We start from the raw sequence: 226,782 nt of genomic DNA, 5'->3' as shown, positions 1-226,782 counted from the left end.
CTCTGACATTATTCTCACCATGTCAGTTACTCATTGTTTGCTTTGGGACTTAAAAGTCCTTGCAACATCCAAGCACTCCTCCTGTATCCTGGACTTCAGCACTTCTGTTTCTAAATGGTCTTAATTTATGTGCAGAAAATATGGAATCAGGCACACCTACACAATATTGACAAGGACAGGGAGTGTAAGAAGTAACAGGAAAGAGACTGAAACCTGACAAACAATTATGTTTTCCTACCTCAGTGAACATCATAGTGGGCTTTAGTCTCTGGCATGTAACACTGTGTATTCTAAATAAAAACTGAAGTTAGAAAAAGCTGAAACATACCAGAATCTCTTATTACTTGGAGCTGGAAGTACAGCGCCACATCATCTGTAGCTGGATGTGCCTTTTGCTTCCTCAGCTTATGCTGCTGCTAAAATAGATTTAGATGACTCTACTTGCCTTTTGCAATGTTCTTAACACAAGTCATAAAGATGGATCAGTAGCACTGCTTAATTGACCATCAATACTGGTATACTTCACTGTAAATAACTCAGGTCAAATAGAAATGTTTTTTTGATATTCTTATTATGAATATCTTCTAATTTATTTAGTACAGTCCCAAAGTCCTTTAAGACTTGGGACTGTACTAAATAAAAGACCTTATGGTGAAAAAGCAGGAAGCATAAGGCTTATCATAATGACTCAATGCCTAAAATTCATTTGGTCTACAATTCATTTTAGATTCCTTTACCAGTCGTAGGACTTTGTTAACCTTTAGTCTTTTACACAGATGGAGGAAGGAGCCCAGAATGCAGAATAAGGAAGGAAGAGGTAGAAGGAAAACATCAAGTATAAAATCAGAAGCCTGATAGACAGTTGAAATCAGCAGGAGTGGGATGCATATGAAGAAGGGAGCATAAACACTAAGAAAGAATATTAACAGTACCAATGTGCAAGGCAGAAAAAAATCAGTTTACTGTTCCATTTTTGTAGAATGAATTTAATCCAAAACTCTTTAGACAAGTACATGACCAGACATACTCCTGCCATTATAAATATACACACCTATCTCTGTGTATGAGAGCATGCATATATGTATATAAATATGCACATACATAAGTATGTCCACAGTTCCTTTGAAGCTCAGATTAAATGCAGCCTTTTTGAACAATCAATAATAACAAGACAATTAGGGGCTGAGTGGCCATACATTATATATATATATGTTTAAGAGTAAATCTGCCAAATTACAAAAATTATAGGCATAAATATCACAAGTATGAGTTAGCACAAAAATCAACAGCAGCTGGAGTCTAATCCTGCATCATTCCATCAATGGCAGCTTTGCCAGTGATGCTCTGATTGCAGGACTGGCATCCAGCCACAGCCCAGAACACCCTTCCTTTGTTTTAAGTGCTAGAAGAAGGGGACACAGGTAACCGTGAATCCTCTCTCCACTGTCACAAACATTTGTTCTTCTTCCTGCCCCTAAAATTAGTGCCATATTTATCCACATCTCACTGCATTCTGGACTCTCAAATGGAGCTTACCTACATGCTTAGGTACTACATTACCCTCAGCCATGTCCTCCAAATACCTCCTGGTGGGAATCTTTAAAATCAGAGGGGTTTGGAAAAGCTGCAAAAGGCAGGCCTCAAAGACAGCAGAACTGCAATTACAGCTAAGCAGTAGCCATAAGATTGGTCAGCAGCAAAATTATATTAGAAGTAGAAAAGTAAGGACAAATAGAACAATGGTCTGTGTATTAATGCTTGTCTAGAATAACTCCCTAAGCTACAGAAAAGTATATCTGGCCAGATGTTATAAAGTTCTAAGCTTAATAATAGAGCTCTGTGCATTGTGTTTTAAGGTTTACAAGCAAGTATTGTATTCTAAATAAGCAAGCATTGTTTTAACTGAAGGTACATGTGCTTATAGTGGTCGGATAGAACTACTGTCAATATGCTTTTGCTTTGTGTGATTGGTTAAAAAACTTATAAAGTAAGTTGTAACATTAAGTTCTTTGTCTGCTGCCTGAGATGTGAGCTGCTGGCATCTTCCCATAGTCATAACCATGTAATGAGACTGATGCTGGAAAACAAAACAGCTTGAGATGTGTTCCTTAGCAGTCCCATCCTGTTGGTGATTTGCCCCCCAGCTGGCAATATTCCTGTACTTGCCTGCTGGCCTGAAGGAGGCCCCTTCCCCCTGGTGCCATTCCCAGCTGCTGCAGACACACTGTTACAGCTGGAGATGTGGCTCTAAAGCCTGGAGCTGCTCCTCGAAGTACAGCAGCTGATCCACTTCGAAGCAATCACTTGCTCTGGAAACCAGTTTCTCCAGACAGCTCCTGAGCTCCTCCTCACTGGCATTCTGCTGTCTCGCTTGCTTGAGGCAGCTGTACACTGCCTCAAATGCCTCCACTCCCAGCTTCCCAATGGCAGATCTGGGGAGAAATATTATACAAAAGGTCAAGTAAAAGGTAATTCATCTTATACAGCAACACAAACATTAACTAGTGCAGATTCCTTCTAAATGTTGTAGGTTTGATTAAGCACCTTGTTTGCCTGACAGGCAAAGGAACTAAAGTTTCCTGGTGAATTTCGCCATGGTTGGTTGCTATACAGAGCCCAAGAATAAAAGCCTGGCCATAGGAAAGTCATGGGAAGCATGGCCATCTTCATTGTTACAATCCAAAAATCCTCTTCCTGCTGACTCTGACAGACTCTTTTATCTACAACAAGTCTGGTAAATGCACATGTATTACTGCCTCCGGATTTCATCAAAATCCAAAGGAGCAACCCAGTCAGCTGAACACCAGTGGCATTTTATGTGAGCACACTTTGTTATTCATTGCTTTATTTTAGCTTCTATCAAATACAAGAAAACCATTGTACAAGCTCAGTATGATCTAACTTGACACTTATTGCTTTTCTACAGTGCTCTCCTTTTATCAGAACACAAATCTGTAACTCAGTCACAAAACACACACAGCATCTTACTATTGATTTATAAAAAAGAACCATTTGAAAACTGCAAGACAATGAACAGCATTTCTTCCTCCTAAAGGAAAAACATCTTTCAGTTCATGTGTCACAGGTAACATAGAATTTTTCACTCAGTGATGGCTTCGTATTTTGATGAAAATATCAGGGTAATTTTCCTTCAGCGTTTCAGAGACTATCTGCCTGCTCTTCATGCTTCTGACAAAGGATTTGGTTTTTTTCACTATACCTTTACATGTAAGAGCAGTTGAGAGTTGTTTGTCTTTTAGACAAAAAGGAGGTACTTGGAAGGCAACAATTTGATACGCAGGAGGCTCCCCAGCCAGTGCCTGAGGCAGCAGGAGCTGGGACACCCTCAGCTTGTGGCTGTACCAAGGATGATCCATACAGGGACAGAGAAGGGGATCACAGATGTCTCCTGGTGTCAGCATCAAGGCTTAGAACTTCAGTAAATGTGCACGTAGGGAGCAGGAACACTTCCCATAGTATTTAAATAGTTAAACCTACCTCCCAAGAACAACTTCACAAACTGCAGTTGTAGATTTTCCTGGTTTTGTACTGATTATTTTGTTACATGTTTAACACCAGGGCAAGGTCAACTCTTCTCATACAATAGCGTAATCAGCCTAATTGTGTAGTTGCTTTTTATCAGTGGTCACCCTGTTGTTGCTGAGGAACAACATGATCATAATAAAACGTCAGCCAGTAAGAGTTCCATATTATGTGAGTTCCTCAATTCTTAGGAAAACATTGCAAAGAATTCTACTTTATTGCTTCTCAAACTTCTCCCATCTCACTTGCTCTTTGTTTTTCTAGCACATTGATAATGCCCAGGTGTGATCCCCCTTTGGTTTCAGGTCACCCCTCTGCTGGCTCCAGACACAGAGGTAGATCAGGAACCTGGGGCAGAGAAAGCCAAGACCCAGGATCAGAACTCACAGGGCAAAGCTGGAATCTCTACAGGTCTAGACCTGATTCAGTCCTGCTTCCTATAACTAGAAATTAATGTTGTGAGGAGAAAATAAAAACTGTTGGAAATAATTAATTCTCAGACACTGGAAACCTAGGGATTGGATTACCACTGAAAGGTAAATGGAGATTTGTTTGACAAACAATGTACATTTCTTCACAAAACATTATCAAAAATATCACTATTTCTCCCCAACAGTTAAAAATCAATACATGAAAAGTCATCCTGATATTACTGTTGCTTCATCAGTGCCTTTAATGACTCCTCTCTCCCTCTCAGACAATTACGTTCAATTTTTGGCTAGTTCTGTCTATTTAAAGATGAAAAATTAAGCAAATATATACCTTGGGAGTATTGCTTCTGCTAATAAATGTGACCTGCAGACTTGAGTCTCCTCTGTTCAGCTTGGCAGAGCATGCAAATCAGCCAATGTGTGCAATAGCTGATACAATAGAATTAAGGGGAAAAATGTTCATAGGTTGAAAATTAGAGGGTAGGTAACAAAAATTATAACCTTCTTTTACAAAAGAAGACATCAGGCTCTGTTTGGACTTGAGGGCTGCATTAATTTGACTCTACTACCACATCATGCATCACAGAGGCAGAAGTGTGGGCTCTCAGAGAGTAAATGTCAGAGAGGTGTCACCGAGTGAATCTATGATCCTGATGGAGGGAGAAGGGAAAGCACTTCCTGGAAAGGGGGTTTGTCCATCATGGCCCTGACCCTGTGCTAGGGGATATTTGTCCATCCACATAAAATCCTAGAGAGGCACAGTTGCAGATTGCTATTTCACATGAAATAGGGGATACCTGCTCTAATGTTTTAAAAAGAATTAAAGCCTTACCACCAAATGTGCTGTGAGAACAAGTGCAGAACTCCCATTTACAGCCACATTTGGCCATCCATATTTTCTGATTTACTGGCATTTACTCTCCTCATGCTATCTTATAGCTCACTCACCTACAAACTCACTATGAGTCATCATCTCATTTTCAGCCAAGGCGACACAAGCAAAGGGGATACCTGACATCTGGGATTTCATTACTGTGAAAAATTATGGGCCAGACCTCCTTCCCACACTGGCCTAAATTGTTTTTCAGTGTGCTAAAATATAAGGAATTACATTGGGCTCCACCAATCAAAGGTCTGGCTTCGGATAATACCCAGTGATGTGCTTAAATATCTTCTCTCAGATGTCTTAGATGGAGGGACTCATTGAGCTCAACTTGCCTCACTCCTGGCTGCACAGAGTGGTCCCAATGCTCTAGGCAGAGGAGATACAGGGCTTAGACACATCCTGTGACCACCAAGCCACCGGCTGCACACCAGATATTGCCAGTCTGGGGACATTGCCATCCACATAAGCTGTGGCCTGAAAAAAATGACTCTTGTTGCCAGCTGTTGTGCAGCAAAGAACACATGCCTGAGAAAATCACCTGCAAACAAGACCCAAAGGCCATATTGATATTTGATTTGTGGATAATGATGGAGTGTGGACATAAAATAGAGACTTGGTTTTATCAAGGATAAGGCACTTCTGAGTATGTGAGATGCAGTAAAGAATATCAGAAAAATCACAGGCACTGCTGGAGTTAGAGGGGAGCTAAATAGGAGCCTTGAGAACTTGCAATTTTTAGACACAGGGTGTCTAAAACCATTCCAAGTCATTTAGTGGATCTGAATTTATCAGGCTATCTGGTGATTTGCAGTTGATTTTCTATGCATCAGTGCAAAATTACTAAAATTTGTCAATATAATAATGTTATGTTCTCAGCTGGCTGAGGAAGTTGTAAATCTTTCCCTAGGTGAACAAAGAATTCTCTGTTATTCCGCTGGTCTTCATTTTTACTATTCTGGTGCTAGCTACATATTAACACCTCCTTTCTGGCTTGGAGATCAATTACAATAGACCTACCTTTATGCCACACTGACAAAAGCCACAAAACAAGATTAATGCTGAAGCTGTGCTCCTCCTTGGGCATCAGCAGCCAGGTTAATATCTCTCAACAACTTGTCATGACCTGCCTTGAAGGATAACTATGGCACAAATCAGCAGCTAAGAGGTTTTTCAACTTCTCACTTCCCAGTGTCATTCAGCATGATGGCAGCAATCATTTAAAGCCATCCTGGTCTCAGTGGTGCCTGCAGGGAGCTGCGTGTGGTCTGTGCAAGGAGAGGCTCTGCACAAGCCACTACTGAACACACCAGGGTAGTAACACCATGAAAGGCCCTCCAGATCAGGCATCAGCACCTCTGCCATAACAGGCAACAAACACACTGCTCCTAAGACAAACACAGAAAATTCAGTTATTTCAACACACCAGTTACTCATGCCTACATCAAAGCAAACCTCAATAAAGAAACTTTCTGGACATGGAATACCCATTCCACTGAGCATTTATTTATCCTTTTGAATGCAGCCAGGCCACCTGCATCCACCACCAAAGAGCACATTGTAAAGTAGAGAACAAATCTGTGTTGATTTTGGCTCATGGGGCATAAAGGCAAGTGCAGGGATCTTTGAAAGAATAATTTCAGTAGATGCCTCTAAATTCTGTTCTTCCTAACTCAAGGAGCTAACCCCATAGGGCCCAGCAGTATTACTTAAGATTCTCATGAACACCTCCAAAAACTATTTGTCCCTGAATTAATGCTATTTCCAAGCATCAATTTACTAACCCCATATTTCTCTTTAAAACAGTATAACCATGCCACTCAGCAGCTAATCACCAGTGATATGAATCTCAGCAAAAAAGATAGTTACATTTATCTCCTGAGATGAATGAAGAAGATTCAGGAAATTACATACCCTTAGTCTCATACAAAATATTGTTTTCTAACTGTACCAGAAAATCTTAAGATACCTGCTACAGCATCTCATGGTTCAGTAAACAAACAGGTTTATCTCAGTTAGAACACAAAGCATCTCTGTCCTCTCGGGTTATCTTTCTGTCATTCGGTTTGCTGGCATTACTGACTATGAATGATTAAAACTTTGACACTTGAAAGAAATGGCTCTGGGTTCAAATCTTCATTTTCAGCATTACTTCTCTGTTGCTGTTTAAAGACCCCTTGAGATCTGCTAGGAGAAGGGCATAATAAGTTCCATGATCCAGGTTTTAGGAACTTATTTATAAAGGTAGGGCAACTCTTTTCTAGTTCTGACAGCTGTTCAATCTTGGGAATGGGAAAAAAATAGCTAAGTCTAAGAAAAGGTCTTATAAAAAAATAAAAAAGGCAATGGAAATTATTATTACATAAAAGCTTGTAAGAAAAGAAATACAAATTACTAATATTAGCCCCCACCTTCACCTTCAAGCCTCAATGGACTTCGACTATTCTCATATTACTGCTGAATGAAAATTTCTTCACTTGAAAACACAATGATAATTTTTCTAATTCATCCTTAATTACTTTGTAATTCATGAATTAAAGCACCTTAATTTGATTGCAAACAAAAGTCTCTGATGCCCTACTTCAAAGACCTGCAAAATCTAAAGCATATTTAAGACATGTTTTCCCATGAGTTGAGAAGGATCTTATTATTAAAACATGTAGACACACAGGTGAAGAAATATCAAGCATAATATTCCCTATGCACCTCATATTCAGAGATAAATAAATTTATATAATAGGAATTGAAGCTGACATCTGCTCTTGGAAGAAGCCCTAATTAGAATTTAGAGCTGCTAGTTGAATTCTAGCTACTATGAATTTAGAAAATGCTTTATCACAAGAGAAAACGTGTTTCTATTCATTTTTCCCACAGAAGGAAAAAAAATTACAACAAAACAGTAATTTAAATCAAACCTGAACACTGCAATTGTAAAGTTAAGAAATTTACTACCAATATTATTAAGAAATTTACTACCAATATTAAAAATAAGAGCAGAAATATATTTGCTTCTATAGAGCTTTTCTTCATGAGGTAGGGTGAGTGACAATTACACTGCTTCACTGTGGCCATGAAGAATTATCTGAAACACCCTTCCCTGAGCTTTGTGTACAGTCTGAGATTTCCTAGTCTTTCTATAATTATTTTAAACAACATCCTGATTTTTAACAGTGTGCTGTGTTATTCAAAGAATCTTTGAAAAGTCATCAGTTTAATTCCTTCAGCATCACTGATCAAGAAGGAAATCCTGGCACACTTAACACATACCTGATGCTATTTGCTTTGTTTAGCAATGCATTTGTTTCAGACAGGTGTCTCTGAAAAGCAGCACAATACTCAACTATTTCTTGAATGTGAGCATGTGAGGATACAGTAGTTACCTCTGAAAAGTAAATCACTATATGTAGATCTTGTAAGAATTTAAGAATATAACTGCATTCTCCTTTGTTCAGCTGTGTGGTAATACAGAGTTAATGCTGATTTTTTTTTTTACATGGCTTAATATTGTGTCAGGGGGTCTCTCCTGACATAGGATTTCATACCAAAATGAAATTTTTAAAACCAACCATTTACCTCTTAGAGAAAGGAATAGATACTTATGCATTTTCATGAAACAATCAGAATACTAACTATTACTATATATTTTTTTTCTCAATCCAAGCATTGTCTTTAGCCAACACTATTAAGTGTTACTACATAAAACAATGCATTTCTGAGTTTGCAATAAGTCAGTCTCATTAAAAGGTTTGTCAATGCTTCAGAGGTGCTTCAATGGAGAGATTAATGAAATCAGTTGGTATGGAGATAGATGATTCTTTATAGAAATATCACAAACATCACAGTAATTTACTCACAGAATTTCCAGCTGGGCTTGAGCAATGTATAGCCACAGAGGGAGGTGAAGCAGCATTCAAGCTCTGAGTATGCTAAACACCCATACAAGGTTACAGTAAAAATATTCTTAAACAATCCAATCAAAAAGACATTTTAAAAGCTAAAAAAAAACTCTGACCGCTGTGGAATGTGAAATGTCCAAATATGGCCAATATTTAAGTGTATATATACATATACATAAAAATATACACTAACATATACACAAAAAGGCTCCCAAACCATTTGCATAAGGTTTTATGCAAACGGTTTTTCGAACATCAACCATTTGGGCTTAGTTCACATCTATATCTTTCCAATGGGAGATTAAAAGTCTACAACTTCTTTCAGGTCTCTTTTCACATCTGTAGCTCTTTAAAAAGTTCCTAGCATAAAACAGGACTAAGGCAAATTCATATTTTGGCAGAGCCATAAAATTCCATAATGACACCATTGTAGAGAGAAAGAAAGAAAAGCAATTACCAACTATGAACAGTAGATTTATGATTTTCAGAAAGGCCTAGAAAGATTTACATATTCAGTTTCTTCTGGGTCTGCATTAAAATAAAGTTTGACATCTTTAAATGCCAAAACAGCTTCACAGAGCTGTCTAGGCATTTAAAGATGGAGATAGAAGTCCAGTACCTAATTTTTTCCCTATAAAGCAAACATTTAATATCTTTGAAAAGACAGCTTTGGCCATTCCTGCATCAAACCTCTTGGAAAATTCCCTGCCTACATTTCTCTCAAGCAAACTTCCCAAGGTTGCAATGCTACTTCTAGCAAATGCTGTCAAAATTATTCGAGTAGTTCCATATTGAAAACAGACTATATAATTAATGCTGTGTGCAAGCATTTCTGCATTTGCAAACTATTGACAAAATCAAGGTGCTGGAAATCTGAACAGCTCAATCTATGCATTATGTATGCTCAGCACGAGAAACTAGGCAAGCTATGCTTTGTGTGCAAAACAAAATGAAGTATAATGCTCTGAATGTTTTGAATGTTTGGGGCCACTTGACATTTTCAAATGAATAAGCCTACACTTAAAATTTTAGTTGTTTTGCTACTGAAATGCAATTTTCAAAGTGAACAGAGACTCTCTCTAGTGCTGAAGCAATCATAGCATTAATGTCCACTTTAAAAAAAAAGTCCTTAAAAATTCAGAATAACAGAATGACTCATGGATCTATGACATACAGTTCAACAGAGAAGCTGAAAAAAAATCTGTTTTCTTTACATATCTAAGCAAATTCACAAACTATTACACATTGTTATGACCTGTGGTAATAGTAATGTGAGGTGATAGTGATTCAAGTAATGTGAAAAACGGGCAAAAGATGAGAGTCCCAAAAAATGCATCAAACTTTAATTGTGCCCCAATACTCGCTCACTCTAACTACCAAGTTTGTTCTCATTATTCATTTCAAAGTGCACCCTAACAAATGGAAAGCTGCTGAGAACTGCTGAAACCATGGTGTTGGCAGGTGGCATGCTCTTCCCATCCCATGCAGGACGGAGAGGAGCAGTGTAGGAGACAAAGTGCCAACAGGAGAAGCAGCCCATTTTTGTCAAGGAAGGGAGGACAGAGGGAAGAAGCTGAAGGAAGACCATGGAAAATGCCTGAGGAATTAGACCATCAGCTCTAACTTCAGCCTTGAGGGGTTCCTGCTGTTCCTGCTGTTTCTCCCACACTTCTGAGCAGCAGACATTGTCTCACTCACCTTCATTTCTTCTTAGTCAGAAGCAAAGGATTTGGCCATTCCCACTTTCTCTTTCAGTCATTGCCTTGGGACAGCAATGACTCCTGAGCCAGGAGCACCCACTCACTTCTCTCTGACAGAAGCCAAGAACCAATACCCCAGCTTGGCCACACACAGGCAGGGTTCAATCTTTCAGTGTTCCTGCTGAGTTCACTGTACTCTCACTTGCTTGTAAAGCAAACTACAAATCCAAAATACTTTCTTCAAATTTGGGTCTGGAAAGTATTGAAAAGTATAAATGGTGCAATTATCTTAAAATAGATTTTCAGTAAAAGAAAGAGAAACTCATGGACTAAGATGTTTAATTTTTTTCCATAATGAACCCTGTAGACTCATTTCAGCCTGGCCTTTAAAAATGAGGTGTGAGAAACTGTGACGAGGAAAATGGATATGTAAATAAAATTTTGGCTTAGCCCATGAGATGCAGAAAACTATAGTCATGCTGTAAGATGCCTTGGGATCACCAGACAGAAATTATTACCTGAAAATGGAGTTGGACAGAACACTGGTGTATGTAAGAGGAAATTCAATGCTCAAAAACATTTCAGGATCAATACCTTCAAGAGTGCTCTATTCACCTGCAAGAAAGTGGTAGCTCAGACAGTGCCAATAAATTTCCTCACCAAATATCTTTTGTCCGTGAGAAGACGTCTTATTCCTCAAGCTCATTTACATCATGACACCGTCAACATGGCAGTCAATGGCAATCAAAAGGTCACTGACAAGTTCTTAAATCAAAATCTTAAAAAACAATTCACTTTTCTGTATTTGTTGCTTTTGTCTTCACTAAAGCTGCCCTCAATGACATCAATAACAAAATTAGTTTCAGTTGGCTCAGAAAGGTCCACTCTGCATAAACTGAAATACTACATCAACTAAACACTTTCTTTACTGTAATATTTTTTTTTAAATTGCACAAATAAATGTACAAAAAGCCTTCTATACTTCTAGCATTTTAGGGCTACTTATCTCAAAGAACATCCAGTGTCTACCGAATGACCTCAAAATGACCTTTATTTCTGAATTTTTAAGATAAACAATGCATTTGATGGCAGCATCACAAGCACAAGAAGCATATATACATACTGCTCATGGGTCTAAACCAATAGTGTTATGAGCATTCACAGGAGCAGAATAAAAATGTCACCCAATGCTTTTTCTTCATGACTTCTGAAAGACTGCTTTACTTACACTCAGCAGGGGATGATGAAGTCTTTTTCCTGATCGTGGTATGCTGCTGTGCATAACACTTTGGGGACTGACTAAGAGGTGCACACTGCTGGGCTAAAGGATTTTAATTTACTTAAAATTTGGGCCATAAAAGCCTTTTCCTTCTACTGCCATACATTTTATTGAATTCTAAAGTGCATATTAAAGTTCATGGCTATTAAAATGACTCATTGTAGATATTCATGGATATCTCCACAAAGGAGCACAAAACAATCTGAACCAAGTTTTTTGTATGGACCTCGGGGGGCAAAAAAATTAATAGGTGCTACTGCAATTTAATCTGACAGGGGAAAAATGCTTTGGCTTGAGGAATTGCTTCTGAAGAACAGTGTGGTTCTCTTCTGAGATGGAAAGTTGGAAAGTCTCTATAGGGGAACATCAGTGGAACAGTGTGAGCAGTTTGTCTTTAAGGACCTCTCCATGAAGATAACTTGGCTCTGGATAGCATGTGGCAGTAACGCTTCCCAGACTCGGCATGCACCAAGTTACCTCATGCCACCAAAGATGGGAACCACCACGAGATTTTGATGGTGGCCAGGACAGGAGATACCAGGAAATGGCTCCTCTCATTTCCTGCATCCAACATGATTCCTCAGTTTCAAAACCCAATACAAGGAATAAGAGTCTCACAGTCCAATTTCTATATTTGGTTGAATTGTCACTGCTGGCACACCAGGCTGGGAAGGAGCATAACAATAACCTTGAGCTAGTTCAAAAAATGAAGATTTCTTATCAGCACTGCAGATCCCAATATCCAAATGCTTAGCACTGAAGTGGAAATTTTTGTGGAGACAATTAATTCTGCTTGAAAGGTAAAGTTAAACCTCTGCTCTTATAAATTTCATAATGAATTCTGATACTAAATATAACAAAGTAGAAATTGTTGTCACTGGAGTTGGTGATTTTATCATGACTTTTACTGAGAGGACAGCAATTCACATTGATGCTGGATGCTATCAACTGGGACAGACAGTGCAATGGTAATTGGAAAGAAAATGTCAGGGGAAATATTTAGGGGTTGTAGTGATAAAAAAGCCATTTCTTTTCACTTAAAATAAGAGGAGACCAAGCACTCCTACCTACCACCTTCAAGAATATCAGTGGCTTCCTTCTATATTCCCATAAAGATTTTTAGCACACTTTTGCTCTCACATGAGTATCTTTGCCAAGTCCACCATAAGAATACAGTGGGAATCTCCTAAATTGATGCTTTGATACACAGCAAGTCAAAGAAGGCATTTAGTGAGTCATGCTGCAGTAACTCAAGCAATAAGCACATAACATCTTGTCAAGTGACTGCCTTGCTACAGCAGTTTGCTAGCCAGCATTATTCATGTGTCAATTGGAAATGGCTAAAAGGTGCTTTCACTGTTAAACCCTGTGTTATTTTAGATTAATTAACCATTTTATCAGAGCTACCGACACTTTCTGCCAGTAACATCATCTGTAATGCATGGGCACAAAGTTTCTTTATGAGCAGCTTATGACATAGGAGTCTCCCTCATCAGAACCTATTGTTCCTAACATCTGGAAATGGTACAAATCCCAAACCTCCATAGTCCTCTTTCTAGAGTGACTTGACACCCAAACAGATTTCATTGCACCTCCACATTATTGCCCCTGCTCTGCTCTCCTCTTTCCTTTTAGGAACTCCAGCTACTCAGTTTGTCTCAGTAAGACAAGTCCCCCACATTGTTTCCTTCATCAGAAGCTGGCATCTGGAAGACCTCTCCCCCAAAAGTCTGCACCTATCCAAATAAAATTGAATAGCACAAGTCTAAATTATATTAGCCTCGCTTATGAGGCACTGTTACGTGAATGACATTCAAAAACCACATCATATGAAGTTTGCTGAAGGATGAGCAGAGAAGCTGTGGCTTTATGTACTGATTCATAGCCAGATGTGCTTCCTTCTCACCACTGAAAACCCCACTGTGCCCTGTGTGTAGATTGGCCATGGGTCAGAGTTTGCAGGGATCTCCTTGACTATGCACATGCTGGGTACTCATTGCTCATTGACTTGTTCCTTAACACTTAACAAGGAGTTAAGTCCTTTCTGACCTTTACATATTCAGAGAATGAAAAAGTCATGCTATGTTTTGGAGAAAGGACAATAATGTGAGTCACAACAAACCATGAAAACCATGAAACATCACTAGAAAAAGAGAATTTGAAATAAGTGATCTAAACATACTTCAGCCCTAAAACCCATGACCACAAGGTCCAAATATTTTAATTTCTATCCAGAAACCATGAGAACACCAGGTGAAATCTCTAAGTTCAGTAGGCATTTTGACTAAAAATCTCACCTTGTAAGTATCTGGGACAACATTATGCAGTAATTTCCAAGTAGTTTCCATGAAAAAAGAATGGAAAGCAGTACAAATGGAAGGCTGTGAGATCTTGGACTGATTGCACAGTAAGTGCTAAGCCATGAAGTGAAACCTCAGGAGCTGCTGAATCTTGAAATACTATAAAACCAAACAATTTCTATCAGGAGTAAATGTGATTGGTATTTTCCTGTAGTACATGGTGATTTGTTTTAAACAGTGATTGCTACCAATTCTGCTGGAATTGTACTCATTTTCTTCAGAGAGCTCACTTGAATAACTCTTAGCATCTACTGTTTGAACTTATTTGTATTCCAATAACATCCACCACATTAATGCCACTGTCCACCTACGCAGGAGAAAAAACTGCCCTTGTTTAAAGAGTTTATATTCTGAGAGCAGTTGAATCTTGCAACATTGTAAAGAATGTTTGATCTCAGAAATAATACACATCACTATGATTATCAGATCAGCACCTAAAAGAGGATGCAATCAGTCTTGGAAGGCCAGAAATTACTGAGTCAAGATAAAGGCTCAAGATACATTAACCAGTACATTCTAGAAAGGAAGCACAGATCATTTTATTAAGACACTGAAGCCTTTATAAATAAAGCTGGGATTTCAGCAATGCTGCAAATGAGTAGACAATGAGTTTCAAAGGGAACTGTCCATGTACTGCCCGCTGTCTCATTTGAAAATACCAGCCAAGAGCAGCAATTTTGTTTGGTTTAGAACATCATATCACCATGGGGAACAAACCCACTTACTTTTCATTCCAGGCAAAATTGAATTGCAGGTGAGGGAGCAAACATGGTGGTAATGTGTACATTTGCAGGTGATTTGTGGGCATGGGCTGTGCTAATAAAGAAAGTGAAATTCAGAATGACACCGACAGCAGGGAAGGCAACTGGATCCTGGAAGAATGTCAGTGATTGTGCAGCTTACAAGAAAACAATAAGAGAGGGTCAGTTTTCATCCTCTCTGGAGGCAAGCAGGCAAGTCTTTGAACATCTTACCATCCATTTCTTTTTGTTGTTGGGATTTTGGGGTTTTATTTGCTGTGCTTTGCAGTTTTCCAAATCCATGTTCCTTGCCTGCACATTGGTTACACATAAATTTGCTACTTACTCCCTCATGCGTTTCAGCTTGGTCTCAGCCATTGTGCTGTTGAGAGCTCTGAATCCCTGGGGCTCCCCTGGAGACACTCTGGTGACAGTCCTCGAGCCTACAAATCAATGCACAGACACACAACCTTATTCACCTTCATCCCCCGAGCTCTATTGCAGAATCAAGGGCAGTCAGAAGGAGGAAGACTATTCCTGTTTCTCACAAGGCAGTGCCACATTAATTAAAGATGAATTAGATTATTAAATGTACATTAAGGGCAACTCCTTTCTGAGGGACAAGTAGGTTTATAGCCTAAAGGCACCAGAACTGTAATAACAAGGAATACACAAGGAATTACAACAGAAAGGACAATCACTTCAGGAAGTTCTGGGATGAATAAATATCCAACAAAATTATATTTGTTTAGACAACATCCATTTTCTTCCACTGTTTTTTTACTTATCTTTAAGAGCAAGAACATTCTTCCTAACAGGCAGGTCTCTCCTCGAGCTTGATCATTACTGTAAACTGGAAATATTTCTCTTATGACATCAGTTTCTCCTTCAGATAAAGGTACTCTTTTTATGTATTAAAATATATGTGTATACATATACATATATATATATATATAAACATTCCTGTATTTGTAAATACATATGTATGTGTAAGAGATATATACATGCATAAACACACATGCCCACTCTTTCTGTTTGCAGGCCATATGAGCTGTTGCAATATTTCGGGACTTAGGGCTCATGTACCACTGAGGCACTTGTGCACAGGAACACAGAAGTGCTGAATCACAGAGGACTGTCAGGGTTATCAGCTCAAATATGCTGCAATTTCATGTAGTCATCCCATCATACAAGTCTGTGGTTTTCCTAAGAAATTTATGTACTTTTTGCCCTGACTGCTCCCATTGAAAGACAATTTCAAAGTCTCACTGGGAGCTAGCAGCTGAAATCTCTAATTTCCAGATAAAATTTCTTTGTCAAGCAGTTCATGCTCATTTTCCTCCCGTGCCAGTCCTTTCCCTTGGCTTATGCGATTCTTTCCTTCCCTTTTGCATACTCCTTTCACGTCACTGTCATATTTTCTGAAAAATCCCTTTGCCATGATTTCTTCTCCTGGGAAGCTGAGAAGCCTCAGAGAAAAATGGAAACCATAATTATCTGGTGGCTTCTCCTGTGTTTTGCTGCTTTGGAATGTGGTTTGGAGATTGTTTATCCAACACGTGACTTGTTTTGACTTAATGACCAATCACCATCTGGCTGTGTAGGGACTCTGGAGGAGGTCACAAGTTATTAATTAGCATCTTGATAAGCTTTCTGTAAGTATCCTTTCTCTATTCTTTAGTATAGTTTTAGTATAGCATTCTTTAATGTAACATAATACATAAAATAATAAATTAGCCTTCTAGGAACATGGAGTCAGATTCATCGAGTCCTCCTTCACCCTGGGGACTCAGCAAATACCACACCTTTCATTTCTTCATAATTGGAAAAAAGATCCAATTTCAGCTTTCGATTTGTTAAGCTGAACAAAGCAGCTATTTTAGCCTCTTCTTGCAAATTGTTTGGCACTAGGATTTCACTTCCCAAAAAAAGGAGATGTATCAGGGTGTAAATGTGTGGGCTGTGCCACACAGGACCCAAGTTCTGACCAGGCATGGGAGGGCTTTGCATAGGGTAGGAGCAAGCCAAAAGTCAAACTCTCTAACACAATGTCTTGTCCAACTGAGCACACACTCCTCTCCTACCAGGGGTTTTTAGCTTGGACTCAGCTGGGGTTTGGCTTAGTTTGGATTGCATTAACAAGGATCATATGCAGCCAGAGGCAGCTTGCAGCTCCCCTCCCTCTGTGAGCTGATATAGACACCCCCAGAGAACACCAAATGCTTCCCTGGAATGTGCAATCATGGCTCTCCCAACAGTTAAGCTCCTATGCCTGACATGATTCTAGACCCTGATCACATCCATCTGAATGCTGAGATTACAGCTTTCCATTGTGAATGATCCTACTGAATCACTCACAGTGATTGGATTCAGAAGCTTGGAAGCACAGAAGAAATGGATTCCTGATTCTGCTAGCAGGATGAACAAACAATTGCACATTTAAAAACATACTCCTAGCTTATCTTACACCCAATAGCTAAGAGTTATCTGGTGCCCAAGTATTGCAACTCGGGTATAGTTAATGTAGTTTAAAAGATGAAAAATGACAAGCCCAGTTCTTACTGGCAACTAATTATTTCACCCATTATTGCAAAAAGTATTTCCTGATCATTTACTGTAACAGTGCACACGCATATCCATATGTTTTACATGGAGTCTGTAAGCATTCAACTCCTTCAGCAGCACTGGAAAATTGAGTTATCCTCAGGACAGCTCTTAGGAAATCCCAAGTGCTGCACAAAGCAGTGCTTGTGACTTAGTGGGCTCCTCTCACAGTTGGCACAGTATTAAGGTCCAGATGTTGGGCTTTGGTGCTTTGAAACCAATTAAAAATTGATGCCCTGAGCACCAGTGTCCTAAGGAAAATATAAACCTTGCAGTCTCTTAAAAAGCAGTACATTTAACCACAGGCACCAGATAGATTTTGGCATTATTATTACCACAGGATAGATCACTGTAGTAAAAGCTCAGCATATTCTTTCTGTGTAGTGAATTCAGTATATTTATTACTACAATATTTCCTTCTCCTCTGACATTTCATCATTAAAAACATCCTTCTTGTTTGTTTTGGGTTTTGTTTTGGTTTTTTTTTTTCCTCCCCTGGGATTTCTGGCTAAATAATTCAAATTTTGTCTACTTTACACATTGGCAGTTGGCCAAGAAAAACTTAGTCTCTGTATCTTGCAAACTCTATATCTTTCTCTCCATTTAGTATGATTTTTTGGCTACTGCAAGGCAGCACAGACTGAATATTTTAAGATGCTGCGAAGCTGTGCTTAGTAATTAAAAAATGAGTTCTCAGTGAAGGCTGCTAACAGCTTGATACATTGGTGCTACAGCACACCTCAATAAATGTTGCTGGGGTGATTCATAGCCATACCACTTCTGCATCAAAAGTATTTTCTTAGAAGCAGTTACTTGATTAATAATGTATTTTGCACCCAGCTTCAGGCAGTTTGTGTACCCACATATCAAAACACAACAAGGAACTAGGCTTCTTCAAAAAGTTACCAGATAATTATTTGCATTTTTTATCCAATGTATCATTCTTGATCCATTAAACAAAATCAAATGAAACAACAAGAGCACTGTCTTTTCAAAACCAGGTATTGTGGCTTTCTAAATGTATTTCAATGTCTCCCAGTGTCTAACTCAGTATTGCAGAAACAACATAGGGCAAAGGGCAAAAGATACTTGTCCTCTCAGGTGATAGAGCACCAGTTGGAGGTTTGCACTGAGGATCTGCAGAGAAAGGAATTTATTCACAAGTGCATTATCTGCTAAGAGTTTTCATAAATTATGGTCCAAAGGCATTCCTACAAACATTCCTGCTAATGACCAAAGAATAGGTGATACACATCTTCTGCATCTCTTCATAAGCTACGATGAGTTGTGAAGCTGTTATCTCCACTGAACCATAAACTTCTGTTTGTATTTCAGTTACTTTTCCTTACCTTTCACTGCTACATATGAGATCCTACAATGCCTTTTTGTACAAGATAGAAAAGATTAGAAACAGATGTGTTTTCCAGATTCATAAACAATACAAAGTGACCCAACTGCCCCTAGCCTTCTCTCCCTTAATGCCAGGCAAATTTAGTAAATTTTAAAACTAGTTTTTCAAATTCCCTTATCTTCTGCAGTTTTTTCTGTGATCCTCCCAATTTTTCAATTTATCAGCACAGCCTATCTTATTTCAAATACACCCTACATGGACCTTTATAGACAACACAAAAGCAATTGTGTACCACAAAAGCTCTTGTACTTGGAGTGATTCTGGGACCTCTTGAGGAGAAAACTCAGCTACCTCCCAAGTCCTTTTATAAACACTGAGGTTTATACTAAACAAATTCCCCATGTTGAAAAATAATTTATATTTACTGCATCCTTTTTATCACAGCCTTTGCTGACAAAAAAAAGTTCTAGCGCTTTTCTTCTTGATTATTCTCTAACAACCACTTGGAATGACTCATAATCTTCTTGTAATACTTTAACAATGAAAGATGCTACAAGAAATTCTGTCCTGGCAAGATTCCTGCTTCCATTGCCCTATTATTGCCATGAAATCCACACTGTTTTCAGGAGTAGCCATTGCAATTCTGTTGCAGCTCTGTAGCCCAGCAATATGGTATTGCCACTGCTTGCCCCAGGCCACACACCTGGAACTGAGTCTGCAAGGCTTCAGGTTTGTCTGATCTTGGCCTGTCCTGACAGAAATTTTGATTGAAGTGCTTAAGCTATAGCAGCAGTTCTTTGCAGAGGTCTGTTTTGTTTTATTTCCAGTTATTCTTGTAACATACAACCTGCTTTTTTGGATGGATTAGTAGTATTCTGTTTAGAAGGCATATTTATAACCAACTTAATTCAATTAATGTAGAGAAGTACAGGCCTGGTACAACAGCAGATTCCTTGAAAAGTGGGAACAAATGATGAGACGCAAAGGACTACAGGCATGGGATGTCAAGAAGGGAGGCTCTGGCTAGCACTGGCAATGCCATGGGTAAAACCAATGTGCTATTGGTTAGTTAAAGAAATGCTGACCTGGAAGGGGACACAATTAGCTTTAGGGTGAAAAAGACAGCAAGTATCTAACCTATGTAAATTGCACTATATACAAAAAATTTTGATGTCATGGGAATTTGGAGCTCAGTGAAGAATATGCAAGGTATAAATGAACATCAGCAAACATATAAAAATTACCCCAAGTGCAGTTTTATAGCTTGATTTTGGAAGAACTTAAAATAATGTAAGTTTAAACTTTTTAAGTGATACTGGGCATACAAAGATAAAAGGGAACCTGGAGATTTGTCTCTTATTATCATTACATATATTTCTTTGGAGAAAATCATACCTAATTACTGTCTAGTTTGAAAAAAGCCTGTAAGTTTCAGCACAGCCTGGTTGGATTTTTTTTTTAGTGATAAAAGTACAATTTATTCTTTAATATTACAATTTTTTAAAAGTCATATTCTTGTCCCTAATACTGAAGAGAAAAGATTAAGATAAGGGAGTTTCTAATACTAAGATTGTTTTTAAAATATCACTATTTGTCTTAATATTCTTGTTTGTTCTCACCAACCTTCAAGGCAATTCCTCTCTTTATTAAATGAAGGGATATTGAAGCACAGAGCAAAATTTTTTCTTATTTCAACTTCTGCAAACCCATTGCAGACAGTGATGCTGCAAATGCATAAATGAGTGCAGAATTTGGAGACAGGGGGTTCTCGGTGACTGTGAAGAGAAACTGGATGTAAATGGTCCTTCCTTCAGTGCTGAGGGTCTCCTGGCATGGGATCCAGAAGGTGACCAGTGGCTACAAGACTATGATGTCAACAACTTTGATCACTCCCTTTCATCCTTCTTCTTTGGCTCTCTCTTCCCATCTGCCCAGGCTCACAAGCAGGGGTGAACCAGAGCTCAGCACTGGAAGAACCTCTGGAAGCAGGACTTCCTAGGAGTCTCCTGTGTTGTGCTTTTAGACAATCCCAAGTCAGTTTTATCCCAACTGAATGAGTGCAAACAAAGCAGCTGCATGAGGCTGCAGCTCCCATGGGAGCCTTTGGGAGCTCAGCTGGCCTTTCATGCAGCTCTCACTCAGGCTGCTGCTGGCACAGTCCCACCTGGTGGCTCTGAGGACAGCAACTGTGACAGCCACAGTAAATAGCCCTCTTTCTCATAAGTTTTCTTTTTAGCTTTTAAGTAGACCACAATGACCCAGGTTTTCCAGCTGTAAATCTATAGACAATATTTTGCCAGAGATTTCAGGATTAAATTATAGACTTAAATTCTCACTGTTTTCTTTGTATCTGGAATGAGATACCGTTACATAAATTATTATCCAAATTTTGATCATAATTTTAAAAACATTAAATATTTTAATTCATTTTCTCTTATTGTAACCAGGATTAATAACTATAAAATAGCTTACACATCCTCAAATATTTTCCTCTGGAGAGAAAATGACAGTAGCCAAGTTTTTAGAAGTTTTTTTTATAACATTCTATACTTCTAACTATCATGCTTTATGGTTTTATTATTTTCAACAGAAGCACTTAACTATTTATGTCTTTTCTTTTGGTATAGTTACACTTCTTTGCAGTAGATTAAGGAAGTAATTTTCAACAGGATCACATTTTTTGAGTTATTTTGTTGCAAAATGGAAATAGTTGGACAGTGATGGATACAGACTGCTAATAACTGCTGCTATGTAAAGAAGATACATCATCTTACCCAATGAGCTGCTATTCAGGACACTCTCCAAATACTCAACCATTGCCTCCATATCACTGTCCTGTGAATAAAAGAAATGGGAACAGCATTTGTGTGACCACAAACCTAAACACAAACGCTATGTCCCAGAGGTACCATCCCACAAACATTGAAGATATCACATCAGTAAGTGTCAAGACTAAACTATAAAGAAGTTATATTGCCCAGGACATTTTCTATATCTTCTTCTCCTAAAACATCAGGCTTTGGAATGATGCAATAACCAAACAACAATTTAAGTCAGATTCCTTGCAGACCACAAGTGTTTAGAACAACTGTGCATGGAATTTAAAGGAGATATATTTACTGTGGAGGGTGGTGTGCAGTCTCTGAAAATATACCAGCATTTTATCATCAGTTAGTTCTGGAATATCTAAAACAATATTACATTGAAAAAGGCAAGTTTATACTTTTTAACTATGCCAAAATTTTTATGCTTATGATAGCTGCCCACAGCAAATTAATACTTATATTTCATGTAATTGCATCCACTTACATGTCTAGTAACAACAACTAATTAAAAAATTTTTAATTAAGAAGAGATTTTAACATTTTTTATATTTCAAGTGTTCTGCTACCAAACAGATGGCTGACAGTTTTGCCATGATATGCATATGAAATACTGTTTGTGTACACAGATGAAATTTAAAGTTCTGGCCATTAAGCAATGATTGTTGTCCAGGAAGAACATCACAATTTTATGAAAGTCCAAGAAATACTTGGACTCTGAGTGTGTAGAAGCTGCTGCCATATCACATTTAAAAATACAGCATTTCTTGATATTTAAAACTGACAGCCAAAATCTCGACCTTGCTAAAAAATATGTCAAAAATACGTATTTTTAAAAAATATGTCAAAAATATGTATTTTTTAAAAATAGTCAGCACTCTATGCCTTTAAGATTGAAAACAATGTAATAAAAACAAACACTATCGACCTCCACTTCTATGAGAGACAACCTGTTTTATATTCTTTTGCGATTTTACTAAAATGCCCATTCTAAATTTCTCAACTTAGGAACTTACAGTACACCTAAATAAGACCGCAATAATTGTTGGCAATGACTTCCAGCTGGTTAGGGACCTTCTGGTGCAAGTGGGAGCTGTTATGGATGAGCATAAACTAACTATACCTCACCCCAAATTGTTTCATGGGCTTATATTTGAAACAGGCTCTGCTGCTTTAGCTGAGGTTTGCAAGGCAGGAATCAGGTTCTTAGTTGGCCATTACAACAGGTAACCCACAAGCTCAGAGGTTCAAAGGAGCCTCTTTTCCCTTTTGGAGCAGCCTGTGGGGTCATGATTGGATCAAGTCAGCACAAGGGTTTCCAGTTCTGCAGCCAGGAAATGCCAGGGAATGCATTCATTATGTTAGCATACACAGTACATACTGAATATTGAATTAAGACAGTATTGCAGATATAAATTCTCTGTACTTCTAAAAAGAAAAAAAGAACCATTAGGACTTCATTAAAAAGATTTCATTAAATCTTTTTCATTCAAAATGAAAAAGTTGTATTGATTTTCTGCTAATATTACTTTATAATTATTTTTATTTTCATTATCACTAACAGTTAACCACAAATCTTTAGACAGATAGGCAAAACATAGTAAATAACCATATAAAACACTATTGCTTTGATAAAACATTTTTAAATCATTTTTTTATGGGATAAAGCCTGTAATTCCCAAACCTTTGACTTCTCTCAACAGGACATCATATTTACTCCAATTATAACAACAAAGCTGGTTTCTTCTCTTTATGCTGTAAGGCAAAAGATATATTTTCACCTCTTCATCACTCCTATCTTTTCCCCACTTGGGTTTAGCACTGGAGGAGGATTTAGCTGTTTCATTAAATCTATTTCTTTAATCTTTCTCTCTCTGTCTTTTTCTTTTTTTTTTTTTTCCGAGAAAGCAAAGCCCTACAGAAGGGACAAGGGACTGTGCCCAGAAGGGCCAGTGTGGGTGAATGCTTGCACATTCCAGATTCAGAACAAGCAACCCCATTTCTAACAGCCACAAGCCTGCCAAAACATATGTTAGGAATCCAGTGAGGCATCTTAGGGGTCACAGCACACAGACCACTCAGAGCTGCTGGAGTGATGATAATTTATGTCAGCTGATTGTCTGGCTTGACAATCTCAGAAGCAACTTGGAATTTGAAAATAGGAACCTACTGCATCACAGTAAGTAGACTTTGTCATAGTGAAGAGGGTGAATTTGTTATTATGTTCATGAGAAAAACCACTAAGAGCATGGTGATGAACTGCAGCTAAGAGCATCCACCAGCATCACAGCCAAATCAAAGCCAATGGAAGCTTCATTACACACTAACTTTTCAAGATGAAATCTCTGTTAAGCATCACAAATTAAAATGCTTTTAAAAACAGTTTGTCATTACCTTTTATGATTTTCCCCTAATTAGAAACTGGTTCTCCCATTAAAAAAACATGTGGAAAAGAACCACTGGCTTGAAGAGGTGGAGATCTGGAAAGGTAATTGGCAAATTGCTGCTTGAAATTTGTCAATGTGCATTTTTGCTCCAAAAGAAAGGAACAAAGGACACTAAACTCCAGTACTGGAAAATGTGTCTGAAATCAGATTGGCTGTACCAACATGAGAAAAAAAAGCTGTCTCAGCTCCCACCCTAAACCTTTAAAATTAAAGTGTTTCAGTGCCTAACTCTACCTTCCTAAGCAGTCTTACATCCCACATGAGGCTGCTGCTTCTCAGTCTGTCTTGACATCTGTGGGAGCCTAATACAGCTTGAATAAATAGCTCATATCCCTTTGTACATCTTGCACTTAATATGCTGTTCATAAAGATGACTTTTCTGACCCCATGCTACTGCATGAACATTGGAAATTTTTTTAATCCTTGTTTGAAATAATGGGGTCACCAGAGAGCACCACCAGGTGCAGCATTTCTGCCCTCTCTGCACAGAAGTAACTAGTAAAGCAATCTTGGGATTGGAAATTTAAGAGATTTGCAGAAATTACCTTAGTAGCCTTTACTGTGTTGCTGTGGAATGACTTTTTAGCACACACCTCCAAAGCTTGGTTTAAGGTATCTTTGAAGAAAGGGTTTAAGAGTATGAATACCATCAGAGAAATAGAAGTAGGAGTTTTGGTATTAAGTAAATAACTGCAGAAGCAAACCTCTGCTATTCTGGTAGGACTTGAAGCTTATTATTAATACTGAGCATGATCCCACCTACCTTTGAGTGGGATTCATCTCACATAATCATTGATATCCAAAGAAAGATGTGGTGTGCATGTTAATAACTGTAAATCCCTTTATAATCACCAAAGAGAGATATCTCTGAGTATTCCATCCAACCTGAATTAGATGTTTACTCCCTAATAATGCTTGCTTGCTTCCCCTCATGCCTTTCTGTTTGTTGAGTTCAGACAAAGGTGTTCAGATTTACACAGGTATGTTCAGTCTGCTTTCACTTTGGATTTACTGCAGAATTTTTCACTTGAGAAAGCAAAAATTGCCTATTTTCACTTCCCAAAAAATAGAAAAGGTAATTACGTCAATAGCCAGAAACATACTTATTCAATATCTTAAGGTGACAGAGACAATGGGGTGCCAGTGGGATGGTTCTTCCAGCCCATCATGCTGGTTCTTATTATGGGATTTTCAGTCAGTCCAACATGAGGGACTATTACAGCTCATATCTGAATGCCAACACTTAATTTATTCTGCATTACTGAGAAATCTATTTTTGTCTTCTGCCCTTCATTAATTCTAAGCAGCAGTCTGCCTGTTCAAAACCACTGCTGATTGACACTTAATGATACCATCAATGAAAGTTGAATGAAAATTTCAAAAGGCATTCTAAAAAAGAAAAATTGTCTCAGAGTCTGAAGAAAATGAGCAGTAATTTTGTTTTCAAGACTACCTTGTGGTAGACCTTCTGGGCAATGGTTTCTTTGTATGTCTATGTGTTGTGGGTAAGCATAAATGCAGCAAACTTTAAAAAAGTATTGTCTAAGATAATCCACTGTTTTACAATTGAATAACAATTTCTTTACTATTGCACAATCTGCTCCTGAATGTTAAGGCATCCTGTGTGTTTAATTTGAAAGTTAGGGGGACACGTCTAGATTGAATGGAGTTGTTTCTGAGTAAACTTCAAGTTTTACTTGTGGGACAATTTCAGGATCCCCTGCTGCTGTGGTAGAAGTAGAGTTCTGATTTCTCACACTTTATTTTTGCCTTAAAAACTACATCTCAAAGAAGCTATTAGTTCATATTTTTCAAAAACCACAAGTTATTTATAATTTAGTGAAGAGTATTAGCCTTCTTGGCCAGTTCCCTGAGATGCAGAAGACATCACACCCTGTTCTGCAAACTTTGCACATGATCACAGAATAAAGTTTCTGTTCCTGGGCAGAACCAGATGGTACCATCCAGAGGCACTGCAGGCCATGCTTGAAACTGGAGGCCCATGGGAGAAATTGATAGTTCCTGAATGCCTTAGGAAGATCCATTTTCAGAACTGCCTCAGGCACTTAAGTTTATTGATTTCACGGAGGCTTGATCACTGGAGACAAGATTCATCTCAGTTCATTCTGATCAGATCTAAATTAGGTGCCTTTTGCAATAATCTTCAACCTTCACACTGCAATCCCTGACTGTCTTGTGGCAGCCTTAACTGATAAAGCTACTTTAAGCCTTTCAGCAATAAGTTTTCTCTTCACTGACACTTTCAGTGAGGTGGAAAAGTCTACAGATTTGCTGAACAAGTCTTGCAGCTGTTTAGGCTCATCATTCATCACACTGTCCTAGAAAATATGTCTAATATAGGCAGGAACTAGAGGTGACTATCTTTGCCTGGGAATTAGAGCTGGAACTTGGATCTTATGCTTCAAGTATATCTTCAGCTTTAATTTAATTTAAATCACAGCTGGCATTTGAGAAGATCCCACTCTGAGTGTTTTAGAGTCACAAGAATGGTTTCTGGCAATGATCTACCTTAAGGCATTCATGGGATTATTACCTTTAATCTTGAAGGAATGCAAAAATCTTTCTCATCAATATCTTACAATACACATATAATTAATTCATGGTACTGATATATACACACACTCCTAAAAACTAAAAAATCAGCAATGCCAGTAGGACAAATTCTGGGAAGGAACTCAGTTTTCTCATGGAAAATGAGCATCAAGTGCATACAGGGTTCTCAAAGGTCTCATTTACCTGGTGATTTGTCTTAGAGACTGTCCATGACAATTCTGCATCTGCCTCCTCTTCACTGTCTTCTGAACAGGATTCAAACTCATCTTTATAATATTCTTCTGCAATTTCTGGGTCTTCAGGGATCTCTAAAGGCAATAATGAGTTTATAGCATATATAGAGAAAAAAGAATGATCTGAAAAAGATACTAATGAACTTTATAGCACCAGTGTTATGTCAACAGCAATGCATTCTGTAATTGAAAGCAAAGGATAGGTTCTCAGAGTAAAATGTTGTCTGTAGTGATATGGTAAGCAGGGATAAAGCTGTCTCTGGCAAAGTGCAAATCCTCATCATGTGTGAATCAATGAACCTAAGGGATCTATATTGATATTGCACTGAAATCTCTAAAATATACAATAAATCAGGCTGGAAGTGACCTTATGGCATCACTAAGTAAAAGCAGGGCCAGTTTTGAATTGAATACAGCTTTTGTGAGCTGAAATTATAACTGAGTTTTGTTTTCTCTAACACAGATAACTTGGGGTGAATACAACTGCTAAGCTAAAATAGAAAATAATATTTATCAGGTACATGTTTGAAATATATGAGAAATTAAATGTATATATTTTCCCAAACTTTCTTGAAGAAAAACTACAATAAAACAAAAGAAACTAGTATAAAATCAAGCAATGCCTACTTGGGTGTCATGCCCTCTCAATTTATTACCATCACAAGTTTTAGTAATAGCAGTGAGTGCAATATTAATGTAACCAATGAGCCCATGAAGTACTATAATTGGTATTAAAACTCAACACATTCATCACAGCTTGAAAGACACTCCAGCCACCCTGCACTGGGTGAAATCCTTTGGCATCCCAGACTCTGTACAAAAGAATTAGTGAAACAGCTTGAAGTCTGATTGCATCTCCTTCAGGGGCATATTACTACAAGAAATGTTAGTTAAAGACAAAAAATATTTTATGTTCAGCTGTCATAAATCATCACTGTCATTGTCATAATTTTAGCTAATGCTAATTTCAACCACTCTCTTCAATTAAGACTGTCCCTTTAGAGAAATAAGAACTATCTTCTATTTTACTGCATTTAAATAAGGTTCAAACAATACGACATAAAAATTATTAATCGATTTTTAAATTGTTTTACATGGATAAAAACCCAAAAGGATTCAAACAGGGGAACACAATTAAAATCCATATAAAAGACATTTGAGTTTGGGCAGGAGCAATACTTCTAATCCTTAAGGTGAAAGAAAGAGAACTCAGAAAAAATAGAGTAGCTATCTGCAGCATTAGACGGTTAAGCTCTCCTGTGGAGATATAAGGTCTACTGTCTATTGTCTCCAAAGTAATTTTAAAAATACTTCCTTTCTTTAAAAACCTGATTTAGCTCCAAAATCGTGACACATTTTTACTCAGGTTTCTGTTTTAAGGTATTAATGGAAGCTGCATAAAAGCCCCATGTTCCACTGTCACAATTTCTAATCCCAATCCTTCCTGTTTCTATTTTTCACCTTTCTTAGTTTGAAAAAACAGACAAACAAAAAACTAATCAATACCTGAGTTTCCAGAAGAACACCTCCAATCCAAAAATACATTCTCACAAAGAAACATTTATTTAATTGCTTGAGTTCTACAAAGTGCCATTTGACAGAAAGGCCAGCACTTTATTAAAAAGAGAATCTTAAATATCATCCTTTCTACATGGAAAGAACACCCCAAAATTAAGATACATCTCCTTTTCCACGTGAGGTGATCAATTTTTCTTTCTTGCAGAGAGGCTGTCATCCTAGTGATTAGGATAATTTTATTAGGTTCATCTGCATTCTGTCTACATGCATTCACATACATATAAAACAGCCCATTTATTATGTTGTAATACAAACATCAGACTATGCTGGTGTTTTCTGAGTCATCTCCTCCCACATTCTGCATTTGTTTATTGCTGTACTAAAAAATGCAAGCCTCCCCTTTCCAACCAAACAAGGTATCAAAATCAGTCTTTTTACTCATCACTGTAACTTTAAAATGTCTGCTCTGGCTGCTGTAAACTCTATTCTTTGTGAGCAGCCCATGGCCATAGAAAACTGGTGATGCCCCTGAACTATGCAGAGAGGCTGGCAGTGGCTTCATTCCACTTCCATGACAGCCTGTGCATCCTTGTTGGAATTATGCACCTCACCATTTGTGAAATTGGTTTGACAGCTGTTCATAGACAGCCAGTTAATCTGAGCTTAGTAATACAATTTGAAATGCTAGTTCAGATGCTGGAGATGTCCCAGGGTGTACAAGTTTACTGGCCTCAATTCAGAAACCAATTCCAAGTGGCTTTTCTGAAAGAAGACAGCATGTCCAGTGCAGGGGAATTTAGTATTTACCTAATCAAAGTTCTTAAAACTTTTTGGTTTTATGACTGGCATCTTGAAAGAAGGAGCCTTCAAAGCATTTACACATTTATTTCAACTGTTTCCATATAACAATTCTTTGAATCTTACCAAAGTAGAGCCAGCTCCCAGTCCTCCATGTATTATAGATGCACAAGACATCTCTGGTTCTCTGCAGAATTAGCTGAGTACAGAACAGCTTATTGAGCTGAGACCCAGAATCAGACCAATTTCAGGAACAGATCAGGTGGATTTGGCACAGCAGACACCATGAATCAGCCTGGCAAGCTGTACCTGTGCTGGCCTAGTGCAGATAGCTTGAGTGAGTTGGTACTTTCAGCTCAGGGCAGGCACTGTCAGGGGAGTTCAGGCCTTCCAAGCTTCCATTTCCATGTCTGCAGTCCATCGTCTAGAATATTTGCTATCTGAGTCTTCCCGTAATTCCATGTGATTTCACATACACCTCCAATTTCCACAAACCAGGTGACAAAAGGCTAGTTATTGCTCCCATTCCTGAATGTTGCTAGTGAATTTGCATGCTTAGTAATGTAGTGCAGAAGAAAATTCTTTGGTTTGTGCTTTCAGAGAAGTATTTTTAAGAAAGATGTTGGTCTTTGGGCTAGGTTGTTAGACCACTGCAAAGCCTAGCATGGACTCTGGTGACAGGACCTTGACCCTGTCCTTTTTTGTGATAAATAAAAGAGAAATTAAGCTTATTTGTGCCTGGGAGGTACTTGGCTAAAGAAGTGGTGCTAGCAAGGGCACAGCCAAGACTATTGTGCTGAAAGAGGAAACAAAAGCACTGTTGCAGAACCCAGGGGACTCCATCTCTGTTTTGACAGCTGGACTGGCATCCAGCTGAGCATCTCTGATACAGCATCCTTACATTCTCCACAGTGAGCACAGGGAAGGGTCTGTGGAGCTGCTTCTGCCCCCTCACACCCCCACATCTCTCAGCTGGTCTCTGAAAGCACCTTGTGCTTTATCCAGCTGTGAGTATTGCACCAAGGCCAGTCACAACAGCTTTTATTTGCTTACAAATCACTGAATACAAAACAAACTCAGCTGTTGCTTTGGTATTGATAGATGGTTTAGGCATAGCATTGAGACACTTGATACTTGCTGTTAGATATCCGAAAGAAAACAAACTTTGAATAAAACCATTCCTCTACAGATCTCTTTCTATACAGTAACGTGATGCTAATAGTGGAATGAAGGGTAAAAACCCATCATCTAAAAAAACATAAAAGCCTAGTTATTTCCCAAGAAGACAAGCTAAACAGAAAACAGAGGAATGTGATACTTGTAATATTTTGCTTAAATCCACCAGAGCTTGTTTCAGGTAGCATGGTAACTCAGCAACAACAATTTTCTCCAAAGAGATGAAAATACTTTGATGAATATCTTTAATTTTCTTCTGCCTGAAACTCATACTTGTCATTGTTGCATTGATGTAGTATTCCCACATTCCAGAGCATGCAGAAGACAAAAAGGGAGACCACTTTTATAAAAAGGAAAAAAAAAACCAGTAAAAGGAAAAAAGAAAACAGAATGGTGCAACATATGTAAATTTTCACCGTTTGTATTAATAGTAACAGAGTCACACTTGACTCTTAAGGACTGTTTTACTTTTTGATCCAAAGGCTTCATTGCATCTCTGGAAAAAGACAAATTTGCACAGTTGCCATATTCCTACCTTAAGGAAAAAGTTGCTACATTTTCATTTTGTTACACTCCTCAGTTTGCACAGTATCACACAGAGGAAAGTGAGGTGCAAATCACTCAAGTGCTCTGACACACACTGCCATGAGACACAATGGACTCCTAAGATGGTGACATGAACCAGGACACCAGAAATTGATGTTACCACATCTCTGCTACCACACACTGACACAGAAAACTCAGAAAATTGAGACACAGGGCCAGGACAAAGGTCCTGGCAGGACCCCATCAGTACCGCAAAGATGTCCTTGATCCTTTCCTTTCTGTGGAAATGCATCAGGAAACACCAGTTTGGTCCTGTATGAGCAGGTGTTACCTACTGGAGCAGATGCCACAGTGGCACCAAGCTGGGTGCAAGAAGGGGCTGTGGGAGCAGGGTCCCTTCAGCCCTGAGGAGGGAAGGTAAAGGGGAAACCTTGCTGCTCAGAGGTTAAAAGGAAGATCTGATGAGAGGATAAAAGGAAGATGGAGCCTGTCTCTTCACAGAGCTGAATGGCGATTGGACAGGACACAACAAATATCTGGAACATCCTAAATTCCAATTTGACATCATGAAAAAAAAAAAGAAAAGGAGTGTGATCAAATACTGGAACAGAGCTTAAAGAAGCTGCAAGAGGTCAATCAATCATTGGAGGTGTTCAAAACTTGATCAGACACACCTAACTAGCCTGATCTGAAAAGAATGACTTTGAGTGGGGGGTTTGACTAGGCTGCCAGGGGTTCCTTCCAACCTAATTTATTTTATAATGCTGTGGCTGTTTGATTCCCCACAAACAGTTCAGAATCTCCCCAGATCTATTTGTCTGTGCACACATATTTAACAGACACACTAAACAAGCTAAGCAGAAACTTAGGAGCTGGCAAGAGGAGCTGGTGCTCAGGGCTGGGCAGCTCTCTTCGGAGCTGTGCATCACTTATCACAGAGGGAGAAAACAGAAAGGGATTTCTGCCTTCAAGGAAGAAAACATAAGGAGCTGAAGCATGGTCAGTAGGAGAAATGCTTGAAAGACAGAGACATGTTTCCCTGAGCTACATCATCCTGAGTGAGAAATTCTACCACAAAGGAGATGAAGGGCTCTGTGACACTATGCAGCTCAGGACAATACCCATATGACTAGAAAAAATAAAATAACTTCTTAATTATAATCTAAGCTCAGTCAGATTGGTTTGGGAGTTTGAGGTGGGGTTTTTTTCCCCTCTGCAAGACAAAACCCTTCAACTTTAAAGTTTCAGTCAAAGAAAATCACCATCCTTTGGTCAGGTATAGATGATAAATGCATTTTCAAGCTCTGAAGATTCATTGTTCAGAAAGACAGTGGAATCTTTTTGCCCATCCCTTCCAAACTAGGCAGAAACAGACTCTCAGAACATACATTTAAGAAATTAACTAGGAGATGTACAGGATTTTTGTGCCCATGAAAGTTCTGTACAATCCTTCTGGAGAAGCACTACAGGACTATGAAGTTGTTAAATGAATCATCTTCTGACATGGCCATGAGCAGCTTTACATTAAGTAAAATGAGTTCTCCTAAATGAGAACTAGAAATATAACCATATTTAAACAGTAATATTTTATAATTCTCCTCTTTGCATTTAAAAAAAAATTAAAAAGCTTCAATTACTTTATGGGTGTCACTGAATGAAGAACTACCTATTATGAAATGGCTGGAAAAAGAGATACAGAGGGGATAAATCAGAGTGGCCTCATGGAAAACATCTACTACTTGATGTTAGAAAGAAAGTAGCAAGTTTCAAATGTTTATCCAAGGAAAAATTACCCTTTTTTAACCAAAATTAAATTTCTAAGAGAAATATTTAATTTGAAGGACACAGTTTTTTCCCCTAAACATTCCACTACCTGGTATTTTTTCAGTAAGTAAAGAGACAGAGCATGAGAGGAAAAAAGAAGACCTTAAAAGGAGTGGTTAACAAAAAATGAACAGCAAGAAGGAAGAATTTAATCACCTTTTCCCCTAGTTTTCTGAATAATTTGTTTTTTCTTCCAATTTCCTAATTGTCACATACACAGAAATGGGAGCTCTGGTAGGCAGTGACAACGAAGATGAAGCCATGTGGCCTTTCAGACATGGTATAAAGATCAGCAAAGCAAAAAATCTTACAAATATTCAGAAATCCTTTTAGCAATGATGGGTGAATAAAGAGAAAGAGCAACATAGTGATTTAGTCAATAGCAAGGAGCATTTAGTGAGGTTTGGAAGCCATTTCATTTATGCCTAAGAGTCCTTATGAGTTTAAAAGTTGTCCTACTTGTACTGCTTCCAGCAGGAACAGACCAAGAGATGTAAATTGAAGGAAAAGTGACTGAATGACATCAACTTAAAAACTATCTTACTCCCTGAGTTATTTTAAACTTTTTTTTATCAAAGCGTACTTTCCAATAAAAACTCAGATTTCCTCCTGAATCTGGCAGATGCTGACCTCCTGACACTTTCCTTTTCAGTCTGACAAGAGTGTTGGGAAGGAAAAAGTCCACATGTTAACACAAGATCTGCCCCTTAAGAGACTCACTTCCTTCTCCCTGAGATTTGGTTCAAGAAGGCCATGATTAAGATTTAAATTGAGGCCATTTTCACAACCAGGAGTTACAGAAAGAGAAGAAAACAAATGGAAACAACCTTGGTGTAAGCAGTTGTGCACACAAGAATCTTGATGCAGTAAAGATGCAAAATGCATTTTACTTAGATATAAGCAATAATATAAGTTATATGTTGAACAAGTAAGAAAAACAAGCAAATGATTGCAACCAAGCAAAAAGGTGTTGAGCCCTTATACACCTAGATGAAATTCACTTGTGAAAGCACATATTTACCAGATCACAGGGGCACACTTTGCTCTGTGAAGCAGAAAATACAGCAGGAGAATTCAACCAAGATCCTCACTGCTGTCACCTTCTCATTCCCTCCACCCAGTTGTCTGACAGCCGCATGCAGTGAAAGCTAAACTGGCAGAATAGACAAACTAATTCAGCACTTACAGCTTCTTTCAGAGCAAATTCTTCCTCACTTGGAATTGCTCCAGCTTCTTGCATCACCATATAATTTGTCTCAGCTCCCAGAAATGCCCTCTAGCTGGTTAAATAAGCCATAAAACTGCAACTGGGGCTGAACTGGGAGTCCTTATAAAATGTTTTTCAACACCATCCTATTCACTGATGCTTTGTTTGCAGCAAAATCCTGGTGCATCTTTTTTTACATCAGTTTAACCTCATGTCTAATCTGCAGTGTAAAGCTATGCTGCTTTGCATGCAGGACAACTTGGAATAGAAACTAGCATCTTTCTAAAAAAGATTTAAAACACTGAAATTATCTGGAAGGATCTGTATAGAATCCAGCATGCAGTATTTTTTTTTTGACTAACACAATCTCAGCGCATTTGCTTCTAATTGCTTCCTAAATTCACAGAGGGTTTAATAAATGTTTTTTAACATAATACTTTGGAAGGAGTGAAGGGAATTCCTGTGCCATTTTTAAAAAGACCAGGACAGAATAATTTTAACTTTAGTCATTGACCAAGGTGAGTTTTGAAAAAGACTCTCTTTATCAATGCCAAAATAAACCAGTCTAAAAAATAGATTAGGAAAAAAGCAGGAGCTGTACAGTAACATAATTTGCTGTCCCCACATTGAAAGTGTTTGGGGTTTTTTACATAACTGCTGTGTAAAGACTTCCCTCTTGCAAGCTTCCCTCTGTGAATCTGCAAGTGCAAGTCTTCTTGTAAGAAGCAAGCTATGAATTTTTGTGAAGCTATGAAAATATTTTAGTAGCTAGGCATGTTGAAAAGTAGATAGATTTGGAAAAGATTTCCTGAGGAGCTCTGGGCTACAGTTCAACTCCTGCTCTCCAAATGCAATACTTCAAGGGAAGAACCTCTTAAATAAGAACAATAATGCTTTAGTCAATGATAAAAAAGGAAAAAAAGCAGTGATTAAATTTTCACTTTCTGGGTAAAACTGGCAAACTTCATTAAACCTTGATTTTGCTATAATAAAGCAGATTTAGTATTGCTTTAATTGAATCTGGGACAAGTTGGGCTCAGTGTGAAACCAAGCAATGAAAACAAGAGACAGATGAGGAGGTCAGAGGAGCACACTACACCCTCAGATCCTGCAAGAGTCTCAGGAGTTTGTCACCCCATGTTCCAAGGACAAGTGTAGGACTGGGAACTGCAAATGCCAGAACTAAACCAGCAAGTTTCTCCCCACAAGCATCCTACACTATCATTGCTGCAAGTCAGGGAATAAGCCTTAGGATCCTGGAAGTAGGATAACCACAAGGAAGAGAAGACCAATTGTTAACCACAGCAGAACTCACAGCAATTCTGTCCTCTTAATTGAGACAAGATTTCCTGGTTACAAAGAATAATGTAAAAATGATAATGTAACAAGAATAATGCAGAAAGGTGCTTAATGTCATTTATTCTAAGTACTATTGTGCTTTGTTTTTACTTGCCAGACTGAAAAACAAGACAAGACTTGATTTTCCTTAAAGCCTTTGAGCAGTGTGATCACTTGTATGGTCATCTTAAAGAGTGTTACTCAGTTACCCCTGAGTATGAACAAGTACAATTTTACAGGCACCAAAACAAAGGTGTGCGTACAAAGATGCTGGAAGATCTTCTCAGAAATATTACAGGTTTTTAACCTTCCAAGATTTACAAAACTACCTTGAAAATCCTTCAACACAGTTTGTAAAAAAACAGGCTAGGAAAAAAGAAGAGTATTTTATGATTTGTGAACATTTCCTATTTGAGGGCCAGCTGAACTTTGCCCACTTGAAAGTCAAAGCAATGTATCCATAACTTAAAACTAGCCATGGAGACACAGGAATAATGCACACAATTACAGTAACTTACTTAGCTATTTTGAAACTGTAATGAAATCAGGGGTTTGCCAGGTGTAATGTATTACAAAATATTAAGGTAATGAATTCAACAAATTATAATCTTTGCAGTATACAGAAATAAAAAAACAATATAATAGAGATCAGAGAGATCATATAATATATCCCTTTATTCATATGGCTTTAATTTGTTACTTTGTTTTTCTGCACAAAGAATTTAAATACCACAAGTATTTAACTGAAGCTATTCTCCTCTTTTAACTTGACCCCTTCCCACACAAAAACACGTTTATTAACTGCAGTAGCAGTTTATGAAGAGTTGGGAGTCTTACAAAAATGGATGTGAACACAACAGAAGCCCCAGCTGGCAATCCAAAAATGCAGGATATAATATTTTATTAGTGCCCCTTATGTCCATTATTGTTCTGCTTTGGCTTTCTTTCATTACAGGCAATGAAGCGGTACAATAAAGACAAGCCCTTAAAAATACAGATACATATATAATTTCTTGAATACCTTTTAAAAAAAATAAATCCTCTCCACCTTTGTTTAGCATGTCTCATCAGCTGTGAGATTGATATGACTATAAAGTGGCAATTTTAGCCACAAATGCTAGTGCATAGTTTTAAGTTTTCATACTTGTTAGAGTGTGGCTTGTGGAATTTAACTCTCCTTATGGTTCCTGTAAAAGGTCTGGGCCTTTGGTATCTTTGCATCCAGTTTATCTTTCAACAGTAAATGCTGATCCAAACCAGGAGGATCAACAATGATCATAAGGACATGGCAGATTTGTTGCATCTGGAATTGCACTGAATTATCCTGAAGCACTTTTAGATACAGCTTATGATTTTGTAGCCAATTTCAAGGCAAGTTCTACTGTAGAAATTTAATCAGAAACCCTGAACCTTTAGCTATTACTGTTGTATAACAGGATTATGCCTTGCTCTTCATGCTATTTTCAGCTGCAAAGACGGAGCTCCTCGACCTAGAGGATTTTCTATCTAGTAAACTAAGAAATTTCAGATATTCCACACTACTTTCCCACATAGGTGGGTACAATGCACAGTCTGATACAGATTTCTCTGGATTCTTTACAGGAAGTCTCCATAAGTGGTGTTTCTTAATTTATTCAATATCTGTACAAAGAATTGAGAGGAACTATGCTGTAAAATCTGGCTTCATTAGAAGACATTGCAACCAAGGTGAAACTACCTGCACTCAAATAATTAATATGATGCAGTGAGAGATCTGCCATTACCTAACCCAGTGTGTAGTAGCACACACAAAAAAGCTGAGGTGGTCTATCAGTGGAAAATCTAGGGCAAAGATGACTTTCTGCAGCCTAAAGTGTGGATAACCAGTTCTCTGGAAAAGGGGGTATCTGCTTCTCTGGCTATTCTTTTTGAATCAGAAAAGTGGATGACAATCTCAATCAGATACATTAGAAGATGAAGAAGAATATAATGCTATATTAGGAAGCAATGCATTACTTTTGTGATGGCTCCAGTAGCTTTTTAGGAGGAGGCCACATCATCAAACATTAAACATGTGATGAACCTGCCCAGCTGGAGCTGCCCTGTTCTAACTGGCAGAGGAAGACACTGACCACATTCATCCATAGCAGCCAGGCTGGGTTGTAGGTCATGGATGGTCCTATTATCTTGTTGATAATATTTTGCTTATGTTTTATAAAATGAATTCTTTTATTCCAGCTGCAGTCATTATCATTAATGGAAATGAGCAGTTTAATATGCAGAGTTCTTTTTCACAGCTTTGTTGGGTTTTTTTCTATTAGATGAACTGACCTCTGGTTGCCAGCACTACAATATAATTTGCCTCACCAGTATTTTCACAAACCCACTATTGAAAGATAAGTACATGCACTGAAAATGCAATAATCTCCAGAAAAATACACATTGACCTATCTGTCCTAGTCCAAATGGAGATAGCTTCTACAAAAAATTGGTTAAGAGACAGGGGGGTGTGTGATGTTAAGCAATTTATTGCTAGGTGGCTTTTCTTTTTGATGATAACAAGAGAAGATGAATAATTTACTTTGTAGGTAACCCTCAGCAAGAACAGGAAACATAAGCACAAGTTTATCCTGACACATTCTGCATTGCTTGTTCCTGCATCATTGCCATGACCTGCAAAATATGCTTTTTAATATTCAGAAATAATTAATCAATAAAATGAACTGGAGAAATGAAGCAGAAAACAAAACATCCAAATCAAAATATAAAGGGAATTCAGTTATTAACCATTAGCTATTCCTAATGCTATTCATTAGCTATTCCATTTTACACTGCTTATTGGAAACAAATGAAGTGTACAGATGCATAAATGCATATATGTTCAACACACAAATATTTGAATTCAACACTGACGGTGGCTCAGTGTTTCTGTGTACTATCTCTATACAAATCTTATTTCAGTTCCTTTGTCTCTTACATGTACTTGGAGAAACTGAAGATGGAAGAGACACAAAGATATCTATAGTAACCCAAAACTGTTCCTAGTAGTACAATATATTCTTAACTGCACTGTCTGCCATAGAATTAAATTATTTGTATGATGACAATTCCATAAACTCCTGAACACATAAGACAGAGATATCAACATTTTTCAACTAATATTAAACACAACTATAAAACATTTATCTTTCCATAAATATCTCATTAGCAAAAAATAATTTAAGTTTTGTTTTCAAATTAACCAATTTAAAAACTCAATGCAGATTAAAACTATTAGATAAAAGACTTGCAAATGAGTTAAAATGCTTTTCATTTTCTTCTATTTACAAAGGTTTAGTCTTCTAAGGAACATGTTAGTGGTCTAACTAGCTGAAACAATACAGTAAAAACATTTACTGTTCCAATGATACAATCAACATGCTTCAGTTATTTACTTAATATGGCTAACAGTAATCACAGAAGTAATTTTATTCTAGATCCTTCTTAGCCACTCCATTGTCTGTCTTTTATAAGGAGAATATTTGCTTACTTTCGATAGTATGGTTAAAAATGCAAAACTGTTCAGAAACTTATTATAGGACCTTCAGAGAAATAGAAGTCTAAAGGGCATTTTTAAATCTTCACTATTGCAAGTAATGCTACCCTGCCCACCTCTCTGAAAATCTGCAGTGTGGAGAAAATTAATAGCCAAACCAAAAGAATCCTTTGTACTAGTATGCATGCCAGCTGGAGAGACCAAGTCCCAGAACCAGGATAATATAAGAACAAACACTAGGTGACCCTGAGAAGTGGAATAATGGAAAATGAGGAAACTCAAAGAACAGAGTTGCGAGTTCAAAACTTAGGGCATTAAAAACAAAAAAAATCTATTATACATTCTGAGGTAAGAGCTAGGAAGCATCTTAAGGAAAGAATAAGGATGGAAGGTCCAGCTATGCTAAAAGTGACCAGTGTTAAAACATATGAACAGTATAGAAGTTTATAGAGATTTATGCACAGGAGGAGAGAAGTAGTTAAGCTGCAAGGCAATAAGGCAACTCATCTTAAAAATTCTAAAGAAACAGTATTTACATTACCTGCAACATTTCTCTTTTGGAATAACAATCTGATAATTTCTTTTAAGATTCTCAAGAACTTGTACCAGTTGTAAACAGTATTGAGGAAGCTTTTCTGTAGTTCAATGAGTTCATCTCCACATCAAAACCACAGGGTCCACTGACATCTTTCATATTCCAGAAAATAAATATGCTTGAAGACTAACAAATTGGTCAGCTGTAGGTGATTTCAAAGAACTCTTTAAAATGTCTCTCAAATGCACAAGGTTAAGAGTTAGAAAAAAAAATGTTCAGAATATCATTGCTGATTACATAAACATGGAGAGAAGCTTAAACTTCCCAGGGAAGTCTATAGCAGTTAAATGCCTTTGCCATTGCTAAATTTTGTCCTCTGTGAAGTCCAAAACCCCAAACTGCCATATTGGGTTTTGTTTATCTAACTACACTGCCTTGTTTTTCCTGACTTTCAGTTAAGTGTAACCACCACTACTAAATCTGACTCAAGAAGCCACAGTATTCAAAACTACTCGCTAAAGCTAAACCTTAAGCTTTGTATTTGACACCTTCCACAATGACATACAACTATGATTCAATAATGGTTTAGATAATTTTCACTGAAAGAGCAGTGCAAGGTGTTTTATTCTTTATTTCTTTCCTTAATCCTTTAATAGTTTGATCTTTCAATACTCCAAACCCTGCTCTTCTCTTTAGCTCATATTGCAAATTTTAGGATTGCAGGCTATGAGCCACAGATACTCTGAACTTTCCCCCACACCTGCTGAGTCTGGGCTACTATCCCTAGCTGTTGTCATTAGTTTTTCCTGAGATGATATTTTAGGTCTGCCCTGGTAATTTAAAACTTGCTCCTGCCTTTTCTCTCCTTTCCAAATATTCTGAGTGATTAGTTTTAACTAGGGAGCTTGTTAGTCTGGTTCTCACAGGCTAACTTCTGCTAACATAATAAGGGTCAGCAAGATTAATTAACACGTAAGACAACTTGCTAAAACCATTTTATAGCCTTCCTGTAAGTTTTTTTTCCTTTTATTCTTGTATAGCCATTGATCAAGAACAAAATTCTGTTGGAAAATCAATAGCTGGAACAGTTTCTACATTTTCAAGTGCAAAGGTGCAATTAATAACTTAATAATTAGGCATGTAGGATATGCATGGTTGCACTGAAATGCTTAAAGAAAAGAAGAGCATGAATACTGAATAGAATAAGAACAAGCTTTGACATCAGCTTCAGGAATAACAAGGTATTCAGAAAGCAAAGAAAAGAAACCATGTAATTTCTCTTGCTCATCCACAACTCTTTTTTGTCATGAACCCACCACTCCTCCATCACAGACTCTGGCACAAGCAATTAAACATGCATTCAGTTTTGTACAATGGGCTGACCCAGCTTTTGCATCACAGATACAAATGCATCTCATTCCTGTCATTATAGTTTAAAAGCTTAATGACCTCTAAAGGCAGAAAAATCAGTTTCTTTCCTTCCAAGCATGTTGTTCTGTTTCTATTTAGGAGTCTTTGTGTGTTTCTCCCAGCCCAGCTCTCACCCACGTTTGCTGCTTTCTCTCAGTCCTCCCTTTGCATGTTTCCTCACCCTCCCCCCAGGACGTATTTCTAGAAGCTGGATTCTCTCCTACACAGGTCATCTCTCCTCATGCTGTGAAACAGCAAGCCAACCACACAGACACAAATGAGGGTACATTGAAAGAAAAAAATAGCCATTTGCTATTAAAAAACCACAAAACACCTCCACCACAAAAGCGAACTGATTCTGATGCCATTAATTTAATGACCAATACTTTCACAGATGCACATAAACCAACACTAAAAGGCAGTGCTATTAGAGAAAAGTAGTCTTCCTACTTTAAAAGTATACTTTAAAGTATATTGATGCATATTTGCAAGATTTTAATCTGATTAAAAATCTTTCACCATAATAGTGCTCCCACAATAATTTTTAAATATATGACTAAGACACTACTCCAGAACATTTTAGACAAAACCATATAAATGTCATCCTAAAAATATTCTCCTCATTGACCACAAGATTTCCCGAATCTGACACTTTTCAAAAAGCTTGACTATTTTTTGTCTATAACAGAAAAATACATGTTTTATAGTACTTCATATTCTTTAGACAATAGCTAAGTATTTGTGGACAATATAGATAAGCAGACTTTAAAGAGTTTCCATCTGCTCCTCTCATTGTTAAAGATAAAGAAAAGGACATCAAAGTGTACCAAAGGTGCAAACACTTTGAATTCTTGTACTCCTTTTTTCACTAGAAAGATGGGTTTTAGGAAATGCTTTTCTAATGCAAATCATTTCATATCTGGAAGGTTTAAGCTATTTCCTCCCAATTCAGCATCTCCTTTGGAGGGAGTACATTCACCTCTATTTCTGCTCACAGGTCACTCAATCTTTGGGAGAACAGACCTTCTGCCATGTAACCTTGCTATACATCTGCTGTACATACATTCACCCAGATTAATTTCCTTCCCTCTTTGCCCTTTTTCGACAACTTTACAAATCTGACCACTTTTTATCTGCAGTTTCCCCACTGCATATGAACTACAAGGGACAAATCTTTCTTGACAGGAATTTTCATTTTAACATCAGATTTTGAATTCTTACCATGGTCTGTAAGTTCAGACATGCCAAGTTCAGTTGTCCCATTCCCTCTTGGTTCATCCTGGCCTGTGGACACATAGTTGCCCATAGTGGCTGGCTGAGAATGAATGAGGTGTTTTGAAGTCTGCTCAGCAGATTCCTAAGTCAAATTATGAAAGAGCATGGAGAAACAGGAATAGAGCTTTCAGCAATATAATAACACAATGGTTGCCCTGATCTGCACAATTCCTGGAACATGCATTAGGCAAATACTAAAATAAAATCCTAACAGTTTTGTAAATTATTAGTAGTGACTCAGCCATAAGAAAAAGCAGGTTTAATATATATTTTTTTCTAGACACAATGGAAGACAGAAACCAGAGGATACACAAAAGAAAATATAGAATACCAAGCACACAAAAAATTATTTCTGTGATGCATTCACCAACTATTTCAAAACTGACCCTTTTCTTTCTACAATAGGATGTGGTGCTAGAATTGAACTGGCTCATCTTCTGTTGCAGACTGCTTAAAAGCAAAGGACAACTTATTCTGGGAGACATTCCAAGGCTTCATTCTTACTAGAAAGCCAGTTGAAGTGCTAATATGCTTAGCCAAATGAAAAGAACCCTCAGCCACACCAAATATAAAATGTTTAAAGGATTACAACTAAACGTCTTGAAAAGAAATGTATTTTGAACTCCAATGTGATACAGTCAGTAAAAACATTTCAGAGAGCAGATTTAGACTTAAGGGCAAATTAAGAAAAGGTAACTGAAAAAAATAAAACTGTGTAATGAATAGAGAGCTGGTTGAATCATGTCTGAATAATTGAATGTACTTTGCCTCAACAGATCAACTGGTTCAGCTAAGCAGTTCAGATTTTGATGCACTTCCCAGTTATTGGTCTCAGAACAGGCCTGTGCCTCTAATGCTAAAGAAACCATGTGGGAAACAGAAAAGTGCAATACACTGGGTGCACAAAAATGAGACCTCCAAAGCAACAGCCCATACTTACATGAAGGACATTGACATTTAGCTGCTGAAAATTACGGGACCTGAATTCTTGCATTCTTTTGATATTTTCTTGGTATTTTTCTTCTGCCAGCTGCCTGTAAATACAGAACACTTGTATTTAGAATGTGATATCAGGGCATGCACAAAGGGATCTTCTAAAAGCAGACATGGGAAAACAAATTCTGTACTGAGATTTTCATGTTGCCAAATATTCATGGCATCTACTCAGGATTTATAATGAACACAAAAGGAGATTTCACACCTTATTTCCAAACCCTATTATATTTTACCTTCACAACTTGCATAACGTAATTAAGAAAGAGTAAATTACTAGTCCCAGTCTTTTCTAGTTCTTCCAAATACTTTTGGTTTTATTCCACCAGGTAGTGCAGGAACCTTTCAGCTGTAGACAGGCATGCAACATTTGTGGGATGAACACTTCCTCTAGGGCCCAGTTGGTAACTGTGAGTTTCTGTGTGGAGCCACTCAGGACAAGTGTTACATTAACCAGTCTTTCCAACTTCCATTAATACATTCCCTTCCCACCCATCTCTGGATTTGCACTGCTGGAAGCAGATCTCCAGTTTGAGAAGGTATCATTTTTCTATTGTTTCCAACATTTTCAGCCAGAGTCAGCTGATAATGATCTAGAGCTCAATGTTGATCCATTTTAAAGATTCATGACTGAGAACAAGGTCTGAATATTAATGTTGCCTTCATATTACAAAACAAATATATTTCATTTCTGTTTTGGGGGAAAGAAAAAATATTAAAATATCATCAGAAAACACCAAAATCAAGAAAGCAATGAAATTGAAAACCAAACTAGAACAATCTTGCAATTAGTATTATTTTCTGATTTCCATTAATTTTTAAAAACCGAAAGAGACAGACTTCCTATTTACAAATTTCATATTAGTACAAGAATTGGCTTTCCATATTACTGAAAGCACCATGCAGAAGAGGTGTCAAATTTAATGCTTTTTATACAGTGGTTTCAGTTCAAGGAGAGGGTTTTTTTAAATGAGAATCAATTTATGTATGCCAGTCAGACACAAGTGTTCTTCAGGCATACTTTCCAAAAGGACATGAAGGTCTTAGTTCTTTGCTTCAAATGTGTCATCAAAGCAGTATATTCTGGTTTTTGTTTAAAAACCCCCAACAGTCGTTTCTCATATTCCATCAGAAACTGTACCTAGTCTCTTCCAAAACATTTTATTATGCCTCACTTAATGAAAAAATCCATCAATCATAAAGACTTTACAACATGTCCATTATCCCCATTTGATCTTTGACAAGACTATCTATCCCCTGAGCTATTAACTGCTTCTGGAAAACCTCTGAGGCCAAAACAATTGACAAAAGCTGGATTGCAGCTAAATGTCTGACTCCTCAGACTGTGCAATTCTTAACATCAACAGTCATTTAAAAAATGCCTCCTACTGTAACACATTTGAAAATCTCTCACATATCTATTTAACCAGAACCATGGTACTCAAAGCACCAGTTTTGGGCTAATGTTCTAAGTTTCTTCCTACATCAGTGTGATTTTTTTGTCACCCAAAATCCTCACTGCCTTTGAGGATTTTGGGTGACAAAATCATACTATTTTTCTTTCTACCTTGACAATTCTAACTCTCCCATTAGACTGTTGGGTGAGGAGAATTGCATGGTTAGGGCACAACTTACTTCAACTTCTTTGCCCTCTCGTCTGCAGCATTTAACTTCCTCAGCCGCATTCGTTCCCGCGGTGTCATTTTCTGAACTTCAGAAAGTTCCTGCAGAGTTTGCAAATGAACTTTCTTCTGCCTGAAATTGAATGCAAGCAAACCCATCTTCATATAAAAATGTAAATAGTCAGTATTTTGACTGGATATTGAAACACAGTGACATTTCAAATGGAATAATTAGAAAGTCTCTGGAACTATAGCAGACTAAATAGACTTTGGTTTGGAAAGCAAATGCCTCTTTAAATTGAAATATTTAAACTTGGATTTGTGAAGAGGGTGATTCATTTCAGGTGAGGATGGAAAAAGGCAGATTCATCTCCTTAAAAGAATAAATATTGAAGCACAGTGAAATATTTACCCTGTCAGGCTTCATTATTGGGCATATTCAAGTACAAAGGCAGTCATTAAATGAGAGCTGTAATATGGCTTGTACATTTTACATTGATTGTTACAAGCTGTCTGGAATAAATGAGAATATTTATGTGTCCTTAATGACAGATATAATTTAATGTTCTCCTCTTGAATTTCTGGTCCAAATCAATAATAAGAGTTCACAGGTAAAATGGTCTCCACAGACCATCTCTGAAAGCTGAGCATGAATTATTAACTTACTTATTTCAGCTGTATTTATCAACCAAGGAGAGCAATATTATTCCTTTATCAGAAAAAGGATACTAATCTCAGATTTTTATCTCACATCCTACAGTAATTAAAACAAAAATTACACCCTAGTTTGAAATGCCTTGGCAGTCTCCCTTCACTTACACAATATATATCTATTATACCATGTATTTATAATACCAAGTATTCATTTCAAATTACTGTTTATGCTCTTATGAGATATATTCACTTCTGATAATCTAAGAGGACAGGTTTGTAACCATACAAATTGCAACATTCCTTCTGGACTATCATTTTGAAATCAGGATTTTAATAAATGAGCAGAGAATATTCATTATGTTTTTCAAATAGTGCAAAGATAAGAATATTAGTGTGAAATATGAAAGATTAAGGACAAAGACAAGAAGACTTCAATTATTCATAAGAATGGAACTAACTCTTCAAGTATGAATAATGTAGACATATTTCTTGTCTCCTGTAAAAAACTCTATTTTAAATTAAAATAATCTCATGGGGAAAAAAGCAATTTTTCATTCAAGTTGAAACTGAACCTGTACAGCCTTATACGTACTTAAATATTTAAAATTTATTACTTGAGTGAGAATAGATTAAAATAAGCCATCAGAGGCCTTTACTAGAAGAAACTAGACTCAACCTTTTTGCTTCGCATGGCAGAAAGCATTCCTGGTGAGAAAAAAGTAAACACAAAGTGGTAATGGTTGAGGAGAACACCACAGCAAGCAAGTATAAGCAAGTATTGATACACTCACTGGGACTAGAGTATTGCTGCAAGACAGCAGATGTGGGGAATTCACTATGTTTAATATTTTTCTCCTCCCCTTTTCTGCTCTCTGTCATTTTTCATGTATTTTTAGTTCATTTTGCTTACCTGTTTAGATCTGGGATTGCAGGAATTATTAGGCATTTTACTTACCAGCGACAATACTGGCAGCTAATGCTCTCATAAGTACTATGAGAGTCATTATAAGATTATGACTTCTTGCATATTTCAAAGACTTGGGCAAAAATAATCACACTGCAGTACAAGTGAGGATAAGTTACAGTAAGGCTTCTCCTGGGATTTTTTCTCTAATTAATGCCCTGAATTTTAAAACTTCAAGATAAATTGACATTCATTGTTTCATGATTTATAGAAACTCTGGACCTCTGCACAGAAGCAAACTTTCTATTTTCTTCTAGCAATAGCATAAGAGCATGATGTCTGTAGTTAGAACTACTTGCTCTTCCTCTCAGAAACCACAAACTTGCTTCTGAAAGAGTATACTTACAGATTCTGGGATTTGTATAAATGTCCTTTCCACATGCTAGCTCTGTCAGAAAATTGTGTCCAATTGAAAGGCAATGAGACTCAACACATTCTAGCTAATGACAATGGATCAGGTATAGAATGCAGTACATATTTTACAAAAATACAAAGTGGTTTTATCAGTCTCCTCTAGAAGCATGAGGATATTTGAAGTCTGGATAGACATTCTGCAAATAACAATACTGCTTCCCCAAAGCAGATAAAATGGTTTTGGTGCATATAGAGAATCTGAAATAGTGTTCACAAGATAAAGGCAAGAATTAAAAGTTTCTTGAAGATTTTCATAATCTATTTTTCAACAAGCATTAAATACTGACTATATCTCATAATTAATAAGGATATAATTATATTAATATGAATACAATATATTAACATGGATATAATTCATACATTCATGGCATAATATCTGGGAAACATTTCAGTGCCCCAAAAGTATTTACAGTATATCTCCAATGAGCATCTCTGTAGTTAACTATATGTAATTTGAAAAGGAAGGAATCCTCTCACAGTTAATTGAATTTACTTGAATATATATATTTATTATTTTATTTTAGATCAAGACTTACAAATTCAATGAACTATTTATACCAAAGGTACCTATTTGTACCAAAATGGAAAACTTTGTCCTCACAAAAAAACAGAGACTCATCTGTCAACAAGAGACATTAAGGATAGAAGTGACAAGTAGAAACTCCAAACTCCAAACACAATTTGTAGAGATGAGAGCCTACAGACACAGTGACAGCAGTTAAACTGTGTGAAATGATGTATAAAAGGTTTTGCTATGCTGATTTCAACTGTCTGTACTTGACTCTCTTCCTACCACTGACAGCAAACTACACTTTGCTTGGAAAAGCTGAAGATGGTCACCTCTCCTGAAGGGAGGCTTTCAAGCTGCAGAATTGGCAGCATCTGCAAAGTGATCACAGCTGCAAAACTGTGGGTCCTGTACAAGAGCAGAGGTCACAAAAACAGAGGTCAAAGTCCTATTGCCTCAAAGGCACTGCCAGTTCTGGATTGTTTTAATCTTTATTAAAACAATTCTTATTTTGCTGTTACCTAATAATTCAAAACAAATATCAGAGAGCTGTTAAAATCTTGACAATTATTTAAAGGAAACAAGAAACATGGATGTTCATTGCTTCCTCACAGGATCACAAACTTCAGCTAGCTCCCAACAGAACAAAACCTGTACAGAAAGTTCAGGGATGGGGAGCAAAGGGGAGGGCGAGTTGCCATGAAACTGCAGAGCTAATTTACACAGGCAAAATGAAAATGTCCATGTTAGAATTTGTTTTAAACATTGCAGCATTGTAATTTAATGCAATTATTTAATTCAATATATATTCAATGCCTAAGAGAGAGATCATGTGTGAAGACACTGCTGCTGTAAGAGCCAAGAAACATCACTACTCTTGATTTCTCACTGAAGTTACAAGACAAAAATAACAATATCCTACAGAGGCATTAGCTTAATATTAGTTTAAGTGTGCATGCTTTTAGTCTGGTGCCATTTTGGAAACACAGCTTTCACATTCAATTTTTAGGAGGTACAGAAACAGCAGCACGATAAATGATGATGACCTAACTAAAATGACAGCTTAAACCTCCAAAATTTCAGAACAAATGTCATTTACATACCAGCTGGTACTAAATTAACATCAACATATGCACATGCACGTGCAATTTACACAGTCACATAATAAAAATATTTCATCTGCAAATCATTTTTTATTCCCTAAACTTTAATTATGCATCTCCTTAACGGGAGTGGTTGCTCTTGTATTTCTAGGGAATAGATTTGTCTAAACATAAAGCACTATGAGATTGACATAAGTGATGACAGACACAAGTTAATGACATTATTTGGCAACACTGTAATTTCATATACTACTGCCCATAAAACTGTTTGAAATACTTACACAGCACCAAAAATAGGAGCAGATTCTTTGTGACAGTTAAGTGCCTTGTCTTTCACAGTCATGTTTGTGAAATTGTACTGTATTTTCTGTGGGGAAATAAAACAGAAGGGGTATCAAGACTTGATGTTAAAGTTATTCAGAATCCTCAGCTATTACCCAATACCATCCTAATATAAAAACTGACCAAGCAGTTTCCTTCCCCACCTTCTCAGAAAGTCAAATAATAGAGGCACTGAAGCCTGGGCAAAAAGAGCAAAAGGCATTGCTTTTCATTAAAACTATGAGTAATAAGAATAGTTGAGAGATACATACCCACGCCCAAGTGATCTACATTTTTTTTATGCATAAATGTCTGGTTTTCTTATTGCTCATAATATTTAAGAGGGGACACATTCAGCATATCAAGTGATGAAGGCTTCTTTCCTCAGTCATATTTGTACTATAGCTCTGAAAGTCCCCTGGATTAATGCTCCCATCAAGAGCTATCAAATTGTTTTTTCTCACCATGTTTTCCTTGCCTGCATTTTGCTTCTGCAAAATACATACTCAAAGTGTACAGCTATTGCTTTTACTTACACACCTGTAATTGTTCATCAATATAAGGGGACTTTAGGATCTCTGCTGCTGCTGGTCTCAATGCAGGATCCTTACTTAACATGCTGAAACATTAAAAACCAAATATAATAATTGATCAATTGTCCAAACTTACTGAAAAACCTGCTAAACAAGAAAATAACATACCTGCATAGCACAGCATTCAGTTTGCTTGGATATCTGTCAGGAAGAGAAGGTGTTTCACCTTCAACAATTTTTAACACAACAGACAAAAAATTCTGTCCAGTAAATGCATGGTTCATACAGCACATCTCATACAAAATGCATCCCAGAGACCTTGAAGAACAAACAAGCGGGAATAGTATGTATTATTCACCAGTCCTAATGGCCATCATAAAAGATCACCAAGCTGAACATTTTAAAATAAACACTCTCATAATAATTTTATATAATGACTATTCATAACAGTTTGCACTTCAGCTGAGTTCTGTCTGATGAACATTTTTTTGAAATAGGGGAGTTGAGTTTTGCAGGCCTTGGAGGATGGTCAGGTCTTTCTCCAGTCAGGGGTGCCAACTTGACAAATGATTGACTTGACCAACTTGATCACTTCACTGACTTGGCCTTGATTGACTTGGTCCTAAAAAATTCTGGTGAGAGCCAGATACAGGCCAAGGCTCATCGAAGCAACCAGCTTAAATATCTTTGTATTTGACTGTAGTGTTTATAATTTAATCTGTGATTCCAGAAGAACTAAGACAATAAAATATAATTATAAGAAATATGTATGGGAGAATGGATTTCAGAAAAGCAGTATAAAAATCTCTGAAAGCAAATAATGAATAAAGTTTCAATAATTCATTTTGGTTAAAGAAGAGGAGTTCTTTTGGTCCATCTGGCAATAAAAGAAAAAGAACAAACAATTTTAAAGCTGAAAGCCAGGCTCTTCATCCAGTGCAAATTGAGGGGGCTCTACTCACTGGTACTTCTCAAGCAAGTATGTGAAAACCATTAGCAGAGCATTTTTGCAAAGAACCAGCTAAAGAACAACCACTGAGGTAAATAAATGTTTGCCTAGGTTTTTTAAAGATTTAACTGTCAAAGGCTGTCAAATAGCCTTCAAACTTACAAAATCAATAAACAGTAAGACACAGATGATAATCTGTATTTATGATGTATGTTCAGACTCTGAAACAAGATAATTACTACATGAGAAAATACTTAAAGCAAAAAGAACAACAACAACAAAAAAACCAAAACCCTATGCACACAGCATCTGAAAGCATCAAATAAAAATGGAAATCAGCCAGAGAGAAGAAAAAAAGAAGGAAAATCCCAACCTGACAGACTGTACTATAACTTCTTTTTGCAGAATCAATATGTTTTGGAAGCTGCTTGATTCTGGCAGCTAGAAATTGTTTAATGAGCCATTAGGAACACAGGATTTGACACATCAGGGAAGCTGATTTATTCATCTAGTTTAGTACTCTGACTACACCTGAGGCGGAGAAAGATTAAAAGAATGCCCAGGGCATTCTGCTGCAGCCAGGGCTGTGAACAGGCTATCCAGGGAAAATCCCATCTGTTCCATGAAAGAAAAAAACTGGGGAAAAAAGTAAATAAAAATGAAGGAAAAAGAAAAAAGTTTCTTTCTGCAGGATCAAAATCCTCAAAATAAAATAAATATCTCCTAAGCTGAGAAATGCTGCCCTGGGTTCCTGAACAAGGCTATTTCTTCCCAAGAGAGCTGCTGAGCTGCAAACACCCAAAGAAATAGCAGGCAAGCTTTTGGCTCAAAACTGCATTTCTCAGTTGTGTTTCTACATTTCTGCTCTAAGCACCTTGTGAGGAGCAGGAGGAAATTGCTTCCCAGTTCCCATAAGCAATCCACACATGATCCAAACATATCATCTAATGACTTTTATAATCTTAGCCTGCATAAGTGCCAATGTTATAAAATTCTAAAATGGTCATTAAACCAGCCAGCCAGCACATTTGCTTTGACAACTCCCTATATTCACGAATGGGTTTGACAAGGTTCCCGAAGAGCACATAATTTCAGCAAAATTGTGGCATGACAAGTTCATGTTGAAGCTACTTATGCTCAATTACATCATAAAATGGAGCATCTGGACAGGCTTCAGTGTGTTCTCCCCAATCTCAACTGACAGACCTCCAACTCCTCCCTCTTAGGAGAAAATACCCTGAGTTTTTTTTTGAGGTTTAAGTTTCTTACATAAATATTGTCATCCTTTTAACATCTGATCTTTGGTAAAAACATTACAATTCTTCAAAGGTTATAAGATCCAAGTTAGCTTTAAATTCAACTTTAAAAGTCAGATAATGTAAATGCACATACTGCTAAGGCTTATATCTCTTTGCCTCATCATATCAGAAGGTTTTAAGAATTCATTGGCTTCAGAGTCTGTGAGGAATATGTCTCCGAATTTAATTTCTTCAATACTCACTCATCAGCCCTTAAATGAGAACTCCTTGTGCTGTCTTTTTGAGCCCCATCCCCTCAGCCTTCACATTGCTCCATTTTTTGTATGTTAACATTAAAGAAAAAGACAAAATGGGAGAATAGCATAGACAAGCAAGCACAATAAAATGAAAGCCTCAAGATCTGTGGTGTGGGCAGCCCAATTTACGCAAACACAACAGACAAATCCTCTGTGAAACTCTGACAGTACTGGATGGAAGATGGAGTACAATGGATTTACACGTGACTGTGACATCACTTTGTCTCTGCCACAGCACTGGAGGCATGGCAGTGTCGGCCAAGCCCCAACAGCACCAGTGTCACCACAGGGTGGGTGAGGGCAGGAAGGGACACTGGGACAGCGGCAGAGCAGCGCCTTGGCGTCACGCTGGGCTGGGCTACCAATGAATGGTCTTAAAATTATTTGCAATTAATTTCTCTCATTTGTGTAGCTATATAAATATTAGATAGCTTGCAAACATCTAAGTGACACACACACAGACACAGCAGTGACTGAGCCCTGGCCCAGCCTGGCCTCTGGGGCTCTCCCTGTCTCGGCTCAGCTGCCGGCACCGCTCTGACTCTGCTCCACCTGATGGAGCTACAGCGGGAAGCACCAATGGAAGAAGGGCTGGTGAACTGCCCAACTGAGATCTGCTCCCTGAAGAAACTTCTTGTCTGGAAAGAGGAAACTACAGACTGTGTCATCTGCAAAGATTTTCTCTCACGGCCCAGCTAGTCCAGGCTCAGGGATGCTGGGGAAAACATGGGAGTCAACTTTAATTTGCCTCCTGCAAATTTAGATTTGACATAAAGCATGGAATAACAAAGAACTACAACCCTGACATTTCAACTGAAGAAAAACATAAATGCTGCCACTTCTCTGAGACCAACTGCAGAACTTCCATGGGGAAAAACTGTAAAACATGAAGCTTTTTCCCATCTAATGACCTTGGGCTATAAAGGACAATGCTGCTGCACTGTGAATGTTCAAGCCAGTTTTGAAAAGCCACTTGCAGAACATTTCAGTGAACCTGAAAAGTACAGTGTCTCTTTAGAGCACATCAGTAATGCAGCAGAATTTAAGGTCCTTCCAATGAACTTAACTGAACAGTGAGAGGATCACAAAAACAAGGTGAGATAGCACTAATTGTCTTTTCCAGAAGATATTTTACATTACCTTATGTTTAACAAGGGAACACTTGTAAGTCTGAATTTTTGTGTGCAAATTTTTGAATCCTGCTGGAGATCAGGAAGACAAGTCTGAAGAGAGAATGTCAATTCATCTACATATAAAAAACTTGGGCAAGTCTTTGAAAGTGTTCAGAGGTCAACAAACTGTGCTGTTTAACATCTCTGTCAGCAACATGGACAGAGGGACTGAGTGTATCTTCAGCAAGTTTGCTGACAGCTGCGTGGTATGGTCAACATGCTGGAAGGAAGGGCTGCCATCCAGAGGGAGCCTGGCAGACTTGAGGGCCGAGCTTGTGCCAGCCTTATGGAGTACAAGGCAAATTGCAAGTTCCTGCACTTAGGTCACAAATACAGACTGGGCAGAATGGAAAAGCAAGCCTGAGGAGAAGGATTTGGAGGATGTTGCTTGATAAAGAGCTCAACATGACTTGGAAACGTGTGCTGAGAGCTCAGAAAGCCAATCCCATCCTGATTGTGACCAGCAGGCTGAGGAAGGAGATTCTTCCCTCTACTCCACTATTCTGAGGCCTCACATGGACTACTGCATCCAGCTCTGGGCCCTCAAGATGAGAAGGATGCAGGCCTGTTGAGGTAAGTCCAGAGAAGGTACACAAAGATGATCTGAGGGCTGGAACACCCCTTCCATGGATTCAGGCTGAGAGAGTTGAGGTTGTTCAGTCTGAGTAAGAGAAGGCTCCAGGGAGACTTCAGAGCACCTTGCAGCACACGAAGTGATAGAGAGCCAGAGAGAGATTTTTTACAAATTTGTGTAATGATAGGACAAGGGGTAACAACTTCAAACTGAGAGAGAGTACAAGGCCAGGCTGGATGGGCTTTGAGCAATCTCATCCAGTGGAAGGTGTCCCTGCCCATGGCAGGGGAGTTGGAATGAGATAATCTTTAAGGGCCCTTCCAACCCAAAGCATTCTATGAGTCTTTGAGTCTTCATGAGCATCAGAACCTCCTGCACGGTGGCCCAAGGACTTAATCCCACCTGGAACCTTCAGGGTGGGCTCTCCTGTGAGCTCAGTGCCCTCTTGTCTTTTGGCCCCTGTTAAATGGGGACAGGGGAGAAAAAGTCAAATAGAATCATTATTCAAAGATTAAAATATGAGAGTATCAATCAAACACAAGTTCTGATCAGAAGAGTTTCCTGGCTCAGCAAAAAAGGGGTTTTGTGGGCTGGGGAAGTACTGAGTCAGGGCACACCTCCTCCTTAGTGCCCTTACAGCGAGGGCCAAGAAGCTCCTGCTGAAGTCAGTTTCATCTTCATGTGAGTGCTTTTGGTAATGTTTTCTGCCTCACAGAAGGCAGAAAGTACAGCAGAAAGCTGGTAGCTACTGAGTTTGGGATGGGGGGGAAGGGGAGCTTTCTTTCTGTGTTTTTGTAAATTTTGAAAGTGTGATTAACACAGGATTTATAAAAGTATTGGACCAAACTCTGATTATGCTTACTCTGTACAACTTGGATGACCTATGTGGATTGACACTAGCCACCACAAATAGAAAATGTATTTTACTTTCTATTTGCACTGCAATAAAATAAATTATTCCTTACAGTAGAAGAGCACAAAAGGCAGGCTTCCCTGTCAATTTATTTGAAATCTCCTCCCAATATATTTTTATTGACTACATGTATTACCTGATATTTGCTACAAATGAACAAGAGAGAATCTGACATCAAATGCATAGCAGTCAGCTACAAAGGCCACGAGATGAGATTCCTGACATATCCGTTGAGTGGACTGAATATGTCAACTGTGAAAAATGGTTGCTACCACTTGAAGATATAGATGACTGTTCTCTGCTTTTAGAATTATATCCTGCAGCCACAAGGATATTTTGAAAAGGCAGAACTGAGATAAAGCTAGAGTATATTATCAAGCAATCAAACTATATTTCAGGGGCCAAATGTTTTATGAAGGAACTTTCCTGGTTTGAAATATTTATCAAAAAAATTAATCTTCTGATACACATACCTACAGAAAAAAACCCCAAACAACGAAACACCTCATAAAAGAAACAAAACCCCTTAAATAAATTACTATAACAAAATTTGAAAACTCAATACTTTTAACTGTAATCTTAAAACATGAGATGCTTTAGGACGCACATATAAACAAGCGAAATATTTTTGCCATTCCAAAAAAATCCTTCTTCATCTTAGAAGAATTGGAAGAGTACCTGCACACCTAGAAGTTCCCAAAAGTCTTTCAACAGATCTCCGCTCCTAAACTTGATCCTTTAATCATCACCTCAGAAGTCCTGAACTCAAGAATTTGTGCTATCTAAACGCGGAACTAACACTATTCTTTCTACATTTGAGCCTCTTCTAAAACAGAGTGCCTCTTTGTTTTTCTTCTAACACCACAGTAACTCTCATTTTAGCTCCACTTTCAAATACTTTCTTGCTTTTAACAAGAGCTAATGTTCTTAAATTTAGTTCCTAAGAAGGTCCTTCTGCTATCCTCTCAGCCAGAGTCACTCTTTGCTCATCCATCTAAAGTTTCACAGAAAGTTGCTTCTTTCAATTCATCTATCTCAATTCAAGAAAAAAAGAGATTTCCCCCTCCCTAGGAAAACCTGAACTTTGTCTGCAATCATCCTGTATCACATCAGAGACTGGACCTGAATCTTACTCTCCTTTAAAGTCTCAGATAACCCTGAATAAAAGCCAGCTGCATGCTTCTTAACACAAAAGGCAAGGCTTCAGATTGCAACATTAGATCCCAATGTCCTGAAATAGTTTTAGTGGAGATAAACACCTAATCCAACTAACATAGCATTATGACTACTCACCAAATGTCAGATTTTGTATTATATCCCTGGTGCTTCAGTACTTCTGGACTCATGTAGTATGGTGTCCCAGTAAAAGTAGTTGCAAGATCACATGAACCCATCAAAAGACAAGAAACTCCAAAGTCTCCTAAATATATCAGTAGAAACAATTATCTATTAATATAAACATATGTGTATACATATTTGTTTTGTTTATTGTCAGACATGATTAAGTGACTGTACATCTAGAAAACCCTGCTAGTTTTTAAAAACAATGGGAAAAACTATTTTCTGTAATTCTTCAAAATAAAAATGCCACAGAAGCATAATATCACAGAAAAATGAAGGTTTGAAGAGGCTTCACAAGGTCAATCTGATTCAAACTCCTGGCTCAAAGTTAAACGAGGCTGCTCAGGTCCAGGTCCAGCCAAGCCTGAAGCATTCTCAAGGCTAGAGATTTCACTGCCTCTCCTGTGTCTGACTGTCAAATAAATGTTTGACTACAAATCAAAATGTTATTTCAGACATGATTTTCTTTAAATCTCCTTATTGACAAAATGTCTGCAGCACTGTTCTATCACATGAAAATATATCTTCAAAAAGTATGGAAATCTCACCAATTTTAAGAAGATTATCTTTCAAAAATATATTCTTGGCTTTCAAATCCCTGTGAAGTATCCGTCTGGAATAGAAAAGGAAATTCAACCTCACCCAACTGGAATCATTCAGAGCCATGTATTGAGTATTTCAGTATTTCATGTATTAAGTATTTCATGAAGTTAAATACTTCAGCCCTTTTTAGAAAGGCCAGCCTGCTGGAGTCTAACCCTGCCAGTGACAGTCCATGGACAATGGCATTAAGGAGCTTCACAGAGGTGCATTCACAGGCACCCCCATGCAGGGTGAGAGCCTAAGCAGGATCATAAAAATACACCTGGGGATCCCAGCTGAAGAATACAGACACAGACATAGCATGAGCTGCAGAGGAAGGGAGAAAGGCAAGTCTTCCTACCTGACCTATCTTAAGAGCATTACATCTTATTTTCTGCCAGGAGAATGAGATGCCTCACAAGAGAATAATGGATGAGAGAAACAGCAATAAGAGCTGCTCAAAGCTAAGGGAAGACTCCTACAGAGCAAACCTATTACTTCAAAGGCAAATATGTATATAGCCTAAGCTAGCAGTTCAATTTTTTTACAGTAACACTGTGGAAGATGAAAGAACTTTACAAAGACAAGATGAAAAGGAAAAGGAGCAGAACAATTAGCTTTTACAGACTTATTTTTTCATCAGGGTTTGAAAAAAAACATTATAAGCTACACACCATGTAAGGATATACAGAATCTTCTTAATTTTTATAAGTCTACATGTATGACAGTAATTCTGCAGCCCCTTAGGAAAACAAAGTATCTCTGTGGTATACAAAACATATTCTAAATTAATTCTTGTTAATAAAGCTTCTGAAAGCATTGCTGCCTATAACCTCACCTAAACTAGAATTCATCCACTTTTGAAATTATTACTAACACACAGAATTAGTCATCAGCTCTGCTCAGGAGGAGGTTAGAATAGCACTTGGTACATACTGGCTACAGAAACTGTATTTGCTAACACAAATCCAGTAGTCATTCAGCCATTTGGATCATGTAAAAAGAAACTGATGCTCTAAGATTTTTGAGGGCAGAAAAACCAAATAAGGTACTCAATTTCAAATTTTTGAGCAATCCTCAAGTATTATCGCAAATTTGAATTATAAAACTCTTGGGCATTGACATAATGAAATTATTTCCAAAATTGTTTCTATATTAAGATTAGAAAGTATGCATTCTACAGCACAATTTGAATACCCAATTTTGTCCACAACTCATTTGAAAATATTCTTTGCAAGAGGAGAAAAAATATGCAATTTAATACACTCAGTTCACAAATAGAAAAAAACCCCATGAAAAATAATAATAGGCTTCATTGCTGTATGTACAGAGACTGGGCATGAAAACCAAAAATTTCTATTTTATGACTGAAGGAAAAGAGCTCTTCATGTTTCTTATAGCAAACTTTCTTCACTTCTTTTTCTTTCCCTTTTTTTGTCCTGCAAGTACTACCTTTCATTAGAAAAAGGTTTGCACATTGGGAAAAATGAAATTTTTATTCAATATTCCTCAACCCATATTTATAAAATATTGTTTATAAATAATTTGTTCTCTATTTGACAACTTCTGTGAACAATACACATAGACTCATACAATACATCACTAAGGAAATCAAACTAAGGCGATATTTATTAATCTTTCATAAGTATGTGTATATGTGTCTGTATATATACATACACACACACTTTTACAGAAATCTTGCTGTGTTAATTGAGATTCATAAGGACTTTCCTTACCATTCATCACACAAAGCCTTTAAAAGAATTTGCTTTCACTGAGTTAAATTATTACTGCACATTGTTGCTGAGAATTGGTGGATTTCAACCTTCTTTTAATAGTATTTCTTTGTAGAAATATAACCATAGCCTTTTTGAAACTGAAACTTTCCTGAATATACATTATTTTAATAACAGGTATATTGAAGTAAAAGAATGATCCAGAAAGCTTTCAGTAGCATATTATTTGAAAAGGAGATGAAAAAAGATGTTTGAGTCACATTAGTTTGAATTATAATGTAATGCTACTCTAATCTTGCAACATATTGATGAAAATGTTATGTATTTCATTTGCGTTACCAAAAATTACAAGATGCTTCCATATATTTATATGACAAAGAAATATTTGGTATGATTTTTTTCAGCTTTCCATGATGATATCTCTCACTTCAATGCAACTTATTCTGCTATGATATGTCTGAAGATAAATAAGGTACCAGCTGAAATCTTACCTCAAAAGAATTCTTTAATACTAGAAAGAAATTAATATCAAGCCTGCACTGTAAATCCAGTTAAAAGAAAGAGAGCAACGTTTTTATTGTAGGAAAAGACAGGCCTATAAAGGCAACATGAATTAACTGGGCTCCAGCAAAACTTTACTTGATGGACAGTGAAGTGGTTATTGAGTAGTTATTTTGGGTACCATTTAACACTTGAGGAGAGTTCTAAATCTGGGCTGTAAATATACCCATCCCTATGTTCTGTAGAGTTCCTGCTTGCTGGCTCAGAGTTACAAAAGAACAGGGCAAGTCCTGAGCAGTGGGCAGCCTCCTTGAATGAAACTTCGCCTGCAACAGAATGAGCTGCAAGTGAAGCTGAGGGAAGCTGAAGTACATCACTGCTGTGAACTCATGCACAATTAATTTCTCTTCCTCTGTCTGAAGAGGTCTGCAGAAGAGTAAGAGGCTCTGTGTAAGTCTGAACCCTGTATTATCTCCTGTTTGCATAAAGAGTAACCGTATAAAAATCTATGTTCGTAAATTTTTCATAAAGGTTACCAAAATGATGGGTAACACAATGGTCAGCCTTATTCAAATTGAGGTTAAATCAATCAATGGCCTCATTGCCTGATTGCTGTGGGATTCATTTTGGGCACTAACATGCAATGGGCTATGTGTACAGACACTACAGGATGGTTTCATGCTAAAAGGTCTCCATCGAGATAAGACCACTGAGCTGTGTTATCTCTCTTTACTTCTCCCTTTCTTTATATCAAAGACAGATAAGGATTAGATCTGTTTATTTCTAGATAACTTTGTTTTCCAGTTTCAAATTTTTAAAAAAATTCTTTAAGTTTCTAGTATAAGAGTCTTCAAAAAGTATGGAACTAAATTTGTGAAAGAAGGATAAGTGAATAGTGTATGTTTAAAACCACAAATAATAATTTTTGCTGCTATGGAAAAAAACTCTAAACCTCACATCCACAAAATCTGAGATTTTTTAGGAATGGCATGGGGAAGGACCCTTCCAACCCACAGGCTGTAAACACTTTAAGCCTCTAATTCAAGGGAAAAGCTTTTTTTTGCGTTAGAACATAATTCACACATATATTAGAGTTTTATCCATGTCAGTAGAGAAGAAATCATGCATGACTCTTCTACACAGAAACAGAAGGCTGTTATTATGTTTTAGTATTTCAAATTTCTGTAGGTAGTTTTAAATTCTTTTAAGCCCAAGCTTTTCCATTTAAGCTACTGTTTGACTCTATACTAATAAGGAAAATGTTATATACATACAGCCAAATAAGACAAAATACAAATATATATATATATATTAAAACTGTCAAGTTTTAATTATTCTGCACAATGCATCTTCTAAACATGTAAGTTAAAGCAAGGATTTTGCCAAAAGTGGACCAAAATTTTAATGAAATTTGATAAATTGAAGTTCAAAGGAGAAAAGAAACTAAATCACACTGCTAGTTTAGTAAACAGTCAGGATTTTTGTGTCCATTTCTCTCTGTCCTTTTGGCCTGAGGTGAATGCTGAAGAGCACAGCATCCCAAGAAAGTTCTTTTTGTGTCCTCCCATCACTGACATGGCAGCATTTCATGTACAAGGCCTAGATAAATTGGCATTTAGGAACAAAAATGCTCCTGCATATTGGACAGCAATTCACTCTGCCCTTTTCCCTCTACAGTCTGACACAGGCAAAAACTCATTAGGCATCCATCAGTTTAGGTCAAACACCTCCCACACACTTAACTTCAGCTCAACTCAGGAACGGTTGCTCTTGACTACAGGTGACCTCTCTACCTACTGCTTGGTTGCACCTAAAATTCAGGCAAGAAAATTTTTCCCAATCTTTGCAAAAGATGATGCAGAAAGGGACCAGACAGGAATTGCACATGTCCAGAACACTGGCAATAAGGGAAATCTTTCCATCACTGCAGTCAGCCAGCCTAAATCACACTGCAGGCAAGAGCTAAACTCGTGGAGATGACCAGGTGGATATTCAACTATATACACTACCCCTGCTCCAACCATGTGTGATCTGCTCATATCTGGATGACCTGCAGTAGTTTCTGAAGTTCATCTTTGATGTGCTGTTAAAAGTGACATCTCAAAGAATGCATGTATGTAACTCCACTGATTTTACTGGCAGTCCATCAAGCTTCTATCTATTGGATGCTTCACATTAAATACATGCAGGACACGCTTCTTGACTCCCCTTTAAAAAGATGACTTTGTTTCAACCTTTAATCCATTTTCTTCTAAGAATATTGAACTATTTCTACTGTGCTTCATTTTCCATTTGGCTCTGAAAAGAAGTGTGTCTAAATGCTGGAAGACATTTTACCATTGTCCTGCTAAAAGAGGTAATGCACAATGATCCTGCAGGGTAGATAATTAATGACACTTGAGGTATCTGACATAAATTAACAATGTTTGGTGAACAGAACTTTCATTTCTGTTTGAATACTTCCAACTAGTCAGTAAGTCCAGTCACTCCCCTCCCAAGCTAAATGCTCTCAGATCAAATGACTGTACCTTTCATGCATATAGTTGACTCCAAGTAACAACTGTATAAACCAGTCTATTACTTGACTTTGAGTGAACATCTTCCCAGAATCTCTGTACTCTTGAATTTTACAGTCTAGATCTCCACCCTGAAAAATATCACAATATATTTGTACATTTAAGGTAAGTTTTCAAAATGCTATCTCCATCATAGTACAGGACTCTACTTCCTTAGGCCTTCATGCTTCCTCTCATGTAGGTCTCTAAAATCAACACATGCATGTGAATTCTGAAATCTCCCAGCACCAAAAGCATACACAAGTGAGGATCAAAATGGTATCAACCAGTCTGGCTTTGTAATTTTCTCATAATGTTACACAAGATCACCAAAGTTTCCAACTATTCTTCCTTCACATCACCCAACTTGAGCAGGTGACCCCATACCTTTACAGGCAACACAAAGGAAAACACACCTGTTTAGTGTAATTATCTCTGTCATCTGGTTGTCTACCTTTGAAAGGGATGGATCATGTTGTAGGAGCACTGTATCTCTGCAAAGATTTATGATGAGGGCCTACATTGACTGGCTATGACATAGACGCTCAGGTAGGTTAAATTAATCTGCCCTGACTAGTCTGAATAAGTTAACAAATTTGAGAAAAGTATTTCCACTCCAGTCAAACATTACACACTCAAGTGACACTCATTTATTATGCTATAATAATCATGTCAGCATCAACTAACCATGTTGTTCTCTTAAGAATTAAAATACAGTCTCTTTAATTATGATACTTTGCCCTCTTTCAAACTTTTGCCAGAAAAAAGCAGATTTAAAGCCTCAAGAACACATAGCATGTGTTATTGTGATATTTCATTAAAACAACAATTGATCTTGAAGTAGTATTAGGAATGGAACAATAGGACACACAGCAGGGAGTGCCAATAAACCAGAAAATATATCCAGAAAAGGACTACTTGAAAACTGTAATCCAGATACTTGGAAATACCAATTGCACAACAAGACAATGAAAGAGGATTTTGAGACTTCCAGGAAGCCCATTCTTTTTGCTCAAAAAAATACAAGTGGTTGTCAGCTGATTGTTTGTCCAGTTTATAAAATAAATTAACTTCATCTATAAGAATGCACACACATTAATGGCAAACAATGTGTTGAGGTAGCTAACCCCAGACCAAAGGGACTGTGACTCTGATTACATTCTAGTGACTAATTACCTTACATCAGGACAGCTTATTAGTCATAAATCATTATTTTTACATTATATATTCTACATAAAATCAGAAGCTTTATGTGCCATATACAATAAATTATTTTGCCTGTACAACTGTACCAGTACCATCATTTTCCATTATCATCCCTGTATTCCTCTACACTGTTGACTCTCACCATTTTATGATGTCTTCAGCATTGTTTTTCTGTTCCCAACACCGCAGTGCTTCATAGTGCTGCTACAAAATAAGCAGATTCTGTCCTTGCAGATCTATATATTCATGTGCTTCTGACATGAGTTTACAGTAATTTCTGTGGATTTCTGGTTTTAAGTTACAACATTCCAAAGTGAGTGTGTTAAAACAAAGCAAATCTGTTTTGTCATCTATCAAAAATGTGTTCCCTGACAATGTCCTGCAATTTTTTTAATTGAAATGTCTGAATCATCTCATGCTCTAGGAAAGGGAATATGGGTTCAGCTCTCCATCTGCCACCCTACTACAGCCCAGAGAGAAACTCTTCTGGGAACTTGGGACTCTCAGCAGCTGCTTCCCCTTTGCAACTCCAAATGTTCAGCAGCTTCCCCCTGGTTGCTTGCAGCAGAGAAGAGGAAGGAAAGAAAAATTCTTGCTGGGTACTCCATTGCATGGCAGCCAGATGGGCTGTGACTGAGGCTACTCATGCACCTCGAAAACAATGAGTCATTATTATAAAATAAACTGTTCCAGGCAGAAGCCCCAACCCATCCAGAGCCCAGGACCGAGGGAGTGCTCAAACATGTGTCAGCTGGCTGCTGGCCTCAGGGGACTGTGTACTATCCAGGTGAGGACAGATGAAGTGCAGCAGGCTCCAATCATCTTTTCTCCCTGTCCCAATGTGTCCCCTCTCACAATAACACGTTGCCATGAAAAACACAAAGAAAAATAAGTGCAGCACCTACAGAGTGAATACTCTGAAGTTGAGGGACAATTCCTGCAAAAGGTCCAAGGAGAACAAAAGCAGTTGAATAATGCACTACCATGTGCCTTCACATAACTGCATAGCTTTTTATCTTCAAGCAGAGAAGAATGGCCTCAATGTCCTAAAATTCATTTACCCTTGATTTTTTGTCTAGAAGAGGCAAAACAAAAACACATCATATAAGATTTGCTGAAGTATTCTTGCTGTGAAACTCTGAAAAAATTTGTTAACCCAATTTTGCATTTTGGAAGGTCTATCTAACAAAGTTCATAAGGAATTCAACAATTTAACAAATTAAGTACATACGGAGTTTCCAAGCTGCAGTTTCTATTTAAATATCAGAGTATCAAACACAACAGTAAATTAGCTAAAACAGCTTAGCATCTAGAGCTGATAACGTGAACAGGCATTGACTGCTTTAGTTATTCCTTTTGCTCAGATTTCCTTAGCATATGTGTACTCACATCACAGCTGAGACCACAGTCAAGAGACATAAATAATTGTCTGGGGGAAAAGTACAAGGAGTTCTGCCTTATAATACATTAAAATGATGCAATTTTAAAAAGCACTTTTACTTTAAAAGTACAGTGCTTTGTGAAAACTGTATATTACTGAAGTCAAATTTGTTCTACAAAATTAAATCCAAGGTTCATTAAGGCATTTTTGTTTGAAATCAGTCTTAGCTGATAATGTTTATATTACCCATAAGATTCTGATTTGGGGAAAGTATCTAAGAAGCTCAACAAATAAGATCAAAACAGAACAAATATACTTTTCTATAATTTTGATTGAATTGAGTTATAATAAAGGATGTCAAGCTGAGCCATGGAGACCAACATCACTGGTTTTCTTTCACAGGACAAGGTACAGCACGGGGCAGCTGCACTGGAGGCTCCCTCCATGCTACTCACGCCAGAATGAACAAAGCACCGTGGCTAATGAATAAGTCACAGTCCTTTGGAGAAAACAGAGTAGAGCTCAGGGGGGTAGTTCTGTTTCCATGCCAACTTAATGTGTGCTCTTTGTTTTGAGCCTGCCCAAGAGTAGCAATTACTGCCAATCTGGTAATTATTCTATGCATGAGAAACTGAACGTACTAGACTTCCAAGCAAGGATCGGGTAGCACTACATTTTTCTCATTCTCAATTTATGGATGGTTTAAACGCCTGTTTAAATCTTTCAGGTCAAAACACCCAAATCCCACCACATACAAAGGCAGGTTATAGATAAGTAAATACAAAAGTATACCTTCTGGAAATACTCCAAATAAAATAGAAAAGAAACTTTCTAGCACTGTGTGCAACTGTGCTGTGTACTGAGCATTCGATGAAATATATTGTAAAGGCATAAATGCAATGATACCACAGAACCTGTCCTTTGGGGAAAGTTAGAAGCACATCCTATTGGGCCAGGTGTCATCCTGACCTCACCTAGCAGACTCAAAACTGAAAAGACTCAGTGCATAGCCAACGAATCCATTTTGTCTTCCTTTACCTGCCTTGCTGTAATACATTCTCACCTGTTTGAGGATATGACTCCCAGATCCTCGGGTAACCCTGTACCAAAACATTTTCATGCTAGGTAGTTTATATTGCCTGCATAAAAAAAACTCAAAGCTCCAAGGAGTGATGCTTGTGATTACTGTACATATCATGCTCTTTCTTATTCACCTACAACTTTATGCCAAATGGAGGGAAAAAAAAAAGAGTAAAAAGTAAAAAGCAGGGATAGAGAAAAGACACTATAGTGCTGCTGAAATAGGTTCCTTTATTCATTCCTACATGTTTAACTGATCTGGTATTGGGTCACTTTGTACTGCTAGTAGAGAGAAAATTATGAGTGGATGGGAATAGCTGAAGAGTTAGAATAATCCTTCAGTCCTGAGCTCTGGATTTCCTCAAAGAGCTGACAATATTCTCAAATCCCAGCTGTCAGGCATTCAAGGAATGGCAGAAAAAGCTTCTGCGTGTGTTAAAATAGTATGTTAACAAATACTCAGATTGTATCACAGAACTGAACATTTCAGATTTAATTTTTAAATATCCCAGCAATAAATATGCATTCGACTATTATTAAAGAAAGCTTCCAAGGAAGAAATAAATGACAGGAATGGTACTTGTTTAATTATTCCCATGAAAGCTAAATTCTTGAAGAATTGTGATTAGTTAAGTCAAATCTGATTTGTGTGCAGGTAACCCAGCAGTCTAAGTTCATTATCTTCCAAAGCTTTTCAGCATGTCTAGCAAAGCACAGCTGAAGAGATTGCTTCACAGTTTCATAAAAAAGATCACTTTATGTATGACAGATTTTTTTTTAAAGAGCACATTTATATTTAATACAAAGTAGGAGCTTGTTTTATATAAGCTACTAAAAAACTGGCTTAAATATGCTTAAGTTCTTATTTGAAAGCTTTAAGACAGATCCCAGCAAAATGTTCTTAAACCAAATGCTGCAGTCAAAAAATTAATGGTAACTATACTATAGAAAATCCTGCTTTAATATTTGTTGTATCCACTACACTCTGGTCTTTGACTCCCACTGTTTTTCATTTTATAAAACCAATGTTGCTGCCAAACTCATCATGCATGTGATCAAGCTTAAGCTTCTCATAATCACCTCCAAACTACAAGTGAATTTTCTCTTCCTCATTTGTACCAGATTTTATTTCATGCCCCCACGCCCACAATTTCCTTCCCTCTCATCGATCACACACAAGTGGTACAACCCTTCTGAGTTCTCCACAGATCTGGCAGTGTGTCTGCATTTAAGCCTTTCATGTAGCCCTGTAAGACCAAAAGAACTTGCACTTAAAATTACCTATTTCTTCTTTTGTGCTTTATTTGTCTATGAGTCTCATATGAGCAGGTAGCATTCCTTATCTGAAAGGAACACACCTAACAAGTGGCAGATGACGTCATAAGCAACAAATAAAGACTAAAATTCAAACTAAAACATTTTATAAAATGGCATCTTAGAAGATCCTATTTTAATACACACATGCTTTCAAATTTCTTCAGTCTCACCTCACAATACTCAGTGATAATGCAGAAACTATCTCGCTCCACAAAGCTTGCATAAAATTTGACAATGGCTGGATGGTCTAATTTGGAGAGTAGTTGTGCTTCCAGATTTGCTTCAACTGTTTCATTAGGCTTTAGGTTTCCAACAGAGATTTCCTTTAGGACCTTTCTAGATGAGAAAAAAAAAAGGAAATCTTTATATTAATAAAACAAAAAAATAGATAAAAATATGTAACATCCAAAATCCCATCAAATTTCCTTAAATTTAAACTAGTAACATTGACCAACTATTGGCAACAAGAAATGATGAGGCAAATATGGGTAAAGAATGAGAATGCATTAAAAATCAAACAAATATGCTAGTCACCATATAGATTAAGCAACATATTAAAAATACTGTTTTGAAATATTTCTCCCACTAATTACCTACTGCACTATTTTCTTAAGAACATGTTTTCAGTGCTATGGATTACTGCATAATAATAAACATAAACAAAAAATCAAATCTAAGTGATTTCAAACCCACTCAGAGCATATGGCCAAGATTCATATATGAAATAAGGCGTAGCAAAAAACTGCATTTGCAGCTTCTGCCCAAGGTTCTCCATGGAGGCATGAGAAAAATCACAGAGTAATATTTCTGTGGCTGTTTTTCCAGTGATAAACTCAGGCTTGTATCCATTTTTTTTTTCTAAAGATCAGCCTGTCCGTCACCTGAGCACATAAGTGAAAAATACAAATCTAGATTTGAGGCTGGAATCTAATTATACTGTTTGAAAGATTTCTAATCTTTTAGCATTTAAAGTTTGTTTAGGAAGACCCTAAATCCCAGGTAAAATGCTGAGAAAATGTAGGGATTTTTAATTTTCTCCAGTCTTAACACATGAATGTGCCATAGGAGAATTTGTAGTTCTATACAGAAGCTGGAATAGGGCTGTTTACTGTTTACTTGACCTGGAAAAATATTAGGAAAAATATAGTGCAGGGCACATTTTGCCACGATTTTCCTGATAAAATGCTAAAAAAAGACAACACAACATTCCATTTCCATTTACTTTACCAGTTAATGAAGAATTGAGGATGGATCTTTTCTGAAGGAGATATTGAAGACTATTAGAGAATGTAATGTTTCTTTACTGAAGCAAAGTTGTGCATTTCCCCAAACTTTTGAATACATGAAAGGCAAGTTTCAGACTCAAGAGAAGCTTCCACAGCGCTTTTAGTAATTTCCCCATTCAATAGAGCATGGTTGTAAATTTACAGTAGTTAAACATGACAGTAATAAAACTACAATAATTCATCTTATCTAAGGGGAAAAAAATAAAAGCTGAGTTTCTTCACGAGAAAATTTTTTCCTAAGTCTGAACAATCAGTTTCTGACTAGCAATGTTTTATTTTTCCTATAAACTTGCCTAATCCTCATCAGGAATTGTGATGTAAAAACATGCCCTTTGATCTGTTTCCATCTTTCCATCTTCTCTGCAGACAAGCTTCACGGAACACAGACAGGCAATACCTACTGCAGTCTCCTCATCTTCAGCTGACGTGGGCCTTTACCCCTTCCTTCATAAAAATCATGTCACAGAACTGACAAACAGGATGAGTCCTTGTTAAAGACCACTTAATACAAGTTTCTTGCATACCCAAGACAGCAATAAAAGCCTGATGTGTTGATGTGTATGGAAAGCTTGTCATCTTAGTCACTCAGTGATCTTAAAGCTGTCATCAGCTGTCACACAAGATGACAGGTGTTTTTCTTATTTAAATTAATTCCCAGAAGAAGAAATCAAGAAAACATACTTCCTGTAAATAAGGTATTGGTTCTCTGCAACACAATTCTAATTCATACCCACAGCTGGAAGGCATGTGCTTCTAGAAAGAAAACTTTTGGATGCAATCGAGATTAGGCAAATCTACATGCCTCTGGTATATGTGTGTACAGTGTCTATATGTAGAGGTTTGATTTTACTGCATTAAATATGAAGAAACTAACTAGACTTCATACTTTCTGCAAAGATTTTTATAATATTTCAGTAAATACACTTAAAAATTTAAGATATATGCTTAAAAGACTCTGTGTTCATTAGGTGTTGACAAAGAAGCTATGTCAGACTCAGAAGCCTCACAGAGAAAATGGAGAGGTCTCCAGATCTGAAGTGGCTCTTTTCTATTACCTCTAAAAGAAAAACAAGGAAAATAGAAGTCTGCTGCCAGAAGCTCATCTATATAAACTAAATATACTTTTTAATACATATAACACCTAAAGAGTGACTACATTCACCCTACCCCATTTCAGTATTTACACAAGTAAATTCTACCTGAACAAGCAGCTAAAAGGGGCGCAATCTGTTCTTTATATGGCTCCTAAGATGACTCAAATTTGGCACCCCGGTGATGTCACATAGGCTGATAGATCCACAAATAAAAGCTTAGTAATCATGAGGAAACAACAAACGTTTCTTAGCTAAACCATCCTGACTGCATCTCCTCTCTACCAATAAAATCCATCTCTACGTTCTGAAGGAGACAAAACATTTCTGTTTCTATGATCCAACCTGCATTTTTATAGTTGGCTAATAATAAAGAGTGAGCCATCATTGCTCATAATTCAGACATGGTATTTGTAGATTAACTACTGAAAATGTGCCTGTATTGTGTTACTTCACTATTTTTTCTAAACTGTTTGAAGTATTTTGAACAAACCTTTTGAAAAGTGTTACAGGAACATTTATTTTGGATTTTAGGAATAATACACTCTCATGTTCAGATTTTATTAAGACTCCATCTGGAGTATACAGAGCCACCTGAAAGTCAAGTTTTTTCAAAATATCTGCCCTTATATCTTCTGCCACTTTGGGTCAAGTATTAAGCAGGATTTTAAAGGTGTAAAGATGTTTGCATGAACTAAGAAATCTCAGATTCACCACATGAACAAAGAAAATGGAGATCTAGGTGGCATACATAGAAAACCAGGTAAAGCCACAAAAATGTGGATATCCTGCAAATACAATACTTAAATACCCCTTCTGATGGAACGCTAAATGAGATATGCTAATTTAAATTGTAATATTATTATAAATTTGACTTAGTGTAGAATACAACACATAATCAGATCACAGAATTGTTTAGGTTGAAAATGACCTTTAAGATCATTGAGTCCAACCACAAGCCTCACACTGTCAAGTCCACCACTAGACCATGTATCTAAAGACAAGATAAAATGTCAATAAACACACAATTAGAAAACTTTATTACAGAAGGGTTAGCAGATATCTTAAATGCAGAACAACATCCTTAGGATTTTAACTGTGTGGAAAAAGCCTAATAATTCAATCAATACTGGAAACACACTTAAACTTATCTCAAACTGACCACAACGGAAAGAGCCTTGTTGTGAAAGCATTCATATCTGAAGAGGAAAAAAATCCAACTGTCACCACGTACATCCATGCTGGAGGAAGCTGGGCCTGGTACAGGTAACAACATCCTTCCCTTCAGGGTGGGAAAATAACAGGAGAGATGAGCCCACTCCCACATCCCAAAACACAGAAAGCAATGTCCCATCCTCTGCAGTGCCCATGCCTCAACAGGCCCACACTCCTTCCCCAGGAACACTTTCTGATTTTCATCAGCAAAACCTTGCTGGCTTGCATTGTTACACTTTGAAAAGCAGCCAAACACTGGATCTCAAAGTGCAATAATGGGGAGCAAGTGAGGAAAAAAAATCAAATCAAAATCTAATCTAATCTAATCTAAAAACCTAATCTCTCTAAAGAGAGCGAGACTTAAAGCAAGAGAAAAACAAACATGAAGGTGGAACCCTCCAGGATTCAGGCACGCAGTGGGAATCCCTTTTTGAGCTTTACTAGTGACTGACAATACACCACAGCAGTGTTTATCTCAGTCTATTTCCACTGATCTTTTACAACCCATCTGGTATTTGTTTACATCAGTGACATACTTTATTATTATATAATTTGGTTTATTGGATCAGATGCAATTCTTAAAAGGCAGTGTTTCTCAAAATGTACTTTGTTTATTGAGTAAACTGCAATATGAATTATTGCCTAGGTAAATTTGCTTGCTGAGAAGGAAGCAAAAGAAATATAATTCTTCTAATTTCAAGAATAAATAGGTCTGATAAAATAACAGAAAAAATGTGATCTAGGAATATATGATCAAAAGTTGAAGCTTTTAATTAAACAGCTTCATTTTACAAAGGCAATTTTTCAGTTAACTGCAGTTAATTACAATTTTATTTAGGTTTTGAGTTGCCACTATGGAGAATTGAGACATAACCCATAACTGTGTGCTCTATTTCTCTCTGTGCTGACCTTTGCAGGACAGCCATTTCACCCTGGTAACTCCTCAGTACAAGGACAAGGTGCAATTCAGTAAAAATGCATCACCTCTTACTGGGTCTGTAACTGGATCTGAAATTGGTCACAAACAATGAAATTAAAGGAGTGCCTGTCTAATTAATGATGCCTTCTATTCTACTTATCAAATGGCAAACAGAGAAGGTACAGCTTTGCAAATGGGAACCAAAATAAAGAAGAGGAGACAACCTTCATGCAGAAAGTTTGCATTAAGCCTCCACACTATTAAAACTGTAAGGGAAATATGGTAACAAAGGCACCACATGCCTATAGACAGAGCAAAGTCACCCACCATTACTACTACTACTTTTCTGCAGTTGACAGCTTAGCAACAACAATTCAAATGGTCATTATTTATATTTTATCCATCATATTTGGAACACCAGTGTCTGTATGGTCAGATAATTTAGAGACATGCATCTATCTCTTAGAGGAAAAGGAAGCTGGTGAAACCATGAAATACAGTTAGTCAGCATACACTAATCAGTACCACCTAGAAGAATTCTTAGCTGTAGCTGAGGAAAGAAACACAGTAAATGAAGAGCATTTGATTTCTCTGGGAAAATCAAGAGGATTACCACACTTCCAGTGAAAAGCAAACAAGCGCTGTTTGGTATTCCTCCTTCCATACACTTACTTACTTATTATCCAAAGCATTTCAGATCCAAATATTACTACAAAACTTCTAAAATTGAATTGAAACTTGGGCTTCCCATGCCCACTGTGGATTTATTAGTCAAGCCTTAACTCCTTTTCAATACCAAGTATTGCTGCATAGCTTCTTCAATCAAATGCTGCACTTTTGTCATCCCCCTGGACATTACTGACTTCCTAGCAGTGCCAAAAGAGTCATCAGCAACTCGTTTTTTCTGTTACCCAAAATATCCTATTCACTGTTCATGAACATTCACAGACACTGAGAACTAATCCCCGAGTTAACCACTATGGATTCAATCACTATATGAGCACTGTAATATCTGCAGATGGATTAAATATAATTTCATTTTCTGAATAAGCACTTTAACTAATTTAACCTTGCTTTAATATCTTTGAATGGCAATGAGATTTCTTAAATTTGCAAGTGAAATTGATGATTCACTCTCCATTTCCATCAGCAAGCCACAATTACAGCATTTACAAATATTTTTCAAGATGCCAAATTTTCAAATGTTCTAACATATGCACTAACACTGAACAGGCCAACTCATGATGAAAACAGTTTATGCTTATTTGAAAATTAACAATTCCTAATTAGTATCCCAAAAATGTAGAATATATTTTGTGGAAAGTGAGTACTGTTGAAATAAGTTAGCCTCAAGGAATACAGGTTATATCATTTTCTTCTGCACTGAAAAAAGTCACTTATACAAAGGGGCATAACTCAAATTATTTTTGGTCAGCCATATGTGCCAATTTTGGAAAAAAACCCCAGTAATTAAAAGGCAAAGCAGAGCAACTGTATTACCTTCCATAGAACCAAACAAGTGATTAAATTGAATTATTTATTTAGATATAAAAATACATTTATTGGGAATAATTCTTTGGGATACTTTGGGTAGCCATCTACATTGATTTAAAAAGGCAGAATAAAAGTAGGCATTGATTAATAAAGGATGAATTTTTCTCTAAAGCCATATTTTTGAAATTAGAACTTTTTCTTAGAGAGAAATGGAAAAATAAAATGTAAATACATTTATAGTCCATTCATATGTTTCAGCTCTAAATCAAATACTAATAGACTGTGATTAAACACAAGAAATTTATGTCTTAACAGAAAAATTAAGAGATGAGATACTGACTAATACCTGTTAATGCACTTCTATTTAGCAATACTTTAGGGTTACATGTTGCATTATCCCCCTCTACTGTTCACCCGACCTTTTTCCTGCAGCTCAGTCTTGCTTAACAATGCAAGTAAACACCATGCTGTCCCTAACCTAAATGGGATTTTTCAGAAATACAGCAAGGACTAAATAATTGTTTTATTCTCTGTATCTTTGAAGACTTAAATCACACAACAAATCCTCCAAACCAGTATTGTGATTTCATTACACAGACAATATCCTTTACAATTAACTGCTCTCTGCTAATTAACATTTGCTTTCAAACAAGAGGAGACACCATTACAGAACTCAAGACTGAATGCAGAATTTAGTCTTCAAGCTTTATAATATGATTAAGCATCTCATAATTGCCATGTTATAACTCTTCACCTGGGCAGAACATCTGCCAAAAAAGAATTTCCCTTCTGTAAGAACTAATTTGAATTTTTAAATTAGTTTCAATCAGAAATTTTGAAAAAAGATCCTCATATCATGATCTATATTCATCAGTTCACAGAAAACAGACTATTTTGAACAAGAGGAGTTCTGAAGGGAAACCAGATATACTAAAAATTGCTGTAAGAATGCATTCCACATAGTTTCAACTAAAACACTTGTTAATGCAAAATTTAACTAGTTCTCTTCTGAATTTAAATATATTTGTAAGCAGAATTATGTTCCTTTCACTGTTGCAAGGATATTTATGTCAACAGTATTGTCCTTCCAGAGGAACTCAATCCCAAAAGTAATTTAAACAGTAATTGCTGCAACTTTAATGAGAAAATTCACTCTCCCTACTTGACTCTTTCCGTCAGGCATCTCCTTCAATGTTTATTTTTGATATGCATTCAAGTATCTATAGTACCAAAAAAAAAAAAAGGAGAGGACTGTCTAAAAAGATAAAAGCATGGTTTATAGATTTACAAAAGCACATTACTAAACAGTCTACAATCAAAGGCAAAGGGAATCAAGCAACGCTGAGGAAATTCATTGCATATAACATCCATTGTTAGATAAAAATCTTTTAATACTTTTAAGCCCTTCTGAGTATGATACTCTGGTCTTAACAGCCAGTGAAACACATGCAATTCAAAACTTAAGCAACTACCCAGCAACATTAAAAAGTTTTAGAACACTTGAAGGGCACACTGTGGATGTAAGCAAAACAATGAACTAGGAATTATAGTTACTAGTAAGTCACATAAGCACAGCAACAAAACAGAAAAAAAATAGGGAAAAGTACAGCGACTGTCCAGCAAATCCAGAATTTATTCCACTCACTGCAGCAGTTTTATCATTACAATGTACTGAATGCAACAAAAAACTGGAGACTCATTCTGCATGGAAGAATTTCAAACCACCCTGATGCAGGCTTGAGAGGAAACACCTTGCCAACAAGGGTAGCCTGTAAGACAACACAGTAGATAGACATATTCAAATATTTCAAACACCTACAGTATCTTTGAGGCAGGTGGCCACAGCTCAACCTAAATAATAATACTGCACCTCTCCCCATTTTCTTACTAAAACTAGCTTACAAATGCATGAAAATTAGTTTCAGCAAAATGAATGAGACAGAAGCAATCTCAAGGCATTTGCTTAATTACAAAATCATTAAATTCTGTCTCTGCCGTGCACCTCAAAGCAAGGTAATTCACCAATAATGCCTTAAGCACAGCTCTCCACCCAGTGTTGAAAATGTTACTTGGAGACAACTCTCAAAACAATGAACTCATCCACCAGCTCTGCTCACTGCCTGCACATCAGACCAGAAGGTGGTGAGTGCTGCAGCACCGAGCTCCTGGGAGCTTGGCTCTGTGGGGGACAAGATTCATTGTAGACCCAAGCAGTATTTCCTTTAAAGCACATTGCCTCCCACTTATACATGTTAAAGGTCTAGTTAGAATCCTCCCCAGTCAAATGGACAAGTACCACCAAAAAAGTAGGGTACTTACTGTTGCAGTAAGGTAGAAAATTCATAAAGGCTTCATAAAATCAAGCCTGCCCTCCTGGAATTAGTTGCTGGCCTTGTCAAAGCTAGCATTTTGCAAGTTTTGTGAAAGCAATCCTGTTGTGAGCAATTCATTAACATAACAAGCTATTCCTGGGTAAAAAACAGCTTGCACCTGCATAAACTGATTTTGCACCATTACATAGAAAAATGAAAACTATCTTTCACAAAAGACTTCCCTGCACGTATACACCGAGAGTTTGAGTGACCAATCAATACAGAAAAACAAATTGTTACTAACAAATAAAATAATTGGCAAGAAAACTACTAACCAATTAGAGCCCCACACAGGGTCTGTAAAAGTCTATAAAAAGGAGTTATGTGAATAACATTGTGGCCTTTTTCCACCATGAAGAAAATGGAGTCCTGTGTGATTTATTCCCATACTTAGTCCAAGAAAGGTGTACTAAAAGGAAAGCAGTACAAAAAAAACCTTTAAAAATAAACACCACCAAAGCTCATAAAGGTGACTGAGCAGATGTAAAGGTTGTGTCAGACAGCACTGAGGAGGATTGCACAGACACCTGTGTTACAAAAGCCAAACAAAGGGTCTCGACATGTTCCAGTATGGATCTTCTGCTTCCACAGAATGCTGGGTTTTATGGTTTTGGTTATGAGGGAACTAGAAAATTTAACACAGTAATTGCCTGTGTAAAGGACTGCAGCATGGCTGTGACTTTAAACTGCCAAATCCATCACCAGCATGGGCAGGGTGAAATCTCACATCTTGTGCTTCAAAGCCAAGCTACCCTGCAGTACCCATAGAGTCTTATCCAGCACAGGGGTACTTCCATTGAGCTGGAGGAGCCCTACTGTGCCATGCTGAGCTGCAGGAAAAGTTGGGCACTGACAGGGATGCAGGAGGTAGGGACTAAAGCACCTTCCCACATGGATTCCAGTGAGAGCTGCTTTGGGTGATTCCAAGGTTATCAAACTTGTCTTTGAATCAGGATTGTATTGGGCTGCACTAGATCTGAAATCAGTGTGGCCATAGCTGAGGCTGCCTGCTAAACTTGAAGCAAAACATTCACAGTTTCACTCCCTGGCAACCTCCATTGCAGGTGTACTCTGAAATAAAGCATGAGAGCATCAGCTGCCCTTACACAACTTCAGCAAGGAAATTACTTGGACACTTTGCTCTAGGCTTTGACTGCTGTAACACTGCTCACAGAATATGAAAGTCATGCTTGGCCACTCAAGTGGAAAGCTCATGAAGGCTCACTTCTCAAACTGCTCTAGCTAAATCCACAAGGTCAATGCTTTTATGGTCTCTTATTTGGGCCAAGCATGACCGTACCCCATCAGCAGGCATGGCACAGCAGCTGAGCCTTACATGAAAAAGCACAGGTACACATGACAGAACCAAGCACTTTTCACTAAGAAAAGCTTATTTAAAAATAAACCACAATCAGGAAGGTCCAACAGCAAATGTACCTTTGATCCGTTTTCAAGAGGATCGTGAGTATTCTTTCACAAATCCAAAATGCCCTATAAATTCCAGTTTTACTTTCTGGGGTTTTTTATTAAACAAAGGAGAAGAATAAAGGAAAGCAGTGTAATTAGATGAATATGCACACAACAAATGGCAGGGAGTAATTTGTTTCTGTTTTAATCAATTCAGTGTCAAATGACCATTCCATTGGAATACCTTCAGAGAAGCAAACAGGCAGCAAACACAGGGATTTGACAACACAGCAATCTGCTGTCACTTGGATATTCATAAGGAACAAATTGCTCCCACCTTTAGATTTTATATCATTTGTTATAAGAAGTCATAAATAATTGAAAGTCACATGATAAATTATTCAGCTAAGCCCACAGTTTCCAAGGAATCCTAGCATGAGTCTGGATTAAAGCTAAAATGCAAATCAGATGCAGAATTTGAGCTGACACCCCACAGTTTCCACACAGTGGAGCAGTCCAGGGAGTTTGGCTCTTGTCAGCATGTCCCTTCCACCACAGGGACACGTAAATACCTTGTGAATATTTATGAACTAGCAGTCCCTATTGCCTGCTGTGTGCTTCAGCTGCTTGCCCATACTTGGTTATGAATCAGTGACACTTAACCCAGAGCTTCCCTCGGCACAATTGATCAGGACATTCATTTTCTTTAAGTAAAGGTGCTGTCCTTCAAGGCTAGTGCTGAACTTATCTCTGCCATAAACCATTTTGTCTTTAACCATAATTACCTGTTATCATTAACAGAGAAGATATTCAGGGGACTAGCATAGAAGTGACTGCAGAAATATTACTTAGTTGTAAAAATGCTGCTACAATCCAGCTACTTTCTTTATACAAACCAAATTATCTGCTTTGGGTAGGTCTAGGGCCAGGAACAAACAAATATCAAATAATCCACAAACTAAGACATCATGTCTAAACTGGAACTAAGAAGCTTGCTTTTGTACAGATGTGTCTCTTGTGCTTAACTGACTTTAGGGTCTAAGATATGAATTCTGATTCTAGTTTCTTCCAAAAGAAGGGGAGAAATTGATAATCTCTCTCCTGTATAGATTGTTTAGTACATGAGAGACTTTGTTCATAGTGAAGAACCTCCCAGGTTCTGACCTCTCTATGAGGGCATTCTTTTTGTTATCTACTCTGCTGCTTTCACATAAATTGCAGGGACTTGTATCTGAGATATTTAACCCCCTGTCATACTCAATGAGAATCAAACAACAGGAACAAAAGTTCTTCCACCAGAAAATAAAATTTACCAAAAAAACAAACAATCAAAAAAACAACAAACAAAAAACTAACCAACCAAAAAAAACCAGATAGGAACTTAAAGCTACAGGCAAGGAATGTGTCATAGAATGCAACACTTAAGAGGGACTTGTAGTAAGGGATCTACATATGCTACTACACTTGTGGTACTTCATAACTTATTGTTTATAGATCAGGCAAGTCAACTATATCATACTGATCTACTATGGTATAAGAAAGTCAATAATCCTGATCCCATCCATACAAAGAACTGGAGAGAAGCATGAAGATGGCATGTACTTCTTAGAAAGGCAGGCACTGCTGGCCTGAAAATCTTATGTGAAATAAATCTGTTCGTTTGGGGTATGCCCCAAATAATCAACTCTCTCTTCTTCCCAGCTGAAGCAACTCTGTGCATAACACTTAACTCACCACAGATATGATCCTTGAGAGGTAACAAAATAGAAGGCACAACCTAAAACTGTTTATTTCATGCAGAAGCTTTGCTGAGCATACTTGAAATCAGATGACAATCACTGTTAGTCTCTGCATTAACTAATTCTGTAGACAGTGATTAATGGAAAATCAAGAAAGATATCCCTGAACAGCTCCCATAGCAATATGTCACTTTTATTCTGAGTTAGTATTCCTGTGATTTATTCCTATATTTTTTCAGAGTGCTTTAGACTATTGTAGTTTTCAGGAGATTACCTGTGGCTGAATTTACACTGTATATAACATTAATCTCAACACATTCTAGATCATCTCTGAAACAATAAAAATAGAATTCTAATTCTGCAGAAATCACAGTTTTGTTGTTTGTGGGTTTATTTCTATCAAAGTGCCTTCACTATTAAGATCATTCTTTTTAACCACATAGATTTTCATTCAAAAATATCTACAACATAAGCAACAACCAGACGGTTCCATATGAGATTATCTGAAAGCAGTATTGAAACGTGACTCTAGCATATTTTAACACCTTAAGAAACCAACATTTCTAAATCCTACACTCTGTATCATCATAAATATAATGATAAATAACCTGTGCTTTCATGCTCAGCTGGGACAGTATTTTTGTCATCCACTAGCATATAAGTGACAGAAATTTGGGGGGATTCCCTCGTCAATTCACGCTTGAGGCAAGGAAGGAATGAACTGTGATAGGCGAGCACCCCCTCGTGATGGAAGGCTTAAACACAGCAATGTGCATCTCAGAGCACTTGGGCTGGTTAAATGCTGATGTATTTCTATTGTACTGTGGTCACAAAAAGAGACTGATAAAAAATTAAAACTAAAACCAAAAACATTTCATTTGATATTCAGTCTCTGTCCTGAAGATAGCAGAGCACAGACTCAGGCTCATCCCTAACAAAATGCAGGTATCAAATGCTGCAGTCAATGAATGTTTGTTCAAGGCAATTCAAAATTCTTAAGAAGAAAATGAAAATAACCACTTAAAAGTTTACGGCATGTTCCTTGTTTTGAGGTTTGGCAGGTTGTGCTATAGCAGCAAATGTGCGAGACCCACATTTCACTACACTGTTAATATTATAAGAATGAGTTTAGTAACAGCTGAATTCTGAAGTGTCCTAGAAGCTCAGGTAGTTCCTGTCATCCCATTTTTTAACATAAAAATAAAATGAAAAATACTGGTTTATTCGTTTTAATGAAATATTTCATTAAAGAACATTTTTTTGAGAAAAGCGAAGCTAAGTCTGTGAGAAAGTCAAAACTGTTTAAGCAATGTGAAATAAAGCTAAAAGTTTAGAGGACACTAACCGTAATCCAAGGACCTGAGAAGCTGCAAACTGATGTAGAAGGAAAACAACTGACAGAATTATGTCTTGGTTACACTCTTATTAAAGCAATATTGCCAATAATGGGTAGCCATAAGCAGCAAAAGTGAGGCACAAATGAATCAGAAAAAGCCCTTTAATCATATAAGTGCTCAGTAATGTGTCCATCAATAAGGACCAGTAAATCCCCCCTTTTTAAAGGAGTTATATATTTCTGGCTGAGGACCAACTTGATTAGATGTTTCTGACTTTAGACAAAGAGCCTTACAAATATTTTTGAATAAAACAAAAATATTTATAGTTAAATTTCACTTGGTGTAAGTATCAAGGTAGACAAACAATTCTACACAAGAGGAAGTCCAGCCACAAACCAACATCAAACCCACACACAGGAATGTCAACACTCTGAAAATGTTCTTTTCTCATTGTGGCTTCAGGATCCCAAAGGGTTTATCAATAAAACTGATGAGACTTCTCCAATTTCAGGCAAGCTAAAAAAAAATCAAGATTTGCTGGCAATTGAAAAAAAAAAAAGTCAAACTTTCTACCAGTTAAGTATGCAGCAAATAGAAAGGCGTTTACTGGAATTTCTGTACCTCTTCCTTCTCAGGTTGCATTCAGACAACTCAGTTATAAAATTAGGTCATCAATACTGTACAGATTTTTTTTGAGACCCCTCCAACAAAGATCTGAGTCTTTACAGTAACACAGAATCAATTCCTGAATTGATCATCCAATTAAGCATTATCAAAAAAAATCTGCTTCTACCTTACATCCTCACCAAAGTTAGACAGTTAAGGTTGCAACGTAACACCAAACTGAGAGATGAGACACAAATACAAACAAAATATCTACAAAGCAAGAAATATGTTCCAAACATTTTTATTTAAAGCATGTGAAGGGTTTACTTACAATTCTTCTCCTTGTTTTGCTTTTTTGTCATTAACCAAATACACACTTCCAAAGCTTCCATTGCCAAGTTTCCTCTGAATAGTGTATCTTCTTGCAATCACAGCATCTGAGCAAGCAGAATTAAATCTGGCAACAGTGACATGCTTAGCAGTTTCTTGAAACTTCAGCATTTCTCTGTGTAACAAAAACTACACAAATTTCTCAAGGATGTAGCTTTCAAATCCTTTTATTCTTCCATGGATGTTCACAGAAATCACTTGAAACAGAAAAATATTGATTTGTCAATGTATATTTCTTATTAAACTTCTCATTTAATTCTGTGGCAGTGTTTACAGTACCCAGCTTGCAGCAAACACAAATTAAGTGGAATCATTAGGTGCTAAACTGCAGGCAGCAGACTTGATAAACAAACTCCAGATAAAGTAGATGACATAGTCAGTCTTCCTCTAAATGAACCTTAAATTAATTCACTGAACTGATAGCAAAGTTCTGCTAGATATGGCACTCTTCCTCACCACCTGTCTTTATAACACCACAGTACCTGACACCAAAAATATCTGCATTTCAGGATGCTAATTTCAAGATTTTTGTACATATTGAAGCATAACCTCCACTCCTAATTTGATTCTCTCCCATCTCTGTTTTCTCTGCTCTTATATTTACCCCTCAGATTTCACCATCTGTTCCTGTGCTGACCTCACAACTTCACCATGACTCACTACTAGTATCTTCTGCAAATCAGTTTTACAGAAAATCTGCAAGACTTCCAATCAAACCCAACTCTGCCTAAAGTTCATTTCTCCTTCACTGTGCCCTTTCATAACTCCCCTTTCCAACCTTTCCAACAAGTCAGCTTTGGTTGGGAATTCTTGTCTAACTGAGGTCCTAATTCTGCAAATATAAGGACTGCAAAGGCCAAGCTCTGGCATTTCTGTGGTTTTCAACAGCTCAACATGAGCTCAGAGTAACTTTGTTTACTCAGCCTTCCTCATTCCAAATGAAAAAGGGGAGGTGTTTCACTGCACATAACAAAACAATATTGTTTTCATTGCTTTATATAATGCTACATGCATCATTTTGCTGGAAGATCCTTTGGAACAAGCAAAGGTCTTGCAAGATCAGTGTTGCTGTTGTTACCACCCACCAGCACTGCAAAGCAGCAGGCCCACACTGGCCTTGCTCACCACATCATTTCAAGGCAAGCACATAAACAGGATTTTCCTTGTCTTGGTGGTGGTTTTGGAAGAGCAAAGACAAACTGCCTAATTTTAAAAGCTGTACAACCTTAGGTTACAGTCACTGGCTTCTCTGCCAAATGAATGCAGAGCCTAAATTAGGCTAACAGATTTGTATCTTGCAACAACAAAGTAAGTGTGTGTGTGTGCGTGTGTGTGTGTGTGTGTGTGTGTGTGTGTACAGGCACAAGAACCTATTTACCATTTACCTATTTTCACACCCATCTGCTGAGCTGCTGTCACACTGTACCAAAAAGCCTGACATTGCACTGTCACCATGTTATGAAACACAGATAAATTTTAATTACCACAGGACATCTTAATAATACAAACCCTGCATGTTTTTTAAACTACAGCATTCCTAATACCATTTCTTTGTTCTCTTTCAGCAACACTGACAAGAAATTTGAAATGCCAATGTTAAGGAAAGAAAATCAGCTAGAAAATTATTTCTCTGTAACTCCAAATCTGTCTGAAGGAGCCCAAATAGATCATGTTGAGGTGTAGAGGAGGGGAGGGCAGAAAGATGAACTCCATAAAATATTATGTTGCCAATTCTAGAAAGCTTGTGCAATTTTCATTTACTGTTATATTCTCATAATTACTGTGTTATGCATGCCTTCATAAATTCCTTTAGAAATAAGTGCACGTAGAAATTCTGCTGAGCTATCTATATTTTTTTTTTCTTTCTGAAGTCATTTAACATAGCTCACCTTCAAATTTTCCTACTTAGTTGGGCCTAGGAATGTATGACAATCCTTCACACCACAAAACCATGCTTAAGATCAAGTCGCTTACTGAGTTTAACTTCTGTGCTTTATTTCTAATAATGCCTCCCACCTTTCACTCTCTATGCTTCAAGTTCCTTCCCTATATAATAATAGTAATAATTATCATGTAACTTTGTGAAATGCTTTAGTGTCTGCTGCTGAAGAGTGTTAGAGGCAGGGGTCAGTGACTGCCATTGTGGCATCACAGGTGCATTTTAATGGCACAGCAGAGGTGGATTGCTGAGCACTGCCTCTGGAAGAAATGCCTTTTAGGAGCCAACAGACCTTAAAGATTGACTCAGCCATAAGACTGATGGATTCTTCAAGAAGTACATGAACCACAGCCTCTCCTTCCTCACTCAAACCTTTAGCCCAACCTTCCTTGTGTTCCTTTCCTACCAGTGTCCACCTCCCACTGAGCAGGTGATTCCCAAGAAGCAACATCAATTGCTTCAATAAAGTTCAGAACAACTAGAGATAGCACAAAGCAATCAAGTCCCCAGCTCTCTTTTCGTAAAAAACACAAATCTCAGTATACCCTATCCAGTATCTTTGGTAAGGAGTTTCCTTTGTGCCACGCACCATTCCCAAGTCCCATCCCAGAGCCAGGCAGCCTGCTGATGCCAACCAAACCAATGCAATTAGATTGTCTGGATCACTATTTTTTAATATTTTCTTCCCTGGCCAGAATTAAATCTTCCTTTTTGTGCTTCAAACTAAAGGAAAGTGCTGGTTAAGGTTTCATAGCTCCACCTACACATGCTGAGTGCAAACCATCTCAACTTCTTCCCTGACCTTTCTTAGTTTCTGTAAGATTAACCTTCAGGTTTCTTTAGCAACAGCTAAGATACTCTGACATTTTCTGCTTCCAAGATAATCCCTTCTTTGCCAATCAAGGCCATTTTCCAATTTTATCAGGTTTTCTTTCTATTCCTTACAAACCATTGTTTTACATTAACATTTGTCACCCTTCATCCCCTGCAGCACAAATTCTTAAGTCTTTAGCTCTAAATATCTTCAGTATTTACCACCTTGATTTTTTTTCCTGGTGATTACTTCCCCGGCCTGCTCCTTTAAAAAAAAAAAAAAAAAAAAAAAAAAAAAGACAAAAGAGAGATTTTCCTTGTTTTTTTCCTTAATGGAAAAAAATTTATAAAATTAACTTTTTAACACTGGCTCCGAAATGATAACTAAATTTTATTACTAGTGCTGGTAGCAGAGGAGTTTGAGGATGACGGTAAAAGGGGGACAAATGCACTCGACTGTCAAATTTAGCATCTCTCTGGCGCACATTCGGGAAGCCGAGATTCCCTAGCACAACTTCAGGGATGTTATTACCTTGTTTCAAGACTGTATAAGACTCAAAACACCGGGTAGTACCCACATAGCGAGGAGCGAGGGCGGCGTCCCCGTTCCTCACCCCTCCGGGACAGGTGGCACTCCCTGTGCCGCACGTCCCCGCCGCTTCCCGCCGCTCCAGCGCCCGTCCCGCCGGCGGGGCTGCGGTGCCTGGGGGTGCCCAGCTTGGGGCCGGCCTGGGGCCGGCAGGGCGGGAGCGGCCGCCGCTCCCGGAGCTCTCAGCGCTCCCGGGGCCCTCAGCGCTCCCGGCCCGTCCCGCGCCGTTGGCGGCCCTGTCGCCAGGAGACGGCGCGCGGCGCCCGAGCGGGAGGAGCGGGAGGAAGCGGATCCGGGATGGGAGGGCCATCTCCCTGCGCGGGTCACTGCCGGCACCGTTTCCGGCGCCATGGGCGTCCAGGGGCTCACGGGCTTCGTGGAGGAGCGCGGCGTGTTCTTCACCGAGCTGCGGGTGCGGGACACCAAGCTGGTCATCGACGGCAGCAGCCTCTACCACTGCCTCTGCTTCGCCCCCGACGCCGACTTCCGACGCGGCGGCGACTACGGAGCCTTCGCCGCGGCCGTGCGCGACTTCTTCGGCGTGCTGCGGGCCTGCGGCGTGGCGCCCTTCGTGGTGCTGGACGGCGGGCGCGGCGCCGAGGACAGGAAGCTGCCCACGCTGCGGGGCCGCGCCGCCGAGCAGCTGCGGGCGGCCCACGGGCTGTCCCGGGGCGCGGGCGGCTGCCTGGCGCCGCTGCTGACCCGCGAGGCCTTCGTGCAGGCGCTGGGCCGGCTCGGCGTGCCCTTCGTGCAGTGCTTCGCCGAGGCCGACCGGGAGATCGCCGGGCTGGCCAACCGCTGGGGCTGCCCCGTGCTCTCCCTCGACAGCGACTTCTTCGTGTTCGACCTGGCGGGCGGCTACTGCCCGCTGTCCCACTTCCAGTGGCGGAGCGTGCGCGTCCCCGCCGCCGCCGCGCCGCACGGGTGCTTCGTGCCCGCGCGCCGCTACTCCGTCGAGCGCTTCTGCGGGCACTTCGGCAGCCTGAGCAAGGCGCTGCTCCCGCTCTTCGCCGTCATGCACGGCAACGACTTCGTGGGCCTGGAGGCGCTGGAGGCCTTCTTCAGCAAGGTGCGCCTGCCGAGGGGCTGCGCGGCGGGCAGGGGCGGCAGGCACCTCCGCCTCCAGGGGCTGCTGAACTGGCTGGCGCAGTTTGCGGAGCCCGCCGAGGCCGTGGACAACGTGCTGAAATACCTCAAGAAACACCAGAGGGAAGAAATACGGGAGCTTCTGTGCACTTCCATGGAGGACTATGCTCCGTCCGACGTGAATCTCGAGGACTTCTTTCAGAATGGGAGCTATGAGTGCGAGGCTGCCAGGAAAGCAGACGTGCCACAGTGGGTACTTGATGCTTTTGCGAAAGGTAAGCTGGCCCCGTTCGTCATCAATGCCCTGATCCTTAGAAGTACCTTCCTCCGCGTTCAGGTGGAGAACATGCAGCGACCCAGTGCTCATGGCACGGCTTTGCCCATCCGACAAGTTATCTATGGACTGCTTCTGAGAGTATCTCACAGTACTGAAGATGCCTCTCCAAGTAAGCAGACCAACGAGCTGCCCGTTGTATGTGAATTTGACAGATGCCAAAAGACACTTAAAAAAACATTTGTTCAAGCAGCAAGCCTACCCCCAGATTTTTGTGATGATCGTTTTCCTTTGGACAAGTTAATGGAGGTAAATGGTTGTCACAACAGATCATAGTTAACAGTGTGTCACGAGTGACACAAAAACAGTAACTACTGTAACACAGAAGTATCTGTGATACGAAGCTACATCAGGTTGTCTTCACTTCCTTTGCTTCCTGCCCCCTCCAAGTGTACTAAGACAAATTATGAGAAGTTGTAGTCTGTGTGTATATGCAATACTCCCTGCATTTTTCATTGGAAGCCCTTATTTCATCCTATGTATTGTTAAACTAATACTTGCTTTTTTGGGAAAGGATTTCAGTTTCATGTAGTTTAGGAAAGTCTGATTTTAGCACTACAAAACCTAATTAGTATTTGATCAAGTTGTGTAATGTTTCAGAGCAGTGTTCTGAAACAAAATCTGACCCATGCCTTTTTACTAGAAGCCATTATTCCAAGTGTGAATGCTGCAGCTACCCAGCAGCTTTACCTGCCCCGAGTATGCTCCTGCTAACATGGCTCTCATGCTTGCCAGACAGAGCAGAACAGCACCTGAGCAACACCTGTAAACCACAGGAAAATTGTACTAGGTTAGTTCCAGTCACCATTGTAGCACTTAAATGTAAATTCTAATGGTTAAGACTGTAACTCTTGCCATAATGGGAAGTAATCTGCCATTCTCGAAGTTGCATAACTGAGGTATTGTATGCAGAAATTTCTGCATACAAATTGTCCAGAAATACAATCAATATGTTTTAATTCTGCATTTTTAAGGCACATATGCTCTATCCATTCTGGCAGTCAGATTGACTGTTGACATATTGAATGTTGAATGTTTTTATCACTTGCTGGTGGCTCCTTTGTAAAGGAACCAAGTCTGTCACTGTTACACCTATTAAATGCTACAGATAGCTAGAGGTCCAAAGTACAGGTTACTTTACACAGGTTATTGGCACACACCTTTTTAACAATATGCAACACTTAAAGAGTTTCAAAAAATCAAGTTTCATGTTGAGAGACATTAATGACACCTTACTTCAACATTGGTGTGTGTGCTGTTGGTTTAATGAATTTGAGCTTTGCTACTACAACAATTTTCCATAGTGAATATATAGGAAATCTCGATTGAACAAGAGGTTAGAAGAAGAAATATTCAGCATTTAAAGCGCTCCAGGCAAAACTGACTTCAGTTGCTCTTCTGTTGTGGGAGTGTCTGCCTAAGATAGGCAAAACAGTCTTAATCAAGGTTTACAAAGCACTCAGATTGCAGCTGAACAGCCTGCTGCAATTCTGCATGCATGGAATTATGGACAAAGCTTATAACATCACTTTCTGGAAGTTAAATGGCTCAGCAAAAAGGGAACATGTGCTAGGAAGTAATTACTTACCAGTTACTTTTATCTTTCTCCCTGACGTTTAACTGTGTCATTTTAAAAGTCTTAAGTAGTATTTAAAAAAATATTTCCTGTTCAGAATATCTATCAAACTGAAATAATTTTTTATCAAAAACCTATAGCGGTAACTAATTTAACCAGGAACTTACTGGTCTTTTAGAAATTGCTCACAACAGATCAAGTCTCTTACCTCCACTTTTTAAATTTATTTTCAGGTGCCTGTTTCATGCTGTCAGATGCTTTTGCTGGAGACTCTGGGAGTGAAAATGAGTTCCCTAGAACCTTTCCCAAGTCATTTACAACTCCCTGTTGCTGTAACATGTTACTGGATACGTTGTTCAGAACCAAAAGTTAAGCTGAACCAATTAAAGGCTCTGCTTCTAATGATAGTTTCTGGAGAACTGCAGAGGATAACTGATGATCCAGGTATGTCTCCAAAGAATACAGTTTTAGGTGTTCAGCTACTACAGAAATCCAGACCATAACTCATTTTTCCACACTTATAGGGAGTTGTCAAAATTTAGAGGAATTAGCCTTGATTTGCACTATATCCTGAGGTGTCACACTATATGCATTGATATGCACAAAGAAAAAGTGCTAACCATCAATTTAACGTTTTATACTGGTAAAACAGTACTTTAACACATTGTAAAACATTAATTTGCATTCATGACTACTTTATTTAGGATCAAATTAATTCAGATATAAAAGTTACCAAAAATATGCTTAACGTACTCAGGCATCAAAAAACTACTGTTGAAGCATTCCAATATCTTTTTTGTTTATGAATTTTTCTAAAAACATTTGTACTTAAAAATGCTGAGTTGCCCAGGCACACTGTTTCTGCCTATGAATTGCAAATTTGAAAGTATTAAATAATCACAGAAATTGCTTCAGTAATGTTTATACCTGTTAGGGTTATGGACATTTCCTGCAGGAGTCCTTTTGATGGTACAGACAATGCATGCCAGGGTTATACAGTTTCTTTAAGTTCTGGTTTATAGAAACCAGACTGACAGGGTTTCCAGGTGGGTTGTAGTGAGGTGGAAAGCTTGTTTGGATTTGATCACACAGAATCAATTAGGTTGGAAAAGACCTGAGATCACAGAGCCCAACCCATGACTGAGCAAAACCCACCCTGTCAACCAGACGATGGCACTGAGTGCCACATCCAGTCTTTCCTTAAACACCTCCAGGGACAATGACTCCACCACCTCCTTGGGCAGCCCATTCCAGTGTGTAATCACCCTTTCTGGGAAGAAATTCCTCGTAATGTCCAAGCTAAACCTCTCCTGGTGCAACTTAAGGCCATTTCTCCTTGCCCTATCGATTGTTACCTGGGAGAAGAGACCACCCCACCTGGGCTACATCCTCCTTTCAGGTAGAACCAGGGAGAAGACTTATTTTAATACATTGCAGATACCTTTTGTACTGTTCACAGCAGAACATTTATTTCCAAGTTATTTTTTTATTTATAACCTAGATCCCACAGTTCTACCTGCTGAAGATGACAGCGTTGCATATAACGAATTTCTAAAATGGAAGGAAAAGAAACTGCAAAATAACGACTTTGATTTAGATGCTGCACACAGTTTTTGCCAGTGGCAGTGCTGTCTTCAGATGGGATTGTATCTCAACCAGCTACTGGGTACTCCTCTCTCTGAACCAGACCTAAGTAGGTAAGGTTGTTCCAGAGATCTGCTTTCCACACAAGCCCCTGATGGAATTAATGTATTAACATGTTTTATTTTCTCTGTCAAACTCCTTTGGCCAGTACTTACAGCAAAACTCCCTTCATTAAAAGGAGTTATAAAGAAAAAGCACTTTTTGTAAAGAAAATACATTTGGCAGAGGAGTTGACTGTTGGATACTGTATGTTTTTGTCATCAAGCAACATGTTCCTGTACCTGTCCTGTTGAGGTGCAATTCTAAATGCAGATTTTATCCTTCTTTTGGGCAGGCTTTACACTGGGACCCTTGTGCACAGACTGTATCAAGAACTTAAATCAGCACCTTCAGTGGAAAATCTGTTTCTCTTATCTCCAAAAATGGCTCAGCTTTATCTGGTTTTGTTAAATACCATGGAGTCAGTGGTCTCTCCAGACTTCTTTCAGAAGATGACCAAGACCAAATCAGAGTCCTGCAAAAAAAGGAAAGCATCTCGTACGAAAAAAACAGCCACCCGACGTGCTGTGCCAGAAACTCAGCATTCATGCAATGTTAACAGGTTTGCAGCACTGGAAGTGGATGACTGAAAGCATTATTCTTGGAATAACTTCTAATGCCATGCTGATGAAAGAAGTAACATCAAAATATGTGACTGTATTGGAATTTGCTCAACTGTTTTCACCCAAGTTCCTGATTCAATCTTTACCAAAAACCTTGCTTCAGGGGATTTTTATTTACCTTTTTGTAACTTTACATTTTATAACTTATATTTGTATAAAAGAAACGCTGTCTAAAAGTTGTGGTGTTTTGTTTTTCTTTAAGGGTATCGGTCTAATTGAAAATGAAGCAAAGTTGTTCAGCATTTTAGAGGAATTCTTTTCCTGAACATTTATAGTTGGCTCTGCCACATCTCCCTGAACACTTCATTTACAAACAATCCAACTTTAAAGTTTGTGTTTGAGGAACACAGTGGTCACAGTCTAACAGTTGAGATTAAAATAGAAACTGACAGGTTTAAAAATACTGTAAAATCAGTCATTACTGGTGGAGTACTTTTACTGGCAGGGAGAGGTAGCTTTGCTCAGTGACAACTGAGTAAGTTATGCTTGCAGTATTGCAGGCTCTGACAATACTCAGGGAGAAACTTCAGATTTTATTTCTCCCCCTTTCCCCTGTGATGTGTTAAAGAAAGAGTTACATGCACACACAAAGATGTCACATGGGAACAAGTTTCTACAGGTTTGCTAATTCTCAGTAGTTGTCACAGTAATTGTGTAAATCCTCTGCTATTAAAGCTGTTGTCACTCTTGTTCTTTCTACAATGGCTATATTGAAAACCAGACCTGTTCTGACTTCCCCTATGTACACTAATTACTTCATAAACCCTTGCTATCAACATGGCAATACTGAAAAACAGTTTATGAATTTTTTTTAAATCCTACATCATCTATTTCTCAGTGCTTTGCGTTAGCAAACTTTCCAGCATAATTAGTCAATTTATGGAAATACTTTTCTTATTAAACTATTGGTTTTCCCTGTGTAAAACATATATTTTCTTGCATGTAGGAAAATCATGACTTCCACTTTTAATCATCAAAGTTTTGCCCATAACTTAGCAGAATTCAAGCTTGATTCCTACATTGTGTGTTCAAGTTTTCAGTCCTGCTTATGCTCCCTGTTACCTCTGTTCCCATGGAAAAAACTCACTGTATCTTAGGATTTAGAGGAGAGATCTCTTATACTGTACAGCTGAGTGTTGATACTGCCCAAATATAGTCAGTGAGAAAATAATAGATCTGTAAGATGTTAAAGAGAAAACTAGTTTTCAGACACAGCCTGTCCTAGCAAGATGTAACTTTTTTCCCAGAACAAAAACTGCTACTTACTGAACTACCAGCAGATGGCACAAAGACCCAATCACAAGCCAGAGCCTCACAACCCATTTCCCTATAGGTTTCTACACACAGCAACCTGCAGCATCACTTTACCATCAGATGACTTTTATTTAAAAGCTGAAAGGGGCTAGTTACTGATTTTACTAACTAAAACCGAAATTCTTAATTGTCCAAATCATCCTCTTCTCCATTATGATCCCATATGCTTTTTTCACCAAGCTTGTACTTCCCTAAAATTTTTAATCATCAGAAATAGTCACATTGAAAATAAGTCTTATATATAAAAAGGCAGATGTATTTGATTGCACTTTCTTAGTGCTGGTGAGAAGAGAGATCTTCATTTACTCTGAATCCCATATCAGAAAACTGCTGGAGAACATAATTCTTGAGTTGCTAAGAAACCATATTTTCAATTAGATAATTCAGAAGACTAGAATAAGGTCAAATATTCCACTTTGGGATTAAAAACACTGCTATGACCACATGGCATTTGGAGAATACCTTTGGGAAAGCTGACTCAATTAAGAATTACTGTAGTGGAAATATGTTCTCAATGCAGACTTCAGCTGTTCTTCATTGCTAATTGAATGATGCACATTCATGCAAAACCCAGCCCTGTAGGCTGAAGAAAATAATTACTGATTCTAGGGTTACCATGAAGAATTTAAAGTATTACAGTTTTCCTTTTTGACTCATTATAGGTCTTCCATCTTCTTTGAAGGAAAATTTAAAAACAAAGGGCCTTTACTTATTAAAACCAAAATTCTTTATTCCATGCTTCAGTAGAAGCAGGTAAATTCCTCAGTTGTTGCTTATTTCTACACCATAAGAAATGCCTCTTCATTTTTATGGAAAGTTCCCACTATTGATTCAACTGCTCTGGGAAAAAAATATCTCTAACCTGTTGTAAGGTGCTAATGAATCACAAGACAAGCCAGAATAATGGCAATGGAATTCAGTCCAGGCATGTTTTATATATAATGACATTGAACTAGATTTATGACTTAATAGTATTTTGCCTTCCATTGGAAAACACAGCACCAAAACTTTTGGCAAATGTAAGTGAACTACATTCAACTAAGCCCACCCTGCAATAAGGCAAAATTGTTCTTAAGAGACTGAAAATTTTTTTGTCTAGAATAACATACCTTATTCAGAAAGTGGGACTTGTGCTGGGAGAGGGGCACTTGGTAACATTTGTTTAAAGTAGCATTTGTTTAAAGACTTAGCAATGACAGTTCCAAGCTATGATAACAATTTAGCATTCATCTGTACTTACCTAGATTTCTGGGACTCCAAGACCAAGAGCAGAGCACAAAGCAGTCAAATCCCATGGAAGAGTATCAACCACAAGACTTATTATGTGAAAGATACAGCTGCTGTCCCTTCACAAAATCAAAGTTTGAAAGATTCTTCATCAGCATGCACTGTCAGCTTTTACTATCTGTCTTTATTAATGAATAATAAGGATCTTATTAATGAAGTGTTCTGAAATTGGAAATACTGATCACTATTGAACAGTTACAGTCCCACTTGCCAAAGACAGCATTTGTTCAACAACTGTCCGATTTGTCCAACTTCTGAAAGGCAGAACTGCTGTAAATAAGAAACTTCTGCTTGAAGACACGAGAGCATTTCTGTAAGAGGTCATGTTGCTCAGACCCTCCCAGCTCAGTGGTAACAGCTCCAGGAAGAGATGAGGGCCAAGTGCTGCAGGATCTTTGTCTTTAGACAATCACACCTCCAGCACACTGGTAGTCCAGGTATTACGGGCATATTGAGGGTCAGGAAAAGCCATGGACGAACTGCATGTATAAAGCAGACTGAATGTGCATTCATGCCCTTTCTGGAGCCCCATTTCCTGGCAAAGTCTAGGAATACCACAGGCAAAAAGAAGAAAACAATTCCAGTAACATTAGCAGAGAAATTCATAATGCACTTTCGAGCATGGCATGTGGGAAAGCCACCATGGCAAGTGCAGAAATACTGAGGGTCTGTTGATGACAATTCCTCCTCAAATGACAGGATGAGCACTGTGACAACGTGGGCCTGAGCCAATGCCACTGCCACATTTTCAGGCTACAAGTGAGGAGAGATGCACAAATTTACAAGGGAAAGAGATACCACTGTGTTTTTGACTCTCCACAGAGACCTTTAGATATCCTTTTCTCAAGATGCTTTAGGTGTTAGTCTTGCCCTGTTGTCATCAGTGTCTTCTCATCATCCTTTCAGGAAATGCAAGGAACTATTCAGAGGAAAAGCACTATTTCCAATTAGTGAATATTAGAGTATTCAGACATTGTAATATATTGAAAATAACTTTACAATGTCAAAACAAATCTATTATAACACTTTTCTAGCCCCAAAAGTAAATCTGTAGGTTAAACTTCAAAGTTACCCTACTAGGAAAAAGCGGGTTTTTTTTTATGAACAGGAAGGAAGGAAAATGAAGCTTCTTTGAGAGAGGGATGGGGTATTTTTGCCCAGCCAGGATTCTTATATTAATTTTCTAATTCAGTACACTGCAGATAATTTCCATAATTATTGTCTTATAAATCACTCAAGTGATCTCACAGTCATAAGCTAAAGTCAATATGGAACAAGACATGAAACAAAGCCTGTATCTGCAATGATATCAAAACAAGCTCGTTCACTTCATGTAAAAATGCCAGTTTCTTTTAAAACAAAGAGACGACACACTTATAAGAAAAGCAAACATTTACTTCAAATTGCAGTATAGGCTTTTCAATCACAGAAAAAGAAAAGAAAAACAGTGATCCGACAGCGGTCACATCCTGTGCAAAAAAATAACCAAACCTGGGATACAAAAAAACTGTAGCACAAGGTACTTGAGCCGCTTACACATTGCAGGATAAAGTAAATAAATACAGTAGCTAGAATATGGCACTCTTGTGACAGACTCTAAACCCAGTGGAATGCCTCTGAAATATTTTTATCCTTGTATTAGTAGCAAAGTCCCACCACCATAAAAGTAGAATAGTACAATGCTTTAAATAAAAACAAACTAAAATATTTATATCTAAGAGAAGGATTTTACACAGTTATATCTTTTAAGTGCAGAAAATGGGACTTGGGCTTAGATCTTTCTTTAAATTAATCCCTGCCCCCTCCCCCCCACAATACCATTCAATCTTAAAAGTAAATTTATGTTTGAGGAAAAATGTTACCAAAGTTGCATAATTTCATTTGTTACTTCCACAGTTGGAAGTTAAATTCTAAACAGTCTTGAAACATGTAGTTCCTCATTAGCCAGTGAAACAAAGGACTTGTCAAAAGCCCCCAGGATTTCTTTATCCTCCAGATAGTGTTTTGCTTTCTCCAACATCTTTAGACAGCAATCGCTAAGTCTGCAAACACAAGAATGCAATATGCATCATACATCAAGAAAAGACGAAGTTGATGAAGAAGAACTTCCACGTTTCTGGATCTTTTCCTTGCTTCTTTCAAACTTCTTTATTAGCTCAGTCACTATGCACACAGAGGAAGTGAGTCCCAGAAGAAACAGTAAATCTGGAAAAGATAATTAGCCTTCTTTAAAATTGCTATTTAAGGCTAAGGGGAGACACAAAAAAGAACAAGACTTACAAAACTTTCAAATTTTCTCCCAGTCATTGGGAAAGTTCAGGAGAAATAAAGCAAAATTCAGTATTTTGCAGGCCCAGAAGATGAACATGCATGGTTTATGCACAAATCATAACTACACGCAAGATATTAAAAGCTTTTACAGTATCTCATAGACTTATTTTCAGCAACATAATTAACATTTTCAGCAACATAATTAACTTAATTCTGAAAAAATAATAGTAATATAATCAGAAATTATGCTACAATAAGTACATGTATTTCATTACAATCACTTAAATCCAGAAAACTACAGAAGTAATGAACCTTTGCCAACAGCATTGCGTATCTATGGCTTTTTAAAATCCTCCTTTTTATTTACCCTATGACAATGCAATCAATATTAAAGGATTGGATTTCTAAGTAAGGTGCTTATATTTAGAGAAAAAATTTGTGAACTAGTTAAATTAGCAGTGCTCAGCAACCTACTAAGTCAGTAATTTTGCCTGTAACAAAATTTATGTTAAAAATTCCCAAATAAATAAGCACCTTTATATAAATTTAAGAACACACTGATCAGTTATGTACCATATGCATTTAAATAATGGTTCCAAAGAAAACATCTAGAATGATTCAAAAAACTAAAAACCAAATCAATGAAACAAACAAAACCCCTACCCACAAAACAAAAGGCATCAGCAAGCTTTGTATTCCTGTTGTATACAAACAGACAGAAAGTCATCTAACAGAACCACACCACATTTATAACTTAATCCTTAATGGACAGTTTTGAAAAGGGAACTGTTCTTACCCAAGACACTCAGGCTTTCTGTTTGGAAAACCTTCTGAAGTGGAGGAAAATAAATGACCAATAACTGTCCCATTATAGATCCAAGGACAGCGTAGCAGAACATTTTGTTACTGCAAAGTCCAATCTCAAACACAGATTTTGTCTGTAAAAACAATCATATGTTACATTAAGATTACAACAATATGTAATCTTGATTATCTAGACAAGAAACTACAATTTCTTTTCATCCAGACTTTTAGCAAAATATCAAGTATTCCTGTTGACCTCTTAGATAATCCAGAACAAGTTCTTGAACAGGCTAATTGCATTTTCTCCCCGGCAAATAGAGTACAAGTCTTGTCTTCATAGTCAAGAACTTGCATATTGATCTCACTATTCCGCAAGTACAGTTCATCAGAAAAAGGTTACCACTACACTATTCCATAACAGATAAGACTGCAAATTACAGTAAATGAAGTAATGTATACTATCACAAAATTTCAGACTTGTTTCCTTAAAACGAAAAAATATACACAGATAAAAAAACACAGACCAGTTTCAGAAATTTTCCTTGAACTATGGGTTTAGAATTACAAAATATAAAAGCTAAGGCCTTCAAGATATTTCACATTCTGGTAAGGCTGCTGAACTGACAGAATTTCCAGGAAGAAAAAAAACCAACCAAGTATGCACAGCAATACAAAAGAACACACTTCAGTTCTTAATAACAACTTTCTTATTTTTGTCAGGATACCACCATGGAAACAAATTAAGAAATTAATTTATCTGTAATTTAAGAAATTCTACCTAATAAATACATGAAACTTCGAGTTTAACAGCAGATGTAAAGTAAATCTGCAGGAACACACAAGAAACAAACACAGCAAGATCTTCCTTCAAAGAAAACTCTGACTATTGTGTTAATACTGTGTAAATGGACAGTATGAATCACTTACCTGAGATCTAGAACTCAAAGCATTGAACATATCAAAAAATACAAAACAGGTGAAAGTCATGGTTGTATCTCGTGGTGTTATTACATTGTCTCTTAACTGCCAACAAAATAAAATGAAATGGCTTTAGCATGCTTTAAACCCTCCACAATTAAACAAAGTCAATTAAACAAATTATTACAACAATTCTACAATAAGTTTTACCACTTAGGGAATGAAAGCAAAAGGAAGCTGTCTGCCCCAAGCTGATTTATTAAACCATACATGAAATCACCTGTAATTTATAAAAATTTGTAATTCCAAGCTATGATTAAATGAAGCCTCCTGAACAACATTTATTCTAGCACATGAAGTAGCAGGAGTTCTATGATACACTACCAAATGTTCACATAACATTTTTCTCTACTGGGAAAACAAAGTCAAATGGCTGTTTCATAATAATCTGGTTAGAAGATTTACATAATTACTTTCTATGGGCAAAGTTTCCAAACTAGATTTGGAACCTGAAAAAGTCTATGTTAAAATAGAGATTGGGGATAAAACTGTATTTCACTTTTCAACAGCTGTTTTGCAAATCTTCCCTTCTACTCTGCTAGTATAAAATAAGCATGGCCAAAACTCATGACTAAGCTCATATTAACTCTGAATTCCAACTGCTGGTATAAAAAGGATTTCTTTTAATTTAGGTTGTTTCTACTCTAGGTTTTGCACTTTTGTCATACCTCTCTCCAGAAGACGAACAGTGTTCCACAGACAATAATTATTGATGAAACCAGTATTTTAATGATCAGGTTTTTGGTCAGAATGCTGTCCTTCAGATTTCTTGGAGGTTTTCGAATAATGTCTTTATCCACAGGCTCCACCCCAAGGCTTACAATTAAAAGAACATTTTACATTTTTATCATCATAAAATTAATTCACTGCTTCTAACTTAGGAATTAGATTTTCTGAGTTGAAAAAAAGAGGATTTAATTCTAGTTCCTCACTATCTCTCATCCCAACATCTACTTGCAGTGAAGAGGGTCAGAGAAAGAACCCAGAGGGAAGCCAGAGCCCTGCATGCAAGTTTCATGGGCATATCCATGGATCTTTAGATAGCCCTGCTACCCCCATGTAATTAGATACTAAAGCAAACTAAATAGAATTAACACAAAAACATACTACAGACATTGAACTTCACAGAGAAAGTTCACACGGAATCACTGGGTTGGAAGAGACCTTCAAGATCATCACATCCAACCCATGCCCTGACACCTCAATTAACACATCAAGTGCTACATCCAACCTTTTTTTAAACACACCCAGGGATGATGACTCCACCACCTCCCTGGGCAGACAATTCCAGTACTTTATCACTCTTTCTGTAAAAAAACTTTTTCTCAATATCCAACCTACATTCCCTCCGGCACAGCTTAAGGCTGTGTCCTCTTTTTCTGTCAGCTGCTGCCTGGAGAAAGAGACTGACCCCCACCTGACTACAGCCACCTTTCAGGAAGTTGTAGAAAAAATTTGCTATTTCTGAAAAATCTCACTGAAGTTTAAGACTTCACAGTTCCCTTTACAAGCAACCATTTCCCTTTTTGAAATAAAAGGACTACAGAACCCAATAGAGTTAAGAGTAATTACTTACCTTTGAGCTGGAGGTCCATCCATAATAATATTGATCCATAAGATCTGCATGGCATTGAGAGGATTAGGAAAGTTCATTAATGTAGCCAGTGAGATTAAAGTCAGTGCTGCTATACTCCTGTTGAAAGAATCCATTTTTACAACTGTCAGCATTGAACATTTCTGAAGATCCACTGATAACTGCTTTGTAATCAACATTTCAACTGTTTAAGAGTGGATACATATTTTGACAGTGTGAATCATGAGTGATGTTAAGTTGAACTTTAAAGACAGAGCATGAAATCCTTTCAAATACTCATTCTGACAAAGTCCATATTTAAAATAACATTGTTCTAGCAATAAAAAGGCAGCAAATTTGTATTTTAAAACCTCCCAAACTTTTAGGTAACATTTCAGAATTATCACTCACCATCACCTAATTGATTTTTTTTTATGGGGGACTGGGTCCTATAGTTTTCTTGTGCCAAAAGTTGAACTTCTAAACATGGTTTTGAAAAACAAACTGCTTTTCCACTGCTGATGTAAACAAACTCACTCTGTGCACCTGTCCCTGGTTTGACTGGTCAGTCAAGGCAAGGTACGACTCAAGCTCCCTAAAAATACCTACAACCACTCCTCATTTCTAGCAAGATGAGAAGGCAGGCCAAAGACTGAAAAACAGATTAGCTGGCTGCAAGCTCAGCATTAGAAACCTCTGTAAACAAGTATACACTACTTGGTCTCAGTGCAAGATTAAGAGGTTTCATAACCAAGAAGAAGAAAGTAAGGCTCACAATAATTCCAAATTTAGCACTGTATTGAACCCTATTATGCTCTCCCTGCAAAGAGGGACAGAAAAAACCAAAGGGTAACTGAATTAATCAAAAACAGGTAAGGACACTTTCTTAGAACATCTGTGCTTAGTTATTTTTCAGCAGCAGATTCCTAGTCTAGTCTTGGTAAGACCAGACAGGACAGCTGGTAAGACTGAAAGTACATGCCAATTGTTACAGTGTTTATGCAGGTAAACAAATTGGTCTTTTCTGGGTTTTGTTGTGTTGGGAGTTTTTGTTGTGAATTTTGTGTTGTTCTGGAGGGGTTTTTTTGAGTGGTATTTGTTGTTTGTGGGTTGGGGTTCTTGTGGAGCTTTTTTGAGTTTGTTTTATCGGAGGTTTTAGATTTGGTTGTTTATTTTTTAAACATCTACAAATTTCAGACCACTCTGAAATGTCATGAAGGCTTCAAAAAAGTACACGAACAACATGGTGAAGAGAAAAAACATGTCCCTGAGTCCAGATCCAATCAGATAAACTCACAAAAAATTTGAAAATAAGGCTTAATAAACTCTTGTCCTCTTGCCTTACATGTGCATTATGTAGCTAGCACACGAATCCTTGTGTGCAAGAAAAGGAATTCACCTTCATATAGTTAGCTCATTCCACAAACCAATACATGGATTTCAGAAGAACTACCCTCCTGATCCCCTGGCTTCCTCCATTTGAATACATGCACTGGTTAAGGAGGGACTGACTATGAGCTTCCCATTTAAACACGGATCCAAAGGCAGCTCTGCTGCTTCTCATGATCCCTTCAGTAACCCACTTTACACATCCCAACAGGAAGAACTATGACAAAGTTACATGTCTGTTTATTGCACTAACTTCTGGGTCTTTAAAAATAAAACAAGCCACCAAACACAAAATAGTGAAAACTCAAAAGCACAGTATATCAGTATCCTACTAAATATTTACAGTATTAACATGAATTAATGCATCTGCTTCATGCTTTGATTCATTCACAAGAAACTTCTGATACTGACAGCTTTTCAAACTTACGTGCTCAGTTGAAATCTAACAAAATTTTTTATATTATTATAAATTCCTTTACCCTCTTCAATTGCAGACCTGCAATTAAAAACAAAGATTACATTAGAAGACAAATGAATCTACTGCCAAAAAAGCTTAAAACAAACCAAAAAAGCTATTAATTTAAGCACCAATAAAACCAGCAAGAAGCAAATGAAGCTGAGGTTCTTTTAACTTTGGCAGTCATTGTTTTTCAACTTGACTATAAGAACCCAAACTATTCTGTGATTGTGAATAATCACAAGTTATTTATGATCATTCAAGATGCTTAACTTTGAAAATGTAATTATTAGAGTAAGATCTCCTTTACGTTCAAAATTCACCACCATCCTTAATCTTTCTAAATCAAGTCGGATAATTAAAAAAAAAAAAAAAAAAAAGAAACCAAAACAACAAAACCCAAAAAGCCAACAACTCCCCCACACACACTTTAAAAAAAACACAGCAATACAACATGGCTTCAGAGGACCATGTATTCTTCCTGTACCAGAATGAAATATGTACAGACCATCTTCACAACCCCTAGCACGTGTCACAACTTGCCTATCACATTATCACAACTACTGCAGTGAAAAAGGATTTTCTGGTACCCAAATCACACCTACTTTGCTGCAAACAAAACTGATTTTTTTTCTTATGCTCCCACAATAATTAAACAGCATTCCTCTGGTAACTTAAAACAAAAGTAATTTAAAAGGTGGGGAAAATATGTAAAAGTATGGAAGTTCATATTTCTTTTTTTCCTTAGCATTCACTACTCTTCTCTCTCTCCTATTGAAAACTCTCCTGATGACATGAGCAAAATTGGATTACACAATCCAGCAAAAACCTCACCAAGCCCATGTAAAGTACTGACTACAGATGTCCTTGCTATGTACTCTTCTGCCTATGTTAAAATGATTCCCTTCTCTGTTATGTTTATGCATAACACCAAATTTCTGTTGGCTGAATTAGTGTGACAAACTCAGATCATCTTCTGACATAATGCTACATAGGTAGATTTTCTTATACTGTACTTTTCACTTCTTCCCAAGGGTTAAATGTCATACTTTGGAACTGAAGTGTTCTGAGATTGATGCATAATTTCAAAATGAAGGCTATTTTGCCAGACAGCAGTTCAGCTCTGTCAACAATCACTACCTTCAAAAGTCAGATGAATTAAAGTCAAAATAGGATTAAGTTTAGCTAAGCTCTTTTTGAAATACACTAACCAAAAAAATGAACAAGTACAAACAGCTGGTCACCAGACACTAATAACCTATTTTCACCTGTGACATCTAAATAGTTAATATTTTTTTCCTTTTCTGAAATCACCACATTTAAGAGTTGAAAACAAACAGAGATCTATGTAATTTTTTAAAATCTTGAGTGGAATGCTCTGTCATTTTTTCATTAGTTTTATGCTTCTGAAGAACAAAATTGAATGAAATCTACTAACCGCTAATAGACTCAATTTCACCTCAGTTATGTTTCCAAACATCTAACACTTCTGACTGAGCAGAAAACTCATTTACAGCAGCTTCAAGCTCATTTACAAGTTCAGGGAAACTTCTATTTTTTTAACCCAGACATCATCTCATTAAAGTTATATAGTACAAATGTACATACAGGCCACCTACATTATTGTCTGAAAATCATCATCCACAAGGATCATATCTGCTGCCTCTTTACAAACATCTGTTCCAGTTTGTCCCATGGCTACACCAATATCTGCAGCCTTCAGAGCAACAGCATCATTCACTCCATCTCCTGTCATAGCTACCACAGCACCATTATTCTGCAGGGACTAAAGAGAGGGAAAAGAACTTAAATCAGGGATTGAAATAACTCATCCTATAAAATTATTTTAGATACAAGGTTTGTGTCACTGCTCCCCCACCCCCATTTTTTATAGTTGCACTGTAATGTCCTAAAGAAAAAAGCTGCTCCTTCTGTTCTAAATAGCTTTTATACAAGATTTTGGGTTAAACTTCAGTTCATATTTTCACAGCCTAAATTTTAAAGCTAGGGTATTTAAAATCTGCCTTTAGGCAAAAGAAAAAAACTCTAGTGAAAGACAGAAGATATTGTATTTCCACATTACCATTATCACCTTCTCATAAGTCATGCATGCATCCCTATGGTCTCAGTGTTTTGACTTCTCCTTATTGTTACTTTTCTGATTGTTCCAATTGTTACAGAGTCCCCCCTTCTTTGCTACCTTCTTTTGTTAACTTCTGAATTGAGGCATTGCCACAGACATGGCTTGAAATTCATTCCCTTTTATCTCATCTGACAAGTATCAGAAATATGGTTCTTTCAAGCTCCTAGTGAATTCAACTACAATGTGACAAAATCAGAATCAATCCCCAGCTCCCTACATAGAAGAAAGCACAATGTTACCTACCTATTCCTTGTGGGCACTATGCATTTTTCTAGGTAATATTTTCAAGTACACTTCACTGCCAAATCAGATGCATATCTGATTTCATCTTGACACACTGTAGCACATTATAGTTTAAGTAAAAGCAGCACAGGCAATACCCACAGCAACAGTCCAGCATTTGATCCTCTATAGAACATACCTTTATAATTTTCAATTTATGTCGAGGACTGGCTCTGTAGAATACTGCAACCTATTAAAAGAGTAATGAAGCAGTGGTGAAAATTTCAGATACATAATGAATTGCATTGGGTTCTCTTAAGGTAGAGGGTAAAAAATACAATCAAAGGCCAACTGTATTCTTGTTAGCTCTTATGCTGAAGCACCAGTGAGCTGTGTTTTTAATTGAATGAAATCATTAATTTTAGAGGATATTCCAAGTGTGTTCTGGTAAACAAAGTTAGTGCTACTTATTTCAAGATAGAACGTGCAAATTAAAAGCCTTCTAAAATAATGAAGCAACTGAGGTATAATGGCTTGCTGCTGGCCTTCCTGACTAAATTCATGCAGGCAACTGTGGCACTGACTCTACAATCACCATCCTTTTTCCTTGTCAGCACAAGCGACAAGCTACTCAGGAGATTTCAATTTTACTAGTTTCCAGCAGATTATTAAAAACTGAAGTTTTAAAGATAATCAAAAATTCTGACTTGGAAGGACCAATTTTCAGATTTTTCTTGTCTCTGGACTTCTCTGTAAACTGAAATTTGAGCACGTGGAATTTAGTTTTCCATAAACTCCATACAGTTAGCATTTTTCCTCTTCAAGAAGCTTGACAAAAAGCTAGATTTCTCATCAATCAGTTCAGACTGTATACAGCTATCAATCTTATCAATCAATTTTAATTCCTAGTAAGATTTTAAGCAAACACCTAGAAAAGCAATTGGGTCAAAGGTCAAACACGTGTAAGTAAATTTGTATCTATTTCAGTTATTTAATGTGGACAGCCCTTAAGAACATATATTACCACATAAACTAAAAATTACTATTTGCCACATAATTCTTGCTTTTTCCCAGTTTCTGTGAGTCACTAAGAAAAGACAGAAAGCTGACATGCACGTTTCTTGCTTGCAAATATTGGCTTTTGGCTTGCTTACACCAGGCTCAAGCATGCTGCAGTCTAATTTTGCAGTTCTTTGCAAACAGAGCAGCATTTTGCTGCAAGAATTTTGCAACATGGCTAAACTTGAACCTCTATTGCATTTGATTATGTCTTCACATTCATAACCCGGACATTGGTTAATCCATTTAGTTATTTAATAACTAAAAAAGTATTAAGCAGTAACTTATTAAATAGACCCCTTCAAAATTCTCAACTAGTGACCTCTGATGGATCAAAATAATTAGAAACATGGACAAGTCTTACAAATTACAAAAGAATAGACTGTCTGAACATGCAGACTCCAAGATTATATAAATGAACTGAGTTGCTCAGAAATAAAATAGCCTAATAATACAAAAAGTTCAGTAAGAGGTGGCAAAATGAAAGTTAAAGATAAAAAAACCCCTGAATCATTAAAAGAGACAGAAGCAATTTATTTTTTGATATCTAAAAAGATAACTGTGTAAGTTGAACAAAATAGATTTTCATATTGGTCATGTCAGAAAAAAGACACTTATTAGAACAATATTATTTGTCACTCAGAAATTGTATTTTCGCTTGCCACAGAAAAAAAGCATTTCTCAATATGTAAATGTATCCTTTGCCACATTTCAGTAAGTAGTACATCAAAACAAACCTTTGGTGTTATTTGAGAAAGCTGCTGAATATCCAAATCATCTATCTCTTCTCCAGAGATTGCCTGTGAATTTTTGGAATACAATCCTAGTCGACTAGCTGTAAAACAGTTATAAAAAACCTTATTATAATAATTTACCCTTTTAAGACATTAAGACATTAAGTACTCTTTTTTTTTTTTTTTTTTTTTTTTTTTTTAATGCTAATATTTCCTGCAGCATTTCAGATTTGAAATACCTGGAGCAGAACACCTTACTACATTATTGATTCAGCATGTTGGAGTAAATTACATGAACCCTCAACATGCTACAAAGTCTATCCTAAATCAGGTATTTATTTGCTTAGTCTTTTTAGGTCTAAAGGTCTGTAATTGATTCTGTCAGGTGTCATAAACAAATAGAGGAGCTCAGTTATCTCAAAGAATTTACAGTTCAAAAATAACATGACAGAAGATGAAAAATAACATGAGGGAGACAAGGAAAAGAAAAAAAAACTCTGATAAAATACTCTGAGTTTGGGGATATACTCTTCACATGCACATTGAACTGTTCATCATCCTGTTTGTAAAAAATGCTCATTCTGGCTGAAGTGCTTGTTCTTTAATGCACTGTATTGTAAAAAGAAGTTAAGTAGTTTGTTTACATATTTATTAATAATACTTAAGGTTCAAACTTAGTTATATGGACAAAACTACTAGACAGCACAGAAGTGATATCATTATTCCTTGTCACTGGCTCTTTTAGTTCATCCCTCCTGTCAGAGACAGGCACCCAAAGCTGAGGGTAGGCAGGGTGCTGGTGGTAGTGTAACAGTAAGAATCAGAAATCAAGCATATGTATTAAATAAACAACATGAAAAAAATACAGTTTCAAACAGCCAAAGTCATGTTAACTAAACTAGAAAAGCTGCTATTCAAGCTGAAACCAAAGTATCACTTCAGGCTAGGATTGTGGGTTTTTTGGGTCTTTTTCCCTGCTAATTCCACCGTGCCATACATTCACCCAAAATACAGAACTCACAAATGTTAAAGACTTAATACACACACTTCCTAACAATTAGCTAAACAGAAAACAAGAAAATATGAAAGGCAGGGAACTGCTCATACCGATGGCAACTGCAGTTTCCTGTGAATCTCCAGTAACCATTTTTATTGCAACTCCTGAGGTGATGAGTGTAGTAACAGCTTCTTTTACTCCAGTCCGCGGGGGATCGATTATTCCCACAAGCCCCAAAAAAGTCAGCTGTCCTAACTCAGGACCAGAAGCTAAGGCCAGAACTTTAAGAAGAAAAAGAAATTAAAATGTTAAGATTTCAAATTAATGTTGACATCAGCATTTAAAACAACTGTTTCTAACTAACAAGCCAGCATAAAGCAAAGGGCTGGAATGATATTTTCCTTTTTTTCAACCTAGGTAGTAGCAATGCTGAGCAGGCACAATAGCCTACTTATGTACACTCTTTTAAAGAACTCCTTACCAAACAGCCAGGTTTTAAAGATAACTTTCCTATTTATTCTCATCTGAAAGTGTTTATGTTTTGACTGTGTGGAAAGAGAACCACATCTAGCTTTGTGACTTCTCAGTGCATTTCTTTTAAGCATTAGGATGAAAGAGAGGATCATTTAACATATTTATTTTCTGCTTTAGTTTTTTTTTTTTTACCTTTTGAGAGGCAGATTTCATTGAGTACATGCTGAATATTTTCTGAAATGTCTTTTCAAGTAGGATTCTTCATTCAAATATATTTAAATGTCATTAGAGTTGTAAGGAAAAAGCAAGTTTGCTCTTTTCAAAACATTACCCTTGATTTTTTTGACAGACAGAACAAATGACTGTTCAAATAAAACAACAACAAAAAAAATACCACTCCTAGCATATCCTCTCAGCTTCTAATAATTTGTATCTTGAGAATTTCCTGAGCCACAGAGTACAGCAAAGGTACTCTGTGGCTCCCTTTAAAAATAAAATTAAAAAATTAAAGAGCTGTGCACGGACTTAACAGCCTAGAGATCTCTTCACAGAGGCCAAAGAAAGCCAGTCATGTATAATCCTGGTCCATAATCAACTCCTGTCAATCATCATGTGAAAAATATTTTGTTTTATCTAAAATTCTATACAGCTTGTTAACACAGAAGATAATTCTAATGGCATCTCCTGACCTGCAATCAGTTGTGCTAGCCTAACTCATGAAGGTGAGAGAAGCCAAAGTAATGGACAAATAAACACATTCACATTAAAAAAAAAACCCACAGGCATCCATAATAAGGTATGGAAGCCATTAAGTAGCAATGTACTCAGCAATGTACTCAATGTGTTCAGTTATGGTCATAGGCAAGAGATGACAGAAAGCAACAGTGCCATTTCTCACCCTCTGCAGTTTAATCATGGTATTATACAGGCTTAAAAACTAAACACAGTGGCACTTACTGAACAAAAAAACCCCAACCAACTAAACAGAAAAGAAGATCCCAGTGTTTTGGGTTGCTCTTGTTTGTTGTTGTTGGTTTAGGTTTTGTGCTATTTAAATGAAATTGATATTTTGACAGACTTTTGAAACAGCCTTACCTCTAAGCCCTGCAGAACCCATAGACACCTTCTCTTGCTGGTATTGCTCTCTCTGCTGCTGCACCAGGGGTAGGCTCTGTCCCTTACAGTTATAGGATGTGCAGTATCTAATGACTTGTTCATAAGCACCTTTCATAAAGCAAATCTCAGGTTTGTCCTAAAAGAAAAAAAAGCTGCTGTGTGCACATGTGTGCATGCATAACCACACATACACAAGTACATACACATGGACGCATAAGAATGACATGTGTACTTTTGTTAACAACCTTAAGAACAAAATGCAAATCAAACTTACACTTCTAAACATAAAAATCTGTTCTTTTGAGTGTCTCTAGACAGTGTAAATTCAAGAGTGGTAAAGTCAAAAGAGCCAAGCTAATAATCAATATCTCATTTCAGAACACAGGCACTGCAAGTCACAGTTTACAGACTAAGAGGCCATGCAAAGGACAGAAATTCAACCTGCACAGGACATTAGACCTGAAAGTCCTTAAGCTCCTCATCAGACCAGCTGCACAGGTCGTTAAACATCCCCTCTATTCTTGAACACGGCCTAGTAGCTCTAATATTTTCCAGATGTCCATATAGCCTTGATATGATGATATCATGGGACTGAGAGTCCACCAGCTACCTCAAACACTTAACTCCAATGCTAAATTAACTCATTCCTTCTCCTCCCTCCCTTTCCATTAAGAACTGCTGCTTCAGCTGAATTTCCAATCACTGATCACTCATCTTTCTCTCCAGTTGAACTAAAAAGCTCTTTTTTAATATACCTATTTTCTTCCTGTGAAGTTATTCATATGCACAGCAGTCAAGTTACCTCAATCTTTAATGATAGGCTTAAGAGAGTTCCAAGTTTCTAAATCCACTGCATATTCTTAGTCTTCAAATAATTTATGTTCTCTTTCAATCTACTATTAATTTTCCAACATTCTTTTAAAACTGCTGATTCCAAAACACAGACACAGTAAGTCTTTACATAAATTAAAATCTTATAGCAATTTGTGCTCTTTACAAAGACATGGATAATCAACAATATAACCCCTATAGCTAAAAAGAGTCAAGTGCCTTCTTTCCAAAGCAGATTTTACAGTGATATTGGAACACTGTCAGCAAGCCTGATTTTGATCTGAAGTACTGCAAGATTTTTTTCATAAATCTAATATAAGGTCTGTTGTTGCACTTACTGTCTAGAAGTCTCTGGTTATCAGACTGGCAGTGATTATGTCAATACTTGTAACAAAAACATTTATATGGATCTAAATGAAACATGAATGCACATATGTATGTGAAAGCACCAGAAGGCAGAAAAAGAGATTAAAAGAGTGGGTTTTATTGATAATCCATGCCAGTGTTGACATCAATAAAATTTGTCAACGCTGGGGATGTGATGTCTGCATCAAACCAGAAACCCTTTGTTTCAAAACAAATGAAATTTTACTATTGAACATCAATGCATATTCTTGCTCTTAATTCATTATGCAACTATGCAGCACTGGAACAGCAGAAGATTGGCAGAATTGCTTTGGATATTTGAGAAGAAAGAAGAAGGAGGAGAAATAGTTAAGTATACATTCAAGGTCTCAGTTTTCAAAACACTTAATCTTCCAGGATATCTTTTATGGAAATTATTTCTTGTGATTCCTTTTCTCTACTTCAGAGCTTGAAACTAAAGCTGTATCTATTATCAAGCCATATTTCTAGGACTGTGCACTACTGCCAGCCTTCCAAAACTTCTGAAGCGAAAAATGAAGATATTAAACAAGGTAGAGATCCATTCTACAGAGCCAGTGCTCATGGAAACAGTGATTGAAGTTTACCTGCTGTGTTCTGTGAATGCATTTAACAGCCATCCATTTTTGCTCTGAGCTGAAGGGATATTCAGCCTTCCTTATGTAGTCCTCCTGGACTCCATCTAAACCCATCTGTATAAAACAGAAGCACCATCACAATGTCAGGACCTTTTCTTTTCAAACAGGTATGAAATTTGATGACTTGTTAAAACACCTTAGTTAGCAAACATCACTTAATTAAAGAACAATTTCATCTCCAAAGTTGCCTTTTGAGCACACTGTTCCAACTTACATAGACTTCTTGGCAAACAAGTACTGAAAACACTTGGAAACTTCTTTCAGGCTTCAGCATGAGCCTTGCTACATTTCTCAGTAGCTGTAATGGGTGTGTCACAGCATTACACAAAAAACCAACAATAACCCCGCTCCCTTCCCAACAGAAAAGAACCCAAACACTTCAGGACAGTGTCTACAATTCAAAAGCCCTGCACTTGAGAGGTATTATGAATTCTGCAGTCACCAATACATCAGTTACCAACTTCCCTCTACTACTGATGTGAAACTGGGAAAGAGACAGTACAATCAATATTCAACAGGTAAATCAGTTTGTGGCAGGTGAAAAGACAGTACTAAGTGCAAAAAGATGAAAATAGAGATTTTACTTCACTTGTAAATTTTTTTTTCTGATCCTTCAGAATGCCCAAGATTTACAAGAAAGAAACATAGGAGATGAGCAGTTGCAATACAAATCTAGGAGATCCAAAAGAGAAGAAAATGAGAAAAACAAAGCCACAAATTATTTCTACACATTTCCCACCTGCCATGAATCAAAAAGCACCATCAATACACACCTTCATAGCCAGTGCAATTAAAGCCCCCTCTGTTGGCTTCCCCATCAGTGTGTTGTTTCTAATCAAGGCATCATTGCACACACAACCAGCCTAAATGATGAGGAAGGAAAGGGGAGAAAACAGAACACAAAGTAAATGCTGTGCAAAGCTCTCGTGCTACATCATCAGTTAAAACTCACCTTTCTTTGCCAAGACCTTACCTCCACAATTTTGCTAATGGATGGGTTGTTATAACCATGAATAACTTCACCATCGAGCATCACTTCTCCAAACCTGTTATAACCTACTCCAGTAACCTGCAAGACAAGCAGCCAGAGGCAGCATGCAATGTAGTGTTCACCAGGTTAACTGCTCTCAGCTTTTATTATAATCTACAGAAGAATTTCAAAAGGCCATTCATAATGCTGCTTTTACTCAGTGTGCATGAATTCTTCTTACTCAGCTTCTAATGCAGCAGCAGTCTGAATTCAATAAAATATATTAGAGACTAATTTCTTTTTAACAGTATCAATTTTATTCCTCAGCATAAATAAATGTAGTGTATGTTGTTTCCTTACAGTATTAGGCCTGCTTTCTTTTTTCTTCTTTCTTCTGCTTTCTAACTTTTTCTCCTTTTTTTCTCTACCCTGATTAATAATGCATACCCCCTGCAGGGGAATGGAATTACAGAGCAGAGTCCTACTTCCGTAGAGTTATTAAAAAAAAAAAAAAAAAAAAAGAAACAGTTGAACAGCCTCTCAGTTATACTTCAGAAGGTGTTAAACCCAGTAAAATTGTATTTTTAGTGCATAAAAACCAGGCATCCTACTAGGATCCTAAAAAAACCCTCATATCTACAGCATTAACAGCTAATATATTTCACAGCCATTTTAAGTTCTCTTTCCATTAGGAAAAAAGAGCTGATTTGACCCAGATCCCAGATGCAGCTGTGCTAGTAGCAGTATTCATAAAGACTTCTAGCAACAAAAATACAAGTATCAGGATATATAAGAAAGTACAGGCAAATAATAGGAAACTGTGTAAAAAAAATGCCAGAATTTTTGCTTGCAGAATAAAATTACAAGATCGTCTATTAACTCTATTGTGGAAACAAAACCCAGGTCAAGGAGTTTGAGAATTAAAGAACTTGATTAAAACATTCCTATGAACCCACATTCAGTTCCAAACCTCGCTGCTTTTGCTTCTCTTTTGTGGATTTACATCATTGGTCTTTCCAGCAACTCCCTAATCTCAACAATCACTGTTTCACGTCCATCCTGCAAGTCCATCCATTATAAAAAAGCAAGAGTGAAAATGCATATTCAGTATGAATAGTTCACACAATAAACTGTCTTTTAGGCAAAAAGTTGGATATCTCCACTTTAAATGTGTGGAACACGTAAATTTTAGGGGGTTTTCTTCATACCTGAAACAGCAAAATAGCCTCAACTTTCTATACTGAAGAAAAACACAATCTCTCAGCTTGTCTGTGTATCTTAGCATCTGTCTCTTATTCTGTGTAGTCACCAAAAGTTGTAAGAACTTAACATATATAAAAAAAATGCTTCTGTAACCAGAGAAGGCTTGGATAGCACAGCTCAAAGACTGCATACTAAATGAACCGAGGGAGAGGAGTTTAGTGCAATAAATTTATGCTTTCTTAACTGATGCTTTACCTGTAGTATAGTCCAGCATGTTTCAGCTGATACACACAACAAAATAAAAAGGCAAATTCAAGTCTAGGTGTCACACCACATACCTCAGCATGCTGCCCATCAGAAGTAAAAATATGGGTAACAGTCATTTCATTCTTTGTCAGAGTTCCAGTTTTATCTGAACAAATGACATTACAACAACCTGAAATAACAAATTAACATTTATAAGACAATTCTTGCTTAGAACAATCAGAGTAACTGACAAAGAGAAAAGTATGCAAGCTGAGCAAATTTCTAGAAATATTGCAGCTGCCTGTGAATAAAAACAAGTGAGACACAGCAAATTTTCAACTTCTAATGAATAATTGTACAAGGCTCTTTGGGAGTTTGTCCAATAAATAAAAAAAAACCTCCAAACTAATTTAAATCCCAAATTCACAATTTATACAAAATGTGTCCACTCACTACCTCTCCTTTATTTTATTCTGCTGTAACTCAAGCTACATTACCGAAATCTCAATTGTGATTCCTGGTGAGGAGAAATACTAGGAGCCTGCTTTACAGAAGTCATTCTTCTTTACTAAAAAGTACAACACATACTTAACACCAGCCATTATATTTGTGTCACACTAGTCAGTCACAAGTGACTTTCTAATAAACCTTCAAATTTTAATAAGCTTGAAGAGATTACAAAAATGTGAGATTTGCATATGCCTTTTTAACTCTGGAATGGAGATTCTGAGAGACTGTTGCAGTATCTTGACATTTCTAGACATGACAGCAGGAGCTGTACAAGCATCAAAAAACCTTGCAACACTAATGAAACTGCTAGAGGCATTGGGAAAAAAATTTCCCAATCTTCAAATTGCAAAAAGGAATTCAATAGCAGCAGATTTATTTAACTTAGTATTTCTATTTCTTTTCCATATTCTGCACTTTACATGTTTTGACTCAACATGTACACAGAACTTCTTTGAGCTTTAAAGTTTTTAAATGATTTTACATTCTAATATTAGCAGCATAACATCCTGAAGGTGCATTACGATTACAAAGCTTTTTCTAATATTCAAATATGGATTTGTTTTCAACTGTCAATATAATTTCTAAATTTACACCAAGAAAGTTTTAATTAAAAAAAAAAATTACAAGTCTTACTTAACAAGAACATCTTATAGCAAACAATCAGTTTAGTGTATTGCTAGCATGACATGCTATTAACTGGCAGATTTTTTATTTATTCCAAAGGAGTAGCGAGAAGGCCTACAGAGACATCTCCCTGCATTGCTCCAGGGTAACACACATTCAATTCAGGAATATTTTAAAGATGCCAGCATGCTGCTAGCAAAATAAGAATACCTGCTTTGTTTTCCTCATTAGTCATCAGTATTTCCTAACATTTACACCAAAAACACTCTCTCTAAGTCAGTCTAGTCATACCTAAAGTTTCAACAATAGGCAGCTTTTTTACAATAGCCCGTTTCTTCACCATTCTCATCACACCGAGGGCCAGTGTCACCGTTACCACAATTGGGAGTCCTTCCGGGATTGCAGCTACAGCCAAACTGTAATGAAAGTAAATACACAGATCTGTTTTCAAATGTCACACAGGAATACACAGTAGTGATGAATTTACAATTCAGACCATTGTTTCTGTAGCTGACTGGTCACTGAGATTAAAACAGAAAAGGAGTCACCATGGGATGCCAGTTGTATAGCATTCATTATAAGAAACCCGCTGAAGACAGCAACAAATGAAATAAATTAGATCATTTCTGCTCATTATTTATGCAAAAGTATGAAGAAATGTAGGGGAGAGGGAGAAATCAATTGTACATCTGTTTTGCCTACACAAAACACTAATTAGGGCTGCGCAAAGCAGCCCAGATTGTGAAGAATAAGTGTAGTCAGCACTAAACAGAACTGGGAAATGCCACCACTGATCCACAATTGATACTGCCAGATCATGATGTGGCAGCAAATTAAGTGAGGGAATGGCCTTGAAGGTCATTTAAAAAACAAACAAACAAAAAACTTGATGACAGTGTAAATGCTCAAAGATGCAATTTCCTGAGTTTCTTTTCTCCCCTCCACAAATGCATAATTCTTCAAAATCTGATCCTGTCACTTAAAGAAACCCTACAGCACAGCACTTATGCCCATGTAATCAGCAACCCAACAACTTTTCTAGGAGTATGGAGTTAGACCATCTAAATTCAGTGCTGTTCTCAGCAAACACACTGGGATTAAGTTTGCATAATATAGCAGAGGTTGAGTTATTGAACTACATGACAAAGCTTGCAATAACTTTGTCATGTGCCTTGTAAAATTACAGCTACTTTATTTACTCAGCAACAAAAACTCAAATTGTAGAACTCTATTGCCTGTTTGCAGATGTTCCACAAGACAGTCAGAAATCACCATATGAATGTAAAGTTTAAGAGACTAACAGGAACACACTGCATTATTAAAAATATGTAAGAACTTGCTTTTCTATTTTCATTTTGAATTACATGAAGTTAAGAGCAGTGTATGCAAGCATTTTATGAAATAGATCACTAGCTTTCAAACACTTGCTGTAACGAATTATGTGCATTATTTCACAATATAAATCTTACCTCACACCAATTGTGAACATATCAAGGATATGCTTTCCTTGCAACCAGCCAACTAGCATAATAACTCCTATAAAGAAAACAGTCAAGGGGATTAATGTAAAACCAGCAAGTACTGTAGCCTCACGGGGACAAGAAAAAATTCAAATAGCCAGAACAAAGCTTACTACTGCACTACCTACAAAACATTATTTATTTCATTGTCATGATTCCATTAGTATAGCAAAGATGAAGAGAACTTTAGCCAGTCAAGTTGCCCAATCATATCTTTAAGTGAGGCACTCACTTATGCACACCTTGAATCAGAATCCAAGACACATTGCAATTTAAAAGGAAGCATTTGGAGGACAAAAAGTCAGTAAAGTACATTTGCAGGAAGAAGCAAGTGAACACCCTTATGATTAGAGTTATGTCACATTATGCAATTTGCAGATGACTAGTGACATGAACTCAAAGTGACCAATGAAATCAGGAGCCAAAAGATTTAGAGATAATTCTTCCATTTCCCAGGCCTCCACACTAGTTTCCTTTAGATAATATTTTGCAATTATTCTACATAAATTATCTTACCTATTATACCAAAGGAATACAAGGAAAGCTGTTTTCCCAAGAGATCCATACTCTTCTGCAGAGGTGTCTTTGGAGCCTTGATGAATGGCAAACAAGCAGCAGTTAACAAATGAACCAAATTTTCTTCACAGATGCAAAATTCAAGTCAGTCAGTGGATAAGATGCAGTTATACCCTATGTTTCCATACATTTATTTTAGGAAAACAGACTGTTCTTTCACAGAATTCAATGAGATTCAAAAATACTTCAATGAAATCAAATATTTATTAGAAAATATTCTTCTAGGGCTTTGTGATATCTCCAAAAAACCTAATATAAAAGGTCTTATAAAAAATTTCATTAAAAAAACAACACATCATGCCAACTACAAGCTACTGCACTTCCTCCAAGACCAAAAAAGCTCATGGTAGCAGGAATAAAACTGATTTTCAAAATACAGGCATTAGAGCCCTGGAAAGCCAGTTATATTTCAGAAGGAATGTTTTTAATCATCTACACAAAATTCAATGCAGCAAAACAGAAAGCTATGTAAATATTTAGACAGGTGCAGAGTATTATATTCACAGTTAGTATCTTCAGGTCAGCAATGGAAATTATGTTGCACCACATTCAATTACTATTTTCATGTCCAAGAGCTAAAAGATTTGCCTCACGAGAGGAAAGGGAAATGCTGAAAGCAGTGTATGTTTAACTAAGTTCCTGCAGAATAAATTCAAAGTTTTAATCAATGAAATACACATTTTCAAACTGTCTTTGCTTCTAAATATCTTCTCTTACCTCTTCTGCTTGCATCATCTTGAAAACCTCCCCAAATTCAGAGTTTTCTCCTGTTCCAATAACTATCCCCTAAAAAAAACCAAAAAACAACATAAAGATAAAACCAAATCAAATCTGAAGTTTTAATGTTAGTTGTTGTTATTGACAGATTTGACTCCAATCATGGGCAAATGCCATTTAGCCCAATAAAAATTTTAACTTGGTTTATAAAATTAGTTCTTGCCACAAGCAGGGATTTTTTTCCTAAAAAACCTTTTGCCTCAGTGAAACAAATTGCTTTTCTGTGCATTGCTGAAGTACTTATTAATTACCAGTAGCAAACCTCAAACTGGTAACACCTAACACTAGCCAGCACCGTATTTTCTGTTACACATTTTCAAACACGTGAGTCTAGCTCTAGAAGTAAAACACCACAACCTAGACAGAGGAGTTTCACATCATCTGCTCCCTATGAATTTGAGCTCTTATGGCCATAGTTTTCTTATTAAACTAGTGTATCAAAAAGCAGCAGTGAGAAAAACTGTGCAAAATATCACACAAATCACCAGGAGGTAAACTTAAAAATTAAGAACTGCCTTCAAATAGTTAAAACATGGAACATATTCTTCTCTCTCAATAATGATTTTACCTTTGCTTTTCCACATCTGACCAATGTCCCCATGAAAGCAATATTGCTCCTAGAAGTAAGGTCTCCATTGGTTGCTGCTGGCTGAGGAGCTGTAGATTTAGAGCAAGGAGCTGTCTCACCTGTGAGACTGGATTCATCAATAGAAAGGTCCACAGCCTTTGAAAACAAAACAGGTTAAAAAAAATGACAATATTTTGTAAGTATTTGGAAGTGAAATGGTAAGTTTCACAATTTTGACCATTAAAATATAACCAATTTATTAATATGATAAGGACACATGTCAATATTTTAAGGATCAACAGAGCAACACGCACTCCTACAAAGTTGTCACTAGAGTCAAAGATGGAAGATGAAGATGCCAGTTTGCTACAGTTCAAGCTTAGCCACAAGCTCTGAAATATTTATCACCACTACCAAAAGGAATTGTGTTTCAAGCCTTCACTGTTATAGGTACGTTAGTTTTTGATTCAATATGCTGGCTTAAAAGAGGATGATCTGGAAACTTAATGGACCATTCATTAACATACAGAAAACCTAGGCCAGAAAAGATCTGCAAATTCACTTTAAAAATCAAGATTGTCCCCAAAAAATCAGACCAGTGAAGAAAAGGTTTCATTTGTACAAATGCCATCCCAAAGCAAATAGTGCCTAGTTATCATTTCTACAGATTTCTAGGACAGCATCAATGAGAACATGCAGAACAAATCTAGCTCTTTCTCTTAAAATGTTGTCTCCATAGAATTTCTTTTTAAAACCCACCATCCTGTAGCAATGCCCAGTAGACACCAGAAGAAAATAAGATGACATGCTCTTATTTTCCAATGATCGGCAAGAATAGTTTACAATAAAAATTCTCCTGTAGTGAAGGGCTGCAGACAGCTGAGAAACTTCTAATTCCATTTCTGCTTTGCTTTGCAAGAGGCCTGAGCATGCTGCTATGATAGCATGGTATCAGATATGAACAGGAAAGTAGGTGCTGCTGCAACAGCAGTTTCATAACAATGCAGGGACTGCACAATTGCCAAGGGAAGCAGAGTGTTTGCAGTCATAAAAAATAAACCCACTCAAGTACCAACTACACCACAGAGGCAAACAACACAATCCAAACAAATTTGTCAACTAGTTAATTTAGAATTTGTCATGAAATGAACACTGATTAATTAACTATCAGCTGTGGATAGCCTGGACATACAGATTTTTATATCCAGACACTATTTAACAGGATAGATGGCCCAGATATTGAGCAAACTGAGGATGCCCCATCTGACAGAAAAACAACATTACTCAACTAAGACTACCAAAATATGACAGATGAATATATATATATATATATTCCTCTTCATTTTTAGAGAACATTCAAGTACTGCTATAGTGCAATTGCTTCAAGTCAAGCACTTCCAGCAGTGCTAATACCACAAATTAAGTATTCAGTAAACTAGAAGATGCAACACACAGATGAAAAAGTGTCAGAGCGAAAAGATTTCACCAGCACAATTTCACAAGTTTTTCTGATATTCCACGATTGGAGAACAGTGGAACTATACCGCAAAATGTAATGCAAATAAGGAGTGAAAACCACCTTCAACCAGATGAAAAATATCTTAGCATTCAGACAGAAAACAATGTTTTTACTACATATTTAACATTGACAGGGAAAAGACAGCATTTTCAAGAATACATCATATATAAAATTTTAAAATGCTTTCTCCTGTCCTACAGTAAGAAACAACATACATTGGTTAAGGATGTATGTGACATTTGGAAAATAATTGGATCAAATTTTCTATCAAGATAGTTGTGAACTCCAAACAAGAACACTTACTGCACTTCACTACTCAGTGGCTATCTTCCCTTCCCATGTGTCCCACAGAAAGTAAAGTTACTAAACATTAAATCCAAGTTAGGAATATACCTCAAATAACCGTAGATCAGCTGGGACTCTGTCTCCCACTGACAGGCAGACTGTATCCCCTGGCACTAAATCTCTTGCAAGTGTGTGTTCCACCCGACCTTCTCGCACACTGTGGGCACAAAGAGCAGGGAGAGTGACTTCTCTGGCATCCTGGCTGAGAAAAGTATTCACACCATTGCACCTTGCAATGCTACACATTTCAGCACAATATTTCTAACTTGCTGCTTATTTCTGACAACTTACACAGCAGTAACACCACTGGAAGGGTTCAAAGACACAACCACACAGTGTAGTTTTTTAGGTTCATTAAACAATCTTTAAAATAAACAAAAGCAAAGTGTGTTCTATGTCACCATAAAAACTTGACACAAAGGAACTAAGTTAAGCAAAGTCTTTCCCATTTACTCATTTCAGATTAAACTTCCCATGATTTACTTTAGGACTTAAAGGACCAAAGTACGTACCAATGGCATTCTGGAGGCACTAGTTTACTAAGCTCTTCAAGAGATTTTTCTGATCTGTACTCCTGCAGAGACATTTTTTTAAAAATAAATAAGATCGTAGTTTTAAACAGGGAAAACTTGCACAACACAAAATACAGCTACTGAAATTTATTTCATTAATAAAGTTGTATTAAGTAATATGCCAAACAGATAAGAGATTACTTTCAACAATTCTATATCAGATAGGTTAAAAAGCAAATATGGTCCAAACACTGAAAAATTTTACAGATTTGCCTACATGCATTTCTTCTGAAAAAACAGCAGAGGTCCTTTACATTTTCTTTCAACATCTTCAGGTCTTTGTAATACTTATTGGAATGCTTCTAAACTCAGGGATCAGACACATTATTGAATGCTACAGTTTAACAAATGAGTACCAAAAATACTGTGTTCATGTTCTTAGCCCCCCTGATAGCCAAGGTAACACAGCTCATCTTTAACTGGACAAACAGGTTACAAAATTAAGATAATTAAAGATATAAAGTACAAACAGACAAAGCAATTCTGGTTTGGGCACACCCTGACTAAAGCTGTGCATTTACAAAAAGAAAACTTTTTTATGACTTGGGAAACAAAGACAATCTTTGTTTCCATTTCTGCATAAAATTCAAGCAAGAGCTACATTTTCAAAATCTTTTCTATGAAGTTAGATGTTTATGTACTTCTACACTGTTTATCACAAGGACTTACAAGTACTCTTATTGCTGAGTATAATACTGATACAGGTGCATAAATGTCAACATGGTTAAAGCAGGAAAAATCATGCACTTTAGGAAAGGCAAAGACTTGGATGAAAGCACATTACTCAGCCATTCACAGCACAATGCACCAAGACAACTGCTTCAGTCTTTTTAATAAAGGAATTCACAAAAAAGCAATGATCTTATTTGGACAACAGCTGTCTCACCTGAACGAAGGCAACTGTAACAACAATGACTATTGCCTGCAAGAGAACAGAAGTGGGTGAGATAAAAGCATTCCAAATGACCATGAAAGTAAGCAATCATATTTGATTTTGCTCAGTCATAGTTGTTACTACATATTAACAAGATGATTTGGAAACAAACTAATTTTCTCATGCTCAAAATCACTCTCTATCTCTCAGGTCTGTCATAAAAGCAAAGCCATTATCTATTTGCACCTGCTTCAGTGATGTCCAAGAATGCAATAACCTGAGTTTACTAAAAATAAGATTAATATCTAGATAGCAAACTTGAAAAACTGCCTCTGCTTCCTGTTTCTAAGGAGCGAGTAAGAGACAGCAACAGAAAGAGACCCATGACACAAACAGAAAAACTGACTGGTGTTTTCTATGACCAGAACAAAGGTGTGTTAACTACTATAGGGCATCACAGATGTGGTTTCACTCAAACACCAAGATAACACAAAGACTAGATAAAAGGCAGCAAGCTGAAGAACCAGTCTGGAGCCATAAAACATCCTAGCAAGAACAAGAGGAGGATGAGCCTCAGAAACTGCCCAAGGCACCCACAGAGTGAAACAGGACACAACCCAAACAGACAGGATGTCAGAGATCCCAAACAAAAAAGCTAAAAAATGTTGCTCATAAGGAAGAATCCAAGATAAGTACTAAGGCCTCAAGAGCAGCCTTCATAGTCCCCTCTATCACACACAATTCTGGTTGCAACACTTCAACATAAACATTACATTACAAGCATGCGATGTGAAAGTGAGCAAATGAAATAAATCTATTTCAGGAAACAACAAAGATCAGAGTTCACTGTAGAGCAAGTCCCATCTTCTCCTTCAATACACTCTCATATTTAGTTTTGCTTCATTAACTGAATTTGTTACTCAAGCTGAGTTGTTACACTGATTTCTTCCAGAACTGTAACACAACAACCATTAATTAAGCCTTCCAAGTACACACAGCAACTACTAAAAATAACCAAGATATTACCATTTTGCAAGTGAAAAACTCTCTTGAACTCTTAAATAAATCCACATAAAACCACCTTACTTGTGATAGTAACATTAGCCTCACCAACTGAATATGAGGAAATAACTATATATATTTCATCTTTCCATGGAATATTTCCACCACAGCTGCATGGTTTTTGGAGGCTATATTATACTCCACAGAGCACACTACCTGAAAAAGCTTTGCATTCCTAGCCTCACATCAGTCTCTCAGCTTGTGTCTGTGTGTAATGGCCTGCATTAAGAAGCCAAATGGAAAGTATTTAATGAATTTATTTTTCTTTTAATCTTCATCATTTCCCAGTCCAGATCAAGAGGTTTTACATTTATACTAGCAGAGCTAAAAGGATGGCAGAAGCAGCTCAAGACAGCAATGCCACCAAAAGTAATATATGTCATTGATCTTTAGCAGCAAATGAGTTTTGTTGCCAAGGCTCTGAACACAATGCATAATCATAGAAAAAGTGCACTATCATCTGAAAATGAAATAAAAGAAATGCACACTTGGTGATAAAGTGGGCATTATTGATAATAACAAGACTAAATGGTACATGTTAGTCAGATGTTAAGACAAAACCCACAGCTATACCTTTAACTCAATCACACTTTTTCTCTGTATTTTAAGATATTACTAACAATGTTCACAAGGCTATTAAAAGATTTCTTCCAGGCTGTACCAAAGAATGCAGAAATTACTGCTCTCTTACACTCACTGCCTTGGTTTTTTCTCATTGCCTTGCTCAGGAGGGTTAAGAAATAGAATTAAAGGCACTAAGCAAGGGGAAAAAACATTAAATAAGTCAACTTTCAGCCACAATAATTAAATATATTTCATAATACAACAATTTACCTACATCCAATTTAGGAACAAAACAAACTACTCCAAACTAACGCTACACTCAAATTCAAAATTGCAAGTTTCATCTTTAAGAGGTCACACAGGTTGTCTTTCAAAGGCAATTATTCTTTATAAAAAATTAGAGGGGTTAGGGGCAAACCTCCAGTTACCCTGAGTTATGTACAAAAGTAAAGTCAACACAGAAAGTACAGAGGTAAGAGAAAACAGAAAAAAAACCCAGCCAGGACGTGCCTCTAGTCATACAGAAATCATGATTTTCAGTCACCACCTATGGCCCCTAAAAGGTCAAAGGGATTACAGTTTCTTCTCTGTGCCAACTGCAGCGACAAACAGTTATGAGTACTATATTTGGCTCACGAGTTCAGCACCCTATTTAACTGCAACCTTCTACAAAAATTTATTATTTCAGCTTCTATCTTTCTTCTGTGATTTCTAGACAGTTCAGGTTTTACTTCATGCTTTAAAAGATTACATCTTTCAAGTAAATTCACAGAAGGTTTTTGTTGGCTTCAGTTTGAAATTAAAGCATAATTTTAGATTAAAATTACACAGAACACACCAAAAATTGCTTCTCTGAACAAATGCCTAAAGACAGGCATTTTACCAATAGAAAAGATGCAAGAAGCAGCCAAAAATTATTCATGGATGTATTTTGATATGTATTGCTGCTCTCAAAGAAAAGGAAAAAACCAAACTGCAGTCACGAACCAAATGGATTTAACGATAACACACAAATCCAACTCAGTAACTGCAATCAAGTGATCCCACCCCACACTGGCACTCTCATGATGCTGAACACACACGTGTGTTCAGCATCATGACACATTCCCAAGTCACACATTCCCAAGTACTCCCAACCAAGACAGAATTTTAATTGCTTACCACAGTAATACTGACAGCATCATCAAACTGATGCATTACAACACTGATGACTGCAGATGCCAGGAGAAGCATAATAAGGGGATTTTTAAACTGAAACGAAACAGAATAGTAATTCAGCCACACTCTTGACAGAAAGGCCATTTTACCTACCCCTCAGAGCACACCAGATCTATTTTTAAAACATATTATTCCATTATTAAAATATTTATAACCTAGCAGTGCAAAGAAAAGCTAACTCTACAGTTCAGATGCTTACTTGGGGCATTTTCTTTTAAATATCAAAGACCTTGAATAGACTGTATGCAATATGTAACAGGAAGAAAATGTTTCTTACATTTCTTGATCCACATTTTAAATGCAAAAAGAATTATCTCCTATAACTGTTTATACTGTATTTAAACATACAAAAAGAAGCCTGAAATACATTCAAAATGTCTTTGGGGTAAAAGACTGATACTGCTCCAGCATCTGATCACTGTTAAGGTAGCAATATATTTCTTAACTTTCAATTCATGATTCTTCTTTTACAAGATAGAAGTTTTCCTTTTAGAACATTTGATTTCCACAGTTTTTTAAGGCTAAAACAATAAAGGATCTTTCTTTTATGACGTGCTCATTTTTTTGAGAAACAGTATAAAAAAGAACATTCCAAAAGCAGATCTGATAAGCACATTCAAAGCAAGTATGAATCTTAATAAATCCCATCTAAAATAGTCCTGGGCAATATGCCTTGGAAGTGTTCTGTTGTATCTGAGTAATTGACCCTACACACTTGAAAATAAACTATTAGTGCCAGAGCACAGCCAGGATGGGATGTGTTCCCATCATTACCATCATCAGAGCACTGAATGTCTTTTTAATCTCTCCCAAGGAGCACAGAGTGCAACTTCAGGGTTGCACTGCTGCACAGCCAAGGTGCAGCAAACACAGATCAAAATATTTAATATTTAAAATTCATGAGAAGAATCCTCTGTGTAAATATCTTGGGAGGTGGGACGGGGAGGCAGGAGAAAGTAGTGACACCTTCACATCAGATATGTATATATGTATTTGAGATATATCACACTGCTAAGAAACAAATTCACACTTGACTCTTGCCAGCTCTGCTCAACACCAGAATCAAGGCTGGTCCCACCTCCACCCTCAGATCAAAGGCAGCGGTTTTGCTTTTTGAAATTTCCTATCAGGTTCTTCATATTTCACATTCCATTTAAATATTTACCAACGGTCATATGCATTGTTCTCTGATCTTAGTACAACTCAGGACCAAGTTTGACTACAGGGAAGTTTATTCTGCTTTTCTAGCCCTCTGGCTAGTTATGAATGGCACCCTTTGGATAGCTATGAACATACATTTAAGAACAAATCACAATCAAAACACTATGATGCTTATAGATTAACACCTAAGTAAAAGCTTTTTCAATAGGTAAATTAGATATAAATTTTACAAGCTGTAGTTATGCCTCAACTAGATTTTTCCCACTTTTATCACAGTATGTTCATGTATACAAAAGCTAAGCAAAACAAAATGAACAGCAAAACTACTGAAAAGTATGCAAACCGAAAAGCAAAAAGGACAAAAATCTTCACCTGGGATATATATTTTTTCCATAGTGGTTCATCTTCACTAATATCAAATTCATTCCATCCATGGAATGCCCGTCTATGACAAACTTCACAGTTTTTTAAGCCATTCTGAAGATTAGCCTATTAAAATATGCAAAGATTGAAACAGCAGTTACACTGAGAAGCTGGGGTAAATTCTCACACCCAAATACACAGCCTTTGATTATATGAATTTGGGCAACATCAAAAAGACAAGCTTGGTACTACTGTTTGTGTGATAATAAAAGCTAACTACTACTTTAAAACTCTGTCAGTATTTAAAGAATTCAATCAAAAATTCACAAAGAATATGGAAGCAGATGTTGCTTCACATCTATAAATGACTGCTGACCTTTCCTGCAAAAAACTCTACAACAAATCAAACTGTGGGCATCCTTCAGACTCTTGAGGGTTATGGCAGGAGTTCAGTGACTCAGCCAAATGACTGCAATAGCTTCAAAATCTTGAGTTGTCAGTGACCAACATTCATCATGGTGTACTCCTCAAGCAGTCAAGCATACAGAAAATGAAAAAAGACCATCTATCACAAAAATTAACCCAGATTGAATGGTTCATAAATCTGTCAATGGGTAGCTTTCTCAGTCCTGTTTCTCCACTTAAGATGGAGGCTACCAAAATAAATTAAGAACATTAAAGATTCCTTAGGGAAATTGAAGCAATACAAAAAGAAAAACTCAGGACCAAATTTTATAGCAAGATTGACTCTAGGATTTTTATTAACAAATTGCAATGTTCAAAGCAGACAAATCCAAACATTTTCAAATTCAATCTCACTGCCCCTGCAAATGTCCGAATTTTTTTTAATATTCAGAGATTAAAGCCTTTCTAGTAACAATTTAAAAATCAACTTGCTTTTAGAAGCAGGTAATAGCTAACATGAAACTGCATGATAATGCATCAACATTCAATTGCAAGATCTGTCCTTAAGAAATATCAAAATTATTGCTTGCTACCATCAGTACATTCTTTTGATACAAAAAATTTACTTACTTGCAGAATACTTGCTACTTCATCAACTGGCAATTCACTTGCTTTTTTTGAAGACAGTACAGGAATCATTGTCTCATTGTCACCATCAGGGATTTTTTGAAGACGTGCAACCTAGAAACAAAACCAAAGTCTGAAGGGAAGGAGAGTGCTAATGTTTTATTTTAAACAACACATGCCTGAGCAATTAAGTATTTATACCATTCACAGGCAGTTTTTTATAAACATTGCACTTAAAAAAAATCTACAATTCATCTTATTTTCATGCAGTTACCACCTGCAATAATAAAACACAGGACATGCAAGTGAGAGCCATAATTTCTGTCATATGTTCACTGATGGCAAAGATCCTAACAGCAAAATAACTTAATAATCCTTTAGCTCATTATCATTGATATCTAGTCAGAAAGTCAGCCCAGATAAATTTCACTTCCTGCTCCTACTTTCTAGCCATTAATGAAGGTGCTCTAAGCAGGTCTATTTACATTTTCTTGTACATAAAGAAAGGAGAAACACCAGTAAGAAAACGTCAAACAAGAGTACAGATGTAAGTGAAGCCATAAAACTTGACTACAGTACAAAAGTTTCAAATCAATGCTATAAAAAGTAATGTTTTCTGTAATTTTAGGCAGCTAAAATTTTGTGAACTGCAGAAAAACACAATAGCAACATTGATTGCATAGCTCAGCACTGCTTTGATATTTAATGAAACTTCAGAGTTTCTGATTTTTGTTTACATGAGAAGCTGGATTAATACTCTTCTTTTCCTGCTGACTATCTCACTGCGCCCACAATTAACACTTCATGCTGCACGCACATCCCCCCACCATTAACTGGAAGAGACCTAACATGCAAACATGCAGACCACAGAAATGCCTTTCACATTGTACTTGCACAGAATTTCAACTGGCAGGTTTATACTTTAGGAAATAATTACTGCATTGTATATAACTCCTCCATGGGTGCTGAGACTTAACACACAAGTACCTAAAGATGACAACACATTAAGAGATTCCAGCACTTTATGTCCCAGAAAAGGTATGGCAATCTTCATTTTCTGTATTGCATGCTGTTGGCCATGTACTCTACTATTGTAGCTCATTTTCTTTGTAGCTACCAAACACCAGTTTTGGGCAGAAAACTCTTAAGCCTAAGTGCTGCTCCAAAACAAGCCCACAAACACATGACTTTGACCAAAGTGATTCCACATTCTCAATAAAAATGCTGAGCAACCATGCCAGTAAGGGCAGGCAGAAATGAACTGACAGCCATTACAAATTTTAGAGCTGAGAAAAATCTTTTTCCTTTTAACAACTGACATCACTGCTAAACACAAACAACAACTCCAAAAAAGGACACATAACAGGTCATTTCTCAAATATTATCAATTAGGGCTTCAGGAAGTCTAATAATGTTTTTAAACATTATTTTAAAAATTTAAATATTCTTAAACAGAAATGTTAAGGCTCTCTCAGAGACCAGGTTTATTTTCCAAATAAATCTTCATTACCACGGAACTACAGTGCAACAACAAAGCTTATTTTGACAACCTTTTTGTGACAGACTCAAAAAAGCCAGTCATATTGAATGTATTTCACTCACATTATCTCCCCCTGTTACAAAGAACGGTGTTCTGTATGTGGTGGAAAAATCTACAGAGAAAATCTGATATAGAATCAGAAAGAGAAAGGCTCAAAAAGTCTTTTTATAACCAGCTTCTTTCACCAAAGCAGAATTACACATAGTACAATAATTCTGCATGGATCCTCATCTAATTTCTAAAAACCCTCTACAATCTTTATAGATTAAACTACATTTGTAGTTCTGAAAAGAACAGCTTCAAATGTCTAACCCTGACACAAATTAAATTTCAATTGCTTAGCCAATGAGAAACCAATCACTATTCCCCTTACAAAATATAAAGTGTGTTGCACCAACAGATTTAGGTCTGAAAAACAGCTGTCCTTGCTATCTGCTGGACCACAGTAACTGTATTCAAACAAATGATTTTGCTGTTAGTATGCACCTTTACTTCCACAAAACTAGAAAAATTATTTATTCTATACAGTTGGCAAGTGCTCTCTGCAGCCCTTTGCACTGCTGCCCACCAGAGATCTGGGCCTCCACAACACCCTTTAAGGTACCCAACAAGAGCTATTCCCAGAACCACAGTGCTCTGGGTTGGTGACAACCCACATAGAGCAGAATTTCTTTCCATCCTATGCTGCAATTAATTCTCCATCATTCATCGGTTGATACCTTAAAATAGTTCAGTATTTCATTGCAGGCCAAGTTTTTTATGGATAAAGAAAATATGGACTAAGAAATGATGCTGGCCAATGTCAGGTATTGGATACAGGCAGCATATACGTCACCACTGAGGCTTCCGTGTCTACAGCTTTCCATTCCCCACTTGCAGCTGATTCCACCAAGGAACAAAGCAGCAGGATGCTAACTAACAAAAATACACCATTGCCTCAGGAAGGGCTTTTCTTGGGCCACTTCCAAGGCACACAGCATCATTTCTAGGCCAAGAAATACGCATCAATCATACGACCATGGAACTGTGACCAAAGGATGTTTATCAAAATAAATACAAATTTGCCTGGAAGGCTAAAACTACCAGAAATTCAGAGTTCCCTTCTGTTTTCTCTGAAGAAAAATCTAGTCAACTAGTCAACAGCAATGTGCTACTGTTTCTTCTTTCTCATAGGCTACAAGAGCCTACCTAACTTCCTTCTACCATGAGCAATATCAAGTACCAACAGCTTACCTCCACCGTTGCTTTTCTAGCTTAGCAGGATGAGTCCATTATCCATCAGTAGGGCTCACTGACATCAGTATATTTTCACAATTATTTTTAAGGGCAATTTTAGCTCTTCTTGCCCAGAAAATGAAAGGACCCATATTCACCAAGAGCAGACTAAAAATCTAGAACACCCTCACAGCAAAATCTATTTTTAGACAAACTGGTGACCAGAACACTTTGGCTAATTAGCTAATATAAAGCCCTCCAAATGTTATATAAAGCTCCTCAACTGACCTACAAATATGAAACACAAAGGTAGTAGAGAAACAAATCTATAGAGAACCGCAAAAATGAAAAAAAATCCCAGATGTTCACAAAAAAATGAAATTTAAGTTGAGGTACTGAAAGGAATTCTAATTCTTTGAGATTCCTTCTGAATCTTCAGGTCCATCTGAACAGCTCACTTAAATCTGTCTGAATCTGTCCCATCAATCCCTGTAAAAGTGAACCCCTTTCAAGCCATACAAGTACTGCAAAGACCTTTCAACTCATTTGTAATGATCTGCCTGCAAGATTATTACTGTGTGAGCAGTCAGTGACCCACATTCAGGTACGTGATTATCACAGATAACGTGTGATCGTTACTGAGTCATGCTGCGTCCAATCAATAGCACAATTAATGAATGTCCACCTAATCAATGTGTAACTAATCAATGTGCATTTCATTTTAAGTATGTGTACAGTGTCCTGTCTTTCCCACTTGAAGTATTACAGGCACTTTGCTCAGGAACTGCAGTTTTATTAATGAGGTAAGGATATTAGAGCACTTTGTCCATGGGACACTTCAAAGCTCTAATTCCAGATTTAACTACCATCAGGGATGGATGTTATAATAAATTCAAAAAATGAAATGACAGTCAATATTTTTTTGTTGCATAGGCTTAGAATGTAAGACTTGGCCTGCTTAAGTCTTAGATATGCAGAGTGCAGGAGCACCCCAACTTTTTTTCAGGGCAAGTGCCACATTCCAAGAGGACTGTTACTCCCCGGGGTACTTGGAAGACATTATACTGACAAGAAAATATTTATGAAGGGTGAAAAAGTCTAAGAAGTTTGTCTATGCCTTGGAGAGACTGTACTGTGAATCCTCAAAAAGAGACCAAAAAAAGACACCCATATAGTTTCCCTTACACTGTAGTGTAAAACCCCACAACAGTACTAATGAACAATGAGCCAACAAGATCTACATGTGCCATGCCCTGACCAGAGATCCTTCCAAAGCTGTATCATTTCAGGATCCCCAGCATCAGAAAGGGCAGATGATTTTATACCTTGCTATTGCATTTTCTCAGATATTAGTAGAGATCTGCTTTTCATGCCTTTCTTTACCGGGATCCCAAAAGAATAAGGCCTTCCTCATCCACGGTAAGAATTCGTTTTCTTTTTTTATCTACCTCCCCATGCTGAAAAAAACCAGTAGTGTTCAACATGATAAAAGGTCTTTCACTGAACACCAGACTGAAACATACAAGCTTCCCATTTCCTGAACTTTCTATATGATCAAGCTATGTGTGATATACACTGAAAGGTTTAGAAAGCTCAGATCCTACAAAGCATGTTCTTCTCCAAGTCTGTACCATCCAGAGGGTGGATAATAGGTGCACAGGGGCAACACAGACACCCATGCGTGCAGTAAGATACTTAAATACCAAGTGTTCTTCTGCACTGTCCGGAATCCTGAAAACACACAGAGCTAGAGATAACTAGATGTCAATGGCACAAAGATCTGACTCTCCCTGTGGATGCACACAGACTTTGTACACACAGTTCCCACTAGGCAAAGACTCTTGGCTGCCAAATGCATCTTTAAGGAAAAGACTACCCAGAATGGAAGCAATCCTTTTTTTTCTGTCAGTTCCATCAGATATGAAGAATCACTGCAAAATCCTCTCCTCCTGATTAGGACATTGTGGCTAGAGGTGTTGGAGATGCACATTTTTAACTGTCTTCTTTAAAGCAGAACTATCTTATCTCTTTTAAGCTACCAAGCTCTCTATTTCAATAGATCACTGCTCAGCATCACAACAGTGATTCCAGAGTCACTAGCAAACAATGCCCTTAAAAATACCCATCTCACTAGATGTTCATGCCATCTTTCCCTCCCCCTCTTGTTTAGAAGGCAAAGTGCTTCTGGAACCTCAATACAAGTCCCAGCCACAGAACCACAGCCAAGTGATGACAAGACACAAAAAGCCAAGTACACACACACACAAAAAGGCATTAGGCACACTTAATAGTTACAGTAAATCCTAGACCAACTGTACAGCCAGAAGCAAGCCCCTGAAGCAATAGCAGGATTCCAAAAACAGAGATAAGGCAGACAGGAGCAAACAAAGGGCCCTCAGACCATTCTGAAACCAGCAATACTTAACATGGTTGTGACAATGACTCGATTTTATCTGTGAGACTCCACCAGATTTTAACAGGAATTAAATCTCCAGAGACATTAACCAGTATTGCTAGCAGAAAAAGCAGGCAGAAGCAGCTGAGTTTGGCACACAGAGACTTAATAAAATAAATAAAAGCCAGTGCAATCAAGTTCACAAACTATAAATGCAGTCAAGCTACATATCTACCTTAAGTAAATTCTGATTTTTACTGTCTTATTCTTGGCTTTTGAATTAATTTATCTATATTTTAATTATGTGCATAGAATTGGAAGATATCTTGAGAAAGGCTTTATCTTTACAGACTGTTTGTACCTTGTGTGTGATTAAATCATGAAGACCAACTGTGATTGGCCAGCAACTTCTCAAACGAGCCTCAAACTCTACTCAAGTACAGTGAGTGACCACAGAGCCCTGTAACAGAAGGCTTGTAGGAGATGAGCGAGGCTGAGGCGCCCACGAAGCTCAGGAAATAACACAGGGTGTGACAAACCACTGCTGTTGCAAAGAGGGTGACTTGGCCTCTACACAGTGGGACAGGAGGGTGGCCTTTGCTTTGCATAAACACCTCAGTCAGCTGAGTGGATCAACGGGTGGTGTGAATGTTTCTCCCCAATTTCATCAAAAGAATGCTAATGTCTGAGTTTGCATCCCCCCCATGCTGGTCAGGCTCACATTGCTTAGTGACCACATGCACTGAACCACCAAATTTCAGGAGCACCAGATGGGGTCTCAACCCACATGATCCTTTCTGGTGATGAGGGATGCCCAGCATGACAATGGTGCACATATTACAGAGACAGGAAATGGGAATCACATTGGTACTGCAATTGAACTGTGTATTGAAATGCCTACATTTTGCTAATTACAAACTATACTTATAAAATGTACTGTAAACATCATATGCATGTGTGCTTCTGCTACATCAAAAAACCCACAACATCGAGTATCTTCAAACATACACATTTGATATCACAGAATCAATTAGGCTGGAAAAGACCTCTGAGATCAGGGCCCAATGGCCAAATAGCACCAGGGTGACTAGACCATGGCGCTGAGTGCCACATCCAGTCTTTCCTTAAACACCTCCAGGGACAGTGACTCCACCACCTCTCTGGAGAGTCCATTCCAGTGTCTAATCACTCTTTCTGTGAAGAAATTCCTCCTAATGTCCAACCTAAATCTCCTCTAGGCATAACTTGAGGATATGTCCTCTTGTCCTGTCATGAGAAGCTGGAGAGGAGAGACAAACCCACACCTGGCTACCTCCTCCTTTTGGGCAGTTCTAGAGGGCAATATGGTCTCCCCTCCTCCTCCTTTTCTCCAGACTAAACCACAGCTCCCTCCCTATGCTTCTCACAGGAGTTGTGCTTCAGACCTTCACCAGCTTTGTTGCCCAAACATTCAATGTTGCACCCTCCTTATGTGGGTTATCTAAAAGAACCTGGTCAGAGAGCATTAAACCCTGACACATGCCTCTGTGGGAAATCAAGCTTTCAGAACAAGAAGGGCCAACACTTATTTGACACAAACACCCACTCATGACCAATTTGCAAAAAGAATGTTTTGCTTGTCACTGCAAAGAGCTGCCCCTTCCCACCCCACGAAAGACTGAAGTCTGCAAACTAATGAGCCTCTTGTTTTCTACCAGGTACTGTTTGCTCAGAAAAAGAAATACTTTTTGAAGGCTTTGAAGTTACCGTCTACTATCTTTTACTGAATGTACTCCTCTGGAAAAGTGTGATGATTTTTCACTTCTGGGGAAACAACTGCAGCAGTCCTGTATTCTAACAGTCAAAAAAAAAATTGCTCCTATTCAACAGTACTTTAGTTAAAACATTTACCAGGAGCCCCCACATCAAAGGAAGTTCACACAGAAAAGTTCTGACTCTAAAAAAGCCAGAAGGAAAGAAAAACACTAATTTGCATTAATGAGTTCTCCTTGTAGAGTAATTTTATCCTGGGAGGTCAGTTTTCAGACCCTTGCTATTGTGTGTCATTTCATAATACTTTATAGAAAAAGGGCAAGACACCACCCATTCACCAAAGAAATATAAACACCCAAATTATGAGAAATACCTGGTAAACTGCTCTGTAACCCTGAAAAAAACCCTGCCTCATATCCCAGTACCACTTCAGCAGTGCTCAGGACTTTCACTATGGCCAAGGAACAACCATAATGCAGAACCATACTCTTTGACACACAACTTTGGCATTTCTGATCAAATAAGAAACAGAAATCAAATACTGGCACTGACCATTTTAAATCTCAACATTTGTCCTACCTTAAAAGTCATAAAATATTTAAGTGACCTTTCCCCAACCCCATCTACTTCAGGCAGTGTAATAAAGACTAAGATGATCCATTTATCATGCAATTTATTAACTCTACAATAGCCTCAAGAACTATTTTGAAGTCCTAAAGATACTCTCCAAGAACACTCTCTGAGAAACATGTCTCCATGCCTGGAATACATTTTACTCTTTCAGCATGTTTCCCCATGTCTTCTTTAATTTAACAAAGTAGCACATCTAGTTCAACTGAGGCTACCAGCAAAGAGTAAAGATGGGCAGTTTGCTGTAATCATAGCATACACTGTGTGGTTATTTTGCAAACCTTGTGAGTGACAACTGTCCTCTCTCTAGCTAGAGAAAACATTTCACAAAAATAATCATACCTTAACCTGACTGCAGCGCTGTTGGCTGTCAGAGTGATGGCAAAAAAAAAATCCACCTAAACCTCCAACACCACTTTATCTTCCTTTAGCTTATTTAATGTACAATACAGGGAAACTTAAGAATGCCAAACTCATTTTCTATTTTCATGTCTACAAAAGATTTACCATTTAGAGCATTTATGCATGCTCTGGAGGATGTACTACAATGGGTTTAAAGCCTCATTGCTGAGAGACTGGAGATGGCATCAGCTTTACCACAAAGGCACTGAAAAACACACCTGACCTATCTATAGTTGGTTGGCCAAAATATTCAGTTTTCAATCTTCCTGTTCAAAAAAACTCCTTGAACACTGGAAAAGCCTGCTTGGACATTCCTTACATTTGTCATTACCTACAAATCAGAAGAACAAAAAGATAAACAATCCTAAGCACACACTAAAATTAGCAAATCAATGCCAGTGCCACGATGAAAGCAAAACTTATCAGTTCAGAAACTCAGCAACCAAGGAAGAGAGCCCTGCTGGCCATACCTCATTTGACTCTAAATAGCTCCTGCTTCAGGTTAAATCCTGATTCACTGGAAGCCCTTAACAAGTTAAAGGCCAAAAAACTTTGGGTCTAAGTACCAGTCATTTATCTTGCCAGAGAGTCACTGACTTTCCAGAAGAGAACATTTCAGCTTAGAAATAAGATCATGTGGCTGCTCTCCAAAAGCCTGCTTGTATCTCATAACACTCTGAAGTGCTGAGCTTCTCTGAATCAAGGATGGCACTTGAATGGCAAACACTAAAATGAAGAGCTTTATCACCCTGTGATGTGCTGCTAATGTATCCATGACATGCAGAATTTAGTTGCCATGTACTGGTATTGAGCAAAAACAGCAATAGAAATATTCTCTCAGTATTTGTTTAAAATAATGAAGCTTCAAGACCCCACAGTTGATTATATCTTTGACAGCTATGCACTCTCTTCATAATGCAATAAAATAAATTTCTAAGTAAAAAAATACTGAACTTACTGTTTACCACAGTTCTCAGGACCAAACTACTGTCAGTGTCAATTTAAATGCAAATATAACTCAATGCGTAATTACTCCACTTATGGTAATAAATTTTCTTATGATTAGTATCAAGAAAGCAGCAACAGTGTATTCACAATGCTTCTTCCTTTTTTTGTGAATTATGTATGCAGAAAATTTTTGATTTAAAAATATTTTAGAAGCCTCTGTAAAAGATTCTGTAGGTGGCATCTGTTAACCCATTATCCATTTTATCCTTTCTAATTGTTTGGAGCAGAATGTTTACAAAACAAATAACTAGAAACAGATGCTTGTCCCTAATTTATACCTTGATTACTGCATTTTATTTTCCCTCTCGTCTCTGCATTGTAACTTTATCATTCCTTCTGGCTTCTACAAACCACACTGCAAATGTCAGTTTTATCACCCAATGTCAATTAGGAATCATCTGAACTCTTTCCCTACATCAAAAGCAGATCTCACAATTAAAAATCTATTTATTAACTTATGCCACTCTTGCAAAATTCCACCATGGTCTGTGGGTGAATTGATACTGAAAGGAAGCCATGATTATGTCAGGAACTGAGTCAAGCTAACGGGTCTCACTCCTGTCCCTCACCTTTTTCCACATTACCTGAACACTTCATGAACACATCCAATTTTCCAGCTCAAGAAAGCTGCCCAACAAGGGCAAGGGGAAGGAAGGGCTGGGCTGACCTTCTGCCAAGCCTGCAAGCCAGAGAAACTCAACAACCATGAGAGACAACAACACAACACTAGTGCAGGAACACAGCTCAGAAGCAGGATCTTTTTCCGGCTAATCAGTCCTACAGAAAAGATGCTCAAAATCACCGCATGTTTGTCACTCTTCACCAAAAACAATGCAAGAAAAAAATTTTTGTTTCTCTTTTGTTGAATTTTGTTTGCATTTTCCTTACAGCAATGCTCCTCCTGCCCCACCATGAGATTTATATATACCATAGACTCTCCAAGTAAAGAAGTTACAAGGGGAGCAAAATAACTAAACATACATTCTGCAACATCTGAACTCAAAGTGACACCATGCTAAATCACCTCTAGGTTATTATACATTAACATTTCCAAGTTAGCTGCATGGGGAAAAAAAGGGGAAAGAAAAGGCTAAAACTATCAAATGCTCCATCAACCAAATAGATTAAAAGATTACTCTGACTGTTCATTTAAAAATTTAAATTTTTCATTTAAAAAGGAAATACATGTTTCTAATGCATATTAATTCTAAGCTATATTAGTTTAGCAGTTATTTATCGAAGTACTGTTTAAATATAGGAATAGAATTGGTCTTGAGTGAAAACTCACACTTTTTTTTTTTTAAAAGAGAAAAATTCTCCTCTCTCACCTTAACCTCCAAGCTCAAAAGATGTAACTTGTGCCAACATAAGTGTGAAGTATTAGTTTCTAGCTTTCTACAAGCTGTAAATAGTTAAAAACTGTAATCAATGGATATAAAATTACTTGTTTCACCTACTAATTTGTTTAGAAATCATCTACATCCCAAAAGGAACTTGAACTGCTGTGGTAACACCAAGTCCATTTCAGAACCTCCCAATATTTCCCATCACATTGGTATTGTAAATTTCAATGTATTGCAAATTTCAATCTGATTATTTTGGATATTACTTAATGAACAACTGATGATGCCACTCTGGAACCATTTAATTTGTTGTCAAGCCCCTGCTGCCGCAGGCATCCCTCCCCCCTCTGTTGTCTGTGGCATGTACGCAGCTCCACCCCTTCGTTAGGACTTACAGCTGCCTAATCCGTGATGAGCCAGTCCAGGGTGCTAAAACTCACTGCCCCCAAAACCCAAAATCTATTCACTGATCTTCAATCTGATAGCTTAGCAACTAAACCCATTTTTGTCATTTAAAAAAACCCAACAAAACTAAAAACCACCACCCATGAAACTCCCTAGGAAATTCAACCGCACTTCACAGCAACTTCAAGCACAAGACAAAAATTACTGATCTGTCAGGATTTTATGAAAAACTAAAACACCTTTTTCTAAGAAATAAAACAGTCTTCACTTACATCTCCCTATTCATCCAATCATCAAAATTATCCTAAAATTACTATGGACCATAGGTTGAGGTTAACCATCATCTTTGAAGATTAGCTAAAACTAACTAGGACTCAAAACAATGAGGATTAAGGAGGATTTCTGAATCGCCACACAATGTTTTATTACATGCAGCAAGTCTTGTCTGATTTTTTGTACCAACCTTCCATATGATTTTGGGAAAATCTTTTTTGCAGAAAAATGTTACTTTGACCTCTTCCATTCAGGTCTTAATGATATGGAAATGAATCCTACCTAAAGGCCTTGAAAACAAAATAAGACTCCTATTTAACAATTTGTATTTGTGGTCATGGTCTGACCTCAAAGAAACTCAAAGTCTATGAAACCTGTTCTTTATTTTTTATTTTTCTGCTAAAAGGCAGACTTCTACAAGGTAATCCTGATTCAAACTAACAGCCTAAATCACAATCTACAAGATGTTGATAAGAGAAAGAAAAAAATTTTAAAAAACATTACAAAAAATTACTTCAAATGGCCTAGAGGTATCAATGGAAAGATCCAAAATTTACAAAATTATGTCTTGTCTATGCAAGATTTCCTTAACTCCCTACAGTTTAAGAAAAAGCTCCTCTTACGGAAAGAAGCCACAAAATTCACTCTTTCCAAATGGAAATACAAACGTCATTCCTCTAAATCATAGGCTTATGATCATGCAGAAGTCTTCCTATCATGGGAAGTCCTCTCTTCCCCATTTACCATGAGAAACATGAAATTTTGTGGAAGTTCAAGCAATCCAACACAAGAAACAGGAACCACAGAGTCTTGGGACAAGACATCAATTATTCTGGACAGAAACACATAATACTGCTTATGAGTACAGAATTAACACTGAAAAACATCACTTTCCTTAACCATCTCATCACTTCCCCATCTTGAATATTCATTCAAATACAGGAGGGGAAAAAACCCTACAATCTGCCATCTCTTGTTCAATATCCAAACCTAAAAGACTTTCCAAACACATACTTGAGGGAAAAAAAAAGCTTAGAAATATTCTAAATGCAATCTTTGTTATACAAGATTACAAAGATTTTTCAGCTGCAGCCAGGAAAAAATACATTAAAGAACATCAAGAGTGCTGGGAAGTTCCAATATGAAAGCTGTTGGTGTCTAGCTGCCTCAAAATGTCACAGTGATAGAAAAAGAAGGGCTCAGAAATACCAAGAACACCAAAACAGACAGTACACAGTTGTAAATATCCATGCCCATCTGGAGACTCAATTAATTATGAGATGAAGGGATATGGGAGCAGAAATAGTGGAGAAGAAGTAATTCATGTGTTCAAAGAACCACTTCAGTCTTTTTATCATACATCATTTTCTCCTACCCACATAAGCCTACCCCATTTTGAAAACCCTCAATAAACCACAGCCTTTATTTCTGCCTTTGAAATATGCATCTGATCATATTTTAAAGTATCTCCTCCTAGCCAAAGCCTTTTATAATATTATTTCTATCATAGAAATAACACTAATTTTTATGTATAGTTCATTTATTCCATAAGAAATGTCATCTTTGTGCATTTGGAAGAACAGAACACAGAGCCACACTATCACACACAACTCGACTGTGCACTCCATCTATGACACACTATTTATTTGGCAACAGAACTGTAAGGCATTAAAAGTCTTTCTGCCATTTGGGTTTTGGCACACAGATACTTTTTTTCCCTTAAGTGTGATTCTATTCAGTGGTATTATCTCTGCTTGCCTTCCCCCCCTCCTGGGCGTTGCCCATTCAAAACCCTTTGCCTTGCAACAGTGACTGCAATGCAAACGCACTGACCCCACTTCTGTCAGCAATCCAGCCTCTGAAAACAAAGACCAATCTTCTGGAGGTGCTCTGTGCACTTCAAAATTCCTGCTACCTAACAAGGTCCATGCTCTTCTTAAAAATATCCAGCTGGAGGCCATGATCAGTAGAATTTAAAATATTATAACATGATTTTAAAGTTAGAAGAAAGTTCTGAAATGTCAGATGATAGCAACCTACATACATAGTTTTCAATATGAATTAGACTTCATAACTGACACAACTTTCCACGCATCCACGACAACCATAATTCAAAACAGAAAAATATCCAATAATAAAAAATAACTTAGGTCTACCCCTCAATCTCAAGTCAGTTCTTCCTTCAAGTCAAACAATCAAAAAAACCCTCCTCTTTTCAGAGAGAGGTGGGAGAAAAAGGGACATCTAACATGTCCTGTAACAACCTGTAGCAGAGCAAATCCAGAAGCCACCTAAATCCCCACCCATTTTCAGAGAATAGTGATGACATAAGGGAGGGGGGAGGATATCAATGGTTCTTCCCTTATAGCAATAAAAATAAATTTTAGAGATTTTCAACACACAGAGTCAAACAGAAACATACAAAATGAAAAAAAACCAAATCAATAAAGTTCATAGTCACTGTCACAATGCAAAGGGGCTTTCAAGGTTCCCAGAGTATAAATTGAAGGCCAACAGGAGAAAACTGAAATAACTCCCCAGGTTAAGTAATTTCCAAACTAGACAAGAAGGGGAAAGCATAATAGAGCAACTTTTTTCAGTACTCAAAACTTCAGTATCACTTTTTAATTAAATACTGTCCAAGAGAGCAAATTTGAGCAATTTTCAAGAACACATAAATGCAAAAAATATTTCAACAAAAAATGCAACTAATGCTCCTCAATCTCACCCTGAAATAAAAATTTAAGAGAATCGTATAATCTAAGAAAATACCAAGCAACTAATGCTAAAAAGCTTCTGCCTAAATGAAATATTTCTATTCCAAACACACGGAGCACTAAAATGCACAATAAATACTTTGTATATGAAGAGAGAATAAAATCTCTCTGACACTTCAACAAGCAGCAGCACAAATAATGAAAAACGACGATGCTACAAATCTTAAAACCTCGAAATGCAGATCAAAATCCCTACCACAAGATTAGCACACGAGAGCAACCCTGCGAACCCCTGGAACGGTAAAACATAACATACACACGCACCAGTAGGAGTTGTCACCAAATTGCATGCAAAAATCCTCTTAGCTCCAATGAAGTCAGTGACTCTGATGAGACCTTTACCTTCATTTTCCATCGAAATTGTACTTGAGTCGATAGTTACAAAAGTCTTTAGCAACAGCAGCGCTGGAGCGGGAGCGGAAAGGTGAAGAGAGAAATGCCCCAAGATCCCAGGCAATCACAGTGCTCCCTTTGCCCCCACCTGCAGCAACATCTGCAAGAGAAACCAACGCTAAAAGAGGAAAAAAATCATTAAAAAAAATAAAAAGCCGTATAGGCTGCCCAGCGCAGAGCAGCACACGCACACCCAGGGAGCCCGCAGAGCTGTCAGAGACCACCGAGGATGAGGATTAGGATTAGCCGCCCAGCAGCTCCAGCAACACGGAGGAGCAGCGCCGCCGCTTCCCCCTCGCCACCAGCGCCTCCAACAGCCTCGTCCCGCCCGGGGAGGGGCGTTCAGCTCCTAAAAATAAACCCTCACCCCAAGTAACCCCCCTTCCCCGCTCTGCCCGCACCCGCATCCTCGGCGCCAGGCGGGAGACAGGGGAGCGCCGAAGGGAAGCGCTGCCTGCCCGAAGCGCCCCCCGCCCGCAGCCCCCTCGGCCGCCCGGCCCCGCCCGCAGGGGCAGGCCGCGGGGCAGCGCGGGGGAGGCGGCTGGGGCAGCGCACGGAGGCGCAAGCGGCGGCTCCGGCTCGCTCGCCGCCCCGGCCCCGGGGCCCGGCCGCGCCTCTCACCTCGGAGTGCCGGGGCGGCGCGGCCGCATCCCCGCTCCGCTCACTTCCGCGGGCAGAGGCGGCGGACGGGGCGGGGCGCCGCGGCGGAAGGGCGGGCGGAGCCCACACACGCCCGCCGCCCGCGCCCCCGCCGGCAGCGCCCGCGCGGTACCGGCCCCCGGTACCCCCGCACGGTGCAGCGGTTTCACCCGCAGCGCCGGGCAGCCCCGCAGGCTGCGGGAGCCGAGCGGCACCGCGGTTGAAAATGAACGCGTGTGAACGCCCAGCCCCCGCAGGGAGCCATGGAGGCGCCCGCCCGGTGCCCACCTCGCCCCTGGCCGGGCAGCAGCCGCACGGTGCCGCGAGAAGGCGGATCCGGAGGCGGCGTTGAGCGGCCGGCGCGGGGAGCGCGGAGCCGCGGGCTGTGCTGAGGGGCCCGGCCCGTGCCCTCGGCCCCGCCGGGCCCCGCGCCAGCGCCGGCAGCCAAACCCGGCCCTCCTGGCGTGGGAAAACAACCCCGTCATTCCCGGCCGCCTCAGAGCGCTGCTCTGCCGCCCTCCCATGCAAACCGGGCTCACGCACATGGAGTAGAATCAGAATCATCAAGGCTGGAAAAGAAAGGCCTTTAACATTATCCCGTCCAACTGCGCACCCAGCACTGCCACTAAGATCCCTAAACCATAACACTCACTGCCAAATCCAGACCCCTCTTGAATACTTCCAGAGATGGTGGCTCCACAACCTGCCTTGGCAGCCTATTCGAACACCTGATCGCCCTAAAAGTGATTTTTTTTTTTTTTTTTTTTAATAATGGGAATCTCCCCAGAGTCATCTTAAGGCCTTAGGTAGCTCCTACAATACAATACAGCCAGGCTAGGCTGGCAGCCCTGCTTGGTTTTGCACCACCACATTATCATATGTTAGCAAAACATAGGATGTAAATGTTAGCAGGAAAAAAAATCAACACAATAAAAAATCTTAAAACACATCAGGTAACTATTTTAAGGGTAGGTTTTAGCTACCAATTATGGAGCTACCAACCCTAATAACTAGTTGAATTCTGGGGGGGAAAAATGCTTTATCAACTCAATTATGTTCATCTTGACACCAAAGGAGTATTATTTGAAACAATAGTTGCAATGCTCAACTCTTCGGCTGAGGAAGTTTTTAAGTAAAAGTAACTTCCACTGAGATGATTCATTTTAATTTAAGGTATGATGTACACTACCAGTAAGAACAAAATACCTTTCAGATTTCAAGGTCAAAATCTAACGAAGACATGCTAATTGTAGGCTTTACACCCCGTTTCTAAAGGAGCAGTGACAACATGGTCTGAAAAAAGCACTTGCATTGACATCTCATGATTAACGATCTGTCACCTTGGCTTTGTTTTTCTTTAGCAGCAGAAGAAACCAAACTCAGTCTTTGTCAGTTCATAAGCAGCATTTAACAGAACTGAATTTTAGCATTTCAAATGAATCTCACTACCCATAATAGCATGCCCCTTGAAGCTAAAGAGCATCCTTGCTTCTTTTGAAGATAACTTTGAGTGCTATGTAATATAGATTTGTCAATATATTTTGAGAAGTAAAGAAGAGTTAGAAGTGTTGCCCTAAAGTAAAGGCTCCAGATATTTGCATTCAGGAAATTAAGATGACAACAGGCAGGTTAATACTTTGAGATTACATAATTTCTGACCTGCCCCGTGTAGTTGCCACGTTATTTGAGTATCTCCATGGTTACTCCATGAAGTATCCCACTACAAGGAGCAGTGACTCCTCCGAGACAGCACTTCTGTTAATTTGCGTGAAAGAAAACTAAGAACCCTTCCAAGACACTCATGACATGCTTGCAGTTATAATGCCACAATTTCAACACAAAACTGATGCAGCCAACAAAAAAAAAACCAAAAAAACAAAACAAAAAAAAAAAAAAAAAAACAAAAAAAAACCAAAAAACCCCAACATTTAGTCACTTTGTTAAAACAGGTAGGTCTTGCTTTCAATATCATATGCAATCATTAAATATTAAAACTTAGGTAAATATTTCATGGAGAAAAACCAAAACCTGTCAGTCTAATACTGTCTACATCCGCAACATGTTTGGACTTCTTTACATTGTGAAAAATCTGGGGGAGAAGAGCAGGAATTCCTGAACATTACTTAGATTGTTCACAATTGAGACCTAAATATCTGTGACAAAGTCTGCATACTAAGAAACATTCTGTGTTCACATATCTCACAAGAAAAGAAGTCAAAAGCAAGTCCTACTCTATAGAAACAACTGAAAAATTTAATCTTTGAGGCTTAATCTCTTTCACATTATGTACATCTATCAATATTACAGCCTGTGATGCTGCCAGGCAGCTGGGAAGTGCCACTTCAGCATTATACAAGGACTGTATCCATCCTTGAAAATCATATTACAGTTTCTGCTATATTCCACATATGCGAACAGTGGCTGTTTAATAAAAAATGCTCAAAGTATTTTATTTACAACTGCTGGTAAATGTTGTTTCTTCAAAAATCCCATCCTTAATGTGAGTTTGATTCACAAGAGTATTAGGACAGCCTTAATATCTTCAGGAAGCCTCATTAAAGTGTGTGGCAAAGGCATTATTTGGCAAACCAAAGCACATTATTTAAATATGATTGTAGAGATAAGTCTGAAATTAAAAAAAGGCTTGGCTTACAGTAACCTGTCACAGCCAGTTGTACTCACAAACTACAGTAATTGTTTTATTTCTTTTAATCTTAAAAAAAAAATCTTGCAATTAAGTGCTCCTCTGAATTTCCAGTAAACAAACATGTCTAGCCCAAACAGAATAATTCCAGTGAAAATACGTATACAAACCAGAAAAATGTACACAAACAATCCTTTAACTCCTTAAAGAGTTAGAATCTCTTTTTTTAAAAACTACTTGAAAGGATATGCTGTACTGATAGGTTTGGGATGGAAAAGACTGAATACTTGTGGTTGTTAGCATTTTCTCTTTCTAGCTCACAGTCATGAAAATACTTCATAAATGCAAGCAAACCTTGTGGAAATAGGTTTGCATTCAGGAGAGCAGAGTTTCATGAGCATTCAGTGGCAACTTAGGCAGCCCCCTGCCAAAGGCATTCTCCTTCTCTTGCTGTGTTACCAGGTCTCAATGCCACACAGCACCACCTTAGTGTTCGGCATCAACAAAAATGGGTTCCTGCCACCCAACCACCACCACTAACCCATCCCCTCCCTGTCCTTTTCCCCTAGAAATTCTCATAATTTACCTCCTCTCCATGGCCAAGTCAGACTTTGCCTTCTGTAAGTGTCTGTCAGCAGCAGGCAGCCACTAGATTATTTCAGACCCACAACCCCAAACTGACCCACACCTGAATTCATGTGGGAACTGATTCATGTCTGGAATGACCCAACACATGAGTGAATACAGACTTGTCTAAATCAGAAGTGGTTGTTCTGGCACAACCAAAAGGGTAGAAGAGGTATGGGGTCCATGGTACTCCTGCCTTCAGTACTTTCTCTTCTTCCTTAGGCTTTCAGGGCTAAAAACTAATGATTTGATAAATTGAACTGGTTGTCTAGGTTTTGATGACTTGTTGGGTTTTATAACAGGCAGCTGTAAAAAAGCATACACAACTTCTGTATGAATCTAAAAGCAGCCCAAAACGCTGTTTTTAGCTGCTTTTCTATTTCTTCAGAAGAATCAAAGGTCTCTGGAAAGCTTGGAAAAACTAAAAAGTAGTAAATACATTATATTCCAGGAAGTACCATCAATCAGTTGGAAGCAAAAAAGGGAGAATTCACTCTAATGACATAAAACAGATAGGCCTTAACTTGCAGTTTGTTTATATGCAAGCTGAACTTCAAGATTGGTTTAGTCTTTGGGATCTTTATCAATTCCGCTTCATCTCAATGGCTCCCATGTGCTACAGCACTACCAAAAGCAGCAAAATGTGTTTTAAACATAACAAGGACACTTAAAACTGCATGGTTCACAGATTAGAGATTTGTTGCAGAGAATTTTGCTGAAGTTACTTTTCAGACCATGACAGCATTTGAAATACTGTTGCTCTGAAGTCAGCTTCCAAATTCTTTTAAAATATTGTTTTATAGTATCCTTCTCAAGATGCATTTGTTTAAAGTTTGTCAGAGTTGAGTAATGCTACTGAAATCTATTACAAATTTTGTTAATCTCATAGGAATTTATTTATACATTATAATAAGTGACATTTTTCTGAGTCATATCATAGATAATATTTTAATATGGACAAAGCTTTCTATAGGAGTTCAGTTTGGGTTAGAAAGGGCTAGTATATGATCCTTCTGTCAAAAAAGGCTTCTCCACTGCTTGCTTGCTTTGCTTTAGCTATAACTTAAACATCCCTCAATACACTAATCATAAATTAGCTTTCATGGAATAAGAAAACTGGTTTCTGGTAAGATGGACTTCCATTTGATTTAATCAGATTTTTTGTTGTCTTTCATCTGGAAGTCAAAATCTCACCAGTGGTTTTACAGTCCTCTCCAGAGTTCTTGTACGACTGGAGTCAGGACAGGGGAGCAATGATACTGGAGCTTCTCATTTACATGTTTTAAATGGCACATCATTTGTAAAGCCTGTTGCAGATTTCATCTCCACATCCTTTCCATCCATGCTTTTCAGCTGATAGCAGATAGAAGCAATCACCTCATCTCCAAATGTTATGTGTGTGTGTGTGTGTGTATAAAATCAGTTCAAGCTTAAAAGAAGAAAAATTATACAGTTTTCCCAGAGGAAATAAGTGCTCATTTAATTTTATAATTCTGAGCATGTTAGGATGTAAGAAACATAACTACAATTTCAAATTACCTTAGCTCAGCCCTGTCTTGACACTGTGCAATTATGCTAATTAAGGAACTTTGGTTTATGGGAGTCTTAAATTATATTTCACTGATTTTTAAAGCACTTGAATTTAACCGTGTCATCCCATCCTTAAGCAGCATCCCTACCAATATTCTACATTCAGAGAAGGGGTACAGCATCACAGCATTTTAATTTGACATAAAATCAGGCTTCTGTGATTGCCCTTCTGCTGGTGCCAAGTTCTGCACTGGCCCTGACATTTTCCTCTCTTGATAACCCAGCTCAGGAGGACTGATCTAGCCAAGAAGAAAGCCTGCCTCAAGAAAGGCTCTACTGCTGAACTCCCAGAACTAGTGGAGGAAGGCAGTGTAAAACAGTGACAGGATTAAAACCTTTAATCAGTTTGAGCTGATGTGAATGAATACTCAGAGCATTCAAGAAAATGCTTAATCTAAAGCATTCTAGACTAAACCTAAAAAGGTTTAATCTATCCTTCAGGCAAAGAAAGTTAATTCATTTTCAGACCATAGCACTCAACTTATCTCAAACCTGCATTTCATCTTCCATAGTTTTCTTCCTTAATACCTTCCATCTCACACACATATTTAATATTCACCTGCTATTTTCTTCCTTCAGCTGAACTACTTTGAAATAGTTAAAAATATTAATTGCACATTTTCCAGAGAGGTTTCCCTTCCCTTTATTAATTACTCACAGAGATCTTCAGCTGTTTTCTTTCTGTTTTCCCCTCAGTGACTGTTTTCAAAGCTAACTACTCCAGTAGAAGTTTCACTGCTAATGTGGAAGCTCTCACAAGTGCCTCTATCCTATCTACTGGAGGCTTCACATTTCCAGAGACATTTTGTGAAGTAAAGATCTAGTTTCACATTGCCTCTAAAAGACAGCCAAGAAACATGTGCTCTATAATTGGAATATGCTGTGAAGCAAGTTACTATTGGAAGTCTTGGCTGAGGCAGGCAAAATGCCTTGTTAGGATGTGTACTACAGGACAAAGACTCCATTCCTCTGCATTGCCAGCTGCAGCTACCATCATGTTGTGGCCTGAATAGAGCAGAAGGTGGAAAACTCTTCCCTATGTCCTTCTAAAGGATTACTGCAACTTATTACATGGCAAAGAAGGCACCACAGTTACTTATAAATTATTTCAGTTACATTATAGCAAGCTGTCTGTGGTGGAGAATAAAGACATTTCAACAATGAAACTATAAACAGCTAAAAAAACCACAGCAACAGCAAAGTTTGAATTTCATTTGAATTGACTCAAGGTTAATGTGCCAAGAATTTCAGGAATGCTGCATATATTACAGACAAGTAAGCTTGCCAAGACTCTCTTGGAAATTCTTCTTCAAGACTATGGGTGAGAGCAAAACAGGGCAAAGGTAATACTCAGTGAGGAGCTGGCAGTTAATAAACAGATGTTTACATAGTTATCAGATTTTGGCTCCTGGCAAGAATATGATGATTTGTTTGATAACACACTTAAGCATAATATGTTGGGCTCTGAAATTTTATTCAGACTCAGAGCCAAAAAATGTTATCAAGTGAAAGCATGTGGCAGCTTTTCAGGTTGGGAAGAACTAGTTACAAAGTTTTGTTTTACCAGAGAGCCCGTATACCTTTTTATTTTTAGTATTACTAAAACTTTCATGTAAATGGAGTCAAAAACACAGAGGATTTTTTCCTCCCTTATGTCTTAAAAAGAGTGATCTGAAGTCACATTTTTAAAGCTGGTAAAAATTACTGATAAAAGCAGTTTATGTAGTGTGCTTCTATTGCAACAACATGCTCTATTGTAGAAACCCCTAACTTCAAGATAGACGCAACTGGTGAACTGAAAGACTAAATCCATATTCAGATGCTTTCTTAGTCAAAGTTAACAATAAGACTGCAGGGGGAGGAATAAAAACTGCACACACAGGTTATGTAAAATTTAGAAACTTAGTAAAGTACACTTAGAAAAAATACCCAAATTTAACAAGGTTGTTAACAAGTTGTATCCAAATACACAAGCTTGTGCTAGGACAAAGTGGAGGTGGGAGCAAGTGCTCAAGAGTGTCTCCATACCACTGCTAATGAATATCAATCTTCAGCACAAGGGAATTAAAACACAAACACACATTTCACAGAAGGCTCCTGTCTGCCTTGGAAAGAGGTGCTAAAATATTACCCAGCAGCATCACCACGTTTAGTAGCCTGACTCTAAATAATAGATCACATGTTCAGTTCATGCATCTCCAAAGGCTGGATACAGCCCCAGCTGAAAGTGACAGGAGTGGATGTGGGAGGTACAAACCCCACAGCTATATCATATAAATTGGGAGTTTATTCCAGCAGCCTGTTGCAATGGGAAGGTTGAAAGGGCCCTGAGGTGCCCCTCTGTCTCCCAGTAATTCAGCAGCCAACGTCAGCTGCATTCTGTGCATCTGCAGCAAGCCGAGAAGCACCAGAGGAGGATTTAATTTAAAAAGAGTTGAAACTCGTATTGTAGGCCCTCCTCCCCACCATCTGGCTAGTGGGGACATTCAGTACAATTCAGCATGACAACTGCCTATTCAGAAGGAAGGAAAAAAAACCATTTCTCATTCAGAAAAAAAAATGGGCAGCTCCCATTACATCTTTGAGGGCCTCCAGCCTAATCTGGATCTGTTGAGAAGTTCTGAGGATACAACTCAATAATTAGAGTACAGAAACTGGTAGTGATAAATCAGCAAAAATCTTGTTTCTTCTTTGAAGTTCAGGCTAAAAGTAAATTTTTACCCTGAATTTCCTATATACTATTTAAAACTTGACCAGAATATTTTGTTATCTAATGAGAGGGCATGGTTTTTATCCTGCTTCTTTCATATGTCATGTAATAAATTTAAGGTCAGAAGATTATCTTAGGTTGCATTACGATACTGTTATGAGAACATATCTACCACACATCACATCAATATATTGTACATTTTATATTTATATGATTTCCATTATATCTATAATTTACTTAATCCTAAATCTGCTTGTCATTAATTTATCTGTTATTATGTTCTACCAAATAATAAATCTATCCAGCCATATATCTATGATTTATTTAATATGCAGAAATAAAATGATACCAAGATGTAAATATTTCTGATTCATCAGTCATTCACCTGTGGAAAATCATCCATGGAGAGAAAAAACAAAACAAAAGAATCATTGGGAGCCTCTGACATTGTAGTAGCAACATGGATTAATCAGATATTACTTTCGTGTGTATGCATTGAGAACCAAAATCATTATTTTGCTTCTCTTGGAGTTGCAAAACAGGACTCCTGGAGTATTTTCCTCATTAGATACAGATTTCAGTAAGCCAGGTGCTTTTAAGAATTCATCTTTCATGTCTCCCACAATTTTCATTCCAAATTGTTTTCCCTTTTTGAAAACTTGATCTTTGGTTGTTTACAGCCTCACATCTTCAACATTTATGTACAGTGATGCTGCTTTTCTCTTCCAGGGACAGATTATAAAGGATGTAGAATAAACTCACCTTGGTGTTGCAGTTTTTCCTGTTTATAAAGTCTTTTTTATCCAAAATCATAGCCTCACTGCAGTATCTAAAGACAGAGAGCTAAGTTTGAATAAATTAAGCTTTGCATCAATTCAGCTGTTACATCGTACAAAGTGTAATCAAGATACTTCTTCTAGGGTCAAAGCACAAAGAATGCAGAAATGTAGCAGAGAAGCTGAAAATTGGTGAGGAAAAATAAAGTCCATTTCCAGACTTGCCAAAACCTCTAAAACAGCATTTCCTTTTGCAGTTTGTAAATAAGGGAATACCACCACTTCCTCCACCAAGCCCTAGGCCACCTAAAGAAGTACATCCAGGCTGAAGAAAAAAAACAAGTGACTTCATTCTTTGCAACTCTGCACACAATGGCTTCTGATCCCAATGAGAACCTCTTAGCAAATATTTTCTGATGAGTTTCAGATTTATTTATTAAGCTTCACAAGCACTTCTCTTTAAACACTTTAAACACAACTATTTATGTATATATATATATTTTTTTTTAAATGATTTTGAAGTAGCCTAGTCATTGGTGACAGTAATTCCAAGCAACCCTTTAAAATAGCTGTGGCATGACATCCTGTCCTTCCATGTGAAATTAGCCCTGCCCAAACACAGAGCCTTTTGCAGCACTGTAACTGAAGGAGCAGCTACATGAAATTTGGTCAGGTTTAAAAGTTTCCAGCAGCAATGCCAGCACTTCTGAGTCCTATACATAGGATGGTTGCAAATATTATTTTATTTTAGCCCTCGGTGAAAATGCCTTGTGTTACTATGAAAAACAACCACTATTATTGAGATTGCTTTTTACTAATTCAGGTTCCCTGCTTTGTCTTCAGGGCTGGGCATAGGCTGTTGCTGCCTATAACAAACTTCCTGTGGATGCAAAGCAAATGCCATAAAGAGGCTTTGACATGGCATGAATGCCAGGGGAAGGTCACAACCCAAAGCCTGATGCCTATAACACTCTGTGTTTAAGCTTTTGTAGTTCCTGGGCTTTAATATTGTATTGTTTGATATTACAAGCTGGTTTGTGGAACGGTGCCATTATATCAAAGAAGTTTGCCTGTGCTGAAAAAAAGCTTCTAATCCTTTTAGTTAAATAGAAAATCTTGAAAGCATGAACCTCAAAACTTGAATAGAAAGGACAAATGAAATTTCTGTGAAAGGAAATCAGAATTTGAAAGGGTAATTCATTTTTGTAAGGGTTGTGATTGACAATCCTGGAATTTCTAACACTCAAAACCATTTTCACCTGGCCCTTTTTAATGCCTCTTGAGCAGTTTCTGCTCTGATTATTTTTAAAATATGCTTTAAAAGTAGTGCTGCTATATTTCTGTCTAATTTCCCTGGGAGAAAATAAATAAATATGTGTTACTGAGTGCTCATGAGCACAATAACTCTTCACAGTAGCACATGGTCAGTACATCTGATGATTCAAGAAGCTAATTTGATAGGGCACAGCCAAGGAAATTCAGTTAGGAAAACAGGAACCAAGCATCTGTTTTGTTTGACTGTCTCAGAACTTTAAATGCTCCCTAAGCTTTGTTGCTTTGTTGGGTTCCTTGTCTTTTCATGCCATTAGAAATGCTAACATGAAGGCTCCAAAAATTAAATCTAATCCATCTGTATCTGGCAGACATATTCTTATATGAAAAAGAGAGGAAACAGTGGGATAAAACAGATTTTTCTTTTAGTTACAAATAATTTGTTTCATTTGTAATCAAATAAAGCTTCAGTAATTGAATATATCTTAGTTTTCAATTTTTTTCTCTTGGTTTTCAATCCTTGGCATACTTGTGTTTACATGTACTGTTCTGCCAGTTATTTAAATAAAGCTGTAATAGTTGAGCTTAAGGATTAAAGAGAGAATAAGCTTTCTACTGCACAGTATTCTGTTAAGGTTTTTCATTTCACTAGATTTGAGGAGTGGCAGTCAGCCTGCCCCACTCCCCTCCCTTCCCAAGCAACACCTGTCAGCAGCAGCCTTCACTCTTGATACTGGCCTGAGTGAAGAATTGTCAAAACACAGAATGGTTTGGGTTGGGAGGGACCATAAACATCATCTGGTTCCAACCTCCCTACCATGGTAGGGACACCTTTCACTAGGCCAGGTTGCTCAGAGCCACATCCAACCTGGCCCTGTTTGATTGATGTGATACCTGTGTCACAAAAAGTGCCTAAATTAAAAACAGTATTTCAGGAAACGTACTACAATCCTATTTAAAATGTCAGTGGTGTAAGATTTCTTCAGAAGATCATCTCAAACTTAGACTCCAAAAATAAATGAGCATTGACCATTTAGATTAATACTTTTACAACATATTAAAATAAGAATTTGAATAAACCATTAGGCAAGAGCTGCCACAGTCCATCAGCAGCTAGATATGCTCTATGATTTCTGTTTGGAAAACAGCTCCTTCTTGCGTTTGTGAAAAAGGCAGAAGCTCAGTGCCTTGTGATGAGGATCCTTGCTTAGCCTAGTGGTTTCTTCAAGTGATTTATATTGCTGCTTTCTTATGGCAACACCAAAACCTGCTGATCTTAAAATGTGTCTTTATAGGTAGACATAGCATATGCTTGAAAAAATGTGTGGTCATATCTAACACAAAGGAGTGGAGACCCAGCCTATGATTGAAATATGAGACAGTGATTCAACAAAGATGTTTATCTGAAAAGGCTAAACATTCAAGCTTTGATGCCACTGATCACAATTCAAATAAAAAATCTGCTTTGAGTAAAAAAATGAAGAATCTATACATCCTTGGAAAATTTCAGAGTCCTGACAGGGATTTCTATATGACTACAGGAGAAAGTCTAGCACAAAGTCAAATTGGACCAAATGGGGATTTGTTCTGATGCAGTCTCTCCAATATTGATTTAAGTGAGCTTAGGAGAAGCTAATGTGACAAAGAACACACCTAAGCTACCCATTTCTATCAGAAAATTCAGAGTTTTCCAAATGAATTTGTGAGCTGCAAGGAACTGTTAGTAATTGTTTTGACACAATGGATATAAGTATAAAATATTAAACAACATAATATTCATCAGCCCCGGAGAATCTAGTATTTTAGATTCTGGAGATACCACATCCCAGGGATACACAGCACTCGGAGCTTTTTATGCTTCAGAACACAAATAAGAGAAATGAGAGAAAATGTTTCATTAGGAAAATTAGTCAAGCCTCTGTTTAACCACAAAAATCAGAGTGCCTTAGTCATTTAAAGCAAGCAGCATTTTTAAAGTGTTATCTTAAATTTAACATATACATTAGTTTTTACATACCAACAAGTAAAAATACCACTGTTGTAAACAAAATTAACTAGACATGATAAAGCCATTATAATTAACTTTTCATTAATAGGTATACAAATTTCTTAGCTGTCCTAGTAAAAAAGTACTATGTCATTTGTAATACCCATGTATTTCATAGAGAACTTACACTGTGAACCTGAGGCCCCTGCACGAAATGTCTCTTTAGATACAGAAATCTTTAGAAGAGCAAAACAAAGCCAGAGTGCCTCTCTCTTTTCTTCCTTTTTTTTTTTTTTGTAAGCCAGCAGTAGCACTTGAACTATCACAGCCATAATAAAAGCATTATCACTGTTACAACACCAGCAACCACAGATGCCATCTCTGCTGAGAGAGACATCTCTCCACACTAAGAGGCAGCATCACTTCCAGCTAGAGGTTAACCTATGTGGAATCTGAGGTATTGTTCATCTCAGAGCAGAGATCAAGTGCCACCTATTCCAGCAAAAGCTGCCAGATCTTTCACTGGATGAAGTCATGTCCTGTTCAGACCCTTTAGCTGCATCCTCAGTATCTCTTCTCCAGGCTAACTAACTAGATGTCTCAAGTTTTTCCCACTTGGAAGAGCTGATTCTTGCAAAAGTCTCAAATTGCCACATGAAATGTGTACTTTAAAATGCCTGTAGTCCTGTAATTTCAGGAATTGTGTGTCAAACATATGTCAGATTCAGTTAAACCAATGTTGCTTGGCATACAACAACTACCTTTACAAACAAAGTTGAACAGTGACAATTTGACTCAACTAATGTAGATTTTAAAGCTGTAAGGAATTATTTATTTTAGTCTGACTGCATATGTAACAGAGACCTTCCACCTGTAAACTGTGCCCAAGGACTATAACCTCTATTTCGTCTGTATAGAGTCTTTTATAAGCATTTCTAACCACAATTTCAGAGTATGGGCTGACCACGGATAAATTATTCCAGATGTTAAATACAGATTGAAACTTTATATCCTATTTGCATGCAGCCTGTGAGCTTTTTTCTCCTTGATTAAAGACCCATCCTTTGTGAGCACTGTCTTCCTCAAAGATCGTGTTAAATCCTCAGTTACTTTGAGATAAGACCTTGACTTGAACAAAGTTGCCATTTTGGGGAAAAACTAAAGATAAGGCAAAATAACAATGCACTAAACAAGCAAGCATCTGATAAGCTCTGTTAGGAGAACATCCTCACAAGAGGATCTGTACACTGTTCCTACTCAGACCTTAGAAGGACCTACAAATCCTGCCTATCACAGTTACAACAGAGATTTGAAGGAAAGGAAGCCTAATGCTGTTTTCTAATTCTATTCTCAATTCAGCTACTGCTTTTAAAATTAATTTGATTGGAAAACTTGAGAAAGACAAATATGTTCTAATGGCAATAGCTCTCTCATGACTAGGGGAATGTCCCTCCTGGGCTCCAGCAGTCTGATGTCCTCTGGTTGACTGAATTATAAACTGCCTGAGCTGCAGCAATCAGCCACTACCAGAGACAGGAGTAAAGGATGTTCTCAGTTACCCTCTCCAGGATAGGCTTTGGGAATTATTCTTTTCAATATTTGAGAGGTGCAAACACCTGATGGGAGCTTTTCCAGCACACAAAGTACTGCTGATTATTCTCCCCTGCGTGATCTCTTTGATGTAATGCTGCTCTTAAAGGCACTTTTAATAGGATGCCTCCTCTCTTACCAACCAGCCTCATTTTCATTAAAAGTGTGTGGGTGTTTCACCTCTTTGAGAGTCTCTATCCAGGAGTTCTGCAGTTACTGGGGGAAAGGGGCAGATATACAGTTCACTTTCTTCAGAGAAGAGGCTAAGAAGGGTTGTGCCAGAGCAGTTGTGTTAACTGTTAAAGAAACATGCTCTCAATGCCAAGCACGATGTGCAAATCACTCTGTGCTGCCTCAGTTCTGAGCTCCCAAAGCTCATTTGGTAGGTTCCCACAAGGACAAAGCCCCATCTGTTAATTCTCCTGTATAGAACCTCGTTGATCGTATCACTCTTATGCATGAATTAATAGCTAGAGAAATTACTTTAGCATTCATCTTGTGGCTGGTGTGTGGCTGAGCAATAATTCTAAAGAAATATTGGCTGGAAAGGATGTAAGAAATGTCTATTTTCTGCTGGGATTCAGGAGGAAAGATGGTGGTTTCTCTGCACAAAATGTTGGTTCTTCCATTTCCTTTAGCATTGGTCACACACTCTTTGGAGACTGATTGTGAATGAAAAAAGCATCCTGTAGTTTCCATCAGGAAAAGATTTTATCTGAGTCCAGCTGGAATTTTCAACAGGAAGTCTATGTTTTATGGTCATGTTTTGGAAAGAGGTAACCTTGCAATACTCTTGAAAAGTAATTTCCTCAAATGTTAATGAGATATACTCTAACTAGCAACAAAGGCAAAAGGAAATAATTTCTTGTTTTGCCAAATGAATTGAAAAATTTTTTCAAGGAAAGAAGATAATCCTGCCAGAATAAACACCATTAAATAAGCCACATACATGCCTTCTATTGTTTTTTATCTAAGCAGAGAGCTCGCTTAAATAATAGGCCTTTTATGTTTGACAGGAAAATAAGTGGCATGTTTCATTTCCTTACTCAGACTGAATTAATATTAAAAACCTCACACCTTCCAAGAACTTAATCATAATCATTTCAATGGAAAAATTCAATGTATAGAATTAGATAAGAATTGCTCTTAAAAAATACACATTCTCCTGAGAAAAAGGTATAGAGGTCTAGATAAAAGCTTCATTTAACCAGAATTACCTCTAAACTCAACTGTGCTGTTAAAATGTCTCTTGCTCTCAAACTCTTACCATGCAGCCACAAAACACATTTGCATACCGTTTCTATAAGGCTTGTTAAAAAGCTTTCAGATTTCTTTGCTTTAAAACATTCAAGTCTGAATTAAAAATAAGAGAAGAATCTCAAAGATCATAAATAATTCCATTATTGGATCATACTCATACTCCCTGAAGTCCATGCTCCTGGGCCTTGTGTGGTCAGTCAGGAATGATTCCAGAAGTTGATCCAAGAAAAGAAATATTTAATACACTGCCAGTTTTGAAATAGTCTTCTTAAACCATATTGAATGGTTCAATAATTGAAGCAAGCAAGTTTATCCTTCTTAGTATAAGTCTGGATGTTCTTATCTATAACACGTCCTTCTTATCTGTCCCCTCATCTGTTTATGTCTTGGACTTCATGAAAAGCACTGGTAATTTCCAGAATCTATAGTTTCTGAACAATACACATTTATTTCCCAGATTTAGTTTTTACTGAGATATTTGATGTCTAATGCTCTTACTGATGATCAGTTTCCAAGCAACTGGTAAACAGGATTTTTTAGTTGTCAGTTTCCAGAGGAAATTGCAACTCATTAAAGTGAGCGTGCAAAGCTAACTTCAGATTGTAGCCATTACACTCATTTTAATGTTGTATTTCATTTAAAATGTTTGATCAGAGAACAGGTCTCCTAGGATGCATAGCTTTTCTGGAACACCACAGTGAACAGCAGTTCTTCAACAAGCCTCATAACATTCAGTGCACAATATCAAGCAATGTAAAGAGAATGAATAGTAGCACCACATTCAGTTCATTTTATATTGATAAAGCTTTTTGTCTCAGGACTAACATGCTAATAACCACATCAATGCTTGTTTTGATTAAATGGATTTCTTCCAGCAGTGGAAGCAGCAGTGACAGAAGTATATTGCACTAAGGATACTCACATCCTTATGCAGGCAGAATGATTAAATTTAACATCAAGTTACAGGTTGTTCTCTAATTCAATCTCTAATTCTCTCATTCAATTCCACCAATGAATGTTTAAGCTACATCTGGCCTGTGCATCCTCTGAAGTTCAGCTGTCAGGATAAATCTTGAACAATTCAAAAGTTATTAGCCAAGTAGCCCTGCATGCATCCTTTGCTTGTGATTTTTGCCTCTGTGACTGGACAAGCACCACTGTGTGCATGAGACAAAATCTATCAGAACAGAACATGACAATAGCACAGTTAGAATGTGCTAAGCTCTCTGGAACCCAAATTTAATGCCCACTGAGATCAGAAAATGGTGAATAGTGAGAAAACAACAAAAACCCTCAAAGAAAAATGCATTTATCTACTGGTAACGTTTTTTAAAAGACATTCAGTCAGTGTTAAGCAAACCATCCCAAGGACTTACCCTGCTAAATAAAAGACTGTGATCCTCAGAAATAAAGAGCTTATTTTCAACACCATGCAGGGCAGATTCCAGAGCAAAACTGCACTCTGTGTTTGTAGAGTCAAAGTAGCAAGTGTTACTATGTGGTGAGTATCAGCCCTGCCAACATCTGACAAACCCAAGGAGAATGAGCACGATGTTTCTTTAAGCATGTAGTGCTTGAGCTGTTAGCCATTGTAAAAACATTAGGAGCAAGAAAGAAAATAATGAACATTACTGTACCAAAACAGGAAAAGCAGATTTCCCTCCCACCCACCCCCCCTGCCAGTTACAGCCCTGGCACTTTTTATTTCCAAACTATATCATGGCAAAGGAATGTGTCTTTCTTTGCCTGATGACCTCTGATTTGGAGAAGTATGCTATTCAGCATAATTTAGCACACAGAGAACAAAGAAGTTTAACTGTTTCAAAGGAATGCAGAATTTCAGTTCTTGTTATAGCTCTTATTCTTCTGAATGCTCATCACACAGCTTAATATCCAGCACATATTGGATGAAAAGGAACAGTAACTCATCAGAGACGGCCTCATTCCAGACTCACCCCTTCTCCCCCCGCCCATGCAAAACAGCTTCCATTTCCTTGTGAAACAGCAGCAGCTTCAGATAACAATTCAGTTCTCTTAAGGATATTCATGTTGCATTTAAGTTAAGAAATCATGATCTACCGAAACATTTAAGAATTCAGGTTACAAGCCCTACTGCCAAGACTGCAACCTTTTATTTAACACAGATTTACATGACAAAGGGCCAAAATACTGACCAGTGCCGACACCGGATTTTAGAAGAATGAAGATCTCTTGGAAAAGAAAAAGCCTTTACAGAACAGAGAGCAGCAGAGCATAAAGCTTATGGCTTAGAAAAGAGTTAAAAGAGGGAAAGTCTGGTTTATTTTTTTATTTATTTTATATACCTATTTAGAAATTCATTTTGTCAAATATACCCCCCTTATCATAACAAGCAGATTCAAGACTATGTTAAATATAAGGAAGTTTAACAATTTTTTTTTACACAGCTAGTATGGAGATGAGTGGTTCAAGATGAACTGGAATTACACTGAAAACAGCTCATGACAGCAGTGAAAGATGGGCTGTGATCTTCAAGTGGCAGGTAATGACTACTCAAAGCTTCACGGTCTCAATGCTTTAAGTCTCCAGCAATTTCCTCAGAATCAAAAATTATTTGTTCTCAGAGAAATTTTTTTTCAAATTCACAGTGCTCTCATAAAATCCTAAATAGAACCATTACTCGCAGATACTGACATTTAGAAAGCAGAGCAGCTAAACTTGTGATCCTCCCCTTTAAGATATGGCTAGATCACCCCCAGGGTTACAACTGAAGTAGTGCTTTTTTAAATTTGCTTTTACCTTTTCTTGAATCCTCTTGGCTTTCACTGTTGATATAAGTTTCCAAAATGCATGGATAGGAAGCTTTATGAAACAGGAGAAGACAGATTTATGCAGCAGATTATCCATAATTTAGGCAACTTCTCTTACTGCTTCCCTGTTTGGAGTTCTGAATGCATGTTTTCCTCCTCTTCCCAGACTCGTAGTCCTTGACTGTTGCACAATCCTTTTCTGCAGAGCAACTGGTGAAAATCAAAACATCAAATGCAGAGCCTCCAACAAATGACTAGTGTTAAAGTGCCACAAGGGCAGTGTGAGCTGCAAGAACTGAGGGGCAGTTCTACCAAATGCAAATCATTTCCCTGGCAGCCTGCTCAAATAGCTCTACTTCTGGTAAGAACATTCTGCTGCAAAATCAAATAACAGTAACCAGCTCCTCATTTCTCCTAGTCCCCCTAATGCCTGATGCCTCTTAAAGCTTGTTCAGCTGCAGTAAAGAGGATAGAAAACTGCTGTTTCCAGCACATTCACCCCTCCTCCTCAAGCTGTATTTCACTGACTGCACTGTCTGGTTTCACTTTTGTTTCACACACAATCCTGTTATGTGGATTTCAGTCAGATTAATGCTTTCGTTCATTCCCCGCTTTCTAAACTGGAACTGCAAGGCACCAGTTACAGAGCATAACAGCACAAGCTCAAATAAAGCTTAGCTTGCAACCAGGGACTTTGCCTTGAATCTTACCTGCAAACTCATTTCCTTTCAAGTCATTACATTTGTCTTTATGACCCCTTCTCTACTTTGCACTTTCGATCAGCAGACAAGTATTTGTCTGGCTTTTGTAGTGGATGGAAAAACAGCAAAGCACATTTCCATCAATTATCATCCTAAGTTCTTGAGTTTCAGAGTTATGGAAGTTTGGGTGGATGTCTTCCTCCCTCTGTTGTTGCTGTTGACCTTTTATGCAGAGAAGTCACAGAGCTGGGTTCTTATTACAGTAAAGCAATTCAGTCCTCACTACAACTCCAAGGTTTTTAAGTCTTTCCTAAGGTATTTCTCAGTGCATAATAAATTATTTTAAGGTCAGTCTCTACCCAGGCCATTCTATGATTGTATTATTTACATCTTGGATAGTGCTACAGAATGTATCCTGAAGCAATTAAATACAGCTGCTAAAGACTAACCAATCAGAGAATGTTATGTGCCTCCTGCACATCAACATTTGTGGGACGCAAAAGAAATAATTTCTTTACCTTGTCAGCACAGTTTGTGGAAAGTAATCCATATGGTAGGGAAATAATACTGCTTTGCAGGACTCTTCTTCCACTCCTCCTTTTCAGGTCTCACAGCTACAAAAAAGCTTTCAATGCATCCAGGAAAGAATCCAGGACAGATTTACATGTTTGTTTTCAGTGTTAACTCATCCCACACTACTTGCACATATCCCTCCTTTCAGGTTTGCTGCTTGATACTGGCAAATATTCTGACATTTCATGCTTGGAAATGTGCCTTCAACAAATCCTTTTTGTGTTCCTAAATGACTGTTTGGCTGCTTATATTTCAGGCCATCTGTTTGGATGGCACCAAGCCTGCTTACAAGGTGATCTTCCTGTTTCACTTCCTATCCAGAAATGCCAGCCAATTTTGGGCTCTCGGCACAATACCTCTCCTGCCCTCACTTTGGTACAAAGCCCTGCTGAGTCAGAATCACTGTTCCTGTGCTTTTTAAAATTTGTTGGCACTTGTGTGATTCTGACCACCTGAGCAGCAGAGGAAGAAAACTGGAGTTGTCAGCACTGTAAATTGCCAAGTGCGCTCGTTACTGTGAAGCCAGGAGGATGTTACAAAGATCAGTGACACATCGTAGCATGGGAATTTTAATTGTTCTGCAAAGCCAGGATCCCCACAAACAGAAGGACAAGAATAGAAAAAGGAAAAACACAAGCCACAGGCATAAAAGAGTCAAGTAGGGAAAAACACTGAGCTCCAATTTGCAGTAGTGATTCCTTTAAAATGACATATATTAGGACATATTTGTTTTGTATAACCTCAGACTTTTACCTAAAATCACAGTGTTATGTTTATGCCATTCCCTGCAAAATCATACCAGGCTGAAGCTGCTTCTTTGCAAAGTTCTGAAGTGCATGACCAAGCTCTTTCAGAAGAACAGAGGACCATAGGCTTGTTTCAGATTGGCCTAACAACAGTGTTTCAGCAGGCACTTGTACACTTACCCCTTCTGTGCTCCATATGGGTGCTTAGGGAGCACAAAGGGAGACATCTGCAATAGTCCAGATGGGTGGAGCCTCACAAGTGTGGACAGCATCACCTGGTTGAGCCATACCTTGGCAAATATCAGAATTCCACATTTCCTTGATTAGCACCTAAAGTCTTTATTGAAACAGAGAGAAAGGTTTCTTAACTAGGAAATATTTGCACTGTCAAGAGTAAGTCAAGTGGGTACATATCACAAATGTTCTTCTGCCCTCCACCCTGTTTAAGAAAAGCAATAACAGGCCAAGAAAAGCAAAGACAGGCTTTCAACAAACAGTATCAGCTGTCGGAATGTTTTAGTTTAAGAGTTGTAGTGAAAAAGTCTCCTTTCTCTGGTGCAAAATAATGTGACAAAATTTCCAAACATGTTCTGACACCTGAAAGAACAGTTTCTTGTTGCACCCTGTGTTTTTACGAAAGAAATGCCCTCACTTCTCATGCCATGATGTGTTTAAAAGAAAATGGTAGAAATTTAAACATTTCGACTCTGCCTAGGAATGCATTGAATTTATACTAAAATAATGATCTATTGTGTGCTCAGAAAACAGCAAACTGTTTCAAAACAACAGAGACTAAACTTCTCAGCTCTGGCCTGGCGACTATCCAGTATCAACAAGAATAGCACTAACCTATTTGTTCAACTAATTCTTGTGGTATCAGTCAAGGTGAATTGAGCATCTCCCGCACAGCACTTAGACAACCCCTGCCCTGTATTATAAGCTTCTCTAATGACAGTAATAAAATATATCACTAGCAGCCAAAATCCACAAACAGCATCCAGATCCCCTATAACAGTAGCAAATAATTCTCTTTTCACTGAGTGAAGAAAGCCTGCACCAAAACAGAGATATGTATGCATCTGAATAGGTATATGTGTATGATTATATAGATGTAGGTACTACTTATGTACACAATACTCCCACCCTGAAAACACATTTAGGAGCTGGTGAACAAACACAGACTTTGTCCTACTACTCAGTGCAAGCTGCTGGCAGCAGGACAGGCAGCAGCAGGTAATTCTTGCTCATTATGAGCTGTTTAATTGTCTTCTCTAACTATCTTGATTTTTGCATTCTAAAGCCTTTCATTGCAAAGTTCCTCTATCCCCAGGAAACCATGGCATTTAGGTGCTTGAAGCATATCCTAAATGTATAAAAGAAGTATTGCATTTTGGCTTTGTGTACTGTCAGAATAAGATTTTGCTTCTTCCTCCATCTCCCCCCACCTCATTGCTTTGATAAGTAACAATAACTCCAGCAAAGTTTGTCCAACATTTTAGTCCAACATTTTCAACTAATCTGATTTTCTGTATTTTTGAGCAGGATTTATTAGTTCAGTTCTAGTAATTCTAGTTAAAACTTGATCCAGTTCCTTTTTTTTTTTTAATTTAGAATAATGCAAACTCTGATATGCATCACTAATTTAGATTTTCTAGGATTTTAATGCTTCAGTTTTAGTTCCATGTCCAGTAACAGTCTCCCGAGTCCAAAAAAAGACATGATGATACTGGAGCATGTCCAGAAAAGAGCCATGAAGATAATTAAGGGACTGGAATATCTATTGTGGGAGGAGAAACAGAGAGCTGTGACTGTTTAGTCTGGAGAAGGGCAGGCTCAGGGGGCATCTTCTTAATATACGTAAATACCTGAGAGGCTGAAATGAAGGAGGAGGAGCTTGACTTCTCAGCAGTGCCCTGTGAAAGGACTGGAAGAAATGGGCAGAAACTGAAATGCAGTAAGTTCCATCTAAATATAATTATTTGTTTATTAAACCACTGTTACTGTGGTTGAAGCACTGAAACCTGCTGCTAGAAAGGTTGTGGGAGTCTTCAACTTTGGACAAGTTCAAAGCCTTGCAGTCAGTCCTGAGAAGGCTGCTCTTTCTGACTCTGCTTGAGTGTGGCATTGTACTACACCATCTCCAAGGAGTCCCTTCCAACCTCAGCTGTTCTGTGATTCTGTGCAATTATAAGCTATTACTATAAAAAAAACCCTAAGGATATGCAAATGGCATCATTAATTCTGCGTAAAAGTAAGTGCTTTTTAAAGAAAGAAGATACAGTTAAAGAAATGTCACCAGTAAACTGATTCCCAAATATATAGATTCATTGCTGGTACAGTGCCAAAAAATATTTCCTTTAATTAGAAGAAAATTTGCCTAAGTTTCCAGAATGCTTCTCAAGCATAATACAGCACTCTTGTGAAGAGGCATTCACACAGACATCAAATAACTACATATACTACAAGTCTTTGGTTGCCAGCAGCTTACTTGAAACTGTTGGACCAGATAACTGGTCCATAATTCCTCCTAGATGCTGAAGTATTATCAGAATTTTTTTCTACCTCTCCCAAGCATGCATGAAGCAGTTTGCTTCCCCCTTTTCTTCCTTATCTCCCAAGAATTCAAAGTCATGAGGAGCAACTTGCTGCAATGGTAATTCTGCTGTACCAGGGCTTCAATCTAGATGATGTCACTCTAAGAAAAGAGAGACCCCAGCTGTAAAACAAAGCTCAAAACCCAGCACACATTTCTCAAAACTTCTTTCCTTGGATATGCTCTTCATGTTCACCTGATTTACCCTGCCCAGTCAGAAGATAATGTCAAATATTCAGTTTTGCAGGAACAGGAAGGAACAGGTTGATAAGATGATAGACAGAGGCTGAGACTTCTACACTTATCTCCTGCTGCATTTTCCCTGACCAAAGCAGTTTCCTCCCGTTGCATTGTGCCAAGTAAAGGAATGCATCAGAAGTCAATGGATCATAAGCAGAGTGTGTGATCAGGTGTCACACGGCTGAGAGGTGGCTGTCAGTGGAACACACTGTGCTCACGTGCCTCTCAGAGGCCATGTACACAGATCTATCAGCCCAGCACTGCGTTCAGAAACTTCATTCCTTTAATGGCCAACCTTGAGGTCACAATCAAAGAGTTAATTTCCCATGGATAACAGGCTGAAGTTTTATACCCATATTGCCACACTAGAATCACAGAATAGATATTCTTATAGCCACTGTCCTACAAATGACCTACCTTTTACTCTCTGCACAGCCAGGAAAGCTATTTGTCTTTTTAAAGCTCCATGGTATTAGGATTTGGGCCCCATTTGTTATCCACTCTCCTAGTTCTTCGCGTTAATGAGCTCTAATCAGCAGCCTTCCATTTTATTAAGTGTCACCCTCTAGTGCATTGTTTAAATTTATCTAAATTAAAATCACACCCTATTTAAAATTTGCCTCTTGCTCTAAAATCTCTTGATCAATCATTCTGTAGTTTTAGCCTAGCCTCTACAAATTTGATCAATGCGTGCTTCATTTTGTCTTCCAGATTGTTTAATAGAAACCTTAATTAGTGCTTTCATTAATTAATACCAGACCCGATACTGATTCAGAGATATCCCATTTGATAGCTCCCTCACCACTGGTGTTTCATTGTTAATTATCCTGACATTGTAGCCCAGGCAATTCTGTATTCACGTTACAGGTTTATGAAGTTGAGAAGGGCTTTTTCCTTCCGAATTCTTCCTAAAGGAGCTTCCCACGCATAGCAACAAGAAGCCATGGTAGAGTTAGATAACAGAAATCCACTGTGTTTTCACTTGTCTATTAAACACATAATATACTGCAGCTTATTAACTTAGTCTGAACAAAAAAAGTTCAACTAATTATTCACAGATCTCAAAGGAGCATGAAAACCTCTTCTTCACTGCACTGATGGACTGCGGGTTAGTTTTGGGTGCCTCACAGAGCTGTGGGGCTAGAAAGGCCAGGTGGAAGTTCACTGCTTGTGAACCTGGCAGCCAGCTGAGCTTTTTCTCACATCTACTCGCTCACCCAAGGTTTAACTCATTACATCACCACAATCTCATCTGTCTAGCCCAGTTAATTTTCCTATAGCCTTGTTAGCATTGTAGCCTCAAGTTCCTATAGTGTTGTATCCTCAAGTTTGCCTTCAAACACTCGAAAGCAAGTAGCAACCCATCCAAAAACCCACTAAGCTCCTAGTCAGCAGAAAGTGCCTGAAGGGTGGAAGAAGAGGGCCTTTACTCCTTAGTTTCCTTTTTTCAGACACACAACTCTTCCAGCTTCTAAGAGGACTCATCTGAACAGTTTCCATATCTTACTCAGAAGAGTCCTAAGCCAAAGCACTTCCCCTAGAGGTTTGCTTAAGGTGGAGAATACTCACAGCACAGTCCAGGTTCTAAACAAGAGCACTTATTTAAGGCATAATCAGAGACACACAAGGTCAGATTACTGAGAAAACTCTCTCCTATTCAAGTACAAGCTCTACAGAAATTGCATCCTGGACACCAAGGACTAGATCTGCAAGTGTACTTAGGGTTACAAGACTTATTTGTGCTAAGAGCCCCATAAGAGACTGTAGGAAAACAGGAAAGTCTTTCTCAAACTAAGCCTGATTCCAGCAATTCACCTTTAAACATCTAGCATTAGCTTTTCAAAATATTCCCCTCATCAGACTAGGGAAAGATAACATGGAAATTCAAATGCATTCTGCCAGATTTGGCATACAACTTTCTCCTTGAAAGTACGGAGTCTCTTCACTCAAGTGAAAGTAACCCCTTCTCACAATTTAACTTTACTCCTCAAACTTCTTGCACAATTTCTTCTGCTGTATTTTCTTGTGACTTCATACCTATGCAAAACCTTTTCTCTTTTTGAATGTACCTACCATTACCAAGATAATTCAACAATTGAGAAATAAAAATAACTGACCTTTTTTCCCCATCTTCTCATGGTCTGTAATTCTTTTCCAAGGGCCTTCCAAATGTTCCCCTAGGAACATTTCTCTTACAGAAGAGAGGAGGAAAGGAAAAGGATTGCAATATCAGCTTTATAAGAGCTCACCTTAGGTTCCCTTCCTCTCACTTAAAACACCTAGCCTAGAAAATGATTTAAAGAGATTACTGCTAGGTAATTCTATATTTTTTTCCTCTTGTCTCTGTGAAGATCTCAGATTTGAGGCATGTGAGTTAAGCAAGCAAGGAGAGGAGATGATGTGAGTGCATGAAATGTGCCTTATCCTACAGTGGAGAATGTGAATCCTGCCACTGACAGGACATAAAGGATCTAATTGAAAGCATATATGTCATTTGAAAGCTGGTGGAGAGTAAGGACTAATTGCTGAGCACCTGAAACTCCAGGTGCAATTAATAATTCAGCTTCTTAGCATCTACTGAAAAAAAACCCCATACCCTATTTTATAAAAAAATCCATTTTAAAATATCTATCTCTAAGGGCAATTCATTTATCTATTGATCAGACTAAAAGAAGAATGTGTTGGAAACCTACATGCAGCTAAAAGGAAGAACCAGCATGATAGTTTAGAATAAAAGCTTGCCCAACAGGCTCTGAATTTCATGTTGTAAATTGGCAAACATCTGACTTGAAGAATGGTATTTGAAAGTAAAAAAGACATTCAGAAAATGGATTCTGAAAAATTATGTCTGGTTTAGACTTTATCTGTTTATATATCAAAGGACACTCTTCCTAGTAGCTATGTGTCAATCTCTTCTTTCTGCCTTGTACACACTCCAAAAATTATTTTAGGATTGAATTATCCGTCAGTTTTGGATAGCCTGGATCTCTAGCGCAGATGATATACAGTCACTTTAAAGACATCAAGAAGAAGCTATTGCTCCCATTATGCACAGATGATCAAAAACGTGTGCCTAGAGAATAATAGAGGGCTGTATTATTTTCTGTTTTACAAATCAAGGACGTGTCTTGAGAGCACCCATAGCCAGATGTATCATCATCTCACAAAAACCAGCTGCAGGAATGGAAAGACATGAGACAGCCAGTGATCATGAATAGTCCTACAAAAGCTTTTATACGAAGAAGGACTGAAAAGATGCAAACTGTTTAGACCTGGAAGGAGACAGACACAGAGGGAAATGAAAGACTGTGGAAGAACTAGGTACAGCACATCTGAAACACAGGAAGGAAGTCTGGTTTTTGTAATAGATTTTCTTTTGAATAAAATAGGAAGTGATTAAAATGTGGAATTCTTTTTCCTGCATGTCATCTCAGGGGTCAAATGTTACTCAGATTCAAAAGAAGATTGAACATGTAAGTATATAATGGGAACATTCATTAGAAAGGGTGCAGACTGGGATATCAAACTGTATGCTTCAGGGCAAAGGTCCCTCATCAACTCTAAGGAATTAGAAACCAGAATTTTATAAGCAGTTATTCTGGCAGGCAAGGAAAGAATTGTGAATTCATTTATAATGCCTTTGACCTAAAACACAGGGGAAGATACAGATGCAAAAAACAAATAGAAATAAAATTAGAAAACAGACCAATGAATCAACATGTAGTTACTTAGAGAGAAAATCTCCAACTTACTCCTTAGAAAAAGAAAAGAGATGAAACATCAGTTAATCAGCCTGAGAAAAACTCAAGGTTCTGAGGTTAGGCCCAATGAGGTGGAGCTATGAAAAGACAGGAAAAGTGTTCCAAATGTTTGAGTAAAAGAGCATCACATTTATAGAGAGGGTGAAACAGAAATGTGACATATTGAAGAGATGAATAAATGGATTTTTTATTAAAACAAAAATCACAGAGCAGATGCAATAGTAAATGTTTTAAAGTTTTGTTAATTTAAGTTGATGGTTTACCAGGGAGGCAATTTGTCTAAATTATTTGCTATATGTATTTATCATCCTGAGCTTGAACATGGTTCAATTGTAGCAGAGGCAGAAGCTAACGCAGAAATGATCATTCCCCAACAGACTGAAACTTGTTGACAGGAAAGGATGATGAAACCTGAATTATGTGTTTTGTGCACAGAAATGATAATTTGTCAGGGCTTTTTGACACTGGCTTCCTCTGCCAATGAATTCTCAAGGAAGGAAGGCAGGAAGAGAAAACCTGCAACCTATTTTCTGTCTCATGAGGCAAATTAGATGAACAGATTCCAGCTGCCGAGTTTGCTGTGTTATTAACTTCTCTCACTCTGAACACTGCCTATGCTGATACACAAACTGTTGGTAGCTGGAGTTATCTTCATTATCCTAGCTTATGACTACAAGTGAGCCGTAAGCCATGTTTCAGCCCAGGCCATTTTATTATCTTTGTCTGTTTGAAGTCAAAAGGACCCCCTCACAAACTTCCAGAAACTCTAGGCAAAACTTGTGTGAGTCACCTTACAATTATTACTAAAATTTATTGAGCAGCCATGCCCATAAATACCCTTAACCTTTGTGTTTAGCATGGTAATCTTCAACCTTATAAATTCTTGTAAGAAAATCTCTGTAAAGATGTAATTAAATTATAAGATCATGGTGCTGCATGATCAAGCATATTACTGCCAGACCTGTTACTTTTTCTCCCAGTGTGTGGGACCAAATGTGCCAGATTCACTTGACAAAAGGCAAGCTGGAAGCTGTGGCTGTGCCCCACAGCTAAAGGTGCATAAAAACCAGAGGGGAGCAAAACACCAACTTTTCATCACCTACAATGGATCACAGACTGGGTCAACAATTTGGTCATGGCACCCCAGAGTGGGCTACTGGTGTGGCACAGCAAGGGAGGGAGTTCCCAAGGTAAGCAGTGGGTAGCTGAGCCACAGGGGATGGCCCCACCAGCCAGTGCTCATCCCACTGCCCTCATGGAGGGAGCAGGGCAGGCTGGAAGGGGGCAAACCAGGCCCAGCAAGTCCATGGGTGATGGGGTAGGTCTGGGGTCAGGCTGGGAAGCAGATTCATGGGGCAGGGGCAGACCATCAGGAGGGTCCCCAGCCAAGCCTGGGCATGGCCATGAGGCAGCTGCAATGCAGACTGGCTGGGACCCGAGGACCCAGAGCCTGAGCTTAAAACCAGATCCTGTGTGAATGGCAGGTGAAGAAAGACCTCACTGAGTCCCACCTACCTTCTCCCTAAGACCAGCAGCTGTGTCACAGGGCACTAGCTGTGTCAAAGCCCCAGGAGGGGAAGAGGGTGCCCTCAGGGCCCTGACAGGAGGCAGAGACTGTCCTCATCCATTTCTGCCAGACAGAAGGAGTGCTGCTGTGTTACTGCTGTGTTCCTGTACCACAGGTCACAGTTCTGGGGGCTCTCTTTGCAGGTCTCACCCTTTGCCAGAAGCAGTTCACAGGAGCAGCCGTACCCGCTCAGAGGATGTGTCCCCTGAGAGCTGCTTCCTGCAAGGGCTTTTAGCAGATGCACACACAACTGCCTTGAGAGCAGAGCAGGCATACAGCATTGCTTCCCCCAGGTACCTTCATCAGCTTCCAGCAATCTCCAGGTCACCGAGTTCTTGCATCAGGAGGGCTGTCTTTAGGTGTGGCAGCCCAGATTAATTTTTTGTGCAATAATTTCTCTAATTCCTCTAAGAGCCCATATAAACTGCCCACAGCATTCTATAGCAATGAGCTCCCCTTCTTATCATTCCTCTGGCTGTTGAATTCCTTTATGAATCACTCTAAAAAGCAGAAACTATAAATATGTGTAGCTAAATCACTGCTGAATTCTTACCAGTAACTGAGAACAGACCTTGATCTAGAAGCATCAATTGCTTAGAATGATTTGATACTACTGTGCTCACATGCAAATATAAAATTTTGGGCTTAGAGATTTCAGGAAAGCTACTCTTGGAAAAAATGATACAGTGTGTTTCACTTACATAAAATCTGGCAGCCAAAATGTTGAGCAGATTAAAAAAGGAAAGTAAGGGGCATGTTAGTAAAAAATTTATTGCATAGAGACACCTCCAGAGACTACAAGAGCAGAGCAATCACAGTGTCAGTGCCATTTATCACCAAGAGAAGACTCAGTGTTCCCACTGTAACCTTGTGTTTCTATGGAGAACGCCTTCTCTGGCTTTCTCTCCAGTTTGATCGATACAATACACCAAATATGCTCAAATGCTGTTTCCAGACTCAGTCAAGGCTCCATGATAGAGCAACAGTACACAATTTGTCAGTCAGAAAAGAAAATTACCTTACAGTCACTGTATTTGGGATATTCAGTGCAGCATATAACTGGGAAATGCTCACTTACTCTATGGAGTATGGGGAAATTTGAAAAATAACACTGCAGAGCTGGGACAGATCAAGACATCAGCATAATGCTCTCATCTTCTGATGCTGTCAAAGACAGGGACTTTTCCCCACGTCTCTGCAATAGGAATGTGTAATGGAATGAGGATGCTCTGCTATTATGCCTTGGTTGCATTGTCTTTTGAAGTGCAGGAAACCCTGCAACACCAAGAAAAATATTCAGGGATGGAGCATGAGAGCTTGTTGGCAAAGTTAGCTGGGAGTAAATGCCACAAGGCCCAGCTTAAGGTGGCACATACTGTGTGTTCCCAGCCTACCCTGAGCTGCTTAGAGCACCTCCAGGCTGTTGCTGTTCCCCAACAGCAGCTTATCTTGTAAGAGATGATATCTGATGGAGATATCTAAGAGACCCCTATCTGATGCAGAAAGCTGATGCCAGGTGTTCTGCTGGCTTTAAAACACTGAAGAAAAATGAAGACTCCATTTTTCTTAAGATTCCATTTCAGGTGCTCTCTGTCAAGAGTCATCTTGAAGGCTTCCTGTACACAGAACATTGCTCTTGAGCCTTTGAGCTGCTATGGGTTTTGGGTGGGAAAATGAAAAGCTGCATTACATACTCTCAGGAGATCATTGCAAGACAGGGTTTCTAGTGGAGTTAGTGGAGTCACAACTGGAGCTAGCAGGGTGTCTTACCCCTCTCTTCCCCCATTTTTCTGTTTAAAACCCATCTTCAACACATGGGTCACTGAATTTGCCTATAGATGTTCACAGTGCATGTGTAAGACATTACTATTCTCCTTCCATTTGTTTTTTCCATGGCATTCCATGAAATAACATGATGCCATTACCCTGGGATTTACTACTGCTCTGTTTTGCTCCTCATATCTTGCTGCTCCAGAGCGTAGGAAGCTAACCTCCTGCTCTATTGTCTCAATGCAATTTCCCTTATCACCTCCTGGGATATCTTCTTCGTAAGCCTTGGACTCTGCTTTAAATAACAATCTTCACACTGACTTTACGAAAAGCACACTGTACTCCCTGCTGTCAATGCAATGATAGATTGTGGAAATAAATGGATTATGAAAAAAATCACAAAAAAAGTTATTAACAGTGCCAGAAAATAACATTTGTATAGACTGTCAATTAACCATCTGGGAAGCCTGCATATAGAAAACATCTGCATTTATTTCTACAGTATCAGTATTTCATTCAACAGTACTGGGTTATTTCATTCCCTTGATGAAATGAGTGCACAGAGTGCCTATTAATGGAAATAAAATAAATGTACTGTGTGAGATAGGAAAGATTGTGTGGATGGAAACAAGCACTTTTGGGGGAAAGGAAAGCAGCATTTGTATCTGGGTTTTTTTTGCCTAAGAGAGAGTGTTTGTGCATAATTTATCTGATGCATTTGCAAGGAGCTGTCTACTCATCAGATACAAATCTCAGGCAGCTAAAAACACAGGCCAAATCTCACACAAGGGTAAGAGGATCTTTAAGTTCCAGTACCCAGTCAGCCACATCATGGCCACTGGGATGAAATGAACATCGTGTTCTGTAAAGTGGATTTTGTTACCCCTGATTCACTGCATAGTGATGAGGGAACAGTCATATATAAAAACCCTTTCTGCTCACTGCCCTAGATTCCAGCCTTTAACTAGGAAAGGTAGCTGAGCTGCAAAATTACCTCATGTATTTTGTCCAGTGGTGATTATGTACATACAGGTCACATGTAAGTTGCATAGAAGTGGACATACAGGTTACATAACAAAATGCATGTTTACCACATGCCTTTTCTGAGAAAAGCATGAAAACCAAGCCTTACTTCCATTCTTTGATTCAGCTCTGATCCTCTCTACCAAAAGCTGAAGGGGACACTAGAAGGGAAAACAGGCATTTTACAAGAGCATGGCACATGTTACATCTTGGCTGCAAATAAAAGGCTTTACTGTCTACAGCTCCTGCACAGGTCTGCAATGGCTGGACTTGATCTTAAAGGTCTTTTCCAACTTAAACAATTCTATGTAAATCCAGAGTACCTCCTATAACATTGTGAAGGATGCCATTTGTGAACACGGCCATAAATTCACTGGAAAACACTTGTCACTCTTGCAATATTTAAGAATTTCTAGGTCACAAAACTCCAATAAAAAAGTCATTTCCAATATTATCCTTTTTTTCCTCAAAAGCATGTGTATTTCCAGAGCTAAAGCACTCCTCAGCAGCTTTTAAGTTCAAAAATGGCCAGAATGAACAACAATCAGCAGCACACCCATGCTCTTTCAGCTAAAGGACAATTCTACCCTAAATATCATTTACTCAAGAGCACAATTGTCCCACTGAGTCACTTTTGTCAGGTAAACACAGCAAACAAAGACTATCCCATAGTGTAATGTGTCATGAATAAACATTGTCAACAGAGCAATTTTGACCAAAATGAAAAACAGAATTCCCAGGCACTAGAAAAATAATTTCCTAGGTAAATCATATAGTCTCTACTGTCAAGGAAGTCACTCTGAAATTACATTTCTTCCTCTTCAGCACAAAATTCTGATTCTACTGAAAATAATGGAAATGCTCTTATCAATTTTATGAGAGAAGGATTTTAACACAGTCTTTTTAAAGGAATAGTGCCAGGAATTTGTCAGGAATAGCATTCACCAAGTTTCAGCATTCCTCTGGAGCTTGCAGATGGGTGGGAAACATTTTACCCTCACTTTACCTGCAACCCTACTGGCTGTGAGTCAGAATTTCCATCTGGAGCAGCTGAGCCATTGATCTAAATTAGCAAATCACAAAATTCACCCCAGCATTAGGAGAGGGGTCTTACTTCCAGTGAAATGAGTTGCCTTCTAATTCCATACCAGATGGTGGGACAAGGTCAGACCTCTTATCACTTGTGTAACTGCTCCTGAATTAGTCCATCTTCTCAAACTCTCTGACCAATTTAAAGCATTAACCTTCCACCAGGCAAGAGGAGGGCTAGGGTGGGCAAACCAATTTCAGTATGTGTCACAGCAAGTTCCCCTGAGGGCTTTATCAGCTATTTGTTAATAGTTGAGGAAAAGGTTGATAAAAACAGCTGCACAGAAAGATTAAATATATTTCCCATGTTGACATTTATACTGACTCCAAGTTCACAAACACCTCATAAAGTATTAGTTGTAAGGCAGCATGTATCAAGGCTGTTTTTTAAAGCAATTGCACTTAATTTGTCAATCAGAACCTTCCATCAGAAATAAAGCAGGTAGAAGCAAATGAGAATTTATAGACAAATCCCTTGCCTCAAAATTTGCTTTTACAAACATTACACACAACTACCACAAGAAAGGTCACTGAAATAATGAAATTTGGATGAACAGGCTACAGACAGCAGCAGTAAACATTTCTGTTTGCCCTGGTAGCTTAACAGTGTAAACAGATTTTTTACTCAGTTTTTCTGTATGTAGGCAAGGCCCAACTTTTACTCTTTGTTTTGTATAAAAAAAGAAAGATAATTTTTTCTAAGATAAGTTTAGCTTACACAATAAGAAAGATAATCAAATGGCTAGTAATTAGGATAACTAAGAGGCAAATCATTAGATGTGAAAAATTTTTTTTCAAAAAATCCTCTGAAACACCCTTCATCACGACACTTCAAGGCCTACTAAAAGTTGCTCTGCATTCTATGTAACCTTAGTTAGTGAACCTCAATTAACCAATCATCCTTCTTAGCAAACAGTTTGAAGTCCCAAGATGCTGATTAATTCTATTGGAAATTCCCTCAGGCATTAAATCACTTGGTTATCTGAAATGGTTCTTTGCCATTCTCTGCATACAGGTAATCAAGCATATGATACAGTACAGATGTCAGCTTGTTATTTTACCTAGTAACTCCAGAAATGAGCACTAAATTGGAAGGAGTACTGTAGCACAGTTATCTAAAGTCATAGATAAAGTGAACAGGATTTCTATTTTCAAGACCTTGCAGCTCCTAATGATGGTTTTAAATTATTCCTTACTCTCCATGAGAAATGTCTGGCCTACAGAGTTACCATGTTAGCCTTGACACCATGGGCTAATTAGATGTTAAGCATAACAGCTCCAAAAGGAAAAAACTTTCTCCTAACATTAATTCTTAAGAGGATCATTTCAAGAATTTGTATGGCAAACCATTCCTGTGCAGGGTGCACAGAGGAAGCCCAAGAAGCACCAGCACTGCAGATAATTTCCATTCAGCAAGAGAGCCAAGCACTGTGGAAATCAGGACTCTGCCAAACCTGGACTGCAATGGCTATGTGTGTCTCTTTTAGAGAAACACCTGTGGAAAACAGCAACCTTCAGGGGCCAGGACCACTCCCTTGACTTAGCTGAGAAATTGAATCTTCCCTGTCCCAGGAGAGGCTGGTGTGAAGACACTTCCCTCCCTGCTCTTCTGAAAAGCAACTACCAATTCCTTCTCTTAGCTACTGCTCAGGCTTCTTTTTCTTTTTTTACCAGGATTATGTGATTTGTATACAATCACTGGTATAGAGAAAGATTTTAACCAGGGCACCTCCATGGATGCTAATTTAGCACAATTACACTTAATGAGAGTGAAACTGCTTAACTGGGGTATATTCATTTAGTGATACAGAAATGAAGTATCTCAAACTCTTAAATCAGTGTGAAATGCCAAACTTCCATTACAAACAGAGATCCCAGTCATAATGAGGAAATAAATACCCAAGACAAATTAAATGCTGTGAGTAATCTTCTTATTGCTGTAGTTTTACTTTGATGGCTACTTTATGTCATGGCAAGTCTTTTCAGAAGAATTTTTGTGTCTCTTTATCAGGATAACTGTTTAATTGAGTTGGCTTTCTACCAGTTCAGGGGATTCTACTGAATTAACGTTCAGATTTGTTTAGCTTTAGCTAATCAGATGCAGTTGTGCAGTTGTGATGTTCCTGCAGACCTTTCAGTAACCTTATGTGTTGAAAAATACAGGTTGGTGCAATTAAGAAGATCTGTTGCAGATGTTATACATTCCCTAGGGTACCAGATTGTTTTTCTTCCTTTTATATTTATATAATTATTACAAATCACTATTGGAAGAAATATGTGTTTTGTTTACAATAAATAATTATTTATCTATGGATGTTCAGATTAAGAACAAGAAAATATGAAACAAAGGAAAGACTACAATAAATAAGGAAAAAGTGGCTAAATCACTATTAAAATTGCCTAGCAGCTAGGATGGCTACTTTTTCCAGTGATACACCAGCAATCCAAATTACTCTAGAAATAAGGGCATAAACTCAATTTCCATTTAGCCCTGCAGGTTATGTGCCACAAAAACCAGTCAAAGAGATGTCTATTTGAGAGGGAGAGAAAAAAGTAAGAAGAATAAATTACCCTAGAAAGGAATTAATGAATATTTAATGATATCTTTACTTTCAGCAGCCCATGTGTAATTTCAAGACCTAAAACCAAGCTTGGCTATTCGTGCGAAGATTTTCAGGATGTGAAAGAACAGGATGGTCTTCATCTTTTTTGAAACACCTACACCCGCCTCAGAGTGCTCAGAGTGCTCAGGGCCATGGATCTTGTCCTAGAAGTGTGAGGAGAGAGAACTTCTACTGTTACAGCCAAAGATTAGGTGGCCATTGTGGAAGAGAACACTGATTGTGTCATTGTCCCCCATCTCCGTATCCACCCTCCCCATGGTCACTACAGCACCAGAAAAAAGGCATGGACACGAATCCTTTCCTGCCAACTTTTCTTCCCTACCTCAGCAATCCTCTGCTTTTGTGAAAGTATATTTCAGAAAACAAAAAGGATTGAGAGAAATGAGTAAACCATCTGGTTTGTGCAGAATTCTTTTCTTCCTTCGTGATAGGTTTCTTGGTTTCCTCTCTTTACCCACTAAACTCTTGCAGTGAGACTATGGAATTGCCTTCCAAAGCAAGAATATTTGGCATTTTTGGGAGTAAACATAGCCCAACTCTACATCACTCAGTAAGGCTTTTAAGGTACCACTGTCTTCATCAGATAACAGCCTGTTATTGTTGGTTACATCATAGAAATTTTTCAAAGCATGTCAAGGCTAGAAAGTAACCAGCTTTAGCTACAAAGACTTTTATTTTTTTGTTACTGTCTTCAGAGGATGAATAGGATTATTTTGTGCCCTAGGAGTTGTCTGTATGCTCTTTGTACCTTTCGTCTTTCTTCCCTTGTTTTGCCATGGCTTCTTTAGGACACATGTTGAGCCAGACTGCACCTGAGGAGAAATTTGTTCCTTGGCACATCAGCTCCGGGAGCTGTAAAAATGTAAGAGCACTGCTGGAAATATCTCACTTTCTGAAATACATATCAAACTGTATGCACTACTTGAGTAAAAAAGATTCCAGTCTTCCTCTTGTGGTGGGACATGGGGCAATGGTGTAAAACTGAAAGATTGGATATAAGAAAGGCATTTTTAATGATGAGGGTTGTGGGGCACTGAGAAATGTTTCTGAGGGAAGCTGTGGATGCCTTGTCACTGGAAACGCTCAATGCCATGTTGGATGGGCTCTGATCAACCTGGTTTGATTAAAGATCATGTCCTTGTCCATGGCAGTGTTGAACTAGGTGATCTTTAAATGTTTCTTTCAACAAGACATTCTGTGATTCTTGTCATTCAAATCATATTTCTGAATACTTCCAGTATGGAAATGCCCCAAGAAGCACAAGACCATGACTCTTCTAATACAAAATTATGTACATTTCCTGGTAAAATAGAAAGGCTATGTACAAAAGATCAGCACAGAATCTTAATATAAACTATATAGGATCTCCCGAATATTTTCTTTGCTGAGTTTCTGAACTCTCTGCCAAGCTGTTAATAATGTAAAGGATCTCAAATGATGAACACAGTTCATGTTGTTTGCAGAAAGAAAAGGTGATTTATTATTTACAAGAAGATCTATCAAATAAGATGTCAAATCTCAGGTGGTTTTGTCCATACTGACAGGCTGCTGAGTGTATATACATCAGTTTCATACTTCAGTTTGTCCTGATTCAATTTCATTCATAATTGACAACTGCATTTGCCTTTTTATATTTGCAATAAAATACTGTGCAAACAAAATTTGTGAGTATACATGCAGCAAATCTCATATCAACACTGACTGGCTGCCAGATTTGGAATCAATTCACTGATTAGTTTGAGAGTGATTAATGTCAGTGCTTAATTTAAATCCCTGATTTAAAAACATTTATGGAAAGAGAACTGACAGCCTAAATAGCACTTCAAGTGCTACAACTGTTCCTTCCAAGGATTCTGCTTTTGTGAAGTGTGGGGGTAAGTTTTTGCTCAGGTGCAACATGCCATAAGGTGATGATGTTCAGATGCCAAATTTTTCAGCCCTTCTTGCAATAAGAAATGATAACTGTTAACAGGTTTTCTGGGGAAAAACTGGAAGAAAATCCACTTTTTTCGAAAAACTGAAAGGAACCCTAAGCAATGGCTGAATAGGGTACTAGGGTTAAATATTTCATTATACTCACACTTGAAATTTCAGCCTGTTTTATGCACTCTACTTCCAGCTAGACATGACAAGTCAAACTGAATTTTGGATTTAGATAATAAAACAAGTCCATGTAGATAGTCCAACAGTTTCCTGGTGCAACTATTAATTCAGCTGGAAGCTTTTCTCAGCACTGTCATGTCAGACCTGGTGCTTTTCTTCTCTCAGTATTTCTGTCCTATGTGGATTGGAAACTCATAGTCCAGGTCCAGCCATGGCTTTCCCAGGTGTTTGCTGTGCAGTTCTCCAGGAGCAGTGCAGAAGGGATCCAATGTAATAAATGTACCAATGGCCAAATATCAGGCCTGACAGTGGAAAAGAAGGGTTCTTGACACTAGGCCTGGTTTTGAAAGACATTATAAAAAAAAAAGACATAACATCAAAAAATGCTCTCTTGGATAGACTATGAAGGAAAGAACCTTAGAAGATCAAATAAATTAAATTATTTCTTTTTATTAGGACACAGCTGCATGCTCCCTCTTGAACAGACTGAATATATGTTTGACTGAACACATCCTCTTGCATCTTTGAACTCATCCAGTTTTGGTTGTTTGCTATGAGATGCTGCCTTCTGATCCTTCTAAGACTCTTCCTTTCTCAAAGTCAAAATCACAGCAGCATTTCAGTAGCTAAAATAAATTACTGACCACTCTCATATCTTAATTTATGTACATATAGAATCATTGTTTAGTTGACATTTTCATCAGTTTAAATCTGCCTGGACATGGTGGAAGCAGACAGATTTCAATGGGAAACGAGAAGTGTGCCCAACTGTATTATGGATTTTTCCCCTCTCTAGCTCCTTTTGGAAAGATTCAATGGTTAAACCCAACATGTGTGTAACACTGTCTACCACGATCCAACATTTTCTGGTTTTCCCAGATATTTGGAAGGTGCACAGTTCAGAACTGGTGCTCTCCTTGGCAACTTCATTTTTGTGAACTACTTTTGCAGCTTATAGCAAATTCCCTTCTATTTCTTATGAGTATCTGCAACATGAATAACAGTACAAATTTGTTGTGCTGCTCTGCTTATACCTGTCTAGGTAAGAAAATAAAACTGCCTCTTTGTCCTATTCACTACTTCAGGCTGCCAATAAATGTGAAAACTCACACTAACCACTCACATGATTAGAAGAGATTTTCATTGCTTTATAGCACTCAAGCAACACAGAACTGACCTAAAGTGCTCAACATTTACGTGGATTGTATTCAAATTAAAAATTGATGGGATAAACCCTCCAGACCTCATCATTAGCTCTTCCAAAGTAGCACAACTTTATTTTGGAGTGAATTGAACCCTATGGACTTGGTATGTAGAACCAAGGGAAAATGGATTCTGGCCCTTTATTGCCTTCTGCCAATGGAAAAAAAAATTCTATTCATACTTGACTAGCAGGCACACACAATAGTGCAATTTTGTTAGACTTACTCGCTGTTCTTCAGGAACACAAAAAGCACAGGTTCTTTTTCCTAAAAAAAAAAAAAAAAGAGAGAAATTACTTTGCAAAAACTTTTTCTTCATCTTTTGAAAGAAGCTCATGGCAATCTATCTTCATTTACACTGTAAGGGATTTGGCTTGGGTCCTGGAATAGACTCTGGTTCCTTTTAAAACAGGGAAATAGCTTCTAAATACATTGAGCTGCTTTTTAGAATTTATGAAGTAGAACACAAATCTAAGAGCTGGCAACATTTAGTGGTAATGAGGCAATTCTTACATGACAGAGTTCATTACAGGATCAGCTCATGTTATTTTCCAGCAGCTGGAAAACAGAATCTTTCACAGGCTGGGAATGAAAAATCTCACTATAAAATTACCTTGTGTATACCCTAATACACAATTAGTATAAGAAGGAAGCATAGCAGAATTCATCCTGCTGCTTCTATTGCAATGGACTTTTTACTGAAGGAAGAATGGGTGTTTTACTGAAGGAAGAAGTGATGTTTTCCTTGTCCAGTGCTGTTGTGCCAGCTGACCAGCAGCACATGGTGGAGAGTGGGTCTTGGCTGTGCTTTGCTCCTCTGCAAATGTTTTGAAACAACCAACATTGCTAAGGAGGGTGTCTGGCTCTTAGTGCAAAGAAGAGGAATTTCCTTCCCCAAGCACTTTCTTAATAACCTGTCATAACTCTCCAAGTGCTCTTTCCTACTGTATTTCTGCCATCAGGTGGGTCCACAGCAGAAGTATGGCCCAAGAGGAGCTTGAAGTCTCTTCCCAGTCTCAGAGCTGGAGTGGGTTTGCCAGCACTGAGCCATGTAGATGCAATTCCTACTCATCAGTTCAGCCTTACTCTTTCACCACTCAGATTTTGACAAGGATGAGATGCAATCATGTTGTTTTTCAAAGTGACTGCATTGGCCAGCCAGTGGATGCTACTACAGGAGAAAATCCAGCTGCTTAGTGCCTCCTTCGTTTTTTACTTTTTTTTTTTTTCTTTCTTTCTTTTTTTCTTTTTTTTTTTTTCTGGTGGTCTGCAATGTGCTGAGAGATTCTCTAAATGACCCAGGACTGCAAACACAACCACCCCAAAATGGGAAATATTTTCCCTTTAAGTTGCAGTCTGCTGCTGTTCAAAGTATTTTGAAAAGATGCTAAGACAACTATTTCACTTCATTTGCTATCCCCAAGTGTATCCAAGTTTAAAAGATGCTTAAATCAGTTGAAAACAATAGGACAACAATACATTCCACTCATTCTTTTTAAAGGCTGCAGGAGCCCAGAGAACAGCTAGAACTCAGGCTCTCAAGAGGAACCCAGTCATCCCAAGTCAGCTGCAGTTCCTCACCAGTTACTGAGCTGGCTCCCATACTCAGTACTGGTGCAGAAGTGGGTGGTGGAGACCAAGGACAAAAACTGCTTCCCCAGCACTCAGTTCCCCAGCTGGCTGAGGCAGCTGGCTGTCATCACTATTTCCCTCCTCCCCAGGCAGGCATCATGCAAGGCTCAAACATGCCTTAGGAGTGAGGCCACAGAAAACAGCTAGGGAATCAGGACGGGTTGGGGAAAGGACAAAGATGGACTGAAACCTATGAGGATTTTTAAAAGGAGGGCATCTATAAGAAGCTTCTTTTCTTGCAGAGGCTTGCAAACCTTACACTAGTAGCCTGACTGAAGTCAACAGATAGGCAAGCTGGGCACAAGCAGCAGTGTGAGTCAATGCCAGCAGTTATCACCATAATTCTTTGTCTCGGAAAAAAATGAATTATAGAGAACTACACAAGTTAGGTAACAAGCAATATTTTTTAAAAATGCGTGGACTGCAGTTGCAAAAGTCAAGGAAGCTTGAAAACTCTTGATTGGAGTGGTGAGAAATCACAAAGTGCAATGTTAGACTGCTAAACCAAGACAATTTTTTGCTTCAGACAGAAGATGCAAAAACAGAAACCAAAACCAACAACAACAACAAACCACTAAAAAAAGGCTGGCAGAAAAAGAACCAGGTATCTCAGCTGCAAAGAAGGCCAAACTGTGAGCTAGAAACAGATTGCCAAAGAAGATACCCAAGCAAGTCAGCCAAGTATTTATTTTGATTCATACCCATGCTTGGCCCAAAGCCCCAAACACTTTTAAAATATACTACTTGAACAGTAAGAGTATGAGTGAAATTGCAACTTCAGCTTCAGATTAATTTTATAGCAACTTAAAGTTATTGTTGACCTTTAAAGAGCAACTACTAATGGTTTGAATTTCTGACACAAGTGAATAAGCTCTGAATGAGACATGAGAGAGAGACAGAAATAAAACATACTCAAATAAACCAATACTAGCAGCTGTCCTGGTAAGAGTTGTTTGCTATTGAGACAAAGAGGCTGCAGTTCTTGCCTACAGCTCATCCAGGATGTATAGGTTTGCAGCAAGTTTCTGGCTGAATTTTTGCCTCTCTCCACAAGAATCCAAACTAGCTGGCAGTAGCAATTTCTGTCCTGAAATCCAATCTATAGCTCTTAGAGACTGTCATGTTGTCATGGCTCAGTGAGACCCAAAAAGAATTTCACTGTTGTTTGCAAACAGATTGATATGGATGAAAGTCAGGGTATGTTCTTCTGTGCTTGAGAAGATATAATTTAACACTCTTGGACCCAATTTTACCCTAATTATAGGCAACACAGAACTTTGCAGTGAAGTCAGTGGGCAGAAATCAGACCTCTTACTGTAGCCTGACAGACAAATAACAATCTGCTGCATAGCAGAATGTGATTTACCCTGTATGCTAAAAAATGAGTTTAAATAGCTCTATAATATTAGAGATTCTTCAGAAATGGAGGACCAGTGGATTAAGATGCAAAAATGACAATGCACTCATTTGAAAAGAGCCAAGATGGTTTGGTGAACACCCTCCTACTCCTGGATACATTAGTGATGCATTTCTTGAAGCAGTGAACAGACAACAGCACTAAGGAATAAAACCTGAAATGGGGAAAAGGAAGAAGGAGAAGGCAGTTCTCCAAAGATTAATCTGCTATTATATTTTTAAGACCCCTTTGTTATCACCAGCTTAATTATAACGAGATTTGCCTTGCTTTTTCTTACTCTCTTGCTGCAGCCAGAACTGGCAGTGACACTGCTATCCTTGAAGTAAGTGCTGATAAAAGGAAAATCCACAGGGAAGCCTGGTGTGTGGCTTTCCAGGCTCTTTGCGTGCAAGGAGTGAAGCTGTGGTTAATTACCTGCCTCCAGCTACTCCTTAAAAGCTGAAGAGCTTCTCTTTGTATGGCTACAGTAGCCATGGCAGCTGCTCATTTATTAGCTGCAACATACATTACAGCAGGCTGGGTAACAAGACTGTGTGCAAGGTGAAGATGTCAAATTTCTATTTTTAAAAAAAAGAGGCCAATAATCTGTTTACTGAGAGCAGGTAATGGAGGTGCCAATCAAAACCTGAAACTGTCACGCATTTCACCATCAGGGAAGAATGACTAACAACTGAATATTGCACTGAAGTACATAATTATGTTCTGATCTAACTACCCCTGGCATCTGATAATAGATCCTTCACTAAAGATGGCCCTGAGTCCAACATTTTAATCTCAAATTCGAAAAAAATCTTTGACAATATCAGTTGTATTCAGACCAGGATTTGGAGCTAAACAATCTGACTGCAGCAAGAGAGAGACTCTAGAGGCAAATTTCCCTGATATTTTACAGTTTCAGTGGGGAAGGGTAAGAGTGGAGAAGAAAGGGCACTGTTTGATAGCACAGTATAAACATTAGTGCTTCTGTCTCTGCCAGAAAGTTGTCACGGAAAGAATAAGGTGCAAATAAGGGTTTTAATACTGTATGTCCACATGAGAAGATCATGAAGAGCAGAGATTCTGTTCTCAGTCCTTCATCCTGTGGACAAACCCAGTATCACTGTGGTTGCTCTCACACAGAGAGGCAGTATTATTGGCCTGGAGGACAATAACTCAGTTATGGGACTGACAACTATTTCACGGTCCTCTCACCCAACATTCCTATAACTAACACCACTGACCAGCCAGATATTCCCAGCCTTGCATCAGCTCCCCAGAGGTTGCCATTTCAATTCTCCTGTCAGCTGTGTGCCAGGCAAGCATAAAACCTGACTTTTCTCAGTAGGCTTTCTCCTAAGTGTACCTGTTCCCAAAGAGCTCACTCTCACATCATCATCATCTTCCTTGCAAGGGAGGAATTGCTTTTAATTTCATCCAGATTTCACAGCAACTAGCACCTGCTAGCTGGTTTTTTTCCTGGGACATTTAATATTCAACCCCAGTTCTGTGCTATCTTTTGCCTCTACAATTCCAGCAAATGAGGACATGCATTTGCAACATGATACTCAGCCCTTTGTCAGCAGATGCTTTGAACAGTCTCCTCTATGTCTTGGTAAAATTATTTCCTACTGAGGCAGGAACAAGTGGGGCATGGGAAACCAAAGCCCTGGAAATGGTGAGTTATAATTGCTTTGGGAAGGCATCCGCTTTCCATAAATCCTGCCTATCTAAAACATGCTTTCAAAATGTGCTGGCCACTCTGCTAGACCCTCCCAAATTCTCATCAGCACACAAAATAAACACATGAAACACACAAACCTCTCAGCTTCCAGCAGAGGCCTGCTTCCTTGGAAACACTCGGCATTTCTGTGGGGTCACAGCCGAGACCAAGTCTGGATCTGGCAGAGAGCAGCTCATTTAGCACAGAGCTGGTACCTTCATTGCAGAACATGTCATATCTCTTCCCAAGAGCCCAGTTTGGGATTTGTAACCTGGATTTCAAAGGAAGACTAAATAGTCACTGAATAAAATAAAATAAAATAAAATAAAATAAAATACAAAAATAAAAGTAAAATAGAAAAATTTAAAAATTAAAATACTTTCATTAAATATATAAGGTGTTTGGCATTGGAGCTTAGGTTAACTAAACTCAGATATATGACAATAAAAAGCATGAAGTGTTTGGCACTGGAGCTGACTTAGTCCAGTAAAAGACGACCATTAAGGTAACTTGTGGCTAATACAGAAGAGCCATTTCTGAGTCTCAGGCAGAGGAATCACATGTAGGAAAGGGGAAATTTACACAGTTTAGTTCCTGAGATTAAAGAGTTGCCCAGATTTCACTGGAAGCTCAAAACAGCAGCATTTACCTCAGTAAATCTCCACAGTTCTGCAGAAGAAAAAGAGCAAAGCATTCTTCTTGCTCCACTCTCCCTGCAAGGGGGTGGTTATAAGAACTATCCACAGCTTGCAGGTATGTTTAAGGCTTAGATTTTTAAGGTATGTAATAGAACTCACCTCTACAATTTCCATTTTCTCTTTTAAATTCCCAAAGTTTAAAGTTAACTGCAGACACAGAAGAAAACTGCACTAGTATAGCCTAGTAGAACCATGTGTGCTAGAGCAATTTAACTTGCTGTGTGGCAGAAATACTGAACTTGGTCTGAATGAAACATTAATAGAAGATTGTGTATGAAAGTACACACATGACTGGATGCTTCTGAGTACATGGTGTAGGAGTGCAAGGGACTGACATCTACAACACAATGCGCTAGTGACTGAAATCAACTTTGTTTAAAATAAATACCATTTTCCCCTTCCATATGGTCTCTTGCTGAGTTTTGTGAAATTAATTTTATACATGCTGCTTTGGTAGAAGGATCCAGGAGCAAGTGATTCTCATTCCAAAACAATTAGCACATGACTAGGGAACAAATCTGTCAGTACATCAGTCTGGAGACTAAACTTGAGGCAGTTCTCCTACCTTAGGTACTTTTAAAGAAAGTATTCTATAAACCATTTCTCTCACTCATTTAAGTCCCTGGGATCACTGCCATATTGCATGCAGTGCAGTCTTGCTAAATCAGCAGGACAGATTGTCACAAGATGTGATAGCACAGAATGGTGCTGCAGAATGCTTTAAATTGTACAGACATACTAATCAGGGGTGATATGCACAGATCTTGAATCCCTTTGCAAATTAGTAATTAAAAAAGCACCATTCCTAGAAAGTCAACTGACATATTAATGAACCATTTGAAAGCAAAAAATTACCCAAAATGCTGGCATAGAGAATCAAACCTTTTTCAGTAAAATATACAAATTTGAGTATTTCAGAAGCTTTGTTCTTATTCCAAGATGCTTTAGATTGAAGATTCACACAACATAAATATTTCCATAAGCCCTGGTCTGAGTAAATAGGGATAAATTCTTTGTACTGGGGCAAGAGCATTGGAGATCCATAGGACACACCACTGAGCCCAGGAAGTTTCCAGGCAATTTCCAGTCCTCATCTATGATTTAAAGGAGATTTCTGATATGACAATGCTCTTTGCTTTTCTGTTTCTAAGCTCAGCTCTGCAGTAGCAGCAGAGTTCTGACATTTTCAAGAAATGATGAAAGACATTGCATTTGCATAGATAGCCAAGAATGTTTGCTTTAGAAGGGAAACAGATTTGGGAGACAGGAAAAAATATGACAATGTATTTGGCAACTTATATAATTTCTGTTAACTTCAGCATGACCAACACCTAAAACTGTTTATTTTACTTCTTTTATATTTCTGAATAAATGCGGACCAAAGATGCCACAGTGAAATTATAAGTTTTATTTCCTATTTGGTTTTGATTTGGAGGAGAACCTAAACAGTATATGATCTTGGAAGAAGAGGAGTTGAAAGGGGTGAGCATATACACAATTTGCTCTTTTTTTCCATTTTATTGCTCTGAAGCCATAAACGCACCTCCTCCATTTGTTGTGGTCAGTTTAGCCAAACTTCAAATAAAGATCACGAAAATGTGCTGTTATATCTCTCTCAGCACCTGTGCCCACACATGCTGTACACCTGGCAGTGTGTGGAGGCTGTCACCCTGACACAGGTGGCTGAAAGAGTGCCTTGAAGCGTGACTCTGGCCCATCACAACCGTGTGCACAGGCAAGAAATCTGCCTCAGCTCTGAGACAGCAGCTGTGGCTCAGCTCGGAGCAAAGTCTGCCTGCGGCAGCTACAAAGAGCCCTGGCTATGAAAAAGCCCTGCCCTCTTTTGGAAACAGAACTTGCCTCCTATGATCAAAGGCTGGAGTGCACAGCTAAGGTGCAGAGGCTGACAGATGCAACTGAGAAAACCTTTCTGCTCTAAATCCATGTATGTTTTCCATTAGAGAGAGCAACACCTATGTAACTGTTTTGCAGGAAAGCCCATGGAGATATACTGATTACCCTTTTAGTGACTTATAACACAAGCAACAACCAACTTAGCCAGACTTTTAGCAGCCACTCAGTTATCTCCTTACACAGCTTTCTCCAGCCACTTTATGCCCTAAAATGAGGGAATGAAGTTTTAGGTGATTAGGAAGGATCATACCAGGGTACCATTAGTATACTATCTGTCTCAAAGTCAAAAAGGAAGCACAATAGTCACCACTCCACATTCTCTTCCCTACCCACTATGACAGTGGCGTTTACATTGCTGCAGCACAAAACCAACCTGCCAAGCTTCTAGCAGAGCAGAAAACTGAGTTATGTGCCTTCTCTTCCAAACTCCCCTGGCACTTGATGCCTGCCCTACCTGCCCTCCAGGTAAAGGTCTTGTTAATGGAAGTTATGTCCAGATCATGGGATTCCAAAGAGAAAAAATGGCATGACAGTTATGACCCTAGAAGGAACTGTGCCTAGGCACCAGTCTAATACCAAATGGTTCCCCATTTCTCACTCTCCTCACCCTGGTCCTAGTCCTAATCTAGCCCTAGGCCTGGGCTAAGATTTCTGCCCTGGGACAGGCTAATTCTCCAGGTATCCATTACTGATGTGTGAGTCCTGCTGGCAAGAAACCCTCACTAGGACAACCCAAACCATTTTGAAGACGGCACGATTAAGTGACCTCACACTTGGCTGGTGGCAATCTTGCATTAAGGAAAGTTTTGAATATACAGGCACTGGTCTGTGAGACCCAAACACCACGTCTTTAGTAATGCATCATACGCAGCAAAGAAAGAACACAGCAAAGGGAAAAGGCAAAGGAAAGAATGAACAAACTCTGCCCTGGGCTTCTCCTCGCTCTCAAGCACTTTCAGATTAAACTGTGAGAAAGGCAATGATTTTGTTTGCTATAAAAAGCCTTTTTCCTCATATTTCAGATATACCACGCATTGCCAGGACAGACCTAGAAGTGAAGCCACCTGAAAAAGCCAACAGGCACCCAGTGCTAAGGACCAGAAGGAAGCACGGCAGCTCTTCTCCTGTTTGCTGAGAGAAGCAAATGACGGATGCTCCTGAGGCCCGTTCCAGCAGCACCCCTATCTCCTGCAGGCACCTTCCGACCCGCACTGCTTGAGCTGGCTCAGCACCAGGCTCACAGGAGACGCTGCACCCCCACAGCACTTCCTTAACATGGATAAACAAATAGACGGAAACAACTTAGAGCCGGCCTGAACACATCACAATAAGCTGCCGCCCTGGCCTCTTCCCATTGCAGAGCAAAAAAAAACCCAAAAAGAAACCCTTCCAGGGAACGGAGCCAGAGGGGAGGGGAAAGAAGTTCATCAGGAGGCCGAGAGGCCAGGCGGCGAGAGGAGCCGGCCTGGTGTCACCGCGCAGGCACCGCCACTGACTCTCGGGGACAGCCCGGCGCCGCCGGCCGGCGCAGGATGTGAGCTCACGGCGCCGCCCCTTCCCCGCCCGCCCGGCGGTGCCGGTTCCGCCGCCCCGAGTCCCGCCTCGCTCCCTCTCACCGCCTCCGGGGCCGGGGGTCCCGGCTCCCCCTGGGCCGGTGAGTGCTGCGGGGGGACCCGCGCCCCTGGGGCCGGCCCGGGCGGCCGGGCCTGGGCAGCGGCGGCCGCTGGGCCCGCTCGGGGCGGGGAGCGCGGCCCGCGGGCCCGGGCAGCGGGGCGGACCCGGGGCTGCGTGAGATCCGCGCCGTGTTTGTCCGCAGGCAGAGCCCCTGAGCCCTCCGGTGCCCGCGGCCAGAGGAGGTGCCGCCATGGGGAACCAGCTGGCTGGCATCGCCCCCTCGCAGATCCTCTCGGTGGACAGCTACTTCTCGGACATCCACGACTTCGAGTACGACAAGAGCCTGGGCAGCACCCGCTTCTTCAAGGTGGCCCGAGCCAAGCACCGGGAGGGGCTGGTGGTCGTGAAGGTGTTTGCCATTCAGGATCCCACCTTACCCCTGACGAGCTACAAGCAGGAGCTGGAGGAGCTGAAGATAAGGCTACACTCGGCACAGAACTGCCTCCCCTTCCAGAAAGCCACCCTGTCCGAGAAGGCCGCCATGCTGTTCAGACAGTATGTACGGGACAACCTTTATGACCGAATTAGTACCAGGCCGTTCCTGAACAACATCGAGAAAAGGTGGATCGCTTTCCAGATCCTCACCGCGGTGGACCAAGCGCACAAATCTGGAGTTCGCCACGGTGATATTAAAACTGAGAACATCATGGTGACCAGCTGGAACTGGGTTCTTCTAACTGACTTTGCCAGTTTTAAACCAACTTACCTTCCTGAAGACAATCCTGCTGACTTCAATTATTTCTTTGACACATCCCGGAGGAGAACGTGTTACATCGCTCCCGAGCGCTTTGTCGACGGCAGCATGTTTGCCACGGAGCTGGAAAACATGAGGGACCCTTCCACGCCTTTGGTAGACTTGGCAAATAGCAATCAGCGAACAAGAGGGGAGTTAAAACGTGCAATGGATATCTTTTCTGCAGGTACTTGGAGCTATCAGGTGTTGTTTCTGACTAATGCAGTGCAGAAGAACTTTACTGGGGTTATTTGATTCCTTTTTTTCTTTCCTTACAGCAGGCTCGGAGAGCAGCATTGTGTATTTTAAACTTGTGTAAAACATAAAAACTTGTGTATTTTAAGCATGAAGACCCAAACCTTTTTCATTCACATAAAAGTACAAAAACAATGTAGTAGGCTACATAAGTTAGGTGTATCACTATTATCTGAGGAGAGAAATCACAAACTATTCTCTTATGGCTCACCTATGCTCTTGGAAAGAGATGGTTCTTCAAGGCACAGTCCATCATCTTCCATTGGCAGAGAAGCATGTGCCTCATGGGGCCTGAGAGGAGAACCCAGTCCGTGGCCCAGTTCTGGGGGGACTGACACTGTTTTCAGGGTAATTTGGCAATACTGGCTCTAGAAGCCCCTTTTTTTATTTTCTCCACAGGCACAAAGTCCTGTTATGGTCCCACTCACAAATACTAGTTAAGAATTTGACTGTGGGAGACTGCCTTGAGTCTTAGCCTTGTCTTAAAAGTCATGAGTTTAGCCCTTTTTTGGGATTTTTTCTCCCTGTAAAGTGATTGAAAATTAATTTGAAGGAAATGGTTACTTCCTTTTACAAGTTGCTCTTATACTGGCCATACTTCCAGGACACTCCACAGATAAAGCAGACTATTGGGAGCAAACTGCAGGAGCACGTTCTTTGAAGAGAGACTTGTGTCATATACACAATACTGGGGGACTGGTTTTGGCAATCATGTGTGAGTGAATATGCGCTGTCCCCAGCAGCAGCTGTAGGAGCAGAAGTTATTCCTTTACTTTCTGTAAAAGGGCTGCCTAATTTTGACCTACTGCCCGACCCATGCTGACTTACCACTCTCTTCTTCCACATGACAGTGATGTGGGTTCCTTTTCTAGTGATGGACTTTCCAGCTGGCAGGTGGCTGAAGTCACTGCCTCATGTTTTCTAATTCAGCAAACTCCTCTGCTGTTGACATGCTTGAAATAAATTACTTGGAACAGATTTCAGGGATCAAGTATAAAAGCCAGGTTTTGGAGCTTGAGATGTTATCTCCTTTCCACAAATTAATTTGGCAACTCGTTTGCCTTATTTTTAATTGAGCCAAGACTTGTTTAGGGTTTGCTCTTGTCTGCATATAGTAAACAAAGTTATAGTGTCTGTTTATAATCTTCTGACGTCTTTGACTTTGTTATTTCTTTCTGTCCCAGGTTGTGTAATAGCAGAGCTCTTCACAGAAGGTGTACCCTTGTTTGATTTATCTCAGCTTTTGGCGTACAGAAATGGCCTCTTTTCCCCTGACCAAGTCCTAACCAAAATTGAAGACCGCAGTATCAGAGAACTGGTAAGGATGGGCTACAGAATTAAAACCATCTGTGTGTTCTGTTTGCAGTGTATTTCAGCTACTTTGGTGACAGATTGCTTATTGTTTGGGTTTGGGTTTTGATGTTTTTGTATTACAAATGTCTAAACCTCTGATCTTTCTCTCCCATTCCCTCCTACTTCTGCCTTTCTCAAGGTCACTCAGATGATCCATCGAGAGCCAGATAAACGTTTAGCAGCTGAAGATTATTTGAAACAGCAACGTAACAATGCATTTCCTGAAATATTTTACACATTTCTTCAGCCTTACATGGCCCAGTTTGCCAAGGAAACGTTTGTGTCAGCAGATGAGCGTATATTGGTCATACGTAAAGATCTGGACAACATCATTCACAATCTCTGTGGGCACGACCGAACAGAGAAGGCCGAGGGAGAGACAAAAGAGAATGGGCTGGTTATTCTAGTGTCTGTGATAACTTCCTGTTTACAGACTCTCAAGTACTGTGATTCAAAACTGGCTGCTTTGGAGCTGATTCTTCATTTAGCACCAAGATTAAGTGTAGAGATTCTTCTGGATCGTATTACTCCTTATCTGTTACATTTCAGCAACGACTCTGTGCCCAGGGTGAGGGCAGAATCTGTGAGGACACTAACTAAAGTTCTTGCTCTCGTCAAAGAGGTGCCACGCAATGATATTAACATTTACCCAGAATACATTCTGCCAGGCATTGCACACTTGGCCCAGGATGAAGCCACCATTGTCAGACTTGCATATGCTGGTAAGAGGACATCCAGTCAAAACTCCAAATCTTGAGCTTTTCTGTGTTCTCTTAACAGTTTCTGTCAGTAAAACTTGCCAGAAGTCTCAGAAGTGACTTCAGTTATGACACCTGTAGTCACATTTCATTAGCTCTGATTGTTTCCATAAAATGGCCTGATGGAACTGAATAAATAAGAAACTAACTTAAAACATCATTGTGTTGCTGGGCTGCAGAGCTGTTTTCCAACAACATGCAATTTGATATGCAGGGGTTGAAATGAGATTATTTGCTCTGTAATAAACTGGCTTATACTGTAACAGATGTTTTCTTTAGATGTTATTCAGATGTGTGAGTTCTGCACAGTTCAGGAAGAAGCTTTATAGTCATGCCCATGTTTGCTATTTACTGTGTGCCCTTACTATGACTAGCACATTTTTATTAGATTTTGGGGTTTATATAGTTGGAAATGTCAGATGATGTTTTTCTTTTGTTTACTAAGTAAACTGATAAAAATAATTATTGAAGACTTTGTACACTTAATGAATAGAACCAATTGTTTGTGGTCACCATGATCAATTTAAATTTCAAACACATTCATGTATTTAAAGGTAGTCTAACTGGGTTAATTTCTGTTACACTTTTGGAAGTGGTCAGACTGGTGACTTAAGAGTATTTGGCCTGGACTGTGGACAGGCTCCATTGGCACATTGCTGTTGATTTGGATGACACTCAGAACGGCTGCTTAAGTGGGACTTCTGCCTTGATGTTATTGCTCCTGTGCCAGCAGTGAATGACCCATATAATGCAGCCTGAGTTGCTTCAGCAGCTTCCAAATGGTGCAGAACGGTGCCAAATCAGCTGGATAGATACACTGACAAATGTTCTAAAAGTGGATTCCAGGGTAACAAGTTGTTATTTCCTAGGATAATGTCCTGGTGTGGTGGTCTGTTGTTATTTTGTCGCAATCTACTATGTAGCAATGTTAGTTAATTCAGGCTATTTGGCCTTTACCTTCTATCAAATTATTTAGTTGCTAATTGGGCTTGTTCTAGAAGAATTAAATTAGTCATTGTTACACCTAATATCATTAGGATTTTTCCAGTTGTTTACATGACAAAAGTACTGTGTGATTTGGTGTACTTTGGTAGCTTTGATGGGAGTCAACAGAAGTGGGTTGACCAGAGCACCCTGTTTAATTTCAGTCCTGTTTGCCCATTGTGACTGGTGTTGTCAGTGGCTGCAATCTCTCTTCAGGGGGTCATCAGACTGATGTAAATTGGCAAAGTGGAACAATTCTTAACCAAAATGTTTTCCTTTGCAGAAAATATAGCACTACTGGCAGAAACAGCTCTGAGATTTCTGGAGTTAGTACAGCTGAAAAATCTGAATATGGAAAATGAACCAAATGGTGAAGAAATGGATGAAACATCTCACCCTAGTGATAACTATGACACAGGTAATGTCACCTTTTGCCTGCTTATAATAGCAAATCATGGGCCAAAACTCCTAGGTAGCACTGAGCTATCTCATCTCTCAAAGCTTAGCCTTCTTATTAAATGGGAAGAATGTTTTGCCTTGACCAGTATCAAAGTGTGTGACAGCTTCCTGCAGAGACAGACACCTCTGCTCTGAGTGTTGTGAGAGAGAAAAAAGTATATAAATGAGCATATTTTTCTTCTCCAGAGGTCCTCAAGGTATTTGACTCTGATGCTGGTTGCTTGGTTGTATATCCAGCTTGACTTCCAGCTTATCTCATAAACAAGACAGCTGCAAAAACACGCCTGTGTTCCAAATACTGCTTCTGTTGGAGTGGGAAGCAGCGTTAGCTTTGGAAAATCTGTCAAATTCTAACATAGTCATTGCACTGTATTTTTCATTCTTCCTTTTCTGTCCCTGTGCTTCACAAATCTTGTCTGTTTGCCTGGTAAAGCTAAATGTGTGGATGCCATTTGGCAGTGACATTACTGTAACATTGTATTATAACTAGAGTTGAACGAATTAAAATCCTAAGGATAGATTTTTTATCCTTTCCCTTTGTAAAGACACAGGGTAATAAGCAACCTGTGTGTCATCTCCAGTGCCTTTTAGTGCTGCATGAATTCCCAGAAGAATGCTGGGCAAATCTAAGCTGGGAAGAGTTTGTGGTTAAAAACTGTCATTTCTCTTCTGGGCTAAGTAGAGCAATCTGTGACTAATCAGAGTTGGTAAACATCCTGCACATATTTCATTTGAGGAAAAGGCAATTATCTCTTAACTAGTTGCAGGATGATACTTTAAAATACGACAGCAACAAATCTACTAAAACCAAATATAAAAGATCCTCTTCAAATTCCTTCATGTAAGATGGGGGTGCTCAGAATTGCTGAGTGAGAGAGGAAGCTCCATCGTTTGGGCTATGCTTCTAAGAATGCTGTCTCCTATCCCTTGAGATAGCTTGGAGATGAAGGAAGTAACACAATGAAGAAAGAAGCTTGAGTAGTTCTGTTCTTTTCACCCTTTTTGAAAGCAAGCATGAGAAATTTGAACCCAGGAGGCAGATATTTCATGTGGCTGATGGACAGGGTCACAATAGAAAGCAAATTGGCTGGACTTCTGACTGTTGGCAAATGATAAACACCCCTCAAAGCTGGTGCAGCAGTATCTGAAATTTTTCTGTTGCTCTTTTGAGATCCTGCTTTGTAGTTTTCAATAATATGCAGTGCATTAACAATCTGTTATTTCCATTTAATAAAAATACTTTGTTTAATTGTGTCATGAAGTAGAAGCCATAGGCAAGGTCATCTTCAAATTTTTCATCAGTATTGTTAGATTAACTGCAGAAATTTAATGAGATTGGAAGTACTCACTTTTTGAAGTAGTACACTTCATGCTAATGAAGTGAATCTATCTGCCTAAATAAAAACATAGTCTTGATCTGTTGTCAGTTCACAAATTTTGAAATTCATAGTCAAATAAACATATCAAACCAAAATTGCCTCGAAGCCTTTTGTTTATTGTGGTAACATTACTGCTGACTCATTCTTAAGCTCTTTCACATCTGCATATCTTCTATATGTATAAAATGAGTGGAATGATCTTAGTGAAAGTTACATGTGTAGAATAAATTGATCTGGGTAAAAATGTCTCACATTTCTCTACTCTTTGGCTTTGTCACCACCTCATGCTTAGCCTGAAGTCTTTGGTAAGCCCTTGTTTGTTGGAACTGTTGAGGTTCTGTTGCATTACAAATTTTACCGAGCCAGGTGTTGTTCAGGATGACCTGTCACTGTAACTCCTTTAGCGGCAGGTGGTACACATGCACACACTGTTTCTCCTCAGCCAAAATGTTCATCCTGTTGTCCCTTGCAGAGTTGCAAGCCTTGCATGAAATGGTCCAGCAGAAAGTTGTGACTTTGCTAAGTGACCCAGAGAATATTGTGAAGCAGACACTGATGGAAAATGGAATAACACGTCTGTGTGTCTTTTTTGGACGTCAGAAAGCCAACGATGTGCTTCTGTCTCATATGATCACTTTCTTAAATGACAAGAATGACTGGCATCTTCGAGGAGCTTTCTTTGACAGCATTGTTGGTAAGTGTTTGGTTTCGGCCATACAGAGAGGAAAGAAAATAAATAAATTAACAGTTTCCAGGATATGAAGAAATAAGTCATATAAATAAAGATTTCTAGAATTTATAAGAAAATACTTTTTCTGAATTATTGGGAGGAAATGTTTCATTAGGGAATGAAGATGAAACAATGTAGATACAAATGTATACTTCTTTTAGTCCAAATATTTAATACAAATACAACTGAGGCATTTAAGTCTAGGGTAGATTAACATTAAAAAATTGGAATTAAAATGCTTTTTTCTTCTTTGAGTCTCTCCTATAGCCACTAACTTAAAAAGCTTAATTATGGCAAGTGATTAGTAGGATTTCTGCAAGCTCTATAATAAATGCATCACTTCACATATGCGCATGGTCCTATTCACTTCAGTAGATCCGTTCATATGATGAAAACTAGGCATTGGTATATGCTGAAGTTCTAACTGGAGAGGTTTTTCAGTGCCTTAAAACATCACCTAAAGATTCTTGTTACTTCAGAATACTTCATAACAATTTAAAAAATCTTACCAATAATGACATCGGCTGTTAAGTATATCCAATGCTCCCTGTATGTTGGAAATCCACAGGACCATTGCTGAGAGTCAGTGCTCAGGATTTGTGGGTCAAGAAGACTTTCCCAAGTGCAGCTCCTGAGAGCCTAAATGGTACTTCAGGTGCCTGGCAGGAAAAACAATCATGATCAAACTTTCAGTGGGGCCAGTATGGTAGCTATGCATTCCATTGTAACTGGAAACCACAAAATTCTGTGCTGGCAAACTGCCAAGAAGTGATATTGATAACTTATCAGGAATTGTTTAGAAGGAGCAATGGAACAGCCAAAGCAGAGCTCTGAGTGTCCTGCCTTCTTGCAAAAGACATAGAGAATGTGAGGCAATTAAAAGTGAAGACATGTAACCTGTGTTTTTAACTCTGTTCCCAATGTCCATTCACAACATCCACAGAAGAATTCAGATTAAGTTCTAAAGTTATGTTTTTATTTTACTTCAGGCATTTGCACATCTTTAGAACTGAGCTCTCTAACTGGTATTTAAGTAAGTGCAGGCACTGCTGCCTGTGGCTGTGAGCAGATGCCCTTCTGTAGCAGTGGCACTGAGGGTGTTTCTGTTTCTAATGCTGTTTCTCTCTCCTTCCTCCCTTCCTTTTAGCATAGGGTTGCAAAGTCTAGCATTAAGACATGAACAAGTATATGGATTATTACCTTATTAGATGAGAAGCAATAAAGTTATTTTATGTTTACTCTCAATTCTGATAGGAAGACAGAGTTTTCTGGTGTTTATCAGTTTGCTTTGGATTTTTATGTTATTTTTATGTTTCAGGTGTTGCTGCTTATGTTGGCTGGCAAAGCTCATCAATTCTCAAGCCTCTGCTTCAGCAAGGTCTCAGTGATGCTGAAGAATTTGTCATTTATAAAGCCCTCAATGCTCTTACTTGTATGTGCCAGCTGGGGCTCTTGCAAAAGCCCCATATTTATGAGTTTGCTTGTGATATAGGTAAGTTAGAATACTGGAGAATACCCTGTTTTCCTAGTAAAGAAATCTCAGTTCTACATAAAGCTCCACTGTCCAGAATACAAACCTGTAGTTCTGTTTTAGAATCTAAACAAAATTGTGGTGTGGACCTACTGCTCGTTGAACCATGTTAGTGCTCAGGACTCTAAAATAATAGTTTTGGTGGAACAAATTGGATGCATTCTGCCAGATTTTATATAGGGCAGCACGAAAAAACACTCACTCCAAAAACTTTCTGCCTTAAGATCTTTTCTTGATCTACATGGCAACCTGCTGTAAAGAAAAAGTCCAGGATGCTCCTGGTAGTCCATCAGGTACATAATTTGCAAACACTTATGCATTAGCCTTTGAAGATGAGAGAATTCAGACAATTATGATCCTTTCTTATCCTAACACCATAAAAACCCATTAACTCAATACATCCTTGGTTGCAGAGTTGGTCTCTCTTTCATGATCAGGCTTATCAATTTAATTTAGATGTGCCCAAAATTTAACAGCTATTTATAAAAAAAAAAACCCCAAATGATCTTTTGAGATGTAGTCTGCTGCTTCTTAATGTTATGGTTTTACAAATGCACTCAGAATTTGGAGCAGATGATCTGTGATTACATCTCATGACTAGATACAGTGCCTTGACAACAACAACTTAAAGCCTGCATAACTAGGGGGACTTCTGAGTCTCGTAATTTCATAATATAAGTTGTGACTCTTCAAGGAAGAGAGGGAAAGCAGGAAGGAATAAAGTATTTACTTAAAAAGAAAAGAAATCTATCACCGGTTTTAGGATTCACTGTAATTGTTAAAAGGTGGTTGAGATTTATTTTTGGATTAGTCTCCCCTGCAAATCTGTCGTTGACAATTAGGGATTGAAATGAGCAAATAAGGAAAATATGCTTTTTGGCAAGAGCAAGTAAATTGAGCAGCATGACTACAGTGAAATCCATGAAATAATTTCCTCTCTATGAATGTTTTAACCTTGTTGCTCTGGAAGAGAGAAGGCTCAGTTTGGAAGTAACTCTGTTAGAAGGAAATTGCATCACAGGCTGCCATATGCAAGATGATCTCTCTCCTATGTGAATGATATATTTTAACAGCCTGTTTTTCTTTCAGCACCATTCCTGTGTCACCCTAATCTTTGGATATGTTATGGTGCAGTTGGATTTATCACTGTGGTGGCACAGTATTTGAATATTGCTGATGTCTATTGCAAGCTAATGCCATACCTCCATCCTTTTATCACACAACCAATAATACAGGTAATACTTCAAATAATATTAGTGGGAATGTCTGGACTAGCCATGATCCATAAGTTTGTCTTGGCCATGGTCCTGGCTATAGGGACCATATGTACTTTTTTTCAATTGAGATTATAGGCAATTATAGATTTTTTGATTTCTGCTATAAATCTCTGGCAGATTTGTAGAATGGCCATTGCTTTCCATGTTTTAAAGACTGTTGTCTCAAATTTGTTGCAAAATGCAAAATATTTTACCAAGCCTAAAATCAGCAGGTATGTTTTTGGTTCAAGCCTTCTTTGCCTTGTTTATAGTCAAACTCTTACAATACTGTACTGTTTATAGGAGTCTAAAAAGGATGGAAAGTTGGCTGTGAAACAAGTTGGTTTGTGTTCTGTGCTTTCATCTACAAGACCAGTCTTTTAATTAGTGATTACTGTGCTTGTGATTTCCCCAGAACCACTCCTGTGTTTCAGTGCTTTGCCAAGGGTCAGGGCACAATGCTCAGCATGAATGAATGAAGTCATTTACTATTAATGCATGTCCAGGAATGCCCTACATGATGCTGGTAGTATCATATAGGCACCTTTGCATACAGCTTTAGGTCCTGTAGACTGCACCTCTCAGGTGTTTTAATAGATAAAGAAGAAATAATTGCAGTACATACATTGAGAAATGTATCCTGTGTTTAACATTTTGTTGAAAACCTTGCAGATGGGAAATTCACTATAATAACATTTTTGTGTGTTTACGTGTTCTTTGTGCTGTGTTTTAGGCATTGGTGGGTAAATTTGTCTTGTTCACTTCCTGTCCATATTAATATATAAATATTTTCTTCTTCATTTTAGTATATAAACTTTTCTTTGCTATACAACACTATATATAGCAAGTGAGTAGTGGGTAACATGAAGTGTGACTGTAATATTAAGTCTTCATTCTGGACTCATTTTGAAGTTGTTTTTCCTGTAGACAGCAAGCTGTGAGAAGTACTTGATAGGAAAGAGGGGAAGAGAATGGAGAAAGTCTGACATGACCAACACAGATCTTATTTTCAAGAAAGGAGACAAGCTGAATCTGTGTGATTTGTACAGGTTATGTGGATATCATCATGTTGACTGGTCTGTTGTTTTGAATTGCAGGTAGACAAAGAAATAGTCCTGTTAAGTGTCCTTAAGGAGCCTGTCAGCCGTTCCATATTTGATTATGTCTTAAGATCAAAGGATATCACGAGCCTCTTCCGACACCTGCACTTGCGACAGATGAAGAGAACTGGAGCTCTCTCTGAGTGCCCACCCCCAGAGGACCCTGCCATTGCACAGCTCTTGAAGAAGCTTCTTTCACAAGTAATTGGGTTTTTTTTGTACTTTAAAAGTCAGGCTTGAGACTCTTGGGCTCTGTACACCTTCACAAGCCTTGACCTTACAGTTCCTTCTGTGAAGGACTCCCAGTCTGAGGTTCTGATCCCCCAGGCCGTTATACTTCACTGGTTGCAGTATATGCTTGTGGGACAAGTTGTTCGGAGCTTAAAGATGTTTAAAAGATCTGCCAGATCTGTAGAGACATACAAATACCACATAAGTCTTTAAAAAATGGCTGTAAGTTTCAAATTCTTATGCATCCTTGATGTGGCAGCATTAGAGAGTTTTGTTGGATTAAGTGCATTGTGCTGGATAACAGAGTATGTATTTGTCAAAGTGCTAGATGTGTGCCAAAAGGAAATGGAGCTGGAAAGTCTTGAGGGTTATGTGTGAAGAGGGGAACATAAAGAATCACCCACCCAAAGTAGTGAGAACTGGGAAGAAAAAGGACTGTAGCTGTGTGGGGCTTTTTCCCCCCATAGCATGTGGGCTGTAAGCATGGTCTAGGTGGCAGCCAAGCAGATTGCACCAGAGAGTGATCCAGCAATAAATTCTGTTCTGCCCTTTCACTTTTCCTTGCCCCATTCCTTAGGAGTAAAGATGTTCTTACACTGCAGTAGCTTACCTTATGTTTTTTATGAGTAATGGACCAATGCTTTGAATTCTGGGAATGTGTTCTTCTGCTCTTCTGAGCCAGTCATTAATTTTACTGCTTCTTAAATCTTCATGCCTTGATGCATGTTATTGTTAAGAGAGAGTAATATTGCCTTTTCTTTTATTCTGTAGGGGATGACTGAGGAGGAAGAAGACAAACTGTTAGCACTGAAGGACTTTATGTTAAAATCTAATAAAGCTAAAGCCAATATTGTGGATCAGAGCCACCTGCATGATAGCAGTCACAAAGGGGTGATTGACTTGTCAGCTCTGGGAATAACTGGAAGACAAGTGGATCTTGTTAAAACAAAGCAGGATTCTGATGACAAACGTGGTTAGTATATTTTGTGATCTATATAGTTGAAGTATAGCCTTCCTTTCAGGGTGTTCTCAGTAAATCAGCCTACATGACTATCACCATCCTCACCTGAGTTTGCAATAGGAGAATCACTGCTTCAGTTTGAAGTGTGAGGTGATGAAATGTTCTCTGATCATTGAAAAATGGGAATTATTTTTTCCCCTGAGAATATTTTAAATTATTTTGACTCTGTGTGCCATTGTTCAGCTAATTGTGACAAAGAGGACTCTAGTGACTCAGGGCAACAGTGTAAGTGTTGGAGGCTACATATCTGCTCTGTCTCCTCTCAACAAGGGCTAAGCTCTTTAACTGTGAAATTCCTGGGTGTTTTCTTGAGGTAGCCTGAAGAAAACTAAAAACTCCTCAGGCTGGCACTGAGGAGTTCCCAACTTAGGTGTTGCTCATGCAGGTACATGTGTTTTGGTCTTGGGGTTCTTCAGCTTCTCATTTACTCCCATTTTACTTTTTTTTACCTGCTCTTCTTTAAGCTCAAAAAACCTCTTACATTTCCTTGTTCAGATGTGAAATCCACTTGCTGCTAACTATTCTAGTTCTCTGTATCCTCAAAATTCTTATTTACCAGACAGTTTGAACTTCCTCTTTACCCTCTCAAGCTTGTAATTCTCTCCTCTATTACATCACTGGTAGGTTCTGTGGTTTTACATACAGAAATACAGAAATATCTGTAAAGCCTGTAGCTATTAACATCTTATTTCCAGAATTAGGGTGTTTTGCATATAATTGGAAAGTACAGAAGTGTAGGATTTTTTATTTTTTTGCATCCTTGAATGAGGAGTCAACATGATTTAAAACTTAGTGTATATGAAGTCTATACTTGAAGTAATTTCTTTTACCCAAAGCTCTTGCCCTTAAAGTCTTTATGTCTTTAACTTTTCTTCACTGACTTTGTCCAAATTTAATTTGTTCCATTTTTTTTTTCTGTTTTTTTTTCTGTGTTTCTTTTTCTGTCTATATTTTACAGTTCTAAGTGACTCTAAAGGAATGCTGGAAATAAATAAATTTCCTATTTAAACAATAACTTTCTTGAATCTACAGGTGATGTTGCAATTATGATGGGAACTGATTGTATTTGACACCAATAATGATTTGTGTACTGTGCTGTTGCAAATTTATTATTGATGCCCCTGCTCATTGCAGGGTGGTTGGACTAAATGACCCAAACCCTTCCATGTTCTCTAAGAAAAATTTGTCATATGGTGGAGTCTAATCCTGCAGCCTTATAGATGTAAGCTTTCCCTCTAGTGAAGTGATTTATTACATGAGTCAGCTATAGGATCCAGAGGATGTGAACACATGAGGCAGGTGCTTTGTTTGGTTTCCCTTAAAAATGCTGTCAGCTGATCTCCACAGCATAGCAGTACGGTTTTCTCTGTACATAAATAATAATTTGGCCTGTAAACATTAGATTTCTATGTAGTCCCAAAGTAATGACAATCCTGAGTGAATGTTGTCATGGTAATGTTGGGGGTGTTTTGTTTTTTCTTCTCCCACCTCTTCCCTCCCTCCCTCCCTCCCTCCCTCCCTCGTACTTATAGCTAGAAAGCATGTAAAGCAAGATTCAAATGTAAATGAAGAATGGAAAAGCATGTTTGGGTCCCTGGAACCCACAAACATTTCCCAGCCAATATCCAAAGGACATGGGCAAACTACTGATCCTGAAGCCATCCAAGCTGGGAAACCACTTCGTTCAGAGTCCTCAGCTGGTATTTGTGCCACTTTGTCATCCTCTCCACAGGTATACCTGAAAAATGCTGTGTTTGCATCTTACCTGTAATGATTTAATTGTTTTAAAGTCAGGTGGGACTATAAGGATGTGATGTTCTTGTTTTGTTTGGAGGTTATTTGACACTGGCCGTGCTATTGGCTGGTGTCTTCTTCAGCAGAGTTGCTGACTTTCAAGTTCTTATTTTTAAAACAGGAACTGAGAAAGGACTGAAGTAAGTTTTAGTCCCTTGAGCTTCACTAACAAATAAATGCTTTGCACAAAGAGATGGGGCTTTGTGGGGATTGAACAATTACTATGTAAACTTCTCTGGCAGGGAAGACTTCTCCTCAAATTGAATGCCCTGATACATGTTGTGAGGAAGAGATGTCTTGGTTTTAACTTGGAAATCACAGCATTTAGACATCCTGTACCTGTAATACTTAGTACTAGCAAGAGGAGGATAGGCTGTGAGCTCTGCAAGCCATGGAGGCACATCTTGACACCGAACACTCTTTTCTGTTTGGCTTCTAGTTGGAGATTAACTTCTGCTAGCTTTAAATGAGTGTGTCTACCCTGAACTTAGGGAAACACTTCATACTTTGGTTTTTAAAGTCCAATGTAAATGAATTTGAGAGCTAACCTTTCATTTTGTCAGTCTTGAGACCAATAACTGCCTCTGTAATAATCACATTAAAAGGTGGGCACAGCACATTATAGTTTCTTTAGACAGAATATAGAATAGAGTAGGCAAACAGGGTAAAATAAGAAAATGTTAATCTTTTATATAAATAATAATTTTCACTATTTTTATTGTCTTCATGCAAGCATTTTTTAAAATGCTATTTCACTGCTAAATGATTCAATAAAAAAGATTTTTGCCATTTTTATTCACTGTGTGTGACACAGAAATCTCATGAGGCGGATTTATCTGTGTGTAGAATGTAAGGGATATATTTTTAAGGTCTGGTTTCCTACAGGCATCTGATGGAGCAGTTGTCCAGCCCAGGAAACCAACCCTGCAGGGCCTGAGCAGCACGATGTCCCCATCTGCACACCAGCTGCGCATCACCACCTGCAAAACTGAGCTGCAGCAGCTGATCCAGCAGAAGAGAGAGCAGTGTAATGCAGAGAGACTTGCCAAACAGATGATGGAGAATGCTGAGTGGGAGAGCAAGCCCCCACCTCCAGGTACATCACAGGCCACTGAGGTTATTAGATAAAAAATTATATATGTGTATATATATATATGTATGTATGTATGTATGCATGTATGTATGTATGTATAATTTGAGTCAAGGTATCATCCTTTTGTGGAAAAAATGAGAAGGATGAGGAAAAGAGGAAATTCTGAGTTTAGGAAATGTGTTTACTGTGCAGAACACCTATGACCTAGTGTCTAATTTAGAATTGAGCAAGTAGGCTTCTGCCTTTAATATTTAAAATGCCTTAACACTGTTTTCAGTGCCATCTGTGCTTTGCAGTTGTAATGAGTATCCTGATGTAGCTGTTAGTGGATGGATCTAGGGGGACTTACATGTTCCTGATTAGGTTGTGGTTCTGTTTTCCCTGTAGGGTGGCGTCCCAAAGGGTTGTTGGTAGCTCACCTTCATGAACACAAGTCTGCCGTGAATCGCATCCGGGTCTCTGATGAACACTCCATTTTTGCCACTTGCTCAAATGATGGCACAGTGAAAGTCTGGAACAGCCAAAAAATGGAAGGAAAAACCACTACAACCAGGTAGCTTAAAAACCTGTGCTAGTTGGGTCTGCAATTTTAGAGTGAAAAATAAAGTAGAGCAGGAAGCAAAATACGAATCATTTGTGGGTGTACTGGAAATATCAATAAGGGGATATATTAATGTTCCTCTTGGCTTGCATCTATAATATTAGATTGCTGTTTCAATTAGTTAATAAAAAAAATGCAAAGGGACTGCTTTGTAGCCATAATAATTACAGGCTTTTTGATTTCATTTCTGTACATATATAAATATATTCTGCTGTTGTTGTTTAAAGCCAACACTGGCTTTTTTGCTTTCTCATTTTGGAACAGCTAGAAAATGTTATTTTCAGAGCTTTCTCAAGAGCCATTGGTTTTAAGTAGGTGTTTAAGAGAAGTCATTTTTTTTTAAGTGCCACGAAAAATAACCTCTTTTTCTCTCCCCCTATTTGTCTCTGTACTGTTCAGATCAATTTTAACATACTCTCGGATTGGAGGACATGTAAAGACACTTACATTTTGCCAAGGTTCACATTACTTGGCTATAGCTTCAGATAATGGAGCCATCCAGCTTCTTGGTATTGAATCCTCAAAGCTCCCCAAATCTCCTAAAATTCATCCAATACAAAGCAGGTATGTACTTGAAGCAGTTAAATCTCATCACACACAGAGCTCAAGCTGTTACTATATTCCTCAGATAAGGTCCTTAAATTTGCTGTAGGCTTCCTGCTGGCTGAGCCCAGAGTGTATTGGAAGTCTGTAATCCATGTTCTTATCCTGCTTCATAAAGAAGGGTTGAACGACAACTCTGCAGAGCTGACCATTCTTAGTTTATTTGTCCTTCTTGTGTCACTGAATACATTATGAGCTTGAAACAGCCATTCTGAATAGTTCTCAGTTTTTTTGTTTATGTACTAGGATTGGTTGGTTCCTTTGTTACAATCTTAATACTTACAAAGTGATTTTGAAGGTTGTTTTGCAGGTCATTAGATTAATGTTTACAGACATACAGCATGTGATGTTGCCTAAGACCTGCAATTTTTCCTGTCAGGCCCTTAATGTGATAACTTGGTAGAGATATGGGTAATGGGATAGTATGTAGGGGAGCCTTTGGGCTTGATTTAGCTCTTTCTTACGTCCATATGAGCAGTGTTTGAATATTTGGCACTGAAGCTATAGCTTGATCTTCCAGTTTGAGTGAGAGGTACGTCCAGGCCTCAGAAAGTACTCACAGTACTGCTGATGGGGTCTCACAAGTGTGGAGCAGAGAGAGGGAGAATCACCTCCCACAACCTGCTGCCCACACTTTTGGTTCTTCTGTTGTGGGTGGCTTTTTTGGCTCTGAGCAGACATTGCTGGATCATGCTGAGCTTCTCATCAGCCAACACTCCAAATCTTTCTGCTCAGAGCTGCTCTCAGTGTATTCTCAACCCAGCCTGTATTTGTGCTTGGGATTGCCCTTACCCAGGGCACAGAGCTGTGTTTATGTTTGCAAAGGGCTGCTGACAGCCTTGCAGGTCCTATCAGCAGAGAGATTTGAGAGAGCATAAGCATCCATTGTACTGAATTCAGAAAGCTGTTTCTGGCAGATGCCTTGACAAGTGACACAAAGAGGAAAATGCTGCTCAGCATAAGCTGTGGGAAGGAGTCTTAAACTTGGAGGGAGTCATATCTGTGCCTAAATTAGTTTATTATTTTAACCCAGGTCATTAGATTTGAAGGATGATGGCTGTGTGGTAGACATTCATCACTTCAATTCAGGAGCCCAGTCAGTTCTGGCTTATGGAACAGTTAATGGATCTCTGGTTGGATGGGATTTGCGATCCAGCAGCAATGCTTGGACACTGAAACACGATTTGAAGTTAGGCCTCATAACCTCATTTGCTGTGGACATACACCAGTGCTGGCTGTGTATTGGTAAGCCTGTATTTCTTATTAGTTTCCCTCTCTTCCCTGCCCCCCTCTTCCTTATGGTTTTCTCTTACAGTAACTACATCTCAAGCTTTTGCTTGATCGGATTTTACTAGTGTATGCTCTTCTCAAACAAGAGGAGAGAAATATCTTCTCATCTCTTTTTGAGAAGCATTCTGCCTGCTAAGAACTTGAGGCTGAAGGCCTGCTCCAACCAAGCACAAAGACAGGGGCAAAACCTCATATATTGATGCCTCTGACTAAGGGGAGCTTTTTCTCACCAGGAACGAGCAATGGTACCATGGCATGCTGGGACATGAGGTTTCAGTTACCTATCTCCAGCCACTCTCATCCTTCCAAGGCCCGAATCAGACGCCTGCTCATGCATCCTGTCTATCAGTCCTGGGTAATAGCAGGTAAAAGATGTCTTAAACTTACCTCACAATTGCCAGAGGTTGTGATTAAAGCAGCTTTTTTTTCAGCTTCTGCTTCAAGCCCTGGTGCAGAGTTGAAAAGAAGAAAAGTAGGGTTTAGCCATTGTCAAAATGACAGCATTTGCAATTCTCATCTTCTGAGCATTACAGCTCTCATGAGGGGCCCTCCCTGTGTGTTGTCCACCCCATCCCTTTTTAAGGACAAAATGTTACAAAAGATTAAATTCAAACTCATTACATACATTGAAGCTGATGGGAAATCTGCTACCACCTTCTGTAGAGCAGAGATTGAATTCCAGTTCTTCCTTCAATCTAAACCAGCTGTGTCATGGATTAGAACTTTTGGAAATCTCCAAATCTTCCTCATCTGATACACTTACAGCTGCTTCATCCTCACTGCAAGTGGTACTGTCATAGACTTTTATATGTTTGTGTCAGGAACACATTTTGAAATGGACAAGTACCTTAAACTAATCCTAAATAACAAAATTTATCAAGTTGCTGTAAAACGAGTGTAGTTTGAGTTTCATATTTTACTTGTTTTAAGACTTCACTTCTTACTTTGAGTTATTGACCACCCTGGGAGATAAATTCCTTGAAAAAGCATACAAAGTTTCACTGTGCTTTCTAGTTTGTTTACTCCCTGTGAAAGACTAAAAGAATGACAGAGTTCATAATTTTCGATTATTATTGAAAAGTCCTTGCCTGCTAGGTTGCTGCCAGGCTTGTAAGGAATCCATTGAACAGAATTCTTTACCTGTCCACGTGAGAGTAGAAGTTCATTGTGGCTACTACTGAACTCTCTAACTTTGGATTGTTTTCTTACCTCCATAGGAGTGTTCTCCAAAGTCCCTGATGACTATGCTCAACAAACTATCTATCCTTCTCAAAGAGTGCTGGGAAGATATCTAGGGAGGAAACTGAGAGTTTTATACATTTTTAAAGGGGTTGAGAATCAAGTCAGGTTTCCTTTAAACTCTTTTAAATCAGGCACTTTTAATTATAGTGAAGTTGCTTTCAAGCCAAACCAAAGTACTAAAGCAAGACTAACACAAATGTTGCAGGGAGCAAACAGAGAGTGTCTTTATGTCATACCCTCTATGTGATGTCAGTAGAGCAAACAGCAAGAGCCAAACAATCTGTTTTGTACTTTTTGCACTGGCTTTATCTTTCCTGTAGCTGTTCAAGGCAACAACGAAGTCTCCATGTGGGATATGGAAACTGGTGATCGACGCTTCACTCTGTGGGCCAGCAGTGCGCCACCTCTTTCAGAACTGCAGGTCTGGTTTCTTTCTTTTCCAGTTTCTGTTGTGTAGCCAGGGTTAGAACAACCTTAGACTCCATGCTGTGCATCAGTACAGAATTTTCCCTGGGATTCATTTTGCACCATAACTGTTTTACTTGTCAGAATTAAATTGCCTTTGTAAAACAGAAGTGTAACCTAAATCTTCATTGGCACCTTGCACTGTCTATGGAATGTACTTGTAGCACTCACTGGTTATGCCCAGCCATGTTCTTAGAAAACCAGTGAGCTGGTTAAGCTTGTAAAGATTATGGAAAAGCCAAAATTCATGGTGTGGTATCTTGTACTTATTTTTACTTTCTGTTCCTGAGGCTATGCATACTTCTGTAAACATCTGCTCTTTTACACATTCTTTCTGTAATATAATACCACTACTACACTTAGATGCTACTTTGAAGCATGAAGTGGTTCTTCTTCAAGGACTTACTTGGAAAAGGAGCAATCTGGAATATGGTTCACAAATCCATAGACAAAAATTACCACAGCTGCTTCTATAAATGTTGTAAATGCCTATCTGGAATCTACTTAAACCTAAGTTTGTACGTGCTACAAGGATTGCAGGTTGAGTTAATTTCAGTCCTGCCCTTTTTTATACAGGGAGCTCCATGATCTAAGATAGTTTTCTGTTGTATATCTGTCTCATAATGCCTTCATAGCCTAAAAATTTAAGCATCCATGTGCTTTTCAGTAGGATTTGCCTGCCTGATTCTTTTAAAAATAATCTCTCCTCATTGAGAATGTAATTTCCAAGATTCAAAAAAAAAAAGAGGATTATAGAGGGTTAATTCTGTTGTATTGCTCTGTAAAGTGTAAGGGAGCAATTTACATTAATATATTAAGATATGGCCCCTTAAAGTGACTTGGCATTCGCCACAAAGATTTGGAAATTGGGTGGATGAATGTGGCAAGGAATGCATTCCCTTTCTGAAGCATCATGTAACAGCTATTGGTGATAAATTATTTTTATATATCCCTTTTTCCTGCTAGCCTTCTCCTCACAGCATCCACGGAATATACTGTAGTCCAGCTTCTGGGAATCCCATATTACTGACAGCAGGCTCAGACATGAAAATAAGGTAATCAAGCTAAACAACTTCCTTGTTTGTCACCCTCCCCTCCACCCCTGCTGGTGTACTAAATTTTGCCAAGTGTTGCCTAAGTAATCTCTAAGAATCCAAAACAATAATACTGAACATGTGTTCATTAGTGAACACCAGTGAGCTGAGGAAATTGTTCTCAGCAAAAGGACTGCAGAACTTGGTGCTTCTCTGAAATGTAATGTGTACTCTGAAATACAGTGGGTATCCTTTTGTAAAATTCTTCATGGGCTTCATGACAAAACCCAAAAAATAACTCATGTGTGAGCTTGATATGAGTATAAATTTCTCTGCATCACTCCCTTCCACTAAGTGTAGAAAGCAGATAGCATTTGTGCCCACTCATTTTCATCATAAGAGCAAGACCACTTTTAAGCAGTTGTTTTAAGCTGATGGAATTGAACATCTCATTTTGATTTTGTTTCTTCATGTTTAGGTTTTGGGATCTAGCTTACCCTGAGAGATCATATGTTGTTGCTGGAAGTTCTAATTGCCCATCTGTTTCCTACTACAGGAAGATAATTGAGGGCACAGAGGTGGTTCAGGTATTTTGCTTTGTTTGATAGACATCTATTCTGCTTCCTTTTGGGTGGCCCTATGGATTCTACTCTTTGCATTATGTCTTCAATTAGAACTCGCTTGCTCTTGCTTTTTGTGGATGGTGTCAGCATTGCATGTTTTGGGCAGTTGGGAAGAAGCTACTTTAAAAGAAAAACATAATTTGTTTTTGACAGAATTGGGCTCAACAAATACTACTTACATGCAGAAGCCAGAGTCATATGTTCCTTTTGGGATATTGAAATTTAGACTTTTAATACTTTTGGCTTTGATCAGTGTTTGGAATGTCTTTTGGGTAGGATATGTGAGATGTACTGGCACCAGGATAATACAGTAGCTGCGTGCTGAAGTTTTTGTTACATCCTTCAGAGTGACTTTGGGAACTGACAGTGTTTCTAGTTGTAAAATAGCACAATGTTTGTTTCAGTTCAACAAATTGAGTGCTGCTTCAAAGGTGACTAAAACAAGTCAGTAGGGGTCTAACCAATGCACTGTTTTTTAGTGTTTCTTCTCAAACTTCTAAATTACATTCATGCTATTGAGCTTTGGGAAGCCAAGATGTATGTGTTCCTATAACTTTTTCCCCCTTATTGGAATATAAAATCTTAGTGTCATTGAAATAAATGAGAGTATTTTTTCCCAATTTTTCCCCAATTTTTTCCCATTTTCCTCCCAATTTTATTCCAATTTTCCTCTTACTTTATTCCTATTTTTCCCCATTTTTTCCCTTTTTCTTCCCAATTTTTCCCCCATTTTGTTCCCATTTTCCAGCAATTTTCCCCCAAATTTTTCCCATTTTCCTGCCATTTTCCCCCAATTTTCCCCCCATTTTTCCCCAAATTTTCCCCCAATTTTTCCCAATTTCCCCCCCAATTTTATTCCTAATTTTTCATTATTTTATTCCAATTTTTTCCCAATTTTATTCCTAGTTTTTTCCAGTTTTTATTACCATTTTCCTCTCAATTTTATTCCAATTTTCCTCTTGTTTTATTCCTATTTTTCCCAAATAAGGGAATGTGGGAGGGGCTAAAACTCAAATAAGGAAATGTGGGCAGGGCTAAACCCAAATAAGGGGAAATGTGGGCGTGGCTAAACCAAATAAGGACGTGTGGGCAGGACTTAAACCCAAATAAGGGAATGTGGGAGGGGCTAAACCCAAATAAGGAAATGTGGGAGGGGCTAAACCCAAATAAGGGGAAATGTGGGTGGGGCTAAACCCAAATTAGGAAATGTGGGTGGGGCTGAACTGAAATAAGGAAATGTGGGAGGTGCTAAAACCCAAATAAGGAAATGTGGGCAGGGCTAAACCCAAATAAGGAAATGTGGGCATGGCTAAACCCAAATAAGGAAATGTGGGAGGAGCTAAAACCCAACTAAGGAAATGTGGGAGGGGCTAAACTCAAATAAGCCCATGTGGGCATGGCTAAACACAAATAAGGATATGTGGGAGTGGCTAACCCCAAATAAGGAAATGTGGGCAGGGCTAAACCCAAATAAGGAAATGTGGGAGGGGCTAAACTCAAATAAGCCCATGTGGGCGGGGCTAAACCCAAATAAGGATATGTGGGAGGGGCTAAATCCAAATAAGGAAATGTGGGCATGGTTAAACCCAAATAAGGGGATGTGGGTGCAGCAAAGTCCATATAAGGGAATTTTTCCCCCTTTTCCTCCATTTTATTCCCATTTTCCCCCAATTCTCTCCAATTTTTTTCCTATTTTTTTCCCAGTTTTTTTCCAATTTTTATTCCTCTTTTCCTCCCAATTTTATTCCAATTTTGCTCTTCTTTTATTCCTATTTTTCCCAAATTTTTCCCCATTTTCCCCCCAATTTTATTCCTAATTTTTCATCATTTTATTCAGATTTTTCCCAATTTTATTCCAAATTTTTTTCCAGTTTTTATTCCCATTTTCCTCTCAATTTTATTCCAATTTTCCTCTTATTTTATTCCTATTTTCCCTCATCGTTTACCTAATCAAAGAGCTGTAAAGTCAGTTCAGATTAAGACTTAGGCTGTGTGTGATGAAAAGAAATTAACCAAGGAATAATCTTGAGAAAACTGTCAAAGGGTGTGAGGTGGTATGTTTGGGCATTTTTGTTTGATTGGTTTTTGGTGGAAGAGGTTTTGCGGTCTTCTTACACTGACAACCTAATATGGATGACAGTGTCTCTTTGCAAATGCTCACCCTTCTGTAAACAGTATTTCCCACTTTGTTTTTATACAGGAAATTCAGAACAAGCAAAAGATGGGGCCCAGTGATGAGACCCCTCGGAAGGGTCCAGAGTCTCTCCCAGTCGGGCATCACGACATTATCACCGATATCGCGACTTTCCAGACCACGCAAGGGTTTATAGTAACTGCGTCAAGGGATGGGATCGTTAAAGTGTGGAAATAAAAATTGTACTAATATATAGTATGTAAATATTTGTAATAAAGAAATAGTGTTATAATGAAGTTTTCAAGGACTGATTCCAGTTAATGGAATGGACTGGACTTTAAAAACTATAAAAGCAGCGATAAAATCAGTTACCTGTATCCTACCACCCTGTTGGCACTTCCTAATCACTTCTTATATTAAAGCTTTTTGGTATCCATAGCATTTCCTTGAAATAGCAGGGAATCTATGAAGTCACTTAGCTTGGTTTTGACTACACTGTTCTCCAAGAACCTTTCAGAAAATTATTTCAAGATGTCCCACATGACACATTCTAAATGTGCATAAAGCAAAGAGCTGGTGTCTAACTGCTCCTGTGTTGAATCTGAGAAATGAAATAAGAACCAGTGCACTGATGTCCCTGTACATTCTAATAACTATAATAAAGTCCACTTGAGCTTCCCTGTTTGGTACTTGGGTTTCTTTACATCCATGGTTCCGCTGGCAGAGCCATTGGGCTCATTGTCATTTGAGATCATCTTACTATGGTGTCAATCCTCAGCTGTCCTTTGACGGTGTCCTTGTTCCTCAACTGTAACTTGCATCCAGCTTGCTTTAAACTTGACTCTAAGGCTAAGTTCTGCTGTCCTGGGAACCTAAAGAAGCACCATCAGGATGGTGTTCTCTGTCATTCAGTATGGATGTCAAAAATAGCCAAAACATGGCTTTCAGCAGGAAGTACTTTTTCATCATGGAATGTTCATGTGAGAGGCAGTTCTAAATGTCAGACAGGGACAGTAAATGTTCTCACTACTCTTCCACTATCTGATCCAATTCTTCAGATTTCCAAATCTTTTTCAGACTTAAACTTTACTTATATTTCTTACCTTACTGGTTAATGGCAGAACCATTAACCAGTTCCAGGTACTACTTTTCCCCCTAAAACAGATCATTGACCCCCCTCTGCATGGATGGACTCAGAAGTGACACTGACAACAAACAGCATTAATTTGGCATGTGTTTCTTGAGTGTAGCTGGGAAAAAAATGGAAGCCTACTTCTCTACAGAGTATCTGATAGAAGCAGGGAATGCTCTTAACTTGTGAACTGAGTTCTTTGAGGAGACAACACATGAAATAATGACTTGTTTAAAAAGTCTCAGAATTCAATGGAAAAAGACTGCCTGCTTTTCCCTAGTGAGTGCATTACTTGGATAATTTAGTGTAGTAGACATTGCCCCAAGTGTAACAAAAGAGGAAGTAGGCTCAAGAACAGTGTGACATTTCTTTGCAGACCTTATCATTGCTGCTCCCTGTTATGCTGAAAGAAGATCTTTCTTGGCTTTGCATAGAGGAGCTGGTTCTGTCCCTTTATGTTGTATGAATTCAGAAATAAGGAAGGTTTTCTCAGTCCACTTGTATCACAGAGCAGCAAGGAAGAGGATGGTAAGTCAAGCTTGTTCTGCTGCTATATCCATTTGGTGTACAGTTCTAAACAGGTCCTTGTACACCGGGTGAAGGGAATAACCTCTCTGGGTGCATGGCTCCAACTATTGCTTGGTTAATGGTTCTGCCCACTGACAAAGTAGTTTGATGAAAGAAGCAGATCAGTTTTCATTTTCAGGTGTTACAATCCACTGATACCATATGAAACTTACAAGACATTTTAAGTAGTATGAATACATAGGACACTTGAATGGTGTGTAAAGTATTAAAAAGAACTGAGACTGATCTCATGGAAAAATGTTGCTGGATCACAGTCCAGGAAGACAGTGAGGTCTTCTCTGGTGTTACCTGTAGTCCAAAACTTATAAAATCAGAGCTGGATTATTTAAGTTTAGGAGCACCTTTTAGATCAGGGTAAGGAAAACACAACCATGCTGCACTGCTGCACTGTAAACATGCAAAAGGTAGAAAAGAAAATAAAATTATATTCAATAATATTTATCAAAACTCTTACATCTTGTAGAATACTATTCTATTAGTAGCATGGATTTTTCAACTTCTAACTTACTGTTCCCTGTAACAAGGAAGGCTTCTGGCTAAGAGAAAGTGCTGATTTACCCAATAATTCAGGACATGCCTTCATTTTAATATTTCTCAGAGTAGCAATATTGGTTCAGTCCCTGTTCTCCCTTCCAAATCTAGAGAAATGGCAGATAAAACTCAGCAATTTCATCTATATTTAATCAAAAGCATCTTAGAACTCAGGAGCTTGGTGTTTCACCCACAGTTCAAAACATTTCAAGCAGCTGGCTAAACCAGTCCCAAAGCCTGAAGTGCAAAACTGTCTTAGTAATTTTGCACAAAGATACAGTACATTGTGTACAGAAGCAGAACTGAGATTCAGCGAGCACAGGGGAATCATTTGTAGCTCCTTCAGGAAAAGTGGTCTTAAACTAAACTTATACCACACTGCTGACAGTTACAATTAGACAAGTGTTGGTGAAATACTTAAAGGAAAGACAAGGGGAGTGGAGAACGGATGTGAAAGGTCATGATATTCGCAGTGACGTTTCCTCTGGGTTTGTGTCAACCGAAGCTTTGTGTCCTCAGATTTGGCCTGGAGCAGAGCTTGGCAAAACTATAAAGGGACGCTGAAGCAGCAGAATCCCATCAAAAGAAGGCATGGATTTTCCTACCAGAAAGGCAATTCCATCTGTACTAAAGGAAACTACAGAGACTGCAAAGGTGGAGAGCACAATCATGAAAGACTCCATTTAGCTGCCATGATGATGATGACGACATCCTATTGCTGTGTGACATTTAAACGAGGATAATGTTTTCAGATAACACATTCACAGTAGCACGTTGAAGACTAGTGTGAGGTAAAGGAAACCTTTCATAAGTCATAAGTTATGCTGAAATAGAAAACACAAGGAAAATAAACTTTGGAAACCATGTGTAAAACACAATATAGAAAATATATTCTCAGGAAAATATTCTGCAAGACATAAAAACAAATAATAAACTCCTTTCCAAATATATTGGGAATGAGAATCTGACAGTTCCTGTTTGGCCAATAATTGAGGAAGGTGTAAAAGATTTCAAACAAAACAAGGATTTGGTAGGTAATTGGAAGGGCACTTTCCCTCTGTGTTCACCCTGGAGGAATTCAGAGGGGTTCCTGTGCTAGAATCTTGTCCCTTTTATGCATATGTATGTGAGGTGCCACAGGATCCCTCTGCCTGAAACATCTGCCAGCTTGGTAGGAGAGGTTTCAATCAGTAGTAAATTGCCAAGAGCAGAAAATTCTCATCTAAAAGATGATGTATTTTAAAGGGCATCAGGAATGAAACAGCCAAACTGCCAACTATGGTTTGGAGCCTCTTGCTTAAAATTGCTCTAGTTTTAAAAAGGTTGAATTCACACCAGATCTTTTAGAAAAATACTGGGGAGTTTTGAGACCAGCCTAATGTGTGCAGTAGGCAAAATATTATGAATTATAAAAAAAAGCAGGGTTGGTAAAGACATCAATAAACGTGCTTTATCAAGGAAGTGTCAACATGTAAGGTGGAGACTTTATCATAAACTTATCTTCGAAAGAATTGCTAGCCATGTGAACAGTACATGTCTGGCAAATTGCCTTGTTTTTTTGGGAGGCTTTGGACAAATTGTCCAATGAAAGCCTTCCAAAAATGATTAATGTTGTCATCTGATACAAAATATTCCCAGGATTAACACTGTTAAAGATGCTTGTTAAATTAAATACTATTTAATACTAGTTAAGACACAATATGTGATACCACAAATAGATCAGTTTTCACAGTGGAGTAAAGCTGTCAGTAGAGATAGATGCCCTCTGTTTGCATAAAGTTTATCAATGACTTAAAAAGGAGAAAGGAACAGCAATATGCCCAAAGTGGCTGAAGACAGTAAGTTACTTGGGGCAGTAGGAACAAAAAGTGGCTGCAAAAATTTTATATAAGGATTTAATTGTGGTGGATGGCTGAACGATCCCATGTAAAATTAAATTATTTGAAGGTACAAATGGTGTACATGGGAAACACAGCCCACCCTTAACCCTGTGCTTATAACAAAGAGTCCTGAATGAGTCCTGAATACATACTCCTATTCAGGCAAAAATGTTGGAATTATAACAGACAGTCCTATAAAAAGATTAACTCAGTACTCAATATTGATCCAGAAGTTAAATGTTAGATATTACAAGGGAAAGAATAGGATAATACACCAGTGAATAAATCCCTGGTGCCCTCTTACTGTGAATAATGTGTGTAGTACTTCCCCTTAATAATGAAAATACATATAATACAACTATGGGAGGCACAGAGAGGCCTATTGTGGGTAAAAAATGGTTTCCACATAAAGAGCCATTAACCAGGCTCAGAGTCAGCATCTGGAAAACAGAAGCCTGAAGAAAAACATAATAGATCTGTAAATAAGCAATGGCAGGAAACACTGAATAGGCAGTAGCTGTTTGCTCATGCATTTAATGCAAGAACTACAGAGTATCACATAAAAGATGAGATAAACATGTACAAAAGAAGGTACTGTTTCATAAAGCATGTAATTAAGTGATGAAACTCATTGTTTTGGGCTGTTGTGAACACCAATGTTTGCCTGTGTTCAAATAATACTTAAGTACATTCAGAGCCAAAAAGAATCCATTAAGGGCTACTGATAACAAAACTGCTATATACAAAAAAGCCTTATTGAAAATTAAAGTTGTGGGTTTGTAACAATTCCAGAATGAATTTTCTGACAGGGGTGGCCCGTGAAAAAAATAATAAATTTTTATTTGTGTGCACACAGTTTTATGTAAAATGGGAGAGAAAAATGTATTTTTATTAAAATAACTTCCTGAATGGAATTCAGTTGCCATGAAAACAGAAATGGTTTGATGTTAGCAAGACTGTTATGAATTACCTGACTATTCTGCAAAAATCCAGTCAGAATCACAAATCCCATTTCTTTCCAACTTTAAACACTCATGGGGTAGTATATCCTCACTACATAAAAAGCAGAGACTGAGCTTTGCTCAGATAATTTACTTCTTGTCAAAATTAGACCAGCTGGCATAAGGCACAAAGGTGCCATGGATTCTGGGAGGCAGAAAACCATTAGCACTACCAGTAAAGGAAAGCTGGCAACAGCTCTGAAAGTAGAAGGAAAAGTTCTATTTTTACCTGTGAAGATAACAGTCCAGGTTTTCTTCTCCAACTAGGAGAGGGAAAAGCAAAGTGTTAAAAATCACTGTTTTTCATCCTGCACTGTAATGAGTTTGTGCTGTGCTGGTTGGAGCCTCCAAGAAACTCTTCTATTCCAGCTGACACCACTTTGGCAGCCATCCTCGGGAATGCAGTGTAGGGATAGCGACTGAAATGAAGCCCGTTTTCTCACCTTATTATTTCCACAGCTCATTGATTTCTTCAAAGTGTCAGCTTCAAAAGAGATAATTACACATTAAATCATCACCTACATACATCTGTAAAAACTGGGTTTTGAACAAGTGAATCAGGGGCTAGAAGAAAGTGAAATAGAATAGTATTACAATACATTACATTGGCATTACATAGAAGGGATTTGATAAGAGATACCAAGTACAGTCTCTTGGGAAGAGACCATATCACAAGAGACCTGGCTAGCATAATTAAGGAGAGAGAAGTTAATATTCTTAGATCCACAGAAAAGAAAGGCACTGCCAGAGAAAGTGGTCTCTCAAGGATTTATGGAAAGCAAGGACAAGAAGAGCATGTCTGAAAATCACAGGGGAGACAAAGACCTGAGAATTATGCAAGCAAGCAGAGTAACAGAAACAACTTGCTCTCAAATCCCAGATCAAGGATGGTTGATGGTACTGTTGCAAATGATCAGAAGGAGAATATTACATCTTTGAAGGTAACTGGGTCAGATGGGCTAATCTGCAAATGAAATTGACTTCATCCATGTACACACAGTATGAAAAGGTGACATTGCAAGAAGAAAAAAACTTTTTGTTATTTATCTCATTAAAATAATCACCACTGAATCTGAAATTAATTAATAAATACATGAATCAACATGAGTTACAGTAAATATTCAGAAGTGGGAATGGCAAGGACAAAATCATCTTCTATTGTTTTCAGAATGTCAAAACTTCCATTAAAAAATAGGAGATTGATCTTCCCACTAATCTCCTCAAGATGAGATTTACCTTGGCAGTTCTGTGTAAATATCACATCTGCCTGTGAGATGCAGTTTAGAGGGTCCACTTCTGGCACAGTTTACATGATCTCAGTGGAATCTGTGCTTGAGCCAAAGAAGGCAGAATGCTTAGGAAAATGTTGGAAATGAAAGTCAAACCATAACCATCTGCCAGCAGCAGCCACCAGAAACCAGAAAGCAGTTTATTCTTCTGTGCTTCATCCCCTGAGTATATTACTAACCAGGTTTGGACATTCCCATTTTTATTACTACTTGTTGCAATTTTGGGGCGCTTGAGTAAAGGCATCTATTTAAAATCATATTTTTAAATCCTTCTTTTTGATATCTCTCTTGTGTGTGGTTTTAAAAGAATGACTTTTCAAACAAAAATTGCTAAAAGACTGCTTTAGCATCTGAAAAAAAAAAAGAGTAGCAAAAGTGAAAACAGAAATAATGTGTAAAGTCAGGAAATTCTCCTGGATGCAAAGCAAATTTTAAAAAGAATATATTTCTAAATGCCAGCTGAGCTAACTATGCAGGAAAGAATGAAAAAGATATTGCCAAGGGAGACAGAACACTTGACTTTTAAAATTCATAAATCCTCATCTTGCAATAAAAATGTAACACGGCTAAATGTATAGCTCTGTATTAACTAGCACAAGCCAAAATTTTAATCTCAGACTGAGGCAGGAAAAGGCCATTATGTCCTAGGCCATAAAAAGGCTGAGTGAAAGAAAAAGCCCCTGGCATTCAATGATGCTTTTCCATCATACACAAGCCTCATACTAAAGAGTAGTTCGTGCTTCAGAAGTCCATGCCTGTCAGTGTATCATACTACAAGACAGGTTATGCTGGAACACGGAAAAACCTATTGGTTTTTCTGTTTTGCTTGGAGAAAATAAGCATTTTATGCTGTATTATATTTTGTGAGTATAATACAAAAGAAGAAAAAAAGGAATAAAAAGAAGAAAAATGTCACCGACATGTTTTATGAAAAATCCTTTCCTTAGGATTTTTTCTCCTGAGAAGTTGAGGCCTCAAGAACAAAACGCAAACAATGGTTATCTCCTACTGTGGTATGCCAACAGGTGGATCTGTGACTGGTCTCATGGAGTTGTTTCTAATTAATGGCCAGTCACAGTCAGCTGGCTCGGATTCTCTGTCTGAGACAGAAGCTTTTGTTATTCATTCTTTCTTTTTCAATTCTTAGCTAGCCTTCTGATGAAATCCTTTCTTCTATTCTTTTATTATAGTTTTAATATAATATATATAATTAAATAATAAATCAAGCCTTCTGAAACATGGAGTCAGATCCTCATCTCTTCCCTCATCCTCAGACCCCTATGAACAGTCACAGAAAAAAAAGAATCAAAAAGCCAGAGTGAGTTAGTCAGTCCAAACCAGCCACAGGGAATCATAGAGTCACAAGGAGAGCTGTGGTTACCTTCACAGCAAGCTCAAAGGACTCAGGATCCAGAACCACAGGTTTAATCACATATGGCATAAATTATGAAATAAATTTCTGGGACAGCTTTTATTTGACAGTTTAGTCAGAGAAGACTAGGTGGAAATCTACTTCTTGTTTCATTTTCAGTTTAAAAATATGGCATCCTCCTGTAAAATTCTTCACAACCTGGACTAGTTTTAAGAAAGCTTTTAAAAGCAAGTTTTCCACATTTACAATGAAAATCTGGCTATTTTGAGAAGGAAGGGTGGAGTGTACCAGTCCTGTTTTTCTACAGTTCTTTTCTAGCCTTTCTTCCAATGAAAATGAGGTTGATATTGTTACACTGTCTGTATCTTTTTTCTTGCCACAGTGGAATTGTGAACATGTTGGCCAATTTCAACTAAATGTGACGGAACGGTAGAGGTCCCAAAGTTCTCAAGTACCTGCAGACTTTAGAGAGATGACAGCAGTGCAGAGGTTAGGGGTAAATTTAATGGTCTATTAAGAGAAGAAGCAGGGTGTGAGCTCAGATACTGTCTAGGAGAGGTGTGAGTTCCTGCTGTCCAGGAGACACATCACATATACCCCGCCATGGCAAGGGATAATTCTATGCATCCATGTCATTTTAGAGTTTCCTTTTATTTTACAGTGCAATCATTACCAAGAAAGCCCAAGTACTTCTGTGCTAGACATGCTAGGACATGTGAAGTAAGAATCAAAGGTTAACTTCACGAAGAAAGGGGCAGATGGAGCAAACAACTTCAGCTGTGTCACAGAATTAAGATGTCTCCAAGTAGAGAGATTTTTTGTTTGGTTTTAGTTTTTGTGAAATGGTTAAAATAGATGTAAATTTCTTACTGTAAATGGTCTCTTTTTTTGAAATATTTTGACTGGAAAAGAAAAGAGAAGGGTTTCAAAGAACAAGAATGGCAGAACTGAATGGATTTCAGTGTTTAACTGTGCTGTGAAAGAGCAAGGAGAGAGAAGAGGAAAGGATGCTGAGAATATCATTATAAGCAGAATCAGGACAGTTGGGGTGATGACAGAGATCTGAGTGGGAGAGCCCCACTTTTAATTCTTTAGCTCCTTTTTTGCCCAGCATGGCCAAGGACACAACTTTTGTAATAAGAGTATTAATTTTTTTCCCCCTATTTGAATGAAGAAGTAACAAATACTTTAGAAAAGACTTCTTGAACTGTAAAATGGAGAACGTGCAGTTTCCTTACTCCCCCATACTCACCTATAGCTTAATGAAGGAAACAGTAGCCAGTCTTTTATGAATATCCAGATCCAATTCTTCTTTGACAGCAATTATACAAAAATTAATCTCTTCTATAAAGTTAATGTCAGTCTCCTTCTGTAAAAGAGGTTCAGTAGCTTATATTTAAGAGAAGTTTAGATCAGCAAGAAACCCAGCATATATATGACATATTTAAAGTAATTTTACTGGCAATTCTGATAGTTATAATATTTTTTTGTTTTGTAGTACAATTCTTCCATGTCATATTGGGTACAGCAAAATTCCAAATTAAAGAGTTTAATATGTGAAGTGGTTGGTAATTTTAATGATATTAGAATTGACTCATCTATAAAAAGAAGCTGATATTCTGTGTCGAATGTATTATAATTAATAGGCTCAAAAGAGTGCACAAGAGAGAGCACATGCTCATTTCTTGCTGTTAATTCATTAAAATAGTTATCTGAAGCTTCATGAAAAGTGCAACCTTTGAGCAGACAGCATGTTTTCCAGTTTTATGACTTGAAATTACATAACTCAAATGACACTACAGTGTTATGTCCCTACAAATCTCTTCTGTTTTTCTGTATCAGAATTCCATTACCGCCAAACTCTTCACAAGGTTTCCTGGAAGATAAAGAAAACTCTTTTTTCCTTGCACTCTATCCTCACATTTCCTTGATTCCTATACCTGTGGGGGACAATTCCATACTGTGAGATATCAATGAGGCTGTAAATAGCAAAGGGGATACACACATGCTATCTCACAAATACACCAAATTTAATTTTTACTTCACAATTCTTTTTCATCTGAAAGAAATTTTCCTATGGATGATTTTTGCGCAGAAGATTTTAATAGGGAAGGATACACATTTTAGAGCACAGCCATCAGGATAAATGGAAATCCTGCAATATAGTTTTTTAACAGCAATGACAACAAAACAAAAAGTAAAAAGCAAACTTCACTGCACCTTGCAAATCAATTAACACCAGTAAATAATAAACACTGGATAAGTACTGTGGTAGGATGAAGCTTCTCAGTAGTCTCACCTCTGCAGTACAGAGACTACATATTAACATCACATCTCAAGTATATTTTCAGGTTTCTGAAAGCAGTGGAGATATTTTATTTCTCTGAGGCATGAGGAACGGGTACTCTAAATTCAAAACTGTACTGTACTTAAAGTATCTTTCTAGTGACCTTGGTCTCTGTAGCTCTTGGAAACACTGAAGAGAAACAGACATCTCTATGGAATGCAATGTAATTCCAGAGTAAAATCATGAATGGCTTCTGCCTGTCTTCAGGTTACCGTGTGCCTTTTAAGCACATTCCTTCTCCCTATCCCAGACATCTGACAAAACAAACACAAACATCTGCTTATGAAGACAGAAATTTATTTCTTTGGTCATTTCTCCCCATCTTCCACATCCTTTTTGTTTTCAAGATACCAAATATTTTGTTGAGGGAATCTCTTCCCAACTCACGTGCTCGAATGATCCTGTAAAGAGTGCTCCTGTAGGAGACTGTGATGGAAATAGATGGGAATAAAACATCTCTCATCACTGTGGAGCACTGTAGTCCCTAACAGCAAAACACAACTCTCTTTTTCCTCTGAAGGTTGCATGAGAAAAGAAAAAATGAAAAGCTGAAGATATGGAAAAAGATATGAAGATATAGAAACTGGAGAATCCATGTACGCTACCTGCAATTAATTTGATATACTCTAAGTCTCTGCCTGAAGGACCTGAAATCGCTGCCTTCTGGCCCTCTTTTTCATAGAAAACTGCTGAAAATGATTTCTTGTCTGCAAGTTTTTAAAAGAGCCTTCATCAGATTATGATTTCAGCAAGCATTGCTGATGCATTGTGAAGGGATAACAAATAGCAGAAAATTGCCAGGAAGAGACATTTCATCTCCTTATGGTGCTGGCAATTTTCTTCTTATAACATTGAAAGTATCTGTGGTTGAAATTCACACCCAGGGAAAGGCATAAAGGCTAGAAAGAATTCAGAATAAAAGTTACAAAGAATGTTTTAACATTTGATTGCAAACCCCAAAACCCATTCTCAGGAAATGCAATTCAAGAAAAAGCTAAGAGTGATTTGTAGGACTTTGTCTTGAAGAAGATATATTCCTTTTAGCTAAGCAGCTATTGACTGTTCTGATACCTTCTCTGCAGTTCAGTTTTTATTCACCTAAATCTTGGAAACAGCATGGAGCTGAGAGAAGCCAAAACACAACCTTGTACTACAAAAGGCTAGCTCTCAGCAGGTGAGTGGAAAAGCATCAGGCTTTTTGTCCCCCTTAGAGAGGATTCACTCAGAAAATGGATGAAGGCTTATGTGAATCATTCACTTGCAAATAGAGAAGGAGAAAAGTAATGAAAAGAACAGCTTGAAGCAGGGGCAAAACCAAAGTTGATTGTTACAAGTCAATAATAGTGCTATTATCAGCCATGATCCGTTGTAATGTGAACTGCTGCTGGAGAAAACTCAAAACAGGTAACTGCAAATAAGAGATGGTGATTCTAAACATAAGAAAATGGAAACAAGAACTCTCAACCAGCTGTTCTAGCTATTTTCCTCCAAGAGTAGGCTTTCAAAATCTTTGGTTTTGCTCATTATTATCACCATTTTTTCTAATGCAAGAATTCAAATTCTTCTCCAGGTTCATGCTAAAGCTGCCTTAACAAGTAGCTGTAAGAAGACAAAGTGCCTGCCTACATAACAGAGATCCTCCTTCTGTACAGTAGTAATGGCAACCAGGAAAATGTTAGGATAATTAAAATGCAGTTCTTAGTTGTGCTTCAGGAAAATAAGTCTGAAGACAACGGCTTGGAAACTTCGTGTTTCATGATGTCTTCATCTTTTTTTTTGTTCATCAGAACTCTGGCTCTGCAGTCCTTTTGCAGCATTTTCCAGTGTGTGTCCTAGTGGGCAGTTCTCTAGTGAATCTCTGCATTGCAACTGAGCTCTTTACACTTTGATTCAGTCTCAGAGCCAAACAATGCCTTTGGCAGGAGAAATCACAGAACTGGTTGCCACCAGTGACTGTTTTCCTCAGTTTTGACTTTTCTCATTGTGTTTATGCCTTCGTGTAACAACAACAAAAAAGTAGCATTTTAATATTAATATGTTGCAGCACTTGGAAATTTTAGAGGCCCAATGACTATTTTCATGAGACTGTAAAGGTGTATTTAAAACACAGGAATAACACAAGGGATGCCATTAATTATGCACAACAATTTTAGACTTTTTTGAACTTAGTATGATGTCATTTTCTAATGTGTTTTTATAGTCCAGTTCTACTCTTTCTCTTTGCAAATCAAGCAGACTTTTACCAATCAAACAAAAAACTTGTTGAAAATACCCATGAAGGACAGTGCTCTGAAAGCAAATCTTATCCACTATTAACCTCTAATGTCCAAATAATTATTTAATTGACTTACCCAGCTCTTTTATTCTGAAAGTGGAGTGTATTGCATTTTTCCTTGGGCTCTTCTGATGTGTAGTTGTTCTCCTGCTCAGAAAACAGCAATAATTAATGCATTAGTTTTATGGGATTCAGAAGATTTTGGCAAAGTTTTCCCTTTATCCAAGAATAGCTGCAAATTGAGTGACTTCATTGATTTTATACACTTATAGCAAACACTCTCTATATATAAATATATATATATATACACATATATATATGAATGCTCTCCTTGTCTGATTCTGCACTTATCAATAGGAAAATTTGAAAGAAAGAATTGAGGACCTAAAAAACCTTAAATTTCAATGATTTTTAGGATTATATTTATACCTTACTTATTTATTTCCTTAGTAAGGTGTTCTGACTTTTCACTCAATGTCTTTTCATATGGCCTATACACAATTTAACACACTTTGTAAAGGATACAGACAATCACTCAACTGTTCTCACTCTTGTTTGAGAGGCAGAGTTTATATCTTTACAGCAGCAAGAAAATTAGGTGTTAGAATGAATTCTGAACTCAGTCCCATTTGCGTTCTCTGTATTTAAACAACCCTGATGCTGAATTTCCTCTCCAGCTATATGGTGAATCTACAATGTATGATCCCCATATCTGACTGAACAACTTTCAGGAGTTTGTCACAGTCATATTTTCTGGAAAAATCCCTGTGTCCAGGATTCTTCTCTTGGGAACTTGAGGAGCCTCAGAGAAAAGGAAAACAATAATTATCTGATTTGCTTCTCCTGTGTTTTGCTCCTTTGGAATGTGTTTGGAGATTGTTTACCAACAGGTGGTTGTTTCATTGGTTTAATGTGAATTGTTCTGACTTATTGGCCAATCAAGGTCAAGCTGTGTCAGAGCTCTGGAAGGAGTCACAAGTTTTCATTATTATATTTCTAGTCTTCTGTAAGTATCCTTTCTGTGTTCTTTAGTTTAGTTTAGTATAATATGATATGATTGATATGATATGATATGATATGATATGATATGATATGATATAATACAAGCTTTCTGAGAACATGGAGTCAGATTCATAATTTCTTCCTGCCATTGGGCACCCCGTAAATACAACAGGAGTTACCCCAACAGATCTTCAGAATAAACAAAAGCAGTATTTTAAATTTATTGTCATATATACAGGGATCTAATGACCAGAATATCACCTGTCTGGGACAGAAACCCAGTGAGGCTTCTAGGTGATTTGATGGCAGCTTTTTGGATCACTTATGTTCTTGCTAATGAACTTTGTCTCTAGACAACTGTTCATCCTTATGCAAAGATCTGAAACAGCAAAACTAGTTCTGCAGTGCCCTGTCTGTGTCTGTCCTCACACCACTGACTCTGCTCTAACAGATACAGCTTGAAATGAACTTCCTCACATTTTTAGAAGAAGGACAGTAAACTCCCTCTCTGCCCACAGTGTGACACAGAGGAAGCAGCAGCAGTGATCACTGAGATTTTGCAAGGTGAACAAAGTTTGAAATTGTGCCGGATGCCGGAGTACACAAAACTTTACCAAATTACATAATCTTTTATTGTGGCATTGTAAGGCACTCTTTTTTTTTTTTAATTCAGTGGCTTAAAAAAAGGTCACACCTTTTTGAATGAAGACAAAAACTGCTTTAGGAAATAAGTTAAATCCAGTGAATGTGAAAGAAGTGGAAGGTCAGGTCCTGCTGACTCGCTCCCATGAGTAGGCCTGAGGCATATGAACAAGAACAGAGATTTTCAGCAAGCCTCAGTCTCTCATCTGTTAACCTCTAAGCTGGGCATGACACTTGAGGAAGAGGTTTCCATTTCAAATAACTCATCTGCAATAGAAACCTCCAGAATGGGACTAAATAATTCAGTCTTAATGAGAAACACAGTTCGCCTTTGGGCTTTTTCACATGAGTTACACTGTACCTAATATAGTCTTTTCATAGACTATGTGTCGCATGGAAGCACATGGAAGTGTGCTTCTTTTTCCCAGTTAACATTATTTAATTTTGCCAGTCAGAATGAAAACCTAATTGCTTAAAATAATCTTGGACATTTCCCCATGAGTTTCAACTGCATGCTAGAGAAACACCACCTAATACATTTTTAATAAAGAATTTTTCTTTATAATATGGAGCAAAAATCCTTTAAATTCATAAAATCCTTCCTACATATCAGTATTATTATAATTTCTGCAAGATCACATAGTATTTTTGGTGAACATAGTATTTTGGTGAACAGAATCTAAATCAATAACTCAATTTTCTTAATGTAAAAATCTTCTGTGTCCTTACAATTACAATTAGTTTTTCATATATGCTTTTGCTCATTCCTAATCAGACAGAATAATAACTTACTCTCAACACAAAATTTATAGTTATTGTACACTATTTTTTATATTTTTTCATAAAAATACACCCTCATTCCACAACATGTTCTTTAATGCCAAATATACATATTTATATTTGGTCTTTTTCATCTAACATGAAATTACATTATTTCCTAGAACATTTATCATAGACAGATCACATTTCCCTGTAGGGCCACAGGGCAGTATTAAATGAACCACTACAGTAATGAACTCCTTTCTAACTTTTTTTTATAGCATGTGACAAGAGTATAAAATCCTTTCAGAAACTAAACAGCAAAATAATAAAAAGTAATCCATACTTTAGTGAACTTACAGCATGCAGCAATTTATATTAGAAGTAGAGTGTACCTATAGTAATTCTACAAAATGCCCTATAAAGAGAAATGTGACTACTAATATTTCTGAGCTTTATTTCTTAAAATATAAGGAAAAAAAAAAAGTTAAAAACACCCTAAAAGAGGTTTTGTGTTCTCATTAGCTGCACTATGGGCACTATTGATTTCATCTCAAAGGGAACCAGTTCACTGGCTTGAGAATTTTGAAGTCAATAGTGACAAGGAACATCTACCACAACAACAAAACTAATGGAGTTTTTGCAACAGAGGATAGGAGAGATTGCAATGTGGATAACAACATCCAACTAAGTAGCCAGGCTGCTCAGCTAGTCAATGTCTTCCAGTTCCAAAGACTTCCTATACTCATGCTCTTTCATAGTTTCTCTTTTGTGAAAACAGTGCATGAACTGTGTCAGTCTCCCTGCCGCACAGGGTGATTTTCCCAGCGTAGCTTCCCTGAACTCTGCTCCTAAAGCAAGATGGAAGCCCATTTATCAGCCTTTCATCCATTTTCTTTAAAATAAATGACAGAGAAAGAGAAATAAGTATGACTGTGTTCACAGGGGTTTTCAGGTGAGGGAAGAGACAAGAATGTTGACTCCACATTCAGAAGGCTTGATTTATTATTTTATTATATATATATTACATTAAAACTATACTAAAAAGAATTGAAGGAAAAGTCTCATCTCAGAAGGCTAGCTAAGCTAAGAATAGAATAAACAAGAATGATAACAAAGGCAGCTGCCTCAGACTCTCTGTCCGAGTCAGCCCTGCTGTGATTGGCCATTAATTATAAACAAGCAGGTGAGACCAACCACAGATGGACCTGTTGCATTCCACAGCAGCAGATAACCATTGTTTACATTTTGTTCCTGAAGCCTCTCAGCTTCTCAGGAAGAAAAAATCCCAAGAAAAGGATTTTCACAAAAAGATGTCTGCAACAAATAAATCTCAGGAGGAAAGCACATCAGGTGGAAGAATGCAACTCATTTCTGAGAACTCATTTTGTAAAGTGAATCTGTGTTCACTCATAGGCAAAAGTAGGTCAGACACATCTAGATGTGAGAAGATGGCTCTGCACCAGGACAGACAAGTAGAGGCATTTTGCAGTTTTTCTCATGAAACAGAAACTCCACACCCATTCATTCTTCATGCAGTCCCTCAAAACAAGAAACTTCATAATAATTACTGGAATGACTTCTACTCCACTCATCTCCATAACAGCTCATTTAACAGAAGAAGATGGTCCATGACTGTAAATCACAGCTATTTTTTTCACTTTAGCACCTTGTAGTTCTCCTGAAAACATTCATGGCAACAAATCTCATCAAACATCTAGTGTCCTGTTCACTGGAGGATCTCTGGTGAGAAGTATTTTTTAGTGCTTTGAGTAACCTATTCTTGTTGTGAAACTCTGAGAAGTAGATGAGGCGGTCATAACAGAGTTGCAGGAAACAAAAAACACCCCCAAATAATTTTGTTCTCTTGCATCTCAGACACAGAGAGTAATACACATAAAAGCTATGTAACACAATGATAAACCACATTCCACACTTGATAGAAGCTCAAAGAAAAATGGGGAGCTGGACAAAAATCTGCCCAATGTACACTGAAGTGAAGCACAGAAGAGTACAAATTGTTTGGTTTTGTGAAAAGATTTTACATAGATATTTGAAAAATAGTGCTGAATTCTATTAGCACTATTTAAAGATGGATAAGCTGCAGAAAAGAAAAGAAGTTGCTTTTCCAGCACCACCTAAACAACAGGGGTAGAAATGATCTTCGGTTTTGTCCAAGTTCTGGCAGGCTCACACTCACCTGCACTCTGAACCTCTGGTAAATCTGCTGCAGCCTGAGCCCCCTTGCTGAGTGTGCCTGCAGAGGAAGGACCTGCACTACTGACCTCAGAGTGAGCCTGCAACAGTTTGCCTTGGGGTGTTTTAGCTGTACCCTGCAATTTCAGCACACAATATTCCATTTTAAAGCTCCTCCGTGGCACAGTGCGGGCCTACAATAATTCAAGTTCTGCAGTGAGGCTCAGATACTCATTTGATGCTATTATTACTGCATTATTACTAAGAGAATTGTTCAGGTTTTATAATGAATGTGACATTTCTGTAGTGAAACATATTTCATCTTGTAATTACTCCAGCCATTATATTACATCTAAAAGCAGAAATTGTGCTGAAGAAAATAATCTGCTGCATCATGAAGTAAAATGTAATTTGAAAAAATCACAGGCTACAGCAAGCAACGTAACTACAGTAACAATAAGATAATTTATCTAGCACTAGTGAAGGGAGGAGATTACTGACTCACCATTCCAGCCAAATTCAGTGTAGGACAGGGGTTCCATTATCATTTCCTGTACATAACTGGTATGGACACATCTGGGCATGGAACACACCAAGTACTGAGTATAGTTAGGGGAAAAAAAAACACACAAAGCAAAACAAAGGAAAGCAGTATTGAAATCAGAACAAATAAAGAGGACAGTTTTAAATAATGGGTGTGATAAAATTGTCAGTGAAGCAGTGGAGGAACTGCTGAGGGAGAAGTTAAACAGAAAAGAAGGTCAGAGAAGGGACAAGGAAGAAAATCTGCAGTGCTGAAGCTGCAAGACTTTTAGAATTATGAAAGGTCAGAGAAGGATAATGCAAGCTGTATGTCTCAGGGAAAAGTAGAAAGAAATAATAAAAAATAATAAGCACAGAAACATAGAGAATATGGGGAAATGACAAAGGAGGAACTCATACTACTTTGTTATTCCCAGCAATACCCTTACTAGTAGTGTTAAATAAAACATCACTGAAACAAAAGGATACAAGCCTCTAAGAAGACCCATGACCTTTATTGTAAATAGAAATTTGTGATATATAAAGGTTTGAAGAAACCAGATCCAGTTTTAAATGTTGTTTCTCAGTTCATTTTCTCTTGCCTACAAATGGATGAGCAAGTTGAAGCTGCAGATCAGTAAACACCTGGCTCTGTGAAGGATTTAACCCCTGTGAAAGAAATATACAGCTCAGAATGTTTGGTTGAAGGGAGCCTAGCATTACATAAGCAAAGTAGTTCACAGCATATCAGATCTCTGATAGGAGAATTTGACAAATAAACAGTACCATTAGTATCAGTAACATAGAAGTAAGATGTTCTCACCATCCCAGAAAGCTAAAGAAAGAGAAAAAGAAAGTTTAGTTACATCTAAAGAGTTTTTGAAACAAAAGCTGAAAGCACTGTTGGAAAACACACTGAATTTATTTTCCATAGTTCTACAGATTTTAAATCTTTCAGTGACTTAAATGCATTACTGCCTTCCACTTCTATGTGTGCTTGCTAAACCCCTTTTGGTTTTATTGGAGAATGGAGTAAAAGAACAAGCAGGACCTGGGCCTGCTCCACACCAAACATTTTCATTGAGAGGTTTCTCAGATTTTACAAATGTAAGCATACTTCTTGTTGTAGAAACTCACACTATTTGGCATAGCCATCTCCTAAGGAAATAGGATAGATAGACCCGGAAAAATAATGCAAACTTACCTCATGGTAACTGGAACCTAAGATCATACATTCACAGGAGTGCTGATCACAGAACCAATGTGATATTAATAAATCAGGGAAGAAAAGGATTACTCAGCTTTAAAATATCAAAACACAATTGAATGCTCATAGCTGTCTTTGTAGATGTAGGTAACGAGTTCACACGGCTGTAGACAAGAACAAAAAGCCATACATGAGCAGGAGTACCTAGTGTGGTGGTGTATTTTGTGTGTTTGTGTTTTGTGTGTTTGTTTGTAACACAGACTTTGCTTGAGATATCTACAGAAAATCAGGCTTGTCCATTCAGTCATTTACTCCCCTAAAAAAATAAAAGAAAAAATTTCAAGTTATGTTCTCTTCATTTCAGTTAATTGCTCAGATATTTTGCTAATCATGGGGGAAAAACAATAAAAGCCAACAGTTATTTGCATTACGCATTTTTATATGTTTTATTTCATGTTTACTATGATGTGGGGATATTGAAATTCCACAATAGAACTGAAGGTTTTACTACCTGTTTTCTGTTATTTTAATTATATATTTTTATATATAAGTATATACACACACATATACTCATATATGTGCATATACATATAGATATATAATGTTTTTTCCAATTAGGCTGAGAAAACATCTCAGCCTAAATGGAAAAAGCCTTTGTTTGCAAGGACTGACCTCTAGTACTTAGAAGAATTTTTGAACATAACTGTTGCAATTCATTTCACCTTTAATCCTGTTTTGAAGCTGTAAGAAATTCACAGTATATCATCTCTACAAATAAGTACAAGGAAAATACCACCTTCGCAAGAGCTGCAGACTTCTTAGCCATTGTAACAATTAGTGAGTGGAAAATGAACCCAATCTGTCATTTATACCGTGTTGAACTTGCAAAGCTGAAAGTCAAAGAGGAAATAAATATTTCTAAAGTGAGCCTCTTTCATTTGAGACTAAAGATACATACTGTTGAATTCCCACAACGGCACTTGTAAAGAGTTTGTTAGAAACACATAATTGTAAAATTTATGGTGCTACTGACAAGCAAAAATTACAGTAATCATTCTCTTTTGTGTTAGTTAAAAGGAGAGGCTCAAAGTATGAGTCAGGTACACTTTTCAAATGTGCACAAATCATGCATTTAGAGGGTGACCTCTGAAAGTTACATTTATAAGTATACAATTAGCCACCTGCATTCAGAAGTACCTGATTTGTGCTTGCATACAGATGGATTCCCTGTCTCTTTTATTTAATAAAATATTGTAACAAAGTAATATAGTCATGCAATTTACAATATATGGGCAATACATCATTGGAAGTCATCAGGACACTGCACAAATAACTACTCCAGACCACCACTACAGGAAGAAAATGTTCTGTTTCACTCCTTATTTTCCCTTAAAAATGAAAAAGAACAAACATAGTTTCCAGTAATGGCAAAATATTTGGTGTCTAGGTCTTACCCTGCATCCTGGAGATCCCCT

General features: G+C 38.2%; 4 protein-coding genes across 11 annotated transcripts; 2 read left to right on the top strand and 2 right to left on the bottom strand.

Annotated features, from left to right (window-relative positions):
- Positions 1 to 1,014: 1,014 nt before the first annotated feature.
- On the bottom strand, positions 1,015 to 83,225 carry NEK11 (NIMA related kinase 11). Of its 3 annotated transcripts, XM_054273469.1 has the most exons (16): positions 83,119 to 83,225; positions 79,776 to 80,031; positions 66,149 to 66,314; positions 60,968 to 61,086; positions 56,169 to 56,233; positions 55,573 to 55,699; positions 49,285 to 49,434; positions 49,124 to 49,202; positions 48,544 to 48,629; positions 44,633 to 44,752; positions 42,945 to 43,038; positions 41,951 to 42,086; positions 26,814 to 26,938; positions 21,562 to 21,622; positions 15,179 to 15,275; positions 1,015 to 2,432 (listed from the first exon to the last, which is right to left on the bottom strand). In XM_054273469.1, the coding sequence occupies exons 2-16, from the start codon at positions 79,943 to 79,945 to the stop codon at positions 2,228 to 2,230; spliced, it is 1,800 nt and encodes a 599-aa protein (XP_054129444.1). In that variant the 5' UTR covers positions 79,946 to 80,031; positions 83,119 to 83,225; the 3' UTR covers positions 1,015 to 2,227. The 3 variants fall into 3 exon arrangements, with proteins under 3 accessions (XP_054129444.1, XP_054129445.1, XP_054129446.1); XM_054273470.1 differs by lacking the exons at positions 79,776 to 80,031; positions 83,119 to 83,225 and adding an exon at positions 67,554 to 67,702 and having other exon boundaries at positions 66,149 to 66,310; XM_054273471.1 differs by lacking the exons at positions 44,633 to 44,752; positions 83,119 to 83,225 and having other exon boundaries at positions 79,776 to 80,629.
- Positions 83,226 to 83,524: 299 nt separating this feature from the next.
- On the top strand, positions 83,525 to 88,602 carry ASTE1 (asteroid homolog 1). Its single transcript, XM_054273324.1, has 4 exons — positions 83,525 to 84,844; positions 86,405 to 86,615; positions 87,673 to 87,868; positions 88,150 to 88,602. Exons 1-4 carry the CDS (start codon positions 83,525 to 83,527, stop codon positions 88,442 to 88,444), a joined length of 2,022 nt encoding a protein of 673 aa, XP_054129299.1. The 3' UTR covers positions 88,445 to 88,602.
- A 3,850-nt stretch (positions 88,603 to 92,452) lies between these two features.
- ATP2C1 (ATPase secretory pathway Ca2+ transporting 1) lies at positions 92,453 to 155,150 on the bottom strand. 6 transcript variants are annotated; one of them, XM_054273321.1, is made up of 28 exons: positions 154,859 to 154,881; positions 136,935 to 137,085; positions 122,856 to 122,966; positions 121,830 to 121,946; positions 120,240 to 120,329; positions 117,465 to 117,500; positions 116,519 to 116,580; positions 116,055 to 116,163; positions 114,143 to 114,298; positions 113,515 to 113,583; positions 112,738 to 112,813; positions 112,171 to 112,237; positions 110,993 to 111,117; positions 109,660 to 109,757; positions 108,122 to 108,217; positions 107,922 to 108,011; positions 107,098 to 107,202; positions 105,275 to 105,431; positions 103,816 to 103,986; positions 102,712 to 102,809; positions 101,115 to 101,165; positions 100,170 to 100,336; positions 98,521 to 98,589; positions 96,708 to 96,824; positions 95,800 to 95,947; positions 95,081 to 95,176; positions 94,146 to 94,287; positions 92,453 to 93,283 (listed from the first exon to the last, which is right to left on the bottom strand). In XM_054273321.1, the coding sequence occupies exons 2-28, from the start codon at positions 136,938 to 136,940 to the stop codon at positions 93,147 to 93,149; spliced, it is 2,766 nt and encodes a 921-aa protein (XP_054129296.1). In that variant the 5' UTR covers positions 136,941 to 137,085; positions 154,859 to 154,881; the 3' UTR covers positions 92,453 to 93,146. The 6 variants fall into 6 exon arrangements, with proteins under 6 accessions (XP_054129296.1, XP_054129294.1, XP_054129295.1 ...); XM_054273319.1 differs by lacking the exon at positions 154,859 to 154,881 and adding an exon at positions 137,607 to 137,692; XM_054273320.1 differs by lacking the exon at positions 154,859 to 154,881 and adding an exon at positions 137,607 to 137,673 and having other exon boundaries at positions 136,935 to 137,103.
- A 28,708-nt stretch (positions 155,151 to 183,858) lies between these two features.
- Positions 183,859 to 207,242, top strand: PIK3R4 (phosphoinositide-3-kinase regulatory subunit 4). The gene is made up of 20 exons (XM_054274037.1): positions 183,859 to 183,875; positions 184,038 to 184,815; positions 186,068 to 186,201; positions 186,376 to 186,958; positions 188,262 to 188,396; positions 190,289 to 190,510; positions 191,865 to 192,038; positions 193,167 to 193,312; positions 194,431 to 194,634; positions 195,436 to 195,637; positions 197,218 to 197,417; positions 198,365 to 198,575; positions 198,960 to 199,125; positions 199,573 to 199,737; positions 200,810 to 201,021; positions 201,300 to 201,431; positions 202,629 to 202,729; positions 203,740 to 203,828; positions 204,286 to 204,394; positions 206,631 to 207,242. The coding sequence occupies exons 2-20, from the start codon at positions 184,086 to 184,088 to the stop codon at positions 206,799 to 206,801; spliced, it is 4,086 nt and encodes a 1,361-aa protein (XP_054130012.1). The 5' UTR covers positions 183,859 to 183,875; positions 184,038 to 184,085; the 3' UTR covers positions 206,802 to 207,242.
- Positions 207,243 to 226,782: the final 19,540 nt, after the last annotated feature.

The sequence above is a fragment of the Melozone crissalis genome, unplaced genomic scaffold (assembly GCF_028551555.1).
Source record: "Melozone crissalis strain CALT ecotype California unplaced genomic scaffold, PUWL_Pcris_2 ptg000016l_1, whole genome shotgun sequence".
In the NCBI taxonomy this organism is placed as follows: domain Eukaryota; kingdom Metazoa; phylum Chordata; class Aves; order Passeriformes; family Passerellidae; genus Melozone; species Melozone crissalis.
This window is presented reverse-complemented; position numbering and strand designations above follow the sequence as displayed.

What these genes read in the sequence shown, in the direction of transcription:
- NEK11 (XM_054273469.1), bottom strand. Translation starts at nt 79,945, where the DNA reads ATGCTGAAGTTTCAAGAAACTGCTAAGCATGTCACTGTTGCCAGATTT. An exon ending in GCAAAACAAGGAGAAGAATT is followed by an intron (nt 66,315 to 79,775) that starts GTAAGTAAACCC and finishes TTTCTCATCTAG; the next exon opens with AAAGGTCCTAAAGGAAATCT. An exon ending in ATATTGATGAACAATTACAG is followed by an intron (nt 48,630 to 49,123) that starts GTGTGTAAGTAA and finishes ATTTCCCCACAG; the next exon opens with AAAATACAGTACAATTTCAC.
- ASTE1 (XM_054273324.1), top strand. Translation starts at nt 83,525, where the DNA reads ATGGGCGTCCAGGGGCTCACGGGCTTCGTGGAGGAGCGCGGCGTGTTC. An exon ending in CTTTGGACAAGTTAATGGAG is followed by an intron (nt 84,845 to 86,404) that starts GTAAATGGTTGT and finishes ATTTATTTTCAG; the next exon opens with GTGCCTGTTTCATGCTGTCA. An exon ending in GAGGATAACTGATGATCCAG is followed by an intron (nt 86,616 to 87,672) that starts GTATGTCTCCAA and finishes TTTATAACCTAG; the next exon opens with ATCCCACAGTTCTACCTGCT.
- ATP2C1 (XM_054273318.1), bottom strand. Translation starts at nt 154,966, where the DNA reads ATGGATAATCTGCTGCATAAATCTGTCTTCTCCTGTTTCATAAAGCTT. An exon ending in GGAAAAAATATATATCCCAG is followed by an intron (nt 120,330 to 121,829) that starts GTGAAGATTTTT and finishes GTTTCGTTTCAG; the next exon opens with TTTAAAAATCCCCTTATTAT. An exon ending in GGAAACTGCAGTTGCCATCG is followed by an intron (nt 102,810 to 103,815) that starts GTATGAGCAGTT and finishes ACTGTTTTACAG; the next exon opens with CTAGTCGACTAGGATTGTAT.
- PIK3R4 (XM_054274037.1), top strand. Translation starts at nt 184,086, where the DNA reads ATGGGGAACCAGCTGGCTGGCATCGCCCCCTCGCAGATCCTCTCGGTG. An exon ending in AATGGATATCTTTTCTGCAG is followed by an intron (nt 184,816 to 186,067) that starts GTACTTGGAGCT and finishes TTTCTGTCCCAG; the next exon opens with GTTGTGTAATAGCAGAGCTC. An exon ending in TCAGTCCTGGGTAATAGCAG is followed by an intron (nt 201,432 to 202,628) that starts GTAAAAGATGTC and finishes TCTTTCCTGTAG; the next exon opens with CTGTTCAAGGCAACAACGAA.